A 275531-nucleotide genomic window follows, 5' to 3' on the forward strand; every position below is an offset into this window, starting at 1 on the left:
AAGAAGAGTACCCGTCATTCTCAATTATTGGGGAGAATAGGTTGAAGCACTTGAGGTATCTCGATCTTTCTTACGGTCGGTTTAAAGCATTGCCTGACTCCATTTGCAAACTCCACCATTTACAAACTCTCAAGCTGTTACACTGTAGATTTCTTCAAAGATTGCCTCAAGGAATGAGAAAACTGATCAACTTGAGGCATTTGGAAATTGAAAGAACTTTGCTGAACATTCCAAGAGGTTTAAGCCAACTGAGCAACCTTCAAACCCTAACTTGGTTCAAAATGGGCAACAAAGAAGATCATGCTGCTGCTGCTATTGAAGAGCTGGGATGTCTACAACAACTTGGTGGAAGTTTGGGCTTGATTGGCCTCAACAATGTGAAAGGCGGAGAAGATGCTAAAGCAGCAAAATTGAATGAGAAAAGCAGGCTCCAAGAGTTGACATTGGAATGGGAATCAGCTACTGGCGGTGACGAGGATAGCAAGAGACAACAAGACATTGTATTGGAGAAGCTCCAACCTCATCCAAATCTGTCACTTCTGAGGATACTTTTTTTCAGAGGCACCCAGTTCCCTACATGGTTATATAATAATAATCATCTCTCGATATTACGGGAACTCTGTATCTACTCATGTCACCATGTGAAGTCTTTAGATTTGACAGGTTTGAGATACCTTCGAAAACTACAGATTTCATATTGTGAAAACCTGGAGTATGCTGGAATCAAGGGTCTCATGTGGTTAGCGTTCTTAGAATTCAAGGGATGTGATAAGCTGAAATCCCTAATTGGAGGGAACCAGTCAGAAGTCGTTCGTGAAGAGCACATTCTTATCATGCTTACAAATTTGCGGATCGAAAGCTGTGATCATCTCACAAATTTGCCCGAAAAGGAGACGTTGCTCCTGAAATCACTGAAGTCATTGCATATACAAAGTTGCACGAATGAAATGGTTTTAATGGGGGGTGGCTTAAAAAACCTTACGTCAGTTCAAAACTTGCAGATAGAAGATTGTCCGGATCTAGAGTTGTTAGATGGCGGAAGACAGCTCGAATCCCTGCAAAATTTTTCAATTGGTGGATGCCCGAAGCTCAAGTTCTTATCAGAAGAGATGCAACACTGGAGAAAGCTGCGAACACTCACTATTTCTGCTTGTGCAAATTTAAGGAATCTTCCAAGGGGCATTGGTATGCTTACATCACTTGAGAAACTGGAGATCAGCGGATGTGATTGCTTAATCTTTTTTCCAGAAGAAATTCAAGAATTGAAGTCGTTGAAGACTCTGAAGATTGAGCAGTGTTCAGACTTGAGATCTATACCAACCGCCCTGTTAAAGCTCTCGTCGCTAGTATTTTTGGAAATTTCGAGTTGCAAAAGGTTGACGTCTTTGCCAGCTGGAGATTTGCAGGAGTTGACATCACTGGAGATTCTGAAGATAAAAGGCTGTGATGACATGGAAAAATTACCAGACGAAATGGGGAATCTCCCAATCCTTCGTGTGTTGGATATAAATGGTTATCCAAAACTAAAACTTCTTCCTGATGGCCTGGGAAATCTCAAGACCCTCAGTCGGCTAGAAATAAGTGATTGTTGTAACCTAAAGGCTCTAGCGACGACTCTCGGAGAACTCTCGTCGCTTCAATCTCTCTACATTCAGAGATGCCGTCGCTTGGCTTCATTCCCCGACAACCTATCCCACATGAAATCCTTACGGGTGCTATGGTTGATCGACTGTGCCAGTCTAGCAGATATCACCAGCGGGCTGCGATGCCTCTCATCACTTGAAAAGTTGACCATATGGGGATGTCATAAGCTTGTCAAGCTTCTGCCTCCGCCTGAGGGGATTCAACACATGAAATCGTTGAAAGAGCTTACCATTTCAAATTGTAAGAAATTAGAAATGCTGCCGAACGGATTGGAGAAGCTCTCGTCACTTAAGAAGCTGGTTGTTTGGGAATGCCCCGAATTGAAATCTTTAGAATTTGTGATACGTGAGCTGCGTTCGCGGGTAATAGAACTGGAGATAAGAAAGTGCCCCAAATTGAAACCTTTTCTGAAGGATGTGATCAATCCCCTGTAACATCGCTCATGCTGCTCCAGGCTGCAGGTTTGTTTTCTTCTACATTCTAATCATATCTTTCCTTTGAATTTTCATTTCCAACCAATGCTCGGCAAAATCTATCCAGTTTTAGTTAGCTGTTTATTTGTTTATTGTTGGAGTCTTGAACTCAATTGAGGTTGATTTGTTCTAAGACATTGGTGAATTCTTCTCTTATATTCAAGTACAAACATGGGTATTATTCTCCCTCCACGTTGCACCTGCTACTGTAACTTAGCTTTTAGCTCACTTGACTCACCGTATGGAACTCCAAATCCTACCCTCTCCAGCTTCCGTTCTACCTAGTTTTTGAAGAATCCACCTCCATACGAGGTTCTTTCTGTTTCGAACTGATGCATTTCCCAAATAAATTAAGGTATTTTCAACAAATATTACTTCCTATTAGTGTACTTCTCTGTCAATTCTTGTGAAGCTGCTACTGGATTTTCATTCAAAGATGAGTAGGATCAAACTTTAGCAGAGGGGATGGGAATAAATCATGGCTTCTCATCCTCTGGTTTCTCAGAAATGTTTGGTAATAATTAAGATCCCTTCCTTGGCAGGTTGGATACATTGACTTTTGTCTGACTATCAGAGTTGTCTGAATGCTGGATGAGTATTCTTTATTCAGCAACCTCCTTCTCAGGTCCAAATCTGATTTCTTTCCTTAACTGCTGCTCACCAAATCCAGCCCTCTTCTTGTGCTTGCCAGAATACACACGAGATATGAGGGGGCCTATCAGAGGGCATGTTATCACAGTGGCATTGTGAGGATCTTTTCCCCTATATTTATAGGGAAAATTTTCGTGTAACAATGTTGGTGGAAAAGAAGATGCAACTTGCTTTATTGTTGTTTGAATATAATCCTTTGTTTTTTTCTTTCTTTTTTCTTTTCTACAGGATGAATCTTGTCATTTGACATGCACAATGACTCGTGAAAAATACACAAGGATAAGCCACTTACATGTGTCAAAAATCCAGTTGATCGGTTACTTGAAAGAGCTATGGATTAAAACATGGGTACAATCAAGAGCAGATTACAACTTTCTACTTCTTTTCTTCACCACTCTTGTCTCTTTACTTACCAATTACCAAAAAGAGTTTGTAATATGTAAGTCTTTTTTACCTTTTCTTGCAGTTTTATAGACCTCCAAATATTTCGTCTTCCATATACACTATATAGCTTGCAATAGATTGCCTGCATTCCTTGTTGCATGCCTCCGACTGGCCCATTGCCTTCTGTTGTCGCAGATCTTGTAATTGCAACTGCATATTTTCAAAGGGATCTTGCCAGCTGGAACATTTAGTATTTACTCTTGACTTTTACTCAATATAAAGGCTCAGTCGAATCTTTATTAGTCATTCCTTTCCATGACATCTTCTCTTACAATTATCCTTCAGTCCTGTCAAAGGTGGTGTTGATGCAAAAGAGTTGTTCCACATGTATATTATTATCTGGATTCAAGATAAGCATCTTTCCTTGCTTGGATCATGCAAATTAGATTAGGTAAGATGTTTTTCCTTTGTATTATAAATATTACACTTTGACTTCTAACCAAACCGGAGGTACATGTAATGCTATCGGTACTTTTCTGCTTAAAGAATTTACTTCTCTAAAGAATTTACTTCTCTTGGGTTTTTCTTTTGTAATTGATGAAATTCACTTTGATTCTGAGGCAATTCATCGTGGCACTAAACATATCGGGCTGTTTTAGTTTTTGTGCCTTCTTTCTATTTGGAAGAATTGCACAAAAGTATAGGCCTGTTTTGGAACTATTCTTTCCAGTTTTATTATGTGTATGGAAGCATTTTATAACTGTTCTGTGGACAGTTTAAATGTGAAGCTATTAACTTATCCAGATTTTTATTTACTCTGTTCTCTTCAAAAATTTTCCTTGCAGATAAAATGTTCAGGTGTAAAAACTCTTAACACTCCAGGACTCCATTCGTTGATGATATGTATGACGGTTGAAGGAGACCATGAATGAATATGAGGTCATCATTTTTTAATGGCCAGAAAAATACCTTTGCTTTGGAAAGTGTAAGTCCAAATTTTTTCTCCTCTACATTGATACAATATGACAAATCTGAAGGGCATGAGCATGTGGATTTGGCCTTCCAATCTGGTCAATTTTTGTTTTGCTTGCTTACTCTTTTACTTTGTCTTTTACCATTACGGACCAAAAAAGAGGGGAAGAGAGAGACTGATTAGTGAGAGAGTGATTGTCTCTTTTATGTTTCAATTCTATGCTAGATCAAATGCTTTATCGGACTAGAATACTGTATGTTATTCTCATTTGATTACTTTATGTTAGAAGTGAGATTGCAAGAATTTAATTGATTAGTCAAATGTTTAATTGTGTAAAGGCAGTTGCGGATGTTGAGAAGTTGGGGGTAGAGACTTTGGACTAGAATACTGTATGTTATTCTCATTTGGTTACTTTTACCATTGAATGACACTCTTGACACCTAAGAAATTTGGCTTCAAGTATGTTCAGAAAATGGCTAAGCGTTCTGTAAACAGTTGTACTGTACCTGACAACATTAGCTGTTCTATCTTGAATTCTAGAGTCTCCCATATTATATGCATTTTCTGCCCTTAAAAACTGGCATCAACTTGCAGCTGGGAATCCTTTTGAATATCATGAAGATGATGCTTGATGTGTTGTGTTTTAGGATAGAGACATTCTTCAATCCCTGATGCTGCAAATGCTGTCTCTAGAGAACGGCTCAGTGAAGTGACTGTGATGCTGAGCAAGGTTTAAAGTATCCCACGATACCATACGATACTAGCCGATATGTATCTTTATTTGACCCAACCAATACAATACATCTTGGTACGTATCTCCATTAAATTACACTAAAATACATTAACCAGAGCGATACAATACTCGATACAAGACGATACATCTCTTAAAATCACCTGACCGATACGATACTCGATACCAATACTTTAAACCTTGATGCTGAGAGCCAAGTTCAAAAATTATATGCAAGCAGTTGTGGAGAAGCTTACAGAGAATGTAGATCCTCCTTTCAAGAGCTGTATACTTATTTTCAGCATTGTTTCTTCACTTTCTAGGTTTTTTGTTTTTTCCCCTCCTGACGGTTCTTTGTTATATAATCAACTTGTCATAGTTGAAACCATGATAGTTATTTAGGAAGTAGATCTTAGAAAAGATTTTTAACTTCTAAGCTACATAATACATAAACTCATTTTCATAGTTTTGCCATGTTGGACATAATGTGTCATTGCCCATGTACATGTCTAGAAATGAATAGCTTTGCTTTTAGGATCCTGATAAGGGTTTTGTGTTATTTGTCTCACCATGCTTATAACTATGTGAAGTTACGGTTGTACCTTGTCTGTAAGAGGGAATATTATCGTATTTATGAAATATACGAGGTAAAACAGCAAGGATACCTAATTTTTGGTGAAATATCAAGTGTCCACAAGTATGCATGGTTTGAGCTTGTCAAGAAATTACCACATTTCATTTCTTTCCACCCAGAATTGGTTCAATTATCTATTATTTTCTAATTGTGGTGATTTTGCTTCCTTGTATCTTCAGACAAGTGTTCGAAGATCATCCAAGACTTGAAAGAGACTGTGGTTGAATCAGATGTTAGGAGCAGAATGCAACCCCTGGAGGATCTGCTGACAAAGACAATAGATCACCTACACAATCTCTTTGAGACTCCTGTGCATGTAGCAATTTGTCGAGGCTATTGGTACCGAATGGGACATGTATATTTGAAGCTTTAGCATGAGGCTGTTCCATCTTTATACTGCTTAACATCTCAAATGCTCTCTCTTTTCTTGCAGGATATTCTGACAGGAAGGAAAACAGGACGTGGTACAAGGGGCATTGCAGTGGCTGTATGTTGTCTTTGACTTTTAAGTTCATACTAGTCTTTATATGTGGAAGAATGTGAGGAGTAAGGCAAATCAGAGAGTTCTAGGGAAAACCTTCTGGTAGGCTTTTACTATGAGTGATGTATGAATGAAAGTTGATGATAATTAGATCAATAGATCTAGAAAGTGGACCAGACAGCCAACCAAAATCAATCCTTTTGCGGTCAAAACTATCTGACTGAGCAGTCATTTGGTTTTCTTATAACATACAAAATGAGCAAGCCCACGAGACCCACATCAACAAATTGGTCAAATTCTTCGAATTTGTCTTGATAGGATGTTGTTGCCTTCAGTTGTATGACATGTTGTGGAATGTGCAGGTATTGGATGACACCTTTGCATCACAGATGCAACAGTTGCTTGGGAATGCACTTCAAGAGAAAGACCTAGTGCCTCCTAGATCAGTAATGGAGGTTAGATCGATGCTCTGCAAGGATGCTCCCAACCATAAGGACAGTAACTTCTACTATTACTTTTAGCAAGCATGTACATACACATTGGAAGAGCAATAGAGTTCAAATTCGTGGCTGAAGAACCCACAAAGGATATCTTTTTTGTCCTGTTGCAAGTGAAATAGAAAAAATTTATAGAGTTTAGCAACCTTTGCATCTATGTGTTTAACCACGCATCCCGGACAATGGTTTTGTCCAAGACTGTACAGAGATCAACTCGGCCCAAGTTGATACAAGGTAAAGCTTTTCTTGGGGTTTTACAACTATATAAATATAATGTAAAGTACTGAAGATAATCTATCAGCATTTTCTTCCCATCACATCTTGCAGTGATACCAACTTTGTAATTGTGACCTCTAGGCCACAAGTTGAATGTTTTTATGGTACCATAGAAATCATATTTAAGATTATTGCTCCAATATATCTTAGGTTTTTCCCTATGTTGGCCATATATGGATTAACCAAGAATTGTAAAGAGAATCAAGAGAAGGGACACACGAGATTGATGATGGAGTTCGGCTTAAAGCCCACGTCTCCGGATTCAAGACAGAGTTCAATCACTTTTTATATTAGAGTTGCAATTTCTTACAAATTTTGGAGAGAAAATGTACAGCAAAGAGAGAGCTCAAAGTAGTGATTCATTTGACCATGTCCTCACCTGAATCCAAACCAAATCACTGGAGAAACTCACCTCGAACAGCAGCAGCGGCAAAGAGTCTTGAAAACCTCCCATTCGCATGAGAGAAGAGAGTGAAGAGAACCCCAAAATGAAACTCAAACCCAAATGAACCGGGTTAGTTTGGTGCCGGCCCATGATAAGATCAAGCCATGCTAACCACGGTTCATTCTCAAGGGCTGAAATTACAGATTAGCCCATAACATGTAGGTGGTGGATCTGAATTCTATGATTTATATGCACCGTCTTCTTTACAAAGTAATTGGTTATTTTTTTGGGTAAATTCAACCTAATTATTAATGATTGTGTGGTAATGCTTATGTTTTGAAAGATATGTTTCTCAGTTCAAACATTCACATAAAAATATTTTTAAACCAGAAAATGGTATTTAGTGAATTTGTACCAAAACTCTTTATTCAAAGACAGAGGTTGAAATGGAGAGGTGCAGGTATTTGCTCTTCCTTTTTCTTTGTTTTTTCTTCTTTAGTTGAAAATTTTTTAAAAACATTTTTTTATCTAGAGTCAATTTTTTATTTTAAAGACATTTGAAAAATCAGGAAATAAGCTTTTTGGTATTTCAAAAGTTGGCACTAACAAAGGTGTATCTCTTTCTTTGGTATAAAAGTAGAAGATAAATCTAAATAGACGTCAGAAATAAAGAGCAAAAACATTACCAAACGGATCCTAAACCTTGGTTAATCCTTATTCTTTATTATTTTTTGTCTTTTATTTTTGCTTGCTATAATTCACATGGTGTAATGTGTTTTATTACCAAACAAAAAGGAAAATGTATTTATACTTTATTGGACCAACGTTTATTTGTCATGAAATTCAAATTTGACATTTATTTTAAATGCATGACATTGACTAATAGGCTGTTGGGGGCGGCATCATCCACCACCATTTTCAATTGTTTTAAATTGTGAGTCACTTTAACCAAAGAATGGGGGAGTCTTGTGTATTACTTGGGGAAAAAGGATTGACTTTGGAAAAAAAAATTGTTTAATTATGCTTTTGAATTTTCTTTGATTCACTTATTTCTTGGTTCAAATTTCTTTCCCAAAGATCAAGCCTCTCCCATGTCAGCCCAAGAGAACCATGGAAATCCGTTATCATTGGAGGGTTGCTTAGTTGATACTGATTAGTTCTTCTTAGTGTCAAAGGTCATAGTTTCGATGGTATATATAATAGTCTCGGATTGTGTTTTAGTGGTGTGTTTGACGTGATGGTGCTTTTGGTGCTCGTTATTGGACACATGTCACGTAGATTCATTAAATCTTAGATGCACAAAACACCATATTGCATATTTAACCAACTTAAGTGAGACCCAAAATTCTTTTTTTTTTTTTTTAAATGAAAATCGAACCATGTTTCGAGCGATTGAGGTTTAATAGAATCCATATAGCATGCATCTAACAATGAACACCACAGGCACTGCACCACTACATAAAATGGAGTCCGGATCAGCAACCCTGACGGGGAGCACAAAGTGCTCCCCCGACGCTTCCTGACCACAAACATCAGTGGGGCCCACGGTGAAAAACACTTTTTGGAAAAAAAAAAAATTCACCAGTGGAACCCACTGGTTTTTGTGGTCAGCAAGCCATCTTGTGCTCCCTCGACGGGGAGAAGATCCGGATTCCATAAAATGCACTATACAAGTAAGATCCAAATAATCCTCACCTCTTAATATAAAGCTCTACGGCTCTACCTATTCCAGAAAAACATGAAAACCCATTGATCTCAAGAGTGATATATGGTTTATCATTTTTGTTGGTTGAGTTAGCAAAAACCAATACTTCATAAGTACAGATCAAGAGTTGAAATCTCTTTGGGCCGCTCTTTTTTGTTTTTTTTTTTTTTTTGTCAACTCGGCTTGTCCGACTAATCGGGTCGATTTTCAAGGCCTTTGTCAACCAGGAGAAAAAATTTTTGGGAAGACCTGGGGCACGGGGGGCCCGGGGGGGCCGCGGCCCGCGCGCCCCGTGCTGGCATGAGCAATGTGTTGCCGGACCTAGGAATTCACACAATTGGAATCGCAAAAAAAGGTCTTTTGTATATACAAACTATCATTAGAAGAAAAAAAAATATGAATTATAGGAAACACCACTTGGGTATGTAAGAATTATAAAATTAGAATAGAATGCTCCCAAAGTAATTTTTTCCATTTATTAAATAAATACTAATTATAGGAAACACCACTTGGGTTGTATTGTATAGCTCTATGCTACCTATCCTCGAGATCAAAATCTCGACAAAACTCACAATTTCCACCGTCTATGTCACTTTTAACTCACTCGTGAAACAAATAATTTTTTCATCAAGAACCCCTGACAGCAGGTGTGCATGCGCGTTCATTCAATTTCATTACGTCGTCGTTCGTGCACAACATGCTATATCCAGTTGTTGCAAACCAGATAGCACCGACATCACTGCACCAAGTAACGACTAACGAGGCCAGATTTTGTCCCGTTCTGACCCAGTCAACCATTTACAGTTACACGTTACCACTTAGTTACCAGCATTGAAATGCTGGTTACGTGAAATGCATAAAATACATCTCAGTCAAAAGACCAAAAACCAAAGGAAGAGTGACAAACAGAACGAGAGCTCATAAAATAATGGTTCAAACTTCAAATATTCTTCGATCTGTTACATGAACCCTGTAAGAACTAAGATACAGACCTGCAAAAGAATAAACGATTGATTCCTAATCTTGTATACATATCTTATGATCATATATGGCACTTATGTATTTGAATAAATGAAACAATCACAAGGAAGATGACAGAGCAGGTTATATTCAGAATCATGAGTTGAGAGGCCTTGGTGCATCAACCCGCTAATTAGTGTCCATCACCTGGGCTTGAACCAGCTACCTTAATCCCAACATGAGTTTTCATGTCTGAAAGCTTGTGTCCTGCACCATGGCTGCTGGAACCAGAATCCTTTCTTCCACCACGAGATTCTACGGTGGACTTCTTGTCTGCTTCACCACCGGCGCTTGGACTTGTGGTCTTGATATCTTCAAGAAACAAAACGTCCAACAACAACCCAGAACTCTTTTCAGTATGATAAATACCTGCAGCTTTCAATATTTTGAGTGGGCGTGCAGCTTCAGTGAAGGAGAAGACAAAGCAACTCAGACCCAAGAAGAGGAGCAGAAGAAAGAATCCGAAAAATTGGAGCTTTCTGTCCATGCTTGATGTCTCCGGTGAATGTGTTTTTGGGTGCTTAAGGGGTTTGCAGATGTGGTGATCGTTCACTTGGGTCTCCACTTATATAACACACAGAGACGGCTTCGTTCGAACGCGTAGAGTCTTGATTGGTTTGTCCATCACTCACGATTTCTGGTTTGTACGAGGAAAAATCGTATCAAATTCTCATCTAATGAATGGAAAAATCCTGTTCTCTTCGGAGCAACAGTGAAATCTCCTGTTTATGGAAGATGGAAAGTTCGGTCACGACCCACATCCAATTAAATAGCATATTCTTGAAATTTAAGATTTTTTTTTTTATGGAAGAGCCCAAGTCAAATCAAGTGGTTCTTATTTGCTGACTCTGATCCAACATAATAGGACTTCATTGATTAGTTCTGATTCATAAAAACCTTTATCAACCTGCCAATGGAGGGTTAATAGGTGGGTTTCAAACCCCAGGGCAACACCAAGGAACCAAACACGCCAAACAACAGGCCCGGAAAGCCCGCATCACATTAACAACCCTCCCTAAGCAAACAACAGGCCATGAGCGGCACCACCAAACAGTAGCCCACCGGAGGTACGACCCTTGGGTAACTTAGTAATGCTTTTCAGTTTTATGTTAAAAAAAAAAAAAAAAAAAAAAAGAAAGAAGAAGAAAGGTGGGTTTCAAACCGACTGTAGCGATATCATTTGGTGTGTTAGGGTTCTCCACTTCAATTGTGGAGGAGAGGAAACACATTTTATGCAAATAGGTCTATATTATTATCGTCTTTTATATTGCTTGGGTGTTGTGTAATTAATGTGCATACATGCAGCAAACTGTCAAAAGATATCAATCGAAATCATCCATTTTCAAAAAATGTATTTTACATTTTTGAGAAACGAACGGTCGAGATTTCGATTTTGATCGTTCGCAACACACAGTGTGCCCAATTAATTGCAAAGTACTGAAGTTGAGCCCCTCTTGTAGAATGTTGAGTTTTACCATCAAAGAGTTGTTTGTAATAACCAACACCTCTTTGTCATGGGTTCAACTCTTCCTGATATATAATAGTCTTTTATCTTTAATATAAAAAAATTCGTAGCCAACGCAGAGCTGTTCTAGTGATTGAAACCAACACGAAGAGGTTATGGGTTCGACTCTCGCTCAGGCATATTAATATCTCCATCTCCTTGCTTAATAAAGATCCCTTTATACAAAAAAAAATCCAAATAACCTTAGCTACTACAACCTTTCTAACCACGATGTTCTTCAAATATTTTTCCTTGAGATACGAAATTCTATCATAGTCGATATGAAAATTAAAAAAAAATTAAAAATTAGAATTAAACACTTAAATAAAATAATTAGTGGGTTCATCGTTTATATGGTTTTGACTTATGAGTTCCAAAAAAAAATGTTGAGTTTCCCTTTTACTTTTCATTTCTTTAAAAATAAGAAAATTTTTCACCGACACGTTCATGAGGTGAGGTCTCTCTTAAAATTAATGTGAGAATATTTTAATTGACAATTAACATCAGTTGAAAATGTTGCCATTCATTATTAGGGATGGTACAAATCAATTCCATACTTGAAGATTCTTGAGTCTTGAATGCGTTCGATGGTCACTCATCAATGTTATGCTTTGGATCTTTGGTTGGCCTTGAGCCTGTTCTTTCTCCTGTAATGCAAACCATTACTGTAACTTGTCAAAATCGTCATATTGGATTAGAAACCTCTTCAGTTCCATGAAAACAACAGACAAAAATATAGTACAGTAAATAACAAAAGGAGGTATTTTCTGCACAGGTTCAAGTTTTCATCAAGAAACAACTATCCTGACTGGTTTATTTTTTGTAACCATCCATTTCAAATAATCCGATTATAGAAAAAGACAGTTCATATTTTCTCTGCATGTTGAAGATTCTGAGGGCCACCTGATGAATAGTCAGTATTCTGATCAATGTTCAGGACAAGGTAGTGAAAGTGAGGTCAGGCACTGTGAAGTGGTGGTGAAAGTGCACCAACACAGGTAGGGCACTGTGGAAGCAATTTAGGGGTTTTTTCCGTTTGAGGGTATTTTTTGTCTTGTTAAAAATTTTAACTTGCTTATATCACCATTTAACTGTGATTTTTAATGACGGTGGGTCTGATTGATAAATTGAATGCCTAGGGAGAAAAGAGAATGTCATTCGATAGCATGTTGTATGTTATCCATTTTTTTCTCAGTGTTGATCAAGGGTATTGTTGGTGTAAAAAATATGGTCTTAGCTCCAAAAACATGATGAAGATCATGTTTTTTAATGGTTTAGAAAGCTAAGGATAAGGGTGGCTGGAGTGTTCAGAGCTTACCCAGTTCGGGCTTGATCATCCGTCTTATAGCTGATTCATACCTCAAGAAGTAGTGGAGGTTTCTCAGCCCTTGGATGTGTTTGATGAGATGGAAGGTGGAGATGCTTCTTGCGTCTGTAAAGATTGACAAGCCAGATGATTTGACTGCCTGACCTGCCGTGTTGTCTTATCATGGGATGGGTCATCAGGGCTGACCACGTCCGCATCTCATGGCCACCTGGGCAAAGGGACTGACAGCGCTAGGCTCGAGAGAAACTCTGTATCGGACAGATCCTCCATCTTTGTTGAGAAGTTCATTGTGAGCATAAGTATTGTACTACCCCTAGCTTAGCTCCTTCAATGGGTCTTCCCGAGAAGCAATGGCGGAGCCATGTAGGGACCGAGGGGGCCATGCCCCCCCGGATTTTTTTAAATTCTAAAAATGCCTACATATTTTCTTAATTTTTCTCACTTTTATTTGGCCCCCTCCAAAAATTAAAAATAAAAATTTAAGATATAGATGATGGGACGGATTTTTTAAACTCAATGCCACATATTCCTAATTTCCCCCATTTGGCCCCTCCAAAATTAAAAATAAAAATTTAAGATACAGATGATGGGTACAAGTGTTATTCTTAATCATAATCAAAGGATTATCATTAAACCCCTAGTTTTAAGCAATAAATGGTTAAATTCTAATTAAAAACTAACTCACGATCCATGAATTTCTCTCTATATTCTCTCTTATATTTTCATTCTTATTTATTCTCTCGTGAATCTCCTCTTTTATTCCTATTTCTTCTCTCTTTTTTTTTTTTTTTTTTCTCACATCTTACAAAATATTGGAGTAGTTAGTAGACATTGGAATTTTTCGAAATCTTTTCCACAGTTATTAGTATTCACCTCTCTTTCTCAAATTTTTATAGTATTCATTTCATAAAGTATAATTTTATTTTTTATTTAGTTGTTATTTCTTTTTCTTAAAATTTGATTTTACTAATAGCAATTTGAATCTATTACCCAAAAAAAAAAATAGCAATTTGAATCTCGTTAGAATTCAGCCGATTTTATCAGATCTAATTATAATCATTTATTTTCTTTTTATCCTTAAACTTTTTCCTAAAATTTCATTCTTATTAATAGAAATTCAAATCTCGCTTAGAATTTCAGTTTAATTTACCTAAATTTTTAATGTAGGCCCCACATGTCAAAATATAATAAAATTTAATGAGATGGGACCCACGATGGGTCCCGCATTGGCCCAGGTATATTCGCCCCCCCCCAATGTTCAATCCTGGTTTCGCCCCTACCAAGAAGTGCTATATCGGAGAAGTATTTAGTGTGCGGCTCTAGTCTAGCACATGAATCTTTCGCCTGCCTCCACGTGGCTATTCCCAGCTCGTATGATTTTGGTGGATGACAGGTATGTATATCATTTCATGTCCATAGATGTCGGATAGAAAGGCAATGGAGACTATGTTATTTGATGTCTACTTGGTATCTAAGGGGTTCAATTGCGACGTTTCTGTTTCGTTTTCTTGTTTTTAGGCAAAAAACAGTTTTTCATATTTTTATGCATTTTCACTGGGTTCATTTCCATTTGGATCTCTGAAGTTTAATTCAAGTCACTTTTAGTCCAAAGAAATTATCCTTTTGCATTTACCTAAGGACAAATCATTATTTTTATGATCAAAATATCCTTATAGTATGGATTTTCATTTTTAGCTAACCAACAAGATCATGCTATCTAAGCCCAATTAAATCTAATGGTGCATACTAAAAAAATACGGATTTACCCATAAATCTATAATTCTTATTTTATATTCTAGGAGTTTCAATATATTAAATTTACATAATTATACTTTTTGTAGTGCGAAAAAAAAAAAAAAAAAAAAAAAAAAGAAAAAAAAAAAAAAAAAAAAAAAAAAAAAAAAAAAAAAAAAAAAAAAAAATGGTGAGGGAGAAGAAAAAAAAAAAAAAAAAAAAAAAAAAAAAAAAAAAAAAAAAAAAAAAAAAAAAAAAAAAAAATAAATAATATTTATTATGGATGTCCATTACCCCAAAGATATTGTACTTCCAATTGAAGATCTCAATTACCTCAGGATGCAATATTGGTGAAGATCACAACCATCTCATTACACAATATTGGCAGTCAATATTTCCATTATATGCACCTTCTATCTTGGGCGGCAATCTATCTTTCCATATCAAGAATATCTTATTGTGTGCAAGAATCATATATTGTATTTCCATATCAGAGTAGATGCTCCTTCTACTATAAATATGTAATGCACTCAACTGAATGAATGAGTTCTAATTGAACTCATCTTGTCTTTCTTCTTTGTATCTAATATATTTTCTCTTTATTTTATAACACGTTATCAGCACGATTTCTCGTCAAGAACGAATCAGCTCGAAGTATTGCGTTTTGAGAAGAAAGACAGCAGACTATGTATCATTATGTTTTCTATTCCAAAGTGAAAAGAATGATCGACCTCCTCGCACGTTTTTGTAAACAACGGAGTTTACCTTGTCCATCTTGAAATGTAAGTGCATCATGATAAAAAGGTATGTGTTTTATTGAATCTAAGAATCAATCAAATAATAAGATATTATGTTGCTTTAACGATTGTGGTTTTATTTATTGTATATAGTGGTTACTAGCTTTGCATCACAAATATTGTTAAATGCACCTGAAGTTGCAAGATTTGAAATTGTAAATGAATACAGTTTTACAGATGCATATGAAGTTGCAAGATTTGAAATTGTAAATAAGTACAGTTCTACAGATGCACTTGAAGTTGCAAGATTTGAAACTGTAAATGAATACAGTTCTGCAAATGCACATGAAGTTGCAAGATTTGAAACTGTAAATGAATACAGTTCTGCAGATGCACATGAAGTTGCAAGATTTGAAACTGTAAATGAATACGGTCTTGCAGATGCACATGAAGTTGCAAGATTTGAAACTGCAAGATTTGAAACTGTAAATAAATACAGTTCTGTAGTTTTTGAAATTAATTCTCTTTTGAAATTATAAGGAGAAAATATTATTCATGAAAATATCCCAGCAAATTTTCAAGTTTCAGATTTGTTGTTACAATAGTAATATTGTAAAAGGAGTTTTAAGAAATAATCTAAGATATCATGCCTATTTGTGGCTGAGTAAAATAATGGACTATTAATGAAAAGTCATGAAGCTCGTCTTATTGGTTCTGTTCCATTCCCCGAAGTGAATGCAACAATTCATGATATGCCTGAAAGAAGGCAAAATTAAAATTATGGTCATGACTGTGGAAGAGGATGAGACAAAAGACGGAATAATTACCGTCATTATTATGGAAATAAATAAGAGAATAATAAGGATTCTCAATATAACAATTCAAGGAGTGAAGATAATATTTGTTACCAATGTGGTATGAAAGCCATTAGACATGTATCTGTCATACTCCACAATATTTAATTAAGCTTTGTCAAGCCTTAATTAAAGAAATAAAAATAATGTGGAGATAAATTAGATTTTCCAAAATCATGATACTTGAGCAATTTTTGCCTATAAAAGGAATGATTTTGATGGCCTCACAGATACTACACATCTAGATGCTGCAAACTTCTTTGAAGATAATAGTTGAAGATTTGATTATGTAATTCTTTTCTCTTCAAATCTCATCTCATAAGTTAGTTTATCATAAATTTAATCTTTTTCCTCTATTATTTTTTTTTATTGACTTTCTATATATCTTTTAATATATTTTGTTTCATTTTTATGAAGAATGTGAATATTCTCTTATATGCTGTGACGCATATTATACTGAGAGAAAAAAAAAATATTTCTTTTATTTAATGATGTGGAAGCCAATGTTCATATAAAATCGGTAGTACAATATTGATTGGAAGCTCTGGAAGAGCTAATCTATTATTATTTGGGAGATAAAATTGGCTATGAATAATTCATTATTTTGTAGTAAGTTTGAAACTTATTAAGTTTCAAAGCTATTTGTCAAAATGATTATCAAATTGAGACTACAAATAATGGTATAAGTAAATATCTATACAAAGGTATTAGATATTTCTCCCAATTTGTACTACACAAATATCGCATGGTTGAAACATATGCTTGGGTAAATCAAATGAACATTGATTCCAATAATTTTATTATTTGGCATGACCGGTTGGACCATCCCGGATCAAGTATGATGCGAAAAAATTATTGAAAATTCAATTGTCATCCATTGAAGAACCAGAAGATTCTTCAAATAAGTGAATTTTCTTGTATTGCTTGTTCTCAAGAAAAAATTATTATTAAATATTCACCAGCTAAAGTTGAGATTGAACATTCTACGTTTTTGAAACGTATAGAGGGTGAAATATATGGGCCCATTCACCCATCATGTGGACCATTCAGATAATATATGATTTTAATAGATGCATCTATAAAGTGGTCACATGTATGTTCATTATGAACTCGCAATTTGGTGTTTGCGAGATTGTTTGCTCAAATAATGAGATTAAGAGCATAATTTATGAATTATAAGATAAAAATCGTTTGTCTTGATAATGTTGGTGAATTTACATCTCAGGCTTTATGATTATTGTATAACAACTGAGATCACAGTTGAATAGCCTGTTGTTTATGTTTATATCCAAAATGGTTTAGCAAAATCATTTATTAAATGTCTCCAATTAATAGCTAAACCATTGGTTATGAGAACAAAGCATCATTTGTACGCATCAGGCCAAAAGGTTGTCATAAATTCTCCCTATTACAATTGGCTTATGGTCAGAAGCCAAATATTTCTCATCTTAAAATTTTTGGATGTACGGCTTACGTTCTAATTGCTCCACCACAGCTCACAAAGATGAGTCCTAAAATAAAGTTGGGAATATATGTTGGATATAAATCTCCTTATATAATTCAATATATTGCTAAGGATAGGAGATTTATTTAATGCAATACTTGCTAAGTGTTATTTTGATGAATTAGTTTTTCCAACATGAGGGGGAGAGAATAAATAGTTGGAAAAAGAGATTGATTGTATGCATTATCATTATCTCATTAGATCCTCGCACTGAGCACTGTGAACTTGAAGTTCAAAGGATAATGCAATAAATATTATAAATCAATCGCCGATTTGTCGACTCGCTAAGAGTTACTAAATCTCATATTCCAGCTTGTAAATGCTCCAATTAGAATTGATGTCCCAGCAGGACAATCTATCAGTGCAATTGAAATTAAACCACGTTTAAAAGGTGGAAGATCAATCGGTTCCAAGGATAAAATCCTAGAAAAAGAAAGGAGCAAATGATCAAGATGGTCATAAAATGGAGACAATTGATTATGAAAATCCTGAAGACATAACTTTCTATGAAACCCGGAAGAGGTTCAGTGTACCCGAAAATAATGAAGAGATCTCGATTAGTTATGTCATTGCAGGAAAAAGATGGAACCGAAAAGATAAAGTTGTCGACAACATTTTTTATTGTTGAAATAATACATCAAGACGAGGATCTTGAACATAAATTTGTTGATGAATATAAATCAAGAAACGATTGGCCAAAATGTAGAGACGCAATTCAAGCAGAATTGAATTCGCTTGAAAAATAAAGTTTTTGGACCTGTAGTCCAACATCTGAAGGTATAAAGCCAGTGGGGTACAATTGAGTTTTCTGCGAAAAAATGAAATGAGAAAAAGAATGAAATCGTGATAGATAAATCATGAATTATGGCACAAGAATTTTCGTAGATGCCTGGCATTGATTACATGGAAACATGTTCTCTTGTGGTGGATGCAATCACCTTCAGATATCTTATTAATCTGGCAGTATATGAAAATTTTGACATGCGTCTAATGGATATTATTACAGCCTATGGCTCACTCGAGTGTGAAATATATATGAAAATCCCTGAAGGATTCAAAATGACTGAAGCATAGAAAAATTCCTAGGAAGTTTGTTCAATAAGGCTTCAAAGATTATCAAGGCATATATGGTAATCTCCTTAGTGGATATTTACTAAATGAAAAGCATAAAAATGATCCAATTTATTATTGTGCTTTTATTAAAGGATATGGATCTAATTTTAGTAAGTATATATGATGATGATTTAAATATCATCGAAACTCCTGAAGAGTTTCCAAAAGCAGTAGATTATTTTAAGAAAGTTGAAATGAAAATCTTGAAAAGACAATGTTTTGTCTTGATTTGTAAATTGAATATTTGACGAATGAAATATTCGTTCATCAATCAACTTATATAGAGAATATTTTGAAGAGATTTTATCTAGATAAAATACATCCATTGAGTACCCCAATGGTTGTGAGATCGCTCAATATAAAGAAAGATTCATTTCGACCCCAAGAAAACAGTGGAGAATTTCTTGGTCCTGAAGTACCATATTTTAGTACAATTGGGGCATTAATGTATCTTGCTGATAATACACAATCGGATGTAGCATTTTCTATAAGTGTATTAACAAGATTTATTTATTTTCCAATACGAAGACACTGAAATGTTATAAAACATATATTTCAGTATATTTGAGAAATTATTGACATGATATTATTTTATGAATGTGGATATCAACTTACTAGTTTTGCAGATGCAGGATATTTATCTGATCTACATAAAACTAGATCTCAAACATGCTATTTATTTTCAAGTGAATGTTAGCTATTTTATATTTGGTTAAGATCAATGCTACAACACATTCATGAAGCATGCAGTCTTCTACTAGAAGAAGGAATTTCAACAATATTATATGAAGATTATGATGCATGCAAAGCTCAATTGAAGGGATGATACATCAAAGAAGATAGAACGAAGCATATTTCACCGAAATTCTTCTTCACTCTTGATCTTCAATGAAATGGTGAAATATATGTTCATTGAATTCGTTCAAGTGATAACTTGACAGGTTTATTTATTGAGGCATTGCCTACTTCAAATGTTGAGAAGTTGGTATATAATAATGGAATGTACGTATTCAAAGATACTCAATGATGTTATCATCAGGGGGAGTAAAATACGTGCTGCACTCTTTTTCCCTTAACCAAGGTTTTGTCCCACCGGGTTTTCCCGGTAAGGTTTTTAATGAGGCAGACTACCAATACGTATTAGTTAGATATGTATACTCTTTTTCCTTCACTAAGATTTTTTTCCCACAGGGTTTTTCTTAGTAAGGTTTTAACGAGGTACATTATCTATTGATGGACATCCAAGGGGGAGTGTTATAAATAATATTTATTATGGATGTCCATTACCCCAAAGATATTGTACTTCCAATTGAAGATCTCAATTACCTCAGGATGCAATATTGGTGAAGATCACAACCATCTCATTACACAATATTGGCAGTCAATATTTCCATTATATGCACCTTCTATCTTGGGCGGCAATCTATCTTTCCATATCAAGAATATCTTATTGTGTGCAAGAATCATATATTGTATTTCCATATCAGAGTAGATGCTCCTTCTACTATAAATATGTAATGCACTCAACTGAATGAATGAGTTCTGATTGAACTCATCTTGTCTTTCTTCTTTGTATCTAATATATTTTCTCTTTATTTTATAACACATTTAAGATTTTAAAATAGGAGGTTATGTTTTGATGTCAAAAAAACAAGACTGGCCCTCCACCTTTTCAAGAAAAACATTTTTCTTTGTAAGATGTGTTTCTCAAAGTGGGCCCAAATTGTGCCAAAACACTAGTTGGTTTTAAAAATGAAATGAATCAAAACAAAAAAGGTACACACACATAAGAAACAAGAAGTAGAAACATTACCATGTGACCCCTAATAGTCTAACTTGTAGTAAGGGTGTTAATTGCGTATTGAAACTGAAGCGCACCATCTAAAACCGCACCATTCAAAATTTGGAATTAATCGTACCAAATCAAATTCTTTAGTACAATTTTAGTTTCAAGTACTCATACCATCAGTATGTACCAAAACCGTACGTACCAAATTAAGGGATATAGCTGAAATTTTATAATTAAAACATTTTACCTTTATCTTATCTCTAATTCACTGTTTCAGATTTTCGTTTCATCTTCACTCTTCTTCTTTACTTGTTTTGTTTCTATTGATTAGATTTACTTGCTTTGTCTTTGTTAATATTAGATTTTATCGATTGTTTGATCGCAATTTCATTAGGATCTTAATGAACTAATAACAAAAGTGGCATGGGTTCGTTTGTACCAAAATTGTACCACACTAGATACCATGTTTAAACCGTTTTTCCGCATCTATTTAATACCGTACCAAACCATTTTTACAAATATCAAAACTATACCGTACAATATAAATTCGGTACGGTATGTTATGGTTTTCAATATTTAAAGTTGGTACCGTACCAACACTGTATCGATTGACACCCTTAACTTCTAGGCGCATTGGGTAAATGAGAGAAGGCACATATATATCAACATAAATGGGATTTTTTATTTTCTCGGAACAAGAAGATAATTCTACGAGGCATTACATAACGTTCAAAAGTGGAACCCGCATGACCCAAAAGAATTTTAGATAAGGGTGAGTACATTTACGGGGCAAAAACTAATAATATAGATGGCAAGGAGAATTGAATTCTTGACCACTATCGCCTTTTTGGTATCAATTTTTATTTTGTCTATTTAAAAGAGAATGATGACAAGAATTTATTTTTTGTCAATAAGGAAAAATAATTTGATAATTTTGTTCAAAATAAACTATGGAATGAAAAATAAGTGCGATATGTCAAAATAAAAAATTGTGATGAAATTTGATAAAGGAATTATTAGGGTTTCAAAGTGAAAAAAAAAGAAATAAAAGAAACAAACTAGGGTTTTCTTAAGAGAATATATATTTACTGATATATCTTCAATTTACATGTGAATTTTCGGTGATTGGTGTGAAAATGAAAAGAATGAATTTTCGATCCATAATTCATAAAATTCAAAAATTTTATTATGAATTTTAGTGTCAATTTCATTTTGTCCTTGGTTTTTAAGTAGAGATTCTATTATACAGCTTATCCCTGACTCCCTCCATCCTTATCAACATTCACATTAATGTAGGACCCACACTGCCTTTGGTCGTTTTCTCATACTCGCGTTGGTGCTGCATAAGAGGAACTGTCTCACCCGTTTTTTAACATTAAACACACTCTCAGTGAAGCAGTCCTGGTCGTTGCTCTGGAGTCTCGGCGTCTTCTTTTCTGCATTCTTCGCAAGTCTGCGACTCCTCGTCTCATCTTCCCAGATCCCCAACCAGTTTTGGGTCTTTATTTTTCCTTATTTTACCTGGATTCTGAGCCTTCTTCAAGCATATCCATTACAGTAATCTCCACACGACTCAAATGATTCAAATCTCTCTCCGGTTTTCCTTCTCTGGCTCTTCCCTTGTCTGGTGGTTATCATATTGACTCGTCGATTCAAGCATTTTGATTAGCAAATTGACGTTTTCTCAGATCAGGTTTGGAGATTCCTCCTTTGTCATGCTTAGTTGCATTTCGGTGGATTTTCTTTCCAAGGAACTATTGCTTTGGAAGCTGACGTTTTAAGCGATCAGTTTCTTCTTCTATACTCTACATTTATTAAATTATATATTAGTGTTCTTCAGTTTTCGAAATGTCTTAATTTTATTTCCCATTGCATATTATCATTACCTCAAACGTGTTTGTCTATGTGCAATGTAGTTGGTTCCTTGGTTAGCTTTAGTTGTGTAATTGTATCATTGTATGAAGCGTTAGGTTGAAATCTGAAATTCTTCTATATTATTAGTTCTTTGTTTCTATTGCTTGGTGTGTCTGAATTGTATATGCATTGATTTGAGGTTACTACTGCTTTAATGAGCTGTTAATTTATATATTTGTGTAGCTTACGACCTCTTCAATGTGCTGTTAAATTATTCATAAGTTCTACTCACCGAAAATTTGTTTTTGCTTCGCTAGTTTGAAGGGTATTATGAGTTTGTGACTTTGTGTAGTTGGAATTATTAAATGGAAGGATTGATAGGAGGGGGATGGGGTGGAGATACTATGGTGCTTTAGTCTACAAAGGCACATTTTTGCCTAATCTCCAAACTTCAGTTTTGCTTAGTTAATCAGAGTGTGTTATGTGTTTATGACTTTGATTAGGTGGAATCCCTGAGTAGAAAAATAAAAATAAAAAATACTTGGGTGCTTTGGTTTCCTGGACAAGCCTAAACAGGCACCTTGTGGCTCAAGTGCTCAGTTGAGCCTCGAACGACTTGGTCAACTTGTCCATCTTGACAACTATTTTAATTCATTGTGATATTATTTGATCATCTTCATTACATGTTTTTGTTTGGGCAGCACAGAGAACCACAAACCAAGATATGTTGATTGTTATATTTACATTGGTTTTGGGTGTCTTGCTGGGTGGCTTTTTTCTCATTCCGCGGTTACGTGGACCTGGTAATTTCTTGTTTCTGGTTCAAATATAGCATGTATAACTACAAGCTTATGAACTGTAACGTTGCATTTTTTTTCCGTTAAATAACGATGTTATGCCCATTATGTACAGGTAATGCTGAAGTTGTCAAACCGATTCAGACCAATAAGGTATATAATTAATGCTTTCGTGCTGTCTATCATGGATATGAACATCATGAAGATCATCATTCTTCATGATATGCTTACTTTAAACCTTGACAACAAGTTATTCAAGGTTAAATCTCTACAAATTGAATATGTTTTGTTGTTTCCCATACCTGCATAGTTTATTTTATATATAGAGAGAGATGCGTGAGAGAGTGTGTGTATAAAGTTTTGAACGACAGAGCTAAAAAGAAAGGATTCTCTAAACCTTAACCAAGAAACTAGGGTCAGTGTTATGAATCATGGTTTGCCATTCTTCTATCTCACACAATGTTGTCAGGAAATGTCCATCAGAGAACAAAACAAATGTGTTTGTGATGCAGCAACTGAATCCAGTGAAGATCAGCTCGTGACAGGATCACAGGTAAAAGATAAGAACAGATTTGAGAAAAGATTGACAGATTCTGGGATATTCAAGTAATCCACTTGGATTAGGAAACTGAAAACTTAGTCAAGAACAATTCCAATAGCAGTACTTGGAGGGATCCAGAATTGCAATTCACCACTGCACTACTGACGAATAAAAAAGAAAATTGATGCCATTACAGAAAACAGGAACAGTCCTAAAATTCAAATCCGGAAGGCAAAGAAGTTTCAGGTAATTGTCAATTAAGCAGTTCGGTGGGAACTTCTAATAAGGTTCAGCAAGGGTTCTTTCCATAATATGTGTAAGACCTACTTAAAATTAGAACTGAAATATGTACCAGAATTACATTATTGCAGGGTTTAAAGTTAGACAAACAAAGCTGTTGAATATTGAAAGGAGAAAAGCATGATTGGGTCCAACTTACCTGTAGGGTTATAACACACTATTATCTCAACCTGGAATCCAATTAGCATAAACTAGAATTTAATGGTATTTATACACACTTAATTCCATAGGATTAACACACCTGAGCCTCACAGATGCATGCCTGAATCCCACAGACCAAACAAAACATCTTTTTTATGATGCAATAGGAAGTATGGAGGCTAAAGTATCTCCAGTGCTAGCTGATTAAAGCAGTAAAGAATGTCCAATTAGCTTTGAAATACTTAATTTTGGTCATGGGTGGGTTCCATAACATCAAGCTTCTGATTTTTGGTTTATAAATGTAATGGGTTTAATTTATAAACCCATAAAGTGAATAATGATTGTACCCGGGATTTGGTTTTAAATTCAGTATTTGTTTTAGTGTTTTGAGTTAGATTGCGATACTCGGTTCATGGATAGAATTTGATTTCGATTTTATGTACCTTCTTGAGTCTTCTAGGGTGATTAAGGAGTCCTCTTATGAGTCAAATTAGGAATTTTAGAAGGTCTACATATCCCCCCCCTAAAAAAAAAAAAGAGTAATGCACATGAGTCCTGCACATGGAAGTTTGAATTTTGTCGGTTGAAGCAAAGCTTTTGTTTCATCCTTTTTTCTTTTTGAATTTGTTGGTAGGACATATTAGCATAATCCTAGATTTGACTTACTAAAACTGGAATCCAAATCAGGATCTGTAATTAAATGTCAATTCTGTCTAGGGTTAACAAACCAGGGGAAAATAGTTAGGTTAGTGTGGGAGTATTATGGAACTAGGTTGCTGGAGTTAGGGTTGATAGTGGGTAGATAACTCACTGCTTTCAGAGATATAATAGTCTGATCTCAGAAAGCTGATTGGGTGGGAACAGAATCATAATTCATACTTAGATCTAATTTATATTTAGGGCTGTTGAACACTCAACCAAAGTTGATTTCTCTTAGCCTGTATGGCTGATTTTGATCCAACAATTATTGTCACTAAAGTCGTCGTGTACTTTCTATCTGCAAGGCTAAGATGGCAGGATACTTTTGAGAATTGGCTCAGATATAAAGGAAGCATGAAACATAGGTTTCTGCCAATCGAGGCTCAAATGACATCAGCATGGAAAGGAATTTTTTGTGTGCATTATGTGACCCGGCAAGGTCATTCAAATAATTTGGGGTCAAATTGGTGGTCCATATATCAACAACCATCCTAGGGGCAAAATGATTATTTCCCAAAGTTGCCAAAATTGGCTGAAAATTTACATGGAGGTTTTGCATGACTAATTAAGGTCACCAAAAGTAATTGGATTGTACAAGTATTGAGTATTGCACTAGGGGGCAAAATAGTTTTCCTCAAAAGTTGCTAGTTATGGGAGAAACCTTATGTGTGGTCTTGGAATGGCTTAAAAAGGCTGTCTTAAGGCTTTTGGCTCTACTTAGAATACACACCGTACAAAAAGGTGGGTAGGGGGATGTTCGTATTGTTCTTGCCATTTACTTGCACCAAAGAATTAAAATAGGACGCATGACCGTCATAAGAGAATTCTATAAGAGCGTCATAGGACTAGCTATGATGTATGGTGTGGATTGTTAGGCTATTATGAAGCATCATAAGATAAACTCAATTTAACAAAATTAAGAATGCTATGATCGATCAGTGGCAAAATTGGGAAGGACAAGATAAAAAATTGATTATATTAAAGCTGGTTTAGGAGTAGCTTTGATAAATGATAACCTACGATAAAGTCGTTGGAGGTGGCACGGCCAAGTTCAATGGAGGACTATAAATGCCCCTATACATAGAAGTGATTTAATTCAGATTGAAGGAATTAGAAGAAGTGAAGAACTTGAGGCAGACTTCAGATAACCTTAAGGGAAGTGGTGGGAAAGGATATGCATAGCTTAGGCCTTGTATCTAGTATGGCTTCAAACAGAGCTAATTGGAAGGTTAGTTTCCATGTAGTCAACCCTATTTAATTGGGACAAGGCTTGTTGTGTTGTTGCTAGTTGCACCATGTGAGCAAGTTAGGCTTCCATATAATACTGCCCAGAGCATGTCCAGGGTTTCAAATGTGGGTCTACAACATACAATCTGACCCAATGGACTGATCCACTCACATTTTATGAACGCTATTGGTATGCTCACCATTCTCTTGTAAAGTCATAGTGAGATTCAAGGTTTTCATCTGAGGGATTTGAGTGTTCTTGAGAGATCTCCATTGTAATCTTCTTCCATAGATAGTGTAACTTTTGTCAGCTTCACCAATGAACATAGCACATTGCATGGTGTGTGATCCATGGTAAATCTTTTTATCACCTTGATCCGTTTTCGTTTCTATTCCTCATCTTATTGATGTTCATTCAAACATGTTCCCTATCATTGCATCCAGGCATCCAAAGTCTACACAAGAAGTGAGATCTCATTGCATAATAAGAAGAATGATTGTTGGATCATCATCAAAGATAAGGTTATTACCATTTCCTAAAATGCTGCTGTTGCCTGTTATGTTGTATGCCAGTCACTGCTTAACATTTATCACTTCTCTTGTTTGTTAACTGAAGGTGTATGATGTCACTTCTTATGTGGAGGAACATCCAGGTGGAGATGCAATACTAACACATGCAGGGGATGATTCAACAGAAGGATTCTATGGGTAAGCACTCCTTATTAGTTCTTTATTGATCACTTTCCCAGTTGCAAACATTTTATTCGTGATTACCCTGTTGCAGTTAGTTGGTTGGCCAGCCAATCAGATTACCTCCTGCGAATCACATTATAAGAGGAAGCTATGATGATTGTTTTAGGATAATTATCTCCATCGTTCTTAACAATTTTTTATTTTTTTACTGACAGGCCACAGCATGCAACCCGTGTCTTTGACATGATTGATGACTTCTATATTGGGAATTTGAAGCATTGATTAGTACCATCCACTTTTCTGAAAAATTGCATTGCTGCATTGTGAGAACCACTCCTTTATTTCCTGCCCTTTGTTGTAACACTGGTTCTGCTGGGTTCTAGCAAAAATTTTTTTGGAATACTAGAAACTCACAGTAGGGTCTCTAGGTTTGGTTAGATTTCATGTGGTTAATTTGTCATGAATTTAGAGCAACTTAGTGTCCGGACTAGTGATAAAAAAGATTTAGGCTGCCTTATAGTTAACAGCATAACACCCATACCTGACATGATCCATTTACTCTAGCTCGTAGTTATTTCATTGTTTTGGAGTGCACAACCCCCCCCCCCCCCCAAAGTTGTTATGTATGGTGCTTTCCTTTTCAAAGAAAAAGGAACATGTGCTTCAGATTTTATAGGTTTACCTGTACTTACCTTTTCATGTCTGATGACTAAATGCTTCCTATCATCCGGATTGATCATTAATTGTGCTAATTTCTGTAATTGCTTTTGCAGTTTTAATGCTTTAATCAAGATTTTGTTTTTCTAGAATGCTGAACTATTGCTCCTGTAAGCTTCAGGCCCGTAAAATTCATTTGTAAAATGTAATCCTGATCATTTTGGATGTGTTGATTTTCACGTTGTATTGTTGGCTGTGACATTGACATTTCAATTTTATTTTTCTTGATGAAGAGTTGTGAATCCTACTTAATTGAATAATCTGGAATTAATCTAATATGAATATTAGCAACAGCCCAGCAGTCCCGTAAAGGGTACCATTTGGCCATTTAGACATCCATTCTGGAAGGTTGTACGATGGAATGGGCAAAGGAATGAAAATGTTTGATTCTCTGCAAGCCAACTTTGATCAACAAATGTCTCAGAAAACATATGGCTGTGAAATTGGGAGCTGCTGATGCGGTTCTCTCCCACTTATAAATAGAGTGCGTTAGCAAGACGCAAATACGCTACCACTGAATTTGTTAATGCTGGAAAGTGAGATAATTTTCTGGTTCTTGGGTTCAGAAGAAAGAGAATTGATTGATATGTTCTTTTGCTGGTGTGAATAATGCCCGATTCAAAACAAGTACCACTTTTTAACACTCTGGTATCTAAAAGTGCAGCTTTGATGACGGGGTTTAGAATCATCCCTAACTACACGGTGCAGGTTCTTCCACGGTTGTATGGCATTTGAATTAGCTGCCCTGCATTTCAACAGAGATTAGTGTATCCTAGTGTCTGGGGTTCTTTCACCATTTTAGCTCAGTCCTGTTAAGATCTAAGACTGTGCTGGAGGCTGCTCATTGGCTAAGCTCTCAATCCTGAAAAGAGAGAAAGAGTGAACATGAGTGAAACTCATGTGGAATCTACTAGAAATTTCACTTGTGATCTGTTTTATCAGTACTTAGAGGTGCGACTTATATGGTTGAGAAGTGTCAATGGGGCACATTGTTCTCCCCTAATCGGGAGGTGATCCAAACTCACCAATGTATCCAAAGTTGGGTGCTATTGGCATACTGAATCCACTAGTTGACCATGCAGCTGAGTGTAGAGTTTACATGTGATGAACCCAATAGGTTTCTCATTAATCCAATAGCCTGAATGAAATAATCTTTTGGGTAAGAGATGGAATCTTTACTCCAAGAGATAGAAATAAGCAACTTAACCAAAAGTTGGTAACCTATTTCCATAAACAGAAGATACAGGGGATTGACCAGCGATGGATACAGATAGAGCAACATAAACCAAACTGTAGCAAATTTGTTAGCATATCTGGATCCTTTTATTACATGTTGATCTCCACGGGAGCAAGCACCCACGAACAAACTGTCCATAGAACACCATGGAGGAGGTTTAGCTCATAGTTCAATTCAATTAGATGACTATTTTTCCACAACAACAAAGGCAACTGTTTCTAGAATCAAGAATATATACAAGGTAACAACGGCATTGAAAAATCAATTAATGTTGCCACACAAAGTAATTATGTTACACATCAACTCTATGTGAGCCACAACGAAAAGGCAATCCCAAGCATGTAACCATCAAAGAAGCTACGAGTTCAAAAAAACCTTGATATAACATGGCATGAAGTCTGAAAGCCCACTGACGCTGCCCTATGCAGTGCTGGGTTTTGATATATCCTGTTACATGCAAGTATATGCCAAGAAAAAAAAATACATATCAGTAAAAACTAGAGCATTTGGGAAAAGATGAACCACAAACATTACAGCAGGATCTCATTGATCAAATCAGAGTTTTCTTCTTCCCTCTTCATTTTTTTCCAATGCATGGTTCTGTGTGATGTACTCTACGGAGGATGTTAGGAAGAACATACTTGAATGTTTGGGGTAACTAAGAGCTAACCTGGTCCAGTAGCACTAAGAAACAGTCACCTAGATCCTGAGAAAACACCTTGGAGTAGGCTGAACCTTGACAACTATGAGCCATATTTGAAAGCTCTTTTCATTGACCACACCATTAATTTCACAAATAAAAATTCAACTCAGATCATTTCCAACACTTCTACCAAAGAGTGCTGAATCTAATAACCACCTCCTAGAAAAACTTCATTAGTTGATTACCTCACATCCATATAAAATCTATTTGGCTAGCTACAGTGCTCAAGCTTCATATGGTCAAGAATAAGGCTGTGTTTGTTTGCTGGAATAAAGGTGGGTTGGAAAAATTCTTTAAAAAAGGGTGGGATTTCTTAAATTTCCCTTGAAATCCTAAAATTGAAGATTATTTGGTTGTTTAGGGTGGGAAAGTGAGAGACAAGCTTCCTTGATTTTGAATCAAGGAAGCAATGGTTAGGTGGCAGTCCAACTTTCCCACCCCAAGGCTTTTTAAAACCCCACAAATTTGATGGGATTTTGTGGAAAAGTTTGGAAAAGTAAAAAGTGAGGATCCACCACTATCACTTTTCCACAAAATCATTTCCTTTCCTTTCTTTCCTTCTTCCTCACCCCACTACACATGGGGCCCACATGTTTTTTTTCCCACCCCACCTTTGCAAACAAATGCAGCCAAGGATCAGACATGAATGAAACTGATGGAAACTTCCTCATTGGGTTATTAGTAAAAGAGAGCAACCTGATAACAAGTAACACAACCCTTGACAACGTTGTTATCAAGCATCCATGGAACACGAAAAGATTCCTAATGATCTTATAGAGCAGAAATTGCCAACCACCCAAAACATAAATCATTGACACCCAGTTGATATAAAACTACATCGACAAAACCAAGCTAACTTTGAGAAGACCATAAACTGAATGTGCTGAGAGATATGGAAAGAATACATTGCATCAAATAATCAGGCAGCATAAATAATGCAACCTACCCAATGGCAGTTCCACTCCAGGATGCCACTTTATAAACAAATTTGCTTCCATCCCATGCCTTTCTGAGTTTTCCCCTTGTCTTCTTTACAGAGAATGTTTTGCTGAGAGCTAAAAACAAAGCAAAAGGGATGTCAGAAATCTCTCCACAAATTTCTGTCCTCGTCACAATTAAATCATATACATATTCAAACTCTGAAATAACAAAATACCAACCATAAGTCAAAACAGAAAGGAAAGAAATTAAAACCAATTATGTAGGTTTTGATATTACTCTCATTGGAACATGCAAGGCAGGATTGTTACAATGCATCCTTCACAGGACAAGGCAGTCAAACTAACCTTCTTGGAGTTGATTTGGAGTTAAATCCTGCATACATGGGTGCAATCTGTAAAATCCCCAGAAAAACATATCTCTTCTGACAAAGAAACTTGAATAAACTCAGCTTATTCATTAAAGATAATATTGCATAGCTCAGGAACCAATTCGTGCACTAACAGAAAATGACAATGAATTGCATGTGCAAGCAAAACTATGTTATGCAGACACAGACCATATATTTAGTAGTAAAATGAAGGCTTATAGAATTGTGAAGAGGGAAAAACCATTAGTAGCAGTTAAAGGGTGAATCCAGGAAGTGAAACTATGCAATTGCTAAGGAAGGTCCCGTTAAAAAAATCTGATCATCAAGCATCAAAGTTTCTCTCTATATGATTGGTGATATTAAAGTTCTAATATCCCAAAAGCTCAAACTCTTTTAAGTATAGGCTACAAGAATGTGTTCTTGTGTATCAACACGCATCTCCCCCACCCAGGCTGATTGATGCATACAAGCTCTGCATGTAACACAGTCATGTGGTGGTGCACTGCCATTAGTTGGTACCCAGGGGCTTTAAGCATAGGGGCACAAAAAATTACATAAAACAAACCAATATGCTTGTGTATACACAACAGGAAAAATAATAACTAAAAAAAGGGTATACTGAGAATATGTGGTAATTGAATGGTTCTGAACAAGCTTAAGCTAACACGTCATACTATGATGCAACAGACTACTACATGAATACTTTTTAAATTACAAGTTTCTCATTCCCAACAATAGATTTTGCAAGTCTGCTCCTCCAAATACTGTGGATCCCAATCCATTAGTGATAATCCATTTCAAACTGAAAAACAAGAAAAGAAAAGCACCAAACCCACTTTAAAAATTAGCAATGGCTGAATATATAGTTAACAGACACACTCTTTTTTAGCTTGTGGTCCATTTTAGGAAACATGGGGATGGAGATACAAATTTGTCCTCCCCTGTAGAGCATGTGACGAGCTGGAAAGGCTGATCTCCCTAAGTTCTGGGTCTCCAAAGATTTCAAAATCAGCATATGTAGTTAAAAAATGAATCATGGGCGAGAACTCTCCTTATGGTATGCATGACTATTTATAGATGTCCTAAACCAAAAGAATGATTGGATCGGTTCATATTGTGATAGGGAATGCTCCATCATCCCCTTCACAAGAGTCTCTATACTAGTCCGATTCCAGTCTTAAAGAGGTGGAAATCTAAAACAACAGGCATTGGAGAGGTTTCATTCAGTAAGGCTCTGTATAGAGTTTATGCTTCATATAGCTGTTTCTGAATCAGAAACCCTTCTTCTGTGTTCCTCAGATTCTGGAGTAAGTCTATAACAACCAATGCATTATGTTAAAACTGGAGAAAACTGTCTCCACTGCCACAGGAAACCAGAAACATGTAAGGAACACATTGAGGGAAAATGCATTAGTAGCCTATGACTGAAGTTGGAGAAAGAGCTAGGACAAGCAGCAGTGGATACTTAATCTGGAGACGTTCTGGGGGTCATTTCAACAGTAAAAATAATCAAAATTAGAAACAAAATCAATCATCCTTCAGGGTGAAACAGACTGAATATGGGAGTTTCAATAACAAACAGTCAAATACCTGAAATTTGGTCTGACTGTAAGGGAAATGGAGATGGCTACCTTCAATTGAAGCATCATGACTTTTGTTGAGACTATGAAAGCATTGCCTATACAAATTTGAGGTGAATTTTGGCAAAAGATATTCCAAAGGCACAAGGAGGAGAAAACTCCCAGTGACTTTTGGTTTTCTGTACGAGAGAGAGGTAGGAGATGCTTGCTCCCAAGTTCTAAGTGCAAGCAGTAAGGTCAGGGACAATTGAGTTCCAAGTGTGAGAAGAGAGGTCAGGGACGATGGAGTTCCAGGCATGACCGACAGGTCAGGAATGATGGGGTTCCAAGCGTGCGTGAGAGGTTATGGATGCAGTTCAAAGCACACCCCCTTCACTTTTCAGTTTGGTGAAAAAATTGCAATGGGCTGAAGACCTTAAGTCTTGAGTTGTGCATTGTTTCTGTATTGTCAATATATCTTCTTTTCATTCTCAAATGCACGGTAGAATTGGTTAACTCCCTGGTTATTTACCAGATAAAACAAAAAAGACTGGATAACAATCAAGTTTTGTATTTCTCCGCCGTAAAACCGGAAAAACACCAGAAACAAATTTTCAAGATGTTGCCATGGAACCCCTGAGAGGTCCACATAGGAAAGAATCAGTGTGGGACCACAGCTCATTATCAAAGATTGTGTGGGAAGAAATCCATATCTTGGCAGCCTAGGGATCTTTTTCCTTTGAATTTACAAAAGCATTCTATACAACATTCTTTAGTTCCCCATAAAAAAATGTTGGAGGAAATGAAAACTTGATTAATCACCAAAACGTTACATAAGCTAGACAGCAACATTCAGTGGTTGGAGCATTGTAGCACAATCCATCTTGTAAACAATCATCTACGCACATGTTGGGCCTATAGCAATTTTTTATCTAGTAAATGCATAGTAAAAGGAATATCCTTATTCTAAGTCAGATCTTAAAGAAAATATAAACACCACCAACAAAAGGAGGGAGAGTTGAACATACTTTAGTTTGATTTAGGGATAGCAAACATGAAGCCATGAAACATGCAATGCCCTCCACTATATCTTCTTCTCTAACTAGAACATAACCTTCAGGGTCTGACTCAACAGTGGCACCCAAATTTGTATTATCCCATAAATCATTTTCATTGACCATGTCCCAAGAGCTGCTTTCTTCTGTTACCACATAAATATACTCAGTTAGAACCTCAAGATCATAATGCTGCATTCCTAGCATCCATATCAAAAGGGGTAGGGGAACAAAAGTTGGGTAAATTAACTGAAAAATCAAACTGGAGGAGGATAGGTATGAAATTGTTTTTTCAGAAGTTTACCAAGCCAGAAATCCAAAAGAATTACACAAAAATGCTAGAACCACAGGGAGAAGGGCTTTGGATGCATACCAGCCATATTTTGCGGTATTGACACCTGGAAGTTCTCTAGCTTTTGAAGGAAGTTTGGTGATTCTACCCTAGATTTCAGAAGATCACACAACTGCATAAGATCAAAAAAAGACTTTTTATTTCATAAATGTTTAAGAAATTACAAAAAGTGACTACACGCTAAGAGATGTGGTTCCGTGAATTGACGTCCCATTGAAATGTATAGAATGAATACTTCTATACCAATAACCTCATTGAGATTTCTCCCTTGATTACAGAAAGAACAAAATTTACATACTTGCATTCTCTGATAAACTTATGCTGACTGACAAGATGGTCACAGGAAAAGCTTGTAAATTTCATATGAAACTATTTCATCATACTCCATCACATTTTACCATAAGGTTATTCAGATAGATTGGGAGAATGAAGGCAGTGAGTCCCAATCTGAGCAGTATTGTTCATGAAATGATGTCAGACTGTATACTCTATGGTACAGATCAAATCACGTACTGGTGATCCAGTCTCTTATGCCTTTTGAAAACTTCAACATATTTTACATGATTTCAAAGCTTAGAGTGTGATTTAGTGACCCGCACACATCAACCAAATAGACATATCAGATATATATATGGTAGCTAACACTAGATATCCAATGCATGACACTGACTCTTACTCTGAGTTCATATACTAAATGAAATCAGTATCAAACACATAGTCAACCAAGAAAAGGATAAGCCTAACATTCATCACAAAGAATGATACACTTTTCAAAATATAAAGAATCAGTAAGCAATGACCTGGCTCTTTTTTTAATCCCTTTAAGGAGAACAAGAAATTTATAAAAACATAGATTTTAGAGTAAATTTCAGATTGCACGCTTTTGTGGGGCTTAAACTTTGGGTTGCACACTTTAATGCCTTAAATTATAGATTCTACACTCTCTAAATTACAAGTTGCACACTCCTAACATTTCATCCAAGATTCGGTTAAGTCATGAGTAAAATGACCATATTACCCTCATTAGAGTCAAATGACATGACTACGCTTATTTAAAACCTCCCATGCCCCCCTGATATGGGTGAAGGGATTCTCCCTTCGCCCATCTTCTACCTACACCTCGTCAAAAACTGCCTACCGCATCGCCAGAAACCAACCTAGCCCCTCCCTTTGCTGGCGATCATAGCCCTCACCTTCCCCTATCCCTCTCTCTTTGACATCTACAGTTTGATTTAGAGAAGGAAATGTAGGTAAGCAGGAGAAAATTGACATCGGGAACTGCTGCACTTTTGCATTTCTGGTAAGTTTTGCATAAGTTTGAAGAAAATGTTGAGATTTTCAAACAGGAGAAAGATTGTGGATTCAGATAGTGTTGTTGAGAAAGATCGGAGTCGGAATGCTCGTTAGCTCCCTTAGGTTTATCTTCTCAAGTTTTAGCAAGCTTTCAAAGCTCTCATTTGGGTTACAGTGAATTCATCTCTCTCTCTTTGTTGCCGCCTTCTTCTCCCAATATAGAATTCAAACAACAATGCAATGGAGAAAGCAGGGAAACAACCAGTGGCGATGTTGAGCGATGCATGAAGCCCACTGATTCCTTCAATTTCAAATAGGTTTGTTGTCTTCTTAGCATCTGTCGTCTGACCATAACCCCGTCGCTGACAGAGTTGTAAGCGTAGGCTCTCACGAAGTAAGTTGTAGTTGGAACATTTCTTTTGATGGTCCAATTGAAGCTTTGCATCTCATTACCCTTTCAAATTCTAATTCTAATAGAAAGGAAAATTTGATTATAATGACGAGTAACTTACCTTGTCGAATTGGAACTAACTCGTAATATGGAAGATCAAATATGCCTTCAACAGCATATTTCCCTTCTGCAGAGGAAGGTCCATCGAGGAAAACAAGATCCATCTTCTCCAGAACTGATTTTGGCCATTTATGGACCTGTTTCTTCATGATTTCACCACTGGTTCTAAAGCCATGAAGACATAGAAATCTGGGTTTCTTCTATTCTGGTTGTTCTTTGTTTCCCATCTCTTCCAAAACCAAAAATTTATCGCTTCCATTGAAGCTGGAAGAACACTTATTAAGGTTTTTCTACAGCATGACAACTGGGGAAGAATTTGATTGATTCAATTTTATCTAGGAACTTAAATCTGAAGTGGATTAAAGGTTTGGGATCAATTCTGGACGAAGCAACAAGATCAGCGCATGAGAATCTTGTAACCATCACGGCATTAATGCAGATGCTATGGCTAAGTGATGTTTGATGTCAAAGAGAGAGAGACGGAGGCAGGGGAAGGTGAGGGCAATGGTCGCTGGTAGGGTCAGGGGTTGTGGTGGTTTCCAGTGATGGTGGTCAGATTGTGGTGGTTTCTAGCGATGGTGGTGGGCAGTTTTCTGCAAGATGTAGGTATAAGATAGGTGAAGAGAGAATCCCTTCTCCCACATCAGGGTTAGGTATGGAAGGGTTTAAATAGGGTTAGTTATGTCATTTAACTCTAATGAGGGTAATATGGTCATTTTACTCATGACTTAACAGAATCTTGGATGAAATGTTATGAGTGTGCAATTTGTAATTCTGAGAGCGTACAACCTGTAATTTAGGGCATTAAAGCATGCAACCTAGAGCTTAAGCCCCACTAAAGCGTGCAATTTGTAATTTACTCTACATTTTAAAGCATTTAAAGTGTTTCATGCAAAATCAACATTAGTATTTTTGTTTTTACCCAAAATAAATAAAAATACCAAATTTATTTTCTAGAGACATCACGGATAAGTTGCAGAGGGGTATTCCCCATAACATCAAGAGATGGATCAGAAGCAGGATAAATTCCCATGGCCTTGTGATGCAGCACAATTTGAGATGAAGTTCCACTTGCATGAATTTTCTGTCTATTTTTGAGGAACTTAATTGCCAAGAAGATAACTGAGTTGAAGGGAAAATATTTCTGAGAATTATCTGCTAACTGCTTGCTGATCATTTGGGCACACAACCAGCTATTTGTGATTAAGATTGAAGTTGCTTAAACAATACGACTCTCAGTTACTGTTCATGCTACAGTGACATGCACTGTTTAATAGGATATTTTTTTCTTGGTTATTTTATGGGATAATTAGGTAAGCATTTTTTTTATTCGCACAGGATACTTAGGATTAGTTTTGCATAATATTAAATTGCTAAGAGTCCTAGTATAGTTGCTTTCTTATTGGAGTATGCCTGTTTTATTATTTAAATGCGCTTGTAATCAGCCTATTGAAAAAGAAAAAAATATGAATTAAAGCTTTAGCTTTGTATGTTTGCACCCCCCCCCCTCTCTCTCCCCTCATCTGTTTTTCTTTTGTGTATTCTTCTCCCTCTTCCCCTACTTCAAGCCTGATTTTATCAGATTTCCCCTTCTTGCCCCTATCTTATTAAACCTTTTTTCTTCTCTATTCCATCCTTCATTACCTTGGTTTCGAGTTTGATTCAGGTAGAATATTGAGAACCCTTTGGTTTAGACACCACTCTTTCACCAGCAGCCTAACTTAAGACCTACACAAACCATACAACTCTGCTTTGAAACAAAAAAATTCTTAGTTGTTAAGAAACTGCCATCTTTATAATATTTACCTCCTACAAAAAGGTATACATCCATCCGGTTCTATCTACGGTGGAGTTACCAACTGTTACAGTTATGACCTAGTCTTTCATAGAGGTCAAGTCCCAGTGACTTAAGTAAATCCTTATTTCTCACAAAGGAAAACTTCCTTCTCCTTGGTCCCTTCACCAGATTTCATACTTCCCCATGAACAGACTGGGAATTGGATTGATGAATCAGTCATGAACAATTCCTCCAATTCCCGTCATTTTGCTCTGTTTCTGGACAGTTCTGCCCGGTTCCAAACATTTCAGATCTCAATGAGCAGTAATCTTTATTCTGGGTCTCCAAATCACATTCTATGTGTCTCTGGGTCTCTGTTACCACCTACAGATGTATTTTTCATAACCCAATCTAAATACTTTTGCATACAAATTCACCAAAGACAACTATAACCCAGAGTATTTGGGGAGATGGTGAAGACTAGGTTTCTTCCCATAAGCATCATTAAATTGTGGATAGGCACAAGAAAAAATCTGAGTTTATAACAAAAGCCCTTGAAGCTGATGGGACACGTTAAATCGATCTCTTTAACCTATCTCTTACTATGCTGGCCCAATCTAGTGTCCAAAGATTAGAATAGACTCATTAAGTAATAGGGGCATCACAGAAGTTTAACCAGTGATAATTCACAACCGATACAAAGGATAATCTGGTAGATAAAACAGCACTATATTGTGGAACAAAATCATCAGAAAGGTTCAAAAACAGATTTAAATATCGTCATTTTTCCATTGCCCCTACGATAAGAACACTCACGCTAGTTCCACCAAATTAACTTAAATCAATCAAACAGTGCTGAATTTAGCACAATTACTAAACCATATGCTAAAGGGCTCAACAATATCCATCACACACAAGAAAAAGAGTTGAATATCAGTTAAAATTCAACCACGGCATCGAAGAGTAAAAACAGGAAAAGGAATTCCTTACCTCGAACATCTCATGATCACCACACTGGGACGAAGAAACCTGGTCAATCGCCATCCCGGCGTCTTCTTCCTCCCTCCCAGGGGTGTCAATTTATAGCTCAACTGTTAAAACCGAACTGCACCGACCGTTATAGCCCGAACCGAGCCTTAATAGGCCGTAATGGGCTGAAGGTTGTGGAGCAAACCGAACCCAACCCGTTATAACCCGTTTTGTAATTTAACATTAAATAATATTTTAATCATTATATTACCATTAAGTAGTAGTTGGTATAGAAAAATAAAAAAAAAATAATAATAATAAATAAATAAAAAAAAAAAGAAAAAAAAGAAAAAAAAAATAGTCATTTTACTACTTAATATCTAGGTTCTTGATTTCTACAGAATAGGTGGGTTTTTTTTAATAAAAATTGACCAATAGCAACTTTGCTTTCTATATAATTTTCGCTTTTGTTGTAGGATGCTTAATTGTTTATTCTTGTTCTTTTTCTTAAACACCATAAATCGTTAGTTAACCCGAATCTAAACCGTTAGCTCAAACCGTTAGTTAATCCCAACCCAAACCGCATCAGACATAAACCGGCCCGAAACCGTTATTTTGCTAATGGGCCGTGTTTGAGTTATGTGTTTTTCAGCCCGAAACCGTTAGACCCAGCTTGAAACAGCCCCAAACCCCACAGTTGACACCCCTACTCCTAGCATTGTCACCATCGTTTTTGAGCCACCCAAGAGCTCTCTGGCACTGCTCAAGCACAGCCTGCAAGTCTTCAGTCTTTACACCTTTCTTGATTTATTATCACGATTGGTGACACAAAGCTAGTCTTGACTTATTTTCCTGAGGTGTAACACACTGTTATGTTCATGTACTTCGAACATAGAATCCATATGATAGAAAAGGATTTTTCCCTATTTATCCACCAAAAAATTGTTGGTTTCTTTAGAAAGATAACAAAGAAAAGGAAAAAGAAAACAGAAGACCAAATTAGAACTTAGCTATACCTTTGTACCCAAATTCGAATCTCCATATGACAATATCGGGTGGTATTTTTCAAAACTTGGATGATGTGTGATATGCTAAAAAATAGATTGATTAATACTATTGACCAATCAACAAATCAACATATGCATAAGTGTGATAAACCACAATTTTTATCTTAAAAAAGATAAATAAGTATGGTAAACCTTATTATGTACACCAAGGTAACCTCTTTTAGTTCCACTATCAAGTGCATTAGCTCACCTCCCTCCAAGTGCAAGACATTATCAAGTTCCATAGAAGAAAAGAAAAGGTAAAAATGATTCATTGAGTTTGGAACAAGGATTTCATGGTTGATATGTAAGATGGAATTTTAGCAAACTCAGCCTCTCTTTACTTGTTAGTTCTTACGACCTCTGCTCACAATGCGACATCATTTCTCTTAGGAATGTAGTAAGTTTGTTATCTTAGACATGCATCCCTTTAGATCTCCAAAAAGAAATGAAGATGTGAGCATGGGGGTTTGAATATGTAAATTAAAATAAAAACCTCGAAAGTATAGAATAAAAAAATCGATATTTACATTGATCTTTTATCGGTTATTATGTGGAGCAATCCCAAGAAAGTGGCATCTGCATCGTCATCCCGTATGGAGTTTGTGCTTGTGGATATATCATATATTGATGTAGATGCTCCCGCATTCTTGGGACTTGTTTAAATTCTGTTGCTTGATTAACGGTTATCGTTGAGAAATCCAAGAACCTCAGGGGAGGAGACAGAGAATTTCAACTTTCGCACTTTTCCATGTCTCTCCTCCCCATTTCGATAACTGTGTACTTTCTTTTATTTTAACTCCTAGACAAGGTACATGGCATCTTGCATTTTTGTTTTCCAGTGTTTTTCTGTTATTGATCAATCATAATAATCATATTTGACAGGGAAGGATTATTGTATCGGATGTTTTAATTAAGGAAAGCACCTTGGCACCTCATGTTGATCGATGATATTGCAGGAGTCTGGGTTGGGTTGGGTTGTGTCGTTGATTCCTGCTCGGTGATCTTCTGGGATGTGATTTGGAATTAGGGATGGTTACCCGAAATGCAGACTCTTCTCAGGTGAGAATTGGGTGGTTCAGCTCATTTGCAGCATTAACTTCCCCTCTACTGGATTTGTGGGTGATGGAGGTGATTTAATAATGTTCGATGACAGTGCGATGTAACAATGAACGTTTTTTTTTTTTTTTTTTTTTTTTGTGTGTTTCAGGGAGTTGGTTGGTCGAGCTCTCCTTCCCATGGGCCGCATGTTGGACAGCTGCCTTATCGTGCTGGGAACACTGTATTTCATTGTTTATTTATTTATTATATTATTTTTTATCTCCTTAGGCTTTTATCTGCATCATACGCTACGCTCATGACTATCCATTAATGATTTTGGTCCTCTTTGGATGGCTTAATTTTTCAGTTGTAAATCTTTTATGCCAGTATAAGCTCAATACTGAGATATTATACTTTGTGAATCTCTGGTTTTCATAAAATTTCTCTTCTATGCTATTTTTAAGCAAGGATGTGGTTGGCAGGATAAGCTTATGTAAAGAACAATTATTTGGTAGGGTCTCTTTAAAGATGATTATTTCAATGTGTCAAAGCTCATTAGTGCATTCACTTGGATAATTATTTTAAGGTGTCGAAGCTCATTATTGCATACACTTGGCTGTTAAGTTCAATGAGATGGGAAAAGTACTTTTAATTGGTAACTCCAATTAGTTGATGTACTTGGATTCTCTTTTCAGATAAGCATTTGACCATTTGGTTGGCAAAACTTCATAATAGTGTCTGAGTTTTCCATCAGTGGAATTGAAATGAATCTAGTTCAACTAGTATCTTAATCGTATTTGAATGTCAAATTATGAATTGATCTTTTATCTTTTAATAATTGTGGTATCCTCTACTGTATTTATTTCAGTACTTGCTTATACTACAATAATTTTGGTGGCATAAATCAATGATTTTACGTTTGGTTTTACGCCAGAAGATCTAAAATGGAAGTTATTTACCTTATTAGAAGACTATAGAAATAAATAGTGTAAGAAATATCTTCATATAGTTTTTCTTGACACGGAAAAAGCTTATGATAGAGTCCTTAGAGCGTTCATTTGGCAAGTACTAGAGACAATAAATGTTACAAGTAAATATGTGGACATAGTTAAAAATATGTACGATGGTTCAGTGACAAGTATAAGAACAATGTGGGGATAAGGATGGTGAATTCTCGATTACAATTGGGCTACATCAAGGATCAGCTTTAACCACATATTTATTTGTACTTGTAATGGTTTATTTAACAAAAGACATTCAAGATGAGGTTTATTGGTGTATGTTTTTTTGATGATATTGATTTGATAGATAAAACAAAAATAGGAATTAATACCAAGTTAGAATCTTGGAGAGCAACTTTGGAATCAAAAGGCTTTAAATTAAGTAGTATGAATATGGATTTCTAGTGTAACTTTTGTTATGATTGGACGAATAAAAAGGTGGTGAAACTTAATGAGAAAGAGATTCATAAAGTGATTATTTTTGGTAGCTTGGCTCAATCATAAATAAAAGGAGTGATGTACAAGATGATGTTTTTTGAAGAATTAAAATTGGGTGGATGAAGTGGAGAGGTACATCCAGGGTGTGTGTGATTGACATATTCCTTTAAAGTTCAAAGAAAAATTCTAGAGGATAGTCGTTTGACCAGCTGTGCTACATGGTGCAGGGTGTTGGGTTGTTAGAAAATGTCATATAGATAAACTTAGTGTAGCAAAAATGAGGATGCCAAAATGGATGAGTGGCAAACTAGGAAGGATAAGGTAAAGGACGATCATATTAGAGCTGATCTAAGAGTAACTCCGATAAGTGATAATTCATGAGAAAGTCAATTGAGGTGGCATGACCATTTCAATGGGGGCCCTTAAATGGCCCTGTATGGAGACATGATTTGGTCCAGATTGAAGGAATCAAAAGAACAAGGGGTAGACCTAAGATAACTCTTACAAAAACGGTGAGAAAGGATATGCATAGCTTAGGCCTTGTATTTAGTATGGCCTCAAATAGAGCTGATTGTAAGGCAAGGATTCATGTAGAAGAACCCCATTTAGTTGGGACATGGCTTGTTGTTGTTGTAAGTCAATGATTTACATTATCTTGTTATGCTAGCTCTCATGTTAGGTCCTAGTAGGGAAGTTCTTTTAAGTTTATTTTCTTGTTTTCATTTCATTTGTTTAAAAGTCATAATGCTCCTTTATCCTAAATTTCATATTTCCCATACAGGTTTTCAAGAGTGGGACACTTTTCATTTCGTCAAAAGGTGTGCTTTATCCCCCCCCCCCCCCCCCAATGCACAAGATAGTACTTTGTGGCTACCTGGTCTTATGATGCTTAAAATGTTTGTATGGTTTCTCTATCTTAAATGTTCTTCATGGTTTTTCCTTTGGCCTTTGGGTAACCAATCAGAATATGCGTGTCTCCAGGATTATCAATGTTAAATCTGAGTTAAATGCTTTTACATTGAGGAACACTTTTCCTTTAATCTGGATATTTTTGGACATTAACATGGCTAAATTAGTCGTTTTAGTAAATTGATGCAAAGTTTTAGATTAATGGTGCATTTGGTTGTGCTCTTTGAAGGTGTTCTACCAATAAAAGGCCATATTCCCTGTCTGACCATGTGATCTAACCAATTTTAATCAATCAATTTCTCATAGATGCAGGATTTAACATCTTTCTTTCATGTCATATCCAAAACCACTAGATTTTGATGAACATGGATAATACCATTAAAAGGTTACTTCCGAGTTGAAGAAACAGGGTAGGCTAAAGAGCTCCAAATTTAATGAGATCTATGCTAGTGGGAAAATCTCTTGCAGTCTTTAGTTGTATTCAAGCCCTTCAGGGACAGGCTGAACTAAAAGTGTTTGTCTAGTTAAATCCACCATCTTTGCTTTCATGTGGACAAGCAATGATTTTTAGGCTTATTTAATTTGAAACTTGATTATAGTTGCAAGAGATTTTCCCACTTTCTAACAAACAGAATTTGACATCTTACAACCATTTTTTGTTGCTGGAAGTATATCCCAGTGCTTTTAGTGTTGCCTGTTAGATATATGGCTTATCTGAATTAATGTTGTGCAATTTATGATATGTAGGAATCGGATGGACATCGTGGAAGAAAAGATGGTTTGTTTTAACCCAATCGTCATTGGTCTTCTTCAGAAGTGATCCAGTATGTGATTGTGTTTCTTTACTGTTTTCTGAAACTTGTGATCTGTTAGTTTTTGTAAATATGACAAAACACAGTAAAGATTTCTTGGATACTTCACTGTGTCAACTCTGTCTGCTCATTCACCTTGATGATTACAATCATTATATGCTGTTCAGCTTGAACTGCAATACCATAGCACTTCTGTTCTGGTTGATCTGGCTTAAATTGTACAAGTTAATAACTAATTCTTTTGCTTAATTAAGCAATATCATTAAAAGTTTTGGCACATGTCCAATAAATATAAGTACTTCCATCAATGCAGGGTGGATCCAACGGTTGATTCAATACCCTAAGACCTTGGACCCTCTGCTTGGCTAATTGGTCAAAGCTTGATGTTGACAATACCTAGTGTTAACTCTTGTTTCATCAAAAATATTGATTCTAAAGATTATTGTTGTAGATGATAGGGCTGTTTTACTCTTTTGAGCATTTTAATAAAAGGTTTGACTTACTACTATTTTACTTGGAGTTGTATCACTCAAAAAAGCTGACTTACTACTATTTTACTTTAGAGTCTTGTCACTCAAAAAAGTGGTGAGACGAATCTTACCCTTGGTGGTATTGACCTAAACAACTCAGGCAGGTCAGTTTTGCTTCCTTGAATTTCAGACTTTCAGTTAGCTTCTTTTGGTGATTTTTTTCTTGATGAATCTTTACGCTACTTTCTTCTTGCTTGCTAATGTTTCTTTTATGTTTTTCATCTATAGTGTTGTTGTCAAAGCAGATAAAAAACTCTTGACTGTGCTCTTCCCTGATGGTCGTGATGGGCGAACTTTCACACTCAAGGTGCTTCTGTTGTCTTAAAGATGTTTACGGAATTTGTTGTAGGAAACTTCATCCAAAATGTCCATATAAGTGCTCCTGTTGCAAGGGTTTTGCATTCCCTTGCTGTTACAGAACACAAATCAATAGACAATAAATTAAAATAGTGGACGTTAGAGAGCAAGAAGTAAGGAGCAGATACAGTGGTGATTCACAATAGATTCAGCTTGGAAAACCATGGTGGGCAATGCCTTCTATTACAGACACAATATGATTAATCTGAATAAGAAACCTAGTCTAAATGGGGAACATGCTTAGAATATACTACTGGCAACTAACTCCTGTAAGCATGAGATAAATACAGAGTAAAACAGATATACTGTGATAGGGATGAGAGTCATCAAGGTGTCCAGGCACGCTCCTTACCTAGGTGTATTGCGTTGGATGCCTTGCTGGCGTCGCGTAAATTTTGGACTCCCTACAATGCTTTTGTTGCCTTCCTGTTTGTTAACTTTGATGAGGGCACCACCCGTATTGTGGCTTAACCCCCCGTGCAACTTAACATTCCCCCTTCAAGTTGGAGCATATAGGTCATCCATGCCCTTCTTGTAACATATTCTCCAGAAAAAAAGGTCCAAACAAAGTTTAGCAAGTATATTAGAAAGCTGATCAGAAGATAAATCAAATGGAGTAACAATTTTTGCATAACGATGCTTTGCATAAAGTTGACAGTCAACCTCAATGTGCTTGGTTTTCTCATGAAACACGAATTGCTGGCAATGCAGACTGCAGCCTAATTGTCAGGAAATGTCTTCATTGGTTGCGTGATCAGAAAACCCAAATCTTCAAGTAGAAATTTCTACCATGTCAACTAAGCTTATAGTATGAGCCATAGCTATTCACTCAGCTGCAACCATAGTGCAAACCTTTGGTCCAACTCGGCATCTCAGTAGGTACTGAGATGCCCGAAATTCCAAAATTTCGCCGAAATCTATACCATTCCATATCGGCCTCCATTTCGTTTCAGTCTGCACTGAGATAGTGAAATTTTGGCTCAATCTCACCAAAATTTCTCGAAATTTTCAACTATGGCTGCAACACTGGATCCATTCACAAAGGGGTCTCGGTCCAGATGGAGAATTGATGATGTAACCAGGAGGGCCCCCTCTAAGGCAATGCAGAAAGAAGGGCAATCAGCCCCTTTCTGCAGCCCTAAGGGGTGCTGAACCCAGTAAGGGGCAAAAGGGTCATCTCGCCAGCCCCTTTAGAGTCCCCATAGTCCTAGTAAAATCCAGAATCTTTTGATTTGTCTAGATCTACTCTGTATTTTGAGATTGAGTCTTTGGTTAGTAAGTTATGACAGAGTCCTAGTTGGAATCCTACTTTCAAGTTGGATTCCTTCTTAAAGTGGAAGTTTAATTTTACAGTTTTTATTTGTTTAGGAGTTCTTAATTAGATTTCCTTTTCTAGTTGTTTGAGTTGAGTCTTAATGTGAGAAGAATTCTGGTCTAGTTGTTTGAGTTGAGTCTTAGTGAGAGAAGGAATTCCGGTCCAAATAGAATTCCTTGTTGAGTCCTAGTTCGAGTAGTCTTCTTTTATTTGTTGAGTCCTAGTATGATTTCCTTCAGTTGTAAGGCCATAATAGACTAACCCCCTGTGTAAACAAAACAGTTGTTGATTATTGGATAAGGTGAGAATTAAAGGAAGACTATTGGAGTCATGTTCCCTGGGATGGAAGTCTGCGGCTGGTTTGAGAATTCTGATTTTGCTTAAGATCATCAACCTCTCTCCCCTCTACAAGTACTGCATCCCCAACCTCCAACCCTGCACTCTCCCTTCCCCTTCCCCCTTGCGCAGCCCTCTCCTTCCTCTCCTTCTTGTTCTTCTCCTTGCAGCAACCTGCAAATTCTCCGAAACCCCAAAAAACCTTGTGACTCTTCATTCCCTTCCCTAAAACCTTCCCCCTTCTAGAATTACACCACCCCCTCACCCACAGCCTTTGACCCTAAAACAGCAACCCTAACCCTATCCGATACCCTAGTAACTTCATCATTCATCTTCTCCAACAAACTCTAACCCTTCAATGGAAAACTGAATTTACATAATCAACACAGATTCTGTTTTCAGTCAATTTATAACACAAAAACGCTCTGGCCGGACTGATTCCATCCATGTTCCATGGAACAAAATTCTATTGAAACCCCTCAAAATTTTGAGTGAAATTTCCTATTTCTAGTAGCTCGAAACGAAACCATGAGGGGAATGAAAAAAAGTCCCAGGTTTTGTCAAAACCTGAGAAATTTCGAACAAACCATGTGAAATTGGGAAATTTTCGCCAACTGGGTCGAAACCTGGTTCCATTCTATTGGACCAGCTGATTCATGAGAAAAAATTCGAGGGAAATTCAAGTTTCGACCTTGTGAAAATGGAAAACTTCGTGGAAAACCGGGACTTTTTTCTACAAGTTTTTTGGTTTCTCCAAATTTTCAATTTTTTCCTTTTTTTCATGTTTCCCCAAGTACCACGACCAATACTCCCTCCATCAGGACTTCCCCATCCAAATTGTTTATTCCCTCATATTGGTTATCTTAGGCATGTTGATGACCAGATCTGTAGAGCTACAGTTGTCAATTACCTTGACAAACCATAGGCATTGCATGTCATGGGATGTCTATGTTTATTGGTTGGAGGAGAAGATGTTACAGACACAGTATTACTCAGCTCATGGGATGAATCCGCCAAGGCACTTCTCTTGGCATTGAGTTGTACTTCCTTTTTATTGTTAGTTACTTTGTATTTGATGTTTTGAACTTAGAAGTTATATATTGAATTCTAAGTACTTAAGTTACTGATTTATTGGAAAACTCTACGACATATCTACATTGGCATATTCATTTTTAGCAAAATGAATGTGCCAATGTGTTATTTAAACTCTAATTATCTTATATGCAGAGTCTCATGCCAAAATGCCCCTTAAAACCTATCTAAACTTGCAAGAAAAAGTCCTAAGTTTTCATGAAATTTTCCAGGTTTTCCTGAAATTTTCACAAGGTTAAAACTTGAGTTTCCCTCAAATTTTTTTCCATGATTCCATTCCCTTCTTAAACCCTAGAAACCCTAGAATTGGGAAAGACCCTAGTTCTTTTAATCCAAAACTTCTGAAATCAAATCTGAACTCTACAACGGCAGAATTCAGATTTAATTCCACAGAACCCTAACCTTGCTGTTAGACACCAATGTTAAGGGATGTACACCATAGGGGTAGAATAAGAGGGTGTTGTAATGGATCAATTCCAAATAGGGGGATTAGTTTTTTAAGATTGTGGTGGGGGCCATGGGGCTATATAAAGGGGAAGAGTGTGACTGTGACTCTGTGAGAAAGGGGGGGGGGGAATGAATTAAGGTGTTATTTAGGCAAGCTAGTTTGCAGTAAAGGGAAAACCTGTGGGGCAATTCGTCAGGTATTCAAGCTGGAAAAGCGTTGTAATGGCATTGGTTGGTCATCAATTTCAATGTTAAGTTGTTAACCCATTTGCAGTATTTTTCCAACTTTGCTTTTCTTTCCAGTTTCTGTGTGCACGTGTGAGGATTGGAAAGTGAGTGAGGGTGCTGATGGGAGTTTGTTGTAGGGGAGGAACATGGTTCTTATCATCTAGTATCAGTGCTGTAATGATCCTAGGGAGAAGAGATGGCATGGTTCTTATCATCTAGTATCAGTGCCTTAATGATCATAGGGAGAAGAGATAGCATTGTCTCTATTTACCGTTGAGAGAGTGCAAAGCTGGTTGATGGAAGTCATGATCTTCTGTTGGGAACACCAGATCAAGGGGGAGCAAAGGTTGGGAGTGGCTTTGTCAAAAGAAATGGCCAATGCCTGACTAGGTGAGCTTTAAAGAGGCCTTGAAGATTGAGTTTAATAATGGGAAGGAGATGAACCAGAAGGTGAGTTCGGATAGCAGCCGTATGGAAGCTGTGGTATTAATAGCGAGATGGAATTGCAAACTGTGTGGTGCAATCGCAAGGGAAAAGACGTGGTCTATTGATGTGAACCCGATTTTAGGGTTAATATTTCTAAGAGGAATTCCCTAAAGTTTGGGGGTCGCCTAGAATCTTCCAGCAAATATCGCAACAATTTTATGGGAACCTATGGGTAGCTCTAAAATCAATGGGAGTTGGAGGAAAGATTAGTAAACAAAAATTGGGATCCTAAGAGTTGTTAGGTCTTTACAAATCTATTTGGGTTGGATAATTGCCAAGATAGGTAAAATTAGGGTTTTAACAATCCATCCTTATGGATGTAAGAAAATAATTGTGGAGGGATAACAAAGATGAAGATCCAAATATGGGTTGGATCTTGAAAGGAAAAGAATCTTTTCTGTCTACTTCTTGTTCTTTCCTCTTCTTTCTTTTCTTCCTTTCATCTCTTTTTCCTTCCTTTCTTCTTCTCTTTTCTGTTATTCTGTTTTTCTTTTCTGCCACTAGAAATTAGGGACAGAGGGAGAGAGATGGCTGAAGGAAGAAAAGGAAGGGAAGGGGTGCCAATGGTGTAGGGGAGGGAGGGGTTGCTGCCTCAGGGTACTGCAGGGGTGGGGGAAGGGATCTAGGGGGTCCTAGGGAGCTGGGGAGGTTGCTTCAAGGTGCAGCAGCAAGGGGAAGGGTTCTAGGGTCTCGCGCAGGGGTGGGGGATGGGGAGGGGGAGGGAGGCTTCAGAGGGTTGGGGGAGGGCAGGAGAAGGGCTGTGTGTACCTGAATTGGGGAGGGAAGTTGCTGTTATGTTATAGGATTATTTGCTGGATCCATTGTTGTCAAAGCGTAGGCAAAGCGGTTTTTAAGCCGCCTAATTTTCGACCGCTTAATTGATAGGCTGATTTTTTGCCTTTTTTCGCCTAGGGGCTACTGCTTTGCCGCCTTGTGTGCCTTATTGCCGCCTAGACGCTAAAAGTAACCGCTTTTTTTACATTTTGTAATTTGTACATATTATTTTTTCTTACTTTTTTTAATCATAATTTATTCTACAAAGCCGTATATAGATTTAAATAGGTGAGTCATTTTGGAATCGAGGCCCAATTTGCAAATGAACTCTGACGCCCAAAGTGCCTGTCTGCAATATAATGTGAAGCATGAGCCATACTCAACATCGGTAATCAATGAATCATTAAATAAACAATGACTTGGAAATCGGAATAATGAGATCTATTAAAAAAAGGAAAAAATGGATACATCAATTTTGATTCTAATTCGAATATTATTCATGTATATTTAAGAAAAAACTCATGTTAAAAATAATTTCACTAAACTATATATGAATAATATTGTTGAATGTTTGTTTAGCTTGTTATAAAAAGTATTTGTATTAAAAAGTAGTTGTATTAAAAATTTTGACCCAACTGCTTTAATTGCTTTATTGCCGCCTAAGCGCCGCTTTGTCGCCTAATCGCCTAGACGGAGCCCCAATCGCTTTTGTTGCTTTGCCGCTTTGCCGCTTTGACAACTATGGCTGGATCACAGGAAAGAGAGAGTGAATTGAGAGAACTAAACAACTGCAACTTCCTACCCATATAGGACCCTGCTGCACTTTCCTTGGCTGCAATTCTTGAACAAATTTTATTAATCCATACTTAAGGAATAAAAAGAAAGATTAGGCTATTTATAGCCTACTAAAAACTCTAACTCTAAGTGGGATTCTTTTATAGATTAGGATCCCACTACATTAATCACAGCCATTGAAGTAAAAAATGAAAGATTTAATGGACTCTAATTGATACATGCTGAAATAAAATTATAGGTAACTTAAAACTCTAATTGGTGCATGCTAAATTCTATTTAATTAAGACTCTAATTGACATGTGTTGGAATTAAAAGGAACTAAGGACTCAAGGACACTTACTCAACTTAAATTGGATTTCCTAATTGATTGAAACTCTTTAACAAATTAAATTAAAATTCTGAAAATAAATCAGCAGCTAAATTAGGGCTAAAGTGGAGTATTCATAGGCCCACTTTAGGGTTTGGCCAAGGGGGTTCACTTCACATCAATTGGTGGCAGGAAAGGACTGCCTGACCGTGATAATCAACCCCTGGGACTTAGAGAAGAAGAGGAAAGGGAGAATTGAGTATGGGTTTCGTCTACCTTAGGGCTGATGATGAATGTGGCCTGAATGATGGGAGTATTCACCCTGAGAAACAAAGAGGAATGAAGGCTGTAGGAACTGATACTCAAGCTGTGACCAGGGTTACTTTTGGTGGAATAGGGAGAAGAGAAGATGAAGTAGGTCCGATGGTTTGAACCATCTTTCATAAACTGGAACGACTGTTCGGTTCAAGCTCTAATGGCTAACAACCAAAGGAGGCAGGCCCAAATTAGACTAATTCAGGCCGAAATTCCAAGCCCAAGCATTGGCATGGGCCGGAAGGATGCTGCGAGTTTACCATTTCGAAGGCCCAACTTGACTTTTGCCACAGCACTGATCTGAATGACCTAACTTGGCCATTTGATCCAGGCCCAAATTTTGATCAAACCCAGCAAAAAGAGTCCCCATGGCCCTAAGCCAACCCATTTACCCTAGTCCCAACATGATGCAGTTTTAACTAGGACCTAACCAGTACAAATGGACCGAAGATCCATTCAAGAACTGGCTTGACTCAAGGAATCGATCCAGCAATGGCTCAATTTGAATCGTTGGTCAAATAAACCATCGTGTTCTACCTTTCAAAGTTGAGCAGGAACAACAGGGAGACCTACTGCTGCGAGCAGAGCCATTAGGGGCTACACATGGAGGTGAGTAGGCATGCTTTGATTCTGACGTTCTTGGCGCCAGCTGCAGCTGCGCTGCACTTTGTGGTCAATGGCGACTCTGGTTTGGGTGTTGGTGATAGTGATTTCCCCAGGGATTTCGTTTACCAGGATGTTCTTGTGGTCTTTGTTGATTCTTGGACTCAAGCTGAATTAACTTCTGAAATTTTGTTCTCTTCTAGGTGTGATGCTTGTATCCAAGGGGTGGACGACAGTGTACTCATAAAGCTCACTATTGATAGTGAGGTGTGGGGGAGGGAACTCATGGATCTGTGGGAGGAAAATTGAAGGGGATTCTTGGATACTTTGTTTTCTGTAGCATATTTGCAGAGGGTTGCTCAATTGGATGAAGGTGCTGTCGTTGAGAACTTTGACCAGCTTGATTGTTAAGGACTATAAAAGGCCGTTGGTAAAGGCCTTTTCTGAGCTCATGTAGAAGGACAGCTAGTCAATGAACTAAGGTGTATGCCTGAACGGTATTTTGACTTCCTTTCAAACTTGCTTTAGGGAAGTCTTAAATGCTATAAATTTTTCTGAAACAGTAGGTAGTGTTCTGATTAAATCGGGGGCTGCAATCCAAGAGTGTTTGCCAAAAAACTTTTTCCTTTCTTCAAGCCATATTCGCCCCATTCATGGCCTTCAATTTCAAAGGGACCTATGTTGGATCTGGAATTATGTTGAAGCAGTACCATATTCAAAATATATGCTGGCCTGCTATTGGACCTCTGAGAATGTTGCTGAGTTGGCATGGCTGTGCAGCAAGCATGTGAAGCTCAGGCTTTTGATCCCACCTCACCTTAATGGCAATGTTCCATGTCACCTTAAGCTCAAGGTGAAACTGAAGGAGGGAAGAGTTGTTAGTACACCAATGTTAAGGGACTTTAAAGTAGAATAAGAGGGTGTTGTAGGGGATCAGTTCCAAATTGGGGAATTAGTTTGTTAAGATTGTCTTAGGATTGTGTTGGGGCTATATAAACAGGAAAAGTGTGACTGGAGAAAGGGGGGGGGGTATGAATAAAGGTGTTATTTGGGCTAGCTTGCTTGAAGTAAAGGGAAGACCCTTGGGGCAATTAGTTAGATATTCAGGTTGGAGGAACCATTGTAATGGCATTGGTTGTTCATTCAATGTTAAGTTGTTAATCCATTTGCAGTATCTTCCAGCCTTGCTTATCTTTCCAGTTTCTGTGTGCGTATGTGAGGATTGGAAAGTTAGGGTGCTGCTGAGATTTAGTTGCAGGGGTGGAACTCAGTTCTTATTACCTACTAGCCGAACCCTATCCTTGATTACCCTCCCCCTAGAACACCCCTAAGCCCTAGAAACCCTAACACTTAGACCCTAGCTTGAGGAACAATTTTGAAATTGAAATTCTGTTACAACAGAATAATTTTCCTCAACTCCTAGCCCTAATGCAGCAGTCTAATCCTATGTACCCTTCCCATGATTCCTAAATAAACCCTGGACCTAGCCGCAGGAGTTGGAAGGCAAATCCCCCTAGCTGCAGGGTATAATTGATCATATCAAGCTGCTGTCCATGTATGATTTGTCCTAAGCAGCGGGGGAAAACCCTAAATTAGTGTTGGTTCTTTAAAAGATGATCCCGAAGATTGGCTCCTGCTTGGTGTTACATCACTTGAAATCTTGAAGAGATGGTGCTCTTTCTATTTTGTGGTTTTTGGTTGATGTTTCGTTGGTCAAATGGGCATGGTTGGTTCTGCAACTCTAAGAAAGTTTGTTTAGTGTCAATAACTATACTTAAGCTTTCAAATTGAAAAATGGACATACAATATTTTGACTTGAATTTGCACCCTTGGTTGGAAATGAAGGCCTAACCCTTACTATAAACATGTCATATTGCATATTCCACACATAGTTTGAAACTTCGTATGGTATTAGACATACTTGACTGGTAAATTAGGCATTGATTGGCAATTTACAAGTAAAACTTAAAATAAAGATTTGATATTCTTTACTACAAAGTACTGACTTGTCTCAAACATTAAGTCAGTCAGTCTTACATATTACCAAATTTTAACTATCAACTACCAAGTTCCAAGTACGAGAACCAACCGTCAACTACAATAAAAAACAGTAAATAAGAGAAGATGTAAATATTTAGGAACTCTGGTCTCCCATTTACTAGACTCCTTATGGTGGAATGCACATAAATTCATGGTAGGAAATATTGGCAAAATTCGCTATGTCGCTATCTAGTGACACAAAACATGGGTCGAAAACGAAAAGTCACAGATTTCGGTAATTTTGCCGAAATTTTGGTGAGATTTCTGAAATATTTGCAGAAATCTCGAAAATTCTGGTAAAATATTGAAAATTCCAAGGGTTTGTACTATACAGGGCTTATGGCTATGCTGGAGCATATGGTGCTTCATTTATTGATTGTAGTAGTATGTCTGCATGAGTATGGAGAGGGATCAGGTGCATCATTTGTGACTCCATCTTTGGATATCCATTAGGATCAGCACAACTAGTTATGTCAGTGACGAACTATATGGATAACTTTATTCGTACCATGTAATGGAATGCTTATGTCCAGTATCCAGAGTACTCCTCCATGACCCAGGGGATGGATCCTACCAGCACGTACTTGTATATTAAATTCTACTTGTTGTATGTGTCGTTGCATTTTAATGAAAATCTCAGTTTGTCTTGAATAATATTCATATTTACATTGGTTAAAATTCATGTTTCAGACTTCCAGTTTCGCCCCAATACAGCTGGGCATGTGCTCATTAAGAACACCACTTTAGCTTAAGTTTTAGACAAAAATACACTCCCAGTGTGTTTATTGGCCTCAAAATAGGTTAGATATAAAAAAATTAGCCCAAAATGCCCCAAATACCACCTAAAACTGAGAGGGTAAATTCACTGTAACATTCCCAAAGTTCGGCAAAATTTTGTACCTGCATAAATCTTGAGGAATAAGCAGAATCCTCACTTCTTTAATCTCATAAGAATGAGCATGTGATCATAGAACAAAAGGATGTAAAACTGCATGTTTTATTGCAAGGGAATACTCGCCGTTTGGTGTTCTAAGTTCGAATCTCAGGTTTCAGGGGAAATTGCATGTCTTTGGTTGTTTGTCATCCACAAAAATTTCTGCTTTTATCATCTTCTTCTGCCTTCTCTCCTTCTATTTCTCTTTTTCTGTTTCCTATATTCCTTTTTGGGTAGGGTTTTTGCAGGGAGGATGGTGCTTTTATAGGATAGTAAGTGTTGAATCTATTGTGGGTCTGGTGTCAGGTGCAGGGTCTAGCTCCACTGTCTTTGCTCGTTTTTCCTTATTTAAAAAAATTTATTTTCTTAACCAAAAAAAAAAAGGCTGAATTATAAATCAAGCTAAAAACAAGAGTTTTATTTATTTATTTTTTACATGCACCCCCTCAAAAAGCAAGCGTGTCCCATGTGTTCCCTTAAAAAAATTCCATTTGCATTAAGGTCCTCCAAGACTGATGCTGATAAAGCTTCAGTCAAGGGTCTCTGTTTAAATGGCTTTAAACCATTGCTTGTTATGGGTATAATTGAAATTATGACTCTGTCTATCAAAAGCTGAAAAAAAAAACCCGCCTAATATTCATTTCTTCTCTGTTCTTCTCTTTCTCTGGTCTTCTTCTCTTCCCCCAGTCATTATCTGAGTCTGTGAGGATTAATGGTTTACCTCTTTCCTCAAGGTTCCACTGTATGTGAACAAATTTTCAATCATTATCATAACAAGAACTTGGCTCATTTGTGGATTACCCTAACTAACTGTGCCTCTCCTCTCTGGGGTTTATTCTTTTAGAAGTAGATTTATCAAAGGAAGGAGATCATAGGCTTTTCTCATTACAGATTTTTATTTAGCTGCTCCTGGTTGTTCATATTTGCTCGTTTCGCAGCCATGGATGATTATGGGAGGTTCGTTGTCATGTATGGAATCCCTTGGAATGATCTGGGAATCATTGTTGCTGATAGTGAAAGAAAACTTGTAGAATTAGAAAAACATGAGAATAGAAGCATCTGAAGCTTATTTGGCTGGTTAGAACTTAGAAGACACAACGGGATAATGATGAGAAATTTTATCTTCTTGCTAATAAAAAAATCTGGCAGTTCAAGGAGCCTGAGGTTGGAGTTGGGGTCATCAAATGGGTGTTAAGTTTCTACCTAATTGCTGAGTTCATGATGTTTTGGCTGACTGGAAGAAGAGAAGAAGACTGGAGAAAGAGTAGAAAGGAGTGTAGAAGAAAATTAGGGCTTTTCCCTTACTTTTTTCAACTTCTGAAGGAAAAAATTGTACTTTCAATTAAACCCATAACAAGAAAGAGTATAAAGGTCATTTCACAGTGAACCTTAACTGAAACTTTAACAGTGTCTACCACCCCACCCCCCCCCCCCCCCCCCCAAAAAAAAAAAAAAGGTAGTTTAATGTAAATGGAGTTTTTCTGAGGGGGTGCGTATGATGGGCCTGTTTGAGGAAGTGCATGTAAAAAAACTCTAAAAACGATTGTTGCGAAGGAGAATGGAGAAAATCTTCAGGAAATGATGTTTCTCAAAGTAAAAATTGTTTGTCTTATTAAAATCTGCTTCTTTATCGTATAGTTATGCTATTCTTTTGACATGCTAGGCTGAGACTTTGGAGGACCTACTTGATTGGAAGAATGCACTTGAAGCTGCTTTGGAACAAGCACCAAGTGCGGCTCCTGTGATGGGACAAAATGGTATCTTGAGAAATGATGCAGCTGAGTTAGCAGACAGCAATTTGGAACAATGTATGTCTGCCTGACTATATTCATGTGCATTTCCGTTAGTTGACTTGGCATGCATTTCATGTGCTGATGTTTATTTTTGTTCATGCTTTACAAATTCAGTTGGTCCTGACTTCTGACTAGCATATAAATCTAGCATCATGCCATTGTTGTTATGTCTACTCGAAAACCTTGTGTAATGGCTTGAGAAATTTTCATGGGCTAGGACCATAGTAAGAAATAGACACCCCCTCAAGCTGTAACATATGCATCACTCATGCTTGTCTTGGAACATCACTTCTGAAAAGCAAGACTGAAGAGAGCTGCATTAAAATAGATCAGCCAACTAGTGAGGAGACAAAACTGTTGAGACAATCGATTATGATAGAATGGCTTAATAGATCAGTGTGATCTCAAGCCCTCTATTTATAAGAAGGTGAAAAGAGAACTATTACATAAATACCCTTACTTGGGTAACAAGAAATAGAAAATTACATGAACTAAAACTCTAACAGAATTGAACTCCTAGGAGAACTCAACCAACACTCCCCCTCAAGTTCAGGCATAGATATTAGTCATGCTTAACTTGCTTCCAATAGGAAGGAAGTCTCTTTCCTTCAAACCCCACTTGGTCTTCGGACCTCACAAAAGGCATGCAGATGAGCCCTTCTTCTAGGTTTCCTTTGACAAAAAACTTGTCAATTTCAATGTGCTTAGTTCAATCATGTTGTATAGGATTATTGGCAATACTAATGACAATCTTATTGTCACAATCTAGCATCATAGGGTTTGGAACTTGGACTCCAATATCTTCTAGCAGGCCTTTCAACTATAGTAACTCACAAACTCCACGAACCATAGTTTTATATTTAGCTTCAGCTTTAGCTTTGGATAAAGCTACCACATTCTATAGCAAAGCATTGAAGTGGTACCATGGCACTTTTCTCTACCTGCTTTGGCCGATTGTAATTCTTCGTTTGATAAGTCTGCTCCTCCTTATTATGGTCAATCTTGTTTTGAAAGACTTCATTAGTGTGACTCACAAGTGATCTCCTCCTGACCAGGTTCTTCACATGGGTCAGAAAATAGAGGGGGAGAATTAGAATCCTCAGGTATACTGGCCGACGTCTCCTCCGAAAACTCTTCTTTAACTCCTAAGTTGTGTTTTGGTAGTGTGTGAGAGTCTATATGTGTGATAGGAAGGCCTATAGGTGGAAAGAACACCTCTCCTTTATGACTCTCCCCCTGGAGAGGTGTATAGTAAGGGCAAGTCTCATTAAAAAGTACATCCATGGACACAATGGTTTTTTTGGTAGGAGGATGATAACATTTGTACCCTTTCTAAGTAGCAGAATACCCCAGAAATATGTAGCGTAGGCCGCGGAGAGCCAACTTACTCTGGTGGGCTGTGATTCTGGCATAACATACACATAAAAAAACCTTTGGGGGAATAACAAAAGAAGAGGCTACCTGAAGAATCTCATTAGGACATTTAAAACCAATTATCCTACTAGGCATCTTATTCATAACGTAAGAGGCAATGAGTGTAGCATCACTCCAATATTGGTCAGGGACATTCATAGCAATCATAATTAAGCGATTAAAGATGCCAATTCTTCCTTTCGGCAACCCCATTTTAGGCAGCTGTATCAATACAACTGGTCTGATGTATAATGCCAAAGTTAGAGAGATATCTCTGAAATTCACCGTCAATATACTCCTTGCCGTTGTCGCTGCGAAGGATCTTCAAAGTGGCATTGAACTGAGTTTTAATCATATTATGAAAATCATAAAAACATCGAAAAACCTCATTTTTTGGTCTTAAAAATGATAAATCTATATAGAACGATAGTGACAATCACTAAAGGTAACAAAGTACCTATGGCTAGTAATAGACACTTGTCACTAGGGGCTCCACACATTAGTATGAATTAACACAGAAGGAATATATTTCTATTATGAAGAGAAGGTAAATAAGAAGAATGAGTCTACTTCGGCAAAATGCAGGTTTTCATAAAAAAAAAATCATCCTTGTTACAAGAAGAAACTAAGTGCGGAAATGCTTTTTTAAGAGTTCATAGAGGGGGGTGACCTAGCCTACGGTGCCACTGATGAAGGTCTGATATTACTGAATGCACTTGATTAAAAGATGCAGTTAAAGCAGAAGTAGATCCTCCAATCGGCTCCGGCAGATAAAGGCCATTGTCTAGTTTACCACGTCCAATATCCTTCCCCTTGACCAGATCCTGGAAGACACAATAAGATGGGAAAAAGTCACTTTACAATTCAAGTCATGTGTAAGACTACTGATAGAGAGCAAGTTAGTAGAGAAAGAGGGAACATATAAAACTTTAGATAAAGAAAGTGATGGAGAATGCTGAATGGTCCCTTTTCTAGCAATGAAAGAATAGGAGCCATCAACAATTCGAACTTCATTTTTTTCAGAAGTTGGAGAATATGTAAGAAAAAGGAGGATGAACCTATCATATGATCTGTGACTCCTGGTATCAATGATCCAAGGAGCAAAAACTGAAGAAACATGGAAGCCTGTAAAAGTTTTACCTGAAGAAATCGAACTTCAACGGAATGTAGTTCAAATGTCAAAAGAAGATAACAACCGATTCCAAAAGGAAAGAAAGAAATAATAATCAAACTAAGCTAGAGTCTATTCTACTTTATAAAGAATGTCTTCATAGACATAGACTTCAAAAATTAAGCTCGGACGCTCCCACTCCACGGTAGGGCTAATCATTATACGTAACATGATCACTCGAGGGATCATCACCGAGATCTTCATAACTACCAACACCTTGCTTGTAGTATGCTTCTTCAGCTTGCGCTTCCTCATATTGGCCTTCATAGTCTTTTATACCTGTATGATAATCTAACAAAAGATATTTGTACAAAAGGAGTGAGTTCAAGAGAACTCAGCAAGGCAAGTCATTCCATAACAACATAAATAACATGATAACAGATACATAGCATGATGCAATATGATATGAGACAGACAAGGCATGTATGAGTCTAACTCTATATATGCTGGTCTCTATAGGTAGACATGCTTTAAGTTATAGCACCATACTTCTTTGGGAAGGTCATTCACTCTCCCTCAACCATCTTGGTATCTTGGGTTCTGCGGGTGGTAGTTGGGTCTTGCATCCCTCCTGGACATTCCATGGCTGGGGTTTAGGTCACCTCTCTCTCACACCATTGGTCTAAGTATTGGCGTATGTCAGGGTAAAACCTAGCCAAATGCGAGTCATCTACTTGGTTATATCATCTCAGATCCAGATATGTCCATTCCTTGCCCTGTGCGATCATTTCCGGTATCCTTCACACTAGAGTCAGCATAGTCCCAGACTACGGACTCATTAACCCTATTGGTCATCCACAATAATAGATGGGAAACTCTCATGTCCTCTCACAGGTTGGCTATCGGTCTTGAGCGTCTATGAGCCCAGGTCTACTAAATGCAACCCTACCAATGAATGGCCTCTCATGAGTATCCAGAATGCAATTTATGTCCTCTCACGGATTGGTTACCGGTCTTGAGTGCCTATAAACCCCCATTGTTACCACGGGTTACTCGGTCTCAATACCCTTCCGAATCGGGTCTAATGTAACAGGGAATCCTAGCCAAACACTGCTAGACAAGTCCTAGGTATGACAACCAATAATCCGGGAAAGTGTCAAAGGGCACCACCAGAAATATCCCATACTATTCCCACTGATGTCCAATGATAGAAATGTCAAAAGGACATTCCGCAATCCCAAATCATACCTAATCAATCACATTACCAATTCAGTCATATCACACAAAACTGATATCTCATCAAATGAAAGAGTATATAAAGACAAGATCAAATTAATAAGCAACATACATGAGTAAGTATTCATATATGATCAAGTACATAAAGGAAATAAAAAAATAAGGTCATATTGTACTTACAACATTCATATCATAATAGAAACTACAACATCAGTAGCAAATCTAGGTGATTCCCAATTTAGAAACTAAGATTCACACAATCTATGTTAATATGGTAATAACTGTCCTTACCTTAAATAGATTCGAAGATATTTCGGACGGACAAGAGAATGGATCCAACATTAGCAAACAAACCCTAGAATAGCATCATACAATCATTAGGAAGCAGTCCTAAAAGAATAAGCATCAAACGAATCGAAATGGACGAAGAAATCCGTTGCTATCATGTCGGGTAGATTGGCTGGGTTGATCGGTCCAATCGACCCAGGCCGATCGCCCGAAGGAACAAGACGCATCCAAAATCAGATTTTTGATCTGAAACCTATTCTACATGATCCAGAATGCTACGAAACTTGGAGGGAATGTCTAACATAGTATTCTAAGACTATCTAGCATATGTTAGACATCAAACAATGATAAAAACTAATACTTACTAATTTAGAATCATACTTTCTAATTTGGTAGAAAACATAGTTTTCAATGAAAACAAGCTATGAATGAAAGAGAAGGACTAGAGATGATGAGATCTCATTCTAGTAGATTAACATAGTAAATCAAGAGTATTAACAACTATGAAGATGCATCTATAATGCTAGAAAAATCATAATAAGAGTATGATCATAGATTCATGAAGAAATCATAAGAATCATGGTTGAGAATGAATATGAAGATCATAGCATGAAAGAATGAATGGAGATTGTAAAGAGATGTTTGCAAAGATGCAACATCTTCTTCATAATCTTAGTATAGAGAATGAATCATAGTAAGAGTAGATCAATACCATATTAGAGTGATTACTAACCTTTGATTGAAGAACAAGAGAGGAAACTTGAAAGTTGCAAGAGTTGATCTTCTTCCACACTATTGGAGACTTGGAGAGGAGTTCCTTTTGTTCTCTAAGTGTTTTGGAGGCTAGGGAAACTAAAAATACGAAGTCCTATATAAATATAGCAACACAGATCTAAACAAAGCGATCTTGCACAGATTTTGTCTCCTTGGGTCGATTGGCCCAGTCGACCCAGGCTAACAACAAAGCTTGAATTAGGGATTTGAGGGTCTATCTCTTATTGAAATCAAACGAGCTTTTCACAACATGAACTATAACTTACCTAGCATGGGGATATGGCTTCGAATCATGTCCCACCAAGCTCTAAGGTCAACAACCAATCTTCTCTTCATCGAGGTGCAATCTCTTTTCCAAATCCAACAAGGTCTTCAAGTATGGGGCATCATCGTCAATCTCCATGGGTTCGGAGTCGAACACCATGTCTTCTATTGATATGACCCATTGTTGACTTTCACTTCTACTTCAGGTCTTCGGACCTACAAACAATAGAGTATCCGGTTTAAGGTTAGGGCTGGGTTTCACATCTATGGTGTGACAATCAGGCAGCGATTCACATAGTATCAAATCCTGTTTTTCATGAGTGTACAAAACATATAAAAATTGATTGTCATTTTGTTTTGGAGAAGCTTCAACAGGGACTGATTTCCAATTGTCATATTCGAACTGGAGAACAGTTGGCTGACTTATTTACAACGTATTTAGGGGCAGAAAGAGTGAGGTATATTTGTAACAAGCTGGGAATGTTTGATGTTTATTCTCCAACTTGAGGGGGGAGTGTTAGAGGGCATTTTGGGAAACAAAAGTGGGGCAAGAGATTAAGCGCTAGGCACCAAATCTTGAGCATGGTACTGCCATTTGAGTCCATATTGGACTCTTCTCTCCTTTTTGAAGATGATTGTAATTGGGTAACTATACTATAAATACAGAGGTAATTGTGTGGAGCTCCTCAATTGATTAATTCTCCTCTTCGTTTCAAATCTTCTCCTTCTTCTTTGCCTATCTTCCACAACTCTCCTTCTTCAACTGCTCCTGTTTTTCTCTGAATTTATGCCATAACTAACGTACCAGAATAAACTAAAGTAAGACTGACTTTTGAAAGCATGAGAAGGTAAGGATGACTTATGTTGCTTGGCATGAGCACGAGAAGGTAAGATGACTTGTGATGCTTAACAACGTCACAAGCTTCACACTTCAGGTGGGACATGGATTGGCAACTTAAAAATGCCACTGTAGAAGAAAAAACCTCATGTGAACAATGTGTTGATGTTGAAGCTTGGTAGTGATAGCTGTCCAACTGAAAATGCTATTGGAGAGGTTAAACACCAGAAGTTGTAGGCTTGTAGCATGTGCTGTGGAGGTACGAGAGTCTATCCTTCCTGCTCAACGTCGCGACCAATCTTTATTCTTGATTGAAGATCCTGTAAAACACAATACCAAAATAAAAATGTGACTGATCAATTAAGAGTTCGGTCAGTTGACTAATAAATAATAACTTTTAGGGTAAGTAGGGTACATGAAGAACATAGGGCAAGGTCATGAATGGAGTAGGAGAAACTGCACCATCACTAGTGACCCTGATGGTGGAGTTTAAGACCTTCAATTGCATGCTTTTATTGGCATAGTTTACTTCTAGCATTTCCTACCATGGCCTTAGAATTTTACTGCTTGGCCCAAAGCCCGTTAACTGTCAAATTTATACTTCCTGTCGTGAGGTCTGCATAAACTTTAATAAATTTAGGTGCTTTGTTCAGTGAATGTTGATTATTTACCCATATGCTATGGTTTGACATGTTAAATTAATGAGTACTCACAAGTGATGAAGTAGGTCATTTGTGTTTTGCAAGTATCAGGCAGTGTTCCTATTTCTGTACTAAATGAGTTTGGAAATTGCACATGTCTTGCCTTTTGAGCTGCTACAGTTTGATGATAAGCTCTTCTGATGATTCATTTTATTTATTTATTTATTTTTGTTTTATAAACAAACCAAAAAAGAAGAAGTCGATCATCACTTGAGTCTGATGTCAAATACTGTTATAGGTAGAGATAAACAGCAATTGAAGTCCCTAGTTGTTGGTAGGCCAATTTTACTTGCTTTGGAAGATATTGATGGATCTCCATCTTTCTTGGAAAAAGCCCTCAAGTTTCTAGAGCTGTATGGTAAGATCCTCCGTATTATTTACATAGTTAATGTTATCCTGGTTATCTTTTCATTATAATTCTCTAATAGTTTAAGGTGCACTTTCTGTTATTTTGTTGTTCTGAAGGGATGATTAGTTAGTCTGTTGTGCAGGGTCAATTAGTTAGTTCAGTCCATGAACTCTGTCGCTGAAATGATGCACTGTGTAGATTGTTGTATTGTTACTATTGTATACCTGTCAGAATACTCCTTTTTTTGATGAATAAAGAATTTCATTAAGCATAAAGGGGAGGGTCCAGGTGACCAGTCCCAGGTAAGAACAAATGCGCAGTCCTTGTGGAGGCACAAAAGGCTTATGGGAAACCAGTAGGAGCCAAGAACTGACATCAAATGAGATGGTTTCTCTAATCAAGTCAAGAGAGCTAGATTGAGAGGTCATCTCCCTCAAAGTGTGGGCAAACTGTAGCCTCAAAATCAACTTGTCAATGGTGTTGCAAATTGATGAACCTAGGAAGTATGATGCACACAGCATTATTCTGTTAAAAGGTTAGGGATGCCTTCTATGTGGCCAAATGGACACAAGGGCATTCTATACAGAGTTGAAAGGGCAAGAGAAAAGAGGTGAGTGACATCCTCAACACCATGAGGATAAATGGTGTAATAGTGGGAAAATGCATATGGATCAATGGCAGTAGAGAAGGAAGGATTGGGTAACAAGGTTCTCTAGATGGTGAAGGGTTGGCAATGGATATGGCCTTTAAACTAGTTTATGGCAAGGGTCTAGGGGGATTGGGCATGGGTGAAGTGTCAGGCTGAGGATATGGACAGTTTGCCATTAAGAGGACGGAACCAGATTAGTTAATCCTGGAGGGGGTGGGGATTTCGGAAGGGAGGCCTAGACATGGTCAAGATTTGGGGATGGGGAAGGGGGTCATTCTTTTTGGATATTAGAGAAATAGATGCTTGGGTCAGGTTTAAAATGTCAGTTTGTGTTGGGTCCTATTCTCTGATATATATTGGTATTGCTCGCCATCAATTCTTGTTTAATATGGCACGTATTGGGTATTGAAGTGTATCTTCTGATATGATACAATATGACTAGTACATCTCAATACCCTTGGCACGTTTAGTAAAGGGTTATGTGGGTGCATTGTTTTATTTTGACATATATCGAATAATAGGATCTGATGACTGATACATAATGGCACATTCAGTATAGGGTTCTATGGGTGCATTAATACATGTTGTGTGTCGCCAATATTCCATATAGATTTCACTCAAAGAATTGGTACAACTCCTATTTGGATGAGGAATGACGGAAAACTCTCAACTAAGAGTTTAAAATCTTTCATCTAATCTTGGTTTTTCATAGTTCTGGTCTTAAAGGACGAATCAAGAATTCTAGAACATTATCTTTTGCACCATCCAGTACTCTTCATAGCTATAAATTATGACAACATGTAAGAAACCTCATCTTTTATGTGAATATCAATTATGAAGTTAAGTGAGATTGAAATCTCTCACTCATATTTCTGAAGAGTAAGTGCATGTATCTATATAAGGAAAGACATTCTTCCCTAGAATCTATCATCTAAAAAACAGAAAGTAAGCCCTAACAGGAATCAATTTGACTATAACAGAATCCCTTTATTTTAGTAACAAACCTCCCTAATCCTATCAATTCAAAGTAATTTGATTGTCAAGAGTTAGAGGTTCACTGAATGGTGAGGACATCAAACTGGAGTTAAATGATCCTTTTCTTGAGGAACATGATAGACTATGACGTTGTAAATTCAAGAGTAATGGAAGGGCAAGTTGGATGGGGCTCGGGGAGCTTACTTTCAATATTTCCATTGCAACTGTAAACTATAAATTCTTAACATTTGATGCAAGGATGCATGATGATAATCTAGTTCAAAGTGAAACAACTTTTATATATTGATTTCAACTTAGGAGATCATATCATCCTATATAACAACAGAAGTTTTGTAGAATTTATGTATACGTGTGTGTTTTGAGTCTTTTGACCCTAAGAAGGGGAGGGAAAAGAAGGTGGTGTTTTTTGTTTTATTTTGGGGGGGGGGGGGGTGGGGTGGGGGATATCCAATAGAAAGAGAGAAGACGGAAAGCGGGTGAAGGATCCATTGAGAGCTTAATGCATCTTATAATTGAATTGGGTGTGTTGTCTGTAAGGAGGGAATTTTAGAAATTTCCTCAGGTGTGCTTCTGGTGAAGGATCCATTGAGAGCTTAATGCATCTTATAATTGATTCTGAAGTTCTCTTTTTGTAGCCGAATGTTTTCCATGCCTCATTGGGAGATACAACACCTGTCATCTGTTACCTGCAATGTTCAACCCTATCATCATCCATTAACCGTCACTAATCTCCTTTCCTTGATGATATGGAAATGGAAGTCGAATATAATAGTGCCAAATATGGGGTTGACTCCTCTATGGTAATTGGACTTTTCCACGTGATATATTTTATAAGCGATGGGACCATGTTTACAGAAATTACTAGTGTTTCAAAATATTAATGTTTGCAACTATTACTCTATCAGAAATAATGATCAGCGGAAAGTGCTATTACTTTTGGTAGTTACTCTCATTAATCTTCTGGCTTTGTTAGAGGTTTCTTCTCTGTGGGAGGTCAATGGGATGGGTTGAGAACAATTTTTGTGTTGCCTGGCAGGCTTGCAATCGATGTTATAAAATCATAGATGGTTTTTGTTTCTTGTATTTGTCCATAGCAAAAGATAATTTTGAATCTTATACTTAAACAGGAGTGAAAGAAGAAGGTATCTTGCGGCAAGCTGCTGATGTTGATGATGTTGAACGTCGAGTTCGTGAATATCAGGAAGGTTTGTTTTCCCTGGCTTCATCTTGTTTCTGTTGTTTTTTGGGTTTGTGGGGACTCAAATTGATGCTGTGACTAACCAGAACCTGTTGGACAAAAAGGGGAAAAAAAGAAAAGAAAAGGACTAAAGCACAACTTAAACAATCAATAACAGTTTTTATGAAGAGAATAAGGAGAAGCAGAAATTAAAGGGCAAGAACTTGAGGAAATTAGAAGCAGACAGATTAAAGTAGAAAATGCTTAATAAGCTGCAAAGAAATTTATATTTTTGTAAAAAAAACATATTCTGGTAAGTTCAATGAACTACCTAGCATTTGTTTATCCCACCTTGTGAACTCCCTTCCCCTTGTCTCTAGGAAGTTCTCTCCCTGCCTATGTGGTGATTGCCTTGTGCTCCCTGACTTTATCATTGTTGCATACATAAAATACTTGCATAAGTCACTCAACAGCATCTAAGTAATTTCTTTTAGACAAAGAACTCAATGTTTTATTTGTCTAGTATTTTCCCCTTACCCATGTATGTTTTCAACTATAAAGTCAATTTTTTTTTTTTTAATTTTCGGGCAATAAAATTGGTCGCCCATGGCAAAATGAACTATAAAACCATATGAGCAGCACTTCAAAAACATATAGAAAGCCATCTCATATTTTTCTATAATTTTCAAAACCATAACACGTATTTTCCTTATAATAAAATAAAATAAATAAGGGATAATTACTATTGCCCCCCTGGACTTTGATTTTATTACTAATGTATCCCCTGTATTTTGCAAAATTACTAATCCAACCTTTAACTTTGGCTATAATTACTAATGCCCCCCCGAAGTCCGTAGTCCGATGATGTGGCATCTCCATATTTTTTAAAATCCCAAAATACCCTTTACTTATCTCTTTACTTATTTACCCTTTGTCAAGTTCGAGTAATACCCTTAATTAATTGTAGAGAAAAAAATAATCATAATCTGTTTTACTCTAAAAAAAAATCACCAAAATAAAGAAATAATAATTGAATAAAATTAAAATAGAAACCGAAGAGGAGGGAAGATATAATCAACTCAAATTTGGAAACCGAATATCACCTACTCGTAATTCCTCTTTGGCAAGATTTTGTGGTTTCGCAATGGTGGGTTAGTAAAGCGGTAAAAGTCTAAACCCCGGGGAGGGTTACGTCGTTACAATATTAAAAGCACCCCCCCCAAAAAAAAAAAATTGTGGTTTCCTTCCCTACGAGCGAGGAGAAGGTGGGAAACCAAATCGAATTGAATTTTGTCAATTTCTTTAATTCAAAATAAATAAGTTTAGTGAAGGTGGAAAACCAATATTTTTTTAATTCAAAATAAATGAAGTTAGGGTAAAATTGACATTTAATTTGGTTTTTATAAATGGGGGTAGTATCGTCTTTTGATTTCTTAATTTTAATGAAGGACAAAGTGGACATTACATATTCAAAATTAACGGCTACTTAACACCGTTATAAGGAAGGAGGGCAACAGTAATTTTGTAAAGAACAGGGTTTTATTAGTAATAAAATCAAGGTACAGGGGGGCAAAAGTAATTATCCCAATAAATAATTATGGGTGGAAGAATATTTCAATTTTATGAGACCCGCAAATTGGCCTATGGAGTTCCATATATTTATTCTATCACCATACAAGTTTTATATCATATATACTATTTACACTTTGTATGTAGGAAAATAGATTTTTAAATCAGGAAAAAAAAATTCAACACAGTGAGTGCGCAGATCGGCCCACGGTGTTTTAACATATATTACTTTCATTAATGTTGAATTACTATTGAACATACATTTACAAAAAGAATAGTTTAGGGAGTAATGATACACCTCAATGTCAGTGAACAACCAAATGTTGATGAAATCGAACTCAATCCACCTCCACATTGCTTGGCAAGATTGAGGTAGAGACTCCAAGATTTGAGCAAAGAATGACTCAAAAAGGTGAAAAAATGAAGAAGAGATGCACTGGGGTTGAAATGTCTTGGTCTAACAAAATTTCACATGAAATGTGTGAAACTTTGTTGAAATGTGGCTTCATGTCATGAAAATTACAAAGCCACCATCAAAATACTTTATTTCGGCGAGACCCTGAAATGGACAAAATTTTGTTGAAATATTGCTGAAACTGTTTCGGTGGTACATTTAGGTCGAGACGAGCAAAATATCGCGACATTTCACCGATATTTTGTGAGTTTGGAACAATGCTTTTATGAAGAGAACCTGTGAAGTTTGGTTGGTTCAGAGAAAGGTAAAGTAGTCTGCTTGAGAATCCTATTTAGAGGACTGTTTATAATCTGCAGAAAATAGATCTAGTGATCCTGAATTTAACTTCAATTAACCACTCTTGATAGTAGAACAAGTCTAGGAAGACAACAGCAACCTTGTTTTCTTGTTTGGATTAGCTAGGGGATACATCATACCTCATAAGCACAAGAAAAAGTAGCTGCGGCATGCACTGCATGCCTTATGTCGAATATTGTCAATTCTCAAACCAGAATTAACAGAAGTAACACCTAATACTCTTGCTCTGACACCATTGGAGTTGGAAATCATCGACAGAACTTGCATATGAGAAGAGAAGAAAGCAGACTGACTAGAGAAGATAATGCCTAATCAGATCTGAGGCATTATGTTTATAACTAACCAAATTCTGATAATTAAAGTAAATCCCTTAACTTATATCTGTTTGCATAAACCCCCTGCTGCGTCTTAGCAAATATTTCAAAATGTTTTTATATTTTGGCCCTTTCTACTCATAATAATTTCTTGCACTTACCACAATGTCTGCCTTGAAGGCATGCACTGTTCTATGTTCAATTTTAGCTTTTACCTTTTCAGTAAAAAGGCTTTGTTTTCTCATCTAACATTCTTTTAGGCATTATATAGTATTTTAACTTGTTTCTTGTTTGCATGGTTCCAGGAAAAAGCGAGTTTTCTCCAGGAGAAGATGCACATGTAATTGCTGATTGTGTCAAGGTAATATCTTCTCATTGACAAGTGGCAACTCTTTGCTAAGATCTCATGTTCTTCAGAAACTGATTTTCCTAAGTAGTCTCATTGTTGGCTATACTTCGCCAGCATGTTCTTCGGGAGTTACCTTCATCCCCAGTCCCCGCAGCTTGCTGCAATGCACTACTAGAAGCATACCGTAAGTCTTTATGATGCCATTGCAGCTAGCAATATTTATTTCTGCTACTCTTGAGTCTTGACCTGATGCCTACTGCAATCTGATATTTTGTTAGATAATATTTTCTGATTTCCTGCCACACTTCTCCTCTCTTGCTCCCAAAAAGAAAGAGAAAATAGAACTTGATCATGCAGATGCTGGGGAAGTTATAAAGTGGCAGAATTGGATCAGGTTATTTGAATTAATCTAGTTTATTTTTACACTCTACAGCCAAGCATTTGTATTAAGTGTTACATTGTGCGACTGAATGAAGTTGGTAAGTTCTTTCTAGGATGCTTTGTCAAAATAACCATATAGAAAAGGAGACTGGAGGAGCTAAAAGAACTGATTGTACAAAGGAAAGGAGTAATATTCATGTTTTGGATTATGGGTCATAGACAATCTTTGCTAAAATTCATCTTAAGAAAAGAATAAGGCACAACAGAAGTCTAAGCTTCCTATCTCTATTGGTGCACTTTTCCATTCCCAAATCCACTGTCCAGGCCATGGAATCTCTCTGCTGCATCCTCCTTTGGAAAGATCAAGAATCTTCTCGCTTCCTCCATCCTATCAGAGGGCCTTTTGTCTGCCGTCCCAAATCTGAAGGAGGCTTGGGACTAATAGAATTTCTGATATCAATCTTGCTTGCCTAATGAAATTGTTGAGAAAGTTGATTGTGGTAGAATGGCTTATCGATCAATGAGCTCAAGCCTCTATTTATAATTAAGTGGAAAGTACACTATTATAAGGAATAGAATTTTATATGAATACAAACTCTAATTTAACTCCTAGTAGAATCCAACTCTCCCCCCTTAAGTTGAGGCATAGATATTAGTCATGCCCAACTTGCCTACAATGGGAAGGAAATCTCTTTCTTTCAAACCCTTAGTGAAAACATCTGTTACTTGGTCTCCAGATCTTACAAAAGGCATGTAGATAAGCCCTTGTTCCAACTTTTCATTGACAAAAAACCTGTCAATTTCAATGTGCTTAGTTTGATCATGTTGCATCGGATTATTAGTAATACTAATAGCAGCCTTGTTGTCACAATATAACATCATGGGGTTTGGAACTTGGACTCCAATATCTTGTAGCAATCCTTTCAACCATAGTAGCTCACAAACTCCAGGAACCATAGCTCTATATTCAGCTTCGGTACTAGATAAAGCTACCACATTCTGTTTCTTACTTCTCCAAGTAACTAGATTACCTTCAAAAAAGGTACAGTAACCTGAAATTGACTTCTTGTCTGGAGATCCAGCCCAGTCCGCATCAGTGTATGCTTCTACTTTTAGATTATCAGTGGGTGACAAAAGTATTCCTTTTCCAGGAGTTCCCTACAAATACTATAGTATTCTGGTAACAGCCTTCATATGAGCTAAATATGGATCATGCATGAATTGGCTCACTATCCCTACAGCATAAACGATGTCTGGCTTAGTGTGGGACAAGTAAATAAGCTTCCTCACCAACCTTTGGTATCTTCCTTTGTCCACTGGTTCTCCCTCTTTTTCTTTAAGTTTAGCTCTAGCTTCAATAGGGGTATCAACTGCTTTACACCCCAACATTCCCACTTCTGATAATAAATCTTGGACATACTTTCTTTGGGATAGGAATATACCTTTATTTGATCGAGCCACCTCAATCTTTAAGAAATACTGTAACTTCCCTAGATCTTTAATTTCAAACTCTTTGCCAAGAAAGTCCTTCAACTTTTGAATTTCTTCACCATCATTCCCTATAATGACAATATCGTCTACATAGACAATGAGAAGTGTGATGTTAGTACCTGACTTTTTGACAAATAGTGTATGATCAGCATTGCTTTGCTTGTACCTAATAGAAGTCATTGCCTTCAGGAGGCGTCCAAACCAGCATCTAGGAGACTGTTTTAACCCATAAATTGACCTCTTCAACTGACAAACTTTCCCTGCAGTATTGTCATCGGAGAAACCATGTGGGATTTCCATATAGACTTCTTCCTCTAACTCCCCATGTAAGAAGGCATTCTTTACGTCTAGTTGGTGCAAGTTGCAGTCTTTGTTCTAAGTTATAGACAACAAAACTATGACATGTGTTTAGTTTCGCGACAGGGGCAAAAGTTTCCTGATAATCAATCCCATAGGTCTGGGTAAACCCCTTTGCAACTAGTGTAACTTTCAACTTGTTGACTAATCCATCCATATTTTGTTTAACCACAAATACCCATTTGCAGCCCACTGGTTTTTTTTCTTGGTGGAAGTGTAATCAGCTCCCAAGTGTCATTTTTCTTCATTGCCTACATTTCCTCTACCATAGTTGCCTTCCATCTCTTATTAGCATAGGCTTCCTGCCAACTCTTAGGAACAGATACAGATGACAAAGAGGATATAAAAGCACGGTAGGAGTCAGACAAAGAGTTATAAGAAACATATTTGGCTATGGGATGTTGAGTACATGATTTGACTCCTTTTTTAACAGCAATATGAAGATTAGAAGAAGATACCTTTAGGGGAACAGTAGAATTTGATTCTGGAGCAGAAGATTGAAGTGGTAATGTATCACCTTTCTCCACCTGCTTTAGCCGGTTGTAATTCTTCCTCTGATAAGTCTGCACCTCCTTATTCTGGTCAATCTGGTTTTGAAAGGCCTCAACAGTTTGTCTCATAGGAGTGGTCTCCCCCTGGCTAGGTTCTTCACATGGTTCAGAAAACGAAAGGGGAGGATTAGAGTCCTCAGGTATACTGGCTGAAGTCTCCCCCTGGTCAGGAAACTCTTCTGGGACTTTTAAGTTGTGTTGGTGTGTGATAGGAAGATCTAGAGTTGGAAAGAACACCTCTCCTCTAGGACTCTCCCCCTGGAGAGGTGTATAGTAAGGGCAATACTCATTAAAAATTACATCCATGGATACAATGGTTTTCCTGGAAGGAGGATGATAACATTTGTACCTTTTCTGAGTAGCAGAATACCCAAAAAATATGCAGCGTAGGCCGCGGGGAGCCAGCTTACTCTGGTGGGCGGTGATTCTGGCATAACACACACATCCAAAAATCTTTGGAGGAATAATAAAAAAAGAGGCTCCCTGGGGAATCTCATTAGGACATTTAAAACCAAGTATCCTATTGGGCATGCTATTCATAAGGTAAGAAGCAGTGAATATAGCATCACTCCAATATTGGTCAGGTGCATTCATAGCAATCATAATGGAATGGGCTATCTCTAAGAGATGCCGATTCTTCCTTTTGGCAACCCCATTTTGAGCAGCCGTATCAAAGCAACTGGTCTGGTGTATTATGCCAGAGTCAGAGAGATATCTCTGAAATTCATCATCAATATACTCTATGCCATTGTCACTGCGAAGGATCTTCATAGTGGCATTGAACTGGGTTTTAATCATATTATGAAAATCGCGAAAACCTCATTTTTTTGTTTTAAAAGATAAATCCATGTAGAACGGGAGTGACAATCAATAAAAGTAACAAAGTACCTATGGCCAATAATAGACACACGTTGGTAGGGACCTCACACATCAGTATGAATTAGCATAAAATGAATAGTTTTTCTATTATGAAGAGAAGGTAAATAAGTGGAACGAGTCTGCTTCGTAAAAATGTAGGCTTCATAAAAAAAATCATCTTCATTACAAGAAGAAACTAAATCAAGAAATATTTTCTTAAGAGTTCCTAGAGGGGGGTGACCTAGCCTACGGTGCCACTGATGAATGTTTGATATTACCGAATGGACTTGATTAGAAGATGTAGTCAGAGCATAAGTAGATCCTTCAATCGGCTTGAGCAAATAAAATCCATTATCTAGTATACCATGTCCAATCTCCTTCCCCGTGACCAGATCCTGGAAGACATTGTAAGATGGGAAAAATGTCACTTTACAATTCAAGTCATGTGTAAGACTACTGATAGAGAGCAAGTTGGTAGAAAAAGAGGGAACATGTAAAACTTTAGACAAAGAAAGTGATGGAGAATGTTGAATGGTCCCTTTTCCAACAATGGAAGAATAGGAGCCATCAGCAATTTGAACTTTATCCTTTCTAGAAGTTGAAGAATATTGTAAGAAAAAGGAGGATAAGTCTGTCATATGTTCTGTGGCTCCTGTATTAATGATTCTAGTAGTAGAAACTGAAGAAACTTGGAAGCCTGTAAAAGTTTTACTTAAAGTAGCAAGGTAGGAGTTGGTTTGATTAGTTGAGGAAGTAGTGGTAGAGGTTGTACTAGCAGTAGAAGACTGCAGAATATGTCGCAAAGTAGCTAACTCCTCCTGTGAAAGACCAACGTCTGCAGAGGGTGTTGTGGAAACTGTCTCAGAAATATGAGCTTTCGGTTTTCCTCTTTTTTGTGTTCTTTTTTGCTCAAAATCAACAGGCTTCCCAGGGAGCTTCCAACAATTGGCCTTGGTATGGTATGGTTTGTGACAGTGTTCACACTTGACAGTCTCTTTAGCTGAATCAGATTTAGTGCTAACAGACTGTAAGGTTGATTTCTCCACAATAGGAGCATGAAGCATGGCTAATTGGCGGCTTTCCTCACACTGAATAAGGGCATAAGACTGTTCGAGTGTAGGAAAGGGAGATTGACTTAATACTTGCACTCTGATCTGATCATACTCCACATTCAAACTTGCCAAGAAGTCATATACCCGAATCTTATCAACGTGCTTCCTATAAGTAGTCACATCATCTGGATTAGTGGGGTGATAATCCCCATAATGATCCAACTCCTGCCAAAGAGAGCGCAACTCAGCATAATATCGGGCCACAGTCAGTTCCTTTTGGGTAGTCTCACGAAGCTTCTTTTGTAGCTTATAAACCTGTGCATCATTCCCTAACTGTCCATATGTTTCAGTAGTAGCCTTCCAGATTTGGGCTGTAGTATCAAGTAATAGGTATCCACGGGCAATATTTGGATTCATGGAGTTCAAAAGGAATGACATAATAAGAGAGTCATTCGAGATCCATTTATGCAGTGAAACACCTGTGGTGTGAGGTTTGATAGTGGCGCCCGTAAGGTGTCCAACAAGTCCTCTTCCGGCAATAGTTAAGTAGGCAAATTGAGACCATATCAAATAATTTGTTCCATCAAATCGTATTGAAAGAGGATGAAGAATGGGATAATGTTCGGAACCAACGGAGGTAGTAGTACCATCAGTGGTTGCCATAACGCCCTTTTTTCTTCTTCTTTTTTTCGTCTGATTTTGATTTTGATTTTGATTCTAATTTTGATTCTGATTCTGATGCTGATTCGATTTGATTCTGATGCTGATTCTGAAGTTATGGAAAATCACAAACAGCTACCTAAAGATATGTAAAATTACAAATAAGCCCCTGGAAAAGCTTAAATTACAAATAGGTCCCTGAACTATTTGAATTTACAAATTGGCCCCTAGAATTATCTGAATTTGCAATTAGACCCCTGGGAAAAAGTAAATGTACCAAAGAAGCCCCTTAACCACCGTATTTTGTTTCTTCCTATTTTGGGCAAATAGAACGGTAGCTAAGGGGGAAAAGAAACTAGGTATGATTCGATACAAGTTGGGGCTTGATTCAAGGTTCGAAAGAAAGAATCAGATGAAAAAATTTGACGGAGACGAAGAGTTTCAGAAAAAAAACCAGAGAAAACTGTATTGGCTGCGATTCTGCGATTTCGAAGAAAACCGTGTTGGCTGCGATTCTATTCTTGGAGCTGGAAGCAGCAGTTGCAGGAGCAGGAAGCAGCAACCAACAGCTGTAAATCTGTTCTTGAAGCAGGAAGCAGCAGCAGTAGTGCAGCAAAGCAGGAGCAGCTTCTTCTCTTTTGCTTTCCTCTTTTTTTCCTGTTACTGTTCTTCCCTCGAGACGGTACGGAAAAAAACTGCCGGCAGCGACAAGTTTAGTAACATGAGGTTTGCGATGCAGCAGCGACAAGCAGTGCTAAGTTTTGCGATGCAGCAGCGACAAGCAGTGCTATGTTTTGCGATGCAGCAGCGACAAGCAGTGGTGGTGGTGGTTCTCTTCTTCTCTCCGTCTGATGTTGAAAAAAAAAAAAAATTCATAAGTAGGTGGTCCTGTCAAAACTGAAGAACGATAGTAAACCCAATTGCAATGGTTTGCGATGGGTTTGAAAAAGAAGAAGAAGATCCTAATCGAACTTAGGCTCTGATGCCATGTTGAGAAAGTTGATTGTGGTATAATGGCTTATCGATCAATGATCTCAAGCCCTTTATTTATAATTAAGTGGAAAGTACACTATTACAAGGAATAAAATTTTGCATGAATACAAACTCTAATTGAACTCCTAGTAGAATCCAATAGAAATTCATATGGAAAATTGCTTCCAAGCACAATTCCATATGGGTTTCTTGGAATTACTCTCACAGTCTCACTTGCTAAAATCATATTCCATTTGGACTGTCCTCATCCCTCCTAACCCCTCCTGGATCTGGAGAAAACTCTTGCTCCTCTGTCCTGGAGTTCTGCCTGCCATTTCCACCCAACTCACGTTTGGCTCCTCTACCTCCTTCTGGTTAGACCCTTGGCATCCAGCAGGCGTTCTCTACAGCCTCTTTTGTCTCCGTTTTTTGTATGACACCCATATCCCCAAGCTCACCACTCTTTCCACTTTCATCTCTAGTGGTTCTTGGTCCTTACCCCCCACCCAAGGCTCACACAAGTGTGAAATTCTCTCCCCCCTCTTGCTGCAGACATCTCCCCTACGGACATATCTATTTGGTTCTCCTTCCCCAATAAGCTTTTCACCACCGCCTTGCTTGGAACCTTATTAGACTCCCCCATCCCCTTTCCCCTGGACCCCCCTAGTTTGGTTCAAAGTAACATCCCCCACACTCTCTCACTCTCTGGAGAGCCTTTAACCTTGCCCTTCCACTCAAGCCTTCCTCATTAGCTGCCATATCCCAATTAACCCTAACTGTACTTTGTGTTGGAAATGTTGTGAGGACCTTCAGCACCTTTTTTTCCTTTGCCCCTTTTCCCACTCCCTCTGGGAGAAAGCCTTAGCCTCCATTTGGCCTAGGTTGAGGCGCTCTTACGGTTTTGCTCGAGATTGGGCCTGGTGCTTGAGAGTCTTCTCTGGCTCATCCCTCTGTGACCAGGTGGGCAAGCTTGTATTTGGTGCGATTATCCACCATTTGTGTTGGGAGCGAAATCTTAGACGCTGGACTTCCAAATCTTGATCCCTCAACTTGATTTGGAAGGCCATTTGCTTTGAGGTCTCTTATAGACTATCCTCTTTTCCCCATCTCCCGGTGATTGACACACCTAGGAATAGGCTGATTGTTAGTTCCTGGAGTCTCACCTCCCCTTTTAGGCCCCCCTCTCCTTAGGTTGTGGCCTCCCCCCATCTTTTTTTCCTTTGTATTTTGGCATTGTAGTTTTTATCTAATTATTTATTTATTCATCCGGAAAAAAAAAGGATCATTAAAACTGAAGAACTAAACTTCAACCTGGTGAATTTTTTGTTCAATAAACTACAAATTTTATTTAGTAAAGCCTAGTTCTTGGTTTTGATTGATCACGGTCCACCTCCATCACTGCAAAAAAAAAAAAAGTCAGCAGAGCTGCACACACAACAAACATAGAATTCCTATTATGAAAAGAACAAGGTCCAATGGAAGTCTAAAGTCGTTAAAACTGAAGATCTTTTAAGGTCTGAACTTCAACTAGTGAGTTTTTTGTTCCATAAACTACAAATTTTCTTTAGCAAAGTCTACTACATCGTTTTGATTGATCATGGTGCTCCTCCATGACCTCCCCCCCCACCAAAAAAAAAAAAAAAGGGAGCCAACACAGATGCACACCCAGAAAACATAAAATGGCTCTTAGGTTTCCCTGAACCAGGATTGTAAGTATATCTTGCCTAGCTCTAAAGACTTAGGATCTCAATACAGTATCGAAACTCGAACTGGAAGAGGTGTCAGATCTAGTTGCAGACTTGGGATACAAGTGTGATGAGAATGTTACCCTTAAAGTACTACAGTTCCGAAAGCTAATGTTTGAAGATGAAAATGTTGGTCTTGTAAAATAATGAGAACTATTGGTATGCCCTAATGATGTTTGGCATATATTATACAATGCGTATGAAGTTGTTGAAAATGCAATAGTTGTGATAACGAGGACGACATTCTCATTAGTAAATATAGTTCAGAAAACAAGGATTAATGTTTTGGGTTGCACGGATGAAAATGTCAATCATACATTATAAATACAGTATGTTGAGCTGATATTTGGATTATGTCAAATATGTATTCCATTTTTGTTCTTGTTGCAAATTTTTATTGATATTTTGCTGAAAACGAGGCATATAGATGTAGCCTCAAGTGAATGAGGGCCAATTCTTCTAGGATCTTATAAAAATCAACCTTTGCCTGAGGTTCAAATCACGGTTTCATAGTTTTAGTTGCTAGGGTTTGGGAATCTAGTGCAACAAGGAATTAGGGTTTAGTATAGGGTTGGGGAATTTAGGGCAGCAAAGGAATTAGGGATTGGGAAATTTGGGAAGTAAAAGAATTAGGGCTTAGAAATTGGGATGGGAGGTCACTAGGGTTGGGGGGACAAGGTTCCTAACATTTGGGATCGATCTAATGGCTAAACTAACATAGATCTGACATTGAATTTTGGGTCTCTATAAAAGTCCAAAAATTCATAAAAATAAAAAAGAACGATGACATTTGAAGGGGAAAGGAATTAGTGTTGACTTGTTACTTAAAGAAGTGGAGACAGGGTATAAGTGTTGGTTGAGTTCTACTAGGAGTTCAACTCTATTAGAGTTTCTGTTCATGTAAATTTCTATTTCTTGTTACCCAAGTTAGGGTATTTGTGTAATAGTGTTATTTTCACTTATTATAAATAGAGGGCTTGAGATCACATTGATCAAGCAAAGCCATTCTATCAACATCGTGCTTCTCAACATGGCATCAAAGCCTAAGTTTGATTAGGGATGAGAAGAAAAAGAAAATCTCGCTGAGAAAAACCTACCTCCATTCCGAGACATCTCAGCCTATCTTGCAACTGTTCCAGAAGCCATCAAAGTAAAATTCGCCCAGCCTTGCTTCCACCATCAACCCAAATTGTCCCACACCTATGCAAAAACATTTGCCCAACCTTGCTTTCGCCATTGACTCTGCTTCCACCTCTTCGCTTTCACCTCCAACCTTGCTTCCGCCATCAACCTAAGAAAAAAAAGACCAGGGCTATTGACTTTGCTTTTGCCATTAACCCTGCTTCTAGCTTCTTCTCTCTTTCACCTGTTGAGACTGCATCGTTCCAGCACCTATTGATACTCCATCGCTCCATCGCCACTTTACCTAGCCCAGGGATGATGCATCTTTTAAGTTTTAATAACCTATTAGCCCATTGCATGGACCAGACCAGCCCATCTTTAACCGAACCATATTTTGGTTCTTTCCCTCCAAACCTATGGTTCTTCTAGCCCAAAACCAGAGAAAAATACATTGACGTTTCAGGGGCTTCGTTTGTAAATTTACATATTTTCAGGCATCTAATTTAAAATCTGCATTTTAGGGACCTATTTGTGAATTTACATGTTTCAGGGGCTTATTTGTAAATTGCACATTTTTAGGGACCTATTTATGATTTATCACTTTAGTGGCAACCACATTATGTGGGGTTCATCATAGATTAGATTAGATTTTATTATATTTCCTCAACTCCTATTTACGAGATTGAGATATTATTTATATATTCTGCACTTTCTATATTTATGTATACTTAGGGATATTTATTTTCTTTTCCTTCTTGTTGCTTGGGTATCCAGCAATTCAATTTTAGGATAGTTGAAGATAATTGAAGATCTTGTAACTAGATTTAGGCATATTTTGAAGATCTCTCTGATATGGAAATTTTTCGATAATAAATACATAGTTCAGGGGGAAAGCTGCATTTTGCACAACTCTCCATTGCTTCTTCTTCTCTCTTCCTTCAGCTCTCTGTTATGTATGGTTATTTTAATTTTGATTTTGATACATCCACCATAGTTATAAAGGCGGTAATGTGATTGGAGCACTATATGGGGCTAAAGCAAGTTAACTCTAACAAGGTAGACTAAAGCGTTGAAGGTGCCCAAGGTGGCTGGGCACCTAAATAATACCTTATGGTTTTAGAACTTTGTGATGTGAAGTGAAGATTTTATTGGGAGAAGATGGGATCAACAACTTATTTGTAGAAGAGGAACCAAGTACTGTGTAGACTTCCAACCACTAGTTGGGTTGCAAAAGGCCACAGAAGGAGGCAAAAAAATCATAAAATGTCAACATTGAATTTTCACAGAGCAAAGATCATGAAGACAGTGTGAGCCTTTGTAACGGCTCACTTTTTCTAGACCCAGTGGGAAAGGTTTAAGTATCAGGTAATTTTAACAGACATATTATCTCGTACTAAGTATTGTGTCGTACTAGCCAATACATTCTGGCGCAATCCAGTACGTTCCCTTTAAGATTTAAAAAGGAGATGTATTGTAATGGTTGTATCCAGTATGGATACGTATCGACTAGTATCGTGTCGTATTATTGGATACTTTAAACCATGCCAGCGGGGCCTATGACACTGCAATCTATCTAGGCACGTACAGGTACCTAGTCACGTATCATTTAACTTTCATAACTAAGCATGCATAAGCTTACACTAATGGGGTTAACAAAATAACTTTTTTGATAAAAACAATCCTTCTGTAACAAAACATTCATTGTAGTGATCAAATGATCATTGTGTTCCTTAACACATTAGAATCCCAAGAGACACATTCCTGCTGACATGGTTGGCACCTAATACATTACCTTAAACCTTAATATTTACATCACATTAGTTAGGACTTAGTAGAGCTACTTTACATGACTTACACCAAAAAGTGTGATGCACTAGCCACTTTGTTTTTCTGCAGTAAACGACACTTGCTCCCTTCTCCGTAGTAATTGTGTCAAAAACAGTTAAAGAAGTTTAATGAGCCTTTCAGCTCAGCAAGTGAAACAAATCCCTAATCCAAGCAAAATAGCAGCAAGAAGCATCTTGAAAAAATTAAACTGGAAGGAGTTTGATTCATGGAAAGAATATTTGTATGTGTATACATCAATGAGTATTCCATATCAGTTTTCTATAAGCTTGTCTTTTCTTTTCTCACTCTCTGGTCTTCATTGTAGACCATGAGCTCAAAATAGAACTGTGTTAGATAGTGTGTTATATAGCATCCTTACTGTTTTATATTTTTCTTTCGATTTGCATCACAGACATTGCCTTCCCACTGATCTCTTTTTATTCATGAATTCCTTTGTCTTGATTTTTGTCAGAATGGATCCCATCGCATAAATGGTTCCCTTCTTGTATCGGAACAAATCCCTGTCATACTAAGAAAGGTTGAGACCTTCAAATTTATCCTCCCAACTCTTCTTATTACCAAAAGCCCTTAAAGGTTCCCATCCCTTGACTCAAGGTAGAATGTATCCCATCACGAGAGTATGCCATCGATGGCTCAATGTATCAAAACATATCACTGTCATACAAAAGATGGCTGAGATTCTTTTGCCCCTATCGGGGTTGGTTATCCTTTTAAGATTCGTAGTTTGACCTACTTTGAGAGGGTGCAATATTATCTAGTCCAATCGTTCACTTTCTTAGCTTTTTGAGTGTAGTGCATCTGTGCATGAGAAATTTATTAAATTTCAAAAAGACTTAATTAGTCTTACTTTTTCTTTACAATCTCTTACAAAGCATATCAGTCATTCACAAATTGATTCTATAGTCAAGCATGTGGGCTGGTTTATAATTTACATGGACAATACTACGTTACTTCCTTCTCATGCATTCATACATATCTAACATCAAAGACATATGTTAGAATTTCAGCACCTGTAATCAGCCTAGGGACTGAAAGGAAATTAAGAAGGAAGAAGAATAGAAAAAGACTGAAGAAGAAGAAGGAGAAGAAGAAAAGAGAGAGAGCTTGTATATGTGTATATTTTGGCTCCCCTGGTACTTTGTCTATAATGTAAAATCAGGTCTTAGTTTAGAAAGTAATTTGTCTATAACGTAAAATCAAGTGTTAGTTTAGTAAAGTTTTTAAACTGAGTTATAGCAAAAAGAAAATACAAATTGCATAGAATCTCTCAAATCTACTAAAAATGACACTATCCTAGGGAGATTACTTTTCAACGTAGCAATAAGAAAAGTAGAAAGTAACCTAAATAGAAATTAACTAAAATAGAAAATAACCAAAATAAAAACCCTGATTTTTCAAAACTTGTGCACCAAGGCTGTTGCAATTCTCAACAACATAAATCATGACTAAGGTTGTTTTATACACATATCCAAATGTTAAGTAGGGATAAGAATCCACTTACCTTGTAAGACTGGTTTTGTCTTAATTCAGTTTTGTACCCTCTCCAAATAGCCTCCTTCAATCACCATAGCTCTGACCTCCTAAGCAATTTGCAGTTTATAATTCTTAGATTTAACCTATTTGATCTTCAAAGTCCAAATGGTCTAATGATTTAACAGCTCCAATATGTTCATTCTACTTAATCAATGTCGAAAGCCTTTTTAAGATCTTTCTACCCTCTCAGATTAGGTTAAAAATAGGGTTTTGGGGCCCTAAAACCAAAGGCAGCAGGTTACAGTGTGGCAGATCAAGGCAGAACAAGAAGCAGCAGTTCAGGCGGCAGGTCTGAGTGGCAGCCTGCTCATGGTTCTGCAAAAACAGCTCGATTATTGGCAATTTTCTTGAGGAGAACCCTCGAATCCCATTCCCATGCTTGCACATGGCTAATAGGGGTTCAAAATAGACCCTTAAGAGTCTCTTATAGTGGGGTTAAAGCCTCAATTTCAGGTACAATTATCATTCGATCATGGATTCTCTAGGTTTCTCTTAGAAAAACAAAGATTCAGCATGCATGGGCTTAACCCTCTTTCAGTTCATGAAGTTAATCCTATCATAAAGTCATTGAAGACACTTGTAAAATAAATCCCCTAATCAAATTAGTTTCCTTTCTTACCTGGAGGTTGAGCTCAAATCCTGTGAGATATCCTTTCTAATGCTTCAGTCTTTAGGTTCTTCAGGTTCAGCTTGTAGATGAAAGTCACTCTCACATTCCCAAGCTCAAAACCCCCTAGACAGCCCTTGAATCTTCTTATATTCCTCTTATCCAGCTCCTCTTCATTTCTTCCTCTATCCTAATCAATCTCTCCCTCCTCTTGCAAGTAAATGAGCACCCATTTTGGCTCAAGAGTTGAAACAAAACAGGTTGTATAATCTGGTTCAACCTTGAGTGAAACCAACATAATCGAACCAAACCCTATCAAACGCAGTCCCCTTTTCAAGTGGATTTACCTTGAACCTAACCAATACCTTGAACCCTCATTGACCTAACTAAACCCATTTGATCTAGGGCCAGTTGCACCAGTTCTTAAACCAAATAGACCTTTGGTCCAATTCCACCTTTTGTTCATGTAAACCACTAATAGACAATTAATTTAGACCTAGGTCAAATATATCCAAATTCGGTTCATAACCTATGGGTCCCAATTAATCATAAGCTTAATACGGGTTATCACAACCTTGTTGCTTGTACCTGCTAGCATGTTTGGAGATCTCGCTCTCAAGGGCAATCTTGCCCTTCAAAGAATTGAGATCTCGCTCAAGTTGGCAAGATCTCGGTTGAGATATTGTAAATCTTAGGGGCTCAACTCAAGTGAACTTAAGAGTTCATCTCGAAGGGTTTTAAGTGTCAGGTTGGGCTGAAACTTGGTATTTAGCCTATTTTAGGCCTCCTAAATACACCAGTGGCCTTAGATTTGTGAGAAAACAAGACGAAATATAGAACCATTAATAGATATGAATGAAAACCCAGTGATAAGATACACCCAATAAATTAATTTGTTCAAAATTCCATCAATATGGGTACGATACAACATTATCATTCTTGACTCTGGAGAATTTAGTAGTAGAAGCATCATAAGTGCATAAATCATGACTTCATAACAGAAGAAGGTGAGATGAAATCAATAAGGCCCTACTCCACCAGCACCATAACCACACCCTGCAGGTCCTCTGCCAGTGGCTCTACATCGTTCAGCCAACTCAATGATATGGTTAAAAATGTCATCTCTCACAAAATTAGGGACAGCAGGGCACCCAGGTTTATCCCTCACAAAATTTCACATTGCTTGAAGAACACATTCCAATGGCCTTGATTGATGTTATTTTGTTGATGTAGATGTTCTAAAGAGTCCTTAGGAGTGTAGGTGAAGATCAAAGTCTGCCCAAAATCACCCTTGCAGGTTGTTGTTGAGAGAGGAGAAGAGATGTACGAGAGAGAGAGCCAAGATAAGACTGGAATTTCAACTCGACTTGAGTAAGGGAGGGTTAAAAAAACCTTAGTTTTGACCGAGATCCCTGGTCAACTGAGATCTCAGTTGAGCTGGAGTAAAAATCAGGTATTGACCTTGGTCTTTTCTCGCTTGCCTGGAAAAGCAAGATGTCCTAACCTTCCAGATAGAGGGATACATTATATCATACTGTTTGGAGAACAGTTGGTCATATGGTTAAGTCCTAGAAAAAACCTCTCTAGAAACAGGGGTAATGCTGTGTATGTTTGACCTCCTCAGGCTCTCTAAAAGATGGGAGCCTCATGCATGGTTAGGATTTTATTTTTATTTTTTTTATATGTCATCTGCTGTTATTTGCTTCTACTAGCATATGAAGTTCATGTGGAAATATAGTGTTTAATTTGCATAATAGCACACCTACAAACCTAATGGGCCATCCTTGGTCCATGTGATCACTTAAATATGCAAAACCCTATGCTAAGATTCCTTTGCATGAAAATGTAACTATGATTTTTAAATTTTATGTCAGAAACCTAACTGGTTTGCGACAACAAGATATTGAAATAATAAATATGGAGAAGGAAATGGTTTTGTGATCTCTCATATTATTGGATTTTTTTTATGGCTGTTAGGATCTGATCGTGGTGTTAGAGTGAATGCTATGTGTGCTGCAATTGCTGAAACTTTCCCAGAGCCAAACTGCCGCTTGTTGCAAAGGTACCTGGTGTATTCTATTCAATGTACTTCACTAGATTCCATTTTAAATAGTTGAAACTTCACCTTTACCTGTTTATATTATCATTTTCATCCTTTTGAATGAATCTCTTTCTTGTTGTGTTGATGAGTACTGTAGATAGAACATAGAACTCAGGCTAAAGAGAATAAAGAAAAGGAGAGAGATAGATCCACAATATGGCTGTGGAGCGTCACTCAAAGTTGTGAAGCATCTAAGGTCTAGCTTTATTTGTAGGATCCATTAGAAGTCTAGTTCATCTAGTAGAGGTAGAAAAACAGATTACAAGAAGGAATAAAGCAGAAATCCTGCACAAACTCAAACTAGAGCCACCAATCCATCATGATTTAGTGCCTAGTGCTAATTCTTGATGAGCTTAAACTGCCCCACTAACTCCCCCCCCCCAAGCTATAGAATATAGGTTACTCATTCCCACCTTGTTACAGAAGTAGGACCCATTTGATAACCCACCAAAAAACAGTTTCTGGTGTTTCTTGCTTTGAGAAACAAAAAAATTGGCTGAATACTGTTTGATAAACTGTTCAGTTTTAATTAATTTTTGCAACATAAATTGAAATTTATTAAAATTTCTGCTTCAAGGAACACTTATGGTGCAACAGTAAATTTTTGTTGTGTCTGTTTTTCAAAGCAAAAGTTGGGTGTTGGCCAGATTTAAGTGAAACAATTTTAGAGTGGGCCAGTGGGGTACACCCTAAACATAAGAACCTTGTTAAGACCCTCTTACTGTGATATAACTACTTTATTTGTTGCTTCGTCAACCTAACTATGGGGATTGTTCAGTTCATCTTCTCTATCTCTGGTGACCAAAGTTCCTCTTCATCGTCTTTATCTCCAAGGAAGCCCTAACCTCTACCTTTGTGGAAGGGGTCCTTGTTCTTCATCTTCTCTATCTTCGGTCATTGAAATAAATGCTTTTTGATAATATTTTCGCTTCCAGTGCAAGTTTTATCAAACACTTATAAAAGTTTTGCTACTTCTAGTAGGGCTGCAACAGAGCTGGGTTGGGCTAGGTCGGGCTTTTCTGATCCCAATCCTAGCCCTATATGTTTTTGGCTAAGCCTATTCCTGCCCTGGCCCTAAATCAGGGCTTAGAATTTTTGTCCCTAGCCCTAAGCTCTATAGGGCCAAGTCAAGCCCATTCCCACCCTAATTGTCAATGATTGGGCTGGGTTAGGATAGTTGGCCTTGATCCTGTCCTTAATTGGGTGGGGCCAACCTTGAACCCTAGCTCAACCCTAGAAATTGAAATTAAAACCCAAGCCACAACCCAATGCAGCCTCCTTGACTCTAATATTTAATGTTTAAGAACAAAAATGAAGATTTTCTATGTATTGATATTGAACCCAAGACCTCTTGGCTTGCATTGATGTTATAATTTTTCAGAAAAACTTAATCAAACTAAACTAACATAGGGCAATCATTTTTGTAACCCAAACCTGCCCTTCAAGTTGAAAAAATCAGGTTGATATTGAGCTAGATTCAAAGTGGTTTGGGTCAGGCTAGGTCTACGGGATTTTATTGACACCTCTACTATTTGTGATCAAATATGAATCATATAATAATTGATATGCACATGGTGGGAGATCTCGCTCTTGAGCGAGATCTCGCCACTAAGAAAAGGCGAGATCTCGGTCGAGATCTACCAAAAAAATGGCGTAGTCTCGGTGGCCCATCTCGGTGGGTTTTAGGGCTCTGGTTGGGCTGAAACTTGGTATTTAGCCTATTTAAGGCCTTTTGAACACATTGGTGGCCTTAGATTTGTGAGAAAATAACCCCAACTATGTCTCCTAAGTTGACCCTATGTGTAAAACCGAAATTATGTGAAATGCAAGGTTAAAGACAACATGTAATGTAAAGATATCAAGTAACTCAAGTTAATGAGTTATCAACTATCAAGTATCAAATACAATAACATTACACATCAAGTATTCAAGTCAACAAGTGATCAAAGTTCAAACTATCAAAGATTCAAAGTAATAAATTGTTAAATGTCTTCAAAATTATACAACCATAAGAATTAAGAAGTTTTAGACTTTTAGACTTTTAGTAAGTCATAAATCATAAAATCCATAAGTTCACAAGTCACAAGACTGACAAGATCACAAGAGTATAAAAGACAAGAATAACAAAATTAGAAGATTACAACTTACAACTTACAACTTACAAGACTAAGACTAAGAGTATCACTTAGCATTCTGCATCAATTGATTCTGAACGGTGGCCACATATGACTCCCAAGTCAACCCTTTATTGTAGTATGTCACATCTTGGTTTATATGGAACTGATATGTCTCCATGTCAGAATACTGAAGGAATAGAACTCTAGGATAACCGTCAATCGTGGGTGGGTGAAAGTGCCATTCTTCTTGTTGTTGTTCAAATTGTTGTTAAGTATGTGGGTAGGGGTTTCTAAACCACTCATTTAACAACCCACCTTCACTCCCATATGTGTACTCTCCAGGTGCAGGGTCTTGAGGAATAGTATGACCTCCATAAGAAGAATACCCATTGTAATCTGACCCGGTGCTGTGATCCCCGTATTGGTACCCCGATGACAAGCAAGTGTCCAAACTCTGCTGTTGTGAATCACTCTGACCATGATCTAGGCTCATGCTTCCCATGTTGAATTCAAGATCATGCAAGCTCGTATCATCATTCGTTTGCCCTTGCCCCTGGTTTGATCTGCTCTTCCTACTCCTAGCATAAGTCCGAGAGATAGGGGAACTGTGGCTCGCATGTGTCGGATGACTTGGACCTAGTGGAGGTGACTCCCTTTGTTGACGCTGACTTTCACCAAAAACACGACCAGCCTGACTGCCTCCATGACTTGAACTCGATGGTTGACTTGGGCTACTTGGCCCTCTGGTATCATCGGCATCATCTGAATCCCCACTACTAGTTGTCACCTCAGCTGTTTCAAGTCGACCAGGTGGCTCCATAAATGGTACAATTGGTCCTTCTGATGCTGCTACAGCAGCCTGACCCTCATTAGAAGATACATGCTTAGCCACAACATCTGGGCCCATAGCAGCAATAATGGTAGGATCCGGCTGCCCTCCTGGCCCATCTAGCACTGGGCCACCTCAATCCCTAACCCACTGATATATGACATCATCTTCCTCATCTTCTGCGGGGGGCTCGTGGAATATATCAGTCAACTCAATCGGTTCACGATTGTCGTCATTTATATCATCTTCTATGTGCCCTACTCTCAACATCATGTGCCCTACTCTCAATCTCATGTTGTAATGCACATACACTAAGTCCTCAAGCCTCTTACTCCCCAATTTGTTCTGTACCTTACTATGGATGAGCGAGAAGGTGCTCCAGTTCCTCTCGCAACCAGAGGATGAGCAAGTTTGTGAGAGTACTTTAATTGCTCAGTCCCTGAAATTTGGGGCACTAGTTCTATATAGCACCCACCAGTCAGCTGCATAACCAAAAATAAGAATGCATTAGGCAAGTAAATCTTTATATTTATATAACTTATCAGTTATCATTTATAGAGTTATAGACTTATAAACTTAATGACTTATAGAGTAATTGACTATTTACCAAGATCATTTTTTTGCCTAGTTGCAATTGCAGAAGGCTTTCCAAAACTCCTAGAGGCATCCCTGAACTCCCTAATCTGTACACCAATTCTTTAATAATTGTATTATGTGTATTATGTAAATGCTTAATGCACTAATGCAAGAAGTTGAAGAAACAATTGAATAAGTTCTCACCTCTCCATTAATTCTCCCTTGCATGACGGGATTTGACACAAGCTTCTCCACCACGTCTTGCACCACATTCATCAACTTTGCATCAAGCCCCAGATCATTCTTGTAATGGTACTTTGGGTTGAGGTAGTAAGCTTGCATTGTGGAAATAAAAAATTTGGTTAGTGACTTAGTGATTTGGTTGTTTACTTGCTTATAACTTATAACTTATAACTTATAACTTATAACTTATAACAAATTAAGAATGTAAATTAAAGTATACAACAAAAACTTAAAGACTTAAAAGTGACTCACTAGCCAAGTGCAAAGGATGCATCAAGTGCATCTCCCATCTATTATCGCTGATCGTCTTATAGGATTTGAAGGAGCTAGGGGCAGCAGCTCTAACCAACTCTTTCATTTGCTCGAGGAGTGCATATATGTGGGGCATTGTGGGCTTCTTCTCCGAATCCACCATCCTTAAAACAAACACAATAGGCTCTATAATGCCTAGTGTCCTATTCAGCTGCCTCCAAAAGGAATCATCAGCAATGGTTTGTTGGGCTAGTATTGCATCAGGATGGCTAGATCCACGCCAACCAAACCACTCCTCACTTGCAAACATGTGGTGTAGACCCACCACTTTCTTCTGGAAGCTTTTCAGAGCTATATAGTTGGTGGCGAATCTAGTTAATCCAGGTCTGACTAGATCACCCTTACAGTGGTTCCTCATCATCTTCAGCACATAGCCATGGTTATAAATAAAATTACTTACCCTTCTAGCCCTCTCAACCACAGTGTTGATTGACTTTCTTTTCCCCAAGTCCTTCAACATCAAATCAATCGAATGTGTTGCACATGGTGTCCAAAAGAGGTGGATCCTGCTGCTCTTCTTCCTCATCAACATTTCACCAGTTTTTTTAAAGTTAGCACCATTATCTGTGACAATTTGGATAACATTCTTTGGCCCTACCTCGAGGACCACCTCCTTAAGAAGCTTGTAAAGGTAGTCAGCATCTTTGATCTTATCTGAGGCATCCACTGACTTAAGGAAGGATATCTTTCCATTGCAGCTCGCCATGAAATTAATGATGGACTGTTTAGCAAGACCAGTCCATCCATCAGCCATCACAGTAACACCATATGTACTCCATTTTTCCTTTTAATGAACCAATGTATTCATCTAGCTCCTGCTTTACCTTGGGTAAATATTTATTCATTACTTCCCAAGCTGTTGGGCCTTTAACCCCTACACCTACCCTAGCAACTGCATTGATCATCCCCTGATAGTATGGTGTTTTGGCTACATTGGCTACAATGTTGTTGTAGAGTATGAATTTGCTGATTGCCAACCTAGCTTCCTCCTCCCTACTGCCTTCTCTACCTCCAGCAAACATATATGGAATGCTTCTTTGATAGATGTCTTGTTGCTTGAAGAGGGAGGGGTCTTGGTCAAATGTGGAATCATAATGTCTAGTCTTCCTACTCTTCCTTTCGATCTTCTCAGTCTCAGTTCCCTGAAAACTATGTCTAGGTGGCATGGATGCCTCTGACCCCGAACCACTTGCTCCCTTTGTCTGTTCATTGCCTCACATTCTCAACATGTAAGGACTGTCTGCTAGCTTCCATTGCAGCCTTCATCTGTCTCCACTCGGCCCGTGCCTCAACACCCATAACCCTCCTCTCTTCATCGTCACTTGACTCCTCATCAACATTAAGAATAGGTCTAGATAGCACTGTATCCTCAAACTCCCTTTGCTTTTGTGCCATCTCGTCCTTTTTTTGTTTCCCTCCCCTTAAAGTTGCTGCAATTACTTTTTGCACTTCATAAGGAACCTTGGGACACTTGGAAACATCTTTGTAACCACCGGCCAAATGTTGCTTTAATCTAGTTGAACGACCATAATTCAAAGTCTTGAGGCAATACTTGCATCGGGATTTCTTCTTGTTAGCAGTCAGCGGATCCCCATGTTGCCAAGCAATGTCCTGAGTCCCACTACCAGTATTGCCACTCCCATTAGTTGCCATTTAAGAGTCAAATGTACAGCACTGAAAGTCTGAAATACATACATGAATATTCCCAAATAATCATTAGAATAATTTTTAGATACATAAAAACATGTAAAAACAATTTATAAAACAACAAAACACACACTTTGTTCTAAGATAACATATATACAATGCTTAAAAAACATGTTTGTATTTTTAAAATAAACTACATAATATGAGCATCATTAAAATAAAATAAAAAAACAGATAAATTTTTAATAACATATTATTTTTTATAATTATTTTATGTAAAAAAAATTTATAAAACAACAAAACACACTTTGTTATAAGGTAACATATATACAATGCTCAAACAGACATGCTTGTGTTTTTAAAATAAACTACATAATATAAGCATCATTAAAATAAAATAAAAAAGAAGATATTTTATAATAAAATATTATTTTTCATAATTTTTTATTTAATTATTTAAATAAAAAAATTAAAAATAAATACAGCAAGCACGATAATCAAAATATTAATACATGAGATTGTAGCCCTCTAAATGTTGTTTAACATAAATAATAATCACATTCATATCATAAGTATTTATTTATAATTTTAACTTTTTAGATAATATATTTTTTAAATAAAAAAAAATAAAAATTAATAACAGAAAAATAAAAATTTTCCATGAAAGTGTAGATCAAAGCTTGATCATCAACATATATTTATACCACACTCATACAACCATTGTAGAATCTTGTATTTGAAAAAAATTGAAATTTGGGGGAAAATCTTACATTTCTTGAAGATCACTTGAAATGGGCTTGAATCACTTGAAATATGCTTGAATATGTTGCTGTAGATGAGTTAATGATGTTGCTATGTTGATTCCCCAACAAATTCCGGCCAAAAATCGAGTTTTCCCGCCAAAATTGAAGCTACAGCGAGAGAAGGGCGAGAGAGAGGCTCGAGAGAGGCAAGATATGCCTCTCTCGAGCGAGACAGGGGCTTTTTAAAGCCCCTAAAGCAACCAAAATCTTCCCGCTAGCGAGATCTCGCCGAGATAATGGCGAGATCTCCCATCTCTCCACTCTCGCTGACCCTCTCGTCTCGCTATCTCACAATAGCGAGATATCTCGTGAGATCTCCCACCATGGATATGCATAATCTAGTTTGCTATTAATTTTGATATAACCTGTTGTTCAATTTAAACCATTTAATGTATAAAAATATTGGTCTATTATAAATGTATTATATAAAAAGTGACTAACAAATAAATGTGATGTTAATGTTTAGAGTTTTACACTTTTTATTACTCTAATTTTCAAATATGCCTAATCAATGTATAAGATATTTAAAAAAAAATCTTAAATTTCTACCCAAAAAAATACTGAAAGAGTACGAAAGGAGTTTTCTATATAATATATATATGATATAGATAAATTATTAGTGGCATTTCATGATTTGTCTTTTAATATCACTGTCACCACAAAACAAATCAAAATATGAGTCACACCTCTAGTAGTCCCTACAAAAATAATACATTTTAAAAGACAAAAACTAGTATAATGATGTAAAATATCTATTATCCCTTGTTAATTAAAACACAATATTTTTACCTAGAAGAAAGTAGAAATATAAATAACATCTAACAAGAACATTTTTTGGGCCAAACATTTACTTTAAAATAGAGGTTAGTATAATTTTATTATTTCAAATCGATTTTTTGAATAATACAAATAATTTTGGCCAATTCTGTATTGAAAAATAAGATTCTTATAAAAAAATGAATTACATTTTACCAATGATTTATTTTTCAATTTCTTTGCAAGTTGTCGTGTTCATTTAAGTGATTCATTAATAAAAAAGATATACAACATATATTAGATACTTCACATCATTGAAGGCCGAGGTGTTATATTTTATCAACAATTAATATAATTAAAAATATTTTTTTAATATATTATGTCATATAAATAAAATTAATCTATGGATCACACCATTCAAATTCCTCTTAAGAACCTTCTATTTTGGAATTTTACTTAGATGTTCCAAATTAGGATCGTTAATTAGAAATTTGATTATAAAACACCCTTATTAAACTGGATTAGAATTTTAATTATAAGGCAATAATTATTTACATAAATATATTTAATAGGATAATAGGATGTAACAAATGATTTAGTCTGTTTTTATCATTTATAACAAAAAGAAAAATCAATCTTCATCATAACATATTAAAAATGAAAAAATAAACCATTTACTTTGACTAAATAACAACAATGAAAGAAGTGTAAAAAAAAATAGTATGCTTTATCGTAACATATTAAAATAAAATAAAAAATCATTTATATATTACTAAACGACAGCAACAAATAATATAAATATAAGTGGACTCATTGGGTCAAAATGACTTAGGGTTTGGATCAATGTTAGTATAATGCTTAAAATTAGGATGAAAGTTAGGGTTAGGATTAGGGCCAGAATCAGGGCTAGGATTAGTGTTGAGACAATCAATTATGATATAATGACTTAATAGATTAGTGTGATCTTAAACCCTTAATTTTTAAGAAGGTGTTTGAGAACTATTACATAAATACCCTTATTTGAGTAACAAGAAATAGAAAATTACATTAACTAAAACTCTAACAGAATTGAACTCCTAGGAGAACTCAACCAACACTCCCCCTCAAGTTCAGGCATAGATATTAGTCATGCCTAATTTGCCTACAATAGGAAGGAAATCTCCTTCCTCCAAACCCTTAGTGAAAATATCTGCCACTTGATCTTCGGACCTCTTAAAAGGCATGCAGATGAGCCCTTGTTCTAGCTTTCCTTTGACAAAAAACTTGTCAATTTTAATGTGCTTTGTTCGATCATGTTGTACATGATTATTGGCAATACTAATGGTAGCCTTATTGTCACAATATAGCATCATAGGATCTGGAACTTGGACTCCAATATCTCTAGCAAGCCTTTCAACTATAGTAGCTCACAAACTTCATGAACTATAGCTTAATATTTAGCTCAAGTACTGGATAAAACTACCACATTATGTTTCTTACTCCTCCAAGTAACAAGATTACCTCTAACAAAGGTACAGTAACTTGAAATTGACTTCCTATTAGGAGATCCAGCTGAGTCTGCATTAGTGTATCCTTCTACCCTGAGATTATCAGTGGGTGATACTGCAGTATTCTGGTAACAGCCTTCATATGAGCTAAATATGGATCATGCATGAACTGGCTCACTATCCCTACGGCATAAGCAATGTCTGGCTTGGTGTGAGACAAGTAAATAAGCTTTCCTACCAACCTTTGATATCTTCCTTTATCCACTAGTTCTCCTTCTTTCTCCTTAAGTTTAGCTCCAGCCTCAATGGTGGTATCAACTGCTTTACACCCCAACATTCCCACTTCGGATAATAAATCTAGGACATACTTTCTTTGGGATAGAAATATACCCTTCTTTGATCGAACCACCTCAATCCCTAGAAGTATTGTAACTTCCATAGATCTTTAATCTCAAACTCTCTGCCAAGAAAGTCCTTCAACCTTCGAATTTCTTCACCATCATTCCTTGTGATGACAATATCGCCCACATAAACAATGAGAAGATGTTTGTACCTGACTTCTTGACAAATAGTGTATGGTCAACATTACTTTGCTTGTACCCAATATAAGTCAGTTTCTTCAGGAGGCGTCCAAACCAGCATTTAGGAGACTGTTTTAACCCATAAATTGACCTCTTTAACCAACAAACTTTCCTTGTAGTATTATAATTGGCGAAACCATGTGGGATTTTCATATAGACTTCTTCCTCTAACTCCCCATGTAAAAAGGCATTCTTTACGTCTAATTGGTGCACATTCTAGATTTTATTCACAACGACAAACAACAGAACTCTAACGGTGTTCAGTTTCGCAACAGGGGCAAAAATCTCCTGATAATCAATCCCATATGTCTGGGTAAACCCCTTTGCAACTAGTATAGCCTTTAACCTATTGACAGACCCATCCATATTTTGTTTAACCACAAACACCCATTTTCAATCCACGGGTTTTTTCCCTGAAGGAAGTGTAACCAACTCTCAAGTATCATTTTTCTTCATTGCCTGCATTTCCTCTACTATAGCTGCCTTCCATCTCTTTTCAGCAAAGTCTTCCTGCCAATTTTTAGGAACACAAATGATAGAGAGGATATAAAAGTATGGTAAGAGTCAGACAAAGGGTTATAAGAAACACATTTAGCTATGGGATGCTGAGTTCAAGATCAAACTCCTTTGCTAACAGCAATAGGAAGATCAGAAGAAGATACCTCAGGGGGAACAATAGAATCTGATTTTGGAGTAAGAGACTGAAGTATTACCATGTCACTTTTCTCCACTTGCTTTGGCCGACTGTAATTCTTTCTCTCATAAGTCTGCACCTCATTATTCTAGTCAATCTTGTTTTGAAAGACCTCAATAGTGTGACTTATAGGAGTGGTCTCCCCCTGAACCAGGTTCTTCACATGGGTCAGAAAATAGTGGGGGAGAATTAGAGTCCTCAGGTATACTGGCCGAATTCTTCTCCTGGTCCAAAAACTCTTTTTAAACTCCTAAGTTGGGTTGTGGTAGTGTGTGGGAGTCTATATGTGTGATGGAAGGTTTAGAGGTGGAAAGAACACTTCTCCTTTAGGACTCTCCCCCTGGAGAGGTGTATAGTAAGGGCAATACTCATTAAAAAGTATATCCATGGACACAATGGTTTTTCTGGAAGGAGGATGATAACATTTGTACCCATTCTGAGTAGCAGAATACCCCAAAAATATGCAGTGTAGGCCGTAGGCAGCCAACTTATTTTAGTGGCTTGTGATTCTGGCATAATACACACATTTAAAAACCTTTGGGGGAATAACAAAAGAAGAGGCTATCTGAAGAATCTCATTAGGACATTTAAAACCAAAGAATCTCATTAGGACATTTAAAACCAAGTATCCTACTAGGCATCCTATTCATAAGATAAGAGCCAGTGAGTAGATCATCACTCCAGTATTGGTCAGGGACATTCATAGCAACCATAATTGAACGAGCTATCTCTAAAAGACGGCAACTCCATTTTGGGCAGCTGTATCAATACAATTGGTCTGATGTATTATGCCAGATTCAGAGAGATATCTTTGAAATTCACCATCAATATACTCTGTGCCATTGTCATTGCGAAGGATCTTCACAGTGGCATTGAACTGAGTTTTAATCATATTATGAAAATCACGAAAATAGCAGAAAACCTCTTTTTTTTCCTTCCGCGTATCTCTTTATCAAATTTTTTCCCCCTTCTTTCTTCTTCCACCTTTGCTCTCTTTCTGGCTGTATTTGTGCCATTAACAGCTTCTTCCTCCTCTCCTTTCTCCTTTGTTTCTGTTATTCTCTTCTCTACTGCAATGCAAAATTTTTCTTTTGGAGTTTTACACTCCTGGGACGTTTCGGATTCTTCTAACAGCAACTTTTATGCAGTATTGATCAGAAAATTACTGCAACATTGAATCCGAAAAATACCACTGCTCAGAGAAATATTTTTTGACCTCTTACACCTTCCTGGGATATTTCAGAACCAGTTTGCAGCCTGCAGAACAGCAGTTTTTATCAGATTTTTCTCCAGCAGATTTGATCAGCCCTTCCATCAGGTTTGCTCACAATTTTTAGAAGGTTTGATCAGAGTTTTTTAGAAGGTTGGATCAGAATTTTTAGCAGGTTTGATCCAAATTGTTTTTGGTGGTGTTCTTGGTGAGTGGACTGAAGATATGACTACACCGGATGTTTCTGCAGTTCCGACAAGTCATGAAAATTATCCCAACCTTCTATCACTCTCTGTTAGGTTCAATGGAACCAATTACTTGATCTGGTCTCGTTCCGCCTATTTGACAATTACTAGAAGAGGTCTAGTCGGTCATATAATTGGCACTACAATCAAACCTTTGACTGCTGGCATTCTTTAGGATAAGTGGATTTCACATGACTCTCTTATCATGTCATTCCTCTTAAATTACATGCATCCAACTCTACCCAAGGGATATTTATTGTTGGATACAACAGCCCATATTTGGAAGGCTACTAAAGAGACTTATGGACAACTAGGGAATGATGCATAGATCTATGAGCTACGAAAGAAACTTCATAAGACCACACAGAAAGAGCTGACAATTGCCCAGTGCTATGCTGAATTACGCTCTCTTTGGCAAGAGTTAGACCATAATGGTGACTACCAACCGACTAATACTGATGATGTGGTTGCCTATAGGAAATATGTTGACAAAATTCGGGTGTATGATTTTTTGGCTGGCTTAAATGTGTAGTATGCTCCGATTCGAGTACAGGTGTTGAGTCGCTCTCCCTTTCCTACATTGGAACAATCCTATGCACCTGTTCAATGTGAGGAGAGTCGTCGTTTGACTATGTTACATAACCTGATAGTGGAAAAATCTGCTTTTCAGAGTGTGAGTATGGTGTCCTGATCAGAATCAGTTAAAGATATGGTTAAGTGTGAGCATTGCCACAAGCCTTATCATACCAAAGCCACATGCTGGAAATTACATGGGAAACCTGTAGATTTTGAATAAAAAAGGGCTTAAAAGTAGGGTATACCCAAGGCTCATTATTCATAAACTATTTCTACCACACCTACTTCAGCTATCGGTTTTTCCTAGGAAGAGTTGATTGCTCTAAGGCACATTCTACAGTCGTCTACCACTGCTGCTGCCACTACCTCTTCCAATGCCTTGTCAACTGCACGTTCAAATTCCTACCTTGCTACTTTAGGTACCGTATTTAACAGCTTCCATGCTTCTTCAATTTCTGATCCATAGATTATTGATACTAGAGCGACAGACCATATGACAGGTTCTGCTTCTCTTTTCTTGAATTATTTACCTACCTCAGGGAAACATAAGTTCCATCTGATGGTTCTTACTCTTCCATTGCTGGAAAGGGAACCATACAACATTCACCGTCCCTTTCTTTGTCTTCAAGTTTTACATGTTCCATCTTTTTCTACTAACCTTCTTTCCATTAGTAGTCTTACCAATGACTTGAATTGTACGGTAACATTTTTTCCCTCCTACTGTGTCTTTCAGGATCTTGTAATGGGGAAGGAGATTGGACATGGTAAGCAGCGGCCTCTACTTGGTGGAATCGAATGGAGCCTCTTCTTTTGCTATGCTTGCTAGCTCCTCATCCGGTCAATTTGTCAGCTCTCCACTAGTGGCATCGTAGGCTAGGCCATCCCCCTATAAGAACTCTAAGAAAACTTTTCCCCAATTTAGTCTCATGTTATCATAAGGATTTTTTTTTGTGAAACTTGTGATTTTGCTAAACAGATTCGTTCAAGTTATTTGCCTTCTCATAGTAATATAAGTTCTATTCCTTATATGTTAATTCATACTGATGTACTGATGTATGGGGGCCTTGTCGCCGTATATCTTTACTGGCCATCATTTTTTTTTGTTACTTTTATTGATTGTCATTCTCGCTCCACATGGATTTATCTTTTAAAACAAAAAAATGAAGTTTTTTTATGTTTTCAAGATTTTCATAATATGGTTAATACTCAATTCAATACCACTGTGAAGGTCCTTCGCGTGACAATGGAACCGAGTATAGTGAAAAAGAATTTCAGAGTTACATCTTTGATTCTGGCATAATACATCAGACTAGTTGTGTTGCTACTGCAGCCCAAAATGGAGTGGCCGAACGAGAGAATAGGCATCTTTTAGAGATTGCTCGTTCTCTTCTAATTACCATGGATGCCCCCGACCAATATTGGAGTGACGCAGTTCTCACTGCATCATACTTCATGAGTAGGATGCCTAGTAGAATCCTTGACTTCAAATGCCCAATGAGGTCCTTCAAGGGACATCTTCATTATAGTTCCTCCAAGGATATTTGGTTGTGTGTGTTATGCCATTACTTCGACCCAAAAGAGTAAGTTGGAACCTCATGGCTTCCACTGCATTTTTCTGGGGTATTCTACTACTCAAAAGGGTTAGAAATGTTACCATCCTCCTTTGAGAAAGACTATAGTGTCCATGGATGCCATCTTTAATGAGTTTACTCCTTATTATACACCTCTCCAAGGGGAGATTCCAAGAGCAGAGGTGTTTTTTCTCACTTTGGATGTTCCTGACACATATAGAGACCCTACCAACCCTAATTCAACCTTAGTTAGAGGTTTAGGAAGAGATTCATGAATAGGGGGAGCATTCAGCCAGCATACATGTAGACACCTAGTCTTCCCTTTGCCCATCTGAACCTTGTGAGGATCCTATCCAAGGGGAGACCACTCCTGTAAGGCACACTATTGAGGTCTTTCAAAGGCAAATTGACCAAAACAAGGATGTGCAAACCTATCAGAGGAAGAAAACCAGTCAGCAATAGCAGGTAGAGAAGGTTGACATGTTACCACTTTAATCTCCTAATCCAGATTCAGGTCATGTAAGTATCCCTGAGGTATCTTCTTCTGACCTCCCTATTGCTATTAGAAAGGGAATCAGATCATGTACTCAGCATCCTATAGCTAAATACGTTTCCTATGATTCTTTGTCTGACTCCTACCAAGCTTTCATATCTTCTTTATCTACTGCATCTGTTCTAAAGACTTGGTAGGAAACGTGTGCTAATAAAAATTGGAAGGCAACAATGGTAGAGAAATGCAGGCTATGAAGAAGAATGGTACTTGGGAGTTGGTTACTTTTCCTCCAGGGAAACAACCGGTAGGTTGTAAGTGGGTGTTTGTGGTAAAACAGAACATTGATGATTCAGTCAACCAATTGAAGGCTAGATTGGTTGCAAAAGGGTTCACTCAGACTTATGGAATTGATTATCAAGAGACCTTTGCTCTTGTTACAAAATTGAATACAGTCAGGGTCTTGTTATCAGTAACTGTGAATCAAGATTGGGATTTACATCAATTAGATGTAAATAATGCATTTTTGCGTGGAGAATTGAAAGAAGAGGTCTACATGGAAATCCCATATGGATTCACTGACAGCAAAACAAAAGGGAAGGTTTGTTGGTTGAAGCGGTCAATTTATCGGTTGAAGCAATCTCCCCGGTGTTGGTTTGGACGCCTCAAAAAGCTGTGACATCGATAGGTTACAAGCAAAGTAATGCTGATTATACTCTCTTTGTGAAAGGTCCGGAATTCACATCACGCTTCTTATAGTCTACGTTGATGACATTGTCATCACTGTGAATAATGGGGGAGAAATACAAAATCTGAAGAGCTCCCTCGGCAAAGAATTTGAGGTTAAAGATTTAGGGAAACTCAAGTATTTCCTGGGAATTGAGGTCGCTAGATCAGAAAAAGACATCTATTTGTCCCAACGCAAGTATATCCTAGACTTACTTTCGGAAGTCGGAATGTTGGGATGTAAAGCCATGGATACCCCAATTGAAGCAAGCATTAAGCTTAAAGAGAAAGAGGGAGTACCAGTAGATAAAGGGAGATATCAAAGGTTGGTTGGAAAACTGATTTATTTGTCTCACTCCAGACCGACATTGCTTTCTTAGTAAGTTTAGTGGGCCAGTTTATGCATGACCCATACTCGACTCATATGAATGCTGATATTAGAATACTTCAGTATTTGAAATCCACACCAGGAAAGGGAATACTTTTGTCACCCTCAGATAGACAGATGCTGATTGGGCTAGTTCACCTGACAGAAAATCAATATTAAGATATTGTACATTTATTGGGGGCAATCTAGTAACCTAGAGAAGCAAGAAGCAAAATGTGGTGTCATTGTCTAGTACAGAGGCCGAGTATAGATCCATGGTTCGAGGAGTATGTGAACTTTTATGGCTGAAGGGTCTATTAGAAGATATTGGGTTTCCTGTTACAAGTCCCATGATGTTATATTGTGACAACAAGGCTGCCATTTGTATAGCCAATAATCCAGTGCAATATGACCGTCCAAAACATATTGAGATAGGTAGATTTTTTGTCAAAGAAAAGTTGGAACAAGGGCTGATATGCATGCCTTTTGTGAGATCTGGAGATCAAGTGGTTGACATCTTTACTAAATGACTGATGGAAGGAGATTTCTACCCTATTTTGAGCAACTTGGGCATGATTAACATCTATGCCTGAACTTGAGGGGGAGTGTTGGTTGGTTCGGTTTATTTGTGGGTTGGTTTAATTGTAAGTTGTGGTTCAAATTATTATTATTCAATTGGTTAGTGAGGGTAATTATGTAACTTTGTATATTTCACATTATCATAAATAGGAAGCTTAGGGGTCACATTGATTACCTAAGGATTCAATTATTTCCACATAAGCTCTTACCTGTTAAAGAACATATGTTCCAATATGTCAATTTGATGCTATATTTTTGGACTAGCTTCTTTTTTCTCACTCATCCATGGCATGAGAACCTTTGCTTATCAGTTGTCACAGCATCTGGGTCATGGGTGCCTACGTAGCATGTTACTCAGGGAGGCTGCCCTAGCTAACCATGCTCACTTTTCACTACACCTAGGCCATAGTGTAGTGTGTTGCATATTTTGTTGGGGAACAGCTAGCTAGCATTTATGACATAAGGTTGTAGAATCCATGTAAACGGATAAAGAGAGCATTTTAAATTTCCCATATTATGAAAAGTACAAGCTGGGCAGTGGAGGACTATGAAGATCACACGACAATCCTACACATAGAATAAAGTAGACCTCGAATGCATCTAAAAACTAAAGTTCTGCACTTTGCTTAGAAGTGAAGTGAAATGAAAATTGGCATTAGTAAAATGAAAATAAACTATTCAATTTGGGGATCTAATCGGAAGTGACGTGAACACAGGGTTCGCCCCCTGGCCAAAACCTTGGAGTGGGCCCCAAGGCCTCTCCAAAGTAGCAAAGCTAGGGCAGGTCGAATCCTCCAAGAGGTGTATTTTGGTCAATGTCACCCTAATTATCTGCTGGAATTAATCTTCAGAATTTTATTCTTGATTTTCGGGGTCTTGTTTTGTTTAGAAATCTTGGTTTGATTTGTGAGCTGAGTCCTTGAATCTTTAGGAGTCCTTTAAAGTAGGACTCTGTAAGTCTAATACTTCAAGAAGAGTTCCTTTCCTTCATGTTCGAGTCTCAGTGTCTTCTTGGTTTGATTTGTGAGCTGAGTTCTTGAATATTTAGGAGTCTTTCTTTAGAGTAGGACTTTGTAAGTCTTTTACTTCAAGAAGGGTTCCTTTCCTTCATGTTCTGAGTCTCAGTGTCTTAGGGAATCTATTTTCAAGAAAATTCTATTAGTTTTGTTGAAGTTAAAGTCTTTTAATTGTGTGGCTGAGATAAAATTTGACAGAGATCCTAAATTACAAAAGGATTCCCATGTAGATCAAAGTCTTTTAGTATAGCTATATGTAGCCTAGTCATTTCATTGTAATCTTAAAGTCTGGTTTAATAATTATTGAAGAATTGCAGCCAAGAATGTGTGCCAGGGTCCTTTTGAGAAGGACCTCACGGTTATCAAGAGCTCTCTTATATTCATCAATTCTGTCCTGCAATTCTGGCGAAGTCCAGAAATCTCCTCCTAATTTCTGCACACAAGTAACATCATCTCCTCATCCCTTTCCCTTCAATCACAGAAACCCCAGTCCCCTCCCTCACCTCCCAAACCCATTGCACAACCCCACATTGCCCCTTCCCCTGTTTGCGCAACCCAGAAAAACCTTCCCCCTTGCTGTTGCACACTTGGCAGCACCCTCCCCCACCCCTCCGATACCCTAGAACCTGTCCCCTACCCCCCCCCCCCCACGACTCACCTGAACTGTTCCCCCACCTCTCTCCCCTTCCCCCTCTCTTCCCCATTCGGCTACCCTCCCAACCCCCTCTGACTTGTGGCAGATCTCAAACAAGAAAAGAAAGAAAAGAAAAGAAAAAAAATGAAAGAAAGAAAGAAACAATGAAATAAAAGAGTACTGAAAGATTTCCCAAGATCCATCCAAGAACCACCACTTTTTCTATCCAAACCTTTTCCCATCTCCCAAAAATGTTTTGGAGATCCTACCAAAATTAAACCAAATTATCTCTTCCCTTTTCTTGCCAATCCTATGGTCAAATTTATCTCTTGAGATCATCCCATGGTGTAAAACCCTTACCTTTCCCTATCAACCCATATCAATCTTAATTTGCCTCTAAGAGCTTGCCACAACTTCCTTAGAAACCCATAGACATTCCATAATATTTTAGACTTATTTGTTGGATGATTTTGGGCTAACCCCTAATTTTAGGGAAATCAACCTAGGAACCCTAACCCTAAAATTGGGTTCTCATCAGGAAGTAAAGTTGATGTGAAGTGATATGAAAACCCTGTAGAGTTGACAGCATGGACCCGCTAATGAGGAAATCAATCGGCATTCCCTGAAAAAAATTATATATGAAATATTTGGTTAAGAATCTTAAGATGAAATTATACTCAACATGAAAAAAAATCTGAACCCACAAAGTTTTAATTGTATCTAAATGGATGGAAATCAACAAATGATTTCAAATTTAATCTATTCTAAATTTCTAATATACTTTTGTCTATTCTCACTTGTTCCCATTTTCTCGCTTTATTTTATTTTGAGTACGAAAATTATATTCTCATCACTTATAAACAAATAGAGCCTAATTATTGACACCAGCTACGGCCACATCCCTTGTATGAAAAAAGGGGATTGATGTGCAACCCAGTTCAATCAGCACAGCAGCCAAATCTCAACTATACCGAGAAGACTGAGAATGAATTCACTTATGTCATAAGGAGTTTAGGGCCACCTTCATAATCCTCATGGGCACATGCTACTTCTTGCTGTGCCTCTGTAAGAAACTTATGTATTGCTTTTTCATCCTTCCATCCTTAACAGCAGTTTGGGAGTTATTGAAACTGTCCTTGCAATTTTTTTTTCTGGGTGCAGAATACTTAAGATGATGAAAGCTGTGGCTTCTCACAAAGCTGAGAACAGGATGAGCTTGCCAGCTGTTGCAGCTTGCATGGCACCCTTACTTCTTCGTCCTCTTCTTGCTGGAGATTGTGAACTTGGCAATGATTTTAAAATGGGTGGTGATGGTTCAGTGCAACTTCTGCAAGCTGCTGCTGCAGCTAACCATGCTCAAGCCATTGTAATTACTCTACTTGAGGAGTACAACAACATATTTGAGGCAAGTTTCACTTATAATTTCTCAGTGAGTTACTCTTTACTTAAATGGACATTTTTCTTTCCATTATGTTCATTGCACTCAATTTCTGCTACTTTTTATGATAACTTTTGTTGTATGAAAAGAAAATGCTTAAACAATTCTTTCTGTTTTTGGGATGGGGCATTAGTTTCATATAGTGTACAAACTTTTCTCTATTCTCTTTAAAATGACATGCCACGTGGAATTCTTTACTCCTCCCGTATACATGCTAGTCGATGCCTTCCACTGGATGGGCTGATTTGATTATGATCGACCATTTTCTATTTGTGTTATGGTAAGGAAAGGAAAACGAAGGGGGAAAAATCACAACCAAAAGAAAAAAAAAAATAAAAAAAAAAAAATCTACAGAAGGAAAAATGAATGTTTAACAAGGGCCAAATCACAATCTAAAAACCTAGTATGACAAAAGGAAAAACAATCAGTTTAATTGACTATTTGGCATCGGCTTGAAATGAAGGAATGATGCATGCATGGTCATAGAATCTTCAATAAGAAAGAATGAACTAGTCAAATTATACAGTTGTTGAAATAAGAATACATATTGCATTAGACCATTAGGGTATCTATAGTTGATGATGTAAACCAAACACTAGGGTTTAGCTTGTAGGGATGTTGCCGTAGATTTAGGCTTACTGCAGGATCCTCTCTCAGGGAACCAGCAGTCTTCTAATGCTGTATATGCTTGTAGTAGGAGATTCTGTGGAGGAATTAGGGTTCAAGGTGATAAGGCAATGCCCTAGAAGGGTTTGGCCAGGTTTAGCACCAAAGGAAATTGGGTTTAAGGCTTGCTACTTTGCTGATATTGCAGTTTCAGGTCTGATAATGTGATTAGGTTTAGCTTTGGAGGTTTTAGGGTTTAGGAAGAAGGTTGCTAAGGTTTGGCTGCTATTGTAAAGTAGTTTCACGTTTTAGGTCTTGGGAATAGAGTTGAGGCTTCTGTTGACGTAGGATAGGGACTGGTATGGTTAATTGATGTGTTTAGGTCAGCCCTAGTTGAATTAGCTAAAGTTTAAAGAGTCCTACTTAGGTTAGGATTCTTGGGACGGGGTTGGGGTGGGGATCAAGTGTGGCTGAGGGCATGGGGAAGCTAATCCTAAGAGGGTGAGGGGATTGGAGTTAGGGTTTGAAGATAGGTGTTCTAGGGTTACGTAAAAATCTGGCTCTTGGGTTTTTCTGGGTTTACTAAGCTGCCACAAGTTAGAGAAGTAGAGAAGAGGAAGAAAGGGCAAGGGGAAGAGCTGTATCTATTGTTTAGGGTTAGGGGAAGGTAGGGGATTAACTAGAACGGAATGGGAAGGGGTCCTAAAGGTGCTGCAAGGGTTTGAGTGGGGCTGGAGATGTCTGCGATAGAGGAGAAGGGTGGGGGAGGTTTGCAAGGGCTAGGGAGGGGGAAAAGGGCTGGAATGGGGAAGGGAGGGGCTGTACTTGGGATTGGAGATAGGCTGCTGGAAGTGTTGAATGCTGAAAAGTTGTTGGAGCTTGAAGACAGTGGCTATTTACTCACTCTAATACCACCACAGACCTCCCAAAACGAAGCCCACGACTTCTCCTCCAAACACACAAATTCTATTAATCAACTCAACTTGCACTCCCAGGGAACAAGCTCATTGTTGTCTCTTGGGGTCTCAATTCTCCTTTCCACCCTTCCTTTTGAAGGTTGGCTCCTTCTTGTTCCCTTGTTTTATATTTTAATTATTTATTCATCCCAAAAAAAAAAAACTCAACTTGCACTTATATAAAATGGAGGCTTTACGTTTAACCTCAATAAGAAATAGACTAAGACTCAAACTAGGAAACCTGATTGACTTCAAACTGACTTACTAAGTCTAATTAGGACTCTGACTTGACTAACAACTTCTCATGTAAACAATGGCTCTATCATAACCGACTATAGACAGGTCCAATTACGGTTCTAAGAGTAGATAAGGAGTCCTAGTAAAAAGTAGACTTAAACAGGGGATCCCAACACAACTAGGAAGCACACCTTGACAAGGACTTTGCAATAAAACACAAAAGAATGGTCCAAATAATAAAATAAAATTAGATATAGGTTCCAAACAACTAATTGAACTTGATGGGACCCAAACCTACTACACCACAAAATTGGCAAAATTACCAAATTGGAAAAATAACCCTAGGCCCTTGGAAACAGTTTGTGTTGCCTTAAGGGTATATTTATAGCTTGTACATGATAAATTTTATACTTGGAGCAAGAAATAAGCAGTAGTGACCAATCTAGTGCGGAGGCAGAAATTTGGGCTATGACCCATAGCATTGGTGAGCTAATCTAGCTTCATAGGTTGCTTTAGGATCTTGGAGTCTTAGTTGAGGGTCCCTATATGCATGTACTCAGAAAACCAACAATTGACATTTGCATGCCAATTCAACATGGTTGGACAAATCATGTTAAGATAGATTATCACTTTGTAAAGAGAAGTTGGAATAGGTTCCATTTGAATTTATTTATCCTGTTAGACAATTCGCTTATGTATTGAGTTACAAGAATTTTAATTCTATTATTAATGTGGAAATAATTGAATACTTTACCCCCTAAGCTTCTTATTTATAATAATGTGAAAATTACATAATTACATAATTACCCTCATTAGGAAATAAACAACTGACTAATAATAAGCTGGACCACAACTTATAATTGAACCAACCCACAAACCAACTGAACCAACCAACTCTCCTCCTCAAGTTGATGCATAGGTGTTAGTCATGCCCAACTTGCTCAAAGTAGGGACAAAGTCTCCTTCCTTCAGTCCTTTTGGTGAAGATGTCGGTCACTTGGTCTCCAAACCTCACAAAAGGTATGCATATCAACCCTTGCTCCAACTTTTCTTTGAAAGAAAAAATATGTCTATCTCAATATGTTTACTACTATCATATAGTACTAGATTATTGGCTATACTAATTGCAGCCTTGTTTTCACAATACAACATCATGGGGCTTGTAATATGAAACTCAATATCTTCTGATAGACCCTTCATCCATAGAAGCTCACATACTCCTCGAACCATGGATTTGTACGTGGCCTTTGTACTTGACAATGTCACCACATTACTTCTTACTTCTCCAAGTCGCTACACTGGCCCCAACAAATGTACACTATCCTGATGTTGATTTTATATCAGGGGAACTAACCCAATCTACGGTTGTATATGCTTCCACTTTCAAATTATTTGTGGGTGACAAGAGTATTCCATTTCCTAGTGTAGACTTCAAATGTTGACTCACTAGGCTTACTGAAAAAGCAATGTTGGGCCTAGTGGGGGATAAATAAATCATTTCCCAACCAGCCTCTAATATCTCCCTTTATCCACTGGTACTCCCTCTTTCTCTTTGAGCTTAATTCCTGCTTCAATTGGAGTATCCACTGCTTTACATCCGAACATTTCTACTTTTGAGAGTAAGTCTAGGATATACTTTCTTTGGGATAGATAGATGTTTTTTTTGACCTAGCAACCTTAATCCCCAAGAAGTATTTTGAGTTTTCCTAGATCTTTAACTACAACTTCATTGCCAAGGCTCTTTAGTTTTTGTATCTCTACACATAGACGATAAGAAGAGTAATGTGAGTTCCTAACCTTTTCACAAAGAGAGTATAGTCAGCATTACTTTGCTTGTAACCAATCGATATCACAACCTTTTGGAGGCATCCAAACCAACACCTTGGGTATTGCTTCAACCCATCAATCAGCTTCTTCAATCGACAAATCTTCCCTTTGGTTTTGCTATCAGAGAAGCCATGTGGGATTTCCATGTAGACCTCTTCTTTCAATTCTCTATGCAGAAATGCATTCTTTACATCTAATTAATATACATCCCAATCTTCATTCACAACCACTGATAACAGGACCTTAACTGTATTCAATTTTGCAATAGTGGCAAAGTTCTCTTGATAATCAATTCCATAAGTCTAGGTGAACTTCAACTTGTTGACTGAACCATCCATGTTCTGTTTGACCACAAACACCCACTTACAACTTACCGATTGTTTCCCTAGAGGAAGAGTAACCAACTCTGGAACACCATTCTTCTTTATAGATAGCATTTTCTCTACCAATGTTGCCTTCTAATGTTTGTGAACAAAGGTTTCCTGCCAAGTCTTTGGAATAGATGCACTACATAAAGAAGATATGAAGGCTTGGTAAGAGTCAAACAAAGAGTCATAGGAAACATATTTAGCTATAGGATGTTGAGTACATGATCTAACTCCTTTGCTAATAGAAATAGGAAGGTCAGAAGAAGATACCTTAAGGGAACTTATAGGACCTGAATTTGGATCAAGAGACTGAAGTGGTAACCTTTCAACCTTCTTTACATGTTGCTGTCAATTGGTTTTCTTCTTTTGATAACTTTGCACATCCTTGCTCTGATCAATTTGCTTTTAAAAGATCTCAATGGTGTGCTTCACAAGAGTGGTCTCCCCCTAGATAGAATTGTACAAGGTTCAGAGGAGGAAATGGAAGACTGAGTGTCCAAATGCTCCCCCTACTTAGGATCTCTTCTTGAATCTCTAAATAGGGCTGAATTGGGTTTGGTGGGTCTCTACATGTGACAGGAATGTCCAAAGTGAGAAAAACACCTCTCCTTTTAGAGTCTCCCTGAAGAGGTGTATAATAAGGGAATGTCCAAACTCCAAAGTGGGAAAGAACACCTCTCCTCTTGGAGTCTCCCCCTGGAGAGGTGTATAATAAGAACTAGACTCATTAAAGATCATATTCAATAGACACAATTGCCCTTCTGGAAGGAGGATGGTAACACTTTTAACCCTTTTAAGTAGCAGAATACCACAGAATAATGTAGTGGGGAGGCCACGAGGTTCATACTTACTCTTCTAGGTCGAATTCCTGGCATGACACACACAACCAAATATTTTTGTAGGAACTATAAAGGAAGATGTCCTTTGAAGAACCTCATTGCAACATTAAAAGCTAAAGATTCTACTCGGCATCCTATTCATGAGGTAGGAAGCAATGAGAACTACATCACTCCAATATTGGCTGGGGACATTCACAGCAATCATAAGAGAATAAGCAATCTCTAAGACATGCCTATTCTTTCTTTCGGCCACTCCATCATGGGCCGTTGTATCAACTATCAACACAACTAGTCTGGTGTATTATGCTAGAGTCAGAGAGGCATCTCTGAAATTCTCTTTCACTATATTCGGTTCCATCATCACCATGATTCATGATGGCATTGAATTGAGTTTTAACCAAGTTATGAAAATCTTTAAAACATCAAAAAAACTTCATTTTTGAGTTTTAAAAGATAAATCCATATGGATCGAGAATGACAATCAATAAAAACACAAAATAGCGATGGCCAAAAATAGACATAGGTCTATCAGGCCCCACACATCAGTATGAATTAACACAAAAGGAACTAAACTTCTATTATTATTAGAAGGCAAATAACTTGAATGAGTCTATTTAGCAAAAACACAAGCTTCACAAAAAAATTCCCTATGACAAGATGAAACTGAATCGGGAAATTTTTTTCTTAGAGTTCCTATGGGTGGATGTCCTAGCCTATAATGCCGCTGGTGAAGGTCTGACAAGTCAAATTGATTTGATGAGGTGTAGCAAGCATAGCAGAAGAAGAGGCCCCATTAAGCTCCAATAGGTAAAGCCCTTTGTCTAGTTTACCACATCCAATTTCTTCCCCATTACCAGATCCTAGAAGGCACAGTAGAAAGAAAAAAAAGTTTACTTTACAGTTCAAGTCATTGGTAAGACTACTAATTGAAAGAATGTTAGTAGAAAAAGATGGAACATGTAAAACTGAGGACAAAGAAAGGGATGGTGAATATTGTATGGTTCCCTTTCCAGCAATTGATGAGTACGAGCCATCAGCTATACGGACCTTCTCTTTCCCTGAGGTAGGTAAATAATTTAAGAAAAGGGAAGTAGAACCTATCATAGGGTTTGTTGCTCCAGTATCAATAATCTAAATAGAGTAGAAAGTGAGGAAGCATGGAAGCCTGAAGTAGCAAGGTAGGTGTTCATATGTGCAGCTGAAGGAGCATTGGAAGAGATAACGGCAGCGGTAGAAGATTGTAGAATGCGCCTTAGAGCAAGCAAATCTTCCTAGGAAAAGCCGATATCTGTAGTAGGTACTACAAGAACAGTCTCTAAATGATTAGCCTTTGGTTTGCCCTTCCTTTGTGCTCTCTTTTGTTCAAAATCAGTAGGCTTTCCATGTAATTTCCAGCATGTGGCTTTAGCATGGTAAGGTTGTGGTAGTGTTCACACATAACCACATCTTTGGTGGATTCAGTTTTTGACACCATACTTATATTCTGAAGAGTAGATTTTTCAATTATTGATTTGTGCAGCATAGACAGGAGATGACTCTCCTCACATTGAACAAGTGCATATGATTGTTCCAGTGTAAGAAAAGGAGAACGTCTGAAAACTTGCACTTGGATCTAATCATATTCCACATTCAATCTAACCAAAAAATTACAAACCCGAATTTTATCAACGTGCTTCCTATAGGCAGCCACATCGTCAGGATTAATAGGGTGGTAAGTCACCATAATGATCCAACTCTTGCTAAAGAGATTGTAATGTTGTACAGTATTGTGCAACGGTCAACTTCTTTTTTGTAGTTTCAAGGAGCTTTTTCCGTAACTCATAGACTTGTGCATCATTCCTTATCTGTCCATAGATTTCTTTAGTGGCCTTATAAATCTGGGCTGTTGTGTCAACTATCAAGTAATAAATATTCCCAGGCAAGATTTGAATGCATAGAATTCAAAAGGAACAACATAATAAGAGATTCGTTTGAAATCAACTTATCTTGAGGTGTGCCAGCAGTGATGGTTTGGTGGTAGTGCCCATTATATGGCCAACAAGTCCTCTCCCTGCATTTGTTAGATAGGTGGAACGAGATCAGATCAAAAAATTAGTTCCTTCGAACCTGACAGAGCGTGCTGGAAGAGTTGGATAATTTTCTGGACCTGTTGGAACAGTAGTAGCATCTGATGATGCCATATCTCCAACCAGATCACCGCAATCACCACATAAAAATATTTGTAAAAGAAAAAAACAACCAGTAATCTGTCCAAAAAATTGCTTATGATTGAACCTGCTGTTCTTCAGCCTTCAACCTTCTGCAGTATTTGAACATCACATGCGGAATAAATCTTCAACGAATTTTTTTTCTTTCCATAGAAGTAGAAGAAGGGACAGCCTCAATTCCTGCATAATTGCCTCATAGATGCTGCCTTATAAGGAATTAAACAGACAAGGAAGAGCCGGCAATGGAAGAAGTAGCCAGCACAAGAGGAAAAACGGAGAAGGAAAGAGGTGGGGATGGCTGTCGATGATGGTGGTGAAGGAGGGGGTGGGTGTTGTAGGCAGAAAAGAAGAAAGAAGAGTTGTCATTGGCAGAAAAAAGAAGAGAAAAAAGAATTGTAGGCAGTGAATTTGCTTCTTGCAACTCTATTTTTTCCATGGCTCTGATGCCGTGTGGAAATAATTGAATACTTGGATGATCATTGTGACACCCCAAGCCTCTTATTTATAATAATGTGAAATATACAAGATTACATAATTACCCTCACTGGAAAATAAAAAAATAATAATAAACTGAACCACAACTTATAATTGAACCAACCAACAATTAGCAAGTTGGGCACGATCGACATCTATGCCCCAACTTGAGGTGGAGTGATGTGATACCGGTATAAGAATACATTTTGCCTATTGGGGTTTAGTTGGTGTTGCCCTAAGGGTACATAGTAACTGGTACTTCCTAAGGTTATTAATGAATAAAGTGGACTTGTGTCTCATTAAAATATTTAGTTTGCCAATTCCATCTATGATGAAGATGAAGAGAATAAGTGCTTTTGGGAAAATTTTGTTAAAGCAGGTATTGATATGTGAAAGGGTATTGGTGTTGCTTTGCTACATCATGTTGCAGACTCAACTGATATCTTTTCCTCCCTTTTTTTTTTTTTTTTTTTTTTTTGGGGGGGGGGGGGGGGGTGGGCAGGGCAGGGGGGGGGGGGGGGTTGTTTATATGGAGGGGAAAATGTGCACGTGGGTGTAACCTTTTGATGGTGGGGAAAATGTGCACGTGGGTGTAACCTTTTAATGGTGGGGAAAATATAACTTGGTCCAGAATCTTGCATTGTAGCAACCTCAGCCACATATGGTCCAGCATGAAGGTCTGTTCTTTGATAAGCAAAATTAAAAATTAAAAGACAGTCTTGCCATGGCTGATAATCAAACTTAGTGTTGCTTAATAACATGTCATTGCAATGGCAATAAATATGTCAGAAGTAGTTCTGGCAGGTCCCATGTTCCAAAATTAAAATATTTTTCTGACTTTTGACCCATACTGAGTGAAGCCATCTATGAAGTACGTGATTTTGATTAGTCATTCAACTGAACTGGTTTGGCTTTGTGAATGATCAACAGGAGACCAAAAATCAGGACTATGTCATAGATAGACTAAAGATAAGAAAAACATTATTTATAATTTTGTTTCATTCATCTTTGTCAGTTACCATCTTACCATATTTTTTTTTATGAGCTTTGTGAACTTATAGAAGTGTTGCAGGATGGCAAGCTCCAGGATGGTTCCTACTCTCCTGAGTTTTACTCTGATACAGAAGGGAGTGGCTCTGAGGATGAGGGGGCTAGTTATGAGGATGAGGAAGTCACTGATGATGATGATGAGTGCAATTATTCACAGCATGATTTTCAAGCAGATGCAGAAGATGATCCTGATAACGTGTCAACTGGAACTTTCAGTGAAAGCATTGGAAATGGAAGCAACAATATAAATGATTATGAGGCTCGTTCCTATACTTTGACATGCAAATCCACATTCATGCACACTGACAGTATGATGCATTAGATGGGTTAATTTATGAGTAAACAGACTTGAATTCCTAGGCTTCACTTCAGATATGACCATGTGGCTAGGTTATCCCTGTGCGTCATTTGACAGTGACCATTTCCCCCATTGCTCATTTTTTTTCTACATCATTCTGGAAATTTAAGTGTCATTTTGAGAGTTGAAGAATTTAAAGTCTATTTTGGGTAAAATGGTAAAGATATAATCATCATGATTGAAATGATCATGGATAAAAGCATACATCTGCAATATTGTGAGGAAGAAGATTGAAACTTAGAATCAAGGATCCAGACCTTAGCTCTGAAGCATGGACAAGGTAAAAAATATCATCAGTGGAATTGAAAATTTGTTTTCAGAATTCAAAAGTTTTAACTGTTGAAATTCTCAGCTTATGGATGTAATAAACAAAATGGGAAATATTAATTGCTGACGTTTTGTAAATGATAAAGTTGCATAATTGCCCACTTCTAAACCTCTGGGTCAGCGTGAAACTGCCATTTGAAGTGTGGAACGAGAGGCAAATTGACTATAGTACTGTCTATCAGGACGGTGTTCAATTTCTTACAGATTATAACTTTACTTTTTTAAATTAGAACATTTTGGCAAGTGGTGCATATCAAATTGGGAAGGGTAGGACAAATGGTCTTCTGCTGGACCTAGTGCTGCAGAGTATAAATTCCAGATGGAAACTTCTTTGGAAGTTGGGACCCTGATTTTCTGCATAGATGGGTCCCATCATCCTCTAGCCACCCATTAACGTAAAGACCTTATAGAGTTTTCCCTCTGACGGAAAAAAGCTTAAAAGAATTATTGGGGTACTCAAAGATGGGACAGAAGAGTTTTGTTAAATTGACCTCAGCTATAAGCTTTTCCCAAATCTCTGGGGTTGGCTACATGCACCTGTTTAAACCTTTCTTTCTTTTATCTTTTATCTTTTATTTTTTATTAGTGTTAACCATATGCAATTCATGTTTCCTGTCACCATTCTCGTGTTTCCTCCCATGTAATTCACTTTCATCGTCCATGTGCACCCACTCAAATGATTAACCCTCAACTCATCATCTATTAGGGGTGCCTAAATTATTTCATATGCATTCGTTTATTTTCCCTGATCCAAGAGTGCAATCTTTCCATCTTAATATCTGCATTCCTCATTTTAGTTACACTTGTTTTATTTATTTGTTTCTTTCCCACCAAATTCTCAGCTGCATACAACTTTTCTTGTCTCAACACTTTGTTAAAGTTTCAAATGCATGATCAAATTGAGACACCATAGTTGACGTGTTAAAATTGGAAGGGTGCTCTATATATCCATTGATCCAAATAAACTGCTTTATCTTCTATGTTGCTCAAACCTATTGCTCATTGCACCAGGCCAAGCATGACTTCCATTGCGTTTCTTTTGCCCAGATTCATATGTCTGGTTTTGTACTACTACTATTGAAAACTGTCATGTCCACATGAAGCTCTTAGACAGCTGGAAGCTTTTGTCATTGTCAAGCGAGATACGTGCTTTGCTCAATATTATTACAATTGAGGCTGAGGAGGTCCTAGCCCCTTAATTCCAGTGTGATTTTGAAATTTGATGGTTGAAGCTTAACTTGTCACTAAAATAGGTTCTCATGTCCAGTGAGTATTGTAAATTATGCTTGAGGCCGGTTTTAATTCTCTGTTGGTGTCTCTCAATTAATGTTCATATCATATGATTTATGTTTTATGTGGGTTACTACTCATGACACTGCAACTCTGTTTCTTTTCTTGTGTTCCATACATCTGCATGGTGTTTCCTGCTTTCATTTTGGTTTTATCTCACATCAAATTTATGATCCTCCTTTGAAGGTTCAGATTTCTGAAGGTTCTTGCAGTTATGAATCCGCAATTGAACCTCAAACTTCAGTGTCTCAGGATTTTTATCTACAGGATGCTTGTCAACAACGCAGTAACAATTTGAAGAGTGAAGAAACTGTCATTGTGGCAGTATATGCTACTCAGTCTTGTGAAGGTGTCCCTGCCTCAACAAAAGGAGGTATCCCTGCACCAAGCAGTCCAATGCAAAAGGAAAAGGTTAATGATTGGTCTTCATCCTGTTCTACGTCTACAAATAAACAGAATGAACCTGTGCCTTCAGCCAAACGTCCAACTGTTTGGGGTCGTACTTCTGTGAGTACTCATTTTCTTTTTGACTATATGATGTAGAATTGCATCCTTTACCTTTTATTCTTGGATCTTGATCATCAGGTGGCCTCTTGTTTCATAGTGTCTCCAAGATGTGTTGGGCTTATTTGTGGTTATACTCTTTGTATCAGTGCATCTGGGATATTCCAAATTACAATGTTCCTTTTACGTTGTTTTACTTGTATCAATTTAAATGGTCAACCAGTTGCTATTGTTAATCATGGTTCCTTTTCATTTTTTCCAGGCAATAAAAAACCTTTCCCCAGAGTCCATTGACTATCCAGGCGAAGACGAGTAAGAAATACATTGATGATCAATTTGAAGTATAGGATTATGTCCATTTGTTTGAGAGATGTTTGTATGTTTTTTATGCATCTTGTATACAGTTTTGATGTCATTGTATGGGATGATGATGTTGTTGGCACATTTCCATTGTTTTTGGGTTCATAGTTATCCAGGCAGCAAGCTGACCATGGCATTAAAGAGTTTATTAAGATCAAGGCGATGCCAACAAGGCAGCAAGGCACTCAAGGCAATCAAGGAGTTCTGATGTCTTGAAAACTACGCTTTGACTGATTGATTTTTTTTTTTTTTGTGGGGGAGGGGGGGTTTAGTTCATGGATGTCTAAGATGATTTAACTGTGATTTATCAAAATGAACACAGACAAATCTAGAAAACAAGTGACTGGGAATATTAGTGCAAGATCGGTGTGAATGCTGGATGAAATTAGTTAGGTTTTTATGTGCTTTCCTTTTGTAGACGTTCTTTCTCTGTTAGTGAGGACCTATGCATTGGATACTTGAGTGGCATTTTGGGCTTATACCTTTATGAGCCTTTGAAGACTGATATTACTTACATATCTATTGCTTTTACATCCCAATATGCCAAAGTTTAAAGTCGTCTAACTACTCAACTCTCTTTTCTCCCCTTCCAAAAAAAAAAAAAAAGGAAGAGAAAAAGAAAGAAAGAAAAATAAAAAGAAAAAAAATCAGTTCCACCCTGTCTTTTAATACAGGGGTATATTTTGTTCGAATATCCTTGGGGCTATGGGTGAAGCCCCACATATAAAATAGTAATCCCCACCTTATATAAAGCTACCAGTTCCCAAAAAAAAAAACAGAAAAAGAAAAAAAGTAGTATTTATACACGATAGATGAGGAAAGCCATGTCTAAGGAAATAATAACATTGGAGAAGAATGGTACCTGGAGACTTGTTGATATTCACAAAGGAAGAGTTCCTGTTGAGTATAGGTGGGATTCTTGGGACTACACTATCAAGTACAAAGCAGATGGTATAGTGGAAAGACAGAAAACCTGATTAGTTGTCAAAGGCTGCAGCCACCAAGTCTATGGGGTTGACTACAAGAGACATTTGGTCCTGTTTCCATTCATTAACTCAATGGTCCTTTTGTCTGTGGCAACAAATAAGCTTTGGCCCTTGTACCAACTTGATCTCAAGAATATATTTCTTCATGGTGACTGAAGAAGCAAACTGTATGCAGCCTCCTCCAGGATTCAAGGTTCCTACAGCTGAAGGGAATGCTTACCTCCTAAAAAAGGCTCTATATGGGATCAAACAATCTCTTAAGGCTTGGATTGGAAGGTTTAGATAGGCTATCCTAAATATTGGCTATTCCCAAGTCAAGCTGATTGTTCCTTTTTCATCTGGGGAGACAACAACTCTCTTATGGCTCTCAATGTCTATGCTGTCGATATTTATCTTTTTTTCTTTTTTGGGTACTGGTAGCTTTAAATTAGGGGATGGGGGACTGTTACAAATACCACTATCAGGGAGAACTGAACCCTTGACCTCTTCACTAAGAGTTTTTGGTCATTGCCAACTGAGCAACCTTTGATGGTTATGTCGTTGACATTCTTGTTACTAGGATTGATAGGGTTGAGATTAGTAGATTGAAATCATCTCTGGCCCAACAGTTTGAGATCTAAAACCTTGGTCCCATGAAGTACTTCCTTGGGATTGAGGTGTCCAAGTCCAAGAAGGGCATCAATATTTGCCACTCCCAGCGGAAGTTTTTGTTGGATTTGTTGAAGTAAATAGGGATGTTGGGCTACAAACCAACAAACTCTCCAATTGATCAAAACCATAAACTAAGTGAAGTTATGGCTTTGCTCTCCTTAAGGTTGGCCAACACCAGAGGTTGATTGGCAAGCTTATACTTGTCTATAACTCAACCTGGCATTTCTAATGCACTTAGAGTTGTAAGCTAATTTATGTGTTGAAGTATACGCACTTTGGGGGATTTTACTGTTCATAGTACTGTTCACGTGAACAGTAAAAACATCACGTGAACAATAAACTCTATTTTACTGTTTATGGTACTGTTCACGTGAACAATATTTCTATTTCTAATATAGAAGTCATGCTACATAAGTTTTTGGAGTTTTTAGAAAGCATAGTTTTATTTTGGTGATAGTTTCTATTTTTGAACTTTCTATTTAGGAGCTAGGAAGTTACTAAAGCTGTATTTTTTTTGTTTCCTTTTTCTAGAGGACAATTACTTGTCTCTCAAGTTGTATTAGATCCATTAGAAGCTATAAACAAAAGGGCTCTGTGATTCTAGACTCTTTAACTAGAATACAAGCCTCTTCTACTGGTTCTTCATCTCTCTTCTCTTCTTCTTCTTCTCTCTTTTCTCTGTTTAAGTTCAACTGCTGTTTTGATTATTTAAAGCTTGTTTTCTAATATGGCATCAGAGCTTTTTTTTAATCAAAACAGTGTTTTTCTCAATATTCTCTTCTGAAGTTCTTTTTTTTCTGTTTTCCTTGGTGTGCAGCCACCTAATGCTGTATATTATGGACTGTTAGATCAGATATTCATGTGAACTGATCTTCTCTACCTATTACCTTACTCTTACACGTTCCATAACTTGGTTTAAATACTGTTTTCTACCTACCTTCGTTACCTCTTTTTTGTTGCACTTTGCAAACCTTTTTTTCTCCTATTTGTTCCTAAGGTTGCAGATTTTTTTTGTGCTCCTTGTACTTCAAGTTTTGGAAAACTGATTTGAATGATATCTACCTCAATTTAATGTCTTCACTTACATGTGAATCAACCATGAGTATGGCTGAATCTAAAGGATCTCAAGGAGATCATGTAAACGTTCAAATTACGTCTATCAAGCTCAAAGGTAGTTCTAATTACTTGTTGCAGTCACAAGTGGTTTGGGTATACATAATTGCAAAAGGTAAGCTTAAGTTCATTGAGGATGAACCTCCTACTGAGACTGACAAATCCTATTTTAGTTTGATCCAAGATGATGCAATCATCAAAATTTGGATGTGGAATAGTATGGAACTTGATATTGCAGAAAATGTTATGTTCCATAAGACTGCAAAGGGAATATGGGATGACTTGCAAAAGACCTATTCACAAGCTAAAAATATGACTCAGATTTTTAGTATTTATGAAAAGCTATTTCAATTTCAGCAAGCTGACAAGTCTCTGCAGGATTATTACAACTCCTTTAAAGGCATAATGGAGGAGTTGAATGTCTTTCAACCTCTCACCACATATATAAAGAAGCTTAAGGCCCAATGGAATGAATTTTTTGTGTCCAAGTTTCTTGCAGAATTGAACCCTGAACTGAAATCTGTCAAAGGACATCTTCTTGCTAGTGAACATGTTCCTAACCTTACTGAAGCATATTCTAGACTTCAACATATTGCCTTCTTGAAGGGAGTTCTCCAGAAAAAAGTTTTAAAGGAGAAAATTCAGCCTTCACTACCTCTTGTGGAAGGGGACTTGGTCGTGGTTCAGGGGGAGTTAGCAGGTCTTCTGGAGGTCGTGGTGTTCAACCTCTCGATAAGACATCTCGACTTTGTACTCATTACAGTAAAACAGGCCACTTAGTGGAAGCTTGTTGGGCCAAACATGGAGTGCCAGAGTGGGCCAAGCACCTTGCCAATCATGTCGTTTCTGATGGTGGGACTGATACTGTAGCAAACAATGATAGTGGTTCTGGATCTTCTTCAGGGGACTTGTCTAAGACTCTAAGAGATGATGTAAGACAAATCCTTCGCCGATTGCAAAATATTGAGACTGGCGCTTCCACATCCACTGGTACTTCTGCTACCACACTTTCTCATGCAGGTAACACAGGACTTCACTTCTACTCCTACCCCTTGGATCATCAATTCAGGGGCCTCTTCCCACATGACTGGGTAAGTCATCACTTTTTAGCTCTTTTTTTAAATCTACCACTAAAAATTATGTAGTCATAGCTAATGGGACTTCCACACCTATTATAGGCTTTGGAAGTGTTTCTCCTACACCTTCTCTTACTTTGTCATCCGTACTTCATGTTGCTAACTTTCCTTTTAACTTATTATCTTTTAGTCAATTAACTAAAGCATTAAATTGCTCTATGACTTTTACTCTCACTTATTGTGTTTTCCAGGACCTTCACACGAGGAAGACGATTAGTGGAGGGTGTGAAAGGAACGGACTCTACTATCTAGATTATGCTACCCCTATTGCGGCTCTTTCTGATGATGGTGTAGATGCTCTCCAGTGGCACTGTCGTTTAGGCCATCTGTCTTTACCTAGACTAAAAATTTTATTTCCTTCTTTTAAATCAGTGTCTAAATTAAATTGTGAACCATGTGAGTTAGGGAAGCATCATCGTGCCACCTATCCTCCACGCTCTATCCCTCGTAGTGAGTCCTTATTTTCTCTTGTTCATTCCAATATTTGGGGTCCTTGTAGAATTAGTAATAGGCATGGTTTTCGATATTTTGTCACTTTTGTAGACAATTTCTCCCGTCTTATATGGTTGTATCTTTTAAAGGATCAGACAGAGTTCTTAACTATATTTAAAAGTTTTATTCATGAAATTTGGACTCAATTTTCTCTTCCTATTAAAATTTTTCAATCTAATAATGCTTTAGAATATGTGCAACATGATATATCTAACATATGTGATTCTCTTAGAATGATTCATCAAACCAGTTGTTCATTCACTCCCCCAACAAAATGGAGTGGTTGAACGTAAAGTTCATCACCTCTTGGAGGTTGCACGCACTATTTTGTTTCAGATGAATGTTCCCAAGAGTTACTAGTGTGATGCGGTTTTGACTGCTGCTCATTTAATTAACCAAATGCCTATGACTTTGCTTTCTGAAAAATCTCCTTTTTCAATTGCTTTTCCAAATAGAGAACCGTCTTTAGTTCCACCCAAAATTTTTGGTTGTGTGTGTTTTGTTCACATACCACATCCTTTGGATAAAGTTTCCCCCTGTTCTATTTAAGTGTATTTTTCTTAGGTACTCACGTACTCAAAAAGGTTTTCGCTATTATGATCCGGTTCTTCGCAAAAAATTTACAAGTGCAGATGTGACCTTTTTTGAATACACTCCTTATTATCCTAGTCAATATGTATCTGTTGAAAATTGTGTTTTGGATGATACTCCTTCTATTCCGTCTTTAGTTCCTTCTACTAGCAATGTTCCTTTACAGGTTTATCAGCGGAGACATAAGTTGGCAGAACATATTGTGGATAGTAGAGTTCCTCCTAACAATATTAGTGGCTCTCCTTTAGTGGTGCCTGAAGCTAGCCCTATGGATGTTCCTTCTTTATCCTCTCCACCGGCGGATTCTTCTAGTGGAGATCTCATTCTGCCTTCAGATGACTTACCAATTGCTTTGAGGAAAGGTACTCGTACTTGTACTTGTACTTTACACTCTAACATTGTTTATCCTGTTTCCAATTTTGTCTCTATCTCTCATCTCCCTCCTAGCTTTCGTTGCCTTGCTTTGTCTATGTCTGCCATTCATATTCCAACCCATCATACCGAAGCTCTTAAAATTCCTAGCTGGAAAGCCGCCATAGATGTGGAAATGGATGCTTTACATTCTCATCATACATGATCTTTAATAGACTTACCTCCTGGGACAGATGTGGTCTGCTGTCAATGGGTGTATACTGTTAAGTACCATTATGATGGTACAGTTGAAAGGCTTAAGGCCCGCTTGGTGGCTAAGGGCTATACACAAACATATGGTGTGGATTATTTTAAGACTTTTTCTCCTATGGCGAGACTTAATTTTGTCCGTGTTTTGATATCTTTAGCTGTGAATTATGATTGGCCTCTTTTTCAACTTAACAAAAAGAATGCTTTCTTATATGGTGATCTTCATGAAGAAGTTTACATGGAGCAACCTTCTAGGGTATGTTGCTTCAGGGGAGAACAATGTTCGTGTTTGCAAGCTTCATAAAGCAATTTGTGGACTCAAACAGTCTCCACGGGCTTGGTTTAAGAAATTTAGCAAGACTGTGGAGTCTTTTGGTTTTGTACAGTGTTATTCTGATCACTCTATGTTTGTTAGATGGCAAGATGATTGTGTTGTCATTATGGCAGTTTATGTTGATGATATTGTCCTTTTAGGCAGTGATATTGATGCAATCCATACAGTCAAGGCACACTTATAGAAATCTTTCCAAACCAAGGATTTAAGTGATCTACAATATTTCTTGGGGATTGAAGTGATCCGCAGTAAACAGGACATAAGTTTGTCACAAAGGAAGTATGTGTTAGATCTTTTGACTGAGACTCATCTTGCTTCTAAACCTATCGACATTCCCGTAGATCCTCAATTGAAGTTAGGACGTGATGATGGTGACTTGTTAGATGATGTCCATCGTTACAGGAGTCTTATTGGGAAACTTATTTATCTTATTGTTACTCGTTCTGATATTTCTTATTATGTTGGTGTGTTGAGTCAGTTTATGCAGTCTCCTAGGAAGGCCCATTGGGACGCAGCAATGAGAGTACTTCGGTACCTCAAGAGTGCGCCCGGAAAATGGCTCATCTATCAACCAAATCGGAGTATGGACTTGGTTGCCTTTTCTGATGCAAATTGGGCTGGATCCATCATTGATCGTCGGTCAACTACAGGTTATTGTACTTTTCTTGATGGAAATCTTGTGACTTGGAAGAGTAAGAAACAGTCCATCATTTCCCAATCTAGAGTTGAAGCTGAGTATAAGGCTATGGCCCACACTGCTGCTAAATTGATGTGGCTTCGTCCATTGTTAGAGGAAATGGGATTTCTATTTTTTGCCCCTGTGAAAATGTTTTGTGATAATCAGGCAGCCACTTACATTGCTAGTAATCCAGTGTTCTATAAGAGGACGAAGCATATAGAGGTAGACTCACTTTGTGCGTGATGCAGTCCAAAAGAAGCTTATAGCAACTCCTTTTGTGAGCTCTACTGACCAGCTAGCTGATTTGTTCACCAAAGCTCTGTTCAGACCAAGTTTTCAGTCTATCCGTTGCAAGCCGGGCATGGGAGATTTGTATGCTCCAGCTTGAGGGGGAGTGTTGAAGTATATGCACTTTGGGGGATTTTACTGTTCACGGTATTGTTCATGTGAACAGTTAACTCTATTTTACTGTTTACGATACTGTTCACATGGACAGTATTTCTATTTCTAACATAGAAGTCCTTCTACATAAGTTTTTGGAGTTTTTAGAAAGCATAGTTTCTATTTTCAAAAACTTTCTATTTTAGGAGCTAGGAAGTTACTAAAGTTGTATTTTTTTTGTTTCCTTTTTCTAGAGGACAATTACTTGTCTCCAAGTTATATTAGATTTATTAGAAGCTATAAATAAAAGGGCTCTGTGATTCTAGACTCTTTAACTAGAATCACAAGCCTCTTCTACTGTTTTTTCATCTCTCTTCTCTTCTTCTTCTTCTTCTTCTTCTCTCTTTTCTCTGTTCAAGTTCAACTGCTGTTTTGATTATTTAAAGTTTGTTTTCTAACATTATGCATGCTCCCAAAAAAGCCATTTTAGATGTTGTCCATGGCATCATAAGATACTTGGGGTCCTCCGCAGGAAGAGACCCTCTTTGAGAAACACAACCATAATAAAATCAAAGGCTTTATAGAAGATCCACATCAGGTTATCATACCTTCATAAGGGAATACTAACTATGAGGAGGAGCAAGAAGTTGTGGGCAGATCCAATGTGAAGCAAAGTTTTGAGCCATGGCTAATGGAATATTTGAACTTCTTTTTTTTTTTTGGATGAATATCTGGATATAATATATACACCCCGAAGGGAAGAAGAAAGTACGAGGGGGGACAACTAGGCTAGAAAGGCTTGGAAGAAACTAACATAACAACAATGAGCTTGTTCCTTGGGGAATCCATAAGAGATTTGTGAGGCAAAAAGGACATCCTAGAGCTAACATCATTATAGATGGCTTTCCAAATCTAATCCGTGGAACAAAATTTGGTGTCTATCTGCAGAAGTTATACTCCATCCAAATATTCGAGATCCAAGCCTCAAAAGTAGCTTCACAATGTTGTTGGTGATTGAAGAGCCTCCAAATGTAGAACCAAATTAGCGGCACTCAGTGTCCAAGGGCTAAGGGCGCCTAGATCTTGGCCAAATAGAGGAAAGGGCATGGTTCCAAATAGGGCAAGAGAAGGGACAGGCAAAGAAAAGGTGTCGGGTGGTCTCAACCTCAGAACAAAACATACAAGAAGGGTTGACTCAAATAGAGCAATGGATAAGAAGAGATCGGGGGGGAGGCAAAGGGAAAGGGCTCTCTAGATAGTATAGTTTTAATAAGAGATACTTCCCTTTAACCAAGCAAGCCTTGGTCCAAAGGATAGGAATGGGCTATAGATATTGTTCCAAGCAGAAGTGGTGGAGAAAAGGAAGTTTCTTAGGGGAGCCAGAGGAGTTGATCAAGGGGGGGGGGGAGGAGGAAAGAGGATGGGAGAGAAGGAGCTAGAAAAGTTCAAGCTCCGAGGGGAGGGGGGCCAAAATCTGTCACTAAGGAAGTGAGAAAGAGGGCAGAGTGACTGCTTTGGCACCAAGGACATAATAGAGAATCCTAAGAGGATGTCAAGGATCAAGCCAAAAGGAGATGTTGGATCAAAAAGACATAGACAAAGGGCAAGGGGGCGGAGTGAGAGGAGTTTCTTCCAAGTGCAAGAGGAGTTTGATTGGGGGAAAGTAGACCAAAAAGACTTATTCTTTAAGAGGTAAGAATAGACTCAATCAACTCAAATAAAGCTTTCCTTGGAGGAAATTCTCGAAATGTGTTGAAAGAAACGATTGTAGTAGAATGGCTTATTGATCCATGATCTCAAGCCCTTTATTTATAATTAAGTGGAAAGTAGAATATTACAAGGAATAGAATTCCATATGAATACAAACTCAACAACCCTATACAAACTCTTATTAGACTCTAATAGAATCCAACACTCCCCTCAAGTTGAGGCATAGATATTACTCATGCCTAACTTGCCTACAATAGGAAGGAAATCTCTTCTTCAATCCCTTAGTGAAAACAATGCAATTGGTCTTCGGATCTTACAAAAGGCACGCAGATAAGCCCTTGTTCCAACTTTCCTTGACAAAAACCGCAATTTCAATGTGCTTAGTTCGATCATGCACCTGGATTATTAGCAATACTAATAGCAGCCTTGTTGTCACAATATAACATCGTGGGGTTTGGAACTTGGACTCCAACATCTTGCGACAAGCCTTTCAACCATAGTAGCTCACAAACTCCACGAACCATAGCCCTATATTCAGCTTCGGTACTAGATAAAGCTACCACATTCCGCTTACTTCTCCAAGTAACTAGATTACCTCCAATAAAGGTACGAGAACCCGAAATTGACTTCGCGGAGATCCAGCCCGACGCATCGGTGTATGCTTCACTTTTAGATTATCGGTGGGTGACAAAAGTATTCCTTTTCCAGAGTTCCCTTCAAATCGTAGTATTCGATAACGACCTTCATATGAGCTAAATATGGATCATGCATGAATTGACTCACTATACCACAGCATAAGCAATGTTTGGCCCGGTGTGAGACAAGTAGATAAGCTTCCCTACCAGCCTTTGGTATCTTCCTTTGTCCACGGTTCTCCCTCTTTTCTTTAAGTTTAGCTCCGGCTCAATAGGGGTATCAACTACTTTACACCCCAACATTCCCACTCGATAATAGATCTAGGACATACTTTCTTTGGGATAGGAATATACCTTTATTTGATCGAGCCACCTCAATCCCCAAGAAATATTGTAACTCCCTAGATCTTTAATTTCAAACTCTTTGCCAAGATAGTCCTTAACTTTTGAATTTCTTCACCATCATTCCCTGTGATGACAATATCGCTACATAGACAATGAGAAGTGTGATGTTAGTACTTGACTTCTGACAAATAGTGTATGATCAGCATTGCTTTGCTTGTACCCAATAGAAGTCATTGCCTTCGAAGGCGTCCAAACCAGACATCCAGGAGACTGTTAACCCATATATTGACCTCTTCAACCGACGGACTTTCCTGCGGATTGTCATCGGAAAAACCATGTGGGATTTCCATATAGACCTCTTCCGCTAACTCCCCACGTAAGAAGGCATCTTTACGCTAGTTGGTGCAAGTTCCAGTGTTTGTTCACAGCACGGACAACGGAACTCGACGGTATTTAGTTTCGCAACCGGGGCAAAGGTCTCCGATAATCAATCCCATAGTGCAGGTAAACCCCTTGCAACTAGTCCAGCTTTCAACTTGTTGACAGATCCATCCATATTTTGTTTAACCACAAATACCCATTTGCAGCCCACTTGGTTTTTCCGGAGGAAGTGTAACCAGCTCCCAAGTGTCATTTTTCTTCATCGCCGCATTTCCTCTACCATAGCTTCCTTCCATCTCTTATCGGCATAGGCTTCCGCCAACTTTAGGAGCAGATACGGATGACGGAGAGGATATAAAAGCACGGTAGGAGTCGGACAAAGAGTTATAAGAAACATATTTAGCTATGGGATGTTGAGTACAAGATCGACCCCTTTTCAACAGCAATAGGAAGATCGGAAGAAGATACCTCGGTAGAACCGATTCGGAGCGGAGGCGAAGTGGTAACGTATCCCCTTTCTCCACCGCCAGCCGGTTGTATTTCTTCCTCGATAAGTCCGCACCTCTTTATTTTGGTCAATCGGTTTGAAAGACCCCAACGGTGTGTCTCATGGAGTGGTCTCCCCTGGCTAGGTTCTTCACATGGTTCGAGAAATTGAAGGGGAGGATTAGAGTCCTCGGTATCGGCCAAGTCTCCCCCGGTCGGGAAACTCTTCCGGGACTCTTAAGTTGTGTTGGTGTGTGAAAGGAAGATCCAGAGTTGGAAAGAACACCTCTCCTCCAGGACTCTCCCCCGGAGAGGTGTATAGTAAGGGCAAAACTCAGAAAAGTACATCCATGGATACAATGGTTTTCTTGGAGGGAGGATGATAACATTGTACCCTCGAGTAGCGAGAATACCCCAAAATATGCAGCGAGGCTGCGGGGAGCCAACTACTCCGGTGGGCCGTGATTCGGCATAACACACGCATCCAAAAACCTTTGGGGAAATAACAAAAGAAGAGGCTCCTTGAAGAATCTCATTAGGACATTTAAAACCAAGTATCCCACGGGCATCCTATTCATAAGGTAAGAAGCGATGAGAATAGCATCACTCCAGATCGTCGGCACATTCACAGCAATCATAATAGAACGGGCATCTCAAGAGATGCCGATTCTTCCTTTCGGCCACCCCATTTGGGCAGCCATATCAACGCAACTAGTCGATGTATTATGCCGAGTCGGAGAGATATCTTTGAAATTCACCATCAAATACCAGGCCATGTCACTGCGAAGGATCTTCACGGGGCATTGAAGCGAGTTTTAATCATATTATGAAAATCACGAAAACACGGAAAACTTCATTTTTTGTTTTAAAAGATAAATCCACGTAGAACGAGAGTGACAATCAATAAAAGTAACAAAGTACCATGGCCGATGATGACACACGCGCGGGGACCCCACACATCGGATGAATTAACATAAAAGGAATATTTCTATTATGAAGAGAAGGTAAATAAGTAGAACGAGTCGCCGCAAAAATGCGAGCTTCACAAAAAAATCATCCTCATTACAGAAGAAACTAAATCAAGAAATATTTCTTAAGAGTTCCTAGAGGGGGTGACCCAGTCTACGGTGCCACCGATGAAGGTCGATATTACCGAATGGACCCGATTAGAAGATGTAGTCGAGGGAAGTAGATCCTTCAATCGGCTCGAGCAAATAAAGTCCATTGTCCAGACCATCGATAGTTGCCATGTTGAAAAAATTGTCTCAGTCTTGACACTGAAAAAAAAACAAAACCGCGCACAATGCAATAGCCAAACAATGATATGATCAAACTCCTTCCCTCTTCTCCTTCTTCTTCTTCTTCTTTTTTTTTTTTTGAACCAAAGAAAAATCTGGTCAGTCCAATAGAACCGGAGAGACAAAAAAGAAAAATATGGTTCGGTCTAGTCTATTTTGGACAATGAACCAAGAATTGAACCAAACAATGAACTAAAGAACCAAATCGAAGTTGAACCCAAAAAACCAACCAAATAACAATCGATATCTTCTTCCACACACCCGAAAAATCAAAGATTTATGTTGCGCACGATTGGGAAGATGATGCAGCAGCAGAAGGTGAAGGCGATGGCGATGGTGGCCCTCTTCTTCCTTTCTTCGGTCCAGCCCACCGGATTCAGTTTACCTAATCGCAAGAAGCAGACGAGTTGTGGCTGCGAGTCAATCGCAAGAAGCAGCAGCGAGTTGTGGTTCTTCTCTCTTCTTCTTCCCTTTTTTCTTCTCTGGTCTCTAGGTGGAACTGAAAAATAGTGCAGCGGTGTGGTGCGATGGGTTTGAAAAGGGAAAAATTTCTGCCAAACGATGGTGCAGAATTAGGTTGTTGAAGAACAAGAAAAACGCGAAGGGTTTTGGAGAAAAAAACTCGTGGGTTTATAGGTTTGAAGACACAGAAAAAAGAAGAACATACTAATCGAACTTAGGCTCTGATACCATGTTGAAAGAAACGATTGTAGTAGAATGGCTTATTGATCCATGATCTCAAGCCCTTTATTTATAATTAAGTGGAAAGTCGAATATTACAAGGAATAGAATTCTATATGAATACAAACTCTAACTTAACTCCTATACAAACTCTTATTAGACTCCTAATAGAATCCAACAAAATGATTTTGAGAAGCCTGACAACATTGAAATCTGTAATTTTGTGAATGCCAAGGCCTTATCAAATTTGGGTTTGCAGACATAGGACGAACTAATGGGGTTAAGGAACCTAGAGGTTTCTTGACCTTTCTAAAGAAAATTATAGAAGACTGATTCCATAGATCTAAAGATGGCTCTAGGGAGGGCAAAGGTTCCACTCCAATAGATGTGGGAGGCTTAAAGGATGGATTTGATCAATTCAAGCCTATCCGCGTGGGAGGGAAATTTGCATTTCCAAAGTAAGGTCAAGCATTGAGGAGCAATGATGGGCACATATCTGGGCAAGGGCGAGGGGAAGTCAAAGCTATTTAATAGGGAGGGTGCCAAGGGAAAACCCAGAGATTTGGAGGAGAGAGTAGGTGAGGGTATCTGAACTCCCAAGAATTAGATCTTAGATTTGAGAAGATTGGTACGGAGGCTAGGGAGAGATTCAAAGAGCTAGAGGGATGACATAATAGAGGAGATGGAGGAGATCTTAGCTTTGCAGATAATTATGAGATCATGCACAAAAGCTAAGGGGGTAAGGTTAAAGGGTTTGTACTCTGGGAGAGGGGAGATGAGGTGGAGATCAGTATTAGACTGGATGCCATAGAAAGAACTTCAAGGGCAAGGGAGAAGAGATAAGGAGAGGGAGGACAGCCTTGATGGATGCCAACTATAGTAGAGAAGCCAACAGGGGAGCCATTGATAAGGACAGAGAAAGAAAGGGAGGAGATACAAGTGAGAATCCAGTGAGAGAAGATGGGGATGAAGTTCATGGTGGATAGAAGGTCCTGAAGAAAGTCCTAACGAAAAGAGTCAAAGGCCTTGTGGAGGTCAATCTTAAGAAAGGCAGTCGGGGAGTTATGTTTGCAATCAAAGCCATCAACGATCTCAAAACAGAGGAGGATATTATCTGATATACTTCTACCAGAGATGAAGGCAGATTGGTTCAGGCTAAACCAACTCATGGATGACAAGCTTGAGATGACTTGCAAGGATTTTTGCAATAAATTTATAGAGAAGATTATAGAGAGAGATAAGGCGGAAGTCAGACATAGAGGAGGCTCCAGGGGACTTTGGAAGGAGGCAAAGGAAAATTTGGTTGATGTACGATAGTTGGCTAGGGTTAAGGAAGGATCTTCGAATGGCTTGGAGAGGTCAGCCTGAATGGTGTCCCAGGAAGCAAGGTGAAAACCCATACAAAATCCATCCGACCCAGGACCCAGTTTGACTTGTGGGAGTGGACAGCAGCAAATATTTCCTCATCAAAGGTGATGGATTGCAAGGAAACCCAAAGGGAGGATGGCACAAATTTGTTGACAAGGTGGGGGAGGATAGAGGAACAAGGGGGAGGGGGGATTGAAAAGATTGAAGAATGGGAGACAACTTTCTCTTTGATCCCATGAACAGTATTAGTGATGGAGCCATTGGCTTTACCGAGAAGGGAGATAGAGTTGAAGTTGTTCCGAGCCTTAATTGGTCAATGGAAATAGGAAGAGTTGGAATCCCCAAGATTCAACCGCTTGATTTTAGATTTCTGCACGAGAAAACTTTCTTTACAGGAAAGAAGACAAGTGAGCTCTGCAGAGAGCTTTGTTCCTCAATGGCAAGAAGGGGATCCAAGAAGTTAGAAAGGAGGAGAGATTGGGTGTGAGAAAGGGTAGAGTGGGCAAGGGAGACTTGAGTGGAGATATTGCCGAAAGAGGAGTTCCAAAATTTGAGATCGGCTTTGACAATGCGAAGCTTAGCAGCAAATGTAAGAAGGGGAGGGGAGTGAAGGCTAGTAGGCTTAGACCAGGCAAAGGAGATAGTGGAGTAAAAGAGGGGTGGACAGATCCACATATCAAAGTATTTGAAAGGTTTAGGCTCAAAAAAGATGAGAAGGAGGTTTGGATTTTGCTGGGGGGAATGATCGGAGATGCTGGAATTAAGGAATTCATCATGAGCATTGGGGAAGAGGGACAGCCTGGGGTCATTAACAAGGAAATGGTCAATCTTGTAGGCAATACGATGGGAACCAACTCGGCAGTTTCACCAAGTGAAAGAGGGGCCCAACCCGTGGAGATCATCCCTTCCAAGGAGATCATGGCAATCATTGAAGGCTGAGACCGCAGGGATGTCAAGGGAAGCACCTCCCATTTTTTTCCAAGCTGGAGTGGACGATGTTGAAATCACCACCAAGGCCCCAAGGGAGGGAACAGGAGGAGGAGAGGGAGGAGAGAAGGTCCAAAAGAGGAATTCGCTCATGAGGCCAATTGAACCTATTTGAACTCATTTGGTTAAGGAAATTGATCAAAGAGTTGGGTTTGATTTCTTAGATCCTATGAGACTTGTGACAACAATAGCTAGAAATATTAGTCATAATCCCCTATCCAACATGGTCAGAACAAACACATTGAATTGGATATACATTTCGTCAAAGAAAAGATTTGGATGTGGCTGTATTCCTTTTGCGAAGACAGGTGGTTAACTGGCTTTTATCTTCACCAAAAGTCGTCTTCCTCACCAATTCAGTACCCTCCTAGGAAAGCTGGGAATGCTTGAGATTCACTCTCCAGTTTGCAGGGGAATATTAGAATGTAGTAGGGGTGCTTCAGCTTTTTTATAGTCTATTTTAGCTTAAATTGTAAGTTGTAATACCAGTTCTTTACCATTTACCTTTAACTTCGCTTAGATTGTATGTTGTAATATCAGTTATTTACCATTTACCTTTAACCTCCCCAAGGAAGTAGCTGTAATTCTATGCCATTAGTGAACATAGGCAAGAGATTGCATCACTTAATTTTCATGTTATTTCATTTTATCTAACAGCTGATTATTTGCTTTAAGCAGGGCTGTAATTTTGAGGCTTGACATTGCTAAAAATGACTTGCAAAATAGGATTGCAAAGGAGGTAGTGCTTTCTGTTTTTTATTTTATTTATAGAGCAACTTTGTTTGAAATTGTTACAAAAATCCTAATCAAATTTAATTTTAAAATTTTTGTTCTAGGAAAAAGGGAATGTGATCCTGAAATCAAGACTGGGGAGACGAAAGGAGGCTTTGCATGACCATCGTTTGGCTCTTGAGCAAGATGTATAATCTATGAAAAGATGCTTTCCTCTTTCATTCTTTCCATAAGAAACAGCTCAGATTAATTGTTTCCAATAATGTTCAACACAATACTTCTGTCTTTGAATGGATAGCTTGATGCTGATTGTTATGTTAGGTGTAATCTTGATTCTTGGCTATAGGTGGCACGACTACAGGAACAGTTGCAACTAGAGATTGATTTGAGAGAAGCCTTGGAAGCTGAACTTAGTATTTCCAGTGGATCTTTTCCTGTCTCAGCCACTATTGATTGCACGGTTAGTTCAGTAAAGAAAACAGCAGTTTCGTAATATTGAATGAATGATTTGATTTTTACACCAGACTTACAATTTGTAAATTTGCTAAAGATTAAGTCAGATCTGGAGGAAATTGCTGTTGCAGATGTAGATGTCATTAATTTGAATGACAGTGTTTCTGATCTGCAAGTACAGCTTGATCAACGTCAGAAAAATCATGTGTCTGTAAAAGACTCACATAGTCACCAGCAACAAACAACACATTTTCAAGCACTATTGTGAGTTCTTTTTTCTTTTATCCGCTCTTTATGGACATCTGTTCTTGGATTGGGGTTGTAATACTTTAAAATAAGATTGATACGTGATTTAAGTGGCTATTTTTTTGCGGTGGATTTCTGGACTTAGTAAATTGCTTTGCTGAAACACTTCCTCAACACAGGGATGACAATCGACAGGAAGCTATTGAAATTACAGAACCATCACACCCTCATCAAAGGACAAGAGTAAGTATTTTATATGTTGTGCAAGTTTGGAATGTGTATCTTCCCTTGCTATTGATTCTCACCTAAGGATGGATGTCTTTTTCTATATTCTACAGAACACTAGTCTGGATGGAGAGGACTGTGAGAATGTGAGGATTCAAGAACATCAATCTTTATCAAATAAGCAAGCATCTCACAAAAAGCTTCTCAATTCGTTGTATGACAACCATATGAAATCTAAGGGGGTCCCTGCTACATCATCTGCTATGCTGCCAGTGGTAGTGGAGCCTGCTGCTTCATCCACCTCCAAGAAATCTAGCATGAAGGTCCTTTTCCTTTTCTCTCATATGCCTTAACTAAATTTTATTTGACCAAGTTCATTTAAATGGAGCTGAACCAGCACTTCAAAATTTTATTAGCTTTGAGTATAATACGTCTTTTTCAAAAAATTAACCTCAATCTTCTGGCGGAAAAGGAAGGAGAACATAACCCCATAATACTGAGATCCCCTTTGGCTTGGCCATTAGCTGAATAAGAGATCCCAATCAAGGGTGTTAAATCTCAGTCAACTCGATTTATTCTAAATCTCAGTCTTCACTTGGCATTCCAGTTCCCCACTATATGCTCTACAATGAAATTCAGAGCTAGATCTGAAGAAAAGGATCACTTGACAGGAGAAGAGAAAAGAGTGTATGATTTGGCTCGTCATAAAGACAAAGGCCACCACACTGTTTATGATTAGAATTTAGAGGCCATTACAAGAAAGGGTTAAACTCCTAGCAAAATACGTTTTCTACACATGCATTATGAACCTTGACAATCTAGCATGTCAACAGTCATCCTTCAACACCCTCAAATTGGTGCATGGATATCTCACATGCCCAACTTGGAAATAATAGGATGAAAGGATTGGCAGTTAGACCCTTAGTGAAAACATCAGATGGTTGTCAATTGTGACTTGTGAAAAGTACAAATCAGGCCGTTTTCAAATTTCTCTCTGATAAGCTGACAGATAAACCAGCGTGTTTTTCTCTATTATTCCAACCCCCAGGCCATATTTATTGCTGTTGTATTTTGTAGTAGTCTCATAGGCCTCTGGAGCTGTTCTTATATATTGGAGGAATTTCCTCAATGAAATCAGTTCAGAAAGCCCTTGAACCATTCCCTTTTTTAGGATGCATATTAAAGTGTGTAGATTAATTATACTACAAGAATCATAACAAACCTTTTCCCGTTTTCCCAACTAAATGGAGTCGGCAGTGCATAGATTAATTATGCACATGTTTAAGGTGTTAATTGTGTGATTAGTGCAATCTCACAATACTTGTAATATTGTCAAAATTATAGACAAAGTTGTGGCCTCTATATTATGGGAAATTTTCAGCGCCACCCCCCTGAGTTACCCTTTTACAGTAATGCCACCCCGAAGTTATCCAATTTATCTATTAGACTCCTTATAAGGTGAAAATGTATTAATGACACCCCCTGCCGTTAGGAAACAAAGTTAAATGCTTGATCTAAGCAAGTTGAATTTTTCAAAAAGACAAGAATAACCTTGAATGAAAACCTAATGCTCGACTCATTTCTTCATCTTCCTTTACTGTCTACCACTTCTTCCTCTCTCAATCGTAGATCCTCTCAAAGTTTGGGAGATATGCTTCATGGGTAGTGTTTTTAAACTTAGGATGTGGGGGTAATATTCGAAATGGACAAATAAAAACTGAGACTAACAGTGTTAGTAATACGGGGTTTGACTGATAAATTGGGTAACTCATGGGATGACATTAATATTAGGGACAACTATGGGGGTGGGACTGATGATTTCCCCTATATTATTAACAAGCCAATTCATTCTCTATTTTCTCTTCTTCTCTTTAGTCTCAACTTGGCCTATCACTACTGCCGCCATCATTGTTGCCGCCACTACCACCACTGCTGAGGCTTCTGCCTTTGGATTCATCATGGTTGATTATAAACAGGACAATGCTTGTCAAACCAAGCTAGCCATCTGACGATTAAGAAACCCCATCCTACCAACACTAGTATCCTACTGTGTACTGTTGTCACCACCAATATCGTCCTTTTTTCTTCCTTTAGGAGATCCTTTTTTTCTGATCATGTCAGTCCACCACCTTTCGCCACCAAACCCACTCACAAGGAAGTTACCTCCGCTAGAGATCTCCAGGTACAAACCCAACATATTCTGCAGCATAGTTGTCAAGGCGTCACCTAGGCGTCACTTAATCGTCGCCTTGGCGTCTGGGCTCCTTCGGAGCGCCTCAAATTGGCGTCGCCTTATTTTTTGGCAATAAAGCGTCCGCTTTTTTTTCTTTCTTTTTTAAATCACGAGAAAGATGCCTAATCGAAGGCATATATTGAAATGCTTATTAGATTCCGATTGTAAAGTATCTATTGTTTGAACCTATATGCATATGTATAATGACGCTACATGTGATCAAATGTTAAAATAAAAATAAAAACAAACAAAATTGAAAGAGAATAAGTTCTTGACCCAAGTCTCACACTCTCACTCTCACTCTAATCCCTAATCTCTTTCTCTCTTCCTCTCTTCTTCTCTTCCATTCCCGCAACGACACTCCGGCAAGCGTGGCCCAGTGACAAGCAACTTCTTCTCTTCCTTTCTTCTTGCGAATTTTTATTTAGGACCTATTATGTGTGGTTTGTAGTATGTTGGATGACTTGAGGTAGTCTGATATTAGTTTTTTTACTATATAAGATATGATAGATTTAGAGTGAATGAGATGTACACTAAAAATTTCACTTACAACGCCTCAACCGCCTCAAAAGCGCCTCGGAGGGCGCCTCGTCGACTCATCGCCTCAATTAGCCTAAACCGCCTTGCATCGCCCGCCGGACAACAGAAAAAACCAAAAAACCCCAACCCCAAAAAAAAAGAAAAAAAAAAACCCCCCCCCCCCCCGTAATACCTATCACGGAGACCGAGGAAGCATGTCATTGAAATTTGCTTAATTTGATTTCATTGCCACATGTTTATATGTCAAGACAGATGTAGTATCCTTCCTGAAGATGCTACAATTCAAGGACAAGGTTGCTCCCCAATGACCTATGGTTATGATGGGCAGAACAGTTGTCCAACTGATCCTTCCAGCATATCAAACAATAACAAAATGGTTCAGCTGGTTTTCTATTCCTGCCAACTGAACCAAGCCTCCAGAGACCCTCCCCCGTGTCCTTCCCACAGCCCGGCGTCTTCCCCCATACCCCCCCCTTCAACTCTTAGTTTGAAAACACGTTTCAGAAAATGAGATCTCGGGAAACCTGGCCAAAACCAGGGAATTTTCCCAGCTTGTCTCAACAGGTGGTCTCAACACCAAATAGGTATACAGGCTATTTAAAGGTTTTAAACATAACACATGAGCTTTTTCTTATAAAAGATCATTGAAAAGATAGAATCCATAATATTGACCTACTAATTTATATAGTAAGTTAATGACAAATACAAAGACTTAGAATGTACTTTAAATATTTAATACGACCATGATCCCCTGGCAAACTAAATGATGCAAACCATAAACTAAAGAAGCAAAGGTAATGATTGCCAAAGTCACCACTTCGCAACACCAGCCTTAATTCTATCCCACGAGCTGCATACCAGTGCATCTTGTATAAGGGTGTCTCACATATTTAAATGAATTTCATCCATCATAAATAAATAGCCTTCTTTTTCAAATTACGTTGTGCGGAAGATATTTTATGAAACAGAAAATTATAAATTTAGTAGGATTACTAAAGAAAAATTTTCACTTGCATAGAATCATATATGAAGCCTCTAAAATAAACGTAGTTTACATTCAACAAAATCTAGCATGTACTTGTAGCCTTGTAGGTATTCTACCAAAAAATTAGATTTTGAGAAGAACAGACACACCTTTCTTTTTCGGATCAAACCACCTTCAATCCTCCTTCCGATAGCAAAGTAGAGCTTGAATGTTGAAGAAATGATGAGATTCCAACCAAAAATCGAGATGAGCTGAAACCAGAGAGAGGAAGTCAAAACCAAGATGAGCTCCGCAAGACCAGCGAGGACTCATTGAAAGGAATGACTTAAAGTTACTTTTAAGTGATTTCAACCAACTCAAACCGAGATATTTTCTTTTTTCCCATTGAAGTTTCATCTAGGTTCAGCTAGAGACTGTGATCTCGACAAAAGTTCCATCGGTTTAACCCAAAATTCATACCATGCTTCAGAGAAACATTTTTGTTTTTACTAAAACCTTAATCTTCTGGTTCTCACATTCATAAAATATCTTTTGAATTGTTATCCATCACTATGGAAAATCAATTAAGTTCCTTTGTTTGTGATCCTGGTTCCTGATTTCCTCTTCCTTGCTCTATTCATTTATAAGTCCATCTTTAAAAAAGAGCTCTTATAGCCCTCTTCTAGCACTTTCTCTCTGTCTGAGGCTAACCACAGTTTTCTATTAGTGATGTGGAACGGTTTCAATCAAGAACAGATCACCACAGGATCAGCAGCAAGAGGTTGGAGCAGCAAAATGCCTTCAATAATTCTAGCCAATGGCAGACAACTGGATTTTGTATGATTAACAGCATAGAACAAATAAAGCTAACAGAATACTTGACAATAGCCCTTGGAAGGATTGATATTAAATCTCAAAACAGCAGCAGAATTTGTCTCAGATTGTTGAGTAGTAGAGACAAAACTGCAGCTCGGAAATTAGGTTGACTGACTACAAAATTGCAAGGCTTTAATAATCAGTATCGAAACCTCCTGTAGCTGTTCGATTAATGGGGGCTTGCAGTAGTCTCAGAACTCAATAAGGTGGCCACAGTTGCAGAGATTCAGACTGAGACACGATAGAAGTAGGGGGGGGAGTTTTTTCAATAAGAAATTAAAGGGCTAGGGGTTCAGGTCTCTCAGCTCTTAATCCTTTTGCCAGGACAATACCAATACTCATACCGTATTCTTTTAGTCACTTCTCTTATAAACTAAGTCTAATAGCAGTAGAAACCACTTGGGGCCCCAAATCTTTTAGAAGTCTGTATGGATGTTGCACTGATTCCTGTGGGACCCACTTTAAAAAATCTCTGAGAGTGCTGCCTCTGCTGGCTCTAGTATCTTGTGGTCCTTATCTTAATAGTTTAAAATAACTTCCAAGTATATAGCCTTCACTAGTGTCTTGTGGTCAAGACAAATGGACAACTATGCCCCCATCATAGATAGAATTGACTTGTCTGGAAAGGTCTTTAATTTGGTCTTGGACCCACTGGATCTCCAGTGTAAAAATCCTGTCAACCTAGATATGGGCTATGGCACTGTTGGCACAAACAGCATTTGGCCTTCTTTTCTTTACTTTTTTATCCATATTACTTAACCAGTCTCCACCATTACTTGTATCACTACTACCACAGCCACCACCACCCAAACCAACAGCATGTCGGTAACCTCCACTATCTCTTACTATTGATTATTGGATTCATTTCCTTAACCCCTCCATGAAAATCGCTGCTTGGGTCAACCTTATTTTCTTCGGACCCTCCTCGCACACATCTCTCTCCCCTTTACAAACTAGCATAATGTAACCTGCCATATTATCACGCAGGTCCCTCTATTGATTGCTCTCCTCCACAAACTATGTTGTGAAACACAATGTTTGGCTGAATGGCTTATGGATCAATGATCTCAAGCCCTCTATTTATAATTAAATGGAAAATACACTATTACAAGGAATAGAATTTTACATGAATACAAACTCTAATTTAACTCCTATACAAACTCTAATTGAACTCCTAATAGAATCCAACACTCCCCCTCAAGTTGAGGCATAGATATTAGTCATGTCCAACTTGCCTACAATAGGAAGGAAATCTTTTTCTTTCAAACCCTTAGTGAAAACATCTGCTACTTGGTCTCCAGATCTTACAATTGGCATGCAAATAAGCCCTTGTTCCAACTTTCCTTTGACAAAAAACCTGTCAATTTCAATGTGCTTAGTTTGATTATGTTGCACCGGATTATTAGCAATACTAATAGCAGCCTTGTTGTCACAATATAACATCGTAAGGTTTGGAACTTGGACTCCAATATCTTGCAACAAGCCTTTCAACCATAGTAGCTCACAAACTCCACGAACGATAGCTTTATATTCAGCTTCAGTACTAGATAAAGTTACCACATTCTGTTTCTTACTTCTCCAAATAACTAGATTACCTCCAACAAAGGTACAGTAACCTGAAATTGACTTCCTGTCTGAAGATCTAGCCCGGTCTGCATCAGTGTATGCTTCTACTTTTAGATTATCAGATTATCAGTGGGTGACAAAAATGTCAAAAATATTCCTTTTTCAGGAGTTTCCTTCAAATACTGTAGTATTATGATAACAGCCTTCATATGAGCTAAATATGGATCATCCATGAATTGGCTCATTATACTTATAGCATAAGCGATGTCTGGCCTGGTGTGGGACAAGTAAATAAGCTTCCCTACCAGCCTTGGGTATCTTCTTTTGTCCACTGGTTCTCCCTCTTTTTCTTTAAGTTTAGCTCCAGCTTCAATAGGGGTATCAATTGCTTTTCACCCTAACATTCCCACTTCTGATAATAGATCTAGGACATACTTTCTTCGAGATAGGAATATACCTTTCTTTGATCGAGCCACCTTAATCCCTAAGAAATACTGTAACTTCCCTAGATCTTTAATTTCAAACTCTCTGCCAAGAAAGTCCTTCAACTTTTGGATTTCTTCACCATCATTCCCTGTGATGACAATATCGTCTACATAGACAATGAGAAGTGTGATGTTAGTACCTGACTTCTTAACAAATAGTGTATGATCAGCATTGCTTTGCTTGTACGCAATAGAAGTCATTGCCTTCAGGAGGCGTCCAAACCAGCATCTAGGAGACTGTTTTAACCCATAAATTGACCTCTTCAACCGACAAACTTTCCCTGCAGTATTGTCATAGGAGAAACCATGTGGGATTTCCATATATACCTCTTCTGCTAACTCCCAATGTAAGAAGGCATTCTTTACGTCTAGTTGGTGCAAATTCCAGTCTTTGTTCATAGCTACAGACAACAGAACTCTGACAGTGTTTAGTTTCACAACAGGGGCAAAGGTCTCCTAATAATCAATCCCATAGGTCTGGGTAAACCCCTTTGTAACTAGTTTAGCTTTCAACTTGTTGACTGATCCATCCATATTTTCTTTAACCACAAATACCCATTTGGAGCCCACTGGTTTTTTTCCTGGAGAAAGTGTAACCAGCTCCCGAGTGTCATTTTTCTTCATTGACTGCATTTCCTCTACCATAGTTGCCTTCCATCTCTTGTCAGCATAGGCTTCCTGCCAACTTTTAGGAACAGATACAGATGACAGAGAGGATATAAAAGCACGGTAGGAGTTAAACAAAGAGTTATAAGAAACATATTTAGCTATGGGATGTTGAGTACAAGATCTGACCCCTTTTCTAACAGCAATAGGAAGACCAGAAGAAGATACCTTAAGGGGAACAGTAGAATATGATTCTGGAGTAGGAGACTGAAGTGGTAACGTATCACCTTTCTCCACCTGCTTTAGCCGGTTGTATTTTTTCCTCTGATAAATATGTACCTCCTTATTCTGGTCAATCTGGTTTTGAAAGACCCCAACAGTGTCTCATAGGAGTGGTCTCCCTTTGGCTAGGTTCTTCACATGGTTCAGAAATCGAAGGGGGAGGATTAGAGTCCTCAGGTATACTAGCCACCCCTTGGTTAGGAAATTCTTCTGGTAATCTTAAGTTGTGTTGGTGTGTGATAGGAAGATCTAGAGTCGGAAAAAACACCTTTACTCTAGGACTCTCCCCCTGGAGAGTTATATAGTAAGGACAAAACTCATGAAAAATTATATCCATGGATACAATGGTTTTCCTGGAGGAGGATAATAACATTTGTACCCTTTCTGAGTAGCAGAATACCCCAAAAATATGCAACATAGGCCGCAGGGAGCCAGCTTACTCTGGTGGGCTGTGATTCTGGCATAACACACGCATCCAAAAACCTTTTGGGGAATAACAAAAGAAGAGGCTCCCTGAAGAATCTCATTAGGACATTTAAAATCAAGTATCCTACTGGGCATCCTATTCATAAGGTAAGAAGCAGTGAGTATAGCATCACTCCAGTATTAGTTCGGTACATTCATGGCAATCAATGGAATAGGCTATCTCTAAGAGATGCCGATTCTTCCTTTCGGCAACCCCATTTTGGGCAGCCGTATCAACACAATTGGTCTGAAGTATTATGCCAGAGTTAGAGAGATATCTTTGAAATTCACCATCAATATACTCTGTGCCATTGTCACTGCGAAGGATCTTCACAGTGGCATTGAACTGAGTTTTAATCATATTATGAAAATCACGAAAACATCAAAAAACCTCATTTTTTTTGTTTCAAAAGATAAATCTATGTAGAACAAGAGTGACAATCAATAAAAGTAACAAAGTACCTATAGCCAGTAATAGACACACGAGGCAGGGACCCCATACATCAGTATGAATTAGCATAAAAGGAATATGTTTTCTATTATGAAGAGAAGGTAAATAAGTAAACGAGTCTGCTTCGCAAAAATGCAGCTTCACAAAAAAATTATCCTCATTACAAGAAGAAACCAAATCAGGAAATATTTTCTTAAGAGTTCTCAAGGGGGGGTGACCCAGCCTACGATGCCACTGATGAAGGTCTGATATTACCGAATGGACCGGATTAGAAGATGTAGTCAAAGCAGAAGCAGATCCTTCAATCAACTCGAGCAAATAAAGTTCATTGTCTAGTTTACCACGTCCAATCTCCTTCTCCATGACCAGATCTTGGAAGACACAGTAAGATGGGGAAAAAATCACTTTATAATTCAAGTCATGTGTAAGACTATTGATAGAGAGCAAGTTAGTAGAGAAAGAGTGAACATGTAAAACTTTAGACAAAGAAAGTGATGGAGAATGCTGAATGGTCTCTTTTCGAGCAATGGAAGAATAAGAGCCATCAACAATTCGAACTTTATCCTTTTAAGAAGTTAGAGAATATTGTAAGAAAGAGTAGGATAAACCTGTCATATGATCTGTGGCTCCTGTATTCATGATCCAAAGAGTAGAAACTGAAGAAACTTTAAAGCCTGTAAAAGTTTTACCTGAAGTAGCAAGGTAGGAGTTGGTATGGGTAGTAGATGAAGCACTGGTCGAGGTTGTACCGGCAGTAAAAGACTGTAGAATACGTCGCAGAGTAGCGAACTCCTCCTGTGAAAAACCAACATCTGCAGTGGGTGTGGTGGAAACTGTCTCAGAAAGATTAGCCTTTGGTTTTCCCTTTCTTTGTGCTCGATTTTGCTCAAAATCAGCAGGCTTCCCATGCAGTTTCCAACAATTTGCCTTGGTATGATATGGTTTGTGACAGTGCGAACAGACTATAAGGCTGATTTCTCCATAATAGGAGTATGAAGCATGGCTAAGTGACGACTTTCCTCACATTGAACAAGAGCATAAGAATGTTTTAGTGTAGGAAAGGGAGAACGACTTAAGACTTGTACTCTAATCTGATCGTACTCCACATTCAAACCTGTCAAGAAGTCATATACCCGAATCTTATCAATGTGCTTCCTATAAGTAGTCACATCATCTGGGTTAGTGGGATGATAATCCCCATAATGATCCAACTCCTGCCAAAGAGATCGCAACGCGGCATAATATTAGGCCACAGTTAGTTCCTTTTGGGTAGTCTGATGAAGCTTCTTTCGTAGCTCATAAACCTGTGCATCATTCCCCAACTATCCATATGTTTTAGTAGTAGCCTTCCAGATTTGGGCTACAGTATCAAGTAATAGATATCTGTTGCTTGTGTACCAAGATGTTACGCAAGTGCACGTGTCGCAATCAAGTAATAAATGATAAGTAGAGTATCGATCCCACGGAGAATTATATCCTTAATTTTCAATGTAAGAGTAAAATTGATTTAAATGAGATCAACAAGATTGATTTGTGATTGACTAACTAATTAACCAAATGACAGGTAATTAAACTAAAGAACTAACGTGGAGATTAAGCAATAGAGGGAACTTAGTGAGTGAAGAGAGTGTTGGGAATCAAGTTTCCCTTCCCCTGAATTTTATAATGCAAATACTAAAGTAATACTACAACCCCAAAATATATCAAGAACTTGGAATGAATGACAATATGGTATTTTCCAATACACATAGGCTAGCATCCTAAATCAACATCTGCATATTCCTATGAAGAATTGATGTATGAATGCAATTTAAACCCAATCCAATCAATGGTAATGTGAGGTAATTGGGTATTCCTACCCAACCTACTAATTAACACAACCTAATTAAAGATTATGCTAACTCACACAATTCAACAAACATCTAGAATGCATTAACTTTCCAGCTAACTCAATCATAGCATCCGTTCATGAAAGATCATCTAAGAACAGAAATTAATCAATATAAATCATGTTGAATTCATTGACAAAAGGTTGTATTGTAGTAAGACTAAAGAACACATGATAAATACATCTCAACATTCAGGTTAGGTACTACTATCATCCCAACACAACACAAGTTTAGCCCATAACAGACATTAAAAACACAGCAGTAGTCATAGTTAACATAAAGCTAGAAGATGAGAAGATAAGTTTATAAGAATGAAAGAAACTAAAGCTTCAATGCTTCCACATGAGCTCCAGCCTTCTTCTCAGCAGATCAGCAACTCCAGCAGCTCTCCTTGCTTCCGCATGAGACCAGCCTTGGTTCTATCTTCTCTCCTCTCAGCCGTGTGTTGCTATGTCCCTTGCCTTCTTCTCCTCTTTTGTCTCTCTTTCCTCTATAAATGTATTCAATCATTAGGGTAGAACCTGGCCATAGGATTAGAACATTCCTCCTGAGATCAAGGGCTGAGAACCATCATGTATTTACAAGAATATTGTCCACTTAAGTTAGCCCTTTCTGGTCATTTCCATTTGAATTGGATCTGAGAATATTCTGTTCCGTTGCTGTAGCAATGTTGCAGCAAACTTCACAACAAAGTTAGAGGACAACTTCTTCTCCTATTATGGCTCTTTACCTACATTTTTCAAGAGAAAGATAAATAATCAAATTCATCCACAAATCTGAAGAGAAATTCGTGTAAGAGTGACAATAATGAACTAAATAAGATGCAACATGTTAAGACTAAATAAGACAACATCTAATGAATACTATCACTAAAACAAAGACAAAATACTCCTAAATCAAGCCATCTTAAGTATAAAGTTACCAATCTTAACTCTATTTCATAGAGTTATCAATATCCACGGGCAATATTTGGAATCATGGAATTCAAAAGAAATGACATGATAAGAGAGTCATTCGAGATCCATTTATCCTGTGAAACGCCTGTGGTAGTAGGTTTGATAGTGGTGCCCGTAATGTGTCCAACAAGTCCTCTTCCGGCAATAGTCAGGTAAGCAGACCGGGACCAAATCAAATAATTTGTCCCATCAAAGCTTACTGAAAGAGGATGAAGAGTGGGGTAATGTTCGGAGCCAATGGGAGCAGGAGTACCATCAATAGTTGTCATATTAAAAAAATTATCTGCAGTTCTTTAGTCTTCAACCTTTCGAAGTAACTGAAATGTTGCAGAATGCAATAGCCGAACTACCGAAAACAATTCTAAGTAATGATAACACGTGAAAAGTATCTCCTTGGATTACCTCCAATTAGTATATTGTTGAACCAAAGTACACCAGGAAAGTTTCCAGGAAAGACTGGAGGGACACAACCGATCCGCTTAAATACCAGACTCCTTACACAAAATTTTCCTAGACATGCACTTAATTACCCAATATATATTTCTAGGACCTCTTTTTTTATACTCAATTCACATTCTGATGATTAAAAAGCATTATGCTTTACTGTAAGAACAATATCTACTTAACCGTTGCCCCATCATGTCTTATGGGGTCCATTAATGATACTGCCTCTGTGTGAGGAACTTTGTGACAACCCCTCATGGCTTTTTGAATCAAATAACACTATGGCTTTAGTTTACAATCCTATGACAATAGTGTTGATTGGAGTTCTAACCACACAGTTATTATACCGATTAAAAATGGTCAAGTGTACGTGTTTGTAATTGACGAAATAGGAATTGAAGTGTTTTATTCTTGTGTGTATTATTCTGAACTTTACAATCAATATATACATAGCTGCTATCTATGAAATAGGAAAGAATATCCTACCTAGAAGATTAGAATAAATGAGAAATCTACCTAGAATAGAAGATTAGAATAAATGAGAAATCTACCTAGAATAGAAGATTACAATGAATGAGAAATCTACCTAGAATAGAAGATTACAATAAATGAGAAATCTACCTAGAATAGAAGATTACAATAAATGAGAAATATTATGATATGATTCTAAGATTTTCCACACTCCCCCTCAAGCTGGTGAATAGGCATCCTCCATTCCCAACTTGGATATGCATTTTTGAAAGGCTGAGCTGCTCAATCCTTTAGTAAGTACATCAGCAAGTTGACTATGTGTAGACACATACGGCGTACAAATCAGTCCGCTATCCAGCTTCTCTTTGATGAAGTGTCTGTCAATCTCAATGTGCTTGGTTTGGTCATGTTGAACAGGGTTATGTGCTATACTGATTGCTGATTTGTTGTCACAGTAGAGTCTCATTGGTCCACCTCATTCAACCTTTAGGTCTTCTAAGATAATCTTCAACCAAAGTAATTCACATATTCCTTGAGCCATTGCACGAAATTCAGCTTCTGCACTTGACTAGGCCACAACATTCTACTTCTTGCTCCTCCATGTCACAAGATTGCCACCAAGAAAGGTGCAATATCCTGTGGTTGACCTTCTACATACTGCTGACCCTGCATAATCAGCATCAGTGTATGCTTCTAGTATCATTCCTTTATTCCTTCTAAATAAAAGGCCTCTCCCTGGCGTCCCTTTTAAATATTGTAGCACACGGTGAGCTGCATGCAAGTGAATTTCCTTTGGACTGTGCATGAATTGGCTGATTACACTAACTGCATATGCTATATCGGGCCTTGTGTGAGACAAGTAGATTAGTCTTCCTACTAGTCTTTGATACATCTCTCGGTCCACAACAACATCTTCTTCTGCATTCCCAAGTTTACTGTTGGGATCTATTGGAGTGCTTGCTGGTTTACATGCGGCCATTCCTGTTTCTTTAAGGACATCAGTGATATACTTTTGTTGAGAGATGAAAATGCCTTGTTGAGAGTGAGCAACTTCAATGCCAAGGAAGTATTTTAATCTTCCTAAAGCCTTGATCTCAAATTCCTTAGCCAAGCATTGAGTCAAATTTTGTTTCTCTTTTTCTTCATTTCCTGTCACTATTATGTCATCAACATACACAAGTAGTGCTGTGACTCCCCCAGTTGATGAGTGCTTGATGAACAATGTATGGTCTCCTTGACTTTGCTTGTAACCCATACTAATCATGACTTTAGTAAATCTGTCAAACCATGCCCGTGGTGACTGTTTGAGTCCATATAAGGCCTTTTTTAACTTGCATACAATATTAGCAGCTAAATCATTCTCATAAACCGGTGGAACCTCCATGTAAATTTCTTCCTTTAGTTCACCATGCAAGAATGCATTTTTAACATCAAACTGTCGCAAGTCCCAACCATAATTTGCCGCCAAGGATAGTAAGATTCTGACAGTATTCATTTTTGCAACTGGAGCAAATGTTTCAAGGTAGTCAATCCCGTAAGTTTGGGTGTAGCCCTTGGCTACCAACCTTGCTTTGTACCTTTCTAAAGATCCATCTGCTCGATACTTCAATGTATAGACCCATTTGCACCCCACAGGTTTCTTCCCTTCTGGTAACCTTACAAATTCCCAGGTTCCATTGCTTTCTAATGCTTCCATCTCCACATTCATAGCTTGCTTCCACTCCTTATTGGATAAAGCCTCATATAAGTTGTTAGGAATGGCAATGGTGTTTAAACTTACCAGAAAGGCTCTATGAGATGGGGGAAAATGTTTAAAGGACAAGAATTGGGCAAGAGGGTACATGAGTTTCATTGTGCATTCTTTAGTGCCTTTCCTAATGGCAATAGGAAGGTCTAGTTCATTACTATCTGCGGGCACATCAGATTCGGTTTGTAGTGAAGGATTAGTCATTTGTACCTCATTTCCAGAATTTGGATTGGAGTCTTGAACTTGCACTGATTCTAGAACAAGATTCTTCTTCCTTGAGAACACCTTTCCTTTGCCAAATCTCACATGCTCAATATCAAAAGTAGGCTCTTTCATTTCAAAGTTTGACATATGTTCATGTTGTTCACAGTTTGACACAGGTGAGTCTGACACAAGTTTAGGTTATTCAGAGTTTGACTCAGGTTACATAGTGAAGTTTTTGGGAGTGAACTCTAAGTCAAGTAAGGAATTCCCATTCTTATCTTCCATTATTGAATGCTCCCCCTGAAGATGCGATGTGGAAAAATAAGACTTATGTTCATGAAAAGTGACATCAATGGAAACATGGAACCTTTTTGAAGGAGGGTGATAGCACTTATAGCCCTTTTGAGTGGAGGAATATCCTATAAATAAACATTTGAGTGCTCTAGGATCTAATTTACCCCGATGTGGTCCATGAATATGAACAAATGAGACACACCCAAAAATTCGAGGAACAAGGTTATTTGTCGTTTGTAGGTTTTAGAACTGGGAAATGACATCCATTGGACTCTTGAATCCTAAGACTCTCGAAGGCAGCCGATTTATGAGATGAGTTGTTGTGAGGACTGCTTCCCCCCAAAATGACTTAGGCACATTGTGTTGGAATAGGGAGGCTCTAGTTACATCAAGAAGGTGGCCATTTTTCCGTTCAGCTACTCCGTTTTGTTGTGGGGTATCAACTATCAACGCACGATGACTCATGTATAATTTCCTCCCTTTGAAAGAATGGAGTTAGAATTTGATTGAAATAGTCTCTGGCATTATCAGATCTAAATCTTTTTATACTAACTCCAAATTGGTTTTTAACCATGGAATGGAAGTTGGGAAGAACACAACTAACTTCGGATTTGTTTTTGAGTAGAAAAATCCATTAGACACGAGTGGAATCATCAATGAATAACACGAACCACCTAGCCCCAGACAAATTAGGAACTCTAGAAGGACCCCAAATATCACTATGAATGAGATAAAAGGGGATGGAACTTCTTTTCTTGCTTAAAGGAAGTGGTACACGCTTGTGTTTAGCAAGCTCACACACATCACAATGAAACTCATCAACATGTATGCCTTGAAACAAAGAAGGAAACAAAAGACTGATTACCCTAAAGGAAGGATGTCCAAGTCTGTGATGGTAAAGCTAGATTTTTTTTCTTTATTGGTTTGAGAAGGACTACCATTAGTAGCATGTGATTGGCTTGGTGCCTCAAGGTCCCTTTCTCTAGCATGTCCAATCGTCCTCCCCGAATCCTTGTCCTGAAATACACAATGACTATGGTGAAAGACTACATTACAATGTAAATCTTGCGTGAGTTTTTTCACAGAAACGAGATTTGTAGTAGTCTAGGAACATGTAGGACATTTTTCAAGGTGAGGGAGGAGTTGAGCTCAATATTTCCAGTTCCATCCACAGTAGTTAACGAGCCATCAGCAGTAGCTATCTTCCTACTACTTGGACAGGGAGAATATGTGGTGAAAAGATTTGGTGAGTGTGACATGTGGTTAGTTGCACCTGAATCTATGATCCAGGGGCTTGAAAGAGAATTACTAAAGACATTTAATCCAATAGAAAGTGGAAACTCACCTGAATATGCCAAAGAGCATGTACCTGGTTTTTTGTTAAGGTTGCTCAAAAGAGTTTTTATACGTTCTATGTCCTCCTGATTAAGGCTAGCAACCTCTTTATTAGTGGCTTCAGGTTGCTGTGCAGATGTAACATGCGCCTGACCATTATTTCCAGATTGCTCTCCTTTGTGCCCCCACTCTTGGCTAGGAGGTTTACCATGAAGTTTCCAGCATCTTTCCCGTGTGTGACGAGCTTTCTTGCAATAGGTACACCATAGATTGTCTCTGTTTTGCTGTTTGGATTGCCCAGTTTTTCCACTTTCAGCAACAATTGCCTTGTCGGTTGTGGGAGTTGAATGCTTTCCTCCTTGAGATACCATTGATGAACTATCAACACTTGTAGGCTCTAACATCAGTCCTCTTCTGCTCTCTTCCCCTCGAACCAATGCTACAACTTCATTGAAACACGGCACATCTAATTTTCCAAGAATCTGAACCCTTATTTGGTTAAACTTAGGATTTAACCCAAACAAAAAATCATAGACTCTATCTTGCTCAATATACTGCTTTACTACTGCAGCATCCTCAGAGCACTTCGTCTTGATGACTCGGTAATGATCCAACTCTTGCCACAAAGCTTTCAGCTGGTTGGCATATTCTGTAACTGTTTTATTTCCTTGTTTGGCTGCTACTATTTTAACCTTGACCTCATAGACTTGGGCCGCATCTCTCGCCTTAGAATACGTCTGTTGGATAGCCTCCCAGATGTCTTTGGCCATTGCCAAGAACATGCATGTATCACTGATTTCTGGAATCATAGAATTCCACATCCATGCCATAATCATAGAATCTTCTTCGTCCCATCCTTCATATTTTGGATCTCTTGGTTTCGGTCCATCTCCAATTAGGTGGCTCATCTTTCCTTTGCCCTTCAGAATGGTCCGAATGAGTTGAGACCATTTTAAATAATTTCTTCCATCGAGCCTGTAGGCAGATTGAATATTCTACAATTCTCCATTCTGCAGATTTTTGATTGTCTGATCAAATGCAGTCCCGGAAGTAACCTCTCTTGGTTCTGACATACCCTTTGTAGGTGCTTAAAAATAATATGTGAAACAGTAACCAAAGATGTAGCAGAACGACAGACAAGACGGAGAAAGAAAAAAACTGTTTTTCAAGTAAGGAAAAAAAAAAACAGAACAGAGCTGAATAAAGAATGGCAATAAAGGCCAAAGGAAGAATAATCTCTGTGTGGCGGAAACACCAGAGATTAAAGGCCGCCACACAGAGATTAAAGGCAACGAAGGCCTGAAAGCTGAACAGCAATCCCAAGATTGGTTGGCTCTGATGCCATGACGAAATAGGAATTGAAGAGTTTTATTCTTGTGTGTATTATTCAGAACTTTACAATCAATATATACACAGCTACTATCTATGAAATAGGAAAGAATATCCTACCTAGAAGATTAGAATAAATGAGAAATCTACCTAGAATAGAAGATTACAATAAATGAGAAATCTACCTAGAATAGAAGATTGCAATAAATGAGTAATCTACCTAGAATAGAAAAATACAATAAAAAAAATTACCTGTAATAGAATATTACAATCTGATCTACTTAGATTAAAGATACTAATAAAATATTATGATATGATTCTAAGATTTTCCACAGTAATAGTTTAAGCCTGTGTGCTTGTATGGTTTCAAGTTTGGATACAATATACAAATACCAAGCAAATGAATCAGGAATCACTGAAGTTTGAAGATTTCTCAATCTTTCCTTTCTTTGATCTCCAAACTTATGGGGTTGGTCAATAATTCTTGTTTTTCCATTCTACTTCATTAAGGTAATATTCATGTCTTGCCAAAGTCATCTTTATTTTTTCACCATCTTGTGATCTTGTTTAGTTTTTTATTAATTTTTTATAGGTAAGGGGTGGGAAGGTTAACAGCCTATAGGTTCAAATTCAAAACCTCATGGTAAGCATGGGCATAGGGACCACAACATCACAAAGGGCGCCAGGCAGCTGTCATTATTGGCCTAGCCCATGTTCTTTGACCTTCCTCTAGTGAATGTCAATTGCTTGCATCAAGCATCCCCTACCAAGGGCTGGAACCAGATGATTTAAACACTGGCAGAGAAAAATGTTCACCTGTATGTTTTAGTAAGGCGCATATTGGACTTGTATAGCCCTTAGCCACCAAGCGGGCCTTGAACCATTCAATCGTACCATCAGAGTGGTACTTAATAGTATACACCCGCCGACAAGGGACCACATCTTTCCCCGGAGGTAAGTTTACCAAAGACCATGTGTGAGAATATTGTAAAGCATCCATTTCCACATCCATGGCAGCTTTCCAGCCAGGAATTGTAAGAGCCTCGGTATGATGGATTGGAATATGAATGGCAGACATAGACAAAGCAAAGCAATGAAAGCTAGGAGGGAGATGAGAGATAGAGACAAAATTGGAAACAGAATAAACAACGTTAGAGCGTAAAGTACAAGTGCGAGTACCTTTCCTTAAAGCAATTGGTAAGTCATCTAAAGGCGGAGTGGGATCTCCAATAGAATAATCCGCCGATGGAGAGGATGAAGAAGGAACATTCATGGGGTCAGCTTCAAGCTCCACTAAAGGAGAGCCGCTAATATTGTTAGAGGAACTCTACTATCCACAATATGTTACGCCAACTTATGTCTCCGCTGATAAACCTGTAGAGAAACACTACTGGTGGAAGGAACTAAAGAGGGAACAGGAGGAGTATCATCGAAAACACAATTTTCAACAGACACAAATTGACTAGGATAATAAAGAGTGTCTTTGAAAAAGGTCTCATCCGCACTTATAAATTGTTTGCGAAGAACTGGATCATAACAGCGAAAACCTTTTTGACTACATGGGTACCCAAGAAAAATACACTTAACAGAACAGGGGGAAAGTTTATCCAAAGGACGTGGTATGTGAACAAAACACACACTACCAAAAATTTTGGGTGGAACTAAAATGGTTCTCTATTGGGAAAAACAATTGAAAAAGGAGATTTTTCATAAAGCAAAGGCATAGGCATTTGGTTAATTAAATGACCAACAATCCAAACTGCATCACACTAGTAACTCTTGGGAACATTCATCTGAATCAAAATAGCGCGTGCAACCTCCAAGAGGTGATGATTTTTGTGTTCAGCCACTCCATTTTGATGGGGAGTGAATGAACAACTGGTTTGATGAATCATTCCAAGAGAATCACAAAGGTTAGATTTATCATGTTGCACATATTCTAAAACATTATTAGACCCAAAAATGTTAATAGGAAGAGAAAATTGAGTCCGAATTTCATGAATAAAACTTTTAAATGTAGTTAAGAACTTTGTCCGATCCTCTAAAAGATACAACTATGTAAGATTGGAGAAATTGTCCACAAAAGTGACAAAATATCAAAAACCATGCCTGTTACTAATTCTACAAGGACCCCAAATATCGGAATGAACAAGAGAAAACAAGGACTTACTACGAGGGATAGAGCGTGGAGGATAGGTGGCACGATGATGCTTCCCTAACTCATATGCTTCACAATTTAATCTAGACACTAATTTATAAGAAGGAAATAAAAATCTTAATCTAGATAAAGATAAATGGCCTAAACAACAGTGCCACTGAGAGCATCTACACCATCATCAGAGAGAGCTGTAATAAGGGCAGCATAGTCTAGATGGTAGAGTCCATCCCTTTCACACCCTCCACCAATCGTCTTCCTCGTGTGAAGGTGTGGAAAACATAATAAGTGGGAGTAAAAGTCACAGAGCAATTTAGTGTTTTAGTTAACTGACTAACAGATAATAAGTTAAAAGGAAAGTTAGCAACATGAAGTAAAGATGAAAAAGTAAAAGGTGTAGGAGAAACACTTCCAGAGCCTAGTATAGGTGTGGAAGTCCCGTTAGCTAGGACAACAGATTTTTAGTGGTAGATTTAGAAAAAGAGCTGAAAAGTGATAATGTACCAGTCATGTGGGAAGAGGCCCCTGAATCTATGATCCAAGGGGTGGGAGTAGAAGTGAGAAGTACTGTGTTACCTGCATGAAAAAGTGTGGCAGCAGAAGTACCAGTGGATGTGGAAGCGTTGGTCTCAATATTTTCAATCGACAAAGGATTTGGCTTACATCATCTCTTAGAGTCTTAGACAAGTCCCCTAAAGAAGATCCAGAACCACTACCGTTGTTTGCTACATTATCAATACCACCATCAAAAATAGCATGATTGGCAAGCTGCTTGGCCACTCTAGCTTTCCATGTTTGGCCCAGCAAGCTTCCACTAAGTGCCCTGTTTACCGCAATGAGTACAGAGTCGAGATGTCTTATCAGATAGTTGAACACCATGACCTCCAGAAGACCTACTAACTCCCCCTAAACCATGACCACGTCCCCTTCCACGAGAGGTAGTGAAGGCCAAATTTTCTCCTTTAGAACTTTTTTCTGGAGAACTCCCTTCAGGCAAGGCAATACATTGAAGTCTAGAATATGTTTCACTAAGGTTAGGAACATGCTCACCAGCAAGAAGATGTCCTTTGACAGATTTCAATTCAGGGTTCAATCCTACAAGAAACTTGGATACAAAAAATTCATTCCGTTGGGCCTTAAGCTTCTCTATATCTATGGTGAGAGATTGAAATACATTCAACTTCTCCATCATGCCTTTAAAGGAGTTGTAATTATCCTGCAGAGACTTGTCAGCTTGCTGAAATTAAAATTGTTTTCCATAAATACTAAAAATCTGAGTCATATTTTTACCTTGGGAATAGGTCTCTTGCAAGTTATCCCATATATTCCCTTTGCAATCTTATGGAACAAAACATTCATTGTAATATCAGGTTCCATACTATTCCACATCCAAATTTTGATGATTGCATCATCTTGGATCCAACTAAAATAGGATTTGTCAGTCTCAGTAGGAGGTTCATCCTCAATAACTTAAGCTTACCTTTTGCAAGTATGTACACCCGAACCGCTTGTGACCACAACAAGTGATTAAAACTACCTTTGAGCTTGATAGATGTAATTTGAACATTACATGATCTCCTTGAGATCCTTTAGATTCAGCTCGTACTCATGGTTGAGTCACTTGTAAGTGAAGACATTAAACTAAGGGAGATATCACTCAATCAGTTTTCCAGAACTTAAAGTAGAATGAGCACAAAAAAAAATTCTGCAACCTTGGGATCGAATAGGAGAAAGAAAAAGGTTTGCAAGGTGCAACAAAAAGAGGTATCGAAGGTAGGTAGAAAACAATATTTAATCCAAGTTTTGGAACTTGTAAGAGTAAGGTAATAGGTAGTGAAGATCAATTCACATGAATACCTAATCTAATAGTCCATGATATACAGCACTAGGTGGTTGCACACCAAGGAAAATAGAAAAACAAAAGAGAACTTTAGAAGAGAATATTTAGAACAACACTATTTTTATTCAAAAAAGCTCTGATGCCATGTTAGAAAACAAGCTTTAAATAATCAAAACAGTAGCTGAAGAAGAAGAAGAGCAGAAGAGAAGAGAGATGAAGAACCAACAGAAGAGGCCTGTGATTCTAGCTAAAGAGTCTAGAATCACAAAGCCCCTTTATTTATAGCTTCTAATGAATCTAATATAACTTCAGAGACAAGTAATTGTCCCTAGAAAAAAATTAAAAAAAAAATTACAGCTCTAGTAGTTTTCTAGCTCCTAAAATAGAAACTACCACCAAGATAGAAACTATGCTTTCTAGAAAATCCCAAAACTTATGTAGCAAGACTCCTGCATTAGAAATAGAAAGTAGAGTAGCATCACTAGCATAATACTATTCACGTGAACGGTAATGTGAATAGTAAAGTAGCTTAAACTTGTGTATACTTCAACACCCTCTATTCCTGCTACCCTTTGAAGCATCCCTTTCTACCACCACTGCCCTTTGATGCCTCGTTCACATCGAAGATAGCTCTTGCCAATAGAAGGATGTCAACTATAAAGCCCCAACATCTTTACTCCGAAAACCTTAGTTACTAGTATGCGGTCCCTACCTTTTCAGAGGCTACTAGCGAGCCCAGCCATAATTGGAGAAGAAGTAGACATTGGCAACGACAACACGAGAAAAACCAGCCTTTAGTTCGCCACAACCGCTCCTTCCCTCTGTCCACAGGACATCTGAACAACTCAATTTTGCACTTGGTAGTGCCGCAATCACTAAGACCACTACCCTCGGCTCTGATCAAGCCCTGCAAGTCTAAAGTTGTTGCTCTATCTTTGAGAGGTTTTCGTGTTTCGACTAATGTACTCCCAACCCTACTGCCATGTCTTTACTTGGATCTAGTCCATTGTCCATCACCAACCGAGCTCCCATCACCCCTCAAATACCTTGCCCTCTACAGTCTTTCCCTTCTCATGCATCCTTCCCCTGCACCTTTTCCCCTTATTGCCTACAACCCTTACTTCCTCTTATATATCAAGAACCTTCCCTGACCGTAATCCTTGTTCTCTAAAACACCACCATTTTGGTGCTTCCCCTCTATTAAGTGAAAACCCCTTTCTATACATCCTCCTCTTCACCTCCCCTTGTCATGAATGTGTCACCGTGGCCCATCTTACCACCTTCTCTACAAGACGCTAGAATTTGCTGTCTTCTAACCCTATTACTAACCCCCTTAACTCGGGCCCCTCTCCATATATCCCTCCAAATTTCCCTTTCTACACATTTGTTGCTCCATTTTTTACCAAACCAACCCTGTTAGACCAACTTTTAACCAATCAAACCCATCGGAATTTGGACCTCCCTTGAACCCAAACCTACCAACCCACCTTTATATCAAACCAACCCCTCCATCCCTCTGCCCTATTATTGAACCCTAATTTGACCCTTTTGTCACCCCCTCCCACTCCTTCTCCTCCCCACCCCCTCCTTCCACCCCCTCCTTCCACCCCCCTCCTTCCACCCCCCTCCTTCCCCTTGACTCTGGATCCTTTACTGATGCCAATCTATTTGAAACCTCCTTCCCCATTTGACCAACCTATATGAATTTCCCTCTCTGTGGCTGTTATTTCCCCCGCTATGGTCGTTCCTACACCCACCAAAGACATAAATCTCGTGTTTGCCACTGTAGCCCCCCCCCCCCCAACCCCCTCGTTCTAGCCATGTCTATGGCCTTAATCTGGGACGTTAAGGGGCTAAACTCCCTTGCCAAATAAGCGGACATCAAAATGGCCCTTAATTTTATAAGGTCTTTTTTGTGCCCTCCTCGAAATATGTATCCTTTGTGACAAAGCCAATTGGATTGCCTCCTCCGTTGCCCCCTCCGGGTCATTTTTCCCCAACCATGGCCACACCTTAGGTGGACCTATTTGGATTCTATAGGACCCTTAAAAAATATACATCTCCTCTTAAATCTTGCACTGCTTATCCTTCCCATTTCTTTCTTTCCATTATTTAAGGCCTCAATTGCTCCACTGATCATCTACGTTTATGGTTAGACCTTCACTCCCTCTATGCCTTTGTTGATGGGCATCCTTGGGGTGGGAGTGCTGACTTTAACATTGTTTGCTACTTTCATGAGAAAAAGTGTGGCTGCCCTATGACCCCGTGGTTGTCAATGCCATCAACTCCAACATTAAGGATTTAGCCATAATTGACCTAAGATGGTCGAGCCACTTACTTTCTTGACAAAAGTTACAACCATAGGATTGGTAATGACCATATTGCTTCGAAACTTGATTGTTTCTTGTAAATGATGCCTAGTTCGCCCGCTTCCCCTCCTCCCATGCTTCCCTTTTGCCCTCGAGTCTATCCAACCACCACTCCTTTCATCTCCACATTTTATCTCTCACCTCCTTTGAGATAAGCTAGTCCATTGTTTCTCCTTGCCCCTAGTTGCTTTCACTCGAAAACTTTGCCACTCCAAGTTGGCTCTCAAGTCTTGGAACACGACCACCTTCCAAAACGTCTCATCCCAAATTTCTAATTCCATGCCAATCTTATCAGGGTGCAACTTCGCCTCCAAATGGACCCTCTCAATCCCTCTCTTGCTTTGGAAAAGAAAACTCTCTCAGCTGACCTATTCTCCCTCTCAGCTCAAGAAGAGTTTCTTCCACCAAAAGTCTAGAGTCAAATGGCTTAAGCTTGGAGATTCGAATTCCACTTACTTCCATCAGTGCCTCAAAGCTTGCCATAACTTCAATTCCATTCCCCTCTTCTCTCCAATAATGATACTTGGATTTTTTGCGTTTCCATTATCAAACTGGAAGTGGATTCTATCTTCTCCTCACTCCTGCATCCCCCCCCCCCCCCCCCCCAATCCCTATTCCCCTAAACCTGATCAACAAATGTGTCCACCCCTCCATTCTTGAAAGATTTGGAAGGTTGTCTATTGTCCCAAAGCCAAAGGTAGTCTAGGAATCTATCTATCCAGGATTATAATGTTGCTAGTTTGCTTATGCTAATCTAGAAAATCTCCTCTAACCATGATTCCATTTGGCTCTAGTGCTCTACTCATATCTCCTGAAATTGAACTCCATTTGGACCATCTCTCTCCCCTCTAACCCATCCTAGGTTTGGAGCAAGCTCCTTCTTAGACCCCTCGCCTTCTTGGCTATTTCCACCTTGATCTCAAATGGAACCCCTGCCTCCTTCTAGCTGAATCCATACAATCCACTGGTTATCCTATACAACCAATTTGGACTACACACTATTTATAAGTCCCACATCTCTAAAGCCATTACCCTTTCAATTTTCACCGTCAATGGCTCTTGGTCTCCCCCGCCATCCTCCCCTCCCCCCAAATGACAAAACCATCTTGCTCGCATCCTCTTCAGGCACCTTCTTAACTTCCTTAGCTTGGAACCTCATTCTTACTTTTATCCAACATGTACTTTGGTCCCCTTTGGTTTGGCTCAAAGGTAACATACCCTGATATTCTGTCATCCTCTAGAGATCCCTCAACCATCATCTCCCCACCAATGACTCCTCATCCATCCACATAGCCCTGCCAACTCCAACTGTATCCTTTGTTAGAACTGCCTTGAAGTCTTAGACCACCTCTTCTTCACCTATCCCTGTTCTCGCTCCCTTTTAGGGAAAGCCTTTAAACTCTATTTGGTTCCACTCAAGACGTGCTTAGGGATTTACTCGAGATTGGTTATGGATTTTAAGGACTAAGCCATGCTTCCACTATTTGTGACCTTTTAATAAGTTGGTAATTGAAGCTACCGCTCATTAGTTGTGGTGAGATAGAAACCTTACAGGATGGACCTCTAATTCTTGGTCCTTGGATTTGGTTGGAGATAGAAAGCCATCTACTTTGATGTCGCCTCCAGGCTGCAGTTGTTGCCCCGTCCCCTTCTTGTGGACACACCAAGGAACAAAGACGTTGTTACCCAGGGCTTAGGCTCATCTCTTCAGCCTAGGCTGGTCCCCCTCTGCCCCCCCCCCCGGCTCTCTGTTTCCTCCTTGTATAGTCTCCCCTCACCTCCATTTTTTTGGTGATCTTACTTGATTCATCCAAAAAAATGCTGGTATTGCTATTTGTGTCGATGTTGTATGCTTTACTCCTATTTACTATTATTCTGCTCTTATGGGTTCCACTTACCCTCTAAGTTGTGTTAGGCTAGGGCGTATTCTCATGCCATCTTGGCTTGTGGTCATGCGTCGACACTTATGCGTTATGTTGTTCCCTGGTTGAACCCCTTGTGTCATGTCTTAAGTGCAAAAACACTATACAATCATAGAGAAAAGGCCGGATATGCTAGTGGTATACAATATGCGTCTTTCTCTGTCCATCTTTTGGGGGACAGGGAAGTCATTCAAATGAGGGATTGAGAGACAGGGTGGTAGCAAACCTATCCCTCACCCATAAGCATTTTATTGTTATGCATACCAATTTCAAAGACTAGTATAAGCTATTTACTTATTTCAAATGTGTGTTTAATTCGTAATCGTAACAATACATGTTCTGTGCATTTTCATTTGAACCTTTTTTGATAAATTTTCAACAGAATACTGAGGTGGCTCCAGCTGACTGTGAAAATCTTAAGACACGAGAGCGAGGATCTTTATTGAAAAAGAAATCACCAATGAAGCAGCATCTAAGCTCTTATAGTCACAGCAATAATAGGTCAGATCCACCATCTTTATTAGCCAAGCAACCTTCTCAGAAGCAGCAGCTAGATTTAACCAGTCATAACAACACTAAATCTGTTGGAATATCCACCACTGCATCTCCAGTGGAGCTTATTGCTTCTTCTAACACTAAGACGTCTGGTTCGAAGAGTGAGGTAGGCCTTCACTGCATTAAAATATACTTCTTTTGAAAACCATCTGCCTTTTTTTTTTTTATTGCAGAAAGTGAACCCTAGAGTTATATTTCCTTCACTGCTCAAGACTTTTTGCCATGTATTTCATGTTAACCTTGAGATAAGCCAAAATTGTAGTCCAAGTGTCTTTAGTTATCAGAACATTAAAAAAGATCGTCGATTGCACCTGTGACAGGGAACTGTGTCTACGTCCTCTGCACTGACAAAACTGACGACTCGACTCAACTTCTTGAAAGAACGGCGTATCCATATTGCAAATGAGCTTCAAAACCTAGACAAGGCTCGTGGATTGGAGGGTCAGTCAGTTGGTGATCCTCCAGGGACCAGTCCCAAATAAGGAAAAAACACTAGGTGGAAAACAAAATTGTGATCTTCCTGTGTATCATTCCTACCTTTGTAACTTTATCTGTCATTCCTTGTGTAACCGAGTCTGCCTATGTCTTGATCTTCACTGACTCTAATATATGTTTAGCAAGGACAAGCACACAAGCAGGTCACCCAATCTTTGGGGCTTCTTGTGAACTCTTTAAATGGTGCCTGAAGTCAGAGCAGAAGATGCACAGGTAAGTTTTCATCACTGGAGTAAAGTTTCTTATTCCTTTCTCCTATTCCTGATCAGAATTCAAAGTTCTGAGCATGTATGATCAACAACACAGTAGAGTAAGTTTGTACTATGAAGTCTTTTAAACTGTACCATGCATGTATTCAACCCAAAGTTCAATATGGCAATGTCAATTGTTTTAGCTCCAAAAAATAAATTTAGTACACCTTAAGCATTTCATTTTCAGGTTACGGATGCAGTATTATTGATGCTATGGAGCTCTTTGTCGCTCTTCTCGATCATTCTGACCCACAAATGCTGCTCATCTGGAAAACGAATTTGGAGCAAAGAGACATCACTGAATGTAGGTTATGGTAAAAACAATATGTGGATTTTTTTTTTTTTTTTTTTGGTGGGGGGGGGTGTGGAGGTCATTTGTAGGGTGGTGAACTGTTAGATTGTGAGGGTTTATACATGTCTGGGGCAGCTAAATTTTTGTAAATGAATACGTGACCCATTCACCTGTTTATTTGTTCACAGTGTAACTGGTGGACACTAAAGATATTATATTGGTAAAAGATTAACAATGACCCCAAAATGCAGTGTTCTGAAATCCAAAAAGTCTGCAATTACTGAATAAAATCCAGTAAGAGATATGCTTTTGTTATAGATAACGAAACCAGAGATGAAAGAAAAATTCCAAAAGCTTTACAATTACTGATCCAACCTGGATAAAGGATAAAAAAAGCCAGCTTGGACTTTTGTAAGCATATGCTCAATCGAATGTTAATGTCTGGGAATCTTCTAACCTACCACACTCAAAAAAAAAAAAAAAGAAGGGAAAAAGAAGAAGAAGAATTATGGTGTTTGGGATCTCCATTATGCCCCCAAAAGTGTCCTTTTAAAGATTCCAATGATCTTAATTTTATCAGATCCACGTTTTTTTAACTCTTTTTTTGGATGAATAAATGAACTCATTAAGCAAAGCCCCGGATGGGAGAGAAAGAGTTGGGGGGGGGGGGGGGGGGGAGGATTGCAACATGTTAGTCAGCAAGAAATGAAAGGCAAGACCCCAAGAAGCAGTAGTCCTGTTCCTTGGAATAGGGGAATAGGGGAGGGACTGAATACAAGCGAAAACCTTAAAGCAAATGACTTTCCAAATCAAGCTAAGGGATCTCGAGTTGGAGATCCATCTCCTAAGGTTCTACTTCCACCATAAGTGAAAAATCATAGCTGAAGACCAACCCACCCACCAAGTCATAGAATTGCCTGCAGAGTGTCTAAAAACCAAATCCAATTCAAAAAACCCAAGGTGGCGTTTGGAGCAGGACCAAATAGAGGTGATAGCTATGGACTACAAGGAGTGTGAGAGGGGACAAGAAAAGAATAGATGGTCAAAGTCTTTGGGTTGTTCCAACAAAGGATGCGGTTAGGGTTCACTTTGAAGTGTCTATGCTTGAGGAATGATTGGGTAGGGAGGCAGAGGTTAAAGGCTCTCCAAGCGGTTAGGGCACGTCTGGGGATGTAGCTCTTGAACCATACCAAGGGATGCCAAGCTATTGAAGGGTCGGGGTGCGGATGAGGTTCTACGCTGAGGAGATGGAGAAGGAGCCTTGAGGGGAGGGTAACTAGGAAGTATAGTCAGTCATGAAGGGGGAGGGGGAGCAACCAAACCCAAGTGAAACTCTAAAGGGAAGGGAAGGGGGGATCAATTATTCCAGATGAACTTCAAAAGTAGGTTGAGCTTAGGGATACAAGAGGCATAGACTTGGCGGAGACCAAAAACAGAGTAGAGGACACCAAAGGATGCCATGGTTTGAGCCAAATGGCTCCATCATCGGCAACCTGGGTGGAGATGGTGTGGGGCAAGGGGCCGAAGGAGGAGAAGCTTTCTCCAAACCCACGAGGGATTTGGGGGAAGGGAGACAATTCAAATGGAGTCATCACACAACAAGTGAGAATGTACTGAATTGGCCCTTAAAGAGTCATACTTGGAGGCAATTTTCCAAATGAGTTTCAGGAGACCACCTTCCAATTGAGGATGACAAACAAATGACCAGCTGATGGGATGGATGAATCTAGAAGTTTCTTGACATCTCAAAGGAACACACAAAAGAGGGAATCTATAGTGAGAATTTTTGGCTTTGAAAGGGGAAAAGATATTGCACCAATAAAAGTAGGATTCAAAGACTAATCTAATGAAGATCATCCTACTTGCTAAAGATAGAAGTCCACCCTTCTAAAGTGGGAACTTCTTCCATATTTGATCAAGCATGGGAGTGCAATGGTGATTCATAAAATGGCCCAGGATGATAGTGAGGCCTAGGTAGAAGAGAGGGAAGGAGCCAATAGAGAAAGATGTGAGCAGGAGGAGGGTCTCTTCAATGGCATCAAAGATTGCAAAGAAGATGAGGAATTTCTAAAGATTGATTCAGAGGCCAGAGAGGGATTCAAACATAATGAAGGATGTCTTTTTACTTGAAAGAAAACTTTTCTCTCTATCTCATGAAAAAAGCTGCTGTCATTCCTTCTTTTCAAAGATTGCTACCTGATCCATGATCTGATGAACATCAATGCAGGTGTAAATAAATTTATTTGGAAGCAACAACAGGGATGAAGATTTTTCCTATACTGCAGTACAACAGCAATTCAATACAATTTCATCTCAGTGAAAAAGCCACGCCACCCTGTCTGTGAGTTTATGAAAGAAAGACTACATCAAAAAAGGAAGAAAAAAAATCACCTTTCTCAAAAGAAAAAGCATATTTCTAGAAGCCCAAAAATATTAAGTCTTATAAGCATCAATACCAAAATATGCCCTCTTACCAGAAAAATATATACCAAAATATGCCCTAAGAAAACTCTAGAATCAGATTGACTAACAAATGTTTACATGGCAAGCTACTAGAACCCTCAAGACAAAACCATCCGTTGATTGCTAGAAAACTTTCCATGGGATGATCTGCACCATGAGGTATATACATACGATACACCCTAACTAATGGTTAGGTTTTAATAAAACCCCAGGTGAAAATGGTTCCAGCAATTGTTTTTGTCTTCTTGGTGAGAATCTATGGTATGTCACAATTCATGTCTATCTCCTTCATCCTTCTCACTTCTCATGAAAGATTAGGGAAACCCAGATGCTATAATGATCGGTTCCAGTCTCTGTTTGCAGCATCATCTCTACCCATTACAGGAAAAGGGAGCATGAAAGATGATTTTGTATCATTTCATGGCCTTTTTTAGTGCCAACTGTCAGATGATGAAGAATAGATTCTCATTAATAGAATTTGATGCATCAATGGTTGATGTCTTCTTCATTAGGCATTTAACACACTATAAATTGACTCCAAACTGTTTCAAGTCCATGGCTGATTCTCTTCGAAACCCTAATCCCTTCTCTCCAACATGAAGATTTCACATCATTTATCTTATCCGATCTAACCTTCCAACCTTGCCGCCCTCCACCCTCACAAACTCCACCACAGAAAGAAAATAGAATAAAAGAATCAATTTGTTATGGTGTTCCAATTTTTGGTTTTTTTTTTTTTTTTTGGTATATTCCAATTTTTGGTTCACATGTAAAATAATTGGTTTAATATTTCAATTTTCTGTGGGTATCACTTATTCTATATTTGAGTAACCTTCTCCCCCCACCTCCCAACTGTCCTACCCTCATCTAGTATGATTTTGCTTGGAAACAGCGCTACTTCAGCCGTCAAAGATCTTAGCCATTTTGGAGTCCAGAGCAAATCTGGATTATTGAGTGAAGTGTCCATTCAACTGTCTAGATTTGCTTCGGACCCCAAAATGCAATTGGATCATGCGTTGCTGGGCATGGCACTGCTCCCAAGGACGATCCCATCTAGCAATCTCGCATATGCAAGATTCGAACCTTTGGCACTTTCAAACCCTTTTGGATTACCTCCTCGTCACTTTGAAATTGATTATGGAAATTCTTTTGAAAATTAAATATTTAACACGAGAAAGTTTTTTTTTAGAGATTGGTTCATTTGGATTGGCCATCAAGTTGCAAACAAAATTTTATCTAGTCCATTTCCCTCTTGATGAAGGACACATAGCTATCAGTTACATCCAAATGTAAGAAAAGATTTAGAAAATAAATTTTTTTATTCTAATTTAATATGAACTTTTGGATGTGACTAATATGCATGTGTCTTTCATTAAGAGAGAAATGGACCTGATAAAATTCCGTTGCAAATCCATTAGAGTAGTTTGGCATTTTTCACAAGGAGAACGTGCTAAGTTGGCATTCGTATTCTTCTTGGGTATTCTTTGAACATATTTAGGCCACTTGGCTTTTGGGACCGCTGAACTGAATGTGTGGTTGAAAATTCTACTCTTTCTAGGTTCATCTCTCAATATCCATTCCTTGCATAAATTGGATAACAAATTTCTCTCCTAGATTTTATTTTTGCTATGGTTTTTTTTTTTTTTACCTTGTATGTTATTTAGGATGAATGAAATAAGGTAGCCATTTAGAATCATCTCTGAATCTAATTATGCTACTTTATTATATATTGTATTGGACAAGAGGTATGAAAATTTATTAATATACACTAGACACAGAGAGCAACCGGAATCTGGATCATCACCTCGTCAGAGGAGCACTCTATGCTCCCCGACAGCTTTACAACCACAAATCCTGTGGGACCCACAGGTTAAAAAAAAATTAAAAAATTTAATTAAAAAAAAAACCATCACCCAACCCCTGGGTCCCCCTGTATTTATGGTGGTAAAGCCGTCGGGGAGCACTGAATGCTTCTCTGACAGATAGCTAATCCGGACTTGCTATAAAGAGTGAAACAAAAAGGGATCATAAAAAAATTCGAATTTTGAAAGAATATATAATACAATATAGATTTGATTCATTTTGTTCTTTTTCTCCACAGTTGCTTGAATAAAAAAACACGTGTAAGAAAGATACCAAATTATATAATTAACTAACATATAAATCCCTTCGACATAATATAGTATAGTTTTCTTACATAAAACTCTTTATTTAAAATAAAAAATATGTATCATATTTAAAATAAAAAAATATGTATGATACAGGATAATAAGATATCATTCACCAGTGGTAAAGGAAGTCTCCACACAATTGTTTAGATAAAAATATTTTTCCTTCTCCAACAAAATTCTTATAAACTAATCCACTTCTTACATTGTTGCTTTTTTTTTAGAACAACTTGGGGTCACTTGAATAAAAAAAAAAAAAAAAACTCACGGTCGCTTGAATAAAAACATGTATAAATGGTGTTCTAATCATTGAATCTTTATTTGTGATCACACAAATATATTTCGTATTGCACTCGAATTGTGATGTATATAAATATCACGCGACAGTAATGAAACTTTAGAAAAACATAAAAATTGAGGTTCATTTGGCTAACTTGCTCTTTAATCGATTATGTGTCTCAAAGAATAATTTTATAATTACTTAAATAGATGAGATAATTTTTCTCTATAATTTAGACAAAAAAAAAAAACTTGTCTATAATGACATTTTGCTAAAGATAGATAAAGATATGAAAACACGTAGAAAATATGAGTGAGAAGACAGAGACAATTTCGGGTAAGAACGTAAATTAGTTGAGAAGTCAATTCTGAAAAGTGAAAACGGTTAAGAAGAGTATTCTAATAATCAAATTAGAGAAGCAAGGAACTCCTATTAGTTCACCTGTTTTCCTTCCACGTCTAAAATTAATCTCTCCGTCGACTCCTACACGTTTTCGAAAGTCACACTGCCCTTGGCGTCACCATCATGACAATGACATTATGTAATTTCTAGACAATATGTTGTTCCTTTATGGAGCACCTTGGCTAATTCGAGTCTAGATCAGGGTAAATTGAGTGTTTTTCTCATGCTTTTCTTATCAAATAATATTAATGAGAGTTACTTAATTTTCTATTTCTTCTCAAATCTTTTAATTTCCTCTCTAATTTTTTTATTTTTTAAAAGACCGTTGTAGTCATCTTTTCATGTGTGAAATACCAGAACTTGACCTCTCTTCACCTGAGAAAATTTTTAATGAAATTCATGTAGTGTCTATCCAGTGTTGGGCACTACAAAGCACTAGCCTAGCATGATTTTGATGGGTCCTTTCGAATGTTAAATCCTAATTCTAGAGTTAGGAATTTTACCTTTCATTTTATCATTATTAGACTAAGCTTCACTCTTACTGTATAGTGAAGAAGTATGACAGTCCAAATCATCTCCCTATTAGGAAAGATATATGTATTTTTCCACTGCTCCACCACAAATCCGGATCCTCACCCCGTCGGGGTAGCACATAGTGCTCCCTCGACCACACAATAATCATGTGGGCCCCGCAGGTGAAAATTTAAATTTTTTTTTTTCAAAAAGTGTTTTTTACATGTGGGCTCCACATGGTTGTGTGGTTGGGAAGCCATCGGGGAGCACTCTGTGCTACCCCAACGGGGTGAGGATCCAGACTCCACCACCCCCCTCAATAGAGATAGAATCCACATGAGACTTGCAAGGAGTCCCACCTCTTATTATATGTTAAAGAAATTTTAAGGGTGTTCACGTCTCTCCCTAGGCTTGACAAGTAAATAACCCGAGTCAAAAGATGAGGGGAACACAAATCTCTTAACAGTTAGACCTAGAGTCGGCCAACTGGTTCAATTCCTCTCTCTCTTTCTCGAAGTTAACTTGAATGTTGTACATTAAATACGCAACACCTACTGCCAACGGTCGATATTTCGATTCTTTCTCGTAGGTGGTTAAAAGCGAGACAAACGGTATGGTGAACCCTCCCTTCCTCTCTCTCTCTCTATTCCCACCATTGGAGTCCTTGGAAGTCAATGCCACGTATAGAGGGCCCTACACAACATGACCACGCTCTACAAATCACAAAAACAAAACCCCTTCACTACCATCCATGACCCACATCACCTGTTTGATTTAATTCCCCTTCCACGAACCTCGCCGCATTCAATGCCCCCAACACCATCAAAAACAGAAAAAAACAACGAACCCCCACTGGCCCACGTACCATCTTTCATGAACCCCACGCGCAATTTCAATGATATTACCAAATCTCTCACAGGCCCACACGTGCCCACCACACGCCACAACTCCCCCAGAATCGCCCTTTTTTCTTCTTCTTGTTTTTTTTTTTGGGTAGGACTTCTTGAATCTTGGTTGATTGAAGCCAGAGTTGAACTTAGATTTTCTTAACCTAGCTAGCAGCTCCAACCATATGAACAATCTTAAACCATCAACTGATAAAATCATTCAGATTTGAATACCATATATCAATTAGAACAAAAGAAACACAATAAAACATATTGCTAATGTAGTTTCAACTTTCAACCCACCCCTAATTCCATCTGATGATTCCTGGACTTCATGGATCTTAAAAACCCATTAAGACATTGAATCATTATTGCTAATTTTCCATTTCATCTCCATGAGAAATGTTCTTCTTCGTCATCATCTCTAATCTGAGAAAAAGCTCAGAAATCTTTGAGCAGCTTCCGAACCTGCTCAAGCGTCACGAACAGAACCACAGTAAAGGGACCTTGCCTTGATATCGTTGGAATGAAACCCTTGTAGAGAGCCATTGGTCCCTCGGCCTTTATTGTCTTCACCGCACAATCGATGGCGCCGGAGTAGGGTGGCGCCGCCCCTGGTTCAACCTTCATGTTCATCACTCTTGTCTTGATCACATCCACTGGATTTGAAGCCACAGAAGCAACAAACCCAGCAATAAAGCTAGAAGTTACATGGGTTCCAAGCCCATCCTTCATAACACCGTTCCCAATAATCGTCTCCTTCACCTGATCATATGTTGCGAGCTGTGATGCTGTAACGATCATGGCCCTATTCACCGTTAATGAAGATCCTCTCCACAGGCTTGGGATTCCTTCCTGCTTCGACATCTGGGTTATGGCATCAACGACACTCTTGTAGTTCCTGCGCTGCGCCGCCGGGAGACGGCCATCGGCCTGCATCCGCACCATGGCTACATCGGCTGGGTTGCCGACGGCGGCACCGATTCCTCCGGCGATAAGGCCAGCTGCAATCTTGCGAACGAGTGGCATTTTCCCCGAGTTGGGGTCCGTCCATTTTTGCTTGAGGATGTCGTAGAGGCCCATGCGGGTGGTGGAGTAGAGTGTCTGGCGGAGGACGGTGGCGGAGACGCCGGAGAAGAGGGCTGCGACGCCTTCGGTTTGGAAGATCTTGACGCCGACGGCAACGGGTCCCATTCTTGGTGGAGGTGGTGGAGGTGGAGGAGAAGCGTGAAGAACGCTTGAACCGGAGGAGGCGTTGAAGGCGTAAGCTGGCCTGAGATTCTGAATGGTTGCTGGGTTGGGAACGCTGGACTCACCCTGAAGCTGCATGCGAACCTTGATGAGATCTAGTGGGTGGGTAGAACACCCTGCAATGATTGAGGCTATGCCTCCTTCGACGAATCCTTTAACACCCATTTCACAATCTGAAAGATCTGGTTTTTAGATTTGATTTGGGTTTTCAAGAACCGTGCTTGTTGATTTCTGTGGTTAACGGGTGAAGCTTGAAAGGGGTGAAGAACTAAGAATCAGAAGATGAAAAGCAACAACAATAAGACCAGTTGGAATTAGGGCTCATCTCACTGGAAACCAGGAGATGAGAATGAAGGCCAAAGGCGATAGAAGAAGAATGAGGTACGTTTGTTCTCTGAGACATATGCTAAGAGAGATGAAATAGATCCGTTGAGTGATGTTTTTGGTTTCCCGAAGAAGGAGGCGATTGAGTATTTATAGATACCAGAAAACTCGGACTTGGAAGAACGATGGAGGATGGAAACAATTCACACGCATTTACGCGGCCTTGTGGGAAACACAAAACCTCCCCAAGTTGTAACCTCCCCTTGTCTCGTCTCCTCTCCTCTGCTTCTCTCTCTCTCTTCCTCCCTGGAATTAGAATTTTAAAACAAGTGTGACTGGCTTTCTTGAGTTGCTTTTTCAGGACTCGGCCTGACTTTGACGCTAAGGATAGGTGCCCACCAACTGTTTGACACATTGACACAATGAAAAATCTGTCTCTATAATCCCACTTTAGGGACGAAATAGCCCAACCTTAAGTATACATTATACCTGTTTAGGACACTGAGTTATGTTAATGGTGTTGACCGTTGAATGGATTCAGAAGCTGTGGTATGTGTTTGGGGTAACAGGTGAGATCACCAAATATGCATTTGAATAATGCTTTTTTTCTTTAGTGGTGAAAAATGTTTGTTTTGTTTGAACCAACAAAATAAATAAATAAACGTTTCTTTTGTTACCTACTTGGCTTCTTGGGCTTTCACCTTTCAACTTTCAACTTTCAACTGCTTCCAAGGGCATGGTGTAATCTGGTTGTCAAATGATTTAGGTGCATGAGATGCTTTATTACAATTCAATAACACCTCCACTGGTTCATTAGAGTTTGAAATCTTTTATTACTAAAAGGAATGTTAAGGAAGTTGGGATGTTAAAGATTGTATTTGTTTTCATCTCTCTATCATACATTATGAAAAGGGATTCATCCATCCCTAATCTGACTTATGAGGAGTTTAGATCACATTTTTATCAAGGAAGAACAGTGTGTTCCCTGACCATTTTGAACCACAGAGCAGATAGTGGGACTTACTTATAAATATTAAAAAAAAATGCAACAATAAAAATCTTAGTGAATTTCATGTGAGTCACACCTTGTATTGTGTAATTTAAAACCGTTAAAAGAACACATTGTTCTTCCTTGATGAAAAATAATCTAAACTCCCTCTAAAAATATGTGGTAGAAAGATGTGAATGAGGCATAATCTTAGACTAAGTTCATCATAAGTAACTATAATTTAATGTTAGGACGTGTTGCAGTGTTTAAAAGCTTGAATTCATTATCCCACAAAAGGAGGGAGTCAAGATCTAGAGGATAACCTATGAAAAAAGTGAGAGCCTTAATTCTAAGGAGTCGAGATCTAGAGGATAAACCTATCTTGACACCCCTCCACCATACATTCATGAGAAGAACCCTCTCTAAAGATTACAAGGCAGATTCTCCTAAATATATTGTGATAGGATCAAAATAAGATTATCATCTACTACTGAAAACAAAGGAATTGGACTCAATTTTAAGGCCTATGTTCCACCATCTTAGAAATAAGATCTCTACCCACTATGTGGCGTTAAATTTTCTTCTTCAAATTTCATAGCAAAGAAATATATTTCCGCAAAAAACTTCAATAGCCAACAAGTATTTCTCCTATTTCAACTTATAAGAAATGGAGAAATCAGAAATAAGAAAAAGTTATGGAAAGAAATTAAAAAATAAAGAAAGAAAGAAAGAAAAGAAAAGAAAAGGTTAAGATGATTGATGGTCTTTGATTTTGAAAGTTCTTCTTTTCTTCTCTTTCTTTCTTTCTTTTCGTTTTCTTTTTCTCTTTTCCTTTTCTTTTCCTTTTTCTTTTTCTTTTTCTTTTCTTTTTTTATTTATTTATTTTTTAATCACAATCAAATTAGTCATTAAGATTGGGTGCACAAACACTCTGGGAGGAGGGGAGAAGGCGTAGTATGAATAGAGGTTTAAACCTATGATTTCTTTAGACTTACTATCTCTACATGGGAGACTGTCACTACTATGCTAAAAGTTGAACCAACTCGATTTTTATCCACAATCAAACCACAAAGTTAATCAAGACGAGACTAAAAATCAGTTAGTTTCAATTTGGATATGTTGCTCCAAAATTTGCCTACATGCAACTTGGTCCACTGTTGGCCCGAACCAAATTCCTGTGGATCAAAAAAAGATGTGAGGGTGGGCCACCTCTGAGGACGGGAAGCCACATCCAATGATGAAGTCAAGTTCTAAAGAATACAGATCTTCGTATTGAAGATTTAATGTTCCAATATCGAATGTTCTCTTTGGAACTTGCAGGAGAGTTAATGCCAAAGTAATTGCAACTGGGTTGACAGTTTTGTATGTGTTGTTTATATATCAATTTCATACCTCATTTATTGAAAAGGCAAATCTCAATCATAGGATCCCTTTCATTGAGACGAAGGGTTAAGATTGAAGGTGGTCGAAAGCTTGATGACCAAGTTAAGGACACAATCTTGCTGGAGAATTCAGACTTACATGGGCTTAGATGTGTCATCTATCCCCTTAATCTCCAGACAAATCGTAAGGATTAATACTCGAAAAGATTTGAATGAATGGGATGCTTCTTGATGAGCACTATGCATTTAATCCTCTGACTCACGTTTAATTATGAGATACTTTATGATTTAGGTGTTTGTTATGGTTCAATTTTGACACCCTTGATTTTATTGAATTAGCTGAATTTGACTAATAGACGATTGAGATATTTGAGTTTGAATCTTGTGGTATCTTAATTAGTTTAAAGATCAAATATCCCAATGGAATTACATTAGAATTCATTAAATTTGAATATCTTATACAAGAGGCATGAATGTATACATGAGCAAATATATTAATATACAAAATTTTCCCTCATATACAATGGAGAGGGCTTAAGAGGATAAGGCCTAGGGCAATGGTGAGATTGCTCTGTCAAGGTCTGGTCTTTCTCGAGTTGAGTTCTTTTATTTGTGAGGATAAAGGATTCTCGTCACACATCTTCATCACATATTTAAAAGGAAGATCCACCTTTTGTTTGCCTTGTTTTGAGATAAATCATCTTCTTAATCGTGTGGTAGAAGAATGTGAAAAAAAGGGCCAAGAGGAGCCTGGTCCAAGTGGTGAGATTGGTCCGCTTCAAGTAAGGCTTCCGGTAGTTGAAATCTTATATGTGTGAGAACAGAGGATTCCACTTGGAAGACCTCCCCACCACATATGTGCAACCCGGGTTGAAGATCCCACCTTTAGTTTGCCAGGACAATGCCTTTTGAGATTGGCAAATCATCTTTTTAATGAAAAAAGAAGAATGTGAAAAGAACACAATCTTTCTATCCCTATGAATAAGAGATTTGAACTCCTCTAGCTCAACCAGAATCTTCAAAAATTATATGAGCTCATAGCCTCAAATCATTAGATTTTTTATAGTTGACTTGTCTCTTGATCTTAGATAAAGGGGGGGAAATTATTAATTTTGTCTAATCATACTCAAGTGTACAAGGCTTCTATATTTAATTGTTTTCTAAATATGATATAATATAAGTTAATTGATGATAATTGTAGTCTTTAACTTCAATGCAAAAAAAAAAACAATAAATAAACCAATTGATATGGAAGAAACTGAAGTTAGATGCCTTCCTATGAAGTGTTCTAATGCATCTCTCTTGAATAGTTGAATGGTCAATTGAATAGGAAAAGTTAAAAGGGATACGTCTCCCAAAAACTTGGCCAAACCTTCTAAAATATTGAGTTCAACTGGAAGGAAGGTGAATCTAGTTTATTTGGTATTTGAGTATTTCGATTGTTGTGGAGTTATGGTCAAATTTTCAAAACTAGGAATATTTTTGCAAATTTTCTAGTTGGGTGGGCTTACAAGTTGCAAATAAGTTTCATTCTACAAACAGTTTTTTGTCCTTTCTTGGTTAATCACCATAGAAGTTTTCATATAATGAAATTTTTTGTAAATAAAAAATAAAAAATAAAAATACCACCTTACCTTTCTCTCTTTTTTTTTTTTATTTAATTTGTTAGAATGAATACCAAGAAATCACGAACACAAATAAAAATAGATTTAAGGAACATGAAAATTGTATATAATTCACACGTCAAAAAAGTATACTACATCAACAAGTAAAGAAAACTCATTTTTTCTTTATTCATCATAGAAGTTTTCATATAATGAAATTTTTTGTATTATAAAAAATAAAAATAGTGCCTTACCTTTCTCTCTTTCTTCTTTTTATGGGATTTTATTTTGAAATGAAAATTGAATTTAAATATCTAACCATTTCATTTCATTGATTTTATATTTGTTTAATTTGTTATAATGAATACCAAGAAATCACGAACACAAATAAAAATAGATTTAAGGAACATGAAAAGATATTTCATATAATTGAGCCATCAAAAATTAGATTACATCAAAAAAAGAAAACTCTTTTTCTTTATTTATCGAAGACTATTAATACATATGAAGAAACCAAAAGGGAAGGTCTCAAGTGAGTGTAGATCATCTCCCATTTGATCCACTTAAAAGTGTTCCGACAAGATCGAAACCTTGTGGATGCAAAAATAACAAAAAATTCCCAATGGAGACTCACTCATAATACAGTCAAAAAAAAAACTCATCACCCTAGTCGACCACCATAATTAGTCAGGCAAAGCCTTGAAGACAATTCAAAATGACACCACAAAAACCATAAAGTCCTCCCAATCTAAAGTCTCTACTTCGGTTAGAGATGTGATTTAGATTGTCTAAGAAACTTCATTACAGGTCATTCTTTAATACCAACTACAAGAATTCAAGTCACCAGGACAATTTAATAATCATTCATAGTGCAATGGAAACACTTTGAAGCAATTTATCATGTAGGAACGCAAAGAAGTCCATTAACAGACTCAACTCATAAATATAATGGGAACATGTTTTAATTCAACTGAAAGACAAAGTCTAAGAGGGTTTTTCTTTTTCTTTTTTTCTTTTTATTTTAGGGGGAAAACAAGTTAATTGAATTTTAATGAACAAAAGTAACAATTTGGTTGGAAGTTTGAAAATCTATTTGAAAAATAGATACATGGCCAAAAATCCATGAAAGAAACCCTTCAGTTTGACATCTGATTCACATTGAAATTGAAAATAAGACAAACCATCAAGATCAGCTATTGAATGGTAATGAGTTAATCAAAAAGTCTATTTTCCAAATTCAACCTTTCTAAAAAACTCTGGAATCAGGTATGACATCAACCTAAAACGATTTGGGTTCTTGAAATCGTTTTAAAATCAATTAGATTTGGTCAGAATTGGCTAAAACTTATTCATACTCAACTTAACACGACCGATTCCAAATCCAATCGCGTGATTCCACAAATCTGATCTGTTTAAAATCATCATTAATGATTGTGGTTTGAAAAGATCTTGAGGGGACCAAACCTTTGAAGCTTTATTGAGATTAGAGAAGACGTAAAAGTCTCAACTTAAAATAATTAGAATTTGAATGAAAAACTACCCATTCATCTGGGTCAAGAAATATGCTTGACTTTGCTCCCTCTATTTTAGTTTTTATTTTTGGTTAGTGCACCATTTTTCATTTTCTTAATCTAGTTTAGGAGAGATGGTTCTTGGAACAAGCTTCGTAGAACTCACAATTAAGTAGGGGTGTCAATGTGTGGCTTGGGGTTATTTCGGAGGTGAAAAACATCTAGTCCAAACACGGCCTATTAGCAAAATAACGGTTTCGGGCTGATTTCGATTTGGTGTGGTTTGGGTTCGGGCTAACGGTTTATATTCGGGTTGACTAATGGTTTATGATATATAAGAAAAAGAACAAGAAGAAACAATTGAGCATCCTACAACAAAAACGAAAATTATATGAAAAGCAAAGTTGCTATTGGTCAATTTCTATTAAAAAAATCCCACCCATCCTATAGAAATCAAAAACTTAGATATTAACTATTTAGTAGTAAAATGACTATTTGATCTTTGAATTCATGCTTAATTCTTTTAATTGTCTATACCAACTACCTTATGGTAATATAATTATTTAAATACTATTTAATGTAAAATTACAAAACGGGTTATAACGGGTTGTAAAACTGGTTCGGTTCGGTTTCGGGTTGGTGCGGGCTCCACAACCCTCAACCCAATTACGGCCCATTAAGGTTCGGTTTGGGCCTGTTCAGGCTATAACGGGTCGGTACGGTTCGGTTTTAATAGTTCGGCCTATAAATTGACACCCCTACTATTGAAGTATGATAGAACAATATCATGCATAGGAAGGAAGTATTGAATACAAAGATATAAATCATAATTTAGTATGGGTTTTTCGGTTTTAGATTGAAAGCACCAAATTCAAAAATGTACTATTAGCAAGATTTTGATTTTGATCAATTCCATTTTTGGACTGGTGCCTTTTAGGTTTGGATTTAAGGTTTGAATCAGTTTTGAGATCATTATCAATCCATTATCAATAGTTTCAGCCAGTTCTAAATTAAAATTTATATTTAAATTTTCGATGTCTTTTTTAGCATCATACCCAGATAAATGAATCCGGATCAAGTTCCAGGAGAATAACGTATGTACTTTGTTAAAGTCTTGAACCATACATATTGTTCGCCCTTGACAGGGAGGTGATCCACATTCTAGATAAATCAACATCTTTATAACATGTGAAAAGATAGGTTGATTTTTAAAAATAATTTGGTTCGGCTAGTAGTTTGATCCATTCATTTTAGGTTAACAGGTCATTGAGAAGTTGGATCGAACCAACCCTAAAACCGACAAATTGTTCAATCCTCTTCCTATGCCCTATCCAATAAATCTCATGTTGAAAACTCTTTTTATTGGGTGAGTTTAAGTCTTACCTCTGAGATTTCTCATCTTATTTTAGACTTTCATATTATTAAATTCTCTTATATTTCTAAGTCTTGTAATATTTTTGCTAATTGCTTGGCTAGAAGACCCAATCGGTTTAGATAGTTTCGGCATTGGTGGGGTATCCTACCTTGTTTTGTTGTCTCTCCCTCCTTTTTGTATATTGACTTGTTCCTTTAATGAAAATTTCATATTGTTGACTAAAAAACAAAGGAAATCTCTAGTTGAGCCGGTTTGATTGTTAAAAGACCAGTTCGATTTCAAATTGACATCTCTACCCGGTCACAATTTTGAATGTGAATAGATCGAAATGATGTTTGGCGCCAACCTACATGCTTGACTTGAGTGTTATTTTGTTTTATTTTCTTTTGGGTATTGTTTTGATTTTTTTGGTTTTTGTTATTTTTGATAAAATTGTTTTGAATTTTCAACCTTCATTAATTGAGGTTGGTCCAGCGGAAAATATATTTTTTAATTTTCATGGTCATCTACTTCCCTTTAGTTGGTAGTAGCATGAACGCGGCAATTAGAACCCTAAAAGGACAAAGCTCTTGGGTATCAAAATGGACCCTTCGAGATTGATTGACTATTGAAAATTCAGTTTTTAGGCAGGATTGATTGACCGTTGATGCTTTATAATCATTTAAATATTTTTAAATAATAACCGTTAATTATTTATAAACTAAGTATTTGTTCAGTTGCTAAAAATTAAAAAAAAAATTAAAAAAAAAAGAACACCCAAAGATCTCCCAGTGTGTCGTTTTCCAAAATCATATGTGCCACACAATGCTTAGTAAGTGTTGTTCCAAAATCAACAATTGGTTCATATGGTGAAAGGTCATAGCTCAGAGATTACCCTCTCTTAGTAGAGCCTGTTGTGGGGATATTTTCACATTAGCTAGCAAGTTTTTGGGCTTTAGAATTTCCTATGTTCCTAGGAATGCTATTATAAAAGCAGATGTCTTAGCCAGAAAGGCCCTTTTGGTTGAGAGCCCAAAAAAATGACTTGGTTCCATTGGGTGGCTCCTCCCTCCCTCCGCCCCCCCCCCCCCCCAAAGCCTCTTGCTCTTCTTAATGAAAGACAAAAAAAAAAAAGAAAAAAAGAAAGTGTTGTTCCAGTACTATTCCAAAATCTACCACCTTTGGTCTAATCACCTATTGATGCCTTTGCTCCAAAATTCTTTGATTTACAGCCACAAGAAAAGTGAGAGTGAGCTAACTTTTAGGGGTCGAGCAGCCACATCCGAAGATCAAGTTAAACAGAGAAAACACAAGTTTTTGGGAGTTTAATGACTGTTACCAAATTTCTATGAAATGATTGATAATTATAACCTTGCCTGATGATGATGGACCGTCGGATGCATGTGGATCACTACTTCTCTCTCAGTTAGGTTGACTCATCCCATTTGCCCAAGTGTTTGGAGCAATTAAAGATGGCCATTAGTGCAAGAACACCTTTTCTAAAATCCCCGACAAACCGACGGGATACAAGTTCCAGTCGGATATACTCGACATTGGGAGATATCTTGATATAGACAGTGCATTTAATGATGTTATGGAATACACTCATCGTAATGTTAATGAGGTAAATTTATTCAATATTGTACTCACTATTGGTTCCATACTGAAATAACACTCTCATTTGTGGTGCAAACCCAAAAAAAGAAAAAAAAAAGTTGGATGCTAGTGAAGAGCACCAAGGTTTTGGTGGACAGAGCCCATGAATTTTCCTGCTCTAATTTTTGGTTATCAAAAGATTCAAAACCATAATTAAATTTGGAGAAAAAGAAAATATTACGTCGCCTAAGAGATTCGAACTCTTGCGGGGAAACCCCATGTACTTAGCAGGCACACGCCTTAACCACTCGGCCAAAGCGACGCTATGTTCATTAAGCCAAGATAAGAATGTATATTTTCTTCTTAGATTCCAAGAATCACTAGATATTAGGGAAAATTACTACCCATATTTCCTTTAAAATATTACGTAAGCTAAGCTGTGGATTGAACATCCTATTATACTATCATATTACCAAAGGTATCAATCGGTACAGTTTCGATAATTTGGTACGATGCCAACTTTGAATACCGAAATCAGAACCATACCGTACCAAATTTAAATGGTACGGTATGGTTTTGGTATTTACAAAAGCGGTTCGGTATGGTTTCGGTATTAAATCTGTATGGGAAAATGGTTTAAACACAATATCTAGTGCGGTACAATTTTGGTACGAATGAACTTATGCCACTAAATTGTGATCAACCAATCGATAGAATTTGAAATTAACAAAGATAAAGCAAGTAAATCTAATTAATAGAGACAAAACAAGTAAATCTAAGAAAAGGAACAAATGATGAAACGAAAAACTGAAATAGGGAATTAGGGATAAGGTAAATATAAAGTGTTCTAATTGTAAAATTACAATTTATATCTCTTAATTTGGTACGGCACAAATTCGGTACATACCGACAGTATGAGTACCTAAAACCGGAACTGTATCGAAAAAATTCGGTTTCAGTACTGTACGGTACGGTGCGGTTTGATACGGTTAAACGGTTTCGATAAGCAATTAACACCCCTAATTACCATTAGCATAAACTAAAAAGACATTTCTACATTTCTTTTTCCAAAATACCATAACCTATTCAATTCATTAGGTATTTAAATCATAAGAAAGATATCCAAAATTATACGTATTATTCATAAATACAATATCAATTAATATAATAATTATCATTAATTGAGCACGAACTCAAACGGCGTAGTTAAATTTCTCTTTCTCAAAATACCCTTCCTATCTAATTCATTAGATGTTTAAATTATTTAAAATAATGTTTAAAATTGTAATTATATTAAGGAAAAAATGTAGCGGTACGGTCATGAGAATACACTGGCTGAACGCCCCGAATTTTGGCCCTCCATTTTATTGGATTTAATCTCATGCGTCAATTTTTTTTTTTTAAGAATTTAATGCTTAATTTTATGAAACCGTTTTCCGCTTTTCTTGTAAACGGTGAACTTTCGCTATGATTTCATCAATATCATAGAAATCTGGTGTGGAGTTTCAGTGACTCAAATTTCTTTATTGGTGATGCTCTATAAACAAGGAATTTTTCTTCTTTTGTTCTCGGAAGAGTTCTTTTTTAAATTCAAAGTGGTTCATCACTTCATTGTGTGATAAACTGATAACTGTAGTTTTATTGCTGTACTAACTGTATTGCAGAGGTTGCTCTGTTTCTGGATAAAAGTAAACGAAGAAAGAAGAGATACAAAGAAGCCATGGAAGATTGGGAATTGGAGTATTGGCCACATAGGATCATTCACCAGGAGATTTACAATGCAACAAAGGGATTCTCCGATGAGAATATAATTGTGATGGGAGGCAATGGCAAGGTCTACAAAGGTGTCCTTGGAGGATCAGAGGTCGATATGAAACGAATTTGCCATGAAACAGAACATAGAGTTAAAGAGTTCTTAGCCGATGTTTCAAGCTTGGGGAGACTGAAGCGCAGAATTTAGTCATCTTTTCCCTAATTGTTTCTCATTTGAATTCTTTCCATATTATTCACTCATCTCATTTGAATTATTTCCATATTATTTGCTCTTCTCATTTGAATTCTTTCCATTTGAATTCCTTCATTCATCATTCCTTCAATTCGAATTCTTTCCATACAATCATTTCCATGTATTATATTTCCATACAAACATTTCCTTGTATTGTATTTCCATCTTTTATATCTTTCCTTTATTGTTCATAATTACCTATCAGCATGGGATGTATGCTGTCTATATATTTGAGGTTCTCTCATATGAAATTATTAAACCATTTTCTACTACTGAGGTTGTGTCTTAATATGGTATCAGCATAAACACGATTCTACATCCTTATTCACCACGTCTTCTTCTTCCTCTTCTTCTACCTCCTCTTCAATGGCTACCAATACTAAGTTTGTTGATTTGGATTCCTCTTCTCCATTTTTCCTTCATCACTTGGACAATCCGGGTGCCAATTTGGTCACCCAACCATTGAAGGGTGATAACTATCTGACTTGGCGACCTGCTATGCATATGGCCCTTGAAGTGAAAAACAAACTTCAATTTATTGACGGCTCTTTTTCAAAACATGTTTCTGATTCAGTTTTGCTTTCTCAATGGATCCGCTATAAAAGTATGGTTTTTTCATGACTTGTCAATGCTCTTGTTTCTGATATTGCTCATAGTGTCCTTTATACTTCTACTGCTCATGAGGTTTGGGACGACCTTGAGGCTCGTTATTCTCAACAAAATGCACCTCGCATTTTTGAAAATTCGTCGTGCCATTTCCACCCATCAACAAAGCACGTCTTCATTGGCTTCTTATTATACGGTTCTCAAAGGACTCTGGGATGAGCTTTCTTCGTATAATGATCTACCACCTTGCACATGTGGTCTTCTAAAGAAGCATTCTGATCTTATTCATAGAGATCAGCTTCTTGAATTTTTTATGGGACTTAATGATTCCTACGGTTCACTTCGTAGCCAATTACTTTTGATGGACAATCAGGGTCAGAGCTAGGGCCAATTAGGGCCAATTAGGGCGGGAATGAGCTTGGCTTGGCCCTGTAGGGCTTAGGGCCAGGGACAATAATCCTTGACCCTGAACTAGGGTCAGGGTGGGAATGGGCTCAGATTATAACATATAGGGCTGGGCTTGGGATTGCAAAAGCCCGGCCCGGCCCAAAGCCAGTTGCAGCCCTAAGCTGCGTTTGTTTGCAAAAGAGGGGTGGGAAAAGAAAACAAGTGGGCCCCACGTGTAATGGGGTGAGGGAGAAGGAAAGGAAATGAAAGGGTTTTGTGGAAAAGTGAGTGGTGGGTCCCACTTTCTACTTTTCCAAACTTTTCTACCAAATTCTACCAAATTTGTGAAGTTTTAAAAAGCCTTGGTGTGGGAAAGTTAGGCTGCCACCTCATTAGACAAATTTCCTTAATTCAAAGAAGCTTGTCTCTCACTTTCTCATCACAAGCAACCAAAACAATATACACTTTTAGGAAAAGTAGAATTTTTTTTTTTTTTGGAAGAATTTTTCCACCCCACCTTTATTCCAGCAAATAAATGCAGCATTTGCAGAATTTTATAGGCACCTCAACATGTTCCAAGGGATAAAAGTGGCCAAAACGGCTCTAGAAATTTCTCATCTATTTTTTGCAGATGATACGTTTCTCTTTTGTCGAGCTGAAAAGGAAGATGTGCTTGCAATTAAAGCAGCAATGAAACTCTTTTCTGATCTCACAGGACAAGAGATCATTTTGCAAAAAAGTGCAGCCTATTTCAGTAGAAATGTGCCGAGAGAGAAAAAAACTGCGCTTCTAGGGATTATCGGAATAAGTGAAATGAGAAAAGATGCTATGTACCTTGGTACAAACTTATTCCATGGGAGATCAAAAGTAAAGAATCTCCAATTTATCTTGGATAGAATGATGAGAAAATTATCCATGTGGAAAGCGTCTAATCTATCTTTTGCATGAAGGGAAGTCCTAATCAAATCAGTCATGCAACCACAATCCATCTACCACATGCAATGCCTCAAATTCCCACAAACTCTGTGTTCCCAGATTGACTCTATCTGCCAACGTTTCTGGCTTGGAAACCCGGCAAAGAAAAAGCCGTTGACTCTTATCTCATGGAATCAATGCTGTAAACCAAAAGACCAAGGAGGTCTGGGGCTCAAAAAAAGTGCTAACATGAACGAAGCATTACTGCTCAAACAAGGGTGGAGAATGTTAGTAGAAGAAGAGTCCCTGTGGGCCAGGGTTTTGAAGGCAAAATACTTCCCAAAAACATCTCCCTTTGATCCAAAAACAAAAAAGAAAAAAGGACCGTGGACGTGGAACAATATATGTGCCATTCTGCCAACCCTACAACAGTTGGTGATGAGACGGGTGAACAACGGGAAAAACACTTCTTTCTGGTTTGATCCATGGATTACAACCACCACAAATTATCTTGTAGGGGATCCGCAGTTAGGTCCCTGGCCAATCAATTCATCAGTAGAGAGCGTACTCAACTCACAGACCTTCAGAAACAGGAATACTCTATCCATCTTTCTCTCTCTCCTAACTTAATGCTAACCACAGGAAAAGATACCTGGATCTCACTGGTGGCTTCTAGCGGGGTCCTAACAACCAAATTGGCTGGAGAAGCACTACAGAATATGAGTCCAACCACAACTATTCTAGGGAGCAAGACATGGTGGAAACTTATGTGGAAATTACCAATACACCCGAAGTTTAAGGTCTTTTTCTGGAGACTATTAAATAAAGGGCTGCCTTTAGCCACAACATTAACACCATGGATGAACACTTCACCACTGTGTAGGCTGTGCAACCAAACCAATGAAACTTATTGGCATCTATTCATCTCTTGTGAATGGACCAAAAGAGTGGGCTGCAGGAATGTTGGGACTCATAATAGAAAATATCACAGCACAATCAGAATCCATTCTTGACTTATGTGAAACTATGACTCGAGCATGGGGAATGGATAAAGCAACAACAAAATGGACAATGTCGGTCTTCATCATCACGTGCTACTTTCTATGGAAAGGAAAGGAATAATGCTACTTTCTCGAAGAAAGGGCCAAATTGTGAAAATATACTTCATGCAACTTCTAAATGGATCCGGGAGCTCCAACTCGATCCACTTCAGAGGGCGGATCCAACCCACACACAACAGATTTTAGATAGGACTCATGAGAGTACAACTATATGCATATGCAATTACAATAATACTTGTCCTTTACCCATGTTACTATGTGCAGGCGTATGCAATCCAGAACTAGACATGGCGGCATGGAGTGTAGGGATCATATGGAATGGGAAAATACAACATCTAAATAAAGGAATTATCAACAAAGGGACGAAAGTACAGGTCACAATACAGGGGATACTAGAAGGACTCAAGGCTGCGGATCAACACAAAGTCGAACTAAAGGAGATTTGGTGCAATGAAGAAAACTTAGCCAACTTCTATCCCGAGATGAAAACTTTAAATTGGCCCCTAAATCTTATACCTTTGTTGTTTGTTCTAAAAGATTGTATTAAGACCCATATTACCATGTTTAAGTCCTCTACTATCCAGAAAACATTTGCATGCATAGCTAATTTAGCTCTTACAAACTATAGTATGCATGTATGTAGTAACTGTGTTGCTTAAGTTTTTATAAAAAAAATTTCTTTTAATATATAAAAAAAAAAAAAAAAAAAAAAACGCAGTCTTTAGGAACCTTAAAATGAAAAATCAGGGGACCAAAAAAACTCTCAAATTTCAATCGAAAACGTCGAAAATTGTCGAAACCTAGTTCAACCAGTTGGTTCATGAGAAAAAAATTCTCAAATTTCGTGGAAATCTAAAACTTTTTCTTGCAAGGTTCTTAGCTTTCCCAAATTTTTATTTTTTTTTCTTCATGTTTTTCCAAATATTACGACAAACACCAGTCCATTAGGACTTCCTTATCCAAATTACGCATTCCCTCAGACTAATTATCTTAGGCATATTGATAATCAAACTTATAAAGTTATAGTTGTCGATTATCTTGACAACCATATGCATAAAATCATGAAATGTTTATATTCGTTGGTTGGAGGAGAGGATGTTATATGCATAATATTACTTAGCTCATAGGATGAATCCATCGATGCACTCCTTTTAACACTGAATTGTATTTTCTTTTTATTGTCAATTACTTTATATTTGATGTTTTAAAATTAAAAATTATATATTGAATGTTATATACTTAAATAGTTAAGTTTATAGTATACCTCTTGGACAACTCTCCATTGATGTTATGTACATTGAATGACATATTTACATTGATGTTTTTAACAAAATACAATCAATGTGTTCTTTACACTTTAATTAGCTTAAATGCAAACTCTCACCCTATACTCCATAAAATTTATCGAAATTTGTACAAAAAAGTCTTAAGTTTCTTTGAAAATTTTCAGTTTCTCATATAGGTTTTCCCTAACAGGTCATAGAGAAGTTGGATTGAACCAGGCCCAAAAACCGATAAATTTTCCAATCCTCTTCTTATGCCTTACCCAATAAGTCTCAAGTTGAGCCGGTTTGATTGTTAAATGACCGGTTCAATTTCAAAATTGACACCTCAACCAGGTCATAATTTTGAATGTGAATAGATCGAAATGATGAGTTGATGAGTCATGTTTTGCGCCAACCGACATGCTTGACTTGAGTGCTATTTTGTTTTATTTTCTTTTGGATATATTGTTTTGGTTTTTTATTTTATTTATTTTATTTTTAATAAATTGTTTTGATTATTTTTTTGGTAGAGAATTGTTTTGAATTTTGAACTTTCATTAATTGGGGTTGGTCCACCGTTAGATATTTTATTTAATTTTCATGGTCCTTTACTCCTTTTTAATTGATAATAGTATGAACGCGGCGACTAGAACCCTGAAAGACAAAGCTCTTGGGTATCAAACATGGACCCTTCGATATTGATTGACCATTGAAAATTCTATTTTTGGGTAGGATGGATTGACCGTTGATGCTTGATAATCATTTAAATATTTTTTAAATAATAACCGTTAATTATTTATAAACTAAGTGTTTGATCAGTTGCTAATAGTCAATACTTTACAATTACAACAATAACAATCCAAAAATAAAAAAATAAAAAATTGGGACAGTAAGATCTCCTGTCATTTGGGATAGAAAAGATAATTTCTCGAATGATATGGTAAAGGGTGTCAATTTATACTGTGCATCATTTTCCAAAATCGTATTTACCTCACAATGCTTACTAAGTGTCATTTCAAAATCAACAATTGGTTCATATGGTGAAAGGTCACAGTCAAGCCTGTTGTGGAGGATATTTTCACATTAGCTAGCAATTTTCTGGGTTTTAGAATTACCTATCTACCTAGGAATGCTATTATCATAGCAGATGTCTTAATCAGAAAGGCCCTTTCAGTTGAGAGCTCAAAAGAATGACTGCGTTCCATTGGGTGGCTCCTCCCCTACCCCAAGCCTCTTGCTCTTCTTAATGAAAGACATAAAAAAAAAGTGTTGTTCCAAAACCTACCACCTTCCATCTAATCACCTAATGATGCCTTCGCTCCAAATTTCTTTGAATTACAGCAACAAGAAAAGTGAGAGCGAGCTAACTTAGGGGTCAAGCAGCCACATCTGAAGATCAAGTTAAACAAAGAAAACACAAGTCCTCATTTGGAGGAATAAATTCCTAAGCAAAATAGAGTTGCTAGGTAAGTTTTTGGGAGTTAATGACTCTTACCAAATTTCTATCAAATGGTTGATATTTATAGCCTTGCCTGACGACGATGGTGATGGATTGTCAGATGCTCGAGGATCATTGCTTCTCTCTTAGTCAGGTTGGCTCATCCCATTTGCCCAAGTGTTTGTAGGAATTAAAGATGGCCATTAATGTGACAACACCTTTCTCTGAAATCCCCAACAAATCGACGGGAAGCAAGCTCCAGTCGGATATACTTGACATTGGGATATCTCCTGATATAGACAGTGCATTTTATGATGTTATGGAATACATTCATTGTAATGTTAATGAGGTAAATTTATTCAATATTGTACTAACTATTGGTTCCATACCGAAATAACACCCTCATTTGTGGTGCAAACCAAAAAAAAAAAAAAAAAAAAAAAAAAACGTTGGATGCTATATGGGTAATTCCTGCAAACTCTCCCTCTCCCAACAATTTCATTTCCTAGTCGCCAGCAAAGAGCACCAACGTCTTGGTGGACAGAGCCCATGAAAATTTCTTTTGGGTAAAAAGCCCATATACTTGGGTTAGGCCCATGCCTAACCTTTTGGTTATCAAATCCATAATTAAATTTGGAGAAAAAGATAATATTACGTCGCCTGAGAGATTCGAACTCTCGCGGGGAAACCCCATGTACTTAGCAGGCACACGCCTTAACCACTCGGCCAAAGCGACGCTGTGTTCACTAAGCCAAGATAAAACATTAAAACATATATTTTCCCTCTTAGACTCCAAGAGTCACTAGACATTAGGGAAAAATTACTACCTATATTTCCTTTAAAGTATTAAGTAAACTGAGCTATGGATTGAACACCTTATTATACTATCATATTACCATTACAACAAACTAAAAAGATATTGCTACATTTCTTTTTTCTAAAAATACCATAACCTATTCAATTCATTAGGTATTTAAATCATAAGAAAGATATCCAAAATTATACTTATTATTCATAAACACAACATCAATTAATATAAAAGTTATCATTAATTGAACATGAACTCAATGTACATGGTTAAATTTCTCTTTCTCAAAATACCCTATCTATTCAATTCATTAGATCTTTAAATTATCTAAAAATAATGTCTAAAATTGTAATTATATAACTTCTTTTTTTTGTCAAATATTCCTTTTCTCTCTTAACTCCTCCTTTATGAAACAACTAAAATCTCCCTCCCTCCTCAGTCTCTACAATTCTTGCTTGGAATTCCACCATAGTCTGAAACGTAATTAATTTTCACCAGCTTATATTCCTTCATTATAGAATTAATTTTCACCAGCTCATATTCCTTCATTATAGAATTAATGCCCAACCCAAAAAAATTAAAAATTAAGAAAAAAAAAAAATGATATTCAAGAATATATCATACATGCATGTCCAAAAGCCAAAACAAATATTAAGTGTTCACTGGCCCGCAATTTGGACTTAAAACGAATGGCTCCTCAGATAAGACAAGATATATCATCTGATTTTGTTCTGATGTTGGTCTATTTAGGTTTCACAAAATGATCATGATCTGATTTTTGAGAAGACAACTTGGGCTTTTCTAGAAGTGTCTGAAATCAACCAAGCCAAAATTGAGTGATACGGAAAGATTTCTACCCGACCGGGTCTGACCCGGATGGGGCTCCACATGCTAGTTAGTCGGAACAGATGCCGATCATCCATGACCAAAAGCGTAACATACGCCATATATACAACAATCATCATTGATATAGAATATCAACTTAGCAGCTGATCAAATGGGACCAATGACAAGGAAGCATGATCCTAGGGGAAACAACAGCTCTCGTCGGACTAACTTACCAAATACATAAAAGGTAACACTTACAATATAAAAGCATAGACATACCCCTCCGGTAAGCATCCAATATATTCTGAGTATAATCTTGTGTAGCTTTGGCACGAAACCTCACTCTATTCATCATCTGACTTTGCCATTGGAGGCGGCTACCCGGCATACAAACCGACCCGCATCTAACCTTTCTTGCAGGACTCATCGTCCCGGATGTGAGAGGAGGCTTAGTCGAATCCAGAAGTTTAACTGTGACGCATCACTGGGCAACTTTCTAACATCAAAACTAGAATCGAACTGAAATCATTTGGTCTTATATGCTTCTTTTCATCAATTCATGTGTCCAGTTTATTAAGATCAAGCATGCTCTGGTATTCCCCTCCAATACGAATCAAATGAAAGCAGAAAAACAAGTAATTCTACAAAGACATTGATTATAAGATTTGGCAAGGATCAAGTTCGACTCAGTTTTTACATGGTTAAGCTTAATTCTTAATCGGGTTCAACCGTTCAAGAAAAACAACCCTTCATATGTAGCACCTCCTCAACCATTTTTTCCTGAACCGAATGCATATAACTTAATAAGAAGTTCCATCCATGAACATCAAGGTGCCTCAGACCACTTGTGCTACAATGCCATCCACACTTTCCATTGCGTCTTCCAAGAAAGACATCCATAGTATCTCCAGAAATTCATTCACAATTGTCCATCCAAAGACAGACCTAACTGTTCCTTCTCGATTTAACAATTACATAATCATTAAGGAAAGACTTTAGTTTTCCTCTAAAACCAAAGCCAACATTAAACCGAAAAAGGTCTGGCAGACGAAGATAGTTAAATCTTCAAAATAGGTTTTAACAGCATTAAATGTCTCAAGTAAAGGAAGAAAATGTTAAGTCAGAACTGATATAATATGATGGAATACCAAAAGAAAAGAAACCTAGTTCACACTGTCAACCCGACAGGATTTCATAGACTGGGAAGCTACAAAGATAGACCATAGTGTTATATAAAGTAAGACATGATTTAACTGTAGTGTAGCCAACTCAGAAAAGGGTGATTACTGCGCACCCAAGACTTCAATTTCAAAAACTAAAACTGAGTTGGGCATTATACCCCATGCAGGAAATCCATTAGGGCCATACGCATAATCAGGAGAGCACTGCAAAAACAACCCAACAGCATTAGAAACATCAGAGAATGCTCTATTTCAAAAATTAAATAGAATCCAACAGCATTAGAACTTCACCCAAAAAAAGATATATAAAAGAACAGAGGGATTCATTCAACACAGCAAGTAATTATTTTCTAAAATAAACTTCTCTTCATACCAGACTACATCAATTTTATTTTACTGGGATAATTACTGATGTCCCTATACTAAATCTTGATTACAACAGTATCCCCTGTACTTTTTGAAATTACTAGTCAATCCTTGGATTTTATCTGAATTTATTTATGCCCCCTGCCATTAGGAATCATCTGTTAACTGATGATGTAGCATCTGTATATTTTCAAAATGTGCAAACTAACCCTGAATCATGTTCTATTACATTTTTTTGGATAGTCATGTTCTATTATTATTTTATCCTTGACTAGATTACAAAATCATCCTTTAAACAGTAGAAACCCAAATATAACAACACATTAGGGTTAAAAGATGGGTGAAGACACGCTCCCTTAACCCTCCTCCTTCACTTTACAAAACCGAAGAATTGAATAAGGCAAAAAGCTTTCACATTTGAAGGCAAAGGCATGAGCTGAGTTGAAAATTTTCTTCTGCTGAAACTGAGAATATATTCCTCCATAACAGGTGTATTACCACTGCTCAAAAAACTGAATTCATCAACAGTGGATACATAGGAGTAGTATATATGCTGAACACAGCCATGGCCATATCATAATTTCGATAGGAGGAAGGGAAGAAATATCTGGGTAGATTCTGCAACATTCCCCTTCCCCCCACACCAAATTTTGAGCATAATACACACAAAAAAAGTTTTAACATATTCATCGTAATTTCCAAAGTGAAATCAGTTAGTGGAGATGGAGATGATTATAAGTCTAAAATAAAATAAAAATAAAAATACAAAAAAATTGAGAGAATTCATATTCCAAGGAACAAAATACCGGAAGTTGCCTATCGAGAGATATGAATGTTACCTGAAGACGAGCAGCTTCTCCCACTTGCATACCCATCACACCTTCATCCCATCCTAAAAAGTGCAGAATATATTGAACAATACATCAAATGGAAAACTTCAATGCCTACAAGACCCTCAATCAAACAATGGCAACAGCAAATATAACACATGATAGACAGGTCCCATTACAAAGATTATTTATTCTGCAAAAGGCTTTAGTTGAAGGTTCTGTATTACAGATTAATCCTTTTTCAGTAGTACCATAGTAGGCAATGTGGAGAATTTTTTTTGGAAATCACCCCTTTTCTCATTAGGATTTGAGACTGAAAATATGGGTTAAGAAAATAGACATCCATCTCCATCCATACTTTGGATACTCATATAACCATCCAATGATGGTTGAAGTGACAATTTCTAAAAGCAAGAGGCAACGAGTACAGAAGTTGTTGGAGTTACCATCTGTGGTCTAACAACTTGGCCTTATCCCAACTAAATGGGGTCTGCAAAATGGATACTTGCCCTCCCATCAGAGCTCTATTTGAGGTCATATTTGATACAAGGTCTAACCTATGCATGACTTTCCTCACCACTTCACTTAAGGTCATTTTACATCTGCCCCTGGCCTCTTTTAGTTCCAACAATCTGAATCAAATTTCTCCTATATACCTTCATCTAAGGGCCTCCATCAAACACGGCATGCCACCTTAAGCTACTTTCTCGTAGCTTACCATGCATTGCACCCATTCCCAAATCTTTTCATATGATCATTCCCTATTTGGCTATTTCATCTTCCTAGACACCCCCCCAGTAAAAGAGAGAAAAAAATAGAACAAAAAATCCAGCTCGACATCATCATATCTGCTACGGTGAGTTATTCTATATGATGCTTCGAAATTGTCCAACAATCATATTACTCATCTTAGCCTATTGTATAACTCTCAAATAAATTTTCCCTCAAGTTTTAAAGGAATACACCAATTACATGACAATCTTGGCACAACTCTCAGCTTCATAAATCCTATTTAATTCTCTATGAAATGTCATCCTCATTATCACCACCTTTGTTTATGATTGAACCCAAATACCTAAATAATAACTTGGAGAAATCTAAGTCTCATGAATTTTTACTATCATATTATCCAACCTAGGTGTTACCAGTCTTACACACTATACAATCCATCTCATTCTACTTACCTTAAAAACCTGTTCACAACAAGATCGATCCCCATAAATCCAACTTTTGTCTCATCCACCAAAAAAATATCATCATAAAGAGCATAAGTCAAAGAACCTTATCTTGGATATCCTTAGTTCAAGGTTGTCTAGGTGCAAGGCGACCAAAGCGATTGGGGTTCCTCCTAGACGATTAGGCAACAAAGCGGCGTCTAGGCGGCGAGACGATCAAAGAGGTTGGGTCAAAAATTTTAAATACAACTACTTTCTATAATAAGCTAAACAAACATTCAATAATCACATTCATCCAAAAAAGAAAGCATTCAAGAATCATAATTATAATTAATTATTTAAAAAAAAACACAAACATAAGTTCATCTCATCAAGCCATAAGTAATACACCGGGCCAACACGAAATTAAAGAGCAATTCCGTCAAGTCATGTCCGGTAATGTTCATTGTTCTTAATGTTGAGAATGACTCATGTTTCACATTTTGTTGCTGATGGGCATGGGGTCCTTTGCAATTTGGGCCTCGATTTTGAAATGACTAAGCTATTAGATTTATATATGACTTGGTAAAATGAATTTTGATTTTAAAAAAAAATGTACAAAATGTCAAAAAAGCGGATGCTTTAGCATCTAGGAGGTAATAAGGCACACAAGGCGACAAAGTGGTAGCATTTAGACGAAAAAGCGGGAAAAAACAAAGTCAATTAAACGGTTCAAAACAAAGCGGCTGAAAAACCTTTTGCCGCCTAGGCGGACGCTTTGACAACACTACCTTAGTCAGATCATCCATTATAAGCATAAACATATAAGTGCTTAAGGTTAGTGGAATTTCAATTGTATCCAATATATCAAACTTATTCTTCAAAAAAAGATAAATTGAAAACCGTTGAGTTAAACTATAACTAAATACAAAGAATAACCATAGACAATAGCCACATGCATTTAGATTATCTATGCGGATTTTGTACATCCTCAATCGTGCATAATGTATTTCTTTAAAAAAAGAAATCACACATAAAGTATGAACAAAATAGTTCCAAATCACTAGAAAAAATAAAAAGAAATGAAGTTCTCTTAAAACACTTAATGTGATTAGCATTTTTAACAAACATCACAATTTTAAAGATTCCTTTGTGTTCATCCATTTCACTTTTATTCACTACCTCACATTATAGTTCGAAATGTTATTTGCCTTAATAATATATCTAACCTTATAACTAATGGTCACCTACGGGTATGACTTGGGATGGGTTCATCAATTTTAGAGCCGACTTAACCTAATTTTGACAACTTTTACCAAGTGTTCTGTACACAGAGTATCATGAAATTTATTAATAATTTTGTATACAAATATGAAAACTAATTAATTACCATTTTTCTTTGTAGAAATTAATATCATGCCATATATATGAGATATATTGCTCTCCTCCTCTGTCTAATGCTTTCTTTTACACCCTCATTTATGGCTACACCTGCATATGCACGTGGAAGTTCACTGGAAAACTACAAAACCACTATCACTCCAGCTTGAAACATACCGACATAACCTTGGACCACTAGAGCAACAAATGAATATTCATAATCGCAAGACCATGATCTAAAATTAGAAACGATGAACTACAATAACATAATAACCCTAAAGTAAATATAGAGTAAGAGATGTTTAGTGTGGAATAAGTCATGTATGACATAAATTTAACAGGCATATCTATAGTTAGAATATTGCAAGACTTTCAAGAAGCAGTATAACAAATAGTACACCAACTTAGACAATAGAGAGAAACCATGCCAAGGAATTATAATATAGATGCAAAGTTACGACTGAGAACAAGAATAATTGTTAAAGTCTGATAGATCATTACAATTACCTTTAATAACTGATCCTTGCCCGATCTTGAACGAGAAAGGCTGCTGGCCAGGATCCTTCGTGCTAAAAGGACAATAATAGAAATGAGAACAAAACAAAGGGGATGAAAAAAGCACCTAATTCTTTCACAGATGGCAAGGATTAAAACGCAAATATCAACACTTTGATTAATGGAAGAGATAAAGAAATAAAGAAGAAGAAAGCAAGAAAATCAAAACCTCCAAAACTTCTGCGAGAGATCGCCGTTTTTACCTGCATTAAACAACAAACTAGAATCAAACTTTGCATAATGCACACTCAGAAGGGGATGAAATGCAATTCACTATGAAACTGTGTTTTGAGGAAAACGAAAAATTGAATTTTAATTTACCATTATAAAAAGAAAAGGAAAAAAACCCTAAGCGGCAACAACAGAAAAGAAATCGGAATCGACTGGGAAAGAGAGACGGATTTTAAAGAGTTCTAGGAGATGAACAAACCAAATCCAGTGCAGTGAACGGTGACGGTCTGTCCAGGTGCTGGTCTGGGACCAGTTCCAGGCCTCAAAACTTGCTTCTCCACTCCCATCTTCAAAGTTTCCTGCTGAACAACTGATGATGATACTGTGTTTTGCTTCTCTTCCCCTGAATTCTGGAGAAAAAGCTCTGGATCTTTCTGCCGCCTCACAGCTCAGGTAGATCGTTTCCCTTATATATGGCTATAATTTCCAACTCGGAATTGAAATGGTCAGTTTAGGACTCGAACCAGGAACCGGGTCAAAATCGGTAAGAACAGGAACCGGCTCGCCTTAGAAGTAAATAGAAGGAACCGGTTTTAATGCCGGGTCCATCCCGAGGGAAATAGAAAGTCGAAATTGGAACCCGGCATGTTTTGAGTCGGGATCATCTCCTCCAACGGTTGTTGACGACGAATTAAAGGAGGACCCATAGGGTTATCATGATGAGATTTTTATTTTTAATATTTTATTATTTTTTACTTTTAGGCCCCACATAATTTGTAACGTCGTAACATTGTGCGGAGAGCACAGAGTGTGCTTCCCATAAGAAGATGATCTACACTGGTATGTTTCTAGGGATGAACTCGCTGGTTTAGCTTAAGAGCTTGAAAATCTCAATTCAAGCCTTGTGGAACCAATATTGCATTTCAGCAACAGTGCTAGCTGGGTGGATGGTTGTTTCTGTAAACACTTTTCTGTTTTTAGCATTCCAGATACAGTAAGTGGTGATTATGATAACTGTGAAGAACCATTGGCGAACTGCTGGTTGCCCATTGAACCAATTGAACAGTGTTCCACAGAATTGCTTGATGCAGGAGAAATAGTAGGTTCCAAAAGTAATGTCTAGAGGACCTGCATGCCAAATGTAGTTGGACCAAGAGCATGCCAAAAGGATATGCTACTTGGTTTTGAATTGTTGGATACATAAAGGAGAGAAGGAGGTTATTGACGACGACCAACGAGACACCACGGAGTTAACATATAACCATGAATGGTAGTCTCCAAAAGAACAGTTTGTCTTGGTAGCACCTTGAGTTTCCAGAAGAAACTCCACCATTGCTTGAGACTAGGCCTCAAGGATTTGAGAGAGCTCAACTATGCAGTTTTAGTTGAAGGGAACTGTTGCTGTAATTAATTTCCTGCCCAGAAAGATGGAAAAAAGATCCAAAGTGGATTTGATGGTAGAGGTATCATCTTCAATGGCAGATGAAGAAGTCAGTGAAAAATCAGCAGGTTGATTTTTCTTTAAAAGTAATGCCCAAATGACCTGGATTTGCTGGTTCTGCATAAGTTTTTCATTCATGTTATTCCAGTCCTTTTAAAGAGCTTAACTTGCTTGGATCAGTATTTAACTACAATTTTCTAACAACAGGACGTGTCATTGGTATATTTTCACCCTATAAGAGATAACTCACGGGATGACATTAATTTTAAGGGATGAATCAGGGAGTAACACTGAAAATTTTCCTTATTTTGCAGTAAAAATAATCCGAAGCCAAGCCTTGTCAAGCACTCATGTTCAAGGCAAGCTTGGGCAGACTCCGGCAGAGCCTCTTTTTTTAATCTTATTAAACCATTCAAAATTCAATTGAATTTGGTTCCCCCCTATGGAGAATGCTTTTTTTTTCTTTTTTTTTTTTTTTTTCTTTTCAGTATGATGTGTCAAATGCTTGAATCAAACCAGAATGAATTCAAGTGTGTTCTAACAACTCGGCCTTATTCCAACTAAATGGGATCTACAAAATGGATACTTGCCTTCCCATCAGAGCTCTATTTGAGGTCATATTTGATACAAGGTTTAAACTATGCATGACTTTCCTCACCACTTCATGTGAAGATAATTTTAGGTCTATACCTGGCTCTTGTAATTCCTTCAATCTCTCAACATCTATCAGTCTCTATTGAACATGGCCATGCCATCACAAGCTATTTTCTTGTAGTTTACCATGCATTTAGTTCTCTCTAAAACATCACCTTCATTATCACCAATCTATGATTGAATACAAATACCAAAATAATAACTTTATGAAATCTCTGTCTTATGAATTTTCAATACCATATTATCCATCCTAATGTTACAATCTTGCACACCATATAATTCATCTTAATTCTACTTACTATAAACCTGTTGACACCAAGATTGATCCCGTAAATCCAACTTATAATCAGAAAAAAAGCATATGCCAAAGAACCTCATCTTGGATATCCTTAGTTAGATCATCCATGATATTGTAATTGGAAACTCCTTCCACCCATCGTCCCCCCCCTCCCAAAAAAAAAAAAAAAAAAAATCTTACACTAGTAAACACACCATCATAAGCTTTTTCTAAGTCAATAAAGATCATATGGAGATCTTTCTTGTAATCTCTAAATTACTCCAAAGAAATAAATAGCTTCCACCATTGATCATCCCAGAATAAAGCTAGTTCTCCATAATATTAGTTCTTGGCCTCAACTCTCAGGTGGGTTCAATAGCCCTCTCCTATAATTTCATAGTATGACTTATTGTTTTCATGGTTATAGTTAGCAACTCAATATCACATTTTTTTGGTAATTCAACACCATGATGCTTCTCTTCCATTCACTTGACATTTTCCTTGCACTAATAAACAACTAGGTTGGGCAAGAAAACCTTGGATTTCTAGGCTTGCCTTACCTACTTTCATCTTCTTTAGAACTTCTTTTAAATCAAGCAGCTTAAAAATTTTCATATGTATTTATGACATGGGGTGTCTCGGCATGCAATTCAACTATCATTACCATCCACCACATCAAATTCATTGGTAAAGAGCAAAGATGTAGGTGACCAAATAACCCTAATCCTTACTTAACCCAACCCCCACCCCCCCCCCCAAAAAAAAAAAAAAAGTAATTAAAATAAACAAAATAAAAAAGAAGAAACTTATACTTTTTTTATAGGGATTACAAAGTTCACCACATGCCATAAGATCTCAAGGAATAGGTTCCATAGGTTGCTGTTGAGAAAGCTAACTAACCGAGTATCTAAATACAATGAACTACAAAAACCACCATCATTTTTTCCTGAAACATACAAATGTAAAAGAAGCTCAAGTTCTTGACAAAGGAGGAAGCAGAGGCTTTTAGTTTGGTAATGTTCATATGCTGGAATCTCTAGATCTCTAAAAATGAATTAACTTTTAGAAATGTTGCTTGGACTCCGAAGGAAGTAATTGTTAAAGCCAAAAGAGGACATGCTGAATTTTGGAGTTGTTTCAAGTCCAATATAGAGCATAAGGAGGATAGTAGAGTAAGGGTGTCAAAACCTAACCCAAACCGTTAAAACCGGACCGAATCAGCCCGTTATAGCTCGAATTGGCCCAAACTGAAGCTTAATGGGTTGTGTTTAGGCTGGGCCGGGCCAGCCCGTGTGTGGCCTACTAGCACGAAATGTTTGACCTGAAACCAGCCCGTTAAACCCGTTATAAATAAATAAAATAAAATAAATTTAAATGTAAAAGAAAAGAAAACCCCAAGTATCCATTTGTTTTCATTAATTGTTTTCTTTTGGTATATGCAAACAACAAATTTGTCAAAGCCTTTGCCATTTGGAAGATGGACTTAGTAAATATTTAGCAATAGTATTATCATTTGAAAATCTTTTAATGCTTTATTTTGATCCATTTTTACAAGTGTCAGGAAGGGGGAGGAGAATAAGCAGAGACAACCCACTAAAATTCATCAAGACGCCAACTTTCTTTTGTATATTAGTTATATAATTTTTACTTATTTGTAGAAAAAAAAATTTTGGTTTTAAACACCCAACACAAAAGACTTGAAGAGAACTTAATGCTTATATGTGTTCACATGCTCTTGATAAATTCCACACATCAACAAGGTATTCAAAACATACCGCTAGTAAACTCCAACCCAAACCGTTAATTAACTCAATTCTAAACCGTTAGCCCAATCCGTTAGTCAGCCCAAACCCAAACCGCACCGGCCGGAAACCCTTATTTTCTTAATGGGCCATGTTTGGATTGAGGGTTTTTCAACCCTAAACCGTTAGGCCCAGCCCAAAACCGGCCCAACCCGAACCATTGACACCCCTAGTAAGGAGGAAGGTTGGAATTCACCTCAAATTGGCTGGTTGAAACTAAACACATATTTCTCTTGGGATGAAGAAACTAGGCTCGAAGGTGTTGGTTCAATTGTGAGTGACAACTTGGGCTGAATCATTTGGGCCTGTTTTGAGTAGGTGGCTTGTGACTCTGTGTTGGAGGGCGAGGCGTGGGCTCTTCGTTTAGGACTATAGGAACTGGTTCATGCGGGCTTCTCAAATGTTACAGTTGAAGTTGACCGTGAAGAGCTCGTGAAAATCATTAATGAGCCTGCATACGAGGATCCCTTCCTTGTTTCTCCCTTGTTAAATGATATTAGAGTTTTTATTGGTGGGCCTGATTCTTATGTTATCCAGCCCATTTCTAGAGCGGCCAACGCTATGGCCGATGCTCTAGCCCAATAGGCCTCATCCTCAGCAAGGAAGGTGATTTAGCCAAATTCCACTAGATGGCTCTTGGATTTATATCAGAGAGGATGATCGTTTGTCCATCTTGCCTTTATCAATGAAATTACCTGTCATATATTCAAAAACAGCAAGATAATGATCTAAAATTAGAAAAGATGAACTACAACAAATATAATAATCCTTTTTTTTCTTCTTTGGTCAGAAAAGGAGAAAGTGTTATTTATTTAAAAGAAAATAACTAGGCAACTTACAACGGAGAGAATCAAATAATAAAACCAAGACAGAAAAGTGGGTGGGGAATGATGATAGACAAACCAATCCTATGTCTTGGCTACTTCTTTGGCGAGTTCGTCTACTACATAATTGGCCTCTCGTTGTATATGCGGAAAATACATATATCAAAAGAGGTAGCAAGATGAAAGATGTCCTCGATAAAGTGCAATATTTTCCAAGAACAAATATAATAACCCTAAATGACATACAGCTAGAGATTCCTAGTGTGGAATACGTCATGTATGCCATAAATTCAACAGGCAATAGTTACAATATTGCAAGACTTTCAAAAAGCAGGATAACAAATAATACAGTAATGCAGAGGGTAAATTATAAACGTGAAATAGCCATGCCTAGGAATTAATAGTATAGATGAAAAGTTATGACCGAGAACAGAATCATGGTAACAATCTGGAGATCGAGCCGGCGCCCTCCGCGGGCCAAACAGGGGGCCCACGGTGAAAAACACTTTTTGGAAAAAACAAAATAAAAAATTTAAAATTTCATCCGTAGGGCCCACTGTTTTGTGTGGTCGGGAACCCGCCGGGGAGCACTCTCCGGATTCAAGAGATCATCGCAGTTACCTTTAATAACTGATCCTTGTCCAATCTTTGAACGAGAAAGGCTGATGCCCAGGGTGGTCCTTTGTGCTAAAAGTACATTAATAAAAAAACAAAGGGAATGGAAATAGCACTTAATTCTTTCATAGATGACAAGGAGTCAAGGACTAAAAACCAAATATCACCTCTTAAATTGAATTGCTTTTCTCAAGCAGAGCCTATCTTATTATATTTTATTAAATCATTCAGAATTCAATTGAATTGCTTTTCTCCCCTGTATCTTAATAGTAGGTGTCAAATGCCTAAATCAAACTAGAATGAGTTCAATATCCACCTGATATAAGGAATTTTCAAAAGATTCAAAAGAAAACCAACCAGAATGAAAACGCCAAATTGCATTAGATCGACAAGCTTGAAAGAATTTGTTGCATTATCTGAATGTTAACGAATACAAATCAATCAAGTTCTCTGCTCCATAGACCTCCCCACCTAAGGGGAGAGAGTGAAAGTTACATTCTTTCTTACAGAGACAAGCAAATGAAAAATCTAATACAGCTCCTTATCCAGTGGGAAACTTAACAAGGCCTGTAGACATGCTTCCTATCAACAAAAGAGTAACCATCAACATAGACAAAGAAAACTAAGCTATCTACATTCAGTTGCATGGGCCCAACAAAAACTAACTAATGCAAGGTGAAGCTCCATTCCCAATCAGGACTGATCAATCTCCCTTCCCATGCACCAAGTAATTAGGATTCAGTGTTATTGAGAGCAAAAGACCAAATCATAGTTGAGAGTCATCAACACAATTCCGTTTTGTGGGCTATTACTGTTCATCAAGCCCTAGCGTAACCTGATCGTTTTATTTGGGAGGATAACATTTGGATTACGTATATGTGGGTTAAGGGCTGCCAATTCTTTCCATTTGGCACCACTGCCGTGAACACGGGATGAGATACTCCACAAAGTATCTCCTGGCTGCACTTTTGTGGTAACTTGAGGGGGTGATTTTGCTACTGCCTTTGACTTCAAAATTGGATGTTTATTGCTCTTCCCCATCCCAGTAGCAACCAACCATCGGGACCCAGACTGCTGCTGTGTTTTGGTCCCCCAAAGCTTTCTTTTGTTTGGGTCACTCTTTAGACCCGCAACATGGACTTCAGTGATTTTAAAATGTGGGACACCTTCCTCTCCATCTCTGCTATCACTGTGATCATCCTTGATCACCTGCTTCACCACAAGTTCAGACTCATCATCTTCTTCACTCTTGATCCTATTTTCAGAAACTGTGCTGTATATTTTTGGCTTTGGAGGAACAAAAACCCTTTCCACCTGAACCAGAGCAAGCATTGGAGTTCCAACAGGGTCATAGTTACGTAAAGGATCTCGAAGCTGCACCATTAATGCTACTGTGAAGTTGTTTCCAAGAAAACCAAATGTTCTACCAGAACCTTTGCCCTGTTTCTTGTCTCCCTTCCGTCCTCCAGTAATCAGGTCCTTAGAATGATGGGCAGCAAGTACTTTGGAAGTTCGCTCACTGATTTGATCTTCATCAACAACTCCAGAATCCAGCCTCATCCACTCATCCAGTGTTATTGATAGGCCCATTAATCCATCAATATCATCTGCACCATCTTTGATATCCAACAACTGCAACCCTGCAGCTCCCTCCAGACCAAGAGAGCCACCATTGTTGGCCCTCTTGCCTTCAAAAGCAGACATTTCCCCAATAGATTGAGGGCAGATGTTTGAAGGTGCATCTTCATCTGACATGCCACATTGTATACGGAGACCTTCTATGCAAAGGGTTTCAATCTTATCCATTGCCAAAGGAGCAAGATCTTCTAGAGATACATATTCAGGGACACTGTCAGTGCTTAATGCACCAGAGCCCAAGTTATTAGATTTGTGTCCAGAAGTATCTCCTTTATTCTTCTTTCTACCAACAAATTTATCTTGCATAATCTCCAGTTCGTGCTGCAGGAATGCCTGCCTGTGACAGAAAGGATGAATGAGACAAATAAACTACCAAGTTGAATTATAAAACAAACAAAAATGTATGGAAGAACACTTAAACCAACTAGTAATGTCAGGAATGAAATAACAAACCTCTCTCCTGCTTTTAGATTACATGTGGCTTCCCATGCTACTTGATGCATTGTCTTTGCAGTAATATCTTCCAGAGGCATTAACTTATTGGCTTGCATAGAAAGCTTTTCAATTCCAACTGAGGCCAAACACTGTAATATTTCCATTATTCCAGAACCCATTTCAGCAGGCAGCACAATGGGACTAGAGACTTGCATGATCAAATTGCCATCATTCTTTGCATTTTTGAAAAGCAAGGGGTTCATGGATCGCAGGAATCCTCCCTCCTTTGTTTGAAGATATGGTCCCAATCCTTCACCAAGAGGAGGCAGCTCAAGAGGCACTTCAAGAGGAAGATTGATCGGACTACCAAAACCACTGGCCTTGTCAGGTGGCGAAATCTGAAAAGCCCCCTCATTCAATCCCCACTCTCTCATTAAAGCTTCTGTCTCCATGTCTTCAAGCATCGTAGCCCTTGTTTTACTGCGGATTGCTTGAGTTGTTATCTGGACCTCTGTTTCAGCAGCTTGAATAGCTGACGATGGTTCAAAATCCTGAGATAGATCCCCCAACCTGGACCCAGAAGAGACATCATAACAAAGTTCTGCCTCCTCTCCCTCACTCATATCAAAACCTAAGATGCAGTTTCCACCATTAAGAGTTTCCTTCTCAAACTGCCTTAGTAGGCGTTCTCTTGGAGAATCAGGGTCACTATCAGAACTCGTGCCAAATGGACTATGCTCTATACCAAGCATACTCAGGAACTCACTTGCAACAGATTCTGTGGTATCATCCAGGCTAAGGGACTTTCCCATCTTCTCTGCCTTATAATTCGATTCAACTTCCATGCGATCTGCTACCTTAGTAGAATCACTTTTACATTGTGGTGAGTTCAACCCTGCTGGATCTGAAACTGACAGACTATGCAAAGTGGAATCTAGTTCCTCCATGATTGATTCTTTGGAGAATACGTTATTCTCTTTGAAATCATAATCAAAGACTTCTTGATTACTCGTGTAGGCTTCACCTTGGTGGTGTGGCTCAGTGTACTCGTCGAGGGCTACTTCATAATTCTCATAAATTCCAGGAAGCTCAGTAGTTTCTACTGCAGAAACATCAAAAGTCTTCCAAGCTTCTTCATCCACTTCTATGGGACACTCGTCAGGCATTTCTATGCCCTTCTCAACCACAGTAAATTCTGTATCTTCGCATTCGTTCTCATCATTTTCTTTGGGAGGCTTAAAAAAAGAATCAGGATTTACTTCTTGGTTACTACCGGAAGCCTCATCCTGGGGGTGCAGCTTATTAACATTGTCAAGGGCCACCTTATAACTCTCATCAATTTCAGGAAGCTGAGTAGTTTCTACATCAGAAACATTAACAGCTTTCCTAGCTTCTTCATCCAATTCTATGGAATACTCGTCAGACTTTTCTCTACTCATCTCAACGACAGTGAATTCTGTATCCTTGCATTCATTTTCATTATTTTCTTTGGAAGGCTCAAAGTAAGTTTCAGGGCTTGCCCCAGGAGGCTCAACATGCTCCGATGAAGCCTCAAAGACAGGTTTACAATCATCCGGAGAATTAAGCTTGCCTTCCTCAAATTTCTGATACAGAATATTCACTGAGCTAGCAAGCTCTGACCTCGAACTTGGCAAAATCTCATGAAGAATCTTGACATCATCCATGGATTGAGATGGAATACAAGACCGCTGATGAGCAATATCTGGAATGCTTCCGAAGCGTCTAAGACTGACTTTACCTCTAATATCAAATTGATCAGCAGTTGCAAGGTTCACTGGACTTGTTATATTTCGAAACAACTTCTGGTTTTCAGGATAATTTCTGGTACTGCTAGATGGAACCTGAACGTCTCTAATTACTGAAAACCCAAGACTAACATTCATGATAGCACCTTTTGCCTTGCCCGATAGCTTGAAGCTTGTTGTCCACTTTCCTGAGCACCTCTCCTCCTCCAACTCCTCTAGTGTCAGCGGAAGAATCCTAGTGAAATCCACGCGATGCTTCCCTAGATCAATATCGGGAACACCAACAATGGAAGCATGAAGCAGGAAATGCTTGGAATCATACTTGGCTGAATTGTGAGGCCCATTTCCACTAACATTGACAGAGCTCTTGTAAGTTAAAATTTCGTCAAATTCAGCTACACCCTGGAAAACCCTAATCGGGCTAGTCTGCAAAGTCTCATCCTTTCTCTTCCAATACACACAGAGATTAATGTCATTGAAACTGGGAGGCAAACCTTCAATGGCATGTACTTGGAGAGAGAAAAGGCAGTTGATCCTTCGACTCCTCATATTGGAGAGTGCTTTCCAGGGCTTCCAATCCCATATAGAAGACTTCTTGTCCTTCTCCGAATAGTCTTCCTTAACAAAAGAACGTTCGGATTTTTGCTCAGGAAAACGGACTTTCCCCGTAGATTTAGATCTGCCTTTACTTGAAGAGGACTTGTCCTTTGGAGGACGATTTCCATTTAGATAGAGGGATTTGCTTAACACCTCAAGTTCCTTCAACAATTCCCCATTACCAGGCTTCTCAGGCTCAACTTTCGTCAACATCGTCTTTGCGGAAACGAAAAATAAACAAATAGCAAAATTTAAAATTAACAAAAACCCAGCCTAGTAACCAAACATCTAAAGTATTCCCCAACACATTTTTGACAAATTAACGCACTAAGTAGAGGAAAATTCGAAACTTCGATAAAAACAAAGGAAGAAGCAAAACTGAAAATCGATCAAACAGAAGTTTTTGGTACTCACCGTGAGTTTGACTTCTAGGTACTGATGCAGATTGACAGAGGAAAACCCTAATTTCAAGCCCGTCTGTCCTCTGCTCTTGAATGAATCCGGCGTTGTCGCCGGCTTTTCTCTACTGAAAGAATTTTTCCGGCGAAAAATCCTTGGAAGATCGAAATGTATTATTTTCTGACTCTCGTGTTAGTTAGTCGTGTTTTGAAGCTTTGAAAAGTTGGTGAGAGGTTTAGGGAAGTATCGTCCGAAGGAGCGTCTAAAAAAAGATGCTTTACTTTGAATATAACAACACTGTTTGAGCTTTTAAGAATTCTGGCACGTGTTGCACAATTTTTTTACCGTTGATTTAAAAAATGCGCTCCTTCTCTGAGATCTAACGGTGAGGAATTATTATGATTCGATGATTCCAACGGTCGGATTGGTGGGTTGTTGTGATTGTTGAAATGAGCTGGATACACGGTAGATTCGGCATCTTAATCTGGCGGGAGTTTTGAAATTGGTGAAGTCACAGACTCACAAGGGCTGTTTGTTTGTTTGTTTGTTTAGGAGGGTTTGAACTTTTGATTGATAGGGTGGCATAGTTGTAAGAAAAATTCAACAAAAATGCAACTATGAGTTGCAAAATTAGATTAAACGACTAAAATTCTGTTGGACCTCACTGTCCTTTCATTCCTTCCAACTAGTCACAAGTAAGAGTGAATCTAATTTTAGGCATGGTTTTCTAGCAAGATAGGGTGTGCATTTTATTCGTGATTGGAAGGGAAGGGAGAATCTGGATCCTCACCCGTTGGGGGAGCACTTTACCACCACAAAAGCCAGGGGTTGGTGATGGGATTTTTTTAAACTTGTGGGGCCCATCGATTTTTGTGGTGGTAAAACCGTCGGGAGTGCTCCCCTGACGAGGTGATGATCCGGATTCGGGAAGGGAAGGATTTGTTCTCTAGTCATATGACGTCTCGCATCAATAAAGCTAATGTGAAGACATCCAAAAAGAGGGTGTGACGTAGGATTTTTATTCAAGCGTGGGAGATAGAAGCAACGCTCATTACTCATTTGGTCTAGTGGTTAGTGTTAGGATTCTTTATTCAAGCGTGGGAGTATGAGGTTGAGTCTATTGCTAGAGATCAAACAACAATGGAGGAATCGAGAGACATACAGAATCAAGGAAATCAGCTTTAGGGATCTGAACAACAAAAACATTCTAATCAGTGGCACAACATAGGGGCCAACCCCCCCCCTCTTCCTTTTTTTTTTTTTTTTTTTTTTTTATTTTTTTAATTTGATTAGTTTTGTTATTGAGTATTAACACCCCACTTTATGTTAAAAAGCCACAAAAAACTCAAAATTGGATTTTTGTTGGATATATTTTTTCAAATTTATCACTAAAAATAGTTAAATTACTGTTTATTTTAAAAAATATTCCTATAATAAATAATATCTGAAAGAGTTTTTAGTGACAAATTGAACAAATATATCTATTGAAAATCTAATTTTAGGGTCTCTGTGCTTTTTAAACATAAAGTGGGGTGTTAATGCTTTAAAGCCTCCATTTTGGAGTACCAGTGCAATTCTCTCTATGGTTATTTTTTTCGTTATTTGCTTCACCCCACATGTAAAATACCACAATTTGCCCCCCCTCCTCCCAATATTAAAGATAATTTTTGAAGAAAAAGATGAGGAGTATACATGTTATTCTTAATCATTATCCAACGGTTACCATTAAACCCCTTATTTTTAAGGAATTAAAAGTTAAATCTTAATTAGTAACTAACTCATGATCTATAAGTTTCTCACTATTTATTTTGTTCACTATTGGGTCTCCTCTTTTATTTCCTATTTTTTCACTCTTTTTTTTTTCTCACACCTCAAAGTCTCTCTTTCTCAATTTTTTTTTCTCTCTTAATTTTTCTAGTATTCTCTTCAGAAAATCTTAGAAAACCACAAAGGCATAAACCAATTGAATTTCTTTTTCAATTTAGTTATTGAATTAATTATTTTTTGTAACATTATATTGAATTATTCTTTCTCAATTTATATGTTTTTTCTCTCATTTTTTCTTTCTTTCTGTTATTCTTTTAGAAAACAACAACCTAATTGAATTTTTTTTTTAAAATTTTAGTTATTGAACTGATAGAATTAATTGTTTATTCTAACCTGGTGTATTTGTATAGTTGTATTGAACAAATTATTGCAGTAGTTGTTCTATTAAATTTTTTTAATAAATTAATTAAATTAAAATATAATAAAATAATCTAGTCTTCGATGCCTGATGGGTTCATGGGAAAAAAAAGCAAGCAAAAGAGGTCGAGCAGGAATTATATGGCCTTATGATGGGAAATTTATGTCAGCTAAAGTAAAAGTTGGATTAGTATCATCAGCAACTCAAGTAGAGCTGGAGGCTTATAAGAGACATTTTACAAATTACAACTACAATGGCCATTAAGAACATCAAACTGCATTCAGATTGCTAAGATGCGTTGCTAGTCTGAAGGATAAACCAAACAATTTAGATTGGATTTGCTGCAACATTTCTAAGTCAGTTGAAGACATGCTAGTGTTTTCTACCAAAAAAAAAAAAAAAAAATAAAGACATGCTAGTGTTATTTGATTCAGTGGAAATCTGTTTTGTAGCAAGAGCAGAAACTTTAAAGGCAGATTTGCTAGTCAGGGGATCTAGGATTTTCGAAATTTCTAAGGTGTGGTGGTCGAGTCCACCTTTCTCTGTTGAAAACTCTGTTTTTTGTGTTGTCTAGGAGGATTTCTCCAGACTAGTTTAATATGAATGAAAGAAGTTCCTCTGTTTGATAAGAAAGAAAAGAAAAATAAAAAAATAAAAAAAAATCGGTCTAACAATTAATGTATATGACCATACATTAGCTTGGGCAGTCTCAATTGAGCCTCTGTTCCTACACTAGTCAGCATTGTTAGAACTAGAAGACCAGAGGCACAGTATTTAATGTTTTGAAACTTATATAAATAATATATTATATTATATTATTATTATTTTATTTATTTATTCTAAAAACAAAAATCCAACAAGCATTAGCAACCCATATCTGCATTAGATCATGTTCCTCAACACCAATGCCAATGGTGTTATGAAGTTGTCACGGGATCTAGTTCTTTTTGTAGCTCCAGCCTCTCTCATCTGGGCTTCTCTATCGACCACCAATCCTTTCCTTTGCAAGACCCTAATACCCCTCTTTGTATTGTCCACCCAACTATAGCCGTATTACCGTTAGGATTTTTATTCGCACCTGCACAAGAGACTCCTTGCTAATACTTCTCAACCCAAATGCATATCTAGACTCCTTGCTAATACTTCTCAAGAAAGCGAATAGATTGAGATTTAGAGAGGAACAAAAAAGAAAAGTGATTTCTAGTCTTCCCTAGTGTTGTGACTAAAATATCCACTTTCGGTTTATACCAGTCTAACCAGGTTTAACTGGATTTAGTTGATGAGATGAATGAATTTAAGGGTCAACTCAAAGGTTAAAAAAGGCTTAATCATAGCCATCCGATCTATACTTTCCATCCGACGGTCATCAGTGATAGGAGACAACGTATTAAAGCCTATAAATAGAGCCAAGATTCTCATGAGAGGTAAGGTCATTTGAATATTCACACTCTTCTCGCTTATTTTCCATTAAAGCTCTCTGAAAGCTCTGAAAACACTACTTCTGATCAACTACTGATTAGATCGTCGGAGATGGGCCGATCAAAATGATCGGCTCCGTTTCTCACTGGTGTTCCATTTTTCAAGAATGAGAGATTGATTCATTGTGGAGCAAACCAGATCGATCCAGATATGAGTGATTTGGTGCAAAGATTACGGTTCAAGATTCCCGGCAAATTTAGCACCAACACCTAGCAACATCGAAAGATTGATTATGAGATTTAGAAATCCTAGAAGAGAAGCACCCAAGAGATAAAAGAGATGACTCATCCTTGTCTATGTTCTCTTTGTTAATCCAATCTTCTCTCGGCGGTCCAGTTTTAACTCTAACCTTTGATTCTCTAAAATTCCAAATCTAGGTTCATCTCTTATCACAAGTCACACTTCCTTGCATTATGAATTAAATCAAACTTTTTTTTTTCTTTTTTGGTAAAGTGTTAAATCAAACTTGCCAACGCAAGGTTATTCGGCTGGTAAGACCAACATCTCTTAGTGAAGAGGTCGTGAGTTCGACTCTTGTTAATGGCATATGTAATATCCTTTTATATATAAAAAAGTGTCTTATACTGAAAAACTAAATCAAATAGGGTAGAACTAGGATTCATTAGGGATGAGTTTGGATCACGGGGAGCACTTACGCTTTTTCACCGCACATATTGTGTGGGGCCAATTTAGGACCCACTATGCCAATTTATGACCCACTATAGCTCCCACCTCTAAATTATGTTATCATATCTAGACATGGGCCCATACATACTAAATTATGTTTTGAATGATGTATGACCGATTTAGGGCTAGTTTGGTTACATGAATCTAGAAATTTGAAATCTTTGGAATCATGAATATGAGATTTATACTTGTTTAATCGTGAAAATCCCTGTATTCATGAAATCTAGGGATTCATCTTTTTACACTAAAAATGTGAATCTATAGATCTATGGATACACCCCTACTATAAAAGCATTAAACATTTATGCATTCATAAAAATCATGTTGACTAAATAGCTTTTAGAATGAATCCATAGATTCAAGTTAATCAAACAGTTAATTTTATGAATTATGACTATAGATTTGAAACCTCCAAACTCATTTAACCAAGAGTTTTTTTATGATTTATTTTCATAAAAATTGTTTATTTTTGTTTCTGCTAGTACCATTAATGAAAATGTGTAGAATTACTATTTAAGCAAGGTTAAAATGGTATAGTTACAAAAAAAATTAGAACAAGACATTACTTTTTCTGTCTTTCCAAACTCTACCATGCTTACATCTTCACATAAGAACATTTAGGGATACCAAGACTAATAAAAGTGAATAACCACAATCAAAACCAAAGCCGATATCACACTATCATACTACTATTATAAAAGCATAAAGTCAAGAGAAATTTCTATTTCCTTAATAAAAAAACAAATTAACTCTGATTTCTCTTCTTTGAGAGGATTTGCAAGTTGTGAACGAAAAGAAAAGGAGAAACCCTAAGGGGCCGCATCTTGAGCTCTCCACCTCTCTCCACCTCTACTTCTTCTTCCTCTCCTCTTCTCTTCACCTTTCTTTGCATCTCTTCATCTTCTTCATCGCTCTTATCTCCTTTCTCACTGTTTTTTTCCCCTTTTGTTGCTCTCTTCTTTCCAGTCTTCTCCCTATTTCTTTCTTTACTTCCCTTTGTTATCCCTTGCATCCTCTTTGTTTCCTCTCACTGCCTTTATCTCTTGTTTCCCTCTCCATGTCATTCTCCCCTTCTACCTTGTCGTTTCGTTTTCTCTCTTATCTCTGTTTCTTTTCTCTCCATCTAACCGGTAGAAGCTTTTGGTTAAAGAAAAAAGAAGGAAAAAAAATAAAAATAAAAGGTTTATGCGAGATTTGGTCGTGCATTCTACAAATTTGAAGCTTTTAAGCCAGATTTTGGTTGTCTCTTGGTATTGCTGATCTCCATGTCTGTAGCTTCAACAGATGGCAGTTCGGATCCACCACAACGATTGCCTTCTCTGAAATATCGGTGCCACCGCGACAATCATGTCTTTGCCCTTGTAGCATGTTTTATCTCCTCCCTTGGGGTGTGTTGTATCTCCACCCTTGTGGCATGTCTGTGTCCACCTTTGTGGTATGTCTCTGTGGGCATTGGTGGTGGATATGTATATCATATCCATTGTACTTAATTGGTACTGTAGTTGTTACAACCATTATTCTAAGGGTTTATTGGGCTCGACCCATCCCTTAGCTTGGATGACCATTATCTATTGCATGTATGACAGCTTGATCAATTTCCACTCCTTGGTTTGGATCAAACCTTGTGATTTAATGCATCTATCTTTTGTATTTATTTCTTTTGTTTAGTGTGTGTGTGTTTGTATTTTCTTTCAAGTTTATGAATGAAGTCTTTAACTTCTTACAAAATAAAAAATAAAAAAAAAAAAAAAACAAATTTATTGTCATACTATCATACTACTATTATAAAAGCATGAAGTCAAGAAAAATAACCACATTTCTATTTTCCTAATGGTCCTTAATCATTTGATTCACATACAATAATAAATAATAGAGTTTTTTACTTGTAGGTCCCCTTAGTGGACCAAAAACTAATGTTGGGTCCCATTAGTGTAATACATCACGTGTCAAGCTTTTAGTTCAAGACCTTAGCCAATGCAACATTACTTATCATTGGCATTTGTAATTGTTATTTTCCTAACAAATTGATGAGATTGGTCCTAATGCTCGAAGAGAGAAAAATAATTTTGAACTTTTTCTCAAGATAGCTTGAATGATCGAGTTCAAGAACACTAAAACTCACTCTTATAAAAATCTTGCCAGAGAAGAATCCTTCTACAACTCCATAGATTAATGATTTAACTTTTAATCATTGTCTGGTTCTTTTGGGACATGCAGAGACAGAACATATGGCTGTGGATCCCATGAACATGTTCTTGTGAGTTACATTCGAGATCCAAAACACAAGAAATATATCAAATTTCCTACAAACAAGCATTAGGATAAAAGAGTTTAATGTTTGGTCATTCTCTAAATTGATTTTTTTTCATCAGTAAGTATGAAAATCGTTAATTTCACCATCATGTTCATCAGTTCATGTATCAAGTAGGGCAATAGAAATTCAAAATCATTGAGATTCACCAAACACTACCTCTGATATTGACGACCGTCCAAACGGAATCTGTATTAGCCGTTTTTGCTGACTATCTAACCAATCAAGAACTAGAGAAGTAAAGTTTAAAAGAGAGTTTCTTGGATGGTTATCAAAAGGAAAACAAGAACTGATCAATAAGAAACTTGGTTTCGAAGGATGAGAAATCAACAAGAGCTTTGTATTTTTAGAAGATTTACAAAATAGATTGAATAGAGACAGTAGAATCACGGATAGCGAGTTAATAATGAAATTGAAAATCTTTGTTCTCTTTTTCAAATTAGTGAACTGATGGAGATGGAACGGCTTCTTGAATCAAGTTTAATAGTTCATCTTGTGATATTATTTTTTACATGAAAACCTGATAGGACGGCTCGAATGGTTACCACGAGTCTTTCTTAATTCTTTTTCGGAACAAAAAATAATAATATTGTCTACAATACTAGGACTAATCGGTTATTTTGTTCGTCGCCGCAAACAAGCCAATATTAGCACTGATGGTGCGTAAATATAATTCATTGTGCACTGATGGTGTGTAAATGTAACTCATAGTTCAAACAACTATTTGGAGTTCATAGAGCTCCTTGTAAGGCTTGTTGAAAAACTCATTATCGATCAAACTTGATTAACGACTCTTTGTTGTTCAAACTTAATAGTTTCATTTTTATAATTTTCTAACCATTCCAAATTCTCTCAAGTCAAATTCAATTTTTCTTGTTCCATCTCAAAGTACCCATTCACTCAAAACTCGTTTGCTTCCATTTCTACTTTCCTTAAGCAGGCTTGACTTTTTCCAAATGTTCAACGGCCCCCTCACGTAGTTCCTTTGAATTTCTAATAATATTCAAGATCCTCTGTTTTCAATTATCTAATAAATAACTTAATGAAAATAAATTATCTTCTCAAAAGTTCCACAATCTCTTCCCAAACCAAACATGAACTTTTTGATTCATTTGGCTCTCATGCTCAGTTTCTTATGGGACATTCCCCTGTTTTTTTAACTTTAATAAGCCTATCTTCTCTTCTCTCTTCATATTGGATTCCAAATTCTAAAATATCGAATAACTGAACATTAGCAATATAACAAATCTTTGGAGAGTACAAAGAGACAGTGGAGAGGAGATCCTTTCATGGAGACAAAAGAGAAGTCTGTGAATTCCGCGGGAGAAGGGGAAAGGGGGGGCTGTGGTCGTAGGTAGAGGGAGGGGTGTGGCAGTTTCCGGCGAGATATAGGAAGGGGATCGATCACCCACCTAAAAGTTAGGTAAAGAAGGTAATTTGGTCATAGCACCCTCTTAAGGGCATTAGGGTCAATTTAAATTCAGGTTTTGGAGAATGTCTAATTTTGGGTACCAGTAAATTTGGATTTGTTGGAATTGAAAAATCAATAATTATTTGTACTAAGGGAGAATCTAGAGTTTCACCCCACTTTGACGGGTTCTGTAAACAAAAAAAAATTCCTTATTTTGTATTACCCAATCATGCTGAATTAAATTTTTTTTTCTTCTTGATTTCTTGATAGACAAGTGACATTTTATATTATCTCGTTGGATTCTGTGTTAGTTTTGAACATGGATTCGAAATTAAAGTTTTGAATTTTGAATTGTTAGTAATCTTTTTTTTTTTTTTGGGTACAAATTGTGAGTGATCCTTATCATCAGTTTGAATTGTACTCAATCTTAGGCCTCCTTATTTCCCATCCCTACATAAACTCTTCTCAACCGTAAAAAATAACCTCCGAATCGTCTTCAACCTCCAACAGGATCCAATCTCTAATCGAAGAAAAAGAATCTTCCTGCAGCTGTTAGCGGCTCATCATTTCCAAATAGCGATCTTCGGCAAGAATCTCTCTTGGGTTGAAATTCTCGACTGAGTGCAGTTCAATCAACACAATTACAAAGTTAATAGATATATGGTATTGGCAATGGCAGCAGCAGCCAGTTGTACCAAAAAAGAGAAAAACGGCAGCAGAAGCAGCAACTGGAAATTGGGTTGATCTTCCGGAAGAGTTGGTTGGGAGTCTCTGGTAATGCTGATTGCCATGAAACGCAGACGGCTCGTAATCGAATACGATCGGCATAGAGAGTGAGGTGCTTTGCAATCAGCATTACCATAGACTCCCAACCAACTCCGTCGCCAGAGTTCCCTTTTTTGATGTTGTTTCCTTTGGATCCAAAAGAAAGAGAAACAACCTATGAATTCTTCAGCATTGTCGAAAATAAATACTAAGGTAGTACTATCAGCAAGCCCATCTTCTTCTGATTTCATGACAATTGTCTTGCTCCATTCTCCTTGTCTGTTAATTTCCAGATTTGGAGATAAGAGATGGGACTTTAATTGAAGAACTACAAGAAGTAATTTGGAAGATACGGGATGTCATATTCTACCAGCAACAAATCATTATACTAATGTTTGCCGGAGAAGTTGTGATAAGAGAAGTAGTACTAGTTGATAAAGGTCATAGAAATCCTACCATTAGTATTAAGACTAATTCTGCGGCCGGCACATCTTCATTTTCATTTCAATGGTTACATATATTCGCAGGTTCTGGTTGAATATGACGATGACTTGCTTGTTAGTACTCAGCTGTGAGACTATGATACAAGTAGAATAGTGTGTGCAGGTTACAAGCTAGATTGGCAGAAGAGCAGCAGAGGAAACATAGATCATGCCGAGTGGTCTGAAGTGAAGAGCTTAGGTGAGTACTGTGTGTATTTTCCATATCTGAGTCCACCTTCATATTTCTCAGCCCGTGACTTCCCTGAATGTAAAGGTAACTGTTTATATTTCCAAGATATTGGGGGTATATTTACAGTTTCTGGTAAGTGTTCTCTTCTTCTGTTTAATTTCGATTTGGCAGGCAAGCTGTTTAAGCCATGGCCAGCCTATCCTCAAGGAGGACTCGTTGATAAGAAATGCATCTGGATTACACCAAGCCCAGTTTAATCTGTATATATCGACAAACTAGGTTTGTTTGACTCTTCAATGTCTTCGATTGTTTAAATTTATCAGTTTCATCTTTTGATAGCATGATGTTGTATTATCAGATGATTCAAATCAGCCTGACCCATTTATTAATTTGGCATGATTTTCATAAATCAAACAGCCAAGAAGTCTGATGATTCTTTGAATAAATTAGAGGTTTTAAGAGCACTTACATTTCACAAATTTTATCAGGGATTTGGAAATAGGCTTTGAACCAGGGAATTTAATCTTCTTTTCATTTCAATTAAAACAGAAATTAAATAAAAGATTGCTACATTGTCTTGGTAATGATTCTCTTGTATTACTCTCATAATATAAAATGGGTTTGTAGGAATAATCCCTATCTATTCTAGCAATTATTATGGGGGTACTTCAAACCATGGTTGTCACCATGTGTCGGCGATATATCGCCGACACGAGACTATGCCGCCATGACACGATATATACCAAATATCGGCGACATATCGCCCTGTGTCGGCGATATATCGCAGAAAGATCGGCGATATATCGCTACATTCTCTATATATAACTGCCTTTCGTTTGTTTTTCGCTGATTTTCCGTTGGCAACAATATGTGAAGCATGAGCCATACTCAACATAATTGTATAATGAATTGTAAACTTTAGTACATCTCTTTACTAATTATGTATTTGTGTTCTCTTTGCATATTTACATTAGTTTATATGAATTTTCCAAACTTCCAATTTTGCCCACATATAGCCGGACATGTGCTAATTATAAACTTTAGGTTAGGTGATGTTTTAGGTCAAAATAACACTTCCAATGTGTTTATTGACCTCAAATTAGGTTACATGTCAAATTTCATGTCAAAATGACCTCAAATACCCTTCGAAACAAGGGTTCAATTTTTCATCGAACCCTTGCCAAAAGTCGACCGACTTTTGACGACATGTCGACCGACATTTGGCTACATGTCGCCCGAGTTGCCATGTCGCCAGGGTCTGACACGGAGACACGGGCCGACATGTCGGACCTTGCTTTAAACATGAAAAACAATTCGCTACGACCTGTTGTGCTTTGTTACCAAATTCAAACATTGGACCCTTAGAGATTTTTGGTAGGGAAGGTGGGGGCAGTGCTGGCCGGCAAGGGGAGGGTGTGTGGTGGTTTCCAACAGTGGTGGGTGGTTTCCAATAAGGTGTAGAAAATGACCCTTCACCCACCCGAGGAATAGATATAGGATGAGGCACAAGGGTAATTTAGTAATTTATATTTAGTGGATATTTTGGTCATTTTAGTTTGAAACTTAATTAAGACTGAATGAGAATGTTAGTTGTATGCTACATACAATATTCGATTGACTTACATGTAATATAATCCACTTAAGGGAGGCAACAAGAGTTCCACCCCAATTGAAGTGAGTTACACTTAAAAAACTAAATAAAATAAAATAAAAATAAAGAAAAATAAACGTGCATAATACCATTCCTTACATTTTTTTTTGGGAATTTGGTAGTTGAATGGCTGTGAGAATATCATAGGTAAACGTTTCTAAATGTCTACCATCAAATTTGGTGAATTGAATCTGATCGTCCAACAAATCTCCTAATTTTCTTCCAATACTTCTTTGTTAATAATTTTAACTTTCTATCACCACTTGCCCTTAAAACGGCATTTTCATTAAGTTTAATAAAAAAAAAAGGAAAAGAGGGAAATCTCCACTCAAGATTCTTGCAAGCCGTTAGAGGAAAGGATCGACTAATGTGTCTTTGAAAACTGTGTTTTTAACCTACGAGTTCCATAGGGCTTACCAACTACATCTTTTCCATATCTGATGTTTGTTGTTGCCTTCATTCTCCAGTTGACTTTCTCCATCTAATATCGATTTATCTTTTTTCCATGTTTGCCAGCATAGCTGGATTTCAGTAAGGATCGTACTTAACTGAAGTAAAAACCCAATAGAGGCAAGAAAAACTAATCCAATAGACACTCAAAAATGATATTGGGCATGCTCTGTTTCTTCATTGTTGAGATCGTTACCTATTGCTACATATCAATTCCGTTCGGATGTGTTATGAATATTTTGTTTAAATCCTTGGGTCCAAGTGGACCAAGCAAACCAATACAGCTGGTTCGGTCCTAGTTTGTTGAGTTCGTAAGAAGCATTTCCGCGAGGTACTTCTCGGCAGAGCACTTGCTAAGAAGAGCGCCTCCAGCCAACGGTCAGCTGTCACGAGAGACTTTTCGGTTGACCTCTCAGTGAGTACCCGACAAGCTACATCTCTGATAAAGTAACGTTGCCAGAGGATTCTGCACATCTCTCTCCAGACGTCAATCAACACATTAATTTCAGCACTGAATGCACTGAGATTCATTAAATACTCATTGAGAGTTGGGAAGCTTACTTATTCGCTTAAGGTTTTCTCAAGGATTGCACCCTACCTTTTTGTCTGTTAAATATTGGACTTGCTTTCACATTTATGTCAGCTTGAATATGATCCCCTCTTTCGGTGGAATTTCATACAGTTGTCTTGAGATTTCTTCAAGAAGTTTGGACACTTAGCTTGCTGATCAAGCTATGCATCTCAGGTCATCACCACCATCCTTCTGGGATCAAGAAATCCAAGGGCTACGAAGCATCTTCACCACCTCAGAGGTATGAGTGTGATATATATACGAACACTTTACATGAATAAGGGTAAGTTCAAGAACAATAACTCTGGTCATTACACTCTGGAAACTACCTAAGTAGACATTCTCTCTTCATCTTCTAGGAACTTTTACTCCTCTCTATGAGGATTTGTGTTCATCAGAATCTGACTTAATCATTGGAGGAGGCTTCTCGCCCTAGAGGCGGCCCACACTCACTTCTTTGTTTTCCAGGAACCAAGAACCAGGTTGGTCCTATAGCGAAGCCTAAAGTAAGATTTTGGAGCAATAGGATGCGATATTGATTTCTTCTTCTTCGTGCATTTGATTGTTACTGTTTACAAGGGGAGGAAGAAGAAGACAATTGAGTATTTACTAATGTTGATAAGTCACAAAAGAGCAAGATTCTTCAAGAAGTAAGCATTTACCATGAACTTTCCACGGAACCACAATTCTGTGTTCTTTCGCACCCGAAAGCATGGATCAGATGCGAGCTACAACGCTTTCAATAGAGAGGTTTGAGACAACCCCAGAGCCCTCCTCTCTGAAGCAAAAACTGCTCTTTTTGGGTTTTTTTTGCCCTCTTTTACTGCATTGCTGCAAATTATTATTGTTTTGAGTTCTCAGTGAAGCAAAAAGGTTTCTAATTTAGTGATTTTTCCATTTTTATTTAAGCATCTAGGCGAATACCACATTTCTTTAGGCACCTCTCTATATAAAAATTTAGTAGCTCATACTCTTTGTCCTTTGTTTTTCATCAGTGTTACGAATGTTTGGCTCAGACCTATGGGCCCAGGTGAACCAACCAAACCAATGCTTTGGTTCGGTCCTGGTACATTAAACCCTAGTTCGTGGCCTCATAGGGCACTTTCCGGCGATGCACTTCTCAGCAGAGTAGATTGCTGAGAAGAGCGCCTTTTAGTGACAACCAGCTAAGCATGGAAGCTTCTCGGCTAACCTCATAGCAGGTACCCAACAAGCCACTTCTTAGATAAAGTAACTTTGCGAAAGAACTCTGTGCATATCTCTCAAATGTCAATTGTCACATTAATTTAAGCGTTGAATGCACTGAGATTCATTAAATGCATATTAACAGTCAGGAAGCTTCTCATTCGCCCACCGTTTTCTCGAGTACTACATCCTACCGTTTTGTCTGCCAAAAAGTGGGCTCGTTGTCACGTCTATGTCAGTGGTGACCTAATCTCCTTATTCGGTGGGATTATGTACAGCTGTGAAAGCTTCTTGGGGAAGATTGGGGTTTTGTTTGCTGATCAAGCCATGTCCCCCAAATGATCGCCACCCTCCTTCTAGAATCCACAGATCTGATGGTTAAGCAACATCTTCATGATCCCAGAGGTATGATGGGAATAAATACACAAACACTCAATGCCAAAAGTAAGTCCTTCAAGAACATTAACTTTGGTTCATAACTCTCCGGCCAACAATCGAAGAAGATATTTTCTTCGTCTTTAGAGAACATTTACTTCTTCTTGTGAGGATTTATGTTCAACCAAATCTGGACTAAAGAACCGAGGCGGCCCACTCTCACTTCCCTTACTTTTTTTCAGGACCTAAGAATCAGGTTCACTCCTTGAACGAACCAGGTGGAGCGAAGTCAGATCTTGGAACAACAATTAGTAACAGAGGAATCATTTTCAAGCTTTTCATTAGAGGTAAGGATTTTCCTCTATTACTTCTTTCGATTTCGTCTTATTTCTTACTACTATGATTCTTCACTTCTGCATTTTCCTCCACTTGTTTTTCCTTCTGGAATTATTCTTTGAGCATATTTTTCTATTTCTTTGCCTGGGGTTTTTGAGATTTATGAGATCTAGTATTGTATACCAAAAAGGAGCTGTTAGATAGAAGGAGATAAGATTATGTGATCTCAAAGAGAGGTTTTATTAATGGAATTTGTCTTTCTATCAAATGATTGCATCCTAAATGTATGAGCACTCATCGTCTCCAAAAGAGATCAACAAAACTTATGAACAAATGCTAATTGTAGTAACCAAGACCCAATTTAAGGAACCAAGTAATTTAACAAATCACCCAACAACAAGATAAACTAAGGATCTTGTGCAAATAAGTTGAAGACAATCACAAAGCAAATAACACAAACGAGAATGAAAGAGAAAGGAAAACAACACATAAGATTTACGTGGTTCACTAACATGAAAACTTCGAGATTAACTACATCAACAGAGAGGGATTCTACTATTTTAGTATCCAAAATACTACAAGTTTTGAGAATAATACGATGTTGCCTCAAACCGGTCACATCACTTCTCAAACCTTCAAAATAACACCCTTCTATCTTCAAGCTCTTGAAGAAAACCCTTCAACCCAAGCTTAAGCTTCAATGAAGCAACAATGGAGAAGAAAATATAAGAGAGAAATCCCTTTTCTTGCAAATCACAAAAACAAGAAGACCCAAAAACCTCAATCCCATTTTTGTTCAGTACCTCCCTTCTAACTGACTAGAAATTCTCTTTTTTTCTCACCCCTTTAACCTCTTCGAAGGTTCTCTTAGTGATACCAAACACCTAACCCATGTTTAACACTAAGTGGGACCCACCAAGTTTAAAAAAAAAGAAAAAGAGGAGGTGATTTACATCACCAGCTCAACATGCATAAGTACTCTATAAGTTGAGGAAATAGAAAGCGTTCCCTCAGCCCTTAGACTCCAAATAGTCTAGTCTTTCTCTTTCCTTTAGGATAGGCCCATAGGGTGGTCCACGCTTTCAAACTTCCTCAAAGCTTCTTAGCTCAAAATCGTATCAAGGAGATGCCAATACCTATCACCACCACTTTGAACAAAATTATCCACATTTAGAGGCCAAAGAGCTAGGAATGGGAAAAATCGCCGAATTACAGCTAGAGAGAGGTTAGGTTCCACCCAATGTCCCCACCAGAAAAGAATCCGTTCACCACTATACAACCCGAAATTACAGTTCCCCAAAACCTTTGAAGCAGCTCTACACAACCCTTTCCACAACACGGAATCCGCTCCTTTCACCATGAAAGGCACACCTCTCCTAATGGAGATATATTAGAACATCAGGATCTTCGCTGACAAGGTGTAATGATGAAAAAAATTCCAAGCTAGCTTCATGATGAAGGCCTCATTCATGGGGGCCAACTTGTGCATACCCAATCCCCCATCATCTTTGCTAACGTACAAGGTCTCCCAACTCATCAAATGATCAACTCCTATCGGCAGCATATGTAATATCCCTATCCTTATATATAAAAAGCGCCTTTGTACCAAAAAAAAAAAAAAAAAATCCCCTCAAATGAAAGATAGAGAAAACTTTCCCACCTCACCCAATATAAACTTTGGGATAATATTGGTTTGTATTGTATAATATGGCATACTTATAAGTACTGACTTCGCGAGTGTAGCCCTTCCTGAGGGGGAGAGAGAGTTTGCCTTCCACCCAACAAACCGATTTTTTATAGAAGCTACCACTTGATTAGACTTCCCCTTCTTTGATCTTCCATCACAAACTGGAACTCCCAAATACTTGCCAAAATCATCAGTCTCAACAAATCCATTGAGATCAAGAATCTCCCTTGTGTGAGACCTCTTGTTATATAATATATTATATCTAGGTAACCAATGGTTATTGTTTATTATACATAACCTATTACCATAATTGTTTGTTCACAAATAGGTCATAAATATAAATGTAGATTATGCCAAAGAAAACCTAAAATAAAGTTGAAGGAGATACCATAGTAGATACAATAGAGAGACAGAGAGATCCAAAACACAAGAAATTAAGATATCACATTTCCTACGAACAAGGATTAGGATAAAAGAGTTAATGTTGAGATATTCTTTAAGTTGATTGAATAAAAGAAACCTATGATTTCTCGTTGTAGGAAGTATGAAAATCATTAATTTCACCATCATGTTCATGAATCAAGTTGGGCAAACGAAATTCAAAATCAAAATCTAACAAACAAGATTCTGGAATTGAGATTTGCCGAACATTACCTCTGATTCTGACGACCGTCCAACGGAATCTATATTAGCCACTTTGTTGACTATCTAACCAATCAAGAACTAGAGAAGTAAAAAGAGAATTTCTTGGATGGTGATCAAAAGGAAAACAAGAACTGATCGATAGGAAACTTGGTTTTGAAGGATGAGAAATCAACAAGAGCTCTATATTTTTAGAAGACTTACAGAATAGATTGAATAGAGACAGTAGAAACACGAATAGCAAGTTTATAATGAAATTGAATATCTTTGTTCTCTTTTTCAAATCAGTGAACTGATGGAGATGGAACGGCTTCTTGAATCAAGTTTAATAGTTCATCTTGTGATATTATCTTTTACAGGAAAACCTGATGAGACGGCTCGAATGGTTACCCTGAGTCTTTCTTAATTCTTTTTTGGAAGCAAAAAAAAATAATATTACCTATAATACTAGGACCAATCGGTTATTTATTTCATCGCTGCAAACATGCCAATATTAGCACTGATGGTGCGTAAATATAACTCATTGTGCACTGATGGTGTGTAAATGTAACTCATTGTTCAAACAACTATTTGGAGTTCCTAGAGCTCCTTCTAAGGCTTGTTGAAAAATCATTATCAATTGAATTTGATTAACGATTATTTGTTGTTCAAACTTAATAGTTTCATTTTTATAATTTTCTAATCTAACTAAATTCTCTTAAGTCAAATTAGTCAAATTCAAATTTTCTCATTCCATCACAAGTTACCCATTCACTCAAAATTCGTCTACTTGCATTTATACTTTCCTTAAGCAGGCCTGACTTTTTCCAACTGTTCAACGGCCCCCTCACGTAGTTCTTTTGAATTTCTAGTAATACTCAAGATCTTCTATTTTCAATTATCTAATAAGTCACTTAATGAAAGTAAATTATCTTCTCAAAACTTCCACAATCTCTTCCCAAACCAAACATGAACTTTTTCATTCATTTGGCTCTCATGCTCCGTTTCTTATAGGGCATTCCCCTGTTGTTGTTGTTGTTTTATTTTTTTATATTACTTTAATAAGCCTATCTTCTCTTCTCTCTTCATATTGGATTCCAAATTCCAAAATATTGAATAATGGAACATTAGCAATGTAGCAAATCTTTGGAGAGTACGGAGAGACAATGGAGAGTAGATCCTTTTACGGTGACAAAAGAGAAGTTCATGATTTCCGGTGGGAGAAGGCGGGGAGGGGGGGTTGTGGTCGGGGCAGAGCCAGGATTGAACATTGGGGGAGGCCGATTATATGTGGGCCAATGAAGGATCCACTGTGGGTCCCATCTTAGAATATTTTATTATATTCTGATGTGGGGTCCACAATAAAAATTTAGGTAAATTAATAGGACTAAAATATAGATAACACGATAATAAGTAAATTAAAAAATATAATAAAATAAAGTAGGGGCTAAAATTGTGGGAGAAAAACTTTAAAAAATCATGAACAAAAAAGGTGAAAAAGAAATCGTGGGAGAACTTATAGGAAAAAAGATAGAAAAATCGTGAGTGAGAGAGAGAGTGAATACCTGATAACTGTGGAGAAGATTTAGGAAAATTCCAATGTCTGCTAACTACTCCAACATTTTGTGAAACGTGTGAGAAAAAATAAAATAAAATAAAAGAGGAGATTCATGAGAGAATAAATATGAATGAGAATATAGGGAGAAATTTATGGATCGTGAGTTAGTTTTTAATTAGAATTAAAATTTTATTCCTTAAAACTAGGGGTTTAATGATAACCATTAGATAATGATTAAGAATGACATTTGTACGGATCATTTTTATCTTAAATTTTTATTTTTAATTTTTTGAGGGGGCCAAATAGTGGTATTTCACATGTAAAGTGAGAAAAATAAGGAAAAATTACAAGGATGTTTAAAAATTCAAAAATTCGGGGGGCCATGGCTCCCTTGGCTCCACTAACGTGACTCCACTAACTGTGGTTGTATGCAGAAGGGGAGGGTTGTGGCAGTTTCTGCGAAGATATAGGAAGAAGATGGATCACCCACCTAAGTAGGAAGCAAGAAGGGAAAACAAGCACCCCAGGGGAGGGGGCCAAAGGTGGAATCACTTACTAAACAGAATGTCTAATTGTGGGTAACCAGTAATTTGGGTTTATTGGAAAATGTCTAATTTTGGGATTTGTTGGAATTGAGGAATTAATAATTTTTTGCTACGGGAGAATTTAGAGTTTTAATAGGGCATTAGGGTCATTTCAAATTCGGGTTTTGAATTACTTAATAAACAGAATGTCTAATTGTGGGTAACCAGTAATTTGGGTTTATTTGGAACTAGTCTAATTTTGGGATTTGTTGGAATTGAGGAATTAATAATTTTTTGCTACGGGAGAATTTAGAGTTTCACCCCACTTTGAGGGGTTGCCAGTAAGAAAAAAAAAAAAAAAAATCCTTATTTTGTATTACCCAATGATGCTGAATTATTTTTTTCCCCCTTGATTTCTTGATACACAAGTGAGCTTTTATATTATATCGTAGGATTCTATGTTGGTTTTGAACATGGATTCGTAATTTAAAGTTTTGAATTTGGAATTGTGAGTGATCCTTATCATCAGTTTCCTAGTCTGAATTGTACTCAATCTCTTCATATTTCTAATTTTTTTTTGGTAAATCTTCATATTTCTAATTTACGCGTTCTTATTTCCTTCCCTACATAAACTCTTCTCAACCGTAAAACCTCCTGAACCTTCAACAAAATCGAGAGATATATCATAACTTCCAAATTGTCTTCAACCTCCAACCGGATCCAATTTATAGTCGCAGAAAGAATAATCTGCCTGCAGGTGTTAGCGGCTCATCATATCCAAATTGCGATCCGGTGTTAGCGGCTCTTCATATCCAAATTGCGATATTTCGCAAGAATCTCTCTTGGGTTGAAATTCTCGACTGAGTGCAGTTCAACACAATTACAAAGTTAATATATAAGGTATCGTCAATGGCAGCAGCAACGGGAAATTGGGCTGATCTTCCGGAAGAGTTGTTAGACAGGATTGCAAAGCGCCTCACCCTCTATGCAGATCGTATTCGGTTACGAGCAGTCTGCGTTTCATGGCGATCAGTATTACCAGAGACTCCCAACCAACTCCCTCGCCAGTTCCCTCTTTTAATGCTGTTTCCTTTTGATCCAAAACAAGGAGGAGGAGCAACAACAACCTATGAATTCTTCAGCATTGTCGAAAATAAATCCTATTTCGTCGAGTTCCCTTTGGAGATGAGTAATAAGAATTTTCTTCCTACATCCTGCCATGGTTGGCTGATTTTCGAAGAGAAGTTGTCCCTCGGCCTCTTCAATCCTTTCACCAAAGCCCGCATGGAACTTCCATCCTTGAATGAATATTATCCTACAGGAAGTAAAGCTCATGTTACTAAGGTAGTACTATCAGCAAGCCCATCTTCCTCTGATTTCACGAAAATTGTCTTGCTCGATTTTTCTTGTCGTCTCTTAATCTCCAAATTTGGAGATAAGAGATGGACTGTAATTGAACATCTAGCTGAATATTTGGACATATATCACGATGTCATATTCTACAAGCAACAAATCATTACACTAGGATTTGCCGGAAAAGTTGTGATAAGAGAAGTAGTACTAGTTGATGATGCTCATGGAAATCCTACCACTATTAAGACTAGTATTAAGCAGATACTGCGGCCGGCAGGTCTTGATTTAAGAGGTGTCTTCCATTGGCAGGTTCTTGTTGAATCTGACAATGATGACTTGTTTGTTATCACTCAGTCGTACGACTTTAGTAGAATAGTGTGTGCAGTTCACAAGTTAGATTGGCAGAAGAACAGCAGCAGCAGAGAAAATATAGATGATGCCGAGTGGTCTGAAGTGAAGAGCTTAGGCGACCGTGTGTATTTTCCACGTCTGAGTCCACCTTCATATTTCTCAGCCCGTGACTTCCCTGAATGTGAAGGCAACTGTTTATATTTCCACGATGCTGATATTGATTATGCGGGTGTATTTTCAATTTCTTATGACTACACTCTTCCTCTGTTCGATTTGGCAGACAAGCAGTTTAAGCCATGGCCAGTCTATCCTCAAGGACTCTTTGATAGGAAACGTATCTGGATTACACCAAGCCCAGTTTAATTAATCTGTGTATATCGACAAAGGCTAGCTAGCTAGCTAGCTACAACTTTTTTCTTCTTATTTTCTATTCTGATTAACACTGACTGACATCTTGCCAGGCAGTGAACTAGATTAATTTGTTTGACTTTTGTTCAATGTCTTTGATTCTTTAAATTTATCTGTTTCATATTTTGATTAGCATGATGTTGTATTATCAGATGATTCAGATCAGCCTGACCCATTTACTTTGGCTGTGTTTGGCATGATTTTCATAAATCATATAGCCAAGAAGTTTGATGATTCTTTGAATAAATTAGAGGTTTTAAGAGCACTTACATTTCACAAATTTTATCAGGGATTTGGGAATGGGCTTTGAACCAGGGAATTTAATCTTCTTTTCATTTCAATTAAAACAGAAATTAAATAAAAGATTGCTACATTGTCTTGGTAAAGATTCTGTTGTATCACCCTCACAATATACAATGGGTTTGTAAGGATAATCTCTATCTATTCTAGCAATTATTATGGGGGTACTTCAAACACAAAAAACAATTCGCTACTACCTGTTGTGCTTTGCTGCCAAATTCAAGATTGAACCCTTGAGATTTCCGACAGGGAAGGTGTAGGAAAAAGATCCTTCACTTAATTTATATTTAGTGGGTATTTTGGTCATTTCAGTTAGGAACTTAATGAAGACTAACTAAGATTGTTAAGTCACTTAGTTGTATGCTGCTATACATACAATATTCGATTGACTTACATGTAATATAATCCACTTAAGGGAGGCAACAAGAGTTCCATCCCAACTAAGTGAGTTACACTTAAAAAACTCAATAAAATAAAATAAAAAAAGGCCAAACCACCCTCACAATTTTTGGGGGGGAGGTGGGGGTGGAAGGGGGGGGGAAAAAACCTTAAAAAACCTTTTTTCTCTCCCCCCCAAATTTGATGAATTGAACCTGGATCGTTCAACAAATCTCCTAATTTTCTTCCATTACTTCTTTGTTAATTATTTTAAGGCTTTAGATTCACCACTTGCCCTTAAAACAGCATTAAGTTTAAAAAAAAGGAAAAAAAGGGAAATTTCCAGTCAAGACTCTTGCAAGCAGTTAGAGGAAGGGACTAACGTATCTTTGAAAACTTTGTTTTTAACCTACAAGTTCCATGGGGCTTACCAACTACTGCTTTTCCATATCTGATGTTTTTTGTTGCCTTCACTCTGCAGTTGATTTTCTCCATCTAATATCGATTTATCTTTTTTTCACGTTTGCTAGCATCGCTGGATTTCAGTAAGGATACTACTTAACTAAAGTTGAAACCCAATAGAGGCAAGAAAAACTAATCCAATAAACACTCAAAAATGATATTTCTCTTGCTCTGTTTCTTTGCTACTGAGATCGTTATTTATTGCTGCATATCAATTTTGTTCGGATGTGTTCTGAATATTTGGTTTAAATCCTTGGGCCCAAATGAACCAATCAAACCATTACAGCTGGTTCGGTCCTAGTTCGTTGAGTTTGTAAGACGCTTTTTGGCGAGGTACTTCTCAGCAGAGCACTTGCTAAGAAGAGCGCCTCCATCTGATGGCTAGCTGTCACAAAAGACTCCTTGGTTGACCTCTCAGCAAGTACCCGACAAGCTACATCTTGGATAAAATAACATTGCCAGAGGATTTTGCGCATCTCTCTCCAGATGTCAATAAACGCATTAATTAATTTCAGCATTGAATGCACTGAGATTCATTAAAAACTCATTGAGAGCTGGGAAGCTTCTCATTCACTAAAGGTTTTCTTGAGGATTGCACCCAACCATTTTGTCTGTTAAAGATTGAAATTGCTGTAACATTTATGTCAGTGTGAATCTGATCCCCTCTTTCGGTGGATTTCATATAGTTGTCTTGAGATTTCTTCAGGAGGTTTGGACACTTAGCTTGTTGATCAAGCTATGCATCTCAGGTAATCACCACCCTCCTTATGGGATCAAGAGATCCAAGGGCTACGAAACATCTTCACCACCTCAAAGGTATGAGTGTGATTTATATACGAATACTCTACATAGATAAGGGTAAGTTCAAGAACATTAACTCTGGTCATTACACTCCAGCAATTACCCAATAAGACATTCTCTCTTCATCTTCTTGGAACATTTACTCCTTTCTACGAGGATCTATGCTCATTAGAATCTAACTTAATCATTGGAGGTGGCTTCCCGCCCCCAGAAGCAGCCCACACTCACTTCTTTGTTTTCCAGGAACCAAGAACGACTAGATTGGTCTGATAGCGAACCAATGGGCTTGAAGTTAGATTTTGGAGCAACATGATGTGATATTGATTTCTTCTTCTTTATGCATTTGATTGATACTGTTTACAAAGGGAGGAAGAAGACGACATTTGAGTATTTAGTAGTGTTGATAAGTCACAGAAGAGCAAGATTCTTCAAGAAGTAAGCATTTACCGTGAACTTCTACCGAATGGCAATTCTGTGCTCTTTCACACCTGAACGCATGGATCAGATGCGTGAGCTATAGCGATTTCAATAGAGAAGTTTGAGAAAGCCCCAAAGGCCTCCTCTTTGAAGCAAAAACTGCTTTTTTTTAAAGGTTTTTTGCCCTCTTTTAGTGTGTTGCTGCAAATTACTATTGTTTTGAGTTCTCAGTGAAGCAAAAAGTTTTATAATTTAGTTATTTTCCCCTTTTTTAAGCATCTAGACGGGAAAAAAATCCTCTACAGTGCACAACAGAGCAGTGCATTTTCATACTAAATGATTGGCTGAGATTAAAAGTTTAATTTTAAATTTTAAAAATCTTAAATAATCTTGTATTTACTTTGTTTCCTCAACCAATCATTTGGTATGTATGTGCACTACTGTGCACAGGAGAAACTTCTGCACAGCAGATGATGTTTTTCCATCTAGACAAATACCACATTTCTTTAGGCATCTCTTTGTATAAAAATTTAGTAGTTCATACTCTTCGTCCTTCGTTTTTTCATCGGTAATTAACAGAGGAATCAAATTCAAGCTTTTCATTGGAGGTAAGGATTTTCCTCTATTACTTGTTTCGATTTCGTCGTATTTCTTACTACTATGATTCTTTGCTTCCGCATTTTCCTTCTTGAATTCTGCTTTGAGTATATTTTTCTAGTTCTTTGCCTCAAGTTTTTGAGATTTATGAGAACAAAGTACTCTGCATACCAAAAAGGAGCTGTTAGATAGAAGGAGATAAGATTATCTGATTTCAAAGAGAGGTTTTATTAATGGAATTAAGGATCAGAGTGTCGTTAATTTTTCATTATTATTGTTAGTCTATGCTCGCCTGATTAACTGCACAAAGATCCTGAGGGAGAAAAAGGATTTTCTTACTCTGTTCATACATAAAGCTCAAACAAGAGAGAGAAGAAACCATGGACCCCAGATGTAAAACAGCAGAGTAACTTGTAATGCTTGTACTTATTGATATTAATTGCTAAGTAATGTTTAAAATGCAGTAGGTTTGAGTTGCAATATTTTACCCAAAAAAAATTGCAACTTAAAACGAATCACCAAAAATCAAAGTAGTGGTGCATGCAATGTTCTCCAATTGTTTCTTTCTGTATTAGCGAGTATAAAAATACGGAGTAGGGTTGCAAACCCATGACATGGGAGATTGATTCATGACTATCCTTTTTCATGTGTTATCTAAATTCCCCCATAAAAATTCCGAATTGCTCCCTGCTACTCTCAGCCAGGTGATAAAACAAACCAAAATTTGAGTCCAAGGTAGAGATTTACCCATTTAGTTGCTGAATATTTTTCTCCACCTCATCGACACTGCCTTTGCTCTTGTGTTCAACATTGCCTTTGGATCGTATGTGGGTTGATACCAAGTTCCCTTCCCACTTGACAGTAGAAACTTAGAGATGAAAGTGTTGTTCCATTGGCTGAGATTGCATAAGTTGTCATTGTTGGCAACTAAAATACAATGTGTTATAAGATTACATGACTTGGACGAAGTGAAGCTCCCATAGAAGGCTTTGGGCATTTGTTATATATTTTTAGAGGGTGATTAACACTATTACAATAGTTTTAAGTGTTTGTGAGAAGATTTAAGTGTTTTAGGTGAAATGAAAATTACTTAGAATGATGGATTTCACAGGTCACTACACAAGGGTCATGTTGGATGAATTTTTTAGTAGTCATCCAGTTGTTTTATTGGTTTGACTTAAACTGAAGAAACGTATTTCATGAAGAAGTCTTTTTTCCAACGCACTTTTCAGATTGTGATTTCAATATCAAACAAAGAAGTTATGATATTTCTCGTGAGAGTGTGTGATATGGAAGCAAATCTGGGCATTGTGGAAATAGTATCAATTTATCAAATTTGGCTACTGCGATGTAATCCACTTTCAGGGGTTCGAAAATAATTTTAAGAGTTCGGGAGTCTTTGTGAAATAAATTTTCCATCTCAAGGAAGAAAGTGTAATTTTTAAAGATTGAATGATACAATCTAATGGTCATTAGAAGGACGTGGATGAAGATCTAATCTTGAGGGTCGAGATTGATGCACTTGGTTTTCAAGTGTCAAAGGTGAAAAAGATTCCATTGCATGTCTTTTGGTTGGTCGGGAGCATGATAATGTGGTGCACTGCAAAGTATAATGATCAACATGATCTTGTGTATTGCAACTTAAAGGTAAGATTAGAAAAGATTCCATTTGAAATAATCTGGTGAAGGGTACTCTAATCTTACGTCACTTAAAAGATCTGACGGCCCAGATCTCACCCGCCTTTTTAAAATGGATATCCAACGGCTGTGTGATTAGATTCTCTTTGGGACTCATCTAGAAGTGAAATCCAACAGTTCCTATGCATCAACGTCTATTCTCTTTAAAAGCTCGAATTTGAGCGAAACAGAAGAGGGTTTTTGAAATTTTTGGCTTGTGAAGATTAAGGAAAACAAGAAAGAGAAGCCAAGAAGCAAGAGGGGTATGGAGAACAAGCTTTGATGCGTATTTTGGTAAAAACGTTGAAGAAGAAGGTGCATAATCTATTGTAATCTCCCTTAATTTGAAAAGTTTCACATTTGAAGTAGTTGTTTGTTAGGGTTGAGTTGTTTGAGGTTGTAGCCTTATACTTTTGTAGGTGCAAGAGTTAATATTGAAGTGAGTGCTCTATGTTTTGAATTAATTGAGAGTGGGTGCTCTCTGATCATTGTAGTGGTCAAAATTTTAGTTGGAAAGTATTGAGTAGATACAAAGCTCTATTTAGGGCATTATTCCGTGGATGTAGGCAATTTGGCTGAACCACGTAAATTTGGTATCTTGCGTTTCTAGTTTATTTTTCATTACATATATTGGAGTGCTTTGATTGCAGAGTGATGGTGCATTGTTTGGTAGACCCAACTCCATTGTGGTGTGTGGTGGATGTGCCCTTGTGTAATTGATAATTACATGATTATCTTGACAAACCTTGTTTTGAATTTAAAGAAGCGTCACATCAAAGGGAATTTTAGAAGATAATGATTCACCCCCCTCTCAATGTCAACCTGGGAAAATCAGAAAGAAACATAAAGAAAGTGAAATTTGGATTACCTAGAAGCCAGGGCTCTCCAATAGATGTCTGCTACCAAATGCCACAATTCTTTCTTGCTCGCCGTTCTCTATATATCCTCTTTCCCATATCTGATTTGCATAACTGAATTGAATAATTTTGCCCAATCATTGTTGTCAACCTGTAGTCCTATCCTCACTCCCTTATTTATTATTGGAGAACTGCTCCTTATTAGTGAAAATATTTGTTGGGTGGTACCCAGCAGCTGACCTGATCCCAAGAGTGTAAGCTTGTGAAATCAGTGGTCTATCAAAAACCTATGCCTACAAGGTTGAATTTTTGCGTTTTAGGCTACTAGTCCAATGAATGTCATGCTACTTAGAATTCATAGTAAGCATGCTTTAATTCAACAAATATTATAAATTGATTCTAAGAGTTGAGCCTTGTATCTCTATTGTTTTCAGTTTTTTATGTCAACATCTTTTGAAAGAATAAATTGCATTGACACCCCAAAATGGAGGCTTTAAAGCATTGACACCCCATTTTATGTTCAAAAAATACAGAGACCCCAAAATTGGATTTTTAATAGATATATTTGTCAAATTTATCATTGAAAATAGTTAAATCACTATTTATTAAAAAAAAATTCATATAATTAAACAGTGTTTGAAAGGTTTTCAATGATAAATTTGACAAATTAATATATCTAATGAAAATCCAATTTTGGGGTCTCTATGTTTTTTAAACATAAAGTGGGGTGTCAGTACTTTAAGGCCTTCATTTTGGGATGGCATTGCAATTTACTCTTTTTATATTGAATGATTGAATCTAACGGGCGTGAGATAGACCATATTGCACAAATGAACAACTACATTGGGTACCTTTGAAAACATAGATCAGCACGGATAAGCCAACTGCATTATTAGTTCCACAAGGTGCAAATCTATCTTCTTTTCAACTTTTTTTTGTTTCCCTTTCTTCTAGTGTCGACAAGTAGTTTCAAAGGACTTATAGAAGCAGGAATGATCTCAAAACAAGTAAACCTTAAAGGTAAAGATGTGGGGAAAAAAATAAAGAAAAGCATATAAGGTAAGTCTAGAAAATTACATAACTTCATCTTGATAGAAACTCAACATTCACAACATTCGGAATCTATCCTCACAAACTCACAAAGCATAAACTAAGAAGTACAACAACAAACAAAGTTAGAAAATACCTTGTATAAGAAAAACCTGTTTTACTCTTCAACACATCAAAACCAAATTTCTGTTATCGCAGACCAAAGAGCAGCCTCTCTCACTCAAGCGAACACTTCAAAGAAGAATGAGTAATGCTTAACCCTAAACCTCTAAAAGAAGCTTATATACAAAACACCAAACTTACCAAACTACCGCCAATAAAAAAAAATTACATAATACACTCATGTCCCAAATACATGTAAAAGACAACAATTGACACATTACAACAAAACTTAGCCGGCCATCATTCATTAGATTGAACAACCAGAGCTCAAAACAAAACCACAAAAAAGAGCCACGACTTTACTGTGTTTCATCCCATACTTAAACAGTAGTCTCTTATCATTGATAAGGTACAATCTTGGCTAGGTCCATTCCGTCTCTCAAGCTTTTTGTTCAAGACCTTAGCCAATGCAACATTACTTGTCATTGGCATTTGTAATTGTTATTTATTTTCCTAATAAATTGATGAGATTGGTCCTAACGCTCAAAGAGAGATAGCAAAATAATTTTAAACTCATTCCCAAGATAGCTTGACTGATTGAGTTCAATAACACTAAAACTCACTCTTATAAAAATCTTGCTGGAGAAAAATCCTTCCGCAACTCCATAAATGATTTAACTTTTAATCATTGTCTGGTTTCTTTGTACATATATACAGAGACAGAACATATGGTTGTGGATCCCATGAACATGTTCTTGTGAGTTTACCAACCTTCAATTTGCATATAGGATTTTGAAGCCATGGCTGGGAGTGCATGAAAGGCTGTTTATAAACCTGTCGTTCTGCCTACATCAGTTTTCCATTGAGAAGGGTCACTTCTTGATCCTACATTTTTGCCAAAAACTAGCTAATCTAGATTCAAATATTGCATCGTAGAAAAGTTGTCACGTATTAAGGGTGGAATGATCAGTAATATATATGCTTGGGAAAATTAAGTAGATTAGAACAAGGATGCAGTTGGGTTGTGTTAGAGTACAGTACATTAGTATTATTTTCATATCTTGTGTACTCAATGTCTTGGAATTTCTACTTCACGCCTCCTTATTTGCTCTTTCTTGATATCCAAGTAAGCTTTTTTTTTCCTTTCGCCACATCGATTTGTAATTTAAGTTTCCTAGTCTGATTGATTGTACTCAATGTCGACATTGGTATTTCTAATTTACGCCTCCTTATTTCTCATCCCTATATAAACTCTTCTCAACCGTAAAAGTAAAACCTCCAGAGATACATAGATTAAATCTTCCTGCAGGTGTTAATTGGCAGCTATCATATCCAAATAGCGATCGATCTTCGGCAAGAATCTCCGTTCGTAATATATGGAATTGGCAATGGCAGCAGCAGCAGCAGCCGGTTGTACCAAAAAGAGAAAAATGGCAGCAGCCGTAAATTGGGCTGATCTTCCGGAAGAGTTGTTAGACGGGATTGCAAAGCGCCTCACCCTCTATGCCGATCGTATTCGGTTTCAAGCAGTCTGCCTTTCATGGCGATCAGCATTACCAGAGACTCCCAACCAACTCCCTCGCCAGTTCCCTCTTTTAATGATGTTTCCTTTTGATCCAAAACAAGGAGGAGCGAGAACATATGAATTCTTCAGCATTGTCGAAAATAAATCCTATTTCGTCGAGTTCCCCTTGGAGATGAGTAATAAAAATTTTCTTCCTACATCCTGCCATGGTTGGCTGATTTTCGAAGAGAAGTCGTCCCTCGGCCTCTTCAATCCTTTCACCAAAGCCCGCATAGAACTTCCATCCTTGAATGAATATTATCCTGGAGGACTTGGTAGAACTCGTGTTGCTAAGGTAGTACTATCAGCAAGCCCATCTTCCTCTGATTTCATGACAATTGTCTTGCTCCATTTTCCTTGTCTTTTGTTAATCTCCAAATTTGGAGATAAGGGATGGACTTTAATTGAAGATCGAGGAGCTGGAATTTGGGACATATATCACGATGTCATATTTTACGAGCAACAAATCATTACACTAATAAATGGCGGAGAAATTGTGATAAGAGAAGCAGTAGTAGTTGACGATGGTCATGGAAATCCTACCACTATTAAGACTAGTATTAAGCAGATACTGCGGCCGGCACATCTTGATTTAAGTGGTGTCATCCATAGGCAGGTTCTTGTTGAATCTGACAATGATGACTTGTTTGTTATCACTCAGTCGTACGACTTGGGTAGAATAGTGTGTGCAGTTCACAAGTTAGATTGGCAGAAGAACAGCAGCAGCAGAGAAAATATAGATCATGCCGAGTGGTCTGAAGTGAATGGCTTAGGTGACCGTGTGTATTTTTCATATTTCTCAGCCCCTGACTTCCCTGAATGTAAAGGTAACTGTTTATATATCCACAATAGAGATATTGATATTGTGGGTGTATTTACAATATCTGGTGAGCTTCCTCTGTTCGATTTGGCAGACAAGCAGTTTAAGCCATGGCCAGCCTATCCTCAAGGACTCTTTGATGAGAAACGTATCTGGATTACACCAAGCCCACTTTAATCTGTGTATATCGACAAAGGCTAGCTAGCTAGCTACAACTTTTTCTTCTTGTATTCTATTAACACTGACTGACATCTTGCTAGGGAGTGAACTAGATTAATTTGTTTGACTTTTGTTCAATGTCTTTGATTGTTTAAATTTATCTGTTTGATCTTTCGATTAGCATCATGTTGTATTATCAGATGATTCAGATCAGCCTGACCCATTTACTTTGGCTTTGTCTGGCATGATTTTCATAAATCAAACAGCCATGAAGTTTGATGATCCTTTGTGTTGGTAATACATCAGAAGTAATTCAATTCAATTAATTGTTGGGGAAAAATTCCTTACCTGGATTCGCTTTCCCTTACTTGAAGTATTCGCAGCGGAAGTCTAGATCCACGTTCTCATTCCACCACCAAAGATTTACCGGCGAGATTCCACAATCACAAGGAAAGGGAATAATATCCACAACCCAAATGCCGTGGATTAATGGAATGAAGATCAAATACTAGGAAAGAAGAATTTCTAAGCCTGCGATTCTAAGAGAGAGGGAGAGAGAGATGGAGCCGCCGTTTCTCAGAGATTCGCTCGTGCGAATGAATCACTCAGTTACTTACTCACTAATGCGGTGGTTACCAAAATATATAACCCTATTTTGTAACCGCCCTAATAGTGAGTTTCCAATATTGCCATTGGGCATTTAATTTATTAATCAAATTAATAAATTCCAACAGCTCCCACTTGCACAAGGGCAAGTGTTAATCTTTCAATGTGTCCCAGACACACTTGTATATCCCAGATATACACATTCAATCTCTCTGCTATGTATCCTAGATACATAGACCTCTTGTGTCCCAGACACACATGCATATCCGAGATATACATATATATTGATCTCTTCACTATGTATCCCGAGATACATAGACCACCTGTGTCCCGGACACTAATATCCACAAGTCATACGGCAAAATGGGTTGTGCGACCGGTGATATACCTGCACACGTGAGCCCCAAACTAGAAACCTTCCCGAGAAGGCGGGAATGGCACATCACTCATAGAAACAAATCAAATAAGCATAAGTATAACACAGTGTCCTAGGTTTATTCAAACTCACCGGACTAAAGGTATCTCGATCCCTCCCGAGAGATCACCTTCTTGTCCTTAAAATGTTCACTACCGTAACACATACAGTTGGCGCCAACAAACACTTTTTAGGGTGCGGTTGAATCAAACCTTTCCTTTCGCCCTGAGACCATCACTACACTTAGGATTGACTCCTTTCCCGGTAGTGCCCCTTTAGGTCGAATCAATCATGACCATAGGTAACACCCCAAAGTAGCCACATCAACCCTTCGTTTCATGATGTCGTCGAAAGTCACTAAGAACACTAATGGACCATAAGGTCCAGGACTCACACAATGAGAGGAGCGAGGGATCCATCCTCTCATTTCCAATGATCGCTAAGCACACATAGTATGATATATGTGCTATGGTGGAGCATTCTATATACAATAGAACGTATGTCCATCTCAACACCATACAGGTCTTAGTCCAGTCGCAACCCCTTGCGCCTAACCCGAGCTTCTTTATTGTCGCCACCCTAGCGCCACATAAAGTACTCGCACCTTGCTCCTATAGGCAACATGAATAGTGGGAACATTCATGTCGATTCTCTTCACAATAGAGAAACTCATCTTGATTCCAAATCAAGGCGACATCATGATTATGAATTGACCTACACAAAGTCATTCACAATCCGTCTCATCTCTCGCTCGCCTCCAAGGCGCCGGAGAGGCGAATGCTCGTGTGAGTGAGCCATTCTCTTGCCTATTGACATATGTTGTTTTATGCTAGAAGAAACACAATCACACAAAAAGTGAATAAAAAAAATGCTGGAATGAACTCATATTATTCATTAATAAGAAAGTCTCAATACAAAAATAAGTCACAATCTACGCAAGCCCAAGAATTTTACATGAGAAATAAAAACATCCTTGGCTATAGGTTTGGTAAGAGGGTCAGCTACCATCAAACTAGTAGATATGTGCTTAAGTACAACTTTCTTTCTTGATATAATGTCTCTAACAAAGTGATATCTCAACTGTATATGTTTGGTCTTCCCATGATACTTGGGGTCCTTGACATAACTAAGAGCTGCCGTACTATCACAGTAGACAAGGGCAGCCTCTTTGGATGTCATCACAATCCCAGTATGTCGAAGGAATCTCCTCAACCAAACAGCCTCTTGAACCGCAGCTGAGCATGCCACATACTCTGCTTCCATGGTCGAGAGGGATATACAAGCCTGCTTCTTGCTACACCACAAAATGGCCCCGCCATTCAGCAAGAAAGCATATCCAGAGGTTGATTTGCGCTCATCGATGTCTCCAGCCCAGTCGGCATCACTATAGCCAACTAACCGCAAATCCGATCCTTGGTAACACAACATGTAGTTACTCGTTCCTCTGAGATATCTCAATATCCTCTTGATTGCTTTCCAGTGCTCTATGCCTGGGTTTGATTGGTATCGACTAACCAAACCCACTGCATAACAAATATCCGGCCTAGTACACATCATAGCGTACATAAGGCTACCCACTGCACTGGAATATGGAACTCTTTCCATCTTGGTTTTCTCCTCTGGAGTCTTAGGACCCATATCAAGGCTCAAATGCAAACCCTTCTCCATTGGAGTATCAATTGGTTTGCAGTTGTGCATCTGGTATCTCGTCAAGACATTGTGAATATAGGTCTCTTGAGATAAACCCAGTAATCTCTTTTGCCTATTTCTGACAATCTTGACACCAAGCACATAGCTTGCTTCACCCATGTCCTTCATATCAAATACGGAGGACAACCATTTCTTAATGGTTTCCAATAGCTCCTTGCTATTGCTAGCCATAAGTATGTCATCTACGTATAGTGTCAAAATGACATAATTATTATCAGATCTCTTGGTGTAAACACAGTGGTCTTCCTCAAGCATGGAAAAACCATTTTTCATCATAGCTTGGTGGAAGCGCACATTCCACTGTCTAGATGCTTGCTTTAAGCCATATATGGACTTCTTAAGCTTGCACACTTTGCGCTCAAGTCCATGTGCTTCAAAGCCTTGAGGTTGATCCATATAGATCTCTTCCTCAAGTTCTCCATTGAGAAAAGCAGTTTTTACATCCATCTGATAAAGCTCCAAGTCCAACTGAGCAACAATGGCTAGTATGAGGCGAATTGAGGCAAACCTAACCACAGGGGAAAAAGTTTCCTCATAATCAACGCCCTCTCGTTGGGTGTAGCCCTTAGCCGCTAAACGAGCCTTGAATCTCTCAATAGATCCATCCGCCTTTCTTTTGATCTTGAGAACCCACTTGTTCCCAATCGCCTTTCGGCCTGGCGGCAAGTCAACCAAGTCTCAGACATGATTAACTTTCATCGACTCCAACTCTTCCTTTATTGCTTTTAACCATTCCTTTGAGCTTGACCCCGCAAGAGCTTCCTGCGCGCTCTTTGGTTCATGCTCATCGACTGAAATCATCTCACAGTCGATCTCTTCAGGAGTTACCATGTAGGCTTCATCCTCTATGTCGAAACGTCGACGAGGAACTAGCCCGCGCCCACTACGGCGCAAGTGCATGTCAGATTGCTCACCGTCTAAGGTAGCTATCACATCTGCACTCCCACTCCCACTAGGATCTTCTGGATGAACCCCAGGTTCATTATCCAGAATCTGAATCCTTGGAGTGACAAGACCACTATCTTATATCTCAAAGAATTCCAATGATTCTTTGTTAACTCCTAAAAGAGATGAAAAATCATTCTCCAAGAATGTTGCATCCCTAGACTCAAGTTCCGTTCTCCTCTCATTCTCATCTAGTCCAATGAAGACATGGCCCTTTGAGGGTTCAGAATATCTCACAAAGATACACTTTCTTCCTCCGGGTCCAAGCTTTCCATATTGGTGAGAAGTAGAGTGAACATATGCCGCACATCCCCATGCGCGCAAGTAACTCAAATCGGCTTCCTTCCGGTCCACAACTCATATGGTGTGGAAGGAACCGATTTGGTTGGAACTCTGTTGAGGATATAGGCCATGATCAAGCAAAGCATCTCCCCAATAAGAGATGGGTAGATTTGCCTGCGCCATCATGGATCTCACCATGTCTAGCAAGGTTCTATTCCTCCTCTCAGCAACCCCATTTTGCTGTGGAGTCCTTGGAATAGTAAGTTGTCTAGATATCCCCTTTTCATCACATAACCTTTTGAACATATCGGAGAGATACTCTCTTCCTCTATCCGTTCTAAGAGTTTTAATCCTTTTATCTAACCGATTCTCAACCAAGCTCATGAATTTCTTAAAACATTCCGGAGCTTCGACTTATGAGAAATTAGATAAATGTGACCATACCTTGTATAGTCATCTATGAATGTGATGAAATAAGACTGTCCTTTTCTAGTATGCACATTCATGGGTCCACACACATCGAATGGATAAGTTCTAAAGGAAGAGAGGCTCTCAAAGCCTTTTTAAATGGTTTTCTAGTTGCTTTTCCTGCTAGACATGACTCACAAAGTTGGCAAATCGGATAGTGAACCTTGGCCTAAGAGACCTTCTCTTGCCAACCTGTTCATCCTATCTAAGCCAATATGTCCTAGTCTAGCATGCCACAAATTAGAATCAATACACACAGTATTTTGGCAAACAAAAGCATTACTAGAATTAAATGAATAATCAATTGTATCCAATAAAATGAAACCATTATCAAGAAAACCATAACCATAAACTGTATCACCCCGGATACAAAACCAAAGAATTGTTTTCAAATACAACTCTAAAACCATGTCTTAAAAGATAAATAACGAAACAAGATTTCGCCGAATGTCTGGAGCATACAACACATCATGGAGTAACAGCGTCTGGCCACCTCGCAAAACTAATTTGCATGTGCCTATGCCATGAACCTCCACGCTTGAGCTGTTCCCCATCGTTATTCTTTTGCTTCCTCTTGGAATACGACGGTATTCCACGAAGCGGTTTCCTCGAGCGTTCCCTTGTTATGTGTTCTGTCGCTTTGAATCAACAATCCACAAAGGATTTAGTTCAGCAAGCATAGTAGAACTTGTTACATAACAAGATGAGGTATAACACACAAGACATACCTCTTGCTCAGGTGCAATCACGAGCAAAATGACCAGGCTTTCGGCACTTGAAGCAAATCAAAGCTGATTTCTTCTTGCCAGCACTAGTCCCCCTTGAACGCTTGGGCCCACTCTTGTTTTTTGTTCCCACCCTGGTTACTTTGCTTGGACCGCTGAGGTTGAGCTTTCTCTCTCTTGCGCTTGAAGCTCCGCACCCTTACTAGTGCTAGCTTCAACAGCAAATACATCGATTTGAGGGATATCGGCCAACATCCGATCCTCATCAAGCTCAAGGTGCTTGGCGGCTTGATCGAAAGTCTTGACCTCATCAAGCATGAGTCAAGAAGATCTTCATATGCTCCCAAGTCTTTGGCAATGACCGATGATCTGCGGAGACTTGCTTCTCATCGGTCTTCGGCGCCCACATGCGCTCAACTCACCGATCATGTTAGACATGTGGTTATATGCTGCCTCATGGTGTGACCCTGGCGCATCTTATAACCGTCAAAAGTGAGTCTGAGCTGGCGGCCTCTTGTGGTGGAAGTCCCTCCATACTGGAACTTCACAGCCTCCCACAAAGACTTTGCAGTCCTATGCTTCTCATAACAAAGCATCAGGTCATCCCTCATGGAGCTCAGGATTGTAATCATGGCTACCCGGTCTTTCCTCTTCCAAGCATTGTATATATCAAGGTCCCTGCGATGCTGTGCAGTGGTACCTTCCTCAGGTGGGTTCATGGTCTGGTTTATGGTCTCCAAAGCATATCCTGCTCTTCCAGGAGATATTGCACCTTTCGGTGCCAGAGGTCATAATTCCTCTCATTCAGCTTATCTCCTTTAGTGAGGTCAGCAACAATGCTCTTGGTAGTAGCCATTTTTTCTAGAGATATTACATACAAGAATGAGTTCAATAAATCTAGCATAAAACACAACTCATGCAACAAAAAATCACACTAGCATAGTCAACCTATGGGATAAGCACTTAAACCAAAAGAGATGCTAAAAAAACATTCAATCAAATTCTCATGCAAACCCACATAGACTTATACATTAGCTTCATTATGTGCAAGAAACATGATTGATAGACCCATAAATAAAAAAAATAGTTTTATTAAAATAAAACATGCAATCATGTTAAAGCTATGAGGTGGTTCACACAGAACACTTCTACCTCATTAACTCCCACTAGGCCCCAATCGGCCCTCAATGCCCAAACATCACACATATTGTCGGGTCATTGGTGTCCAGTAAGTTAGAAACACATTCTGAATCGGCAGACCAATATCCAAAAAAATCCATCTCCCAGGCACGGAATTGCCGCACGGAATTCCGTCAGCCTTTTATGCCCAGACGGATGACCGTCTGCCCAGACGGAAATTCCGTCTGGCATTCTGTGACCAGACGGTCGACCGTCTCCCAGACGGAAATTCCGTCTGGGTCACTGTGACCACTCTGATAATAGACGAAAATTCCGTCTGGCATTCTGTGACCACTCTGATAATAGACGGACGATCGTCTAGTCAGACGGTCGTCCGTCTGGTCCACAGTGACAAAAAACGGCGATTTTTCAATTTTTCTTGAACGAAAAAAAACGGTAAAACACGTTTTTTCACTAAAAAAAAACATCCAAAAACACATGAAAAAATCCAACAATAAATTTTAAACAAAAAATTATCATCATGGATTATCAATTCATGCAAATTTTTATTAGGAAAATTCACAAGGATCTCCCACTCGGATCCGAATCAAAATTAAAGGTTTCCAAAAACCCTATCAATTCTCCCATGAGTTTCATATTAAACCCTTGATCCTCCCATTGGATCCATACAATAAAATTAAACAATGGGGAGGAACAATAAACGTGGGAACCAATGGCTCTGATGCCAATGTTGGTAATACATCAGAAGTAATTCAATTCAATTAATTGATGGGGAAAAATTCCTTACCTGGATTCGCTTTCCCTTACTTGAAGTATTCGCAGCGGAAGTCTAGATCCACGTTCTCGTTCCACCACCAAAGATTTACCGGCGAGATTCCACAATCACACGGAAAGGGAATAATATCCACAACCCAAATGCCGTGGATTAATGGAATGAAGATCAAATACTAGGAAAGAAGAATTTCTAAGCCTGCGATTCTAAGAGAGAGGGAGAGAGAGATGGAGCCGCCGTTTCTCAGAGATTCGCTCGTGCGAATGAATCACTCAGTTACTTACTCACTAATGCGGTGGTTACCAAAATATATAACCCTATTTTGTAACCGCCCTAATAGTGAGTTTCCAATATTTCCAATATTGCCATTGGGCATTTAATTTATTAATCAAATTAATAAATTCCAACACTTTGAATAAATTAGAGGTTTTAAGAGCACTTACATTTCACAAATTTTATCAGGAATTATAGCTGAGAATGGGTTTCAAACTGAAAGCCCTTATAAATTGATTACTATTGTCAATTTGAAACCAGGAATCGCAAATCCTAATAATTTGAATGCTGAGCAGGACGACTTCAAACGAATGGCTGACCTCTGTTTGGGAGTTACAATTATTTTTTTTTTCCTGTCTGCTTTCGCATTCATTTATTTTGACAGTGGGAAACTCATTTTAGTTGCAGAAATTCTGGTTCTTACTTTGTTAAAATGGCAGCAAGTTGCAGTCGGAAGCTCATCGTTGAGGTCTTTCCCTTCACCCATCTAATGCAAGAAATTCTCAACGCATCTTTTATTTTGAGAAGTTAAGTCATTCGAATTTCAACACATCTTTTATTTTGAGAAGTTAGTCATTCGAATTTCAACACATCTATTATTAGAAGTTCCTCATCCTACCTGCTGAGATAGCTAAAATCCACCTGGTACCACCGTCACCAATAATAACTAACTAAAGCTTGGGTAATCGACAGTTAATTTGCTGGTTCGGAAGCTCCTGAACATGGAGCTCAAGAACAGAAAATGATCGTCGCAATCGATATTGATCGTTTATGCCTTAGTTCTCCGGGGCATGCTGGTATCGAAGGTGTGATCAAGGGTTTCATTTACTGCAGGAATTGTAAAGCATACTGGTTACACAAACTCAAACACTAGTAGCTGAAGCTCCTGCAGTAAGGCAAGCGCTTATTCTAAACACAACATGGATCAGCTCATAATCAAAAGTGATAAAACTTTCCTGTCATCAAAATTTTGTGAGGGGATGGCCTTGTGAGCATCAAGACACTAGCTGAACCAACACTACCTGTTATCCAAGTAAGAAATCAGTTGGATGCTACTCTGAACTTGAAAGTGGCAATGAGAAACTGGATATACATGACTGATGTTTCTTGAAATGACTCCAAAAGTAGTTCAAGTATACCGTTAAACGACATAAAAATTGAAAAATCTTAAGCTACAGCCAACCACATGATTCTTAATTACCCTAATGCTTCAACACCAAGAAGTTCCTAAACACATGATTCTTAAATTCCCTAATGCTTCAACACCAAGAAGTTCATTAAAACATTTAAAACAAAATTATGGGTTGGAATCAGATGGATGATAAATACAACTGTTTGATCAATAAAAATAACACAACCAATCTCAGTAAAAGCCAAAGGCCACAACCAATCACTTGACAACATGAATGCTGAAGGTACATATGCCAGCATCTTTTGCTCATTCATTCAGTGTGGTGCCTCCAACTGTCTACACTATCCGGTGGCATCAATTCAGGACATTATGAGACTGCAGGTCACAAACTGCTCGCAATTCATGTCCCTCATACCCAGAACTGCAAAATCATGACTACAAATTATTGTAAAATTATGAAGAAAAGAATGATTATATATAGGGTAATTTTCATCTGGACCCCCTGAGGTTTGGTCCAGATCCCTTTTAGTCCAGTTTAAGTTTCCTTTTGCATATGGCTCCCCTGTGGTTTCAAGAAATGATTAAATAAGGACAAGTTTAACAGAAACTGCTAGTTTAATAATTTGTGTGACAAAAATACCCTTATTTTTTAATTGATTTATTTGATTTAGTTTTTTTCTTTCTTTTTAATTAGTTTCTCTCTTTTACTCAATCTACCAAAACAAAAAACAATTAAAAAAAAAAACTTAGCAAATAACTCCCTCTCAAAAACGAGATTGAATACGCAGGTTGAAGCTTTGAAAACCCCATCCTCTATAACATCTCAAAACGAAAGTGAGAGACCAACAATCTACTGCATTTAGCTCTTCTTTTGTTGGTATTGATGTCTTGGTTTTCAATATTTGATCGGAGGTTTTGAATCTCCTCCCTTTGTTCAGTTTTAAAACTCGATTTGGGAGCAATGGAGGCAACAAATGTTTAGATCACCATGAAAGAGAATCTGTTCTAAGAAATGATTGAGGCATAGATCATTATTGAGATTCCAAAAACCGAGCTGATGCGATGGGGTGCCAGACTTAAAGAGGGGAACTATTCTGTATTCACCTTTTCAACATCTAAAGCCTTATAGCTATCCCTTTCCGGCGAATTATTTCAAAGGAGGCGGAGCCTGTGGAAAGGAGGAGAATCGTTTAATAAATCTGTCGGCGAAATCAATCCATCAAGGAAATAAAGATAGTTAGAGGAAAAAAAGCAAACAAGATGGAGCAAGTTGTGTCACCATTAGATCGTTCTAAACTACTCATCTGCATTGTGTGGAGATCCTAAGTAGAAAACAAGGAAGTTAAATGCACATTTTAATAAAACATATTAGATATTCCTTCTATCATGGTATCAGTTGCTTAGGTGTAGTCGTGTCTTAGCTTTGACTTGGTTTATTTGCTGTTTTGTTCTGGTTCAAAGAACCCACTATTCTTGAACCTTCTTGATGTCTCTAAAGATCTAAAGCTAATTCTTTGAGATTTGTGCCTCTGTTTCTTAAACACTACTCGTTTCTTCTAGTTTCTTCTAGTTCTATTTTTCAGATTAGCCTTTTGCCGTTAACTAAGCAGTTTTTCAAGAAGGGCCCCTCAAGAAAGGTGTCGGTTCTTCTCAAATCTGAGCAGCGTTTCAAGAAAAGCTTTGTTCTGATCTGCGGTATTAAGATGATCTGAGCAGCGTTCTCTCTTCTTTGAGCAGTGTTTTCTTGTTTTTTAGTCTGCAGTTTCTCATGGTTTCAAGATCTGATTTAAGCATTTGCTTGATTAAATCATGGTGTTTCTCCTGCGTTATAGTGTATTTCTGAAATCATGGTGTGATTTAGGCTCTTTGCCCTCTATTTTGCTTCGATTCTGGCTATGGAGTTCACTGCCTCTGCTTTGCCTTCGATGACATCACTTGTGGCGTTGCCGAATGTTGCTGCTTCTCTTCCCATAAAACTTAATGCTACCAATTTTCCTCTTTGGAGAGCTCAGTTTTTACCCTTTCTTCGAGGATATGATCTCTTAGGATATGTTGATGGCTCGTTTCCTTGTCCAGCTTCTTCCCTGAATCTTCTTCTTCTGAAGTTACGGCTGCAATATCTTCTTCAGTTCTGCTATGGAATCGTCAAGATCAGCTCATTCTTGGCTGGATGATATCTTCTCTGTCTGAGAGTACCTTACCACATATAGTGTCTGCGACTTCGTCTCGTGATGCTTGGCAGATCCTTAATCGTGTGTTTGCATCGAGTTCTAAAGCAAGAATTCTTGATCTCAAAGATCGGTTGTTTCATATTCAGCGAGGGTCTTCTTCTGTGTCTGACTATCTTCTTCAAATCATAAGTCTTGCTGATGCTCTAGCTGCGGCAGCTTCACCGGTCTCTGACGAAGATCTTGTTCTTTCAACGCTGAGGGGTCTTGGAGAATCATGGAATGATTTTTCTACTTCTGTTCGCCTGCGTGCCGATACAATTACTTTTTCGGATCTTTCTGGTTTATTGCTAACTCATGAGCTTCATTTGAATGCTTCTGCTTCAACCTCTGTTAGTTCTGTTGTAACTGCAAATCTTGCGACTATGAATGTTGCTCGTGCTGAAGGCAGTTCACGTTCTTCTACATCTGATTCTCAGTTTGTTGCTCGTAATACTGGTAATCGTTCTGGCAGAGGACGGAGGCCTTGGATTCGTCGCTCCTATGGGAGGAATTATGGTCGATTTTCTGGTGGTAGGTCCTATGGGAGGTATGCTCCTAACTCTGATAGTGTTGGTAATCAGTCACGAACCGGAGACTACAATTCTCCATCTTTTATGAATGAAATTCGCCCTATCTGCCAATTGTGTCGCACTCCAGGACATCTATGTTCTCAATGTCCGCAGAGGTTCAACCATGCTTTTGTTGGTGAGATTTATTGTGCATCTGTGATTTCTAAGTTGTTGTCTACTAAATCTTCTAAGAATTCTTCAGTTTGGATTTTGGATACTGGATCTAACAGTCATCTGACTGCAGATCTTGCTCATCTTGCTGTTCATGAGCCATATACTGGATCAGAGAATGTGTTTGTAGGTAATGGTTGTTCTGTTATGATTTCACACATTGGTAGTGCTACTGTTTCAACATCTGGTCATTGCTTTGCTTTGTCAAATGTGTTGTGTGTTCCAGATATTAAGTATAGTCTCCTCTCTGTTTCAAGATTTTCGATGGATAACAATGTTTGTTTTGAATTTTTCTCCAACTCTTATGTGGTAAAGGATTTGAAGACTCAGTCAATTTTGTTGGAGGGGAAAGCAGTTAATGGGCTTTACACTGTGGAGTTTTCAGCTGATTTTTTGTTGCTGCATAAAGGTGTTGTTGCTCAGTCTGCTACTCAAGATTGTATGATGCGTACTGGATTGTATTCTTCTAAAGTTTCTATGGTTGACTGGCATAGAAGGTTAGGACATCCAGCACCTCAAAGAACTAGTGCTGTGCTTCGGGGTCTTGGCTTACCCACTTCTGGTTTTGCTGTGTGTGATGCTTGTAAATGTTCTCACAGTCACCGATTACCTTTTCAGTTGTCTCAAACTTTTAGTCGTAGGCCTCTTGATCTAATACATACAGATGTATGGGGACCTGCTCCTGTTACTTCTTTTGATAAATTTCGATACTACGTTGTTTTTGTAGATGATTTTACACGATATACCTGGTTGTATACTTTGAAGCATAAGTCTTATTTGCATGATGTATTCTTGAGGTTTAAGGCTTTAGTAGAAAACTATTTTTCTCTGAAAATTTGTTGTCTGCAAAGTGATGGTGGAACTGAGTTTAAGGTAATGTCTGACATGTTGGCTGCAAATGGGATCAATTTTCGAATGTCTTGCCCTTATACACCTTCTCAAAACGGTGTTGCAGAACGTAAGCATAGGCACATTTTGGAGTCTGGATTAGCTTTAATGTATCAAGCTGGTTTGCCTAAAATATTTTGGACTGCTTGTGTTCGGACGGCTGTCTACTTGTTTAATCGATTGCCTATGGTAAAGTTTGGTAATAAGTCTCCACTTGAGCTATTGTTCTCTGTCAAGCCAGATTATTATGCCTTGAAGGTTTTTGGTAGTCTCTGTTATCCATGGCTTAGGCCTTATACTAAATCCAAACTTGATGTTCGATCTAAACCATGTGTATTTCTAGGATATCATTCTTCTTATAAAGGGTATCTTTGTTTGGAGCCTGTTACTGGAAAAGTCTATGTTTCGAGACATGTTGAATTTGTTGAACAAGTGTTTCCGTACAAAGGCATGGTTTCTACTAACTCTCTGCCTGAAGCTTCAACTTGGCTTAATGTTGTACCTACTGTGGTTCTACCTTGTTCTGCTAGAGATATCAATCTGGGATTTCATAATGGGTGTGATGTTACTGGGCCTACTCTTAATGAGTTATCTAATGGTTGCAATAAGGCACTAGATGTTCATGGGCCCTACTGTTCAAGAGCTGTCTAAAGGTTGTAATAATGGATTTGATTTTCATGGGTCTCCTGTTAATGGGCTGCATCATGGTTGTAATGGGATTAATATTTGTGGCTCAATCCCACCACCTAATTCTAATGAAGATGCCCCACCCCCATCATGTCTTGATCCGGTAATTACCAATGGACCTCATCAAGGTCCTATGGACCACTGTAATCCAGTCCAAGTGGCTGATCTACCTTCGGCTCCAACTATGGTTACTAGACTGCCTATCTCGGAATCAATTGATGTTGCTAATACTTTAGCTCAATCAGTTCCATCTCAAGATGGGTCTTCAATTATGCCTCCATTTCATCCTATGACTACAAGATCTAAAACGGGAGCACTTAAATCTACAGTTAAGATGAATTTGAGCTCTTCTGTTGAAGAATTAGAGGTTCCTACTTGTTATTCTAAAGCCTCGCTTTCTCCTCATTGGCGTCATGCCATGCACGAAGAATTCAATGCTTTGGTTCAAAATGGCACTTGGGTTCTTGTACCCTCTTCTTCCTCACAAAATGTTATTGGATGTAAGTGGGTATTTCGTGTTAAAAGGAAACCGGATGGGTCTATTGAGCGTTATAAAGCTCGCCTTGTTGCTAAGGGATATCATCAACGGCCTGGCTATGAGTTTGGGGATACGTTTAGTCCAGTTGTGAAACATACAACTATTCGTATTATTCTCTCAATTGCTATCCAAAATAATTGGCCACTTCGACAACTTGATGTCTCCAATGCATTTCTCCATGGGAATTTGGATGAAATTGTTTTTATGGAACAACCATCGGGGTTTCCCGATCCGGCGTATCCTACACATGTTTGTCAACTAAAGAAGTCTCTGTATGGTCTTAAACAAGCCCCTCGAGCTTGGTACACAAGATTGACTTCTTTTATTACCTCTCATGGTTTTTGTGGAAGTAAGACTGATGCATCTCTTTTCTACTACAAAACCTCAATTGTGACACTTTATTTTCTCATTTACGTTGATGATATCCTTGTCACTGGGAATAGTCCCGTCAGCCTATTTCCTCTCTCCTAAAAGCTCTTGCCACAGAGTTTGCTATTAAAGATTTGGGGGATTTACATTATTTTCTTGGTATAGAGGTGACACGGTCTTCTGAGGGTTTGTTTTTGTCACAACGGAAATATATCACAGATTTGCTGGCCCATACAAAAATGAATTATGCTAAACCGGTTTCAACACCTATTGCTTCTGGGGCTAGTTTATCACTTTCTGATGGGACATTATTATCTGATGGAACCGAATACAGGCATACAGTTGGATCTCTTCAATATCTTGCTAATACTCGACCTGATATTGGATTTGCTGTTAATCGGGTTGCTCAGTTTATGCATGCTCCTACGGATGTTCATTGGAGTGCTGTTAAGCGTATCTTACGTTACTTACATGGGACATTAACCATGGGTCTTTTCTTCTCCCCGACATCTACTATGACTTTATCTGCCTTTTCGGATGCTGATTGGGCCGGTTGTCCGGATGATCGTCGATCGACTACTGGTTTTTCCGTTTTTCTTGGCTCACATCTTATTTCATGGGGATCTAGAAAACAACGTACTATTTCTCGCTCTTCTACCGAGGCCGAGTATCGTGCTGTTGCTGCAGTTGCTACTGAGTTGCTATGGATACGTTCCTTACTTGGAGAAATTGGGGCTTTTCTCCCTGTTGCTCCTCAGATTTGGTGTGACAATATTGGTGCTACCTATATGACTGCTAATCCTATCTTTCATGCACGCACCAAACATATTGAGATAGATTTTCATTTTGTTCGGGATTTGGTTGCCACTCGTCAGCTTGTTGTTCGATATATTTCTACTCAGGATCAGTTGGCTGATTTACTTACCAAGGGTCTTTCTCGCGCTCGATTCTGTTATTTGAGAGACAAGCTTACGGTATCTGTCCCGTTACGCTTGAGGGGGTCTGTTAGAGAGTTGACTCAGTCAGTGACTCAGTAGCATATATTTCTACACTACTATCTCATTGTACTATAAATACATATGCTCACTTTAATAAAACATATTAGATATTCCTTCTATCATAAAGAATAGAAGAAAAAAAAAAAAGCAAACAAGATGGAGCAAGTTGTGTCACCATTAGATCGATCTTAAACTTCTCCTCCCGCTTGCTTTTGTGTGGAGATCCTAAGTAGACAACAAGGAAAGATTAAATGAAATTTTAATAAAAAACCAACAATGTCTTCCAAAATTACCGTGAAAGTCCACTCTCACGTTTTCGTTTGTGTAGCATCCTCAAGATCAACCTCCAATTTCCTACACGAAGTCGTTGTCGTTCCCTTTTCCAGCGACGGGATTTTGTCCCTGGTCAGAGCCCCGTCCTGCTGTGTCTTAGATTCTTCAAGAACGGCGCCTTTGGATTAGATGAAAATGGCCATCTGCTAGAGTACAACCTAAGCTTTACCTTTGTTCATCAAGAAGAGGTGATTAGGTTGTAGCATAGAGCTTCGACACCAACAATGAAGAGCCAAATGATGGATTTGAAGTCGTCTTCTTCTTTGAGTTATGAACTTGCAGACCAACTATTTGTATTCCGTTTTTCATTTATTATTTTTATTTTATAATATCTATTTTAGTAGATTAAAATTAAAATAATAAAAAAAAATCCAAAAGACACAAGGGTATTTTCGTCACAAATTTATTAAACTAACAATTTCTGTTAAGTTTGTCCTTAGTTAATCATTTTTTGAAACCACGGGGAGCCATATGCAAAAGGAAACTTAAATTGGACTAAAAGTGACCTGGACCAAACCTCAGGGGTCCAGATGAAAATTACCATATATATATATATATATATATATGAAATTAAAAAGAGCAAATTACATATACACCTCCTAGGTTTGCAACTTGATACAAATACTCTTAATGAACTTTTACTAGGAGCTCCAGCTCGAAAGCCTTGACATTATTCATGTACTCAAGGGTGTCAATTCGGTAGGGTAACGGTAAATCGGTACTGTATGGTACGGTATTGAATTAGAAAACCTCAAACCATAATTGTACTGTACCATATTTATACAGTATGGTATGAAAACATTATTTTTAAAAACGGTACGGTATGAAATTTGTATAAAATCGGTATGGAAAAACGGCACGGTTCGGTATACAGTAGGGTTTTGTTACAGTATTGTATGGGAACAATTGAGAAAAATCAAACTTAAACAGAAAACTAACAGCAAATTACTTAAAATTCAAATGTCTCAACCCATGAGGTTGAATTATCATTGAATTAATACAACCACCATTCTAAACATCTTGCCAATGATGTTATAATGCATTATGGAATGGCCAATGACTAGTCTTGGCTTCCTTGCTTTGGTTATAATGCATTATGGAATGGCCAATGACTCGGTCACTTAAAGGAAAAAAACTCAACGGACCTTCAAAACATATGAAACAAAAACCACAAAGTCCTTTATACTGGGATTGCTTGGGATGCCAATCTTTACCTGGGAAGCACCTGGGAAGCTTCAGCAACTTTAGATAGACTTAAAGAGTTTAGTGGTACTGGCAGGAACAAGGATCACTACCAGGAATAAAGAACCTGAAAACCTATTTATGAAAATGAAGCATGTTATCAAATAGGTGTAGATAAGAATGGCCATCAAACAAGCCATCAGGACAAGAACCAGATGTGGAAGCCCAGCCTCCCTGATTGCGGTCATAAGCTTGTCTAGCTAGATCAAAGCCATTATTAACTTGATAATCCACTAGGTCTCCTTGTATGTTTATATATGCATCGTGCTTGAATTTCTTTTCATTAAGCAGATTGAGGCTGTAAGGTGGGTATGAAGTGAATGTGAGATGAGTTTAGGGTTTAAACTTTAAAGGGTTAATAACTTTACGGTATACGGTATAAAATATGGTATGGTAATCGGTTTAACGGTATGGTAAACGGTATTTACCAATGGTATGATACCTTATACCATAATCGTACCGTACCCAATTGGAAACGGTTCGGTACGGTAGGGTTTAACGGTTTTTTAACCAAATTGACACCCTTACATGTACTTCAGCCAATTAAAATTTCAAGCAAAGAAGAATAAGAAGACATCTCTGTAAAGAGATGATTCCCACTATCCCCACCCTCATTCTCACTTTCTTCCTCCTTGGCTATCATCCATCTAAAATCATACAGAAATCAAATCAATCATCATGCTACTAGAGTGAAAGCTGCAACAGACTAGCCTTTACTCCACAGGAGAAAACATTTAAACAAAAAAAAAGGTCTAGCACACAAATTTGGACTGTAAATCATAATCTGAAGCTCAAGCAAACCTATGTTTTCATGGACTCGTCATTTGGTTGACCAACACAGACAACCAAATGCCCTGAAAAGTTCATCAGATGTAATGCGCAATAACGTATGCCAGATTACTCCCCTTGGCTCCTGCTCCTTTCAACTCTCCCCTCCCTTCCTCTAAGAGGTGACTTTGATCCCTCTCTTCCAGTTAAAAAGTGTGGTTCACAGAACCTAAGTGAAGTAGGTGTATGAGTCATAGCCTGGAACCCCAAAAATGATGTATCCAGAAGCTCCTCAATCCCACAAACTTTGATTTTTCTTTCAATTGTTTAAGGGATTCGGGCTCAAGGCCCCCAAATATTGTGAGGATTCAGGGATCGACTGGCCCCTACTATCTCCTCTTAAAAACCGTCGGGCTCTTCTATTCAAGACTCTCAAGGCAATACAATAAAAGATGAAAGAACTCTCTATTACCATCACCCTCCAGCAACCAAGTAACTCGCGCTTTTTGCCTCAGTTCGGAGTCTCTAGCGTTGAGAAGATTAACAAGAGTGGATGAAGCCAACTTTTCTTGCATAACCAAAGCATCATTAGGCCCAGTGGACCACAACTGAGACTGAAGGGCAACAAGCTAGTTCCTAGCATCTTCTGACAATCAAGGTTAGAGAAATTCTGCTTACTCCAAGACTTCAAATTATCCTTAAGCAAACGTAATCTCTTCATCAATGCGAACAAGGGGGAACCTTCAACACGTTGTTGCCATACGTGCCTGACCAGGGGAATAAAATTAGGGTGATCAGCCAAAAAATTGCAGAAATAAAATTGTTTACCTCTGATCACAGGAGCATGACCGAACAAGAGCACCATAGGAGAGTGATCCGACATGCCGCGATTCTGAAACGTGACGTAAGAGGAGGGGAAAGCACAACTCCAATGATGATTGGTGATGACATGATCGATCTTGGAGGAGATTATGTTTGTCCCCAAACTATTATTACTCCAAGTATAATATTATTATACATGCCTCCTTCCTTCTCCGATGGATCCTTGAAAGCGTTGAAGTCGCCTAACAAGACCCAAGGGACATCGATGGAAGTAGCCAAGTGTGGACTTTCCAAAACAGGATGACATTCATTCCTCTCTATATTTGAACCCACTTCCAATTCTTTCCTTGACAAGCTCAAATTACCTTGGCTAGATTACAAGATCGCCGCTTCATGGATATTACTTAGATGGCAAATAATGATATTTAAATCAAGGACTGTAGGGCCCCATGAAATGCATCCCAGAATCATGGATTGGATTCTGCAACTCGAATTCCGATTTTGCTTAAGTAAATGCGCAGTACTGTAATTTATGTCTTGAATTTTGAATTGTAATTTAAGTTTCCTAGTCTGAATTGTACTAAATGTATTGGTATTTCTAATTCATGCCTCCTTATTTGCTCTTTCTTGATATCCAAGTAAGTTTCTATTTTTTTGGTACAAAAGTATTTTTTTATATATAGGGATATTATATATGCCACCCAATAGGAGTTGAATCTATGACCTCTTCACTGATAAGTCAGGTTCCTAACCATTCTACTACCTCCATTGGCATTAGTTTTTTTTTTTGCTGTAGGATTCTGTGTTAGTTTAGAACATCGATTTTTAATTTAAGTTTTGAATTTTGAATTGTAATTTAAGTTTCCTAGTCTAAATTGTATTGTACTCAATGTCTTGGTATTTCTAATTCAGGCCTCCTTATTTCTCATCCCTATATAAACTCTTCTCAACCGTAAAAGTAAAAACTCCAGAGATACAAAAGAAACCTCGGTATCGTCTTCAACCTCCAACCGGATCTAATCTATATTCTCTGGTCGAAGAAAGATTAATCTTCCTGCAGGTGTTAATTGGCGGCTATCATATCCAAATAGCGATCGATCTTCGGCAAGAATCTCCGTTCGTAATATATGGAATTGGCAATGGCACCAGCAGCAGCAGCAGCCGGTTGTACCAAAAAGAGAAAAATGGCAGCAGCCGTAAATTGGGCTGATCTTCCGGAAGAGTTGTTAGACGGGATTGCAAAGCACCTCACATTCTATGCAGATCGTATTCGGTTACGAGCAGTCTGCGTTTCATGGCGATCAGCCTTACCAGAGACTCCCAACCAACTCCCTCGCCAGTTCCCTCTTCTAATGATGTTTCCTTTTATGTTTCCTTTTTATCCAAAACAAGGAGGAGGAGCAAGAACCTATGAATTCTTCAGCATTGTCGAAAATAAATCCTATTTCGTCGAGTTCCCCTTGGAGATGAGTAATAAGAATTTTCTTCCTACATCCTGCCATGGTTGGCTGATTTTCGAAGAGAAGTCGTCCCTCGGCCTCTTCAATCCTTTCACCAAAGCCCGCATAGAACTTCCATCCTTGAATGAATATTATCCTAGAGGAGATAAAGCTCGTGTTGCTAAGGTAATACTATCAGCAAGCCCATCTTCCTCTGATTTCATGACAATTGTCTTGCTCCATTTTCCTTGTCTTTTGTTAATCTCCAAATTTGGAGATAAGGGATGGACTTTAATTGAAGATCGAGGAGCTGGAATTTGGGACATATATCACGATGTCATATTTTACAAGCAACAAATCATTACACTAATAAATGGCGGAGAAATTGTGATAAGAGAAGCAGTAGTAGTTGACGATGGTCATGGAAATCCTACCACTATTAAGACTAGTATTAAGCAGATACTGCAGCCGGCACATCTTGATTTAAGAGGTGTCGTCCATAGGCAGGTTCTTGTTGAATCTGACAATGATGACTTGTTTGTTATCACTCAGTCGTACGACTGTAGTAGAAAGAGAATAGTGTGTTCACTTCACAAGTTAGATTGGCAGAAGAACAGTAGCATCAGCAGCAGAGGAAATATAGATGATGCCGAGTGGTCTGAAGTGAAGAGCTTAGGTGACCGTGTGTATTTTCCAGGTCTGAGTCCACCTTCATATTTCTCAGCCCGTGACTTTCCTGAATGTAAAGGTAACTGTTTATATTTCCACGATATTGATATTGATGTTGATATTGATATTGGGGATTTATTTACAATTTCTTGTGACTACACTCTTCTTCTATTCGATTTGGCAGACAAGCAGTTTAAGCCATGGCCAGCCTATCCTCAAGGACTCTTTGATAAGAAACGTATCTGGATTACACCAAGCCCAGTTTAATCTGTGTATATAGACAAAGGCAATATAGCTAACTACAACTTTTTCTTCTTATATTCTATTAACACTGAGTGACATCTTGCTAGGTAGTGAACTAGATTAATTTGTTTGACTTTTGTTCAATGTCTTTGATTGTTTAAATTTTTCTATTTCATCTTTTGATTAGCATGATGTTGTATTATCAGATGATTCAGATCAGCCTGACCCATTTACTTTGGCTGTGTTTGGCATGAGTTTCATAAATCAAGCAGCCATGAAGTTTGATGATCCTTTGAATAAATTAGAGGTTTAACTTTAAGAGCACTTAAATTTCACAAATTTTATCAGGGATTATAGTTGAACGGTTATCAAACTGAAAGCCCTTATAAATTGATTACTATTATCAATTTGAAACCAAGAATTGCAAATCCTAATAATTTGAATGCTGAGCAGGACGACTTCAAACGAATGGCTGACCTCTGTTTGGGAGTTACAATTATTTTTTTTCCTGTTCTGGCTTTGCATTAATTTATTTTAACAGTGGGGAACTCATTTTAGTTGCAGAAATTCTGGTTTTTACTTCGTTAAAATGGCAGAAAGCTGCAGTCGGAAGCTCATCGTTGAGGTCTTTCCCTTCACCCATCTAATGCAAGAAATTCTAATTTCAACACATCTTTTATTTTGAGAAGTTAGTCATTCGAATTTCAACCCATCTATTATTAGAAGTTCCTCATCGTACCTGCTGAGATAGCTAAAACCCACCCTGTACCACCGTCACCAATGATAACTAACTTGAAGCTTGGGTAATCGACAGTTTGCTGGTTCGGAAGCTCAAGAACAGAAAATGATCGTCGCAATCGATATTGATCGTTTATGCCTTAGTTCTCCCGGCATGCTGGTTTCGAAGGTGTGATTAAGGGTGTCATTTACTGCAGGTACTGTGAAGCACACTGGTTACACAAACTCAAACACTAGTAGCTGAAGCCCCTGTGAATTGAGAAATTATCGAACAAAGTATCTTAGTAGTAGTTCTGGACTTCTTGTGTTGTGGAACCAATAGAAGGTATTTGGGGGCATAATTTCGATGATTTCCAAAAACAAGAATCCAGGTGGATAGGATACCCACGGAAAATTTTCCAGTCTATTTATGACACCATCATTTCTTTGTAATGTGCACAATGTGTTCTAATATCACATTCTATTTATAAGTCACACTTCTACAATTTTGAGATCATCTGCGATTCTGCCCACGCCTCCCATGGTCTCACGTGTGGCTGGCTGGCTGCTGTGTCCATCTTCTGATTCTCCCACTATTGTTTTGAGTTCATTGAACCCTCTTTAATGCATTTGATAGTGCGTTTTCATGGGCTTTGCCAAAAAATGTTCATGGGTTTTAATAGATCTATTGCATTTAGATAGTTTAGTTATGGCCTTAAGGGCCTTGTACAGGAAGAAAAAAAAATCTTTTTTCTTGAAAATACTGTTCCTTTGGAACGTTTTTTATTTTCTTCATTCTTGTGTTATATATTACCTTCGTATCTCCTTTAGCAAGTAGTATCTGTTGGAGTGCTAGTCTTTAGATCTAAGGAGTTGTTGTATCTTGGAGGTGAGAACGTAAAGGTCAAACCCAGTATGCACTGAAGGGGGCGTTCAAATACCTTAAGGAAGAGTACTGTACGTACACCTCAACTCACCCTGTTAGAGTTCGTACTGGTTTTGTTTCGCTTCGTCTACTATATTCGGGTAAGTGGTTCTGACATAAAGTATACTTTATATTCTACTTGTTTCGCTTCGTCTACTACATTCGGGTAAGTGGTTTTGACATAAGGTATACTTTATATTCTGCTTCTCTTTGTCTGATATTGGTTTGTCTATACTGTGCCTCTGGTCTTTTAGTTCTAACACTTGGAAGGTAGACAAACTAGAACACAACCAAACCAGCAAGAGATCAAAAACAAACTGTAGAATCAATAAGCCATCAAAAGTATTTCAAAAGTGCGAACAAACAAACATGTTCTGCAGCAATAGAATCAAATATGACAAAAAAAAATAACTGCAGAGGAACATGTTAACCATTACTAAGTGAAAACAACTGAAGCTAAAAAAACGAAAAATACCTGAACGAATGAAGAATGTGTTTGGAGCTCGAAGCTTCAGATTACACAACAGTTACAATTGCCAAAAGTGGGAGGAATTGAAAATTTTTAGAGTCCCTTCACAATTCCTGACTTCCTCTTTCTGGATTTGCCGCACTCTCGAAATCAACACAGAACACTCGAGACTCGTAGATGATGAACACAGAAGTACAGAACAATCAAGACTCAAAGACGAACATGAAAGAACAAGATTCAATTGATTAGGATCAGCGATTAAAGGTTTATAACAAAAAATTACAATTTCACCATTGGTTTTAAATTTGGTACGGTTTCGGCACATACAACAGTATGGCAATTGAAAACAAAACTGAACCATACCGAATTCAAAACCAAATTTGTGTACCATGCTACACCAAATTTTGAAACAGTGTGGTTTCGGTAATGGTATACGTGGTCGATAAAAATTAAGGATAATCCACATATCTAGCATTGGTATATCCACCCTAGTAACCTGATGTTATATTTATAATGTTTCGAATTTGTCACTCACTAGCATAGCCCATGATTATTATATCAAGGCATAAGCAAATGATCATTAAAGAAGCAGCAGTATGAAGTATACATGATGCACAACCACCGGAGGTTATTAGCAAACTATTTTTACTTTCTTTTCTTTCTTCCTCTTCTTTTTTTTTTTTTTTTTTGGGGGGGGGGGGGGGAATGGGGGGGGGGGAGTCGATACATGCCATCAACAGACAGTTCAATGCAGAGAAAGATAATTTCACAGTAAGAGAATGATCACAAATCCTTTTCAATGATAAAAATTAATCACCATGCCAGATGGTATTCATCAAATCAGATCAATATACTCGCTTGAAGACCACTAACATATTACCAAAAAAAAAAAAAAAAAGGGGACTAAAAAAAAAAAAAAAAAAAAAAAAATATTAACCAACCACCCAACCACCCCCCCCCCCCCCCCCCGGGGGCGCCCGCCGCCCCATAAAACCCCCAAGCCCGCGGTGTGTTTTTCCCCCCCCCCCCCCCGCGGGGGGGGGGGGGGGGGGGAGGAAGAGGCTATAAAAGAATGCCTCTTCCTCTTCTTTAATCATCCCAAAATCTCTCTCTTGGATATTTCTTTATTTATAGTGGAGTTTTCTCTCTGCCCATATATTATTGTGTCTTTCTTTCTCTTAGTTGTTATTATGTGTCTCCTTCTCTTATTTGCGATTGCTATCGGTGGGTTCTTCATAACCCGAAGGGATCGGAGCGAGGTTTCGAAGTATGCCGTGGTTGCGATAGTCCGAGCCCACATCGAAAAGGAAAATTCCTTGGGGGGTTTGTTTGTTTGGTTTAGGGTGTGAGTATCTACTTATAGTATGCTCGTGATTGCCACTAGGTGGATCCTTCACATCAGAAAATAAGTAAGATATTGTTTTTCATCCTACGGAGGTGTGCGAAGTCGCAATTTCACGTGGTTTCTTTTCGGATATCCTAGAAATGTGTATTGGGTGATTAAGTGCATGTCTAGGAAAATTTTGTCTAAGGAGTCTGGTTTAAGCGGACCGCTGGTCCCTCCGCCTTTCCCGGAAATTTTCCCGGTGCATTTTGGTTCAACCATATACCAGTTGGAGATAACCCGAGAAGACAAGTTTCACGTGAAATAGTGGGAGTTATTCGCAACCAACAACAGTTGTGATAGAAGCAATGGCAGCAAAAATTGACATCGGCAAGTTTGACGGCACGAAATTCTCATTATGGAAAATGAAGATGAAGGCATTATTGATAAAAGATAACCCACTGGAAGCCATCGTGTTCGGCCAGAGCGGAGTTCACGGACAACAAAAGTGGAACAGAATAGATGCGGTCGCTCTTTCTGATTTGCATCTAGCATTATCAGATGATATTTTAGCGGGCATAGAAGAGAAGAAAACTGCAAAGGAGGTTTGGGATCACCTCATCAAATTGTATGAAGCCAAAATCACTTCACCTCATCAAATTGTAGATAAGGCAGAAACATCTCAAGGGTGTGTTGCTGAAGGAGATATTCTTTACAGCGAATCAGCAATGGCAGCCAAGGATAGATTGGAACATAGTGATGCTTGGATCTTGGATTCGGGAGCAACATGGCACATGACCTCTCGCAGAGATTGGTTTCAAACTTATGAACCTATCTCTATAGGGTCTGTGTACATGGGAAATGATCATGCCTTGGAGATTGTTGGAGTTGGCACCATCAAGTTGAAGATGTACGATGGTATGGTACGCACTATTCAAAATGTGCGGCATGTGAAGGGCTTAAAGAAGAATCTATTGTCTTTGGGACAATTAGATGAAATTGGGTGCAAGACACGCATCCAAAATGGAATGATGAGGATCGTCAAAGGAGCGCTAGTTGTAATGAAAGCTGAAAGGGCGCGCAAATTTGTACGAAGTAATGGGAGAAACATGTCTGGAGGCGAAGCATCGGTTGCATCAACCGGACTGCAGAAGAGATGACAAAAGTGTGGCATCGAAAATTGGCCCACATGTCGAGCAAGGGTTGAAGGTTCTGCGAACAGAAATTACTCCGGTGTCACAAAGGTTTCATTACCCTTTGTGAGCACCGTGTTACAAGCAAGCAAGATAGATTGAAGTTCAATGCATCCGATTCCGGAGTAAAGTATTCGGAATTAGTTCACTCGATGTATGGCAAGCACCGGTTACATCTCCGGGAGGAGCAAGGTACTATGTACCTTTCATTGATAATTATTCCGAAGATGTTGGGTGTTTCCTATCAAGAAGAAGTCGATGTGTTTCAGTTTCAAAACATTCAAAGCGCAAGTTGAACGAGAACCGAGAAGAAAATCAAGTGCCTCGGACAGACAATGGCGGTGAATATACGAGGGATGACTTCTTTGAGTTTTGTAATCAAGAAGGCATCAAGAGACAACTCACGGTGGCTTACACTCCTCAACAGAATGGAGTAGCGGAGCGGATGAATAGAACTCTACTCGAAAGAACAAGAGCCATGTTAAGAACCGCAAGCATGGCTAAGTCCTTTTGGAAGCGGCGTAAACACCGCTATGTGATTAATCGATCACCAACAAGATCGATTGATCTGAAGACACCGATGAATATGTGGACGGCAAGCGTTGATTATTCACGCCGCACACATTTGGGAGTCCTGTGTACGTGATGTATCATCCCCAAGAAATTGAAGTTGGATCCAAAATCCGAAAATGCGATTCTTGGGAAATGCTGATGGAGTCAAGGGGTATGACGTGGGATCCCACGCCCACAAAGTCGTCATCAGCAGAGATGTCATTTTTGCAGAAGATAAGCTGCAAATGGAAGATGTGAGTAGCATTTCAATAGAAATTCGGAGAGTACAACAGTCAGGAGGAAGAGAAGTCCAATCAGAAAATTCTTCGGGGTAGAAAATTTTCCGGGAGCAGAATCGAAAATGAGGAACAAGTACCAGTTGAGTCTACAACTGTAGAAGTTCGACGGTCACCTCGTGAAAGACATACACCAACGGCAACCGATTATATTATGGAGAGCAACATTGCATATTGTCTTCTAACAGAAGATGGTGAGCCATCAACATTCGAGAAGCGATTGATAGCTCGAAGCATCACTTTGGATGGCAGCTATGCGAGAAGAACTAGAAGCTCTTCATAAGAATAAGACGTGGGAGCTTGTACCTTTACGCACCGGAAGGAAGCCCATTGGTAACAAATGGGTTTACAAGATCAAACGAAATAGTGATGATCAAGTAGAGCGGTATCGTGCAAGAATGGTGATCAAAGGATATGCTCGAGAAGAAGGTGTTGATTTCACGAAATCTTTTCTCCAGTGGTTCGACTTACTACTGTCCGGATAGTTCGGCACTTTGTGCTACGTTTGATCTACATCTTGAGCAGTTAGATGAAAACGCATTTCTTCATGGAGATCTTGAAGAAGAAATCTATATGCTCCAACCGAAGGTTTTGAAGAACCAGAAAAGGGGAACTTGGTTTGCAGGTTGAACAAATCTCTATACGGCTTAAAACAGGCGCCAAGATGTTGGTATAAGAGATTTGATTCCTTCATATTGAGCCTTGGATACAACAGACTTGCTTCAGACCCTTGTGCGTATTACAAGAGGTTTGGTAATGATGATTTCATCATTTTATCGTTGTATGTCGATGATATGTTGGTGTCGAGCCCCAACAAAGATCGGATCGTAGAATTAAAGGCTCAGTTGGCTAGGGAATTTGAAATGAAGGATCTAGGACCCGCAAACAAGATTCTAGGGATGCAAATTCACCGAGACAGAAATAACAGGAAGATTTGGCTATCTCAGAAGAGTTACTTAAGGAAAGTCTTGCGCCGCTTCAATATGCAAGACCGTAAGCCAATTTCTACTCCTCTTCCGTTAATTTCAAGTTATCCTCAAGTATGTGTCCTAGCAATGAAGCGAGAGGATGGAGATGTCTCGAGTACGTATGCATCGAGTGGGAAGTCCGATGTTCGCTATGATATGTACAAGACCGGACATTGCACATGCGGGGAGTGATTAGTCGGCATATGGCGAATCCAGGACAAGAGCATTGGATTATAGTGAAGAGGATCCTAAGATACATTAAAGGAACCTTGGATGCTGCTCTATGTTATGGAGGATTTGAATTTATCGTAGAGGATATGTTGATTCTGATTTTGCAGGGATCTTGATAAAAGGAAATCCACTAGTCGGCTATGTGTTTACAATGGCAGGAGGAGCCGTGAGCTGGGTATCTAAACTACAGAAGTGTAGCAGTCTACGAGAAGGAGTATATGGCAGCTACACAAGCTTGTAAAGAAGCAACTGGATAAGAAGATTCATGGAAGAATTGGGCACAAACACGAGAAGATTCTCTTGTATTGTGACAACGAGTGCCTTGCACATTGCAAGGAATCCAGTTTTCATTCCAGGACAAAACACATAGAAGTACAATATCATTTTGTTCGTGAAGTGGTGGAAGACGGAAGGGTGGATATGCAGAAAATCCACACGAAAGAGAACCTAGCAGATGCATTGACAAAAGCAATCAATAGACAAGTTCATTTGGTGCGATCCTTGTATGGCTTGATAGAGACATAGACAAGATGGTGGTGGCAAGATAGAGACTAGTGTGGAGATTGATTGGTTCTCAATCTAATCTCCAAGTGGGAGAGGTAATATTAGTCCCACATGACCGATGTGGGAATATGTGAGAGGAAGAGGCTATAAAAGAATGCCTCTTCCTTTTTTAATCATCCCAAATATCTTCTCTTGGATATTTCTTTATTTATAGTGGAGTTTTCTCTCTTGCCCATATATTATTGTGTTTTTTTTGCGATTGTCTGGGGGGGGGGGGGGGGGAGGGGAGGCGGGGGGGGGGGGGGGGGGGGGGGCGGGGGGGGGGGGGGAGCAAAAAACCGTTCAAGAATGGATTGATGCATTGCCCGAGCAAGAATCTATTCAACTATTGAATCAATGCTATCAGAAGAATGAGAAACCGGCCAAGGAAAATTGTGAAGGGCAATTTGCAAAAGCAAGCAGCCACGTTTTACTTATAAAAAGAGATGGCAGGATGGTTAAAAGTAGACATCTCGAACTATGACGAATTATAAATATAACCAAAGAACTCTAAATCTCACGTTACAACACTTAAAATAATAAAAAGGAAGGAATCAAATATCCAAAAAGGCAATAAATATACAAAACCAACAGAAACAGAACAGAAGAGAGAGCAGTAAACAAAGAACTGAAAAAGAAGCAACATATAGGGAACAACCTGATCACACACATCTTCCACACCTTTGATCACCATAAATTTTCATTGCTTCTGTTTTTGGCAAATTTTTCAAAAGATGCCAACATAAAAATCAGAAAACAACAAAGATGTTCAGCTCAACTCCTGGAATCAAATAATAATATTTGGTGAATTAAAGCATGCTTATTATGAATTCATTGGACTCAGTTAAGAGTTAGTAGGTGGAGTAATGGATCAAAGGATACTACACATATCTAACATTGACGGATATACACACTAGCAACCTAAAGAGTAAAAATTTAGCCTTGTAGGCATAGGTCTAATGTTGTAATTATATTGTCCCAAGTTTGTCACTCCAGGATAGCCCATGATTTTGATATCTAGGAATAAGAAAATGATCCTCAAAGAAGCAGCAGTATGAAGCATAAAGCATGCACAACCAGAGAAGGCTATGTTAACAAACTCTGTTTCTTCTGTCGATACATAAGGCCATCCAATAGACAGTTAAACACAGAGGAAGATATTTAACAGTAAGAAAACAATACACAAAATGCATTAATGATAAAAGTTAATCACCATGCCTGAGGATATTCATTAAAAACCAGAGTAAGTATATTTGCTTGAAGACAACTAACATATTGCCAAGAAAATAATTGAGATCATCAAAAGAAACATAAAGAATATTTATGCAAGCCAGTTTTCTTTCATAAAGAGAAATTATAAAAGGATGACATGGGGTATAGTATTCCCTACCCCTATTACTCCTAAGACATTTGATGGTTGTCTTACTAAACTTCTTCGACTCACTTTTAAAATTTTTAAAATATTTCAAAACTTCATCTTTGGCATTCAAGAGATATACATAACAAAATCTAGAACAATCATCAATAAATGTTACAAAGTATTCTTTCCTCCTCGAGTAGGGGTACTGTGGAGATCACAAACATCACTATGTACCAAATCTGGAATGTTAGAATCTCTATTCACATTAGGAAAAGGCTTCTTTGTAATCTTAGTCAGCATGCATGTTTTGTAATTATCTACATCATGGTTAACTTTAAGAATCAAGTCTAGTTTAACCATATTATTCATTTTACGAAAATTCATATGTCCTAATCAACCATTCCATAAAGAAAACGAACCAAGCATGTAAGCAGAATTATTCACTTTATTCATTGAAACACGAACAATATTTAACTTAAACATACCCTCATACACATATCCTTTCCCTACAAAGAAACCACCTTTGGTCAAAATAAAATTTTCTGACTCAAATACAAGTTTGAACCCAAATGTACTTAACAGACTTGCAAACACGAGGTTCTTCCCAACTTCTGGGACATGATAAACATTTGTCAGAGTGCGGGTTTTTTCAGAAGTGAACTCAAGTTGCACTTTCCCTTTTCCCTTCTCCTTTCACAGTAGCAGTGGAAGCGTTTCCCATATAGAGAATACTCCCATCTTCTTCTGATATATACTCAGAAAAGAAACTTCTGTCATTACAGACATGTCTGGTAGCAACAGAGTCAACCCACCAGGAAGTGTCAACCCACCAAGAACATTAGCTTCAAAATCATAGCCACTAGGTTCTCCTTATGGTTGTTCTTTTCATCTGATTTCTTTATCAAAAGTCGACATTCCTTCTTGATATGACCCATCTTGCCACAGTGATAACAGGACCCTTTTTCTTCTGATCAAACTTCTGTTTCTTGTTGGGATTAGAAATCGAGTTCCCCTTCCTCTTCATTTTACCTTTGTCAAAATCTTTCTTCTCTTTAGGGTCTTTGCCTTCCTCCACTACAAGAACTTTAGAGGTATGAATACCATCACGGATTTTGTCATCTTCTTCAATTTGCATATCACTCTCTAATTCTGCAAGAGTGACATCTTCCTTCTTGTGTTTCAGACTTTTCATGTAGTCTTTCTAGGAGGGAGGCAGCTTATCTAAAATGGCTAAGGCAACAATGCTTTCATCCATTTTCATACCATGTTGGGAGAATTTGTTGAGAATTTGTTTGATTTCAGAAAACTGCTCCATCACTTTTCTACTATTTACCATAGTGTATCGGAAAAACTTACTTGCAAGGAACTTCTTGCTCGTCGCATCTTCCACTAGATAGGTGATCTGCAAAGGATCTGCAAAGCATCCCATATCTCCTTTGCAGATTGCTTCTCATGGTGCACGTTGAACAGAGTGTCAGACAAAGAATTGCAAATATGACATTTGCAGCAATAATCATCAGTCTCCCACTTCTGCCTATTTCGCGTTTCTATGACTGTTTCTTTCTCCTTCTCTTCTGGCTTGGGTGTCGTCAATACATACACCACTCTTAATTGACTTAACAAGAAATGCATCCTCTTCTGCTAGTGCATGAAGTTAGTTCCATCAAAACGATCCAACTTGATGACGTCCATCACAAGTTGCTTCAGTGACTATGCCATCTCAAAAAGGTAATTACGTCTTAAGATTGTAAAACAAAAGATCATGAGATCACAGTATGGAGGTGCTAACTTCTAGGCCCGTTACTAACGTCACTTTCCTTAAGACTTAATTCGCCCTCACTTAAAGGTGCTATGAGGTACTAGTAAACCGTCTCCCAAGGATACAAAGAAGCCCAACTCAAAGTTGTATCTCCCAAGTTTTGCAAAGCACAGAAAAAACTCAAGAACAGAGAAAAACTTTGGAATTTTTGTATGACTTGCTGTTGTGAAGCTAGATGGTATTTATAGGCATTGAGGTGCCTCTTCTTAATAGTTCATGACTCTATTCATATGGGTGCACCTCTCTATAGGGATACAAATGCCTACGTTCAGATTTGAGCCATCGGATAGTTCGGCCACACGATCTAACGGTCCAAATTGAATCATCAAATAGATATTTATTGATCTACTTTCATCGCCCTAGATCTTCCATTGATCAAAGTACACGGTTTAGATCTGATCTCGCTCGAAGCGATGCAAGCGTGCAAAGTGCAAGTGCGTACGTGAGCACGCTCGGACGGTACACCGTTCTCACTCGTACACTGCACACGATTTGGCGTGTCTCATTATTATAATTCAAAGTTAATAGGCAGTACCTATTAATTAACCTTGGATTCCGACATCTCGGTTTCCAATGTGAGACTATATAAAAAGCACTTTCCTAAAACAAATTATGGGAAGTGTTCCGCACTTATAAATCCAATAAAATGAAACATTTATTATTTTATTATATTAAAAATAATACAACATTATATATAAAAAGTAACCATGTACTAAAAAACTAAATCAAATAAGGTAGAACCAAGATTCATTAGGGGGGAGTTTGGATCACCTTTTGTCAGGGAAGCACTAACACTTTTTCACCACACATATTGTGTGGGGCCAGTGTAGGATCCACTATAGTTCCCACCTCTAAATTATGTTATCATATCTAGACATGGGCCCATACATACTAAATTATGTTTTGTATGATGTATGACCGATTTAGGGCTAGTTTGGTTACATGAATCCAGAGATTTCAAATATCTGGAATCATGAATGCGAGATTTATACATATTTGGTTGTGAAAATCCTTGGTTTTATGAAATCTAGAGATTCATATTTTTACATAAAAATGTGAATCTATAGATTAATAGGTAAACCCCTACTATAAAAGCATTAAACATTTATGCATTCATAAAAATCACGTCAACTGAACAGCTTTTTAGGATGATCCATAGATTTCATCCATAGATTCAAGTTAACCAAACAGTTAATTTTATGAATTATGACTCAATAGATTTGAAATCTATAGATATTTGAAATCTCCAAACTCATGTAACTGATAACTCTATGAAATAGAGTTAAGTTTGGTAATTTTATACTTGAAATAGCTTGATTTAAGAGTATTTATCTTTGTTTTAGTGTTAATTATCATTAGATGTTGTTTTAGTGAGTTTTGACATTTTAAATCTTGTAAATGTCCTTTTATGTCATTCTTGCATGAATATCTCTTCAGTTAATGGATGAATTTGATTAACCCTCTTTCTCTTGGCATTATAGGTGAAGATCCATAATAGACAAATAACATGTCCTCTCACTTTGCTGTAAAGATGTTGTAGCATCACGGAGCATAATATTCCCAGATTGATTCACGTGGAAATGACTAGAAAGAGCTAACTAAATGGGATTTTCTTCTTGTAAATACGTGAATGTTCTCAACCCTGGATATCATAAGGGAATCTTCTAATCCTACACCCCAGGTTCTCTCCTATGATTGAAGGAATTTTTGGAGGAAAGAGAGAGAGGGTTGCGGATGAAAAAGGGAAGCATATTACAATAGAGAAAAACAAGAGGAGAGCTGAGCTCATGGAAGAAAGAGACCTGCTGGAGAGGAAGGCTAGAGCTCGTGTGGAAGCATCTCCTAGTTTTCTATTCGGTTTTATGATTCTAGAATCTCATACTCTAGCTGAACTATGTTGATGATCGTATATATTTCTTTGCTTTTGAATTCTGATATGAGCTAAGTTCTTACTGTGTTGGGATTATAAGAGTACTTGAACCTGTATTTTGAGTTGTAATTATCGAGTGTTATTTAGTTTTATTGCAGTACAATCTATTATCAATGATATCAGCATGTTAGTTTATGATTAATTTAATTCATTTATTGATTGATCATCCATGAATGAATGCTGTGATTTTAGTTAACTGGAAAGTTAATTGAGTCTAGATAATTGTTGAATGGCATGGGTTAGCTTAATCTTTATTTGAGTTTAGCTAATTAGTAGGTTGGGTAGGAATACTCACTTGCCTCATGTTGCCATGATTGGAATTGGGTATATTTTGCATTCTCATTTCATTTCTCTATAGGAATATGAGAATCTTGAATTAGGAAGTTAATGCATATGTGGATTGGAAAATGCCATTATGTCATTTTGTTACAGGTTCTTTGATATATTTTGTGTTGTAGTGTTGCTATAGTATCTGCATTATAAATTCAATGGAGGGGAAATTGATTCCCAACACTCATTTCATTTACTAAAGTTCCTTCTATTGCATATTTCCCATTTAGTATCTCTAGTTTACATCATCTGTCTTTTGTCTATTTAGTTTGTTAATCACAAAGTCACTTTATCATTTTTGTTTAAATTAGTCTTCTTTTTACATTGATATTTGAAGATAAAATTCTCCGTTTGATCGATACTCTACTTACTATATATTACTTGATTGTGACATGTGCACTTGCGTAGCATCTTTAGATACAAGCAACAGTAATCAAGAGTTGTGTAACAACCCTCGTAATTCTAACTCGGAATCCGTATTGCAAGTCCGATAACTCGAAGGTCAAGCCAGGTTAAGTTGTGGAGTATTCGGATTGAAGTCCATGATCCATACCCTTAACCCATGGATCTAGATTCACTTGATGAAGAACCTGCCTTACTAGAAAGTTGGATCTCTGGTAGAAGGCAAGAGGTGTTTGGAGATCTCTGGAATGAAAGTAAGACCTCCCCCATGTGTTGATTAGGGTTAGGTTGAGGTTGGGTGTAAACCCCTTGAGCAAAGCACCCAAGTACAGCAATGTACTAGGGGGCGGTTGGTTGGGCCAATCAACTGCCCCAAACAACTGCTAGGTCCTACTTGTGGGAAATTGCCCTAATTTGCCCCATTGTGGGGGATTGTTGTAAATATGTTTAAAACTTTATATAAATATTTATTTTAATTGTGTCTTTTATCCATAGTTTTATTTAGTCCCACATCGGGTTGAGAGGATCTGATTATATGGTTTATATATAGTAAGGGCCCATGTATTATTAATTTGCCTGAACCCTATAGTGACCCTGCCATGATTATATATATATATGACTTGGGACTTGGGACTTGGGCTTTGATCCGGAAGGCCCATTTTGTCATGGGCCCTATTCTGGAAAGCCCGTTGTTGGGTGATTACGTGGAAATGCCATTAGAGAGGCACTCTCCAGTAAGGAGGTCAGCTGGACAGGTACCTTCTTGAAGGGAGCTGAGTTGAAAGGTACCCTCAACAAAGAGAGGTGACCTTAGCCTTCACCCACAGCCTTTGGAGCTCTATATAAAGCCATTTCCGAGTTCATTCTAAGCACGGAATTTTCCTCCTCTTCCTGTCTCTCTCTCTCTGTTGTTGTTCTATAAGCAGTGAACATTACCTGATACACCTGAAGTAACCTTTCTGGGGTGCAACCTCAAAGGTTGGGCTGACTGATCTTGGGGTGAAGACACTGTAGAACCCGTATTGCACAAATCGGGGTGTCTAAATACCTTAAAGAAAGTACATCTGGTACGTTTCAGCTCAATTGACAGTATTAGTGAGAACAAGCGTTCAAATATAATTTTGCAGATTCATCAACAACATCTCAACATTCCTGCAGGTGTTAGGGGCTCATCATATCCAAATAGTGATCTTCAGCAAGAATCTCCCTTGGAGTGAAATTCTCGACTGAGTGCAGCCGGTTGTACCAAAAAGAGAAAAATGGCAGCAGAAGCAGCAGCCATAAATTGGGTAGATCTTCCGGAAGAGTTGTTAGACGAGATCATACTTGGAGTTAAGATCTTAGTGGTATCATAAGTTTGCCCAGTAGAAGTAAAGAGCCGATTCGAAAATATGAGGAACTTCCGAGCATCAAAGTTGTTAAATTTCCAGTAACATACAGGGACAACTATATAGATAAACATGATGAACCCAACCCCAACATTGACGATAGCATGCTAAGGTGCAACCCGTGGACTGCCATGGTAAGCTGAGATCCCAGCCCAATCCAAGGTGAAGATACCTACTCCAAGTCCATGGTAACCAGATCCAATTTGCTGAGCAGTGATGTTGTGTGGCCATACCCAACAAACCCATGAAAAGAATGCCAAGATTGGTAGTAGATAACCAGGGAGAGCATAGTAAGCAAAGCTTGCCACCAAGAAAATAAGGAAAAATTGCATCCGTGTAAGAACCTTAGATGGAGAATCCTTCTCATGTGGTGCCCTGCAACATCATCCTTACAGAGAATAATTTCTACTTGTGCTTTTGAAAGCTAGTGCAAAAAGAAACAAGACTTTGTTTGTCATTGTTAGGTTTTTTATTAAAATCTATATTATTTATATATTAAGTTTCAAAATTAGTTTTTGTATTTTTTTTATTTAATTATTTTGTTTGTGTGTGGGACCCATGAGGTAAGGGTGGTAATGAGGCACCATGAGTAAAGGAGGCCCTTCATGACCTTGGTTATGAGGCTCTTCATGACATTGGTCATGGGTCTTAAAGGTCTTGATCATGGTGATGAGGTGGGCTTACTTGAATAGTGGAATTACTCAAATTCTAACTCTTGACTTTCATTTCTCATTTCAACTTCATGACCATTCATGGCCATAGCCATGAATGGGATTAAGGTCTTTGAATGGATTAAATCCAATTCATTCCAAAGAAGTGAATATGAGAGTTGCTTCTCCAAGTAGTGGGGATGTTAAGTCAATGTGGTTTATTCTCATTAGTGGAGGAGGGACAAGCTATTGATTCTCCAATTCATTGCCTTAAGAACCCTAAGGGGTGTAAGGTGAGATTTGGGCCTATATAAACCCAACATTTCTTTGCATGTGGTGTGCAATTGAGACACTCCTCACTCTCACATTATTTGTGTTACAAAGTTAATTTCTTTCTTTGAATTTGATTAAGTGTTATGCTCTAGCTTTTGGCTCCTTGAAGGGACTAGAAGAACTACCTTATCTTCTAGTTGGAGGTTGTTTTATCTTGGAGGTGGTGGTGCGAAGAACCCTTGGTAGTAGGGTGCATCAATTACCTTAAAGACAACACTCAAGGTGTGACTCAACTTCATTGATCGGTAGTTCGTTCGATTATAACATCAAGCTCTTCAGATTAGCTAAGGATCTTCATCTTTCGATTGTGTTGCAATTTCATTTTTTGTGTTTTGAAGAATTTGTAATACAATTACCCCAATAGTCATGTATAAATGACTTGAAAATGACAAAATTATTACTGCATTTATTTGTAATCTTAGAGAATACTCAACTATTATGGGAAGTCTAGAACAACCGAAGCTAATAAAATTTCAGACGGAAGCCAGAACCACAAATTTGTCACAATCGATATTCATAATTAATGCCAAAAAACTGCAAGATCTCATCATTTGATCTCATCATGTAAATGCAAAACCTCTATTTAGAAATTTATATAACAGAGAAATGCAGGAAAAAAGTGGAGAGTTTTCGGATGAAATACATTCTTATTGAAATCTTTAGAGGACGGCATGAATACTTTCTTCATAGTCGTGAACCAGCTCCCCTTTTTCTCGGATCGCCCACAATTCCCAATATTTACTAAACTGAAATCAACAAAGCAAATTAACTGTTTTCATTCAAGCGAAAAGAGTTTAAAACACATGAGATGAAAGTAACGGAAACCAGAAATCCACTAAATGCGAGAGGAACAAATCAATACCAGTTTGAATTTCGTAAGAAGTAACTCAACGCATTCTGCTACTGTTCAATTCCTCTTCAACAAGCCAACACTCTGGATTGACCATGATTCACAATATCTATAAAACTGAAATAATAAAAAATACAAATAAAAACAAATTAACTGTGTTCATTCAAGAAAAAGAGAATCTAAATCACATGAAATGGAAGGAGTAGAAACCAGAATTCCACTAAATGCGAGAGGAGAAGATGATTCCATACTGAAGGAATTCAGTGCGTTCTGCTACGTCTCTGTATCTTCATCGCTGAGATTTCCATATCATTTCAAAATGTTAAGAGATCGGCCACGACATCCAATATGTATACAAACTGAAATCAACGAAACAAGTTAACTTTGTTCATTCAAGAAAAAATAATCTAAAATCACATGAGAATAAAGGAGCAGAAACCACAAATCCACCATATGCCTGAGGAAAAAAATGATTACCAATTCGGATTTCGAAAGAGGAAAACCAGTGAATTCGATCTGCTACTTCTTCATGTCTTCATCGTTCGGAATAGAGAACTTACAAAAACACAACGCCGCCCTGAAATCTCCATTACATTTAAAACTTAGAGATGAAAACAATTGTGTTTCTTTTTAGTTCACGAAGAATTTGAACGGACAATGAGGCAACAAGAGAAAGAAGGAAAATTGTGATGCCAGTGAAGAGGAGTATTGTAACGGCTTTTAGTGGAATGGAATGTTGTAACCGCATGTACATGTTAATTTACCATTATAGACATAATTTACAATTAATGCAAACAAATACAAAATTTTAATTGTTAATGGAAAACTAAATGTAGTCATCTCCATTTGAGTTCGTGCTTTTATAGTAGTAGTATGATATGATTGATGGTAACGTGGATCCTGTGACGGTTCACACCTACGAGTTGTTGAGCGGGTAAACAATACCGACGGGTGGGGTGTGACAATTACTCTCCCGTAGCCAAGTAACTCGCGCTTTTTGCCTCAATTTGGACTCTCTAACACCATAGGAGAGTGATCCGACATGCCACGATTATGAAACGTGACGTAAGAGGAGGGGAAAGCACAACTCCAATGATGATTGGTGATTACATGATCAATCTTGGAGGAGATTATGTTCGACCCCAAACTATTATTACTTCCAAGTATAAAAATTCCCTGTGCGTAGCATGTCGACTAAATCACAGTCTTCAAGGCACAGTTTGCTTAGGTTGGCATCACCGAATATTATTATACATGCACCTTCCTTCTCTAAGGGCCTGTTGGTACATGAGTCTGGAGATTTCAAATATCTAGAGATTTCAAATCTATAGATTTTAAATTTATAGAGTTATAATTTATAAAATTAGATGTTTGGTTGTGGAATGAAATATGTGGATTCATCCTAAAAAAACTATTTGATCGACATGATTTTTATGAATATGCAAATGTATAGTTTGGATTTCACCCACCCATAAACCGATCACGTTTTAGTGTAAAAAGGAATCTCTAGATTTCATGAATCTAGAGATTTTTACAACCAAACGAGGTATAACTCGCAGATTCATGAATCTAGAGATTTGAAATCTCTGGATTCATGTAACCAAACAGGCCCTAATGGATCCTTGAAAGCATTGAAGTCGCCTAGCAAGACCCAAGGGACATCGATGGAAGTAGCCAAGTTTGGACTTTCCAAAACAAGATGACATTCATTTCTCTCTTTATTTGAACCCACTTCCAATTCTTTTCTTGGCAAGCCAGAATTACCTTGGCTAGATTCCAAGATCACGGCTTCTTGGATATTACTTAGATGGCAATTAATGATATTTAAATCAATGCAGGATTTGTCACTGGCGAATTATCCACAAGATTTGGACAATTTAAATTGTTGGGTCCCACAAGATGCATCCCAGAATCATGGATTGGATTATGCAACTCTAAATCATGAGTATCCTCCGCATTTAAATCTGATAAGCCCGCCAAATATGAATTCAATCCTCCAGTATCACCAACCAAGGTTGAACTTTCCACTCTAGGAGAGCGAGTATCTTGTGCTGGATCATTTTGGATGATCGCAATCCCACCACCATTAGCGGTGTTGGGTTGCGCCTCCCCCTACTCCGTTGTCCGGCGACTCTCCATTCACTGCCTATTAATTTTTTTTTCCTTTCTTAATTAATATACAAGTAAGCTTTTTTTTTTTCTTATGCCACAAGATTCTGTGTTAGTTTAGAACATGGATTTGTAATTTTAAGTTTTGAATTTTGAATTATCCTTATCATCAGTTTCTCAGTCTGAATTGTACTTGTTAATACGAAATTCTGCTCATCTCTGCAAAGCCAAGCGAACAACCTGCAAAAAAACGTACTCTCCATTCACTGCCTATTAATCTTTTTTTCCTTTCTTAATTAATATCCAAGTAATGCAAGATTCTGTGTTAGTTTAGAACATGGATTTGTAATTTTAAGTTTTGAATTTTGAATTATCCTTATCATCAGTTTCTCAGTCTGAATTGTACTTGTTAATACGAAATTCTGCTCATCTCTGCAAAGCCAAGCGAACAACCTGCAAAAAAAAGTACTCGGACCGAGTTGGTAGAGATAGTCTCCGATGATCGAGTTAGTAGAAGCCATAGCTTTAGGAGAATAAATCAACCTGTAGAGCTATCAATGTTAAAGAGAGTAACTTAAGAATTTGTACTTGATAATGATGTATATGGGTATTTATAAATTTTAGAAGAAGTTACTTTAAGTGTGCAGTAATAAAGTTCAAATAGAACTCTATAATTGTTGCTAACTTCCTAGAAAGAAAGAATCTTATGTGCCAAAAGAGTATTACTTGGATTGTAGTTGTGGAGTTCGACCTAGACTTTAAAAACAATTCAAAATACCTGACTTGATCAAAATCCTTATCCCTATCTTTAAGGAGATTGAATACGATTCAAATTGTACACTCTGCTCACTGTCTTGTATTTCTAATTCACGCCTCCTTATTTGCTCTTTCTTGATATCCAAGTAAGCATTTTTTTTTTTTTTCTTTCTTTCTAGGATTCTGTGTTAGTATAGAACATCGATTTGTAATTTAAGTTTTGAATTTTGAGTTGTAATTAAAGTTTCCTAGTCTGAATTGTACTCAATGTCTTGGTATTTCTAATTTACGCCTCCTTATTTCTCATACCTATATAAACTCTTGTCAACCCTAAAACCTCTGCAGAGATACATCATAACCTCCGAACCGTCTTCAACCTCCAACCGGATCCAATCTCTATTATCTACTCGAAGAAAGATTAATCTTCCTGCAGGTGTTGGCGGCTACCTTATCCAAATAGTGATCGATCTTCAGCAAGAATTTCCGTTCGTAATACATGGAATTGGAAATGGCAGCAGCAGCAGCGGTAAATTGGGCTGATATTCCGGAAGATTCGTTAGACGAGATTGCAAAGCGCCTCACCCTCTATGCCGATCGTATTCGGTTACGAGCCGTCTGCGTTTCATGGCGATCAGCATTACCAGAGACTCCCAACCAACTCCCTCGCCAGTTCCCTCTTTTAATGATGTTTCCTTTAGATCCAAAACAAGAAGGAGCAAGAACATATGAATTCTTCAGCATTGTCGAAAATAAATTCTATTTCGTCGAGTTCCCCTTGGAGATGAGTAATAAGAATTTTCTTCCTACATCCTGCCATGGTTGGCTGATTTTCGAAGAGAAGTCGTCCCTCGGCCTCTTCAATCCTTTCACCAAAGCCCGCATAGAACTTCCATCCTTGAATGAATATTATCCTAGAGGAGATAAAGCTCGTGTTGCTAAGGTAGTACTATCAGCAAGCCCATCTTCCACTGATTTCATGACAATCGTCTTGCTCCATTTTCCTTGTCTTTTGTTAATCTCCAAATTTGGAGATAAGAAATGGACTTTAATTGAAGATCGAGGAGCTGAAATGTGGCACTTATATCACGATGTCATATTCTACAAACAACAAATCATTACACTACTATATGGCGGAAAAATTGTGATAAGAGAAGCAGTACTAGTAGACGATGGTCATGGAAATCCTACCACTTTTAAGACTAGTATTAAGCGGACACTGCGGCCGGCACATCTTCATCTAGATGGTCTTCATTCAAATGATTACTTCCATTTGCAGGTTCTGGTTGAATCTGACAATGATGACTTGTTTGTTATCACTCAATCATTCGACTTGCTTAGAGATATATTAAACTGTTCAGTTCACAAGTTAGATTGGCAGAAGAACAGCAGCAGCAGTAGCAGCAGAGGAAATATAGATGATGCCGAGTGGTCTGAAGTGAAGAGCTTAGGTGACCGTGTGTATTTTCCACGTCTGAGTCCACCTTCATATTTCTCAGCCCGTGACTTCCCTGAATGTAAAGGTAACTGTTTATATTTCCACAATGTTGATATTGATATTGGGGGTGTATTTACAATTTCTGGTGAGTACACTCGTCCTCTGTTCGATTTGGCAGACAACCGGTTCAAGCTATGGCCAGCCTATCCTCGAGGACTCTTTGATAAGAAACGTATCTGGATTACACCAAGCCCACTTTAATCCGTGTATATCGACAGTGTGACATCTTACTAGGTAGTGAACTAGATTAATTTGTTTGACTTTTGTTCAATGTCTTTGATTGTTTAAATTTAAATTTAAATTTATCTGTTTCATCTTTTGATTAGCATGATCATGATGTTGTATTATCAGATGATTCAGATCAGCCTAACCCATTTACTTTGGCTGTGTTTGGCATGATTTTCATAAATCAAACAGCCATGAAGTTTGATGATCCTTTGAATAAATTAGAGGTTTTAAGAGCACTTACATCCCACAAATTTTATCTGGGATTTGGAAATTAATGGGCTTTGAACCAAGGAATTTAATCTTCTATTCATTTAATTAAAACAGAAATTAAATAAAAGATTGCTACATTGTCTGTAAGATCTGTGATCACCCCATAATATTCAATGGGTTTGTAAGGATAACTCTATCTATTCTAGCAATATTATTATGGGGACTCAAACATGAAAACAATTTGCACACCTGTTGTGCTGTACCAAACAAGATTGAACCCTGAGATTACGGCAGGGAAGGGGTTGGCGTCCGGCAAGGGGAGTGGTGGTTCCAACAGGGTGGGTGGCAAAAACAACCACCCCGAAGGGAAGACATAGGATGTGGCACCAGGATAGTTAATAATTTATATTTAGTGGGATTGGTCATTTCAGTTTGGAACTTAATTAACATGGAAGAACATTTTGGTGAATTTTGCCCAACCCCCCAGGGGCGATTCAAATGCAGATATCGCGATACCGAAATACGCAAATATCGAAAACAATCATTTTTTGGATTTATGCTATATGCACAGGCAGGATCTATCCAACCCAACACCCAAGATCAAAACCAAAATTAAGGCTAAATGTAATAGAGGAGAACACATAGAATAATTTATAAATAGAAAGACATTTTATAGCAAAATCTCAAGATAATGAGCAACTACCAACATATTCAGTGATCTAGTCCTCAAAAGCCAACAGCCAAAGTGGAGGGAAGAGTATATACATGAAATAATTATGGAAATAATATAAATTATGAAGGGATTTTGTAATAGAATCGTCGGATAATCATTCCAACTATGTCCGAATGATTTAGGGCTTAGAAGGTAACACGTTAAATGTGGCTAGGCAAGAGATTTAAATGGAAATAATTTAAATTTACCACATATTTGCATCAAATTAGGATATGCATCAAATTTGGGTTTAAAATGATCAAATTTTAAGTGGGTGAAAATTATCGAAAGTCAACAAGCCAAATGTGATTAAGGAAGAGTGTATACATGAAATAATTTATGGAAACAATTTAAATTATTAATGAATCTTGTAATAGAATCTTCAGAGTGAATGGATAATCATTCCAATTATGTCCGAATGATGTAAGACTCAGAAGGTAACATATTACATGTGACTAGGTAGGAAAATTTAAATGGAAGAATTTTTAGGAAATAATTCAAATTTATTACATATTTGCATCAGATTAGGATAGGCATCACATTATCAAAATTATTGATGTAAAAATACCCAAAAAAATTGGTGGCGAAATTTTCTATATAGGGGGGCGAAATGGAAAAAAATCGTCTGCTGTGCACAGCAATGCGTGCCCACCACAAGTTGACACGTGGCACATTCCTAATAAACGGTTCATATTAGAATTTAAAGGTTTAAATGAAATTGACCCACTTTATGACCCATTTTAACAAAAATAATAACCCATTCTTGGTACCCGATTCTAAATATGGTTGCTGAAGATTTTTTTTGTCCATTTTACTCTCATCGTCTTCCTCTCAATCCCTTTACTGTCTCTCTCGCTCCATCTCCAAACGCTATCAGCAGAACAGGATTTTATGATGCGGTTGAGGCTGTTGGGTTGGGTTCAGTGATTCATAAGTGTCTTGCCCAACAACGACAACCACACAAATTAGCTGTAGACAATTCCAAAATGCAAATCTAACAAAACCCAAACTTTTGATTTGCATTTACATCTGCTACGGTTGATCATTGGGTACACAGTAAGTTGAAGGACTTTCTCGAATTACAACTTATAAAGGTTAATGTTTTCTGTGATTAACGACTCATCAAGGTCTGAAATCCTCTCTGCTTCAGTGGTACTAATGGATTAGGTCGATCCCGTGATTGAGGAGATCAATCCTTTATTCTAACAATCAATGCACACAGTCAAGAAGGTAATCCAAGATATTCAGTTGAAAAACCTTTTTATTCTCAGGAACAAGACCAAATCTTGACAAGTAAAGATGACTTCCAGAATCTGATCTTGGAGTGCGCAACAAAGAGGGATGAATCAGGAAATTAATGTTGTCTGGAACAAGACTACAAGTACTTCACCGCCTATGGAGTTCCCAAAAAAAAAGAACAGAAAAACGATGCTTATGGAGTGAAGGAGAAGGTAGGGCAGAAGTTATCGTAAAATAATGGCAAAATCCATTACAGATCCTTCATCAATCTTCAACAAATATTTAGAACACGATGGGAGTAAAATAGAAAAAAATCTTCAGTAACCATATTTAGAATCGGGTCCCAAGAATGGGTTATTATTTTTGTTAAAATGGGTCATAAGATTGGTCAATTTCATTTAAATCTTTAAATTCTAATCTGAACCGTTTATTAGGAATATGCCACGTGTCAATTTGTGGTGCCGCACTGCTATGCACAGCAGAGAGATGTGCACAACAGACGATTTTTTTTCCGAGCGAAATATGCCGAAATCTCAATTGAGCTCCGCTTAAGGGAGGCAACAAGAGTTTACCCCAACTGAAGTGAGTTACACTTAAAAAACTCAAAAAAATAAAAATAAAGAAAATAAAAGTGCCCAATACGGTTGAAACCCACCTAAATAAATATTTTTCTTGAAAAACACTTAAATCTGAGAGTTAAACTGAACAGTACCCAAATCAAAATTTAAACGAAAAAGAAACTATCAGAATTGTTCGATGGTGGTTTTCAATTATAGCTGACAGAATGGTTTTCAATGGTTTTCAAGCTGAATTGCAAATCCTAATAATTTGAATGCTGAGCAGGACGACTTCAAACGAATGGCTGACCTCTGTTTGGGAGTTACAATTATTGTTTTCCTGTTCTGGCTTCGAATTCATTTATTTTAACAGTGGGGAACTCATTCTAGTTGCAGAAATTCTGGTTCTTACTTTGTTAAAATGGCAGAAAGTTGCAGTTGGAAGCTCATCGTTGTGGTCTTTCCCTTCACCCATCTAATGCAAGAAATTCTAATTTCAACACATCTTTTATTTTGAGAAGTTAGTCATTCGAATTTCAACACATCTATTATTAGAAGTTCCTCAACGTACCTGCTGAGATAGCTAAAAGCCACCCGGTACTACCATCACCAATGATAACTAACTTGAAGGTTGGGTAATCGACAGTTTGCTGGTTCGGAAGCTCCCGAACATGGAGCTCAAGAACAGAAAATGATCGTCGCAATCGATATTGATCGTCGGGCATGCTGGTATCGAAGGTGTGATTAAGGGTGTCATTTACTGCAGGTATTGTGAAGCATACTGGTTACACAAACTCAAACACTAGTAGCTGAAGCTCCTGCAGTAAGGCAAGCGCTTGTTCTAAACACAACATGGATCAGCTCATAATCAAAAGTGGATGGCCTTGTGAGCATCAAGACACTAGCTGAACCAACACTACCTGTTATCCAAGTAAGAACTCAGTTGGATGCTACTCTGAACATGAAAGTGGCAATGAGAAACTGGATATACATGATTGATGATTCTTGAAATGACTCAAAAAGTAGTTCAAGTATCCTGTTAAACGACATAAAAATTGAAAAACCTTAAGCTACAACTAACCACATGATTCTTAATTACCCTAATGCTTCAACACCAGGAAGTTCATAAAAACATTATTCTTAAATAGCCTAATGCTTCAACACCAAGAAGTTCATTAAAACATTTAAAACAAAATCATGGGTTGGAATCAGATGGATGATAAATACAACTGTTTGATCAATAAAAATAACACAACCAATCTCAGTAAAAGCCAAAGGCAAAACTAATCACTTGACAACATGAATGCTGAAGGTACATATGCTAGCATCTTTTGCTCATTCATTCCGTGTGGTGCCTCCAACTGTCAACACCATCCGGTGGCATCAATACAGGACATTATGAGACAGGTCACAAACTGCTCATAACGCAATTCATGTCCCTCTATGATACCCAGAACTGCAAAATCATAACTACAAATTATTGTAAAATTATGAAGAAAAAAATGATTATTTACATATGAAATTAAAAAGAGCAAATTACATATACACCTCCTAGGTTCGCAACTCGATCCAAATACTCTTAATGAACTTTTACTAGGAGCTGCAGCTCCAAAGCCTTGACACTATTCATGTACTTCAGCCAATTAAAATTTCAAGAAAAGAAGAATAAGAAGATATCACAGTAAAGAGATGGTTCCTACAATCCCCACCCTCATTCTCACTATCTTCCTCCTTGGCTTTCATCCAATCTAAAATCATACAGAAATCAAATGAATCATCACCCTATTAGAGTGAAAGCTGCAACAGACTAACCTTTACTCCACAGGAGAAAATATTTAAACCAAAAAAAGGGTCTAGCACACGGATTTGGACTGTAAATCATAATCTGAAGCTCAAGCAAACCTATGTTTTCATGGACTCGTCATTTGGTTGATCAACACAGACAACCAAATGCCCTGAAAACTTCATCAGAT

The 275531-nt window shown here is 37.9% G+C and overlaps 10 protein-coding genes, 2 non-coding genes and 1 pseudogene across 15 annotated transcripts in view; 7 read left to right on the forward strand and 6 right to left on the reverse strand.

The window, feature by feature from the left end:
- Window positions 1-6917, forward strand: part of LOC149016145 (putative disease resistance protein RGA4) — a 15456-nt gene extending 8539 nt beyond the window's left edge. Inside the window, exons 2-9 of the mRNA XM_089157267.1 lie at window positions 1-2105; window positions 2660-2863; window positions 2997-3207; window positions 3348-3603; window positions 3998-4137; window positions 5669-5828; window positions 5923-5976; window positions 6333-6917. The exon at window positions 1-2105 is cut by the window's left edge and continues 1617 nt beyond it. Of these exons, the coding sequence (XP_089013393.1) occupies window positions 1-2078 (2078 nt within the window). The 3' untranslated portion in view covers window positions 2079-2105; window positions 2660-2863; window positions 2997-3207; ... (3 more) ...; window positions 5923-5976; window positions 6333-6917. The remainder of the gene's footprint in view (window positions 2106-2659; window positions 2864-2996; window positions 3208-3347; window positions 3604-3997; window positions 4138-5668; window positions 5829-5922; window positions 5977-6332) is intronic.
- Window positions 6918-21799: 14882 nt separating this feature from the next.
- Window positions 21800-28034, forward strand: LOC149016146 (cytochrome B5-like protein). Of its 4 annotated transcripts, XM_089155811.1 has the most exons (7): window positions 21800-22108; window positions 22971-23072; window positions 23182-23219; window positions 26419-26496; window positions 26591-26682; window positions 26883-26990; window positions 27441-28034. In XM_089155811.1, the coding sequence occupies exons 2-6, from the start codon at window positions 22994-22996 to the stop codon at window positions 26947-26949; spliced, it is 354 nt and encodes a 117-aa protein (XP_089011937.1). In that variant the 5' UTR covers window positions 21800-22108; window positions 22971-22993; the 3' UTR covers window positions 26950-26990; window positions 27441-28034. The 4 variants fall into 4 exon arrangements, with proteins under 4 accessions (XP_089011937.1, XP_089011935.1, XP_089011938.1 ...); XM_089155809.1 differs by lacking the exon at window positions 27441-28034 and having other exon boundaries at window positions 26883-27271; XM_089155812.1 differs by lacking the exon at window positions 27441-28034 and having other exon boundaries at window positions 26618-26682; window positions 26883-27271.
- Window positions 28035-28377: 343 nt separating this feature from the next.
- On the reverse strand, window positions 28378-38244 carry LOC149016147 (uncharacterized). Its single transcript, XM_089157268.1, has 6 exons — window positions 38171-38244; window positions 33621-33711; window positions 33221-33393; window positions 30611-30638; window positions 30271-30379; window positions 28378-29068 (listed from the first exon to the last, which is right to left on the reverse strand). Exons 1-6 carry the CDS (start codon window positions 38222-38224, stop codon window positions 28987-28989), a joined length of 537 nt encoding a protein of 178 aa, XP_089013394.1. The 5' UTR covers window positions 38225-38244; the 3' UTR covers window positions 28378-28986.
- Window positions 38245-39775: 1531 nt separating this feature from the next.
- On the forward strand, window positions 39776-157706 carry LOC149016148 (rho GTPase-activating protein REN1-like). The gene is made up of 25 exons (XM_089157275.1): window positions 39776-40006; window positions 40081-40257; window positions 40406-40477; window positions 42457-42493; window positions 43332-43408; window positions 43960-44030; window positions 44155-44233; window positions 55619-55763; window positions 62612-62731; window positions 65495-65572; window positions 68505-68560; window positions 68663-68732; window positions 83703-83787; window positions 102447-102690; window positions 111310-111595; window positions 113465-113769; window positions 114029-114078; window positions 129680-129740; window positions 129838-129921; window positions 130080-130193; window positions 130284-130450; window positions 130612-130675; window positions 130771-130980; window positions 156463-156741; window positions 156956-157706. Exons 2-25 carry the CDS (start codon window positions 40228-40230, stop codon window positions 157115-157117), a joined length of 2946 nt encoding a protein of 981 aa, XP_089013401.1. The 5' UTR covers window positions 39776-40006; window positions 40081-40227; the 3' UTR covers window positions 157118-157706.
- Window positions 157707-164594: 6888 nt separating this feature from the next.
- LOC149016149 (mitochondrial uncoupling protein 5 pseudogene) lies at window positions 164595-166275 on the reverse strand (annotated as a pseudogene).
- An 8361-nt stretch (window positions 166276-174636) lies between these two features.
- TRNAS-GCU (transfer RNA serine (anticodon GCU)) lies at window positions 174637-174718 on the reverse strand. The gene has a single exon. It is a non-coding gene; the product is annotated as a tRNA-Ser (tRNA).
- An 8009-nt stretch (window positions 174719-182727) lies between these two features.
- TRNAS-GCU (transfer RNA serine (anticodon GCU)) lies at window positions 182728-182809 on the reverse strand. The gene has a single exon. It is a non-coding gene; the product is annotated as a tRNA-Ser (tRNA).
- A 2015-nt stretch (window positions 182810-184824) lies between these two features.
- Window positions 184825-189806, reverse strand: FKBP12 (FK506-binding protein 12). Its single transcript, XM_089157276.1, has 5 exons — window positions 189606-189806; window positions 189345-189378; window positions 189128-189189; window positions 186096-186148; window positions 184825-185094 (listed from the first exon to the last, which is right to left on the reverse strand). The coding sequence occupies exons 1-5, from the start codon at window positions 189691-189693 to the stop codon at window positions 184993-184995; spliced, it is 339 nt and encodes a 112-aa protein (XP_089013402.1). The 5' UTR covers window positions 189694-189806; the 3' UTR covers window positions 184825-184992.
- A 5551-nt stretch (window positions 189807-195357) lies between these two features.
- LOC149016153 (protein PLASTID MOVEMENT IMPAIRED 1-RELATED 1-like) lies at window positions 195358-200039 on the reverse strand. The gene is made up of 3 exons (XM_089157277.1): window positions 199810-200039; window positions 197051-199611; window positions 195358-196934 (listed from the first exon to the last, which is right to left on the reverse strand). Exons 2-3 carry the CDS (start codon window positions 199606-199608, stop codon window positions 195785-195787), a joined length of 3708 nt encoding a protein of 1235 aa, XP_089013403.1. The 5' UTR covers window positions 199609-199611; window positions 199810-200039; the 3' UTR covers window positions 195358-195784.
- A 19132-nt stretch (window positions 200040-219171) lies between these two features.
- Window positions 219172-220329, forward strand: LOC149016154 (putative F-box protein At3g25750). Its single transcript, XM_089156684.1, has one exon. The coding sequence runs from the start codon at window positions 219172-219174 to the stop codon at window positions 220327-220329; it is 1158 nt and encodes a 385-aa protein (XP_089012810.1).
- An 8074-nt stretch (window positions 220330-228403) lies between these two features.
- LOC149016155 (putative F-box protein At4g22660) lies at window positions 228404-229576 on the forward strand. The gene has a single exon (XM_089156685.1). It carries the CDS (start codon window positions 228404-228406, stop codon window positions 229574-229576), a length of 1173 nt encoding a protein of 390 aa, XP_089012811.1.
- A 19030-nt stretch (window positions 229577-248606) lies between these two features.
- LOC149016156 (F-box/kelch-repeat protein At2g24250-like) lies at window positions 248607-250037 on the forward strand. The gene has a single exon (XM_089157158.1). It carries the CDS (start codon window positions 248749-248751, stop codon window positions 249994-249996), a length of 1248 nt encoding a protein of 415 aa, XP_089013284.1. The 5' UTR covers window positions 248607-248748; the 3' UTR covers window positions 249997-250037.
- A 19576-nt stretch (window positions 250038-269613) lies between these two features.
- On the forward strand, window positions 269614-270813 carry LOC149016157 (F-box/kelch-repeat protein KIB1-like). Its single transcript, XM_089156686.1, has one exon. It carries the CDS (start codon window positions 269614-269616, stop codon window positions 270811-270813), a length of 1200 nt encoding a protein of 399 aa, XP_089012812.1.
- Window positions 270814-275531: the final 4718 nt, after the last annotated feature.

This window comes from Hakea prostrata, chromosome 5 (assembly GCF_041222555.1).
Source record: "Hakea prostrata isolate BN-2017 chromosome 5, UWA_Hpros_2, whole genome shotgun sequence".
Taxonomy (NCBI): Eukaryota; Viridiplantae; Streptophyta; class Magnoliopsida; order Proteales; family Proteaceae; genus Hakea; species Hakea prostrata.

Coding starts and splice junctions, on each gene's coding strand:
- FKBP12 (XM_089157276.1), bottom strand. CDS start 189,693: ATGGGAGTGGAGAAGCAAGTTTTGAGGCCTGGAACTGGTCCCAGACCA. Junction 189,379..189,605: donor CGTTCACTGCACTGGATTTG/GTTTGTTCATCT, acceptor TGTTTAATGCAG/GTAAAAACGGCGATCTCTCG. Junction 186,149..189,127: donor GCAAGGATCAGTTATTAAAG/GTAATTGTAATG, acceptor TGCACTTTTTAG/GATGGGATGAAGGTGTGATG.
- LOC149016156 (XM_089157158.1), top strand. CDS start 248,749: ATGGAATTGGCAATGGCACCAGCAGCAGCAGCAGCCGGTTGTACCAAA.
- LOC149016147 (XM_089157268.1), bottom strand. CDS start 38,224: ATGGCGATTGACCAGGTTTCTTCGTCCCAGTGTGGTGATCATGAGATG. Junction 33,394..33,620: donor AATACCGCAAAATATGGCTG/GTATGCATCCAA, acceptor ATGTGGTAACAG/AAGAAAGCAGCTCTTGGGAC. Junction 29,069..30,270: donor TGGAGTGGAACTGCCATTGG/GTAGGTTGCATT, acceptor TGCATGTAACAG/GATATATCAAAACCCAGCAC.
- LOC149016146 (XM_089155811.1), top strand. CDS start 22,994: ATGTTGATTGTTATATTTACATTGGTTTTGGGTGTCTTGCTGGGTGGC. Junction 23,073..23,181: donor TCCGCGGTTACGTGGACCTG/GTAATTTCTTGT, acceptor CATTATGTACAG/GTAATGCTGAAGTTGTCAAA. Junction 23,220..26,418: donor AACCGATTCAGACCAATAAG/GTATATAATTAA, acceptor CATTGCATCCAG/GCATCCAAAGTCTACACAAG.
- LOC149016155 (XM_089156685.1), top strand. CDS start 228,404: ATGGCAGCAGCAGCAGCAGCCGGTTGTACCAAAAAGAGAAAAATGGCA.
- LOC149016154 (XM_089156684.1), top strand. CDS start 219,172: ATGGCAGCAGCAACGGGAAATTGGGCTGATCTTCCGGAAGAGTTGTTA.
- LOC149016157 (XM_089156686.1), top strand. CDS start 269,614: ATGGAATTGGAAATGGCAGCAGCAGCAGCGGTAAATTGGGCTGATATT.
- LOC149016153 (XM_089157277.1), bottom strand. CDS start 199,608: ATGTTGACGAAAGTTGAGCCTGAGAAGCCTGGTAATGGGGAATTGTTG. Junction 196,935..197,050: donor AATCTAAAAGCAGGAGAGAG/GTTTGTTATTTC, acceptor TTTCTGTCACAG/GCAGGCATTCCTGCAGCACG.
- LOC149016148 (XM_089157275.1), top strand. CDS start 40,228: ATGGTTACCCGAAATGCAGACTCTTCTCAG. Junction 68,561..68,662: donor TAATTGCTGATTGTGTCAAG/GTAATATCTTCT, acceptor ATACTTCGCCAG/CATGTTCTTCGGGAGTTACC. Junction 156,742..156,955: donor CGTCTGGTTCGAAGAGTGAG/GTAGGCCTTCAC, acceptor CACCTGTGACAG/GGAACTGTGTCTACGTCCTC.